Source organism: Nomascus leucogenys, chromosome 14 (genome assembly GCF_006542625.1).
Source record: "Nomascus leucogenys isolate Asia chromosome 14, Asia_NLE_v1, whole genome shotgun sequence".
Classification (NCBI taxonomy): domain Eukaryota; kingdom Metazoa; phylum Chordata; class Mammalia; order Primates; family Hylobatidae; genus Nomascus; species Nomascus leucogenys.
This window is the reverse complement of record NC_044394.1, coordinates 10,669,052-10,957,409: the sequence shown is the minus strand read 5'-3', so window position 1 is coordinate 10,957,409 and position 288,358 is coordinate 10,669,052. Positions and strand designations below refer to the sequence as shown.

General features: G+C 37.8%; 3 protein-coding genes across 5 annotated transcripts in view; all 3 read left to right on the top strand.

Annotated features, from left to right (window-relative positions):
• Window positions 1-30,488, top strand: part of MED13 (mediator complex subunit 13) — a 125,660-nt gene extending 95,172 nt beyond the window's left edge. The window contains exons 17-30 of the mRNA XM_003278495.4: window positions 2,081-2,242; window positions 6,765-6,988; window positions 8,368-8,557; window positions 9,560-10,022; window positions 12,040-12,259; window positions 13,230-13,421; window positions 13,909-14,132; window positions 18,558-18,700; window positions 19,196-19,354; window positions 19,467-19,652; window positions 22,218-22,366; window positions 24,352-24,525; window positions 28,082-28,182; window positions 28,502-30,488. Coding sequence (XP_003278543.3) covers window positions 2,081-2,242; window positions 6,765-6,988; window positions 8,368-8,557; window positions 9,560-10,022; window positions 12,040-12,259; window positions 13,230-13,421; window positions 13,909-14,132; window positions 18,558-18,700; window positions 19,196-19,354; window positions 19,467-19,652; window positions 22,218-22,366; window positions 24,352-24,525; window positions 28,082-28,182; window positions 28,502-28,634 — 2,720 coding nt within the window. The 3' untranslated portion in view covers window positions 28,635-30,488. The remainder of the gene's footprint in view (window positions 1-2,080; window positions 2,243-6,764; window positions 6,989-8,367; window positions 8,558-9,559; window positions 10,023-12,039; window positions 12,260-13,229; window positions 13,422-13,908; window positions 14,133-18,557; window positions 18,701-19,195; window positions 19,355-19,466; window positions 19,653-22,217; window positions 22,367-24,351; window positions 24,526-28,081; window positions 28,183-28,501) is intronic.
• Window positions 30,489-47,050: 16,562 nt separating this feature from the next.
• Window positions 47,051-110,826, top strand: INTS2 (integrator complex subunit 2). Of its 3 annotated transcripts, none has more exons than XM_030827733.1 (25): window positions 47,051-47,111; window positions 48,385-48,695; window positions 49,944-50,082; window positions 53,842-53,944; window positions 56,296-56,409; window positions 64,049-64,179; window positions 64,426-64,599; window positions 68,449-68,675; window positions 71,516-71,641; window positions 78,310-78,381; window positions 78,466-78,580; window positions 80,676-80,744; window positions 82,164-82,298; window positions 84,387-84,563; window positions 85,815-85,923; window positions 90,586-90,690; window positions 94,711-94,875; window positions 97,833-98,034; window positions 100,871-100,996; window positions 103,438-103,633; window positions 105,898-106,149; window positions 106,506-106,613; window positions 106,747-106,852; window positions 108,183-108,359; window positions 108,466-110,826. In XM_030827733.1, the coding sequence occupies exons 2-25, from the start codon at window positions 48,403-48,405 to the stop codon at window positions 108,633-108,635; spliced, it is 3,591 nt and encodes a 1,196-aa protein (XP_030683593.1). In that variant the 5' UTR covers window positions 47,051-47,111; window positions 48,385-48,402; the 3' UTR covers window positions 108,636-110,826. The 3 variants fall into 3 exon arrangements, with proteins under 3 accessions (XP_030683593.1, XP_030683594.1, XP_030683595.1); XM_030827734.1 differs by having other exon boundaries at window positions 47,075-47,111; window positions 48,214-48,695; XM_030827735.1 differs by having other exon boundaries at window positions 47,077-47,098; window positions 48,214-48,695.
• Window positions 110,827-113,440: 2,614 nt separating this feature from the next.
• On the top strand, window positions 113,441-288,140 carry BRIP1 (BRCA1 interacting protein C-terminal helicase 1). The gene is made up of 20 exons (XM_003278472.4): window positions 113,441-113,687; window positions 115,395-115,517; window positions 117,351-117,462; window positions 120,066-120,239; window positions 128,107-128,234; window positions 130,149-130,268; window positions 169,458-169,748; window positions 176,727-176,948; window positions 178,908-179,107; window positions 184,109-184,241; window positions 193,131-193,285; window positions 196,377-196,542; window positions 196,973-197,113; window positions 200,824-200,985; window positions 235,237-235,396; window positions 236,817-236,938; window positions 266,855-266,967; window positions 273,667-273,749; window positions 281,068-281,397; window positions 283,114-288,140. The coding sequence occupies exons 2-20, from the start codon at window positions 115,425-115,427 to the stop codon at window positions 283,956-283,958; spliced, it is 3,750 nt and encodes a 1,249-aa protein (XP_003278520.3). The 5' UTR covers window positions 113,441-113,687; window positions 115,395-115,424; the 3' UTR covers window positions 283,959-288,140.
• Window positions 288,141-288,358: the final 218 nt, after the last annotated feature.

Here is a 288,358-nt window from a genome sequence, read left to right as displayed (position 1 = left end):
TTTTACTTTCTTGATGGCATTCTTTGAAGCACAAACATTTTTAATTTTGATGAAGTCCAATTTATTTTTTCTCTTGTTGCTTGTGCTTTTGGTGTCTAGGTCAGGACCTAACCCAAGGTCTTGAAAATTTATTCCTATTACTTTTTTGAAATAACTTTTTAGTTTTAGCTCTTATATTTAGATCTCTGATCCATTCTGAATTTTTTGTATATAGTATATGAAAGGGTTCTGACTTCATTCTTTTGCATGTGGATATCTAGTTGTCCCACAATCATCTATGGAAAAATGTTATCTTTAAGTTGTCTTGGTACCTTTGTCGAAAATCAATTTATCATAAGCATGAGGTTTGATTTCTGGATTTTCAGTTTATTTCTATTGATTGATTATCCTCCATGATCACTCCTTTTTTTTTAACTTTTAGGTTCATGGGTATATGTGCCAGGTTTGTTATATAAGTAAAAGGTAAACTGTGTGCCCTGGGGGTCAGCATGCAGATTATTTTGTCATGCAGGTAATAAGCATAGTACTTGATAGGTATTTTTTTCTGATCATATTTATTTATTTATTTATTATTTGAGAAAGGGTCTTGCTCTGTTGTCCAGGCTGAAGTGCAGTGTTATGCTATCGTGGCTCACTGTAACCTTGACCTCATGGGTTCAAGTGATCCTCCCACTTCAGTCTCCTGAGTAGCTGGAACCACAGGCATGTGGTACCATACCCAGCTAACTTTTTGTAGAGACAGGGTTTTGCTATGTTGCGCAGGCTGCCTGTGAACTCCTAAGCTCAAGCAGTCTGACTGCCTCAGTCTCCCAAAGTGCTGGAATTACAGGCATGAGCCACCACCCAAGCCCGGCCTGTTAGCATTTTCATCTACTAAATAGTATTCTATGTATACAAAAGTTTATTTAAGCATATTACATATTAAGTGTTGTATTTGGAACTTAGTTTTATCTAGTTCCATACACTTTTGTTTTTGTTTTTGAGACAGGCTCTCACTTTGTCACCCAAGCTGGAGTGCAATGCCATGATCTCAGCTCACTGCAACCCCTGCCTCCTGGGTTCAAGCGATTCTCCTGCCTTGGCCTCCCGAGTAGCTGGGATTACAGGCATGTGCCACCATGCCTGGCTAAGTTTTATATTTTTTGGTAGAGACAGGGTTTCACTGTGTTGGCCAGGCTGGTCTCAAACTCCTGACCTCAAACAGTCCACCCGCCTTGGTCTCCCAAAGTGCTGGAATTACAGGTGTGAGCCACTGGGCCCAGCCACTACGCTTTTTAGGTATAGGAAATTGGGGCCAATAACTATAAATTAGGCAAAGGTAATAAAGAATTAAAATTGAATGATTTAATATAACTGTGCTCAAACAGGTTTAGTGGTACAACTGGACCATTCTGGGGGCCACATTTATTATATCAATATCATTTAGTGATTTTTTCCTTGAGTCATTTGACATTTATGAGGAGCACCTTTCATACCCATTCTGATAGTTGGTCAGAAATGCAGGTCATAATTTGATAATCTATAAATATTTAAGATGTATAAGGTTATAAAATATTTATGAATAATATACTTTTTAGCAGTGTGAGCAAGTTACTGTATAATTTCTGTATTTTAGAATTGTTAAAGTCTACTGTTTTTTTTTCAAATTAAACTTTAATAATTATAACCAGTCTTTATTCACTTTACCATAGTAGTGCTAATTATGGGATATAATTTCAGTGTGAGGCAGACTTCTTTCTGGTAAAATACCTACAGCACCAAAACAGCCAACATAAATGCAAAAAGAAAGAAATTTATTTGATGAATTTATAAATTGATTAATCAGCTAAAGAATGACTTTTTATGGAAATAAGTTACAGTAACTTTTTATTGTGTGTCTTCTTGGTTGTAAGTATCTAGAAGAACCATTTCTACAGATCATCTTATAGAACTTAATGCAATTCTCTGCACAAGTAAGGGTTTAATCTTCTTGATGATGAAGACCTGAACTTCCCTATATGTGTTTTGTATTATCTTAAAATTTTATTTGTGTTGGCAATAGCAATTCTTAATTGCTTGTTTTTTTTTAAAATGCTTGTAGATGTGAGTATGCAGTGCTCACAGGATATACTTCGAATGCTCCTCTCTCTTCAGCCAGTTCTTCAGGATGCCATTCAGAAAAAAAGAACAGTAAGACCTTGGGGTGTTCAGGGTCCTCTCACTTGGCAACAATTTCATAAAATGGCTGGCCGAGGCTCTTATGGTAAGTAATTTATAGTGATATATAATGACTGATTTTATATCAGTCCTCAGATTTCTGTGCCCAACTAGAATAAGCGCATTAGTTTTCTTTAAATATATTTGTGGTATATTCTTAAGGCCACTGTGGTCCAATCCTAGCTTTTTTTTCCCACCATTTCCAACATTCAGCTTACTCAACTCTCCAACTCCACTTCAAAAGGAGTGGCTTCTCTTAGGACTGTTCTTACACATAAGGGGCTTTCCCTCAAGATTTTACATGAAGAAAGGGACATACTGCTAAGATTTTTTTTTTAAAGGCAAAAAAATACTTTTGTTATAAATTATTTTACAAAATTAAATGAAAAAGGGAGGTGGAGTGGGGAATGAGGGTTATACTAGTGATAAAAGGCCCTAAGGTCTTCATTTAAAAAGAATTACAACAAAGAAGAAATTTGCTGGTTGTGACCAGAGTAGCAAATGAATTCTCATAATAGGTATGTGGATTTATTGTCAGCTGTGATGAAAATACCATTCCAAATATTTGAACTATTTATTGAAGATTATCTCTGAAAGGTGGGCTGTAATTGGAGTTTTTCAAATATATTTGGAATAATACTTCTTGAAATCTTTGACTTTTGTGTATGGATTTGGAATGTATTACATATGAAAGTAGTAGACTTGCCTATGTTTTCGTTTTTTCCCCTCTTTTAATGGCTAAATAATTTAAATCTCATTACAAAACTAATATTCTGTGAAAAATGCAGGTCAATGAAAATATATTTTATTTGTTTTTTTTTTTGGAGACAGAGTCTCGCTTTGTCGCCCATGCTGGAGTGCACTGGCGCCATCTTGGCTCACCGTAACCTCTGCCTCCTGGGTTCACGCAATTCTCCTGGCTTAGCCTCCCGAATAGCTTGGAGTATGGGTGCACGCCACCACGCCTGGCTAACTTTTTGTATTTTTAGTAGAGACAGGGTTTCATCACATTGGCCGGGCTGGTCTCGAACTCCTGGCCTCAAGTGATCTGCCTGCCTCAGCCTCCCTAAGTGCTGGGATTACAGGCATGAACCACCGCACCCAGCCAGAAAATATATTTTAGTATAAACTTTTACATTATTTTAAAAACTAAGATAGTAGCCGGGTGCGGTGGCTCACGCCTGTAATCTTAGCACTTTTGAAGGCCAAGGCAGGTGCGTCACCTGAGGTCGGGAGTTCTTTGAGACCAGCCTGACCAACATGGAGAAACCCCGTCTCTACTAAAAATACAAAATAAGCCAGGCGTGGTGGTGCATGTCTGTAATCCCAGCTACTTGAGAGGCCGTGGCAGGAGAAGAAGAATCACTTGAACCCGGGAGGCGCAGGTTGCGGCCAGCCGAGGTTGCCATGAGCCGAGATCGCGCCATTGCACTCCAGCCTAGGCAACAAAAGCGAAACTCCATCCCCAAAAAAAAAAAAAAGTAGATATTTATTTATTTATTTAGTTAGTTAGTTATTTCTGTACCTTAACTGATTTTTGGAGATCATTTCTATCTGCACATACAGAGATTATCTTTTTTTATGGCTATATGTATTCCATTGTTCTTTACATATGGTAATATATTTTACCAGTGCAGTGTTTATGAACATACAGATTGTTTCCACCATTATCATTACAGCTACTTTTCAGTAATGCACAGATCCCTGGCTTTAAAGCATGGGTGTATTTTTATTTTATTTATTATTATTATTTTTGAGATATGTTCTGTCACCCTGGCTGGAGTACAGTGGCACAATCATGGCTCACTGCAGCCATAACCTCCTGGGCCCAAGTGATCCTCTCACCTCAGCCTCCCAAGTAGCTGGTACTACAGGTGCACACCACCACACCCAGCTAATTTTTGTATATTTTGTAGAGATGAGGTTTTGCCATGTTGCCCAGGCTGGTCTCCAGCTCCCGGGCCCTAGTGATCTGCCCACCTCAGCCTCCCAAAGGGCTAGGATTATAAGCACCCAGACGTGTATTTCAAGAAAAAAAAAACAAAAAAACAAACAAAACCTAAATAACTCTCTGTAATTCTGTAATGCCTTTTTTTTTTTTTTTTTTTTTTTTTTTTTTTTTTTGAGACAGTCTCACTCTCTTGCCCAGACTGGAGTGCAGTGGCATGATCTCAGCTCACTGCACCCTCCGCCTCCCAGGTTCAAGCAGTTCTCATGCATCAGCCTCGAGTAGCTGGGATTACAGGCATGCATTAACCACACTTGACTAATTTTTATATTTTTAGTAGAGATGGGATTTTGCCATGTTGCCCAGTCTGTTCTTGAACTCTTTGCCTCAAGTGATCCACCTTCCTAGGCCTCCCAAAGTGCTGAGATTACAGGCGTGAGCCACCATGCCCAGCCCCTGTAATGTCCATTTGAATTCCCACCAGTTAAAGTGCCTGTTTTCCCAAAGCCTTGCCTAGTAGGATGCTGATTGAGTGGGTGAAAAATGGTTATTTCCCATTATAGTTTGAGAGATTAAATAGTACAGACTGTGGGGATAGATTTCTTGGGTTTAAATTCCTACTCTGCTACTTCTTGTGAAATACTAGAGAAATTGTTTAACTTCCTCATTTCTGTTTTCTCATCTCTAAAATGAAGTCAATAATAGTTTCTGCCTTATGTTTTTTGTGAGGATTAAATGAGTCAGTACATGCAGAGAGCTTTGAACAGCACCTAGCACATAGAATTATCATTGTTTGCTATTACTAATTTTAAATTGCTTTTTTAATGAGAAAGAGCATCTTTTTATGTGTTAGAGATAGTTTTATTTTGTGATCTCCGTGTTCTTAACCCATTTTTCTATTAGGTTGTTGGTCATTTTCTTTTAAAATTTTTTGTATTATGATAAGAACACTCACCAGGCATGGTGACTCATGCCTGTAATCCCAGCACTTTGGGAGGCTGAGGTGGGCGGATCACTTGAAGTCAGGAGTTTGAGACCGGCCTGGCCAACATAGTGAAACTCCATCTCTACCAAAAATTCAAAAATTATCCAGGTATGGTGATGTGTGCCTATAATCCCAGCTACTCGGGAGGCTGAGGTGAGATAATTGCTTGGACCCAAGAGGTGGAGGTTGGAGTGAGTGGAGATTGCACCACTGCACTGCAGCCTAGGCAACAGAGCAAGACTCCATCTCAAAAACAAAAACAAAAACAACAACGAAAAAACCTAAAAAAAAAAACACTTAACGTGAGATCTGCACTCTTAGTAAGGTTTTTACTTTTTTCTATTTTTAAAATTGTATTATTTTTAAATGTATAAATAGGGATGGTGTCTCACTATGTTGCGTAGGCCTCAAACTCCTGGGCTCAAGTAATCCTCCCACCTCAGTCTCCCAAGGTGCTGAGATTACAGGCATGAGCCACAACACATGGCCTACAGTGTATTTTTATGCCAATTTTTTTTTTTTTTTGAGGTGGAGTTTTGCTCTTGTTGCCCAGGCTGGAGTGCACTGGCGCAATCTCGGCTCACTGCAACCTCCACCTCCTGGGTTCAAGCAATTCTCCTGCCTCAGCCTCCCGAGTAGCTGGGATTACAGGCATGCACCACCATGCCTGGCTAATTTTGTATTTTTAGTAGAGACAGGGTTTCTCCCTGTTGGTCAGGCTGGTCTTAAACTCCCAACCTCAAGTGATCTGCCCACCTCGGCCTCCCAAAGTGCTGGAATTACAGGTGTGAGCCACTGCACCCAGCCCCATGCCAAAAATTTAAATGCAGACCAGACATGGTGGCTCCCACACGTAATCCCAGCACTTTGGGAGGCTGAGGAAGGAGGATCACTTGAGCTCAGGAGTTTGAGTCCAACCTGGGCAACACAGCAAGATCCCATCTCTACAAAAACTTTAAAAATTAGCCAAGCATAGTGGCGCACACCTGTAGTCCCAGCTATTTGGGAAGCTGAAGCCAGAGGATTGCTTGAGCCCAGTGGGTTAATGCTGCAGTAAGGTGTGATTGTTCCACTGCAATCTAACTTGAGCAACAGAGCAAGACCCTGTCTCAAGAAAATAAGTAAATAAAAAGACTTCTTTAGGAAATTCCTTAACGTTGAAAAGTCTTGACCACTGGCATTAAGTATTTTTGTCTCTAATAAAATATTTTCACTAATAATGACTTCATTAACTTTTGACATTTAAATAAAAAGGAGGCCGGGCACGGTGGCTCACGCCTGTAATCCCAGCACTTTGGGAGGCCGAGGTGGGCGGATCACAAGGTCAGGAGCTCGAGACCATCCTGGCTAACACGGTGAAACCCCGTCTCCACTAAAAAATACAAAAAATTAGCTGGGCGTGGTGGCGGGCGCCTGCAGTCCCAGCTACTCAGGAGGCTGAGGCAGGAGAATGGCATGAACCCAGGAGGCGGAGCTTGCAGTGAGCCGAGATGGCGCCACTGCACTCCAGCCTGGGTGACAGAGCGAGACTCCGTCTCAAAAAATAATAATAATAATAAAATAACATAAAAAAAAATAAAAAGGAGACATGTCTTGTTTTTAAGTGTTTTCTTAAAATACATCTTTCTTATTTAGGAACTGATGAATCCCCAGAACCACTGCCAATCCCCACATTTTTGTTGGGTTATGATTATGATTATCTGGTGCTTTCTCCATTTGCTCTTCCTTATTGGGAGAGACTTATGCTGGAACCCTATGGATCTCAAAGAGATATAGCCTATGTTGTACTGTGTCCAGAAAATGAAGCCTTGTTAAATGGAGCCAAAAGCTTTTTTAGAGATCTTACTGCAATATATGAGGTAGGTGTTTAAAAAGAGATGACATTTTAAAACTACCTTACGATTTGTATTGTTGTATATACAGCATACTGGGCAGTTCAGTTGATTGGGACACAGTGATGATGTCAGATTAGATGTTTATTTCTCATACTAGCCAGTTACATTCTTTGCTGAGTTTGACCCAGTCTGTTAGATATATATGCCATGGGTCAGAGTGGCTATCCCCCTATTGGAGGAAGAAACATTGAGGGCATATAGATATATATCCCTTTTAATGTGGCCTTTTCTAAAACAAGGGGTAACAATGTTAAATAGCCAGGAAAAAAATTACATTTACAAAAATTCTAGTCTTTATTCTCTAGGATTTCAGTTAGTGACACTAGGCCTCACTTTCCTCATATGTAAAATAAATCTGTGCTAGATATCGCTAAGGTCCATTGCAGGTCTGAAATTCTTGCCTCTTCTTTTAAGTTATAATTCTCACGTGTCCATCACCAGGCGCAATAATTGTAAATTATAAGTGTTATGGGACATAAAGTCTTACTTTATTACTCCCTCCTTTTTCTACAACGGCTTGGAAATTTAGTCTTTAAATTTTGATTCCCCTATACAATCTGAATGTTAGTGTATGTTAGTTTAGCTTCCTTATAAAATTTTCCACATAATTACAAGGTATTTGCAGTGTGTTTTTAATAAATAAACATTTCCCAAAGGGTGTTATTTGGAACATTAGTCTGGTAAAATCCTCTCAGAGAAAAAGTTCCATAGTTAAATAGGCTTGGGGAAACATTGTATATTATATTACCTTTTAGAGATTCACAATTCATATTAGGTTTTTAAAGGCTTTGAAATTCTTACAGTAAAGAATACTTCTAAGTTTGCTTAATCCAATGTTTTAAATTTACTTGACATTGGGCTTCTTATAACAAAAATCAGTGACTCACAGAACTAGAGGGAGAGGGTGTATAAATATATTTGTGTACCAATTTTTATTTTGCTTTGATTTAGGGATATGTGTATTCATAATTCATGAATTGGTGTTAATGTATACCTAAAATGACTGCATTTTTATGCTCACTTATTTCTGCATTCTGCAAGCTTTCATTCAAACCAAATGGTTCTAGTGCTATTGTTATCTAGGTGTTTTTTCATTAGAGATATTTTAATTTTGAAAAAAATTTGATGAATTTCTAATGTAAAAATGAAAAAGACCTATGGCACCATTTCACCCTTGATATGTTTATTTTTTTGACCTACTTCTAAAAACACCCTTTATATTTTTATCATAACTGTTAATTGCAAATGGTTAAGCTTAAGTAGCTTTCATGCTTGGTTTTATAATCTGTATCTAAATACAATAATAAATTTACTAATTCTGCTTTCTGTATGTATATTTGTAGTCCTGTCGATTAGGTCAACATAGACCTATTTCCCGACTGTTAACAGATGGGATCATGAGAGTTGGATCTACTGCATCAAAGAAACTATCAGAAAAGTTGGTAGCAGAATGGTTTTCTCATGCAGCTGATGGTAACAATGAAGCATTTTCTAAACTCAAGCTTTATGCACAAGTCTGCAGATATGACCTAGGTATTGAATTTGTATTTATTGTATAAGGCTGGTGTTGGCAAAATGTGGCCTGCTCCACCAGCTGTTTTTGTAGATAAAATTTTATTGGAACACAGCCATCCTCATTTATTTATGTATTTTCTCTGGCTGCTTTTGTGCTACAACATTGGAGCTGAGTAGTTTTGATAGAGACCGTATGGCTGCAAAGACAAAAATATTTATTATCTGACCCTTTACAGAACAAGTTTGCTGATCCCTAATGAGGGATCCCATCAGGTAGGAAGAAATTATGGGTTATAAATAAATTTTCTGTTGCCTCTGTAGGGTCTGATGTTTTAATAACATGAAGATTCTTCATTTGTTACAGTTTAGAGATAAAATAATTTATAGTTAATCTCTACCAAACCAAGAAATAGTTCTTTGTTGTAGCTAAGAAAATGACAGCTCTTTAAGACTTGCTTGTTACATACTTTTTTTCTTTCATTCTACCCGTGCCCAACTGTATTGCTTATAAATACTCTTGAAAATAAATATCAGTGGACTTCCTTTAGACTTAATCTAAAGAGATGCAGAACCAAAATATTGAATCTCATCAGACATTCCTATAATTTGAACCCCATGATAACATTATGCCATTTTATGTTTTAATTAGCTGCCAGTGTAGTCAATATTTATTTGATTTGTGATTTAGAAACCCTTTGAATAGTTTGATGAATATTGCTAGATACCTTTTTTTTACATTTAATTATAGTTAGAAAATAGAATTTTGTTACACTTTCATAGTAATCATTTCTTTAATTTTGAGTGAAAATTCTGGCTTTTTCAATTCCATTTTAAATATGTTTCTTCAGTGTCTAGGGGAAAATAGAAAGCAAGTGTAGGTCACACCATTAGCAAGCAATTTAGGGGCTATAATTACCAAGAAAACATCAACTGGATTATGATTCTATTTACACAGTAGAATAAAAAAAAAACAGTCGGTGAAATAAAGAATTAAATTTCCTACCTGTTTTTATTCTTTAGGTCCTTATCTTGCTTCCCTGCCATTGGACAGCTCTCTACTTTCCCAGCCAAATTTAGTTGCCCCTACAAGTCAGTCTTTGATTACTCCACCTCAGATGACAAATACTGGAAATGCTAATACTCCATCTGCCACCTTAGCATCTGCAGCAAGCAGCACTATGACAATGACTTCAGGTGTTGCCATATCTACTTCAGTTGCCACAGCTAATTCAACTTTGACCACAGCTTCAACTTCATCTTCATCATCTTCCAACTTGAATAGTGGAGTATCATCAAATAAACTACCTTCATTTCCACCCTTTGGCAGTATGAACAGTAATGCTGCAGGATCCATGTCTACACAAGCAAATACAGTTCAGAGTGGTCAGCTAGGAGGGCAACAGACATCAGCTCTACAAACAGCTGGGATTTCTGGAGAATCATCTTCACTTCCCACTCAGCCGCATCCTGATGTGTCTGAAAGGTACCTTTAAAAATACTGATTTTTGCAGAAATATAAAAACTATGATGCATCTTCTTTCTTTTTTTTCTTGAGAGACAGTCTCATTCTTTTGCCCAGGCTGTACTGCAGTGGCGGGATCTCCACTCACTGCAACCTCTGCCTCCCGGGTTCAAGTGATTCTGCTCCCTTAGCCTCCCCAGGAGCTGGAATTACAGGCATGTGCCACCACGCCTGGCTAATTTTTGTATTTTTAGTAGAGGCGGGGTTTTGCCATGTTGACCAGGCTGGTCTCAAACTTCTGACCTCTGGTGATCCGCCCACCTTGGCTTCCCAAAGTGCTGGGATTACAGACATGAGCCACCACACCCAGCCATGCTGCTTTTTTTCTAAATAAGACATTTTGAATGAACATAAAGTGCTTTTTTATCTTATTCTTGAAATTTTAGTTTGTATCTTTTTTTAAGACAAGGTCTCACTCTGTCACCCAGGCTGGAGTATAGTGGCATGATCGCGGCTTACCGCAGCCTTGACCTCCTGGGCTCAGGTGATCCTCCCACCTCAGCCTCCTGAGTAGCTGGGACTTACATGCCCAGCTACTTTTTTGTAGAGACAGGGTTTCGCCATGTTGCCCTGGCTGGTCTGGAACTCTTGGACTCAACGATCTGCCTGCCTCAGCCTCCCAAAGTGCTGGGATTACAGGCATGAGCTATTGCACCCGGCCTAATGTTGAATATTTTATGTATAAAATTATAATGACTTTACTTCAAAAAGTCTTTATCATAGAATTCTAGAATCTGAGGGTGGGAATTAAGAGCTTGAAAACCATATAGTCCAGATACCCATATGACATTTGAGTCTTCTGTGGCATAATTGTCAAGTAGATTTGCCTGTGCAAATCACTCTGGTGATTGAGAAGTCACTATTGACCCAGTCAATTCAGAGGCTTTAGAGTCGCACTAAAGTTTGAATCTCAGCTCTGCCATTTACCTGCTTTGTGACTTTGGGGAAGCTCTTAACTTTCTGAGCATGTTTTCTTATCTGTAAGATGAGAGTAATATGATGTAATATACATTAAGTGCTTTACACAGTGATTCCAAGTTATTTATGGTGACAAGAATGATTATGACTGCTCTCATTCCTTTTTTGATGAAGGTTTTGATCTTCCCTTTTGATTTATAGGCTAGGTTGGCCAGAGCTTAATTATATCTGTCAGCTACCCAGGATGCAGTTGTGCCCAAAATTACACTCATATGTGGGTAAAAACAAACCATTACCGAGATTGATCCACTCATCTTGAATATATGAATAGATTTGAAGTGTAAAAAAATCAAATAACCCATTAAAGAATGAAACTTGTACACCATTGAAGCTGTAAAGTATGAAATAAATGTATATAGTCTAAAAATGGGACCAGGTGAGGTGGCTCATGCCTGTAATCCTAGCACTTTGAGAGGCTAAGGCAGGAGGATTGCTTGAGACCAAGAGTTCAAGACCAACCTGGTCAACATAGTGAGACCCCCATCTCAAAAAAAAGATATCTATATCTGTGTATATATAGATATATATATAGTCTAAAAATGTACTAGAACATTGAATAAGTCTGGAAACGTAGTTTCTTTCTGGCCTAGCTCTACCTGTAGCCAGCTTGATAAATTTGGGAAGCTATTTGAGATAGCCTCAGACAAAGAGACCTATCTTTGTCTCAGTTTTATCCCTTGAACTCTAAGCCATCTTTTGTATCTAATACCCTATGGTTTTAGGAATTCTTTTTTCTTTTTTTCTTTCTTTCTTTCTTTCTTTTTTTTTTGGTAAATTTAAGGCAAGACCTCTTAAGGCAAGTGTCTTTATATACTGTGAAATTGTATGTACAATGTTAATGGTTCACTTTGGCGAGAAAGAAATGTCCTTCATTTTCAAAGAGGCTTTCTGACAGCTTTCACCAAAAAAGAGGGAGGAGGGGGATATTAAGAACCTGTTTAGATGCTACCCCAAGCATATACAGTACAACTTTTTGTCTCATTTCTACCTTAAATTTTAGCACAATGGATCGGGATAAAGTGGGAATCCCCACAGATGGTGATTCACATGCAATCACGTATCCACCTGCAATTGTTGTTTATATAATTGATCCTTTTACATACGAAAATACAGACGAGAGTACTAACTCTTCTAGTGTGTGGACATTGGGGCTACTTCGATGCTTTCTAGAAATGGTCCAGACTCTTCCTCCTCATATCAAGAGTACTGTTTCTGTACAGGTAAGAGTGATAGGTGTTGTGAGTTAAAATTATGTAAAACAGCTTGATGTTACCAGAAGTTTCAGATACTACTTTTCTGTATTCAAATTGATTATCTAAAAGCCAAGTTTTATTATATTGATTTTACTTTAATATCATAATATAAATCTTAGAGAATTTATAAAAGATAAACTTTATAGTCATATGACAGTAATAATACAGAATAAAAAAACTCCATTAAGTACATTAAATGTTTCTGCTGTGTTACTTTTATAAGCCAATTTTTAAATTCATGAGCCTAAATAGAAAAATGTAGCATGTACCTAATAAACAAGACAGGTTGCAAGAAAAGGAGAAAGCAATTAACCGTATTAAGTTGTTAGAAGAAATTTTGAATTTATTTTATAGACTTCAACAGGACTAGTCAATGGCATTAATATAATTATTATATAGAAAATTTTACAGTTTTTTTGTTGTTTTATTTTTTGAGACGGAGTCTCGCTCTCTTGCCAGACTGGAGTGCAGTGGCGTGATTTCGGCTCACTGCAACCTCCACCTCCCAGGTTCAAGCGATTCTCCTGCCTCAGCCTCCTGAGTAGCTGGGGCTACAGGTGCCTGCCACCACACCTGGCTCGTGTTTGTATTTTTAGTAGAGACAGGGTTTCACCATGTTGGCCAGGATGGTCTCTATCTCTTGACCTCGTGATCTGCCCACCTCGGCCTCCCAAAGTGCTGGGATTACAGGTGTGAGCCACCACACGTGGCCAGAAAGTTTTATAGGTTTTAAATAGTCCTTTAGTTCAGAACCCATTGGTAAAATTGGCTACTTATTAAAAGCCTACATAATAGATAAGAAAACAATCCTTAAATTTTCATTTAAATTAGGTTTTGTTTAAATTTTCTAGTAAAAAGTTTTTAGAGTTTTAGACCCACAATTCCTGTTATTCTCTTTGGAAGTTTAACATTTGTAATATTTGCCTATACTTCTTAGATTATTCCTTGTCAGTACCTGTTGCAACCTGTGAAGCATGAAGATAGAGAAATCTATCCCCAGCATTTAAAATCCCTGGCTTTTTCGGCCTTTACCCAGTGTCGGAGGCCACTTCCAACATCAACCAATGTGAAAACATTGACTGGCTTTGGTCCAGGTTTAGCCATGGAAACTGCCCTTAGAAGTCCTGATGTAAGTATGTTTTTCATGACCAGAGTTCAATGACTGTACATCATACTTTTTTTTTTGAGATGGAACCTTGCTTTGTCACCCAGGCTGGAGTGCAGTGGGGCAATCTCAGCTCACCACAACCTCTGCCTCCTGGGTTCAGGCAATTCTCCTGCCTCAGCCTCCTGCGTAGCTGGGATTACAGGCATGCGCCACCTTGCCCAGCTATTTTTGTGTGTGGAGGGGGTTTCACCATGTTGGCCAGGCTGGTCTTGAACTCCTGACCTCAGGTGATCACCCACCTGTGCTTCCCAAAGTGCTGGGATTACAGGCACAAGCCACCCTGCCCTGCCAACATTTTTTTATAATACTATGCAAAACTAAGTGCAATTTTTGGCTTAGCTCTCCTTTTCCCATTCTCTTATAATTGGGTAGATAATAATTACATTTTAAATGCAATATTTCTCTAAGATTGTATAGTATGATAATACCTTAATTTTTTATTTTATAGAGACCAGAGTGTATTCGACTTTATGCACCTCCTTTTATTCTGGCTCCAGTGAAGGACAAACAGACAGAGCTAGGAGAAACATTTGGAGAAGCTGGACAGAAATATAATGTTCTTTTTGTGGGATACTGTTTATCACATGATCAAAGGTGGATTCTTGCATCTTGCACAGATCTATATGGAGAACTTTTAGAAACTTGTATCATTAACATCGATGTTCCAAATAGGTATTTGTATTTCCCTAAATATATCATATCATTCCATTTGTAACATTTTGTTTCATTTTTAATGAATAGAAAACCAGTTTGAAGGTTTTATATATATTAAAATATTAAGATGTGGGGTTGTGGGTGCTTTTTACTTTTTTCTGTAGTGAATGTTTATATTGTATACCTAAGATAATTAAAAATAATTATGATTAATCTATTATATGAACAAAAAAGATTAAGGTTACTAACTTCTGTGTCATAAAGCTTGAGCAATTATTTTAGCTGAACATTTTTGAAAGATGTAAAAAAAAGGTCCAGTAAAGTATCTATAGAACATTTAAAATTCTCTCATGTACCATCTAAGATATAGCCCGTAATAAACTGAGTAAGTTAACTTCATTTACTAAAATTGGCGATTTAAAATTTTATCATTTAAATGTTAGGATGTAGCCAGGTGTGGTGGTGGCTGCCTATAATCCCAGCTACTCAGGAGGCTGAGGCAGGAAAATCACTTGAATCTCTGGGAGGCGGAGGTTGCAGTGAGCTGAGATCATGCCATTGCATTCCAGCCTGGGTGACAAGAATGAGACTCTGTCTCAAAAAAAAAAAAAAAACAGTTTGGATGTCTTCAGAATATGATGGCCATTTTAGAATTCTTGGCAGTAAATATCACGTCCAGTTATTTACAAAGGATATAACTAGTAGGTCCCAACAGGTGAGCCTCATTTTGAGTTATCATTTAATAAACATTTCAAGCCTTTAGTAGAGCCTTGAAACATGTTTTCATGGCTAGTGAACGCTGTACAGGAGAACCTGAAAAGCAAATTCGTGAAATGATTTTTAGTTTTAAGATTTGGGTTCTGTGCAGGCATGGTGGCTCATGCTCGTAATCCCAGCACTTTGTGAGGCTGAGACAGGGCGGATCACTTGAGTCCAGGAGTTCGAGACCATCCTGGTCAACATGGCGAAACCTCGTCTCTACAAAAATACAAATATTAGCTGGGCATAGTGGCACACCTGTAGTCACAGCTACTCGGGAGACTGAGGCAGAAGGATCACTTGAGCCCAGGAAGTCAATGCTGCAGTGAGCTGAGATTGCGCCACTGCACTTCAATGTGGGCGACAGAGTAAGACCCTGTCTCAAAAAAAAAAAAAAAGATTTGGGTTCTATCGTTTATTTTCTTCCTTATTATATAAAAGCCTGTTCTTTTTTAGGTGAGAAGTTAAATATATGCAGAAATATCTAATGATTATTAGGTCTTAATGGTGCTGGGGAAGCAGAAGATAGAAACATTAATTTTACATTATTAGTTATAAACATTAACAAGTCTGTTAAGCTTTATATTATAAACCATAGAACAGTGCTTCATGTCTTATTTCCTTGATACAATTTTGATTTTTTTAATTGGATATTTATACTGATAAAGTGAGCTTGGGAAAGAATATGCTAATCTGTGAGGTATGAGAAAGTAGAGAAAAAAAATACTACCCTTTTCATTATCAAAATAGTATTACCATTTTACTACCTTGATAAAGTAGAAGTGAGATAATGGTTAAGAGGGGCAATGATGGGGCTGGGCACGGTGACTCATACGTGTAATCTCAGCACTTTGGAGGCCAAGGCAGGTGGATCACCTGAGGTCAGGAGTTCGAGACCAGCCTGACTGACATGGTGAAACCCTGACTCTACTAAAAATACAAAAAAATTAGCCAGGCATGGTGGCACATGCCTTTAATCCCAGCTACTTGGGAGGCTGAGGCAGGAGAATCACTTGAACCCAGGAGGTGGAGGTTGCAGTGAGCTGAGATTGCACTATTGTACTCTAGCCTGGGCATCAAGAGTGAAAATCTGTCTCTAAAAAAAAAAAAAAAAAACAAAAAACAAAAAACAGGGGCAGTGATGGAGTCAGAGAGACCTGGACTCAAATCCCAAACCTGCCACTACTGACCTTGGAAAAACTACCCTTATGCAGCTGAGTTATAGCTTACTTATCTGTAAAGTCTAGAGGATAATTTTATTTGTCTCATAGAGTTGTTAGGATGAAATGAGGTATTACATGTAAATTGATTGGGCACAATGGATGGTACATAATAAGTGCTCAGTAAGTCATAGCCACTGTTGGCCAGGCACGGTTGCTTACGCCTGTAATCCCAACACTTTGGGAGGGCAAGGTGGGCGGATCACCTGAGGTCAGGAGTTCAAGACCAGCCTGGCCAACATAGTGAAACCCCATCTATACTAAAAATACAAAAATTAGGCCTCGCGTGGTGGCTCACGCCTGTAATCCCAGCACTTTGGGAGGCCAAGGTGGGCAGATCACGAGGTCAAGAGATCAAGACCATCCTGGCCAACATGCTGAAACCCCGTCTCTACGAAAAATACAAAAATTAGCTGGGTGTGGTGGCACACGCCTGTAGTCCCAGCTACTTGGGAGGCTGAGGCAGGAGAATCGCTTGAACCCGGGAAGCGAAGGTTGCAGTGAGCCGAGATCACACCACTGCACTGGCAACAGAGCGAGACTCTGTCTCAAAAATAACCAAAAAACCAAAAAACAAAAATTAGCCGGGTGTGGTGGCACACACCTGTAGTCCCAGCTACTCAGGAGGCTGAGGCGGGAGAATCGCTTGAACCCAGGAGGTGGAAATTGCCATGAGCCAAGGCCACGCCATTGCACGTTAGCCTGGGTGACAGAGTTAGACTCCGTCTCAAAAAAATAATAATAATAAGTAATAGCCAGCTGGGCGCAGTGGCTCACGCCTGTAATCCCAGCACTTTGGAGGCCAAGGCGGGCGGATCACGAGGTAAGGAGATCGAGACCTCCTGGCTAACACTGTGAAACCCCATCTCTACTAAAAATACAAAAAATTAGCTGGGCACGGTGGCGGGCGCCTGTAGTCCCAGCTACTCGGGAGGCTGAGGCAGGAGAATGGTGTGAACTCAGGAGGCGGAACTTGCACTGAGCCGAGATTGCGCCACTGCACTCCAGCCTGGGCGACAGAGCAAGACTCCATCTCAAAAAAAAAAAAAAAAAAAAAAAAAAAAAAAAAAGAGTAATAGCCACTGTTGCTCAGCCAAAGAGTGTTTATGTTGCATATTTGGCTAGTGAAGGACATGTATGCAGAAAACATGTAACAATGTTGTTTGGACTGAGAAGTGTGGTGTTTTGGTCAGTCTTCAACTTATAGTATAGAACAGGGATTGCTTACTACAGCCCATGGACCAAATCTGGCTATTTCCATTTGAAGTATTGGCTCTTTAAGAAAAGTTTGCTGGGTCAAGCGGGGTGGCTCATGCCTGTAATCCTAGCACTTTGGGAGGCCAAGGCGGGTGGATCACGAGGTCAGGAGTTCTAGATCAGCCTGGCCAAGATGGTGAAACTCCATCTCTACTAAAAATACAAAAATTAGTCGGTTGTGGTGGCAGGCGCCCGTAATCTCAGCTACTCGGGAAGCTGAGGCAGGAGAATCACTTGAACCCAGAAGGCGGAGGTTGCAGTGAGCAGAGATCACGCCACTGCACTCTAGCCTAGGCGACAGAGCAAGACTCCGTCTCAAAAAAAAAAGTTTACTGGGCCAGGTGCAGTGGCTCATGCCTGGAATCTCAACACTTTGGGATGCTGAGACAGGATCACCTGAGGTCAGGAGTTGAGACCAGCCTGGCCAACATGGTGAAACCCCCTCTCTGCTAAAAATACAAAAATTAGCTGGACGTGATGGTGTGTGCCTGTTACCCAGCTGCTGGGAAGGCTGAGGCAGGAGAATCACTTAAGCCCGGGAGGCAGAGGTTGCAGTGAGCCGAGATTGTGCCACTGCATTCCGGCCTGGGCAACAGAGTGAGACTCCATCTAAAAAAAATAAAAAAAATTAAAAAAAAATCCCTGGTGTAGAGCAGTATTGCTGATGAATTGAGGTGTTTTATAGACAAATTTTTAAAAAAATTTATATATTATAATGTGAAATAGAAAAACAAACTCACATGCCAAACCTATGATTTTATGAATATTCTCGCTTAGTACTTATGTAAAGGTGTGAAGCACTAAAATTAAGGGGATCTATTTTTCACAAATTTGAGCTCTCTTAAAATGTCGGGATGGCGCAGTGGCTCACACCTGTAATCCAGCACTTTGCGGGGACGAGGCAGGCAGATCACGAGGTCAGGAGATCGAGACCATCCTGGCTAACACGGTGAAACCCCGTCTCTATTAAAAATACAAAAAATTAGCTGGGTGTGGTGGCACGCACCTGTAGTTGTAGCTATTCATGAGGCTGAGGCAGGAGAATCGCTTAAACCTGCGAAGGTAGAGGTTGCAGTGAGCCGAGATCGCACCACTGCACTCCATCCAACCTGGGCGACAGAGTGAGACTCCATCTCAAAAAAACAACAACAGCAAAATCATATAAATTTTAGAAATATTTATGACACTCTCTTTATTCATACAATAGGGCTCGTCGGAAAAAAAGTTCTGCTAGAAAATTTGGTCTACAGAAACTTTGGGAGTGGTGCTTGGGACTTGTACAAATGAGTTCATTGCCATGGAGAGTTGTAATTGGTCGTCTAGGAAGGATTGGTCATGGAGAATTGAAAGGTAAAATTGTGCTTTTATTAGTATTTATATTTCCGTTTTATGTAAATTCACGCACTGTTCTGACCACATCAAGATATATATGTTGAATAAAATGCAAAGGTTATCAAATAAGGAACCACATATGTCTAGGCCACAAATGGTTTAATTCAAATTTTAAAAGGACATTTTACTCTTATTTTAACTTTAATATCAGTCTTATTACTACTGTTCTTACTTGTTTTCTGTTTTTTCCACTTTCTGATTGTTACTTAACTCATCCTCTGTTGAGCAGATACCAATTGAATTTGGTGTATCCTAATGTTAGGGTGATAAAGGATGTTGAGTAGCGTCAGCAGTAAGAATTTTGGCTTGATGATGACTCCTGTTGAGGAATACACTAATTTAAAAGCCATTAACTATTTTTATGTTTCAACTTTAACTTGGTTCTACAGGATATTAATAATGCTGTTACTTTGATTTTTTTTTTTTTTTTTTTTTTACTGTTGATACCCACAGATTGGAGCTGTTTGCTGAGTCGCCGAAACTTGCAGTCTCTAAGTAAAAGGCTCAAAGACATGTGTAGAATGTGTGGTATATCTGCTGCAGACTCCCCTAGCATTCTCAGTGCTTGCTTGGTGGCAATGGAGCCGCAAGGCTCTTTTGTTATTATGCCAGGTTAGCTATCTTTAGTTTGTATCAGATTTAATTCTTTATGCAGTTAAGTTTTTAAGTATTACATAAAATTTATTCTTCATTTATTAAAAGAAAAAATGTCTTTCATTTTCAGACTCTGTGTCAACTGGTTCTGTATTTGGAAGAAGCACGACTCTAAACATGCAGACATCTCAGCTAAATACCCCACAGGATACATCATGTACTCATATACTTGTGTTTCCTACTTCTGCTTCTGTGCAAGTAGCTTCAGCTACTTATACCACTGAAAATTTGGATTTAGCTTTCAATCCCAACAATGGTAGGTAATTTGTTCCATTTTGGTAGTCTGACAAATACCCCCCAAAATAAATTCATGTCCAATACCTGAAACTTGTGAATGTTACCTTATTTTACCAAAAAATGATTTTGCAGATGTGATAAGTTAAGGATCTTGAGATGGAGAGATTATCCTCAATTATGCAGGTGGGCCCTTAATGCGATAACATGTATTCTTATAAGAAGGAGGCAGAAGGAGGTTTGACTACATAGAAGAGAAGAAAGCCATGTGGTAGAAACAGCGGGAGGCAAAGTCAAAGGGAGAAGATGCTATGTTGCTGACTTTGAAGATGGTGAAAGAGCCCATGAGCCAAAGAATATAGTTCTAGACTCTGAAAAAGACAAGGAAACAGATTATCCGCCTCAGCCTTGCCAACATCCTGATTGCAGTCCAATGAAACTGATTTCAGACTTCTGGCCTCCAGAACTGTAAGAAAATAAATGTGTGTTGTTTGTAAGCCAACAGTTTGTGGTAACTTGTTAAAGTGGCAACAGGAAACTAATACAATCATTCTTTTACCTTCTTGATATCAGAACTGGTGCTGTGAATTATCCCATAAATCTTTACTTTTTAAGAATTTTTTTTTTTTTTTTTTTTGAGACGGAGTCTCGCTCTGTCGCCCAGGCTGGAGTGCAGTGGCGCAGTCTCAGCTCACTGCACGCTCCGCCTCCCGGGTTCACACCATTCTCCTGCCTCAGCCTCTCTGAGTAGCTGGGACTACAGGCGCCTGCCACCACGCCCGGCTAATTTTTTGTATTTTTTTAGTAGAGACGGGGTTTCACCGTGGTCTCGATCTCCTGACCTCGTGATCTGCCCGCCTCGGCCTCCCAAAGTGCTGGGATTACAAGCGTGAACCACCACGCCCCGCCCTACTTTTTAAGAATTTTTTGAGACAGAGTCTCACTCACTCTGTCTCCTAGGCTGGAGTGCAGTGGTATGATCTCAGCCTACTGCAGCCTTCACCTCCTGGGTTCAAGCGATGCTCGTGCCTCAGCCTCTCGAGTAGCTGGGATTACAGGTGCATGCCACCATGCCTGGCTAATTTTTGTATTTTTGGTAGAGATGGGGTTTCACCATGTTGGCCAGGCTGGTCTCAAACTCCTGACCTCAAATGATCCACCCACCTTGGCCTCCCAAAGTGCGGGGATTACAAGCGTGAGCCACCATGCCCAGCCATCTTTGCTTATTTTAAAAGGCAGTAGTTGGTCACAAAATATTCGTATAGGTTTACCCTTGTGCTTTTGAGGTACTTGTACATGAACTCATTTTATATATATCTTATGTTGATTTGCCAAAATAATATAATTTATATAAACTGCCAAAGTAGGGACGTAGCTTTTCCAGGTGAATTTATAGATTGTATTTTAGTAGAAGGGAAAATAAATAAGATTTTATTGTTATTCTGAGCTACCTTAAAAACTCTCACATCTCTAAAGTCACAAGTATGGTTATTATGCTCTCTTGTTTTAGTGTGTTATATAATAACTTGAATATTTTACTTAATAAAGAACATGATATTATTTGTAAATACAGTAATCCTCCTTTGGTTTTGCTTTACATGATTTCAGTTACCCATGGGTACAGTACAATAAGATACTTTGAAAGAGAGAGAGACCACATTCACATACCTTTTATTATAGTACCTTGCTATAATTGTTCTAATATTCTCGTTGTTAATCTCTTACTGCACCTAGTTTATAACTGAAATTCCATCGTAGGTGTGTACGTAAAGGAAAAACCAGTATATAGGATTTGGTACTATCCTTGGTTTCAGGAATCTATGTGGGTATGGGGGTGGGTCTTGGGACATATCCCCCATGGATAAGGGGGAATACTGTAGTACCACTTTAAACACATTTTCATTTCGTTTGTACTGTTTGCTTTGTATTAGTTTCCTATTGCTGCTCTAACAAAGTACTACACATTTAGTGGCTTAAAACAACACGCATTTATTTTATCTTACAATTCTGGAAGTCGGAAGTCCAAAATCAGTCTCACTGGGCCAAAGTCAAAATATCAGCAGGATTGATTACTTTCTGGAGGTCCTAAGGGAAAATGTTTCCTTGCCTTTGTCAGTTTCTACAGGCTACCTGCATTCCTTGGCTTATGGTCCCTTCCTCTATCCTGGATGCCAGCAGTATAGTGTCATCACATCTCCTTCACTGACTCTAACCCTACTGCCTCCCTCTCATTAGGACCCCTGTGATTACATTGGACCCACCTGGATAATCCAGAATCCTCTCCCCATCTCAAGATCCTTATAGCTTGATCACATCTGCAAAGTCTTTTATGGTAACATATTCTTAGATTCCTGGGATTAGGATGTGGACATCTTTGGGGGGCCATTATTCAGACTACCACATGCTTGTTTATGCATAATTATTTGTACGGCTTTTAGCACAATACTTGGCACATGGTAGACACTCCGTAAATGTTGGTTAAATTAACCCATTTTGGTTAAAATTTCATTTATTTTGACCCTTTCCTGTGAATGACCATAGGATATGGAAAATGGAGTTTTAAATTTCTTTTCTTTCTCCTGTTTAGATGGAGCAGATGGAATGGGTATCTTTGATTTGTTAGACACAGGAGATGATCTTGACCCTGATATCATTAATATCCTTCCTGCTTCTCCAACTGGTTCTCCTGTACATTCTCCAGGATCTCATTACCCCCATGGAGGTGATGCGGGCAAGGTAACTGTGTTATAAGTTTTAGTTTTTCTGGGCCGGGTGCAGTGGCTTACGCCTGAAATCCCAGCACTTTGGGGGCGGCGAAGCGGGTGGATCATGAGGTCAAGAGTTTGAGACCAGCCTGGCCAATATGGTGAAACCCCATCTCTACTAAAAATGTAAAAAATAGCCAGGTAAGGTGGCATGCACCTGTAGTCCCAGCTACTCGGGAGGATGAGGCAAGAGAATCACTTGAACCTGGGAGGCGGAGGTGGTAGTGAGCTGAGATTATCTAATTGCCATTCCTTAGCTTAGTAATAGATTAATGTATGAAATGCAATACTATTTTCCCTTGGAAATTAGCAAGAGTTGAGATTAATTAACAGTACATTCATGCATTGCTACATCATAGACATCAGTACTTTGAATTGCACATTTTTAAGAGAATCTCTAAGGCTCTACTTGCCCTGAATCCGTATTTTCTAGACCATTTGGCCTTAGTCATTTTTTTGTAGTTTTTGTGGCAGTTCACCATAGCTTTTTACTCAGATATAGGATCGCAGTATCTTTCAGAATCACTATATATAACTCTAAGAGCAGCCATTCATATCAGGGCTGTGACAAGGATTATAATAAAAATATTAATTTTTCTCATAAGACCAGATAAAACACTGACCATCTACCCCCCCTTTTTATCTTTAGCAGTTATGGAAGCAGGCTATCTTGTCCTTATATTTGAAGTAAAAACTAACTGGGCTTCAGTTAATAACACCTCTCTATTTGAAATTATGTATACTGGGCTGGGCGCGGTGGCTCACGTCTGTAATCCCAGCACTTTGGGAGGCTGAGGCAGGCGGATCACGAGGTCAGGAGATTGAGACCATCCTGGCTAACACAGTGAAACCCTGTCTCCACTAAAAATACAAAAATTAGCCAGGTGTGGCGGGTGCCTGTAGTCCCAGCTACTCAGGAGGCTGAGGCAGGAGAATGGTGTGAATCCAGGAGGTGGAGCTTGCAGTGGGCCGAGATCGCACCACTGCGTTCCAGCCTAAGTGACAGAGCGAGACTCCATCTCAAAAAAAAAAAAAAAAAAAGAGAAAAAAAGAAATTATATATACTGATGATTTGACTATTGTAGTATGCATAGGTATAAATTTTACCCTTTTAAAGTAGGGAAGGATCTTTCCAGTCTTACTTTGCATACCTTCCTCCTTTTTGTAACAGCAAAGAAATTAGATAGGAAATATGTATAACAAAAAGCACCAGTAATCCCACCACCTTAATAAAACCATTTTTACTTTTAAGCAAATTATCTTCCTTCCACATATGTTTATATTGCAATTTTCAATAAGTATAATCAGCTTTTTAATATTGCATTTTTGTTATACCATAATTTATGTCCTTCCCAAAATATTGGACATGTAAGGTTTTTTTTGTTATAGATAATGATGTAATGAACGTTTTCATGCATATTATTTTTATCTATTTCCTTAAATACCAAGAAATACATTAACTAATCCAAAAGATATGCATGTGACTTGGTAGTTGTCCCTTCATGTTGCAATAATAATTTTCACAACACTATTAACTGCATTTTGTAGATAGTGCTAGATTAACAAAGCTAAATTGAATCCACCTTTTGATTGGGGTGTGGTTTTCAGGACTTAAAGGAATATTAGCAAATAAGTTAAAGATGTCATTGAAAATTTTGTATTTTTTACTCATCTGTGAAGTTTTACACACTTTCCCGTGAGCTTGGCATAATAATACAGACTTGTTAAACAGTTGGCATATTCATTTAATGCAATCCTTAAAATATATTCTATTAATGCTTTTACTTATAATACACCTAAGTACATAGAAACTGGTTTTTTTTCAATATCCTTCAGTATTTTGTTAAATCAATGTCATAAGATAATGAGACTGATTGCTATGAGCCATTCTGTGTTTATATCTGGTACTTAGTTATACTGAGTGAACTAATATACTTTTAATTTTGTCTTCTTAAGGGTCAGAGTACTGATCGGCTACTATCAACAGAACCTCATGAGGAAGTACCTAATATTCTTCAGCAACCATTGGCCCTTGGTTACTTTGTATCAACTGCCAAAGCAGGTCCATTACCTGACTGGTTCTGGTCAGCATGTCCTCAAGCACAATATCAGTGTCCCCTTTTTCTTAAGGTATTGCCATTTCTGTCCCAGTTCCTCAATAATTCTGATTGACAGCCTAGGTCCTGAGAAATACAGAAGTGACTTTTTTAAGTCTTATAGCTTGTCTAAGTTCTTAAATGCATTGCCATATGTGACTCTTTAAACAAGATCACGAAGGCACGGTGGCTCACACCTGTAATGCCAGCACTTTGAGAGGCCGAGGCAGGCAGATTACATGAGGTCAGGAGTTTGAGACCAGCCTGGCCAACATGGCGAAACCTTGTCTCTACTAAAAATACAAGAATTAGCCAGGTGTGGTGGCGGGCGCTTGTAGTCCCAGCTACTCGGGAGGCTAAGGCAGGAGAATCACTTGAACCTGGGAGGCAGAGGTTGCAGTGAGCTGAGATCGTGCCACTTCACTCCAGCCTGGGCGACAATGTCTGAGACTCTGTCTCAAAAAAAAAAAAAAAAAAAACTAGTTTTTAAATTTATATTTTTAGAACTTTATTCCTAAGTCAAACTCCTAGGACCCTTGTTGTTAGTGTAGATTGAGTATCCGTTATTGGAAATGCTTGGGACCAGAAGTGTTTCCACTTTGGGATTTTTTCAAAATGGGGATGCTCAGTCTGTTTCGACTGTACATATGGAAACTTAGAGCTGAGAGAAACTTTGTATTACCTCTGTCTAACCTTCTCATTTTCTAGGTGAGCATATTTAAGTTCAGAAAAACTCACCTGTTTAAAGTCATAAATTGGTAATAGACTCAAGACTGAAACCTGGGTCTTTAAATGATTATTATGTTATTCTTTGAATTACATCATACTGCACTGCTGTTATGCTGCATTATTTTGGGGAATAAAAGATTTATAATCTTGAGCTGGGCGCAATGGCTCATGCCTGTAATCCCAGCACTTTGGGAAGCTGAGGCAGGTGGATCACGAAGTCAGCAGTTCGAGACCAGCCTGGCCAACATGGTGAGACCCCATTTCTACTAAAACTACAAAAAATTAGGCAGGCGTGGTGGCACGTGCCTGTAGTCCCAGCTACTTGGGAGAGTAAGACGGAAGAATCACTTGAACCTGGGAGGCAGAGGTTGCAGTGAGCCGAGATCGTGCCACTGCACTCCAGCCTGGGTGACAGAGCAAGATTCCATCTCAAAAAAAAAAAAAAAAAAAAAAAAAGATTTATAATCTTTGTGATACTTGATTTTTAGTTTCATTTACTACTTAAAAAAGTTTTTATAGCTGTGTGTAGATTGCTGTGTTAAAAAAATTGAGTGGTTTTTAAATACAGTAATGAGACTCTCAGATTCATAATGATTTATTACAACAAACTCAGGCTGGGCACAGTGATTCACCCCTATAATCCCAGCACTTTGGGTGGTCGAGGCAGGAGGATCAGTTGAGGCCAGGAGTTCGTGATCAGCCTGGACAACATAGTGAAACTTTGTATCTCTAAAAAATTTTTAGTATTAGGCATGGTGGCATGTGCCTATAGGCCTAGTAACATGAGAAGCTGAGGCAGGAGGGAGGATCACATGAGCACAGGAGGTTGAGGCTGCAGTGAGCCATGATCATGCCACTGCACTCCAGCTAGGTGACAGGAGACCCTCTCTCAAAAAAACAAAACCGAATTTTTTTAGTAAGCAATGTAACATGAAGTGGAGATAAGTCACAAAATGAGATATAAAAGCCCTATACAGAATTTATTACTGCTGCTAATATTGTTCCAGAATAACAAATTTAGATGTGACTCACTTATTCTTGTGTAAACCCACCAGAAGTTGACTGTTTTTAATCCACAAATCATGCTAATTTAAATACTTGCTGCCGGGTGTAGTGGCTCACACCTGTAAACTCAGCACTTTGGGAGGCTGAGGCAGGCAGATCACCTGAGGTCAGGGATTTTCTATATACTAGCAGTCTTTGGTGTCTCCACAAAACAAAGGATTCTTTGGTCCTTCGGGAGGGTGCTACACACGCTGTCTGTCCTCTTTCCTAGTCATAATACATGCATGCACACTAAAGTCTCTGAAAAACAGAGGTAAATAAGGTAAATAAGATAAATAAGGTAAATAAGGTAAAAACAGAGGTAAATAAGATAGTTTACCTAGCATTTCCCAAACTTATTAATACACAAGGAAAGGATTATTTAACACCTGTTAATAGTTTATTACCTTAGTGTTTCAGGGGATGTGTTCAGGAAACACAACTTTACAAAAAGTCCAAGGGACTATCTAGAGCTTTTCCTACTCAGTATTTATTTGCAGAAAGGATAGTATAAAGCGGGCAGTTACCCTTAGATACATTGTAACAAGATTAGGACTTCTGGTTATGAACTACCACCTAAGACACAATTTGCCATAATTTTTGTTCACTTTTTTTTTTCATATATCTCATTTTAGTTTTATACTGTAGGCAGTAAAGCCAACTGGTTTGTTTCTCTTTGCTTGGAAATATAGCGGGTTGTTAGCTAGATTCCTTTTTATCATAGGAATAGAGCACTGGAACTAATTTCGTTTTAAAAATTTGTAGTGATTTGCAGTGTGAGACTTGCTTATAACTCCATAAATCAAGAGTTTGTAGACAGTTCAAACATAGCTATTTTTGGTTATATTCCTAAATATACTACAGGAGTTTCTACATGTATTGTAGTTGCAGAGGAGAGAGCACCTAAATATAGAATAGTACCTTATACAGTGTACAGAATGAGATCTACCAAGAGTTACTGCAGTGAACATCACCATTGTTTTGTCATAGCTTTTTAATACTATATTGACTTATAAACAAAATGACTCATTTAATTGGAATGTGGAGTAGTTCATTCGTTTCTCCCACTATTCATTGCCATATCTAAATGAGTGTGCCAGTTTTTACCTACCCTCTATTATGAAATTGAGTGGGCAAAGCAGGCATCTGTGCACTGTATTACTTATAGAGTGTTCTCAGTTCAACCGAAGATAGCTTTGTTTAAGGTTTATTGTGCTGTAACCAAACTATTTGCTTATGCTCATTCCTGTTACTTTTTTCAGTGCTGGACTTAGGTATGTCTGCGTAGTCATAAAGGGTGTCATATGCCTTAAGGACAGACTACTCAGGTTTAACTACTCAATTTAGTGCCTCCTTAAACATTTACTTTGCACATCTGGGCAAATTAGACTTAGCAGATAATTAGAAATTCTTTTTCTAAGGATTATTGTATGGTCTCAAAAACAATAAAGCTAAAGAAAAAGAAATAGAAAGATTCAAAATAAGTTTTGCACTTAAAAATCACTTCTGGCTAAGCGCAGTGGCTCATGCGTGTAATCCCAGCACTTTGGGAGGCCAAGGCAGGAGGATTGTTTGAGGCCAGGAGTTCAAGACCAGCCTGGTCAACAGAACAAGAACCTGCCCCTACTTAAAAAAGAAAAAAAATCATTTCTATAATGAATTAGTTAAAGAGAACAAGCATTTTTATAGTGGCTTTCATTCATAACATAGGACTAAAATGTATTTCATCATTTTATAAGATATATTGGGAGAATAAGGTAAAACTAAATAGCAGATTATTTTCTGTTTGGCTGATTGATTACCTGTTACCTTCTTAGGCCTCTTTGCACCTCCACGTGCCTTCAGTGCAATCTGACGAGCTGCTTCACAGTAAACACTCCCACCCACTTGACTCAAATCAGACTTCAGATGTCCTCAGGTACAACTCTTTTACCATTAACAGTTTGTCACTGCAACTTTAAAAGAATATAATGTTGATTCTTATATATTTTTCTCATTTTTGGCAAGAATTTACAGTTGTGTACCACTGGATCTCTAGATAAGCACTGCTATTTTAACTTGAGTAATCTACTTTTGAGAATAATTTTTATGGAAATTGCTTCTTCCCCCACAAGGACTCTCCGTTACACTCTTTTTTAAGGTGACTTTGAGTCTTAAATGCCATAATCGAAAACTGCTTCCAAAATCTAGGTTGGAAATAAATACATGACTTATGCAGCAGTTTATTTACTTTTCAGGTTTGTTTTGGAACAGTACAATGCACTCTCCTGGCTAACCTGTGACCCTGCAATCCAGGACAGACGCTCATGTCTCCCAATTCATTTTGTGGTGCTGAATCAGTTATATAACTTTATTATGAATATGCTGTGATCTTCATTTGATGGAACTGTGCAAGAAAAGAACAAGGAAAAATGGATATTTCGCTGCAGGATTAAGTTACAATTATCTTCTCAGTGAAAGTCATTTGTGATGGGGTCTAATTCTTATTACTTCAACAAATATTGTTTTGACTTGGGGGGAGGGGCTATAACCCTGCTATTTTTCATTGACTCTTGAACTCTTTAGGATGATGACTGATCATACAAAACATATTATAACATTTTTGTAGCAAAATTAACCTTTTTTTTTTCAGTCACAGTATTTGTGAAAAGTAATGAGCCATAGTACCCAGTCATGTTAAATGAATATTAAAAGCATGGAGAGGAAACATGAGGAACAATGAATTTCAACATATGGCTTCAGAACATGAAGATGTTCTTGTATTGGATTATAGTATCTAGTATTCAAAAATGCCTGCATCTCTTCTCTTATTTATTGTAAGTTTTTAAATGTATAAATTGTCTTATATTTCTTAACCTCTTTTATAAAAATTTTCCTAGAAGGTTTATACTGCCTTCTTGCTTTAAAGCAATTGGTCTAAAATATATGTAATCGTCTTAATTAAAAAGTTGCAGTAGGGTTGCTTTTAGAGTATTATTTTTTTGTAAGGGGGTGGGTGGGACAGTAAATTTGTATTGTCTCGATGTACAGTTTAACGGGGATAGAGGGGGAATAATGTCCATACCATTGTGTGTGGAGGATTTACAGCTAAGCTGTAGTTGCAGAGTACATGTACAGTAATGAAGTTCACTGTGTTTATAAATTGAAAAGGTACCAGGTCTTACAGCATTTTATATATCACATCTTTACAGAATAACATGATGGCAATATACAAGTGGTATTGTTAGGTGGTTTACTTAGAATAAAATGAGAATTCTTCAGTTATATTTTGTACTATGGTTTAGGGCTATGACTAATATTTCAGGCCATTTCCGGTGAAAGAAACTTAGTTTTACAAGAAAAACCATTTGCTACTGAATGCTTAAACTAATCTTGGTGTTTAATGTTACATGCTTAAATTCTTTTCAGTTTTAACAGTGGCACATTTAGGCATGGGAATATTATTATGAAATTTATTTTCAGGATCTGCTATAAGGTTGAAATTTAGCCCAGCTCTAGGCATTTTACAAATTATTTTTCAAGCAGTCATTCTTGATTGTTTGACTTTTTTTTTAAATTAAAGATTGGGAATGTATGTGAGAGTATGCATATGTATGGGTGTGTGTGTGTGCGCGCAATCAAACTGTGGTGTAAATAGATTCTCAGTGAATTCTGGTATTCAGACTGTATTCCACTAGTGAAAGAACCATTTTCTAAACTTCCCTTGCCTTTTTTATTTATTTAATTTTCTTGGTTTGGAGATGTCAGTCCCAAACACCAGAGTCTGTACTTTTCTATAACACAGCTCAGATTAAGGTAGGGCATATGCCAAGGAGGTTCTCACCTCCCTAAAGAAGGGACTTGAATTTTAGGGACTTTAATTCACCCCTCCTTCAATACAACTTTCCCCCTTCTTGTTTGCACATGCCAAGATAACTGCTTTTATGCAGGCTGTACCCCCTTGAAAAATCCTTTCTACAGTGCTGCTCACAAAAGAGCCCAAGTTCGCCTCCTACCTGCATTGCTGACTTGAATTCACAGTCGCCCAGTCTACCTAGCTTTCTTGGAAGCAGTCTAGCAAAATTTCTATTTGTACCTTCACCAATTATCTACAAGGACAAAATCAGTTGTATTTACAAAACTCTACTTCAGTTTTTTTTGTTTGTTTTAGTTTTTTTTTTTACTGAAACTTCTTTCGTGAATACTCTATGCTTAGAATTAAATATCACTTTCTTATGAACAACATAACTTCTTCAGATTGTGTATATGAAAACATTAGCAAGTCTTGTTTTTTCTGTGAAGCAAACACAATTGGTGACAAAGGTTTTCAATCATTTCTTCAAAATTATGCAGTTCTAATGGTCAGCATATTTTGATATTAAATTTAAAGATCACCTCTCTGCATTTGTTTTTAAATTATGCTAACACACCACACATTATATTGGTATGTTTTGTTCTGTACTTTCTTTAAAAAAAAAAAAAAAAACTTGTCTGAGATATGAAGGAAAATATGCTTATTTGGAATTCCCATAAAAAGAGTATCCCTTTTATACACTTAATAGTGACTTTACAAAATAAAAGTTATATTCTCAGTTGTTTAAAATCACTAACCTATGGTAACCACACCTCAGTTTGAAAGTAGATTTAAAATTATTCCCTGACAGGTTATTTAATATGGAGCCGTAAGGAGGGAACCCAGTATACAATTATTTTTTATTTGGGAATCCGGGAATAGTTCCCAAATATACAGGATTTATTGATAAGATTTTTTTTCTTCCCTTCATATATCCATTCACACTCAATAGAAAGTTATTAAATAACCATTAGAAAAGCTCAGTAGACTTATTTGAGAAATTAAGCCTTGTGCAGGATGATGGATTTGACTTACTAATGTACTGTCACAGACAAGTATGGATAGTTTTGTTTACATAGGTAAGCAAAATATTATACTTTATAGCAGTGGATTACCAACACCTTGACTTCTTTGTTACAGTGCTAACATCTTTTTTTGTGCAGTTATCCATGATTATTAAGCAGGGTGGAAGTTCAGTATTTTGTCATTTAAAAAGATTAGTTATATAATGTCTGCTTCCAGCCAGTGAGAAACATCTAGCCATACCTTTCTTATGCAAGCCATTGAGTTATCAGGACTGTGAATTAACACTGTATGAATAAATTTCTGTACACCTTATTGTTTGGCCAGAAGGCCACCAAGTGTACTTATATGTAATCCTTAAATTTTAAAGTAGCTGTAATTTTTAAATATTTCTAAACTTTTCTTAAACCACTAAAATTAAGCTCTTACTACTTAGTCAACTATCCTCAGCTGTATTCGTACTCAATTGTCAGTATGGCACAGATTACTGTATTAAAATATTCTCCTTTCGTCTTCATATTTACCTTCTGAGGTAATTTTTTAACTTAATGTGTTACTACAAAGATTTGCAGATCTTTAATCAAGCACTATGTTAATACTGTAATATCAGAATACTATGTTGCATTATTTAAAATGTTCAAATTGAATAGATTAAAACGTTTTTAAATGCTATTGCATCATATAATTTGCTATTCATCCACTATGGCATTGCATATCAATCAGTTAATACACTTAATGTTGCATGAGTGATATTTTGGTCTGGGTTTCCTCTTAAGATTTTAGTTTGTCTGAATTAAGGAAAAGTGTTTTTAATATACATTCTTATTTTGTCCCACCCCTCCAAAAATGAGCTGGAAATCTTAACTTTTTGGGGGGGGGGGGTTTTGGTGTTTTAGTGGGCCCAGAACTGTGGTTTAAATTTTTATGTATGTATTTTCTTTTTTGTGGAGTATAAATTTAAAAACTGGATTTGGGACCTAAAATACTCCTCAGGTTGATGTATTCATGAAGTTTTAAAACAGCTTTAGTTTTCAAAGTAAACTGGATATGTGGACCTTAAGGTTATTGAGTTTAAGCTACAAATTGTAACGTCATTACTGGACATGTCAGCATCAACCCTCTCAAAATAGCTTGGTCACTTTATGAAGGGGCGTTTTAAAGTTGTTCTTTAGCAGTGACATTTAACATGGTCCAATTGCTTTTCTTTTTAACGTGACAAAAAGAGAATAAGGAACAAACACTATTGCTGCCGAATGCCATAACACTGAGTTGTACAAATTGTGATTGAGGAAATGAAAAGGTTTATACTTTTTAAAAAAAAAACAAAAACAAAAAACAAAACTTCAAATGGAATAAATTATTCATGAAGCCTTCATTGTTGTGTCTTATTCTGTTGAAAATATTTCCATGTTAAATTTGTGCAAAATTAGTAGCAATATTTTTGTGTCATTATAAATGGAAAGGGGCAGCCTAGAAACTGATTAATGGTCTTTTAATTTCTCTGAAGTATTTTATTTTAAAAAGGATTTTAATCACATACAAATGTACAGTATGTAGAATAATTGTATATTTACATACCTACCAATTCCTTGTAGGCTGGCCAGTTAGGTATTGTCTAGTCCAAACAAGCTACCTTCAAATATTTAAAGCTTAGCTGTATCCTATTTTTATTTGATCATAAGAATAATGTTCAGAAGTGAGTAATCCATCAAAAATAGCTCTGCCCATGTTCTGTAAGCACACATTTAAATATTTTTGTCCAGACTTAAGCCAAGTAAGGACATACCTCAAAATTATTGTGATCATTTTGAAATAGTTTTTGCTGCAAAAATTTTTTTAATTACCCTTTAAAAGGAGTTGTATGTTGTTTGAACTGCCTATCCTTGGTTATTTTCTGTCTGACAGATCTTTAATCAAGTACTATTATATTACCTCTGGTTTGTTTCTTTTTTTTTTTTTTTTTACTATAGTCTTATGTATAGCGAAAAGCTGCAAATCAAGCTTTTTTTTTTAAAGAGGGTATTCACTTGTAAAACTACACACATGGATATTTTTATTTTAAACTTCAAAATATATGAAAGTTTAGGAAACGGGAAAAAAATCACATAATTCAGCTACAGCCACAATGGAGCACCAATATGTATTAGTACATTGATAATTTTGATACATTTGAAAATTTGGAATACCAAACAATCATAGCTCACTGCAGCCTTGAACTCCTGGGCTCAAGCAGTCCTCCTTGCCTCAGCCTCCTGAGTAGCTGGGACTTCAGGTGCATGCCAACACGCCTGGCTAGTTTTATTTTTTGTAGAGATGGGATCTCGCTATGTTGCCCGAGTCTCAAACTCCTGGCCTCAAGCCATCCTCTCACTTCAGCCTCCCAAAGCATTGAGATTACAGTCATGAGTTCCTGCCATACCTGGCTAAATATAACCATCTCGAGTGTATTCCTGAGGTGTCTATTCTGTTATTCTGCTTTTGCCAATATCTTCCTGTCTACTGTAGGGGAGTTATCAATCCTGGACTGAAGATTAAGAACCTCTACCCTTAGTGTACTATAGCTATAACCAGAAATTCTGCTTGAGATTAATAGAAATTGATACTGTTAGAGCTGGGTTTTGTTTTGTCTTTTCTTTCTAGAGCAACCCAACAGAACTGTCAAGAATGACCTTCTGTAAAGGTTAAAGGCTAGGCTGGGCATGGTGGTTCACGCCTGTAATCCCAGCACTTTGGGAGGCTGAGGTGGGCGGATCACCTGAGGTTGGGAGTTGGAGACCATCCTGACCAATGGTGAAACCCATCTACTAAAAATACAAAAATTAGCCAGGCTGTGTTGGCATGTACCTGTAATCTCAGCTACTCGGGAGGCTGAGGCGGGAGAATCGCTTGAACCCAGGAGGCGAGGTTGCAGTGAGCCGTGATCACGCCACTGCACTCCAGCCTTGGTGAGAGAGTGAGAAGATACTGTCTCAAAAAAAAAAAAAAAAAAAAAAAAAAAAAAAAAAAAAAAAAAAAGTTTAAAGGCTGATGCTTTAAAGACTTCCTTATTTTGCTCCTACCTACTATAGAGAAAAAAAATCAAAGTGATAAATTTAAATCATGCCACGTATCCAAGCCATATAATGTCTTACAGACTTGCATTCAGAATGTGTGAGTTTAAGTCTTGGTTTTGTCATTTTCTTTTTGTTTGGAGCATATCTTACCAGTAAAACCAACAATTATCTTCTACAAAAGCTACTTGGTCCCTAGAGAACAACCACTTGTCCCTTGTCACTGTGTATGACACTACCATCTATCCTGTTGTGCAAACCATAAACTCTTCCTTGTAACCATTCATCAAAAACTGTCAGTCTTGTGTACTATCAAATATGTTCATTTCTATTTCTGCTGTCCTGATCTTAGTCTCAATTAGCATTATCCATTGCTATATAACATTAGATAAAACTACCTTATCTGAGTGGACCATTGCAATAGACAGGTACTCCTATCTGATCTCTACACTTACTGTGGTCCTTGGTAGCTGAAAACCTTTAGTAGCTGCTTCTTGCTCTAAAGATGAATACAGTCTCAAAATTGGCCTCTCTGTTTTCCTCCTTGCTTTTTAGTCATTTGAGTTCCTTGAAAGCCCCATGGGTATTTTTTGCCTTAAACCTCCATCTGATTTCCACATACACCCTTGCTTCAGATCAGGCTCCCTTGTTACACACTCTTATTGTAATACTCTAGATGGAGCCTTTGTAGTGTTTTTTTTTTTTTTTCTTTTTGAGACAGTCTCACTCTGTTGCCCAGGCTGGAGTGCAGTGGCGCGATCTCTGCTCACTGCAACCTCCGCCTCCCAGGTTCAAGCAATTATCCTGCTTCAGCCTCCCTAGTAGCTGGGACTAGGCACACGGTGCCACACCCAGCTAACTTTTTGTATTTTAGTAGAGATGGGGTTTGGCCATGTTGGCCAGGCTGGTCTTGAACTCCTGCCCTCAGGTGATCTGCCCGCCTCAGCCTAAGTGCTGGGATTACAGGCGTGAGCCACCTGCGCCTGGCCTGTAGTGTTTTTCATAGTTTACAATTGTATGATTTTTATTTTATTTATTTTTGAGACAATTTCACTCGTCGCCCAGGCTGGAGTGCAATGGCACGATCTTGGCTCACTGCAACCTCCACCTCCCGAGTTCAAGCAATTCTCCTGGCTCAGCCTCCCTGAGTAGCTGTGATTACAGGCGCCTGTCACCACTCCCTGCTAATTTTTTTGTATTTTTAGTAGAGACGGGGTTTCACCATGTTGGCCAGACTGGTCCCAAACTTCTGATCTCAGATGATCCACCTGCCTCAGCCTCCCAAAGTGCTGGGATTACAGGCGTGAGCCACCACACTCAGCCAATTGTATGATTATTTATCTTCACTAGACAACTCTATGAGGGCAGAAATTAGATCTATTTTGCTCATCATTGTATCTCCAGAGTCCAACACAATGCCCAGCATTGGAGTAAGGTATTTAAATATTTAAAAAAAAAATTTTTGAGAGACAGGGTCTCCCTCTGTCACCCAGGCTGGGGTGCAGTGGCACCCTCATGGTTCACTCTAACCTCAGCCTCCTGGGCTCAAGCAGTTAGAACTACAGGTATGTGTGGTAGCAGGAGATGGAGGTCTTGCCATGTTGCCCAGGCTGGTCTTGGACTCCTGGCCTCAAGCAGTCCTCCCATCTTGGCCTCCCAAGGTGCTGGGATTACAGGTGTGAGCCACTGTGCCTGGCCAACTTGAATATTTTTGAATTGAGTTTTTGTGATAAAACACTTCAAACTACAGAACTTTGCTGAAGTGTGTTTTGCAAATACTTCTAATGAAGTTACAAAATTCTAACTACTTTGGACTCGTTTTAACATTAGAAGTAGTTTAGGATCGGGCCAGGCGCGGTGGCTCACGCTTGTAATCCCAGCACTTTGGGAGGCCGAGGCGGGCGGATCACGAGGTCAGGAGATCGAGACCACAGTGAAACCCCGTCTCTACTAAAAATACAAAAAATTAGCCGGGCGTGGTGGCGGGCGCCTGTAGTCCCAGCTACTCGGAGAGGCTGAGGCAGGAGAATGGCGTGAACCCAGGAGGCGGAGCTTGCAGTGAGCCGAGATTGCGCCACTGCACTCGAGCCTGGGCGACAGAGCGAGACTCCGTCTCAAAAAAAAAAGTAGTAGTTTAGGATCATTGGATTAGGATTCCTCAGTTCTTAGGTTTGCCACATTTGTGAACTTGGGCAAAACACTTAACCTCTTGAAGTCACAAGTTGTTCATTTGTAAATGAACATGATAACTATATCTTTCTAATCAGCTTTGTGAACCTCAAAGGAAATTGCAAAAATTTTGAAAATTATGAAATACTAGCTGAGTGTGGTGGTGCACACCTGTAGCCCCAGTTACTCGGGGAGGCTGAGGTGGGAGCATCACTCGAGCCTAGAAAGTCGAGGGTGTACTGAGCCATGATCGTGCAACTGCACTCCAGCCTGGGCAATGGAGTGAGACCCTGTCTCAAAAAAAATTTATAAAAGTGTGAGAGATGATTGTTTAATACTTATGCTCTCTAGAAGAGCCAAATTCAGAATAAGGTTTACAAGAGAATGTCTACTTGGAAATATGTGAACATAATAGGTGGATAATTAAATGTAACAAAAAGGACTTTTAAATATATTCCAGTAAGAGTAAGAATGGGTAAGATACAAAAAGTATTTAGACTTGACTGGACTCAGTGGCTCATGCCTGTAATCCCAGCACTTTGGGAGGCCAAGGTGGGAGGATCACTTGAGGTCAGGAGTTCAAGACCAGCCTGGCCGACACGGTGAAACCCCGACTCTACTAAAAATACAAAAACATTTAGCCGGGCATGGTGGCAGGCACCTGTAGTCCCAGCTATTCTGGAAGCTATGACAAGGGAATCGCTTGTACCCAGGAGCTGGAGGTTGCAGTGAGCCAAGATTGAGCCACTGCACTCCAGCCTGGGCGACAGACCGAGACTCAAAAAAAAAAATTATTTAGATCTATTCAGATTTACCTCCTTTCTGCCGGGCACGGTGGCTCACACTTGTAATCCCAGCACTTTGGGAGGCCGAGACGCACGGATCACGAGGTCAGGAGATCGAGACCACGGTGAAACCCGTCTCTACTAAAAATACAAAAAGTTAGCCGGGGCGTGGTGGCGGGCGCCTGTAGTCCCAGCTACTCGGAGAGGCTGAGGCAGGAGAATGGCGTGAACCCGGGAGGCGGAGCTTGCAGTGAGCCGAGATTGCACCACTGCACTCCAGCCTGGGCGACAGAGCGAGACTCCGTCTCAAAAAAAAAAAAAAAAAAAAAAAAAAAGATTTACCTCCTTTCTGTCCCTAGCCCCACCCCTCCACCCCCAGCTCAGCTTGGGTCGTCAAGCTCTAAATAACATGCTTATGATAGAATTCAAACCAAAGATAGTTAACAGATTTCAAGGAGCCAGTTAGTTGCTCAGGTCTCTGGATCCACAAGAATTACATCTTGGGTGCTGAAGAAACTTGCAGATATGATTTCAGAAATGGTGTGGGAAATGGAAAGGTCCTGCCAAAGTGAAAATGAGCAACTTTCTCAGTTTTAGTTTTTTTAATGTAGGTCCCAGAAATTCATTTTTTTTTTTCTTTGAGATGGAGTCTCACTCTGTTGCCCAGGCTGGAGTGCGGTGGTGCAACCTCAGCTCGCTTGCAACCTCCACCTCCCGGGTTCAAGAGATTCTCCTGCCTCAGCCTCTTGAGTAGCTGGGATTATAGGCGCCTGCCCCCATGCCCTGCTAATTTTTTTGTATTTTTAGTAGAGCCGGGGTTTCACCATGTTTGCCAGTCTGGTTTTGAACTCCTGACCTCACGTGATCTGCCCGCCTCAGCCTCCCAAAGTGCTAGGATTACAGACGTGAGCCACCGCGCCCAGCCAGTTTCCAGAAATTCTAACAAATTTACCTAACTTTACCAACAAGTTAATTAGAAACTGGCATAGCTTCACTAAAACACTGTTTGTTTGTACAATAAAATAATCTACTATACACTAGTTATGAGATACAAATCTTGAGCCAGGCGTGGTGGCTCATGCCTGTTATCCCAGCATTTTGGGAGGCTGAGGCAGGTGGATCACTTGAGGTCAGGGGATCGAGACCAGCCTGGGAAAATGACGACACCCCCTCTCTACTAAAATTACAAAAAAAATTAGCCAGGTGTGGTGACGTGTGCCTGTAATCCCAGCTTCTCAGAAGGCTGAGGCAGGAGAATCACTTGAACCCAGGGGGCAGAGGCTACTGTGAACCGAGATCATGTCACTGCATTCCAGCCTGGGTGACAGAGTGAGACCCCGTCTCAAAAAAAAAAAAAAGAAAAGAAAAGAGATACAAACCTCTGACCTTAAGCCTTCAGTATATTTGGAAACACACGTATGAACATAATTAGTTCCATAAGTCCTCTAAAGTGCTATGAATAACAATGCAGTACATACCTAAAAGAGAGTAACTGGAATCAATCTCATCTTTTATTTTATTTTACTTATTTATTATCATTATTATTATTACTTTCTAGAGACGGAGTCTCGCTCTGTCGCCCAGGCTGGAGTGAGTGGCGCAATCTCGGCTCACTGCAAGCTCCGCCTCCCGGGTTCACACCATTCTGCCTCAGCCTCTTGAGTAGCTGGGACTACAGGCGCCCGCCACCACGCCTGGCTAATTTTTTTGTATTTTTAGTAGAGACGGAGTTTCACTGGGTTAGCCAGGTTGGTCTCGATCTCCTGACCTCGTGATTGGCCCGCCTCAGCCTCCCAAAGTGCTGGGATTACAGGTGTGAGCCACCATGCCTGGCCCTCATCTTTTATTTTGACAGTATTGATAAACTAATTATGAGATTGAACATTCAGCAGGTTATTTAGTAAAATTCCATGGTATCTTTTTTTTTTAACTTTTAGGTTTAGAGGTACATGTGAAGGTTTGTTATATAAGTAAACTTGTGTCATGGAGGTTTGTTGTACAGATTATTTCATCACCCAGGTATTAAACCTAGTTTCCAATAGTTACTTTTTCTTCTCCTTACCCTCCTTCCACCCCCACCCTCCACCCTCAAGTAGACCCTATTGTCTGTTGTTCCCTTCTTTGTGTCCATGAGCTGTCATCATTCAGCTACCACTTTTAAGTGAAAACACGTGGTATTTGGTGTTCTGTTCCTGCATTAGCTTACTAAGGATAACAGCCTCCAGCTCCATCCACGTTCCTGCAGAAGACATGATCTCATTCTTTTTTATGGCTGCACAGTATTCCATGGTATATATGTACACATTTTCTTTATCCAGTCTGTCATTGGTGGGCATTTAGATTAATTCTATGTCTTTGCTACTGTGAATTGTGCTGCAATGAACATTCACGTGCGTGTGTCTTTATGGTAGAATGGTTTATATTCCTCTGGATATATAACCAGTAATGGCATTGATGGGTCAAATGGTTTTTCGAGCTCTTTGAGGAATTGCCACACTACTTTTCACATTGTTGAACTAATTTATACTTCTACCAACAGTGTGTGTTGCCTTTTCTCTGCAACCTTGCCAGCATCTGTTCTTCTTTGGCATTAAAAAAAAAAAATTGCAACCGGGCACGGTGGCTCATGCCTCTAATCCCAGCACTTTGGGAAGCCAAGGCGGGTGGGTCACTGGGAGTTCGAGACCAGCCTGGCCAACATGGTGAAACCCTGTCTTTACTAAAAATACAAAAAAAATTGGCCGGGCATGGTAGCGAGCGCCTGTAATCCCAGCTACTCAGGAGGCTGAGGCAGAAGAATTGCTTGAACCTGGGAGGTGGAGGTTGCAGCGAGCTGAGATTGCGCCACTGCACTCCAGCCTGGGCGACAGAGCGAGACTCCATCTCAAAAAAAAGAAAAAAAAAAAAAAAAAAGGCTGGGCGCGGTGGCTCACGCCTGGACTCCCAGCACTTTGGGAGGCCGAGGCGGGCGGATCACGAGGTCAGAAGATCGAGACCATCTTGGCCAACATGGTGAAACCCCGTCTCTACTAAAAATACAAAAAATTAGCCTGGCGTGGTGCAGGCGCCTGTAGTCCCAGCTACTCGGTAGGCTGAGGCAGGAGAATGGCGTGAACGCGGGAGGTGTAGCTTGCAGTGAGTCGAGATCGTGCCACTGCACTCCAGCCTGGGCGACAGAGCGAGACTCCGTCTCAAAAAAAACAATTTGATAATCTTCTTTGTATGGTTCTAATTGTAGTATACGTGCTGCCAAAGCGAGCACTATTTTTTTGACTTTTTAAAAGTACTCATTCTGACTGGTGTGAGATATCTCACTGTGGTTTTGATTTGCATTTCTCTAATGCTCAGAGATATTTACCTGTTTTTCATATGCTTGTTGGCCGCCTGTATGTCTTCTTTCGAAAAGCGGCTGTTTATGTTCTTTGCCCACTTTTTTTTTTGAGACGGAGTCTCGCTCTGTCACCCAGGGTGGAGTGCAGTGGCGTGATCTTGGCTCACTGCAACCTCCACCTCCCGGGTTCAAGCAATTTTCCTGCCTCAACCTCCTGAGTAGCTGGGATTACAGGCGCTCGCCACCATGCTATTTTTTTTTTTTTTTTTGTATTTTTAGTAGAGATGGGGTTTCACCATGGTGGCCAGGCTTGTGTCAAACTGCTGACCTTGTGATCCGCCTGCCTTGACCTCCCAAAGTGCTGGGGTTACAGGTGTGAGCCACAGTGCCCGGCCTCTTTGCCCACTTTTTAATGGGGCTGTCTTTTTCTTTGGTGGAGTTTCGCTCTTGTTGCCCAGGCTGGAGTGCAATGGCACAATCTTGGCTCACCACAACCTCTCCCTCCCGGGTTCAAGCGATTTTCCTGCCTCAGTCTCCTGAGTAGCTGGAATTACAGGCATGCGCCACTATACCCAGCTAATTTTGTATTTTTAGTAGAGACAGGATTTCTCCATGTTGGTCAGGCTGGTCTTGAACTCTAGACCTCAGGTGATCCGCCCGCCTCGGCCTCCCAAAGTGCTGGGATTACAGCCATGAGCCACCGTGCCTGGCCGGGGCTGTCTTTCTCTTCTACATTTTTTTTAAGTTTCTTATAGATGCTGGATGTTACACATTTGTCAGAAGTCACAGAAGACACAAATGGAAAAACATCCCATGCTGATGGATAGGAAGAATCAATATCATTAAAATAGCCATACTTTCCAAAGCAATTTACAGATTCAGTGCTATTCCTATCAAACTACCAATGACATTCTTCACAGAACTAGAAAAAGCTATTGTAAAATTTGTATAGAACCAAAAAAGCACCTGAATAGCTGAGGTAATCCTAAGCAAAAAGAACAAAGCTGGAGGCATCATGTTACCCGACTTCAAACTATGCTACGGGGCTACAGTAACCAAAATAGCATGGTACTGGTACAAAGACAGCCATATAGACCAATGGAACAGAATAGAGAGCCCAGAAAAAAGGGCACACATCTACAACCATCTGATCTTTAACAAAGCTGACAAAAATAAGCAATGGGGAAAAGACTCCCTATTCAATAAATGGTGCTGGGATAATTGGCTAGTCCTATGTAGAAGATTGAAGCTGGACCCATTCCTTACACCATATAAAAAATCAGCTCAAGGTGGATTAAAGACTTAAATGTAAACCCCCAAATTGTAAAAATCCTGGAACACAACCTAGGCAATACCATTCTGGATGTAGGAACAGGAAAAGATTTTATAACAAAGACACCGAAACCAATTGTAACAAAAGCAAACATTGACAAATGGGATCTAATTAAACTTAAGAGCTTCTGCACAGCAAAAGAAACTATCAACAGAGTAAACAGGCAACCTGCAGAATGGGAGAATATTTGCAAACTATGCATTATGGTATCTTTATGCATATGAATCATTAATTCAACAAAACATTGTTAAATGTCGTACTGTGCCTTTGGCAAGGAACTAAAATATGGTCCCTGCTCTCAAAATACTTTCTTTTTTTTTTTTTCTTTTGAGACGGAGTCTGGCTCTGTCCCCCAGGCTGGAGTGCAGTGGCGCGATCTCAGCTCACTGCAAGCTCCACCTCCCAGGTTCATGCCATTCTCCTGCCTCAGCCTCCTGAGTAGCTGGGACTACAGGCGCCTGCCACCTCGCCCAGCTAATTTTTTGTATTTTTAGTAGAGACGGGGTTTCACTGTGTTAGCCAGGATGGTCTTGATCTCCTGACCTTGTTATCCACCCATCTGGGCCTCCCAAAGTGCTAGGATTACAGGTGTGAACCACCGCGCCCGGCCCTCTCAAAATACTTTCTAGTGGGAAAGACAGAGAAGTTCTAACAATTACAATATAATGTGTTAAATAGTATAGCTGAAAGAAGCAAAAGGTGCCTTGAGAGCGTAGAATAGGGATACCTGATTAGTGAAAGGGTAGATGGTTTGTCAGGGAAAGGTCTCTTAGCAAGGGAACACTGGAGGTGAGACTTAAAGGACACTTAGGAGTTTGCATTAAGAAAGAGAATGAAAAGCGTTCTAGACAGGAGGAACTGTGATGAGAAGGTCCAAGAATATTCAGAAAGATTTGAGACATAAACAGTTCAAACTGACTAAAATGACACCATGGTGGGATATGGCAGGAGTCCAAGCTAGAGTTTTTAAGTCAGACCATAAAAATCTGTTTTTGGGTCAGGCGCAGTGGCTCACGCCTGTAATCTCAGCACTTTGGGAGGCTAAGGTGGGCAAATCACCTGAGGTCAAGAGTTCGAGACCAGCCTGGCCAACATGGTGAAACCCCATCTCTACTGAAAATACCCAAAAAAATTTAGCCAGGCGTGGTGGTGGGTGCCTGTTATCCCAGCTACGCAGGAGGCTGAGGCAGGAGAATCGCTTGAACCCAAGAGGCAGAGGTTGCAGTGAGCTGAGATTATGCCACTGCACTCAAGCCTGGGTGACAGAGTGAGACTCCATCTCAAAAAAAAAAAAAAAAATCTGTCTTAGGGCTTGGCACAGTGGCTCACACCTGTAATCTCAGCACTTTGGGAGGCCAAGCCGTGCAGATCACTTGAGGTCAGGAGACTGAGACCAGCCCAGCCAACATGGTGAAACCCCGTTTCTACTAAAAATACAAAAAAATTTAGCTGGGCATGGTGGCGGGCGCCTGTAATCCCAGCTACTCGGGAGGTTGAGGCAGGAGAATTGCTTGAACCCGGGAGGTGGAGGTTGCAGTGAGCCAAGATTGAGCCACTGCACTCCATCCTGGGTGACAGAGCGAGACTCTGTCTCAAAAAAATATAATCAATCGATCTGTCTTTTTAGTTCCATCCTAAGGAAATTGAACTTTATCCCAAAGCAGAGTAGTGTTTTAGTAGTTGGGCTGATTTATAAAACAGTCTCATACTTGAGCCTTGATTGGTGGAGCTATGTCAACCTGGAGGGATGTCTCTAATGCTGAACTAGAAGTCTTGGCTGGACCCAATTCTATTCAACGTTTTATTCGTAATATTAATGAAGATATGATCTGCTAAGCTAAAACAGATAGCCAGTGTAAAAGAGTCAAAGATCTTGACAGGCTGGAACATGAAAGAATATATATATTTTTTGAGATGGAGTCTCACTCTGTTGCCCAGGCTATAGTGCAGTGGCACAATCTCAGCTCAATGCAACCTCCGCCTCCCGGGTTCAAGTGATTCTCCTGCCTCAGCCTCCCAAGCAGCTGGGACTACAGGTGCACACCACCACACCCAACTAATTTTTGTATTTTTAGTAGAGACAGGGTTTCATCATATTGGCCAGGCTGGTCTAGAACTCCTGACCTCGTGATCCACCTGCCTCGGCCTCCCAAAGTGCTAGGATTACAGGCATGAGCCATCATGCCCTCCTGAAAGACATCTTACAAGATAAAATAGTCACACTATAAAGAGCATCATGTTGAGCAAAATGGAGCTAGATGTCTTCTGAGATCCTTGTGCTGCTGGAATTCTATGACTTTCTAAAGGACATTGGTCCTCACCTTTGTATAGCTAGGTCTTCTAACTGCTGGAAGCTCAATTACTCTGCAACCTACATTAAGCAACTAGTATACATGAAACATAATAGATATTCTAATGTGTTTTTCTGTTTTTCTCTTTTTTTCATTACTCTGTTTCTCTCTTCCTCCAGTCTGATTGAAAAATAAAGTAGAAGAATAAAAGTAAGCTGGTCAAGTCAGGTGCAGTGGCTTGCACCTGTAATCCTAGCACTTTGGTGGACTGAGGGGGGACGGATGGCTTGAGTCCAGGAGTTCAAGACCAGACTGGTCACATAATGAAACCCTGTCTCTACAAAAAAATAGAAAAATTAGCCAGCTGCGGTGATGCATGACCATAGTCTCAGTTACTTGGGAGGCTGAAGTGGGAGGATCACCTGAGCCCAGGAGGTTGAGGCTGTAGTAAGCCAAGATCGCGCAACTGCACTGCCGCTCTTTTCTTGAGAACTTGTTTCGAAAAGAAAAAAAAAGAGAGGCTGGGTTTGGGGACTCATGCCTGAAATCCCAGCACTTTGGGAGGCCAAGGTGGGTGGATCAGCTGAGGTCAGGAGTTCAAGACCAGCCTGGCCAACATGGTGAAATCCTGTCTCTACTAAAAATACAAAAAATTAGCCAGGCATTGTGGCAGGCGCCTGTAATCCCAGCTACTCAGCAGGCTGAGGCAGGAGAATTGCTTGACCTTGGGAGGCGGAGGTTGCAGTGAGCCAAGATCACACCACTGCACTCCAGCCTGGGTGACACAGTGAGACTCTGTCTCAAAAAAAAAAAAATTAGCCAAGTTTAGTGGTGCACACCTATTGTCCTAGCTACTCAGGAGGCTGAGGTGGGAGGATGGCTTCAGCTTGGGAGGCAGAGGTTGCAGTGAGCCGAGATCGTGCCACTGCACTCCAGCTTGGGCAACAGAACAAGACTCTGTCTCAAAAAAAAAAAAGTTTTATTGGCAAACATTACAACGTTTCAATGATTATAAAGATTTTTGCTAAATTAATACAAAGGGGAGAGACTAGAGTCTAGGATGACTTTTAGGTTTCCGGCTTGAGCAACTCAAGGTCAAGTTGGTGAACTGGAAGAGAAGGAGGGGGGCCTTGGAGGAAGTGTCAGCACTCATTATGTGACACTGCAGCCACCTCATTCAGTAATTTTCTGCTTCTCCATAGATCAAGATGGAGATACTGAATCTGCTTGTTGTTTCTCCATTAGTGAACAGAGGATCATAATTAGAGTTGGAAAGGATCTTTAAAATCACTTAGTTCATACCCACATCTTCCTCTTATTCATCCCTCAAACCAATGTTTGCATTGCCTTCACGCTTTTCCTGTGAAATGATCATCCATGGAGATGAAATTGCTTACCCTCTCTCAATTTCCACAATTGCAAAAGGCGAATAATATTACCTACCTCACAAGATTGAATCAGATAATATATATAAAGCATTTATTACAGTGCCTAGTAAGTGTTCAATAAATAAATCCCAAATATTAGCTTAAAAATGCCAGGATAGTACAGTGTGCAGCCCATTAATAGAGTGTGAAATCAGTTTTACTGTGCAGTGTGACCAGCAGTTTTTTAAAGAGAAGTAGAAACATGTAGTCTGTGTGTTATTATACGAAATATTTGTTTCCATGTAAATGTGGGTTTATATGTTATATATTTATATGTTTATATAGCATATAAATTTATACACTTACACTTATTTTTGTATGTGGACATATACATATGTTTGTTCTGGGTCACAATGTGAAATGTATTACTGTGGGTCAGGTGGAAAAATTTTGAGAAGCACTGCAACACACAATTCTTTTCTCCCTTTGCTGATCTATGTTGAAAGTCATATATATATATATTTGAGATGGAGTCTGGCTCTGCGCCCAGGCTGGAGTGCAGTGGCACGATCTCTGCTCACTGAAACATCTGCTTTCCAGGTTCAAGTGATTTTCCTGTCTCAGCCTCCCAAGTAGCTGGGACTACAGGTGCCCATCACCACGCTGGGGTAATTTTTATATTTTTTGTAGAGTTGGGGTTTAGTCATGTTGGTCAGGCTAGTCTCGAACTCCTGACCTCGGAGTTCCGCCGAGGTGATCCGCCCGCCTCGGCTTCCCAAAGCGCTGGGATTACAGGCGTGAGCCACCATGCCTGGCTCTGACTTTATTTTTAAAGAGGCTATAAAGTACTATATCTTTGTAAAATATTTATATTTCCAGCTCCTAGCACAATATCTGCTAAATAGAAGATGCCAAATAAACGTTGATCGAACTAGGAACAAGAAATAGTATGAAGACACATAGACTAACGGTTCTTCATATATAGACTAGTGGTTCTTTTCTGAGTGATCAGATTTCCTTTGATAAGTTGTTGAAAGTTTTGGACCCTCTTCCCAGAAGAAGTGCCGAGCACTCAGTTCTGAATGGATTCCAGAGAATTCCTGAATCCCCGTGCATTGCCTCTCTAAGGTTCTATGGGTCCCCCAAGTTAAGAACCTGAAAGGAAGGTGTTTAACTTCTGACAGCGGACGTGTGAGGTCAAGAGCGGAAGAAAGTTTGGGGTTAGATCACTTTTAAAATTCTCCTACAAATCCTGGGATTCTAGAATTTTGGTTCTGGGAAGGCACAGGCAGAGATTTAAAGAGTACAGTTTGGTACCACTAATGTCAAAGAATAGTGGGAACAATTTTAACATACGTTATGCCATTTGAATGCCATGGCAATCCTGTGATGATGAAATTTAAGTTCTGAGGGGCTCAGTGGCTTGTCTAAAAGGAAGGAGCTGGTAAGCTCTGGAAAACAGAGCCTACCAGAATCACATTTCTAAATTTTTGGCGAGGAAGTAGGGGCGCGCAAATAGAGTGGAGAAAGGGGCGGGGCCGCGCACGCGCACAGTTGCATTGGCGCCGACGTCTCTGCCTTTCCTCTCGCAGCCACTCTTCTCTCAGACCAGTACGGTGGCCGACGGGAGTCAGACGCTGGGGATGAATGAAGGTGCTGGGTGCAGGTTGAAAAAGTCTCCCGCTTTTCCGTTCCTACAGTCCCGGTTCTGCCTTTGTGTGGTGCCCCCATCCTCCCCACTTTGTATCGACAACCCGGTTGGTCCCGGCGTCTGAGTTCTTGGTGCCCGAGTCGACTCGAGGCACAACTAGGGTTTGGGGTTCCGGATTATCGCCTAGGCCCAACTTCGGACCGCGCTCTCGATTTCTGCCGCGTCCCGCCTCTAGGACGCGGAGTCCGTGTGGGGTTCCGTGAGGCTGGAGGGTAGATCTTAAGGTATGAAGCGTCCGCTTCTCTGGCCTCAGCGCGTTCCTAGGTCCGTGTCGGAGCCTGGCCAGACTTTGCTCAGCCTGAGGGACTTGTTGGTTCTAGTTGCGCCCGGGGCGAGACGGAGGAGCACACAGGTCTTGGCTCCTCTGCTCCAGTCAGCCCGCCCCTCTGTTAAAAGAGCAGCCCCTCCCTGAAAGCAAAGCAGTTTTTACCCACGACTTTTACCCACGCTGCTGCTAGTCGCTCGGCCTTGAGAGGGGACCGCTTTGGCTGCCTGCTCACTGCCTTTTTGTTTCTTTACTTTTTGTGCCTTGGATGATTCCTGGAGACAGAAAAGTGCGTTAATGAGACGCGTCTTTCTCTCTCACATAGCACCCATACATCTGCTTTTTACCCGGTAACACAGGAGACATGGGATAGTGTTGTGGCCTCCGGAGCCTTGAATCTGGCATTGCTTCTGCCCAGTGATTTGCTAGTTTTTCCACCGACTCATGGAGGGTGAGAAAGAGAAGCCCAATAGTTCTTGATGTATATCGGGGTAGGCATGTGAAACTATCGGGGTATGAAAGAAAGCACTTACCTATGACTGTTCACTTACTTTTGTTCACATTTTGTGGAGCTCGTATGACTGATAACAGTGGAGAAAGTCTTGGACTGGGATTTTAGCAGATGAGGATTCAGCCTTGGATTGTGCCTCTAACGAGTAATACTGCTTTGGGCGTGTTACTTCATCTCTCTGGGCTTCATATTCCTTCTTTGTAAAATATGAGTATTAGAGCAGAAGATTCCTGAGGCTGGAAGAGACATTAATATACCCTGTTTTCTTTCCCATTTTCCAGGTGACAGTATAAACCTAGGGAGACAGAGAAGCCTCGTCTTGATTGTGCCAGGAACATTGCCAACATAGGCACCTATTAAAGATACACCACATTTTTCAGGGTTTTTAGAAAGTTGGGTGTTCATACATGTGGAAATTAAACTCCTACTTTCATTTGTATTTTTACCATTAGGATCAACAAACAGTAATAATGACTGAATGTACAAGTCTTCAGTTTGTCAGCCCTTTTGCCTTTGAGGCAATGCAGAAGGTGGATGTTGTTCGCCTGGCATCTTTAAGTGATCCAGAATTAAGACTTCTCCTGCCCTGCTTGGTACGGATGGCACTTTGTGCACCTGCTGACCAGAGCCAAAGCTGGGCTCAGGATAAGAAACTCATCCTTCGCCTTCTTTCTGGAGTGGAAGCTGTCAACTCCATTGTTGCATTGTTGTCCGTGGACTTTCATGCTTTAGAACAAGATGCCAGCAAAGAACAGCAGCTTAGGTAATGTTATGTTATATTACATGTGGATTTGGATTTGACAAAGAATAGGGAATCAGATATTTTTCAGAGCTCTCCAGAAAAGAGAGAATGAGAATCTAAATTCTGGAGAGCATTTTACTTAGGTCTTTTCTATTTATAGTTATAATTCCAGAATCTTTTGACTTCCATGTTATAAAATGTTATCTAGAGAAATTTGGCAATGTGCTGTTGTATGTGGGCTAAACTCATTAGTCCAATTACTTTCAGTGGGAAGTAGGTAGGGTAACTTCCCCTAAATTAGAGGGATTTATTGGAATCACTTGGGAGGCCTTTTTTTTTTTTCTTTTTTGAGACAGAGTTTCGCTCTTGTTGCCCAGGCTGGAGTGCAATGGCGTGATCTTGGCTCACTGCAACCTCAGCCTCCCGGGTTCAAGCGATCCTCCTGCCTCAGCCTCCCGAGTAGCTGGGATTACAGGCACCTGCCACCATGCCCGGCTAATTTTTTGTATTTTTAGTAGAAACGGGGTTTCATCATGTTGGCCAGTCTGGTCTCGAACTCCTGACCTCAGGTGATCCACCTGCCTTGGCCTCCCAAAGTGCTGGGATTACAAGTGTGAGCCACTGGGCCCAGCCTCTTGGGAGGCTTTTAAAGCTTAGATATTCCCAAAGATTCTGGGCAGATCTATGTCCTTCCCTGCCCATTGTGAATCTAGTAGCAAGCCACCATTAGTGGAAGTGAGTGTTGTCAGTTGTGGTAGAGTATTTATTTATTTATTTATTTTTATTTTTTTTAGACCAAGTCTCACCCTGTTGCCCAGGCTGGAGTGCGGTGGTGTGATCTCAGCTCACTGCAACCTCCACCTCCTGGGTTCAAGTGATTTTTCTGTCTCAGTCTCCCGAGTAGCTGGGACTACAGGCACGCGCCACCATGCCTGGCTTTTTTGTATTATTAGTGGAGACAAGGTTTCACCATATTGGCCAGGCTGGTCTCGAACTCCCAACCTTGTGATCCTCCCGGCTCGGCCTCCCAAAGTACTGGGATTACCAGCGTGAGCCACCATGCCCGGCCTATGTGGTGGAGTATTTATTATATGTAGGATGTGAATCCCTGAAATACATAGGCAAACTAAGTAGCATTTCAGAAGTAACAGAACATTTTAGAACACTTTATACATCCTTTTGTAGCTTATTTCAATAAAAGATAATTTTTATGCAATTATTTCCATATCAGTGTTCTCATAATTGTGTTACGTGTTTGTACTTCATTAGGCATAAACTTGGAGGAGGCAGTGGAGAGAGCATCCTGGTATCACAGCTTCAGCATGGACTGACGTTAGAGTTTGAACACAGTGATTCACCTCGTCGATTGCGTCTTGTGCTTAGTGAACTGTTGGCAATTATGAACAAGGTGCATTTCTTTTAACCACAGCTCAAAGTGTGCATGATTTGATGTCTATGTATAGGGAGGTAGACAGAAAAAGAGACAAGAAGTCAGGCAGGTTGAATTCTCTACTCTTATTTTGTTCTTTTTTTTTGGAGACGAAGTTTCACTCTTATTGCCCAGGCTGGAATGTAGTGGCGTGATCTCGGCTCACTGTAATCTCTGCCTCCCAGATTCAAGCGGTTCTCCTGCCTCACCTTCCTGAGTAGCTGGGATTACAGGTGCCTGCCACCACGCCCGGCTAATTTTTTGTATTTTTAGTAGAGATGGGGTTTCACCATGTTGACCAGGCCGGCCAGGCTGGTCTCGAACTCCTGAACTCAGGTGATCCACCAGCCTCAGCCTCCCAAAATGTTGGGATTACAGGCATGGGTCACCGTGCCCGGCCTTCTCTACTCTTTTTTTTTTTTGAGAGTCTCGCTCTTTCACCCAGGCTGGAGTGCAGTGGTGCTATCTTGGCTCACTGCAAGCTCCGCCTCCCGGGTTCACGCCATTCTCCTGCCTCAGCCTTCCGAGTAGCTGGGACTACAGGCGCCTGCAACCACGCCCGGCTAATTTTTTTGTATTTTTAGTAGAGACGGGGTTTCACCATGTTAGCCAGGATGGTCTCGATCTCCTGACCTCGTGATCCGCCTGCCTCGGCCTCCCAAAGTGCTGGGATTACAGGTGTGAGCCACCGCACCCAGCCCTCTACTTTTATTTCTATATATTTGTTTTCCTTTCAAAGCCTGAAAGGATATTATAAGTCTGCCTTAAAGGCCTTCTCTAATTATCATTTTCTCTCATTTGTTCTGCATTTTCTATCAGAGGGATTTTTTTCCTTATGGAATCCATACACAGTGGCTTCTTGACATTTAGAAAGGGATTTATCTCAAGGCTTGTACAGATTATCAAATTTATTAGCAGATAATACCTTTATGGGATAAAATTTCTCCCATAAAGTGTAATGAAGTAACATTTTCAATAACTGAATGTGAATAACTGAAAAATGTATGTGATTCATTTAGACACTGGATAAGCAGTAACAGCCTCATATATGACAGTAGAGGGGAGTATCAGTGCTGAATTGAACGTAGGATGATTGGCTAGTCTCAATCACTAAATGACCAAAGTGCTTCTTTACACTAATGAAAGCTATTCAAGTTATCTTCTTTGCAAAATTATAGATTACTTAGGTCATAGACCTTTGGGTAATTATGGTTAATTGAAACTCTGAATTTAAAATTTTTGAATGTCATAGGTCTATCATATAAATAACTAAATTAGCTGGGCGTGGTGGCGCACGCCTGTAATCCCAGCACTTTGGGAGGCCGAGGTGGGCGGATCACCTGAGGTCGGTAGTTCAAGACCAGCCTGACTAACATGGAGAAACCCCGTTTCTACTAAAAAATACAAAACTAGCCAGGAGTGGTGGCGCATGCCTGTAAAAGAACTGCTTGAACCTGGGAGGCGGAGGTTGTGGTGAGCTGAGATCATGCCATTGCACTCCAGCCTAGGCAATGAGAGTAAAACTGCCTCAAAAACAACAACAACAACAACCACAAAAATCTACTAAATTAGATCTTTATGTTTATTTACTGTTATAATTTTGAGGAGTCAGTTAATTTATAGTAAATAAAGTTTAGTTTTATAAATTGTGGACAAAAAGGACTAAATTCTGTTTCCATAGAAAATACTGGTAGAGAGGATTGTAGTGAGTTTTAGATAGTTTTTTTTGTTTGTTTTTTTTTTTTTTTTTTGAGACGAAGTCTCACTCTGTCGCCCAGGCTGGAGTGCAGTGGCACAGTCTCGGCTCACTGCAAGCTCCGCCTCCTGGGTTCACACCATTCTCCTGTCTCAGCCTCCCAAGTAGCTGGGACTACAGGCGCCCACCACGACGCCTGGCTAATATTTTGTATGTTTAGTAGAGATGGGGTTTCACCGTGTTAGCCAGGATGGTCTCGATCTCCTGATCTCGTGATCCACCTGCCGTGGCCTCCCAAAGTGCTGGGATCACAGGCGTGAGCCACTGTGCCCGGCCGAGTTTTAGATAGTTTTTAAGGTATGTTAAAAATTTTTCTAAAATTTCCATCACCAATTATAATTTCCTTCTCTTTTTTACTATTTTGATACTTTTATTTATTTTTGTTTGTTTGTTTTTTTGAGACAGAGTTTTGCTCTTGTTGCCCAGGTTGGAGTGCAATGGCGTGATCTCACTCACTGCAACCTTTGCCTCCTGGGTTAAAGCGATTCTCCTGCCTCAGCCTCCTCAGTAGTTAGAATTACAGGCACCTGCCACCATGCCTGCTAATTTTTGTATTTTTAGTAGAGACGGGGTTTCACCATGTTGGCCAGGCTGGTCTCGAACTCCTGACCTCAGGTGATCCTCCCACCTCGGCCTCCCAAAGTTGCTGAGATTACAGGCATGAGCCACCATGCCCAGCCTATTTTGATACTTTTAAATTTCAGCCAAGAGTTTTCCTTCATCTATTCCTTAATACCTCACTTGGTGGCTCTAATAAATAAATGACCTTTCTCCTCTGGGAGATTTCCAGTTTTTTAGTTTGGCACTCTTCATTATATGGGAAATATGGTTATGAAACTATTGTGGGGAATTTTCAAAAAACTTAGTAGATTTTGTTGTCTAAACTTTAATTCTTTGTTTTTCCAACAGTTTATTCAGAATTGAACATGAATTTATTACATATATGTATTTGTATATATATTTGTTTGTTTTCTTTTTTCTTTTTCTTTTTTTTTTTTTTTTTTTTTTTTTTTTGAGATGTAGTCTCATTCTGTCTGCCAGTCTGGAGTGCAGTGGTGCTGTCTCGGCTCACTGCAGCCTCCACCTCCCGGGTTCAAGCGATTCTTCTGCCTCAGCCTCCTGAGTAGCTAAGATTACAGATGGCCACGATGCTCGGCTAATTTTTGTATTTCTAGTAGAGACAGGGTTTCACCATGTTGGCCAGGCTGGTCTCGAACTCCTGACCTCAGTTGATCCACCCACCTTGGCCTCCCAGAGTGCTGGGATTACAGGTGTGAGCCACTGCACCGGGCCATGAATTTATATTTGTTAAACTGACTGTTCTTGGCTTTTTTAAAGCAGTTTATGTAGGCTGCATTTGTAGTTCATTTCTTTGGCTTGCCTTATCCTTTAATTCCAGTTGTCTTCAAATATTTAGATAGAAATCAGTTCTTGAAGCCGGGCGCGGTGACTCAAGCCTGTAATCCCAGCACTTTGGGAGGCTGAGGCGGGCGGATCACGAGGTCAGGAGATTGAGACCATCCTGGCTAACACGGTGAAACCCCGTCTCTACTAAAAACACAAAAAATTAGCCGGGCGTGTTGGCGGGCGCCTGTATTCCCAGCTACTCGGGAGGCTGAGGCAGGAGAATGGCGTGAACCCAGGAGGTGGAGGTTGCGGTGAGCCGAGATCGCGCCACTGCACTCCAGCCTGGGGGACAGAGAGAGACTCCGTCTCAAAAAAAAAAAAAAAAAAAAAAAAAAAAAAAAAAAAAAAAAAGAAATCAGTTCTTGAGATTGACACTGCTATATCTGAATAATAATTAACATGACTGCTGTGTGTGGTTAAATTGGTTGAAATTGATCAAATACTGCATATTCTGCTGTGGTATATTAGTGATACATTAAGATACATAATCTGTGAGCTCAAGAAATAATTATAAAAATAGGGATTTAATTATCTGAAATTAATAGAGTTTATATCTTTTTTTTTTCTTTTTTAAGGTATCTGAGTCCACTGGAGAATTTTTTTTCAAGTCTTCTGAACTTTTTGAGAGTCCAGTATATTTGGAGGAAGCTGCAGATGTACTTTGTATTTTACAAGCAGGTACTGTACTGAGTGCTAAGATGGATTTCATATATAGTTTCTTGTTAAATGATACTGTGTAACTTCTTAGCCTGGTATGCAGTGTTATTTTAGGGATCATATAACAAACATGTTATGTGAGTTTAAGTCAAAAGTGACTAATAGTTGGACAATGATTAAGTAAATTATATTATTTTCATAGTGTGACATATTATGCAGACATTAACATGGTATCTTTGATTTAATGACTTTAATGCTTGTTAATGATTTTGGAAAATGTTTACAATATGTTAAGTGAAAAAAGCGAAGGGCAAAGTGTTAAGTAGAATATATCCCAGTTTTGTTAAAAGTTAAAGCAAGAACAATACCCTTGGTGAATTAAAATAAAATACTTATTTTTTTTTAGAGACAGAGTCTTGCTCTGTTGCTCAGGCTGGAGTACAGTGGCAGGATCGTAGCCCACTGCAGGCTTGAATTCCTGGACTCAAGGGATCCTCCCACTTCAGCCTTCTGAGTAGCTGGGACTACAGGCCTGTGAAAACATTTTCACCTAATGCTAAATGATGAGTTAATGGGTGCAGCAAAACAACATGGCACATGGATACATATGTAACAAACCTGCACATTGTGCACATGTACCCTAAAACCTAAAGTAGAATTAAAAAAAAAAAAAAGAAATCATTTTATATTAACTTTGAATGATGGGATTAGGGCAGATTTTAATTTTCTTCTTTGTACCTTTTTGTATTTTCCAGATTGTATATAATAGGTGTGAACCATAGAAATAAAAGAGGACAGAAAAATGTAAAGAAGGCTGTCGCTCATGCCTGTAATCCCAGCACTTTGGGAGGCCGAGGCAGGAGGATCATTTGAGCTCAAGAGTTCAAGACCAGCCTGGGCAACATAGTGAGACTTTGTCTCTACTAAAATGAAAAAAATTAGCCTGGTGTGGTGGTGTATACCTGTAGTACCAGCTGCATGGGAAGCTGAGGCAGGAGGATGGCTTGAGCCTGGGAGATTGAGGCTGTAGTGAGCCGATTGTGCCATTGCACTCTGTCCAGAGTGAGACCTTGTCTTTTTTTTTTTTTTTTTTGAGATGGAGTCTCACTCTGTCACCCAGGCTGGAGTGCAGTGGCGTGATCTCGGCTCACTGCAACCTCCACCTCTGGGGTTCAAGCGATTCTCCTGCCTTAGCCTCCCGAGTAGCTGGGATTACAGGCATGCGCCACCATGCCCAGCTAATTTTGTATTTTTAGTAGCGATGAGGTTTCACCATGTTGGCCAGGCTGGTCTCAAATTCTTAACCTTGTGATCCGCCTGCCTCAGCTTCCTAAAGTGCTGGGATTATAGGCATAAACCACTGCACCTGGCTGAGACCTTTTCTTTAAAAAAAAAAAAAAGTATAGGCCAGGCGCGGTGGCTCACGCCTGTAATCCCAGCACTTTGGGAGGCCGAGGTGGGTGGATCACCTGAGGTCAGGAGTTTGAGACCAGCCTGGTCAACATGGTGAAACCCTGTCTCTACTAAAAATACAAAAATTAGCCTGGTGCGGTGGCAGGCATCTATAATCCCAGGTACTCGGGCGGCTGAGGCAGGAGAAACGCTTGAACTCCGGAGGCGGAGGTTGCAGTGAGCCGAGATTGCGCCATTGCACTCCAGCCTGGGGGACAAGAGCGAGACTTCGTCGCAAAAAAAAAAAAAAGCAAATAAGATTTTTGTAAAAATAACTCTTTAAACCAGTTCTATAAAATAAAGTTTCCTGTACTGTTGTATGCTGTGCTGTCCAGTGTTCTTTGTGGCTATGGATTACTTGAAATGTGGCTAGTGTGATTGAGGAACTGAACTGTTTTTAAGTATCCTTATGTTGCTAGTGGGTATCCTACTGGACAGCTTAGTTCTAGACTATGAAAAGAAAGTACTTTATTTTAGATGACATTTGTGAAATGTCAAAAGATATTTAATAATACAATGAAATGTCACTTTTGGCTGGGCATGGTGGCTCACGCCTGTAATTCTAGAAGTTAAGGAGGCTGAGGCAGGGGGATTGCTTGAGCCCAGGAGGTTGAGGCTGCAGTGAGCTATAATCACACCACTGCACTCTAGCCTGGGTAACAGAGCAAGACCCTGTCTCAGAGAAAAAAAAAAAAAAAAAAGAAATATCACTCTTTAACACTGGGGCCAGGCATGGTGGCTTATGCTTGTAATCTTAGCACTTTGGGAGGCTGAGGCTGGAGGATCGCTTGAGGCCAAAGTTTGAGACCTACCTGGGCAACACAGTGAGATTCAGTCTCCACAAAATATAAAAAAAATTAGCTGGGTGTGGTGGAGTGCACCTGTTAATAAAGACTAACACTGACTTTGTTTTCTTGTAGAGCTCCCTTCCTTGCTCCCTATAGTTGATGTAGCTGAAGCTTTGCTACATGTTAGAAATGGTGCCTGGTTCTTGTGTCTCTTGGTGGCCAATGTTCCTGATAGTTTTAATGAAGGTAAATATGATTCTAATATGGGATATTGAAAAGATTTGCTTGGACATGTACAGGGCCTATTTTTTTGACCTAAGAAGAAACATTAATGGGATTTCGAGATTTTATCTTTTGAAAGTTTGTTAGTATGTGTTAAGAAATATTGAGTTCACAAATTGTATTGAGTTTAAAGATCAGGCTGGGCGCAGTGGCTCACACCTGTAATCCCAGCACTTTGGGAGGCCGAGGCAGGCAGATCACAAGGTCAGAAGTTTGAGACCAGCCTGGCCAATATGGTGAAACCCCATCTCTACTAAAAATACAAAAATTAGCTGGATGTGGTGGTGGGCGCCTGTAGTCCCAGCTACTGGGGAGGCTGAGGCAGAAGAATCGCTTGAACCTGGGAGGTGGAGGTTGCACTGAGCCAAGATCACGCCACTGCACTCCGACCTGGGTGACAGTGCGAGACTCCGTCTCAAAAAAAAAAAAAAAAAAACCCAAAAAACACCCCCAAGGAACTAGAAGATATAATATCTATAATCAGGGATCGAAGAAGATACATGTATCTGTGAAATATCAAGAGAGCAATATGGGATATGTATAATGAGAAATGCTAGGAATCAGACCTTTGTTTTTTATTTTTTAGCCCTACTGCTGTCAGTTTACAGAGAAGTATAAAGTAGAAATTGAGAAAAATCGACTGCATTTTTTTACCTCTATTTAAAACTTACAGTGATTGAAGGTTGTTGTTGGGGTATGAGTGATATAAAAATAAAAACATTTTGTTGAGCAAGGTAGTTTGTGAATTAGGAGCCTGGGAGGAAAAAGCACTGCAGTTATAATTCCTGATTTTGTCACTCACTTATTGTGTGAGCTCTATCAAAATACTTCTCATCTGGCTGGGCACGGTGGCTCGTGCCTGTAATCCCAGCACTTGGGGAGGCCGAGATGGGTGCATCATTTCAGGCCAGGAGTTCGAGACCAGCCTGGCCAACATAGTGAAACCCCGTCTCTACTAAAAATACAAAAATTAGCTGGGCGTGGTGGTGGATGCCTGTAATCTCAGCTACTCAGGAGGCTGAGACAGGAGAATTGCTTCAATCTGTGAGGTGGAAGTTGCAGCGAGCCGATATGTGCCACTGCACTCCAGCCTGGGCAACAGAGTGAGACTGTGTCTTAAACAAACAAACAAACAAACCAAAATACTTCTCATCTGTAAAATGGAGATATTGATAGTGTAATAGTTCCCTGACTTTTTTAAGAGATTTATTGAATACCAAATGACATGTAAAAGCTCTTTGTAAACTGTGTCATTGCCGATTTTTTGTCAACTTGTTCTATCAATTACTGAGAGAGGAGTTTTGATGTCTCCAGACGTAATTGTGGATTTGCCTGTTTCTTCTTTTTGTTCTGTCAGTTTTTCCTTCATGTATTTCAAAGCTCTTTTGTTGGGTTTATATGCATTTAGGATGATTATATCTTTATGATGAATTGAGCCTTTTTTCATTATAAAATATACTTTTTTCCCCAAGTCAAATTTGATTTCTTTATTCTTAGTTTTCACATTTATAGTTATATCCCCCTTTCTAAACATTATTTACATATTATTCAATTTGTCGTCACCTTTGTTTTAATTTTTCTTTTTAAAAAAATTCCAAGTTTTATTTTAGATTCAGGGGGCTACATGTGCAGGTTTGTTACATGGGTATATTGTATGACACTGAGGTTTGGAGTTTGAATGATCCCGTCACCTAGGTTATGAGCATAGTACCCAATAGGTAGTTTCTCAGCTCTTGTCCCCTTTCTTCCTCCCCACTGGTAGTCCCAGTGTCCATTGTTCCCACCTTTATGTCCATGTGTACCCAGTGTTTAGCTCCCACTTATAGTGAGAACATGTGGTATTTGGTTTTCTGTTTCTGTGTTAATTTGCCTAGGATGGGATGACTTCCATCTTCATCCTTGTTGCAGCAAAGGACATGATTTCATTCTTTTTAATGGCTGCATAGTATTTCATGGTATATATGTACATTTTATTTAATCCACTGTTGATGGGCACCTGGGTTGATTCCATGTCTTTGCTATTGTGAATAGTATTGGGATGAACATACAAGCGCATGTGTCTTTGGTAGAACAATTTGTTGTCCTTTGAGTATATATCCAGCAGTGAGATTGCTGGGTCGAATGGTAGTTCTGTTTTAAGTTCTTCGAGAAATCTCCAAACTGCTTTCCACAGTGGCTGAACTAATTTACATTCCCACCAGCAATGTGTAAGTGTTCTCTTTTCTCCACAGCCTCGCTAGCACCTATTATTTTTTGACTTTTTTATAGCCGTTGTCACTGGTGTGAGATGGCATTTCATGATTGTTCTGATTTGTGTTTCTCTGATGATTAGTGATATGGAGCATTTTTTTCATGTTTTTTGGTTGCTTGTATGTCTTCTTTTGAGAAGTATCTGTTCGTGTTCTTTCCTCACTTTTAATGGGGTGGTTTTTTGCTTGTTGAATTGTTTATGTCCTTATAGATTCTGTATATTAGGCCTTTGTCAGATGCATTTTTGTCAATGTTTTCTTCCATTCTGTAGATTGTTTGCTCTGTTGATAGTTTCTTTTCCGTGCAGAATATCTTTAATTTAAATAGGTCACACTTGTCAATTTTTGTTTTCATTGCAATTGCTTTTGAGGACTTGGTTATAAATTCTTTGCCAAGGCCAGTGTCCAGAATGGTATTTCCTAGTGTTTCTTCTAGGATTTTTATAGTTTGAGGTTTTACATCTAAATCTTTAATTCAACTTGAGTTAATTTTTGTATATGATAAAAGATAGGGTCTGGTTTCATTCTTCTGCATATGGCTAGCGAGCTATCCCAACACCATTTGTTAAATAGGGAGTCCTTTCCCTGTCATTTATTTTTGTCAGCTTTGTTGAAGATCAGATGATTGTAGGTGTGTGGCTTTATTTCTGGGTTTTTTATTCTGTTGCATTGGTCTATGTGTCTGTTTATTTTTATTATTATTTTTATTTATTTATTTTTTGAGACAGAGTCTCACTCTGTTACTCAGACTGGAGTGCAGGGGCGCGATCTTGGCTCACTGCAGCTCGGCCTGCCGGGTTCACGCCATTCTTCTGCCTCAGCCTCCTGAGTAGCTGGGACTACAGGCACCCGCCACCACGCCTGGCTAATTTTTTGTATTTTTAGTAGAGATGGGGTTTCACTGTGTTAGCCAGGATGGTCTCGATCTCCTGACCTCGTGATCTGCCCGCCTCAGCCTACCAAAGTGCTGGGATTACAGGCATGAGCCACCGTGCCCGGCCTGTGTGTCTGTTTTTATACCAGTGCCATGTTGTTTTGGTTACTGTAGCCCTGTAGTATAGTTTGAAGTTAGATAATGTGATGCTTCTGGCTTTGTTCTTTTTGTTAGGATTGCTTTGGCTATTCAGGCTCTTTTTCGCTGTGTGAACTTTAGTATCCTAAAGTTTCTAATTTTGTGGAAAATCATGTTGGTAGTTTGATATGAAGAGTGTTGAATCTGTAAATTGCTTTGGGCAATATGGCCATTTTAAAGATAATGATTCTTCCAATCCATGAGCCTGGAATGTTTTTCCATTCGTTTGTGTCTTATATGATTTCTTTCTTTTTTTTGAGATGGAGTCTTGCTCTGTTGCCCAGGCTGGAGTGCAGTGACGCAATCTTGGCTTACCGCAAGCTCTGCCTCCTGGGTTCAGCCATTCTCTTGCCTCAGCCTCCCGAGTAGCTGGGACTACAGGTGCCCTCCACCATGCCCAGCTAATTTTTTGTATATACATATATATTTTAATAGAGACGGGGTTTCACTGTGTTAGCCAGGATGGTCTTGATCTCCTGACCTCATGATCCACCTGTCTCGGCCTCCCAAAGTTCTGGGATTGCAGGCGTGAGCCACTGTGCCCAGCCTTTTTTTTTTTTTTTTGAGATTGAGTTTTACTCTGTTTCCCAGGCTGGAGTGCAGTGGTGCAATCTCAGCTCACTGCAGCCTCTGCCTCCTGGATTTAAGCGATTCTCCTACATCAGCCTCCCAAGTACATGGGATTACAGGCATGGGCCACCACGCCCAGCTTATTTATTTATTTATTTTTTTGAGACGGAGTCTCACTCTGTCACCCAGGCTGGAGTGCAGTGGAGTGATCTCGGCTCACTGCAACGTCTGCCTCCCGGATTCAAGCAATTCTCCTGCCTCAGCCTCCCAAGTAGCTGGGACTACAGGTGCCCGCTACCACACCTGGCTAATTTTTTGTGTTTTTAGTAGAGACGGGGTTTCACTGTGTTAGCAAGAATGGTCTTGATCTCCTGACCTTGTGAACCGCCTGCCTTGGCCTCCCAAAGTGCTGGGATTATAGGCGTGAGCCACCGTGCCCGGCTAAATTTTGTATTTTTAGTAGAGACGGAGTTTCACCATGTTGGCCAGGCTGGTCTTGAACTCCTGACCTCAAGTGATCTGTCCGCCTTGGCCTTCCAAGTGCTGGGATTACAGGCATGAGCCACTGTGCTTGGCCTCTTTGTAGAGATTTTTAACCTCCAAAATACGCTTTTTTTTTTTTTTTTTGAGATAGTGTCTCGCTCTGTCACGCAGGCTGGAGTGCAGTGGTGTGGTCATGATTCACTGCAGCATTGATCTCCCCAGACTCAAGTGATCCTTCTGCCTCAGCCTCTTGAGTGGGTGAGGCTACTAGCACGTACCACTGGGCCCAGCTAATTTTTTTTTTTTTTTTTTTTGAGACGGAGTCTCGCTCTGTCGCCCAGGTTGGAATGCAGTGGCACAATCTCGGCTCACTGCAAGCTCCGCCTCCTGGGTTCATGGCATTCTCCCGCTTCAGCCTCCCGAGTAGCTGGGACTACAGGCGCCTGCCACCACGCCTGGCTAATTTTTTTGTATTTTTAGTAGAGACGGGGTTTTACCGTGTTAGCCAGGATGGTCTGGATCTCCTGACCTCGTGATGCACCCTCCTCGGCCTCCCAAAGTGCTGGGATTACAGGTGTGAGCTACTGCACCTGGCGCGCCTAGCTAATTTTTTGTATTTTTGTGGATATGGGGTTTCACCGTGTTACCCATGCTGGTCTCAGACTCCTGGGCTAAAGTGGTCCGCCTGCCTCAACCTCCCAAAGTGCTGGGATTACAGGCGTGACAAAATAGACTTCTTTATTGCTGATAATATTCCTTCTTTTCAAGTCTACTTTGTCTGAATAATACAGCCATGTCATCTTTGTTATAATTAGTTTTTCCATGGTGTATGTATTTCTTCATCTCTTTAATCTGTCCATATCTTAAGGTCGATTTCTTGTGGACAGGTATAATTCGGGCTTGATTTTTTTAATCTAGTGGCAGTCTCTGTCTTTTAATTGGAGTGTTTAGACTGTATACATAGACCATTTAAATGTGATTATTATAGTGGTTAGGTTTAAATCCTCTTGTTATTTGTTTTCTATTTATTTTCTTTTTCCTCTTGTACTTTGTGCCATTGTTGTCACTTTACTTTTACATGAATTATAAACCTTAGAGCAAATTGTTATTACTTTTGTTTTAAACAGTTAATTATATTTTAAAGACTAAAAATATAGAGGAAAATACTATTTATCCACATATTTACCATTTTTGGTGCTCTTAATTCCTTTCTGTAGTTCCATATTTCCATCTGGTATAATTTCCCCTTAACTTGAAGAATTTCCCTTATTTTTTGTAGGGTGGGTTTGTTGGCAACAAATTTTACCAGCTTTTTTGGTCTGGAAAAATATATTTTCAAAGGGTATAAAATTTTAGGTTGACATAATCTTTTAGCTATTTAAAGATGTCATTCTGGCTGGGTGTGTGGCTCACACCTATAATCCCAGCACTTTGGGAGGCCAAAACAGGAGGATTGTTTGAAGCCAGGAGTTTGAGACTAGTTTGGTGGCAAAGCAAAAAAGCAAAATCCCATCTCTAGGAAAAAAGAAAACAAAAAACAAAGATGTCATTCTCTTTTCTGCAGTAAATTTTATCTTTGTTCTTCTGTAAAGTTTCTTTTTCCCTCTAGCTACTTTTTTTTTTCTTTAATTTTTTTTTTTTTTTTTTTTTTTTTTTTTTTAGACGGAGTCTCGCTCTGTCGCCCAGGCTGGAGTGCAGTGGCGCAATCTCGGCTCACTGCAAGCTCCGCCTCCTGGGTTCACGCCATTCTCCTGCCTCAGCCTCTCCAAGTAGCTGGGACTACAGGCGCCCACCACCACGCCCGGCTAATTTTTTGTATTTTTAGTAGAGACGGGGTTTCACCGTGGTCTCAATCTCCTGACCTCGTGATCCGCCCGCCTCGGCCTCCCAAAGTGCTGGGATTACAAGCGTGAGCCACCGCGCCCGGCCTTTTCTTTAATTTCTTCTGGCTCCTCTTTTTTTTTTTTTTTTTTTGGGAGACGGAGTCTTGCTCTGTCGCCCAGGCTGGAGTGCAGTGGCATGAGCTTGGCTCACTGCAACCTCCACCTCCCCTGGGGTTAAAGCAATTCTCCTGCCTCAGCCTTCTGGGTAGCTGGGACTATAGGCATGTGCCCCCATGCCTGGCTAATTTTTGTATTTTTAATAGAGATGGGGTTTCACTATGTTGGCTAGGCTGATCTTGAACTCCTGACCACAGGTGATGCGCCCATCCTCTGCTCTAGTTACTTTTTCTCTTTTTTGGAGATAGAGTCTTGCTCTGTCACCCAGGCTGAAGTGCAGTGGTGTGATCTTGGCTCACCGCAACTTCCACCTCCCGGGTTCAAGCGATTCTCCTGCCTCAGCCTCCTGAGCAGCTGGGACTATAGGTGCGCATTACCACGCCCAGCTAATTTTTATATTTTTAGTAGAGACAGGGTTTCACCATATTGGCCAGCCTGGTCTCCAGCCCTTGACCTCGTGATCCACCCACCTTAGCCTCCCAAAGTGCTGGGATTACAGGCGTGAGCCACTGCGCCCGGCCCTGGTTACTTTTAAGATTTTCTTTTTATTACTGGTTTCAGAAAGTTGATGTATGATGTTTCTTGGTATGACTTTCTTTGCATTTGTCCCACTTAGGGCTCATTGAACTGGGTTAGAGTTTTCATTTAACTTGGGAAAACTTCTTCAAATTAATTAATTTATTTATTTATTGGAGACGGAGTTTCGCTCTTGTCACCCCAGGCTGGAGTGTAATGATGCGATCTCGGCTCACTGCAACCTCCACCTCCTGGTTCAAGCGATTCTCCTGCCTCAGCCTTCTGAGTAGCTCGGATTACAGGTGCCCGCCACCGTGCCCAGCTAATTTTTATATTTTTAGTAGAGATGGGGTTTCACCGTATTGGCCAGCCTAGTCTCGAACTCCTGACTTCAGGCGACCCACCCCCCACCCCCCACCTTGGCCTCTCAGAGTTCTGGGATTACGGGTGTGAGCCACTGCCCTTGGCCCTCAAATGTATTTTTGTCGTGTACTTTCTTTGTTTCTCTGGGACCGTAATTGCAAGTGTGTTTGAATGTGTAATATTGTCCCAGAGTTTACTATTCTTTTTTAAGTCTCTTTTCATTTTTTGCTTCATTTTGGCCAATTTCTGTTGTTGTGCTTTCAAATACCCTGATCCTTTTCTTCTGTCGTGTCAAATCTTCATAAACAATTAATTCTGAAGGCTGAAGAAGATGGTTTCTATCATGTTAGTTTGTAGGGGCCTGATAAAAAATGGAGAACGACAAGATGAAGAAAGTCTTGGAGGAAGGCGCAGGACAGATGCCTTACGCTTCTTGTGTAAAATGAATCCTTCTCAGGCCCTTAAGGTCCGAGGCATGGTGGTAAGTGATCCTGTGTTTTATTAGACAAAGGCCTCTATATTAGGTCCAAGAACTCTTCTCAAGATGGTTTTAGAGTCCTGTAGAGGTTGGGAATTTTATTTATATACCGAATATGTTACCTTCCTCTCTGGGTTTTGATGTTTTGTAGGATTTCTTCCTCTAAACTTTAGATACTTTAGATTTGGAAGCATCCTTGCCCTTTTTGCTTATGATACTGAATTCAGTTTGTTTTCTTTTCTGTGCTAGGTGGAAGAATGTCACTTGCCAGGCCTTGGTGTGGCTTTGACATTGGATCATACTAAAAATGAAGCTTGTGAGGATGGAGTGAGTGACTTGGTTTGTTTTGTAAGTGGTTTGCTTCTTGGAACAAATGCGAAAGTCCGGACTTGGTTTGGAACTTTTATCCGAAATGGACAGCAGGTGAGGGTTAAATATCTGTATAGGCTAAGGATCAGAATACTTTAGCAGCTGCTAAAAGAGAAGGAAACATTTTTTGAATGATGTCATTAGACAAGTGGTTCTCATACTTTCTAGTTTCAGGGACCTCCTTATATTTTAAAAAATCACTAAGGATACCAAAGAGCTTTTGTTTATGTGACTTTTTTCTGTTGATACTTACCATATTAGAAATTAACACTTAAATATTTGAAATATTTATTTAGTTCTTTTAAAAATAGGAACAGCTGGTGTGTTGGCATGTGCCTATAGTCCCAGCTACTTAGGAGGCTGAAGCAGGAAGATTGCTTGAGCCAGGGGGTTCTAGGGTATAGTGTGTGATAATTGTGCCTGTGAATAGCGACCGTATTTTAGCCTGGGCAACATAGCGAGACCTCATCTCTAAAAAAACCCAAAACCAAACAACAATAACCCTATTAAATGTGAACATAACATATTTTAAATGAAAGCTAACTGTGTTTTCCCAAACAAAATTTAATGAGAAGAATGATAGTTTTATTTTATTATGTTTTTTTCAAATATCTTCAATGTCTGGCTTGATAGAAGCCTTTGGAAACTGCACTGTACCCTTGTGAGTGAATGAGAAAGAAAAAGACAGATAATGTCTTGAGTATTATTAACACCTTTCCGGACCCCCTGAAAGAATATATCTCCAGGGTTCTGGGCCAGACTCATGAGAACTGGTGCATTAGGTCACTGAAATAAGTTATTATATTTTTAAATTTTAATACATATGTGTATATATGTTTTTATTATGGTAAAATATATGTAAAATTTTGCCGTTTAATCATTTTTAAGTATATAATTCAGTGGCATTAAGTATATTTACAGTGTGCAACCATTATCACTCTTCGTTTCTTTTTTTTTTTTTTTTTTGAGACGGAGTCTCACTCTGTCGCCCAGGCTGGAGTGCAATGGCGCAATCTTGGCTCACTGCAAGCTCTACCTCCTGGGTTCGAGGATTCTCCTGAGTAGTTGGGATTACAGGCGCCCACCACCATGCTTGGCTGCTTTTATTTTGAGTAGAGACTGGGTTTCACCATGTTGGTCAGGCTGGTCTAGAACTCCTGACCTCAGGTGATCCACCCACCTGGGCCTCCCAAAGTACTGGGATTACAAGCATGAGCCACCACCGGGCCTGGCCCATTTCCAGAACTTTTTCATCACCCCAAACAGAAACTCTATACCCATTAAATAACTCCCCATTCCCCCTATCATCCCATCCTCTGGTAACCTCTACTCAACTTTCTGTCTCTATGAATTTACCCTTTCTGGCTACCTCAAGTAAATGGAATTACATAGTATTTCTCCTTTTGTATCTTGCTTATTTCACTTAGCATAATGTTTTCAATGTTCATCTATGTTGTAACATGTGTCAGGATTTCCTTTTTAAAGGCTGAATAATATTCCATTGTGAACTTAGAGTAGAACTACAATTCCGTCCAGCAATCCTACTGCTGGGTAGAGAAATCATTATATAAAAAATGTACCTACACTTGTATGTTTATTGCAGCACTATTCACAGTGGCAATGTTATGGAATCAACCTAAGCGTCTGTCAACGGATGGTTGCTTAAAGAAAATGTGATATATATATATATATATATATATATATATATATATATATATACCCCCACACACACACACGTATATATGTATACACACACACACACACACACACACACACACCATGGAATACAACTCAACCATAAAAAAGAATAAAATAATGTCTGACAGTAACATGGATGGAACTGGAGGCCATTATCTTAAGTGAAATAACAGAGAAACAAAGTCAAATATTGCATATTCTCACTTATGAGTGGGTGTTAATCATGTGTACGCATGGCCATAAGCGAGTGGGATAATACACATCATAGACTCCAAATGATGGGAGGGTGGGAAGGGGGTGAGGGTTGAGAAGTTACCTATATTGGGTACAGGGTATACTATCAGGGTGATGGCTACACCAACAGCCTAGATTTCTATGCAATAGATTCGTGTAACAAAACTGCACTTGTACCCCCTAAATCTATAAAAATAAAAAGTAAGGGCTGGGTGTGGTGGCTTACGCCTGTAATCCCAGCACTTTGGGAGGCTGAGGCGGGTGGATCACAAGGTCAAGAGAGCGAGACCATCCTTACCAACATGGTGAAACCCTGTCTCTACTAAAAATACAGAAATTAGCTGGGCATGATGTGCGTGCCTGTAGTCCCAGCTACTCTGGAGGCTGAGGCAGGAGAATCGCTTGAACGTGGGAGGCAGAGGTTGCAGTGAGCCGAGATCACGCCACTGCACTCCAGCCTGGTGACAGAGCCCGACTCGGTCTCAAAAAAAAGAAAAACAATATTCCATTGTATGTACATACCACATTTTATTTTATACATTCACCTGCTTATGCATATGTATTTTGCAGCAGTTATTAACTTGCAAAATATTTTAATTTTTCAAAAACTAATTTATATTAACTATGTGAATAGAGTTCCTATGAAGGAGTTAATGCAGATTGCGATTTAACTTGTTGAGGTCACTTAGCTAGACAACATGTATACTGCTTAGATCCTGTAGTCTATTTTTTAAGCTACTGAATCACAGTTTTTTAAAATATTCAAGTTCTACTTTATAGCCCGTTTGAAAACTGATTTTAAGCTCTGCTTTTTAAAACAAAGTTAACATTTATTTATTGGATGCTTCATATATGTCAGGTACTGCATTAAGCACTTGGCATGCTCATCTTGTTTGTAGTTGTCCTTTGTATGCAATAAACCTTTATTCTTTGAACTTACTGTTATTATTAAAGCAGGTCTATCTTATTTTACTTAGAGACACTCAAAAGATAATAATTAACATTTGCCTAGCCCTGTATAGTTTAGAACTGCTTTCATACGTGTATTATCTTTGTTCATTCGTCTACTTAACAGACTTTGAGTGCTTGCTGTATGTTAGGCACAATGTTAGACTGTGCAGAGCGAGAGATGACTAAGACGTTGTCCCTGCCTGAAGAACTGTAGAGGTTATAGAATTGTAAACTCTTTTGTTTTTTTTGAGACACTCTGTTGCCCAGGCTGGAGTGCAGTGGTGTGATCTTGACTCATTGTAACCTCCGCCTCCTGGGTTCAAGCAATTCTTGTGCTTCAGCCTCCCAAGTAGCTGGGATTACAGGCATGCGCCACCACACCCAGCTAATTTTTATATTTTTAGTAGAGATGGGGTTTCACCATGTTGGCCAGGCTGGTCTGGAACTCCTGACCTCAAGTGATCTGCCCGCCTTGGCCTCCCAAAGTGCTGGGACTACAGGCATGAACCACTGCATCAGGCCAAGAATTGTAAACTCTTAATTATAGGAGTTCTATAAGGTAAATATTGTTGATAAAATATTTCCTTGTCATTAAGGAAATTGGGGTTCAGAGAGGCTAACCAATGTACCTAAAGGTATATAATCGTCTAATAGTAGAGCTGGCATTTAAACCCCAAGAACTTGGGTCTTCAAAATCTGAGCATTTTCTCCTATACCACGTATCACTTTGTTAGTCCTTATGTATTTGAAAGTACTATTTAAATAATATTCCACAATTCAAATTGTCACTGATTTAGTTTTTCCTCTGCAACCAATCCAGATTATGGTGAATATTCATTCTTCAGACAAACTAGTGGATTTTGAGTTTGCTTGATTGGTTAAAATGAGATTCTGTAGTCACGACAATCTCTTCAAATAGGCCAAGTTGAAAGTGTTTAAGTGGGGAGCTGTGTTTTAGCTCACTTTTAGCTTAGTAAATGCTTCATGCTTTCTTCCTTTTGTGATCCATATTTCTTTCAGAGAAAAAGAGAGACCAGCAGTTCTGTCCTTTGGCAGATGAGAAGGCAGCTTCTTCTGGAGTTGATGGGTATTCTTCCCACAGTAAGAAGCACCCGAATTGTGGAAGAAGCTGATGTGGACATGGAGCCCAATGTGTCTGTGTATTCAGGGCTGAAAGAAGAGCATGTTGTGAAAGCCAGTGCACTCTTACGTCTGTACTGTGCTTTGATGGGGATCGCTGGACTCAAGTATTCAATATTTTGATATTTTACCTTTTTGTCATTTTACCTTCTTCTTTCTATTCTCAAGAAAGTGAGCCAAAGGCCTTTTATTCAGAGGATTAAAGTTTTCTGTTGGACTCAGGTAGTGGGCTGGCCTGTAAGAAGAATGAAATCCTGAGGCCAAGAATTCCTAGCAGAGATGTATTCATCTATTTTATTCTGATTGTAAACAGAACTATATAAATATGGGAGGAGCCAGAGCAGTTTATCAATTTCCAATCACAGTTTAAAGAAACCTGTGATTTCAACACAGCTTGACAAAACTATAGTGAATGATCTGTGAGTGATCTTTTACCATTGACTAGTTGAAGTAAATCTCTCCTTTGTTTCCTTTTACAGCTGATATCATAAATAATTGTTTAAAATTAATATGATGTGATTAATAAGTACAGTGTTTTCTTTTTTTTTTTTTTTTTTTTTGAGATGGAATCTCCATCTGTCGCCCAGGCTGGAGTGCAGTGGCGTGATCTCGGCTCACTGTAACCTCTGCCTCCCGGATTCAAGCGATTCTCCTGCCTCACCACACCCAGCTAATTTTTTTTTTTTTTTTTTTGTATTTTTTTAGTAGAGACGGGGTTTCACCATGTTGGCCAGGCTTGTCTCGAACTCCTTACCTCAGGTGTTCCGCCTGCCTCAGCCTCCCAAAGTGCTGGGATTACAGGCATGAGCCACTGTGCCTGGCCAGTACAATGTTTCTTGGTCACCATACAAAATCCTTTTGAATAATGTTCTTAATAATTGTACATACAGTCCTCATTTGCATGTCTCCAATATGCATGAGTTTCAGTTACACCAGTTTATTTAAATAATGCTGGTCTCTCAACACAGTTGACATTTCAGTTGCCATGATACATTAACCAAATAATTGTATAGAGTTTGTGAGCTCCTCAGGCCGCGTATCACTAAGTAAATAACAGATGTACATCATGATTAGTGACCAACGGCCTCACTTCTTTCAAAGTCTGTCGGTGGCTGCTTACTGCACACCTGTTATTTAATTCATGTACATATAGCAGAGGAGGTAGTTGTAAAAGTTGAATATCTCTTATCTGAAATGCTTGAGACCAGAAGTGTTTGGGATTTTAGAACTTTTCAGATTTTGGAATGTTTATATTATATTTACCGATTTAGCATCCCTAATTCAGAAATTCAAAATCCTTAATGCTCCAGTGAGCATTTCCTTTGAGCTCATTATCTCATATTGGCACTCAGAATGTTTTGGAGTTTGGGGGCATTTCAGATTTTAGATTTTTTGGATTGGGGTTACTAAACCTGTATTGCTTCCTTTCTCTCCCTAATAAACTCATGTTCCAAAACATGGAAACAGTTTTTGGAACATTATATTCCAAAAACAGATAATTGGAAGAGGCAGTTGGCCAATAAAGATGAAAGCATAGTCCAGGCGCGGTGGCTCACGCCTGTAATCCCAGCACTTTGGGGGGCCAAGGCGGACTGATCACCTGAGGTTGGGAGTTTGAGACCAGCCTGACCAACATGGAGAAACCCTGTCTCTACTAAAAATACGAAATTAGCTGGCTGTGGTGGCACATGCCTGTAATCCCAGCTACTTGGGAGGCTGAGGCAGGAGAATCACTTGAACCCAGGAGGTGGAGGTTGTAGTGAGCTGAGATTGTACCATTGCAGTCCGGCCTGGGCAATAAGAGTGAAACTCCATCTCTACAAAAACAAAAAACATAAAAAAAAGAAGGAGGCAAAGGCTGTTTAAACTACTCTTGATAAAGTCTTTACGAAGAAATAAACTTTAAGGCCGGGCATGGTGGCTCACACCTGTAATCCAAGCACTCTGGGAGGCCGAGGCTTGCGGATCAGTGAGGTCAGGAGTTCGAGGCCAACCTGTTCAAGATGGTGAAACCCTCTCTCTACTAAAAATACAAAAATTAGCTGGGAATGGTGGCGTGTGCCTGTAGTCCCAGCTACTCAGGAGTTTGAGGCAGGAGAATTGCTGGAACTCAGGAGGTAGAGGTTGCAGTGAGCTGAGATTATGCCACTGCATTCCAGTGTGGGCGACAGGGCAAGACTCTGTCTGAAAAAAAGGAAAGAAAACAGTTTAATTCCCAGTGTTTCTAATATTTTCAATTAGAGTACTGTAAAAATATTAGTTTTACCATTTAAAAAAAAATTCCTGGCTGGGTACAGTGACTCACACCTGTAATCCCAGCGTTTTAGGAGACCAAGGGAGGTGGATTTTTTGAGCCCAGGAGTCTGAGACCAGCCTGAGGAACATGGCAAAACCCTGTCTCTACTAAAAAAAATAAGCTGGGCACGGTGGCGCACACCTGTGGTCCTAGCTACATGAGGACTGAGGTAGGAGGATTACCTGAGCCTGGAAGGTCAAAGCTGAAGTGAGCTCTGATCCCGCCACTATACTGCAGCCTGGGCAACGGAGCAAGACCTTGTCTCAAAAAAAAAAAAAAAAAAAAATTCCTTGTGCATTATAATCAACAGAGTTTTTAATGTTTTGACAAAAATTTTAAAGGCTACAGTACAACCATACTTTTCACCATTGATTATTAAGATCGTGTTGCATGATTTCAGCTTGCATGGTCATTTTTATGGTCTCACACTACAGGGCAAAGGGAGGACCTGCCTGTATTTGTGTCCACAGTAAAACACTATAGTTGTAATTTCTCAACAGTTTTGCATTTGACAACTTGAGATGTTAAAGATTTTATAAATAGCAAGGTATCATTATAAAGTTTAAAATTTGTAACTAAAAGGTTAAAAATTCACTTTTTCTTCTTCTTTCCAACTAAAAATGTAAAGCCTAATGATGTATTCCTTTTTAGACCAACTGAAGAAGAAGCTGAGCAATTATTGCAGTTGATGACGAGCCGTCCGCCTGCTACGCCAGCTGGGGTTCGCTTTGTTTCGCTTTCCTTTTGTATGCTACTGGCCTTTTCTACACTTGTCAGGTACCTAACTATATAAGTTGCTCCATTTTCTCAAGGTTTACTTTTATTTACTCAATAAAATTGTATAGCATTAGATCAGAGCTTTCCACAAAAGCTGGTCTATGTATGGACAGTTGTAGTTTTTTTTTTTTTTTTTTTTTAAATTTTTAAGAGAAGGGGTCTAGCTTTGTTGCCCAGGCTGGAGTACAGTGGCTGTTCATGGGTATGATCATAGCATAGTGCAGCCTTGAACTCCTGGCCTCAAGTAATCCTCCTGACTCAGCCTCCCAAGTAGCCGGGACTACAGGTGTATGCCACTGGCCCAGCTTATTTGTATTTTTTTAAAATAGGGGTATCAGTAGCATCTGATTCATTTTATTTATCTTATATATGTACATTGTTTAAAGAAGTCAAAATAGTTCTTCAGGATTTGTTAAGGCAAATAGCAGTCCTTCCTTGCTTCTGTCCTTCCTATTTCACCTTTCTTAGAGGCAATGTCTTTCAATTCTTTTAGCTGTTTATTTTGTGTTTTACTGCTACATCTGTAATAATATGTTTGTTATTTTTTTTTTATTCTTGCTTTTAGGTATTTTTTATTGAGTTCCCAGTATGAAAGATGAGAAATTAGTTCTCTGTCTTTTTTCTCCCTGTCCTAAACACATCCATACATGTCCTTCCTATCCTCTCATTCTCCTAGTATGGTTATAATTTAGATTAGATCAATATATAGTTGTTATGATTATGTAAGCACTACTGAGAACTCAACCATGCAGTATATAATTATTTTTTACTTCCTTGTAAAACTTGGTTTCTTTTGGATTAATATTTATCCTGTGTTTTTGTTTTTTGCTTTTAACTTTCTTGGTGTTGTGTGTACCATTCATGTAACCTCAAACTCTCTGCCAGCCTAAATCTTCCCTCCAGATGTTTTGACTCATTAGACAGTCTGTGAGTTTCATCTTCTTGAGATTTCTTCAGGAGCATTTTGGTCTGGAATGGTTACCAGCTATACCTGGTAGTACAAAGCTCTCATCCTGGGATTGACCTTCACCATCATTTTGGAGACTTGCTTCATCTCTCCTTTGTTGGATCTCCTGTTTTGTATATCTCATATCATCATCTTAGCCAGGCGTGGTGGCTCACACCTGTAGTCCCAGCTACTCGGGAGGTTGAGGCGGGAGGATTGCTTGAGGCGATGAGTTCGAGGCCAGCCAGGGCAACATAGTGCGACTCCTGTCTTTGTTTAAAAAAAAAAATTAAAAAGAAAACCTATCCTTTCTTTTTTTTTTTTTTCTTTTTGAGACGGAGTCTGGCTCTGTTGCCCAGGCTGGAGCTCAGTGGTGCGATATCTTGGCTCACTGCAAGCTCCGCCTCCCAGGTTCACACCGTTCTTCTGCGTCAGCCTCTCGAGTAGCTGGGACTACAGGCGCCCACCACCATGCCTGGCTAATTTTTGTATTTTTAGTAGAGACGGGGTTTCGCCGTGTTAGCCACGATGGTCTCGATCTCCTGACCTCGTGATCCACCTGCCTCGGCCTCCCAAAGTGCTGGGATTACAGGCGTGAGCCACCGTGCCCAGCCTCTGTTTTTTTTTTTTTTTTTTTTAAGCTCTTTCACCCAGGCTTTAGTGCTATGGCACAATCATAGCTCACCGTAACCTTGAACTCTTGGGTTCAAGTGATCCTTCTGCTTGAACCTCCCAAATAGCTGGGACTAAGGCACGTTCCACTACCCCTGGAGAATTTTTTTTTTTTAAGAGACAGTGTCTCGCTGTGTTGCCCAGGCTAGTCTGAAACTCATGGCCAGAAACAGTCCTCCCACCTCAGCCTCTCAAACCACTGGGTTTACAGGTGTGAGCCACTGCACCTGGTCTTAGAATGAGCAAGTTATTTTTAGATTGCTGAACAGGTTCTAAAATTCTGTTGTGTTGGTGGTTGCATAACTCTGTATATACACTAAAAACCACTCAATTGTACACTTTGGGTAAATCTTATGGTATGTGTATTACATCTCAATAAAGCTGTTTTCTAAAAAGTAGAACAAGATGAGGGGAAGGAAAAGAGGAAAGGATAAGAAAATACGACAATCATTTCAAAATTCCAATTCCAAATAAAAAGAGGTTTTAGACAGAGAACACCCAAGAAGAAAACATTACCAACAAATTAATTCAGGAAAATTTCCTAGAACTCAGGGACATGGGTTTCCAGGTTCAAAGGGCTTACTGAATGCCTAGGACAATAGTCAAAAAGAGACTGAGACTAAGGCATATCATCCAGAAATTTCAAAACCCTAGGGATAAAAAACTAATCCTACAAGTTTCCATATTAAAAACAAATAGGCCACACAAAGAACCAGGAATCAGAATGTCAGACTTCCTAACAACACTGGAAGTTAGAAGACAATGAAGCAACACCTTCAAAGTCCTGAAAGGAAGTTTTTTCCAACTTAAAATTCCATACCCCATCAAACTATCAATCAGATGTCAAAGTAGGACAAAGATATTTTCAGAAATACCCAGTCTCAAAAAGAATTTACTTCACACATACCCCATTCTGAAGAAGCAAAATGGCCAGGCACACTGGCTCATGCCTGTAATCCCAGCACTTTGGGAGGCTGAGGCAGGCAGATCACCTGAGGTCAGGAAATGGAGACCATCCTGGCTAACACGATGAAACCCCGTCTATACTAAAAAAAAAGTAGCCGGGCATGGTGGCGGGTGCCTGTAGTCCTGTAGGCTGAGGCAGGAGAATGGTGTGAACCTGGGAGGCAAAGCTTGCAGTGAGCCGATATTGCGCCACTGCACTCCAGCCTGGGCTACAGAGCGAGACTGCATCTCAAAAAAAAAAAAAGCATTCTGCCTTTTAGGATTTGTCCTTAACTTTATCTTCAATTCCTGTTCAGTCTTTAATTTCTAAGAGCGCTTTTTTGGCTCTCTGAATGTTTCTTCTTTATAGTGTTTATTGGTTCATTATAGCATAATTTCTTTGATATTAGTCATACTGATTTTGAAGAGATTTTATTATTTGTATTGCTTCTTTCCTCTAAGTTGCTTTTTTTCCCCTTTTTTTGGTCTCTGTTTTTAAAGTTAGAAGCTTTTCTAGATACTTAATGTTTATTATTATTTTTAAATTTCTATTTATTTATTTAGAGATGGCTCTGTTGCTCAGGGCAAACGCAGTGGTACAGTCATAACTCATTGCAGCTTTGAACTTCTGGGGTCAACAGATCCTCCCACCTCAGCCTCCCAAGTGGCCAGTGTGGGCCACCACACCTGGCTTATTTTTAAAAGTTTTTTGTAGGGATGGGGTCTCACTTTTGTTACCCAGGCTGATTTTGAACTCCTGGCCTAAGGTGACCCTCCTGCCTTTGCCTCCCAGAGTGCTGTAACTACAGGTGTGAGCCACCATACCCAGCCAATATTTATTGTTCATATATATATATAATTTTTGAGACGGAGTTTCGCTCTTGTTGCCCATAGTGCAATGGTGTGATCTCGGCTCTCTCTCAATGGTGTGATCTCTCAACCTCTGCCTCCTGGGTCAAGTGATTCTCCTGTGTCAGCCTCCCGAGTAGCTGGGATTATAGGCATGCGCCACCACCCCCAGCTAAGTTTTGTATTTTTAGTGGAGATGGGGTTTCTCCATGTTGGTCAGGCTGGTCTTGAACTCCTGACCTCAGGTGATCTGCCTGCCTTGGCCTCCCAAAGTGCTGGGATTACAGGTGTGAGCCACCACACCTGGCCGATTGTTCATATTTAAGACTAGGAAATGAAAAAGCATATTAGAACCTCTAATGCATAAGTAGGTCTTTGGGAAACTCTTGGGCTGATCAGAGTTCTAAAGATTATTGTCTGGCCTGGAGAGGGAAGGCCTATACAGAAACCCATAAACAAAGTTAAAGAGTGAGGGTTAAGGGCTGGTAGATATCAGCTTGCAGTATAATCATTTACTTAATTCTCCTACTTTCAGAATGGTGCTCCAGATATACCTGGTTGTCCCTTAATTCAGACGCATGATTTCACCACCTCCAGACAATAAATCTCCAGTCTTCTGTCTGCTGAGGGAAAGGTATTCTTCTAGTTGTGCAGAATTCAGGAGGTGATTTGGAGGTCTACTACTTACATAGAATGTCAACGTCCTAATTTTAGTCTGTCTTCACTCTTAGTCCTGGAACTGCCTGGAGTAGCCTGAGCCCTTTGGGAATTCCATGGTATAAAATGGATGGGTTTTCTCTTCTACCAGTTTAGCATTTTGCTTCCTCAGGTCTGCTAAGTCCATTTCCACTTATCTATATGTTCTCTAGCTTCCAGTATTTTGTGGTGTTATCCCTCCTCAATATCTTATGCGTTTATGCCTTTTAAGAAAATCCCTTTAATGTAGCTTTAATGGAGTTTCAGGATGGTGTAAAATTAGGTACATGAATTCTTTCTTTTTACTTGAAGTACTTTCTAAACATTATCTCAAATCCTCATTACTCTTATAGGGTTATTTTTTTTTTTTTTTTTTTTTTTTTTAGATAGGATCTTGCTTTGTTTTGCAGGCTGGAGTCCAGTGGCACGATCAGGGTTTGCCGCAGCCTTGGCCTCTTGGGCTCAAGAGATCCTCCCATCTCAGCCTCCCGTGTAGCTGGGACTACAAACATGCGCCACCATGCCTGTCTAATTTTTAAATTTTTCTGTAGAGATGGGATCTCACTTTGTTGCTCAGGCTGGTCTTGAACTGCTGGGCTCAAGCTATCCTCCTGTCTTGTCCTCCCAAATTGCTGGGATTGCAGGCAAGAGCCACTGTGCCCAGCCTTATAAGGTATTTTTGTCCATATCTTATAGATAGAAGAACTAATGTTTAGAAAGATACTTAAAAGTCCTTAAGATAGGCCAGGCACAGTGGCTCATGCCTGTAGTTCCAGCACTTTGGGAGGCCAAGGTGGGTGGATCACCTAAAGGTCATGAGTTTGAGACAGCCTGGCCAACATGGTGAAACCCCGTCTCTACTAAAAATATAAAAAATTAGCCGGGTGTGGTGGTGGGCACCTGTAATCCCAGCTGCTCGGGAGGCTGAGGCAGGAGAATCTCTTGAATCGGGGAGGCGGAGGTTGCAGTGAGCCAAGATTGTGTCATTGCACTCCAGCCTGGGCAACAAGAGCAAAACTTCTTCTCAAAAACAAAAAAAAAGTTCTTAACATTTGAGAGCTACAGTGAAAAAGAAAAAGAAGGATTATTTGTATTTCTTCTTCAAGATCACACTACCAGTAATTAGCAGAGATGGGATTCTCACTCAGATGTGGTGGGCTGTAAAGGCTGTAATCTTTCTACTACATAACACTTTATTATTTGTTATATGGTTTAGGTATAGTTGAGAATGACCTTTTTTATTTTCTTAGCTTTTGGTAATAGAAGAAGCATTCTTTAAATTTGCTTTTTGTTGCATCTGTTTTTACTGCACTGAAGTGGAAAGAGATTGGTGAAAACATTTTCACAAGTCAATGTCAGCTTGTACTTTTCAATTAAAATTTAGACCGGGTGTGGTGGCTCAGGCCTGTATTCCCAGCACTTTGGGAGGCCAAGACAGATCGATCACCTGAAATCAGGAGTTCGAGACCAACCTGGCCAAGAGGGTGAAACCCCATCTGTAGTAAAAGTAGAAAAATTAGCCAGGTGTGGTGGCAGACGCCTGTAATCCCAGCTATTCGGGAGGCTGAGGCAGGAGAATCACTTGAACTCGGGAGGCGGAGGTTGCAGTGAGCTGAGATTGTGCTGCTGCACTCCAGCCTGAGCAACAAGAGTGAAACTCCATCTCAGAATTTAGGAATTCCCTTTAAAAAGTCATTGTTAGGCTAGGCATGGTGGCTCACCTCTGTAATTCCAGCACTTTGGGAGGCTTAGGCAGGAGTATCACTTGAGCTCAAGAGTTCAAGACCAGACAGGGCAACATAGTGAGACCTCCCCTCTACTAAAAATAAAAAATATTAGCTGGATGCAGTGGCGCATGTCTGTAGTCCCAGCTACTTGGGAGGCCGAGGTGGGAGGATCACTTGAGCTTGGGTGGTTGAGGCTATAGTGAGCTATGATTGCTCCACTGCACTCCAGCCTGGGTGACAGAGCAAGACATTGTCTCAAAGAAAAGTCATTATATTTTTATAGCCATTTTTCATATCTGGTAAGCCTGTGACTGCCTTTTTTTCCATGATTGGTGATCATTTGTTTCTCTGTAGCTTTGAGATCTACTCATAAGGTTTCTATAAATTAAATTTCATTTTTCCAGAAGATGGACTGCTCATTACTGTTTGGCACTCAGTTTGTGATATTTTGATGCTTCAGTGTTAACACTAGATTTTTTTCTATATGAAATAAGTATCAGCTGTTGTGTAGTTGTTTTAACAGGTTAATCCCAAGGGGCCTTTGTTTTCTGAGGAATGTGAGGAAGCTTACTCTTTCCAACCTGTGAAGGCAGTAACTAAGACTTTGAGAGGGGATCCATGAAAAAAAGCAAAGGTCCTCATTCTTGAGCTCTAGAATTACTTCATACCTCAATGACAGTTAATGGCCCAATTCGGCAAGCCTTTAATTTGACTTGATACTTGAAAATAGGGCAGGAAAAATAATTTCTACCAAAAATAACTTCAGAATGCTTTTTATTCATATACTAGTATATCTAATTTAAACCAGTGACATTCTGGTATATTTTATATAGTACACCTGAACAGGAGCAGCTGATGGTGGTGTGGCTAAGTTGGATGATAAAAGAAGAAGCGTATTTTGAGAGGTAAGATAATTTGATTTAGTTAGTTGAGAAAGCTTTTCTTCTTCTGTCTTTGGAAAATTCATATTTCCTATTTTGTTTTGACAGTACTTCAGGCGTCTCTGCTTCTTTTGGGGAGATGTTATTATTGGTGGCTATGTACTTTCACAGCAACCAGCTTAGTGCTATCATTGACTTGGTCTGTTCCACTTTGGGGATGAAGGTAATTTTCTTTTAACTTCTTTCTAAAAAAAAAAAAAAAAAAGGTGTTTCTAAGCTGGACATTTTGTTGTAGTGTAAATAGATTGTTTTCTATTTACACTACAATTACAAGTAATTTTAATTGTTTAATAGAAGTTTTATCAAGAGCACTTAGAAAAAAATGCATTTTGAAACCTTTACTAAAATAATAGATACTCATGTAAAAACCTTGGAAAGCACAGAAAAGGGAAAGATATCTTATAATTCCATGATTCAGAGATACCTAGTATACTACTATTAATATTCTGATGTCTGTTCTTTCTTTAAAGTGACATACATATTTGGTGATTTAAAAAAATAATATATGATGAGCATTTACTCATATCAATAAATATTATACAGTATAATTTTTAATGACTGCATTGTCTTATAGTCCATTGTTTGATCTTCTTAATAGGTCCCTTATTATTTCCCATGTAGATTTTCTAGTTTCTGTATAATGCTTAGAGGAATATCCTTGTTTATGTAAATACACACATAGGCACCCACATGTATCTCTTCATACACCTGTTGGATCATTTTCTTAGGATAAATTTCTAGAACGTAATTGCTAAGGAAAAGGGTATGACTGTGTTAAGGTGTTCCATGAGTTCTGTCATATTATCTTTTAGAAAGATTGTATCAGTTTAACTGTTACCATTAGTGAGTAAGAACTCCTATATTCCTAAACTTTGAACATGACTGAGCATTACTATTTTTTTTTAATCTTTGCAAATTTGATTGATGAACAGTGGTATCACTTAGTTTGAATTTCTTTGATTACTAGTGAAACTTTAGTATTTAAAATCTATGTGTTTTGGCTTGTTTATTTCTTTTGCGAAAAGCTTATCAGTATCCTAATTTTCCTGTAGGGACTTTGATTTATTTTTTTCTTTCACTGATTCAAAAGGAAAGATATGTCATTATGCCTTATACATCTTACTTCATATATTTCAAGAAATATATTTTACCCAATATTGAAATTGGGATTCATTTTACAGTTGACATGTAATATGAAAGTGGTAGTGTTCCAACTCCTACTTTTTTCTTGAAAAGCTACTGTAATATTAAATCAGTGACGTATCTTACAGTATCTTTAAAAGTGGAGAGTTCAGTATGTTATAATTGACTTTTTCCAGTCTTTTTTGCCATTTAACTTTGCCATGTGGAAATTATTATCATTATTATGTTTATGTAGTATATTAAATTTTTTTTTTTTTTTTTGAGACGGACTCTCGCTCTGTCGCCCAGGCTGGAGTGCAGTGGCGCGATCTCGGCTCACTGCAAGCTCCGTCTCCCGGGTTCACGCCATTCTCCTGCCTCAGCCTCCCCAGCAGCTGGAACTACAGGTGCATGCCGCCACGCCCAGCTAATTTTTGTATTTTTAGTAGAGATGAGGTTTCACTGTGTTAGCCAGGATGGTCTCGATCTCCTGACCTTGTGATCTGCCCGCCTCGGCCTCCCAAAGTGCTGGGATTACAGGCGTGAACCACTGCACCCGGCTGTAAATGTTCTTTTTGTGTTTTCTATTTGGCTCTTATGCTTAGAAATGTTTTCCTTTCTTGGGTTTATATAAGTGGTCACTTATATTTTCTTCTAGTTTTTTTGGTGGTTTCATGTTTTACATTTGAACATTTTAATCTACTTGGAGTTTCTTTTGGTGTATGGTGTGATATGTGCAAAAAGTGTGTATCTATATATATACATATATACATATATTTATGTGTGTATATATGTGTATATACAGACACAGATGCACACATACACACACACACACACACACATATTTCTCTTGGCCTCACAGAGGGGCAGCTATCCCAGCTCCATGTAGTAAATAATCTGTTTCCCCCAACCGACTGAAAATGGCAATAATAGTATTTATTAAATGCTTTTTATATTGGTTCTGTTTCTGAGTATTAACACTTTAATGTTGGGTTTGGGAAAGCACTTCTAAAACAGAGTAGAGTACTTGAACATTTGAACATTTATGTGTATCACAGCCATTTTAGATAGGTTCCCTAGAATAAATTGTGTTTCATACATTTTACATGCTGTTGGAATTCTTTTGGTAATTTTAGATTGTAATTAAGCCAAGCTCCTTGAGCAGGATGAAGACGATCTTCACACAGGAAATTTTTACTGAGCAGGTATTTCTTTTTATTCTTAGGTACTTATTTGACTTTCTTTTACAATATTCTTTGGGAGAAAACTTGTGTTTCTTACCTTAAGAAAATAATATGGTCTTTATTCTTTTTAAACTCATGATGATTTATTTCATCTTTGAAACTTTCTTAAAGAATAATCCATTTAAAATACACTTTTAAAACTAGTCATAACATACCAAAGCATCTTTTGAATTTATATATTTTTGGAGACTTTGAGTAGACACTTAGGAGAATACTCTTAGATGTTGCTGGTAGGGCATCCCAAGGGGCAATTGTTTTAATGTGTCTGGAGAAAGATAAAATGAAGTCCTATTTAAACCTTTAGGCTGTAAAATTCATTTCTAACTAGATTACAGGCTAGAGTCTAAATTTCTTATACTTAACATGCTCTTCTTTAGCCTTAGCACTTTTGTCCATGGATAAGCCTAAGGATTTTTTTCATTTCTTTTTTTTTTTTTATCTCACTCTTGTCACCCAGGCTAGTATACAGTGGTATGATCATAGTTTACTGCAACCTCTGCCTCCTGGGTTGGAGCAATTCTCCTGCCTCAGCCTCCCAAGTAGCTAGGATTAGAGGTGCCCACCACCATGCCTGGCTAATTTTTGTATTTTTAGTAGAGATGGGGTTTTACCATGTTGACTAGGCTGGTCTTGAACTCCTGACTTCAGGTGATCCACTCACCTCAGCCACCCAGAGTGCTGGGGTTACAGGCGTGAGCCACTGCACCCGGCCAGTTGTTGCTTTTTTATGGCTATTAATATCTTTATTTTTATATTTTACTATCCCTCCCACCCTCAACAGGCAAATGCACATATACTCCTGAATTACAAATAGTCATACAGCATGTGGGAGAATCATAAGTTATTTTTTGTCTTTAAATTTGAACCAATTGGAAGACAACTTTGAAGAGGGTCTTTAAAAGACAATTAGAGCCTATGCATGACATACTGAGAATAAATATTTCTGTTTATATTTATGTGGTGCTTTATAGTTCATATGATGGTTTTCCAAAAAGAATATTTTCCCCCCATAACAATGCTTTGAGGCAGGTATGGCAGTGTCCTGTTTTGTAGATGTGAAAAAGATTCAGAAGATAAATGACTTCTTCAAAGTCATCGAGCCCAGATTGTATGCTTCAAAATTTTATTTTATTTTTTTACTTTATCACAGCACTGTGTATGTATCTATGTTTATAAACAAAAGTTAGGGAATTATATAAATCCCTAAAGGTACAATTCCTCAGCATTCAAAGATAATTAAAACATGTAATAATTTATTTTCATCATTCATTTCTAGGGACCACACTTGTATTAGGTGTTGACAGTCTACTTACTAATCTCTCTTTCAAAGTATTATATATTTAGTTCTATTATATTACTAATACTATTTTTCCCTTTTAGGTTGTCACAGCTCATGCAGTTCGGGTCCCTGTCACCAGCAACCTGAGTGCCAACATTACTGGATTTTTGCCTATTCATTGTATTTATCAGCTTCTCAGGAGCCGTTCCTTTACCAAGCACAAAGTGTCAATAAAAGTATGCCCCTACAAATAAAACAAATAAAATAAAAGCATGCCCCTATATTTTTATATATATATATTTTTTCTTTTGAGATGGAGTCTTGCTCAGTCACCCAGGCTGGAGTGCAGTGGTGCAGTCTTGGCTCACTGTAACCTCTGCCTCCTGGGTTAAAGTGATTCTCCTGCCTCAGCCTCCCAGGTAGCTGGGACTACAGGTGTGTGCCACCATGCCTGGCTAATTTTTGTGTTTTTAGTAGAGACAGGGTTTCACCGTGTTGGCTGGCTGGTGTCGAACTCCTGACCTCAAGTGATATGCCTGTCTCAACCTCCCAAAGTGCTGGGATTACAGGCGTGAGCCACCGTGCCTGGCCTACATTTATATTTCAAAGAACAACCTAAATTAATGCTTTCTCCCCAGTTGTATTTCAGTTTGTAGGCCTTTATTGTGGGTTTTATGTAGGAAATGTGTGGTATTAAGCTAAGTTACTAGTCATTTATGTAAGTATAGTAATTAGGGATAGTAATTATAATTATATAATTATAATACAGTAATTTCAGATTTTTAAAACAATGTAAGATTTTCGAAATGCATAATACTCCATTTAAATTCTCAATAGTGGCACATGGCTATTTCATTAAAACTTAGAAACTGCCATTTTCTAATTTTTTTTTATTTTAAAGACAGGGTCTCACTCTGTCGCCCAGGCTGCCATAGCTCACTGTAACCTCAAACTCCTGGGCTCAAGCAGTCCTCCTGCCACAGCCTCCTAAGTAGTTGGGACTACAGGTGCGAGCCACCACTCCTGGCTTTTTTTTTTTTTTTTTTTTTTTTGAGACGGAGTCTTACTCTGTTGCCCAAGCTGGAGTGCAGTGGTGCTATCTCGGCTCACTGCAGCCTCTGCCTCCCAGGTTCAAGTGATTCCCCTGCTTCCACCTCCTGAGTAGCTGGTATTACAAGCTCCTGCCACCACGCCTGGCTAATTTTTTTTTTTTTTTTTTTTTTTTTTTTTTAATTTTTAGTAGAGACAGGGTTTCACCATGTTGGCCAGGCTGGTCTCAAACTCCTGACCTCACGTGATCCACCCGCCTTGGCCTCCCAAAATGCTGGGTTTACAGGCATGAGCCACCGTGCCTGGCCTCACACCCAGCTTTAAAAAGTGTTTTTTTGTAGAGACAGGGTCTCGCTATGTTGCCCAGGCTGGTCTGGTCTTGAACTCCTGGTCTCAAGCAATTCTCCTACTTCGGCGTCCCAAAGTGTTGGGATTACAGGTGTGAGCCACTGCAGTGGGCCTGGTTTTGTTTAACAAATTGGAGAAGTTGCCATGACTAGTATTTGTTGATTTGTCACAAGGACACCTCACACCTAACTTAGAATTTTGACATGTTTTGATTTGTCTTAGTTGGCTATGTCTAACAGTTAAAAGGCCCTCTAAAGAGAAGGTCTTGAGACCCAGGAGGTAAAGTAGTCTGAAACTTTTTCAGATATTTACAAAGAACAGTGAATAATATGTGCATGATATATCACTTTTAATTGTCCCTTGTTTTTTGTGATTTAGTGAGATTGTTTTCCAGCCAGATTGCATCTTCTGCTTTATATTTTTAGCAAGTAAAATAGCTAAGAATTAAGAGTTCAAATGCACACCCAACATTTTACATGTCCTCTATCCAACGATAGTTAAGTGATAGTCTCCTGTAAGTGCTTGTCAGAGACACTTTCTTAGTCTATCTGAGGGTTTGCTGTGAAGGACCTGTCTCTCTCCAAATTCCTATCTAATGTGAGCTCTCCCATGATGACACACATGGTGCTCTAAATACAGATATGGTAGGGACTTAAAATGTTTTTCCCACTACTTAAAAACGAATAGATTAAACCAAAAGGCAAGCTTCTAGTGGAAGGTGCACCTAAGATGATACAGATATAAAGGTAGTTCATACTTTAAAATCAAAGGCAGTTATGATACTAGATAATATATTTGGAACTGCCAAAAGTTAATAGTGAGTTTTACCGATTCATAATTCATGTAAAACTGTATGTACTTTTATAATTTTGCTTGGTTTTTCTTTTTGCCACAATTAATTCAGTGTCTATAACATTCTTTCTTAGGATTGGATTTATAGACAGCTGTGTGAAACCTCTACTCCACTTCATCCTCAATTACTTCCTTTGATTGATGTGTACATAAATTCTATACTTACTCCTGCGTCGAAATCTAATCCAGAAGCCACAAATCAGCCAGTCACGGAACAGGAGATACTCAATATTTTCCAAGGAGTCATTGGGGTAAAATAGTGGTTCTTTTATATCTATTAACTTATTTTTCTTTTAGTTCTTCTTATCCCATATTTTTATTTTCCTATCAGAGGACTTCTAGGTAGTTCTGAATTTAAAATTAGATTAAATTTCCTTGGATCACCTGTAAAAATTAAAAGAATGGTATTAGTTCCAAGTAGTTTGCTAAACAGACACTTGTGTAAGATTTTTTTTTTTTTTTTTGAGATGGAGTTTCACTCTTGTTGCCCAGGCTAGAGTGCAGTGGCGCCATCTCGGCTCACTGCAACCTCCTCTTCCCTGCAACCTCTGCCTCCCGGGTTCAAGTGATTCTCTTGCTTCAGCCTCTCGAGTAGCTGGGATTACAGGCGCCTGCCACAACGCCTGGCTAATGTTTTGTATTTTTGGTAGAGACAGGGTTTCACCATGTTGGCCAGGCTGATCTTGAACTCCTGACCTCAGGTGATCTACCTGCCTCAGCCTCCCAAAGTGCTGGGATTACAGGTGTGAGCCACTGTGCCTGGCCTTTTTTTTTTTTTTTTTTTTTTGAGACGAGTCTCGCTGTGACACCCAGGCTGGAGTGCAATGGGCAATCTCGGCTCACTACAACCTCCGCTTCCTGGGTTCAAGCGGTTCTCCTGCTTCAACCTCCTGAGTAGCTGGGACTACAGGCACATGCCACCACAAATGGCTAATTTTTGTATTTTTAGTAAAGATGGGATTTCATCATATTGTCCAGGCTGGTCTCCAACCCTGACCTCAAGTGATCCTCCTGCCTTGGCCTCCCAAAGTGCTGGGATTATAGGTATGAGCCACCGCTCCTGGCTCATTTAGGGAAAATTTGATGAAAGTATTTTTTCCCTAGTTTGTTAGAAGGGAAAAACAGTTGCATTTTTCACAAATATATTTAAGTATACAATGTCTTATTTAGGAGTTGCTTTCTTCATGGTAATTTCATGTAATACTTGGGACTCCTGTCTTTCAGAAGCAGCCTGATGGGTTTGCTATTAAGTAGTAGCTGAAGTCTTTTCTTTGTCTTGTCTTAAAGGCCACTTAAGCATGTTGCCATTCATCTCTCATGCCATCTCAGATTTCATGTTGTTTTTTTGAGTTTAATACGCACACAGCAACATTTCTCCTGTTTTACCTGAGTTAGGAGCAGCAATGCTGAATAGTCTATTTTGATTCTTTTACTATCAAGAAAAAAAAAAAAGCACTCATGAAATTCAAAGTATTTCAGAGTATTTGTAATATTACCTCCAGGGTGACAACATCCGCCTTAATCAGCGTTTCAGTATCACAGCACAGCTTTTGGTGCTCTACTATATACTGTCTTATGAGGAGGCTCTTCTAGCAAACACAAAGACTTTAGGTAAGTTGTACGTAGAGGAGTGGTTCTAGTGGTAGTTTATTTTATTAGCTTGTATTTTGTTACTTTCCAAACTGTTTTTTGATGAAAGAAGGGCAATATTCTAACAAACTCTAGTATCGTTTTATAATCTTTGCAATATGGGCATTGTATACTTGATACATAAATCATGCATGTTGGGGTATGTTACCACGATTTATGGCCCTGTCCTCCTTATCGGAGGCTAAATTAATAGATAACAGAATTGCCTGTATTTTAACAATTGTATAGGTCTTGTTCACTAAATATAAATTTAACACCTGATGGGGCTGTAACTGAATTTTTTTCTCTTGATTTGAGTCTTTGCCTGGTCTTCCTTCCATTAGTGTGAAGAGTAACAACCTAATCAAAAACAATAGAAAAGGCCAGATGAGGTGGCTTATGCCTGTAATCCTAGCACTTTGGGAGGCCGAGGTGGGCGGATCACCTGAGATCAGGAGTTCGAAACCAGCCTGGTCAACATGGCGAAACCCCATCTTTACTAAAAATACAAAAATTAGCCAGGCGTGGTGGCTCATGCCGGTAATCCCAGCTACTCAGGAGGTTGAGGCAGGAGAATCCCTTGAACCCAGAGGTGGAAGTTGCAGCGAGCTGAGATTGTGTCACTGCACTCCAGCCTGGTGGACAGAGTGAGACTGTGTCTCAAAAAAAAAAAAAAAGTAGAAGAGTTTCGTTTTTTTGTTTTGTTTTGTTTTTGTTTTATTTATTTATTTATCTTTTTTTATGGAGTCTTGCTCTGTTGCCCAGCCTGGAGTGCAGTGGCGTGATTTGGCTCAGTGCAAGCTCCACCTCCTGAGTTCACGCCATTCTCCTGCCTCAGCCTCCCACATAGCTGGGACTACAGGCGCCCGCCACGACGCCCGGCTAATTTTTTTGTATTTTTAGTCGAGATGGGGTTTCACCCCGTTAGCCAGGATGGTCTCAATCTCCTGAGCTCATGATCTGCCCGCCTCGGCCTCCCAAAGTGCTGGGATTACAGGCATGAGCCACCACGCCCGGCCGAAGAGTTTCGTTTTGCCATTAACATTGGGCTGGGTATGGTAGCTCATTCCCTGTAATCTCAGTACTTTGGTACTTTGGGAGGCTGAGATGGGATGGTCACTTGGGCTCAGAGTTTGACACCAGCCTGGAAAACAGCAAGATGCCCATCTCCACACACACACCACACACACACACCACACACACACACACACACACGCATGCACACGCACACAGAGAATGTCACTGAAATGGGCTTCGAAACTTAGTTACTTCACATAATATCAGAAGGTCAGATTTAGAATGCATGATATCATTATAAAATGGTATCTTTTCCTGTATTTGAAAAAAAAGGTTTACCTGTGTTTATACTTCCTACATGTGTATAGTTCATTTCATCTATTTATTTTCTGAGACAGGGTCTCACTGTGTCACCCAGGCTGGAGTACAGTGGCATGAACATGGCTCAGTGTAGCCTTGATTTCTTGGGCTCAAGGGATCCCTGCCTCAGCCTCCCATGTAGCTGGGACCACAGGTGGACGCCACCATGCCTGGCTGATTTTTTTTATTTTTTGTAGAGATGGGATTTGCCATGTTGCCAGGCTGATCTCAAACTCCTGGGCTCAAGCAGTCCTCCTGGCTTGGCCTCCCAAAGTGCTGGGTTGACAGGTGTGAGTGGTCCTCCTGATCTTTGTGTGTAGTTTTGAATTTGTTTTCCTTTTTTTTGAGACAAAATCTCACTCTGTCACCCAGGCTGGAATGCAGTGGTGTGATCTTGGCTCACTGCAACCTCCGCCTCTCGGGTTCAAACGATTCTTCTGCTTCAGCCTCCTGAATAGCTGGGATTACAGGTGCGTACCACATTCCTGGCTAATTTTTGTATTTGTAGTAGAGATGGAGTTTCATCGTGCTGGCCAGGCTGGTCTCGAACTCCTGACCTCAAGTGATCCACACACCTCAGCCTCTCAAAGTGCTGGGATTACAGGTGTGAGCCATCACACCTGGCCTGGATTTTCTTTTTTATGTTTTGACATTTTCTGTGTCTTTGATACAGTTCTTGTTTGGAATTTCTGTATATTCTCATATATTTAATCTTTTCCGTGAACTTTATAATAATTTTGTTAAATTTCACAAAGGAAAATTATATTGGGATTTTGATAAGAATTATGTTAAACGTAGATTAATTTGGAGAGAATTTACATCTTTGCAGTATTAAGTCTTCCTATCAAGGAACCTGAAATAATTTTTTGCTTTTTAATCCTACACATATAGTTTAGTTTTTTTTTTTTTTTTTTTTTTTTTGAGACAGAGTCTTGTTGTGTTGCCCAGGCTAGAGTGCAGTGGTGCGATCTCAGCTCACTGCAACCTCCGCCTCCCGGGTTCCAGTGATTCTCCTGCCTCGGACTCCCAAGTAGCTGTGATTACAGGTGCCCACTAACACACCCCGCTGAATTTTGTATTTTTAGTAGAGAATGGGTTTTACCGTGTTGGTGAGGCTGATCTCGACCTCCTGACCTCAAGTCATCCACCCACCTCAGCCTCCCAAAGTGCTGGGATTACAGGTGTGAGCCACTTTGCCTGGCCTTAGTTTAGTCTTATAGTTAGCTCATGTAAACCCTTATAACAATTCTATGAGATAGGTGGTGGTTACGTTTATTTTACAGGGGAGAACACTGAGGCACAAGGAAGTTAAGTAACTTCCCTAAGTTAGTATTAAGTATGGTAATAAGTATTGGAACCAGGATTTGTCTATTTCTGGAACCTATAACTATTGTTTTAACTGCCTTCTGATTTTTTCTTAATTCATAAAAGATTGGTATGGAAAGCTATGCTAATTTATTAACTTAAAAGGGAGATTATATCTAAATAAGAGTATATGATATATACGTAGTCTAGACAGTGATTCTCAACCTTTATTCTAACACTTGCACTTACATACTTCTTGTCCTTAATAAAAGAAAAATGGTTGAGCTTTACTGTTTGTAGTTTGTAAGAGAATAAACATATTGTATATCCTTTGTCAAACTACAAACACCCTGATCGAGATTCTCATATATTACTGTGGTGTAAAGGAAAGTACTTTGGAATGAGCTTTGGGTGCCAGGCATATAGAATACGGTAGAGATGAGACAGAGAAAGATAGTATTGACTGGCAAGGACCTTTACTCTGTGTGATCTGAGGATTCACTGAAGGTGGCCAAATCTGTATTTAAATAAGAGGACTATGGCCGCAGGTTGAAGGATGGATTAAATTGGAGGCAGGGAAAGTGGTCCTCAAATTCATATTACCTAACTTAATTTAAAAAGAGGCCAGGTATGATGGCTCATGCCTGTAATCCCAGTACTTTGGGATGCCGGGGCTGGTGGATCACCTGAGGTCAGGAGTTTGAGACCAGCCTCCAACATGGCGAAACCCCGTCTCTACTAAAAATACAAACATTAGCTAGGCGTGGTGGGCACCTGTAGTCTCAGCTACTTGGGAGGCTGAGGCACAAGAATTGTTTGCACCCAGGAGGCAGAGGTTGCAGTGAGCCAAGATTGAACCACTGCATACCAGCCTGGGTGACAGAGTGACTCATCTCAGGGAAAAAAAAAAGATTCAGTCATCACTATTGTATATAATATGATAAAATTCACTGTGGCTCACGCCTGTAATCCCAGCAGTTTGGGAGGCCAAGGCGGGTGGATCATGAGGTCAGGAGATGGAGACCATCCTGGCTAACACAGTGAAACCCCATCTCTACTAATAATACAAAAAATTAGCCGGGCATGGTGGTGCATACCTGTAATCCCAGCTACTCGGGAGGCTGAGGCAGGAGAATCACTTGAACCTGGGAGGCGGAGGTTGCAGTGAGCCAAGATCGCACCACTGCACTCCAGCCTGGTGACAGAGCGAGACTCTGTCTCAAAAAAAAAAAAAAAAAAAAAAATTGGCTGGGCCCAGTGGCTCATGCCTATAATCCCAGCACTTTGGGAGGCCGAGGCAGGCTAGATCCCCTGAGGTCAGGAGTTCGAGACCAGCCTGGCCAACATTGTGAAATGCCGTCTCTACTAAAAATACAAAAATTAACCAGGCACGGTGGTGGATGCCTGTTATCTCAGCCAGTCTGCCTGAGAGGCTGAGGCGGGAGAATCGCTTGAACCCAGGAGGCGGAGGTTGCAGTGAGCTGAGATCGTGCCACTGCACTCTAGCCTGGGCAAAAAGAGTGAGACTCCGTCTCAAAAAAAAAAAAAAAAAAGATAAAATTACAGTTTCTTTTTATAAGATACATTGGAATCATGAAGCTCTAGGCCGTATGTTCATGATCACATTTGATCTTCTCAATTAGGTTTGGGAAAATCTTGACTCACTTGTTGGTTCTCTTAGTGTAGGGCACTTTTGCACATGGCTTCTCTCATCTGTTATGAATTTTCTTCTGTCTAGTTTTAAATTTCAGGACATTTTCCAGATCTTGCTCCAGGTATGTTCTTGTTCTTCCTGTGTTGCCACGTGTTTTCGTAATGATTCTTCATCTTTTATATGCTATATTCACAGGTTAATTGCATTAAAAGTAATTTGACTTTGTTTTTGTTTCCATTTGGGTTAAAGGTTAAGATTTCTGTTGTTTCTGGACATTTTATTTATTTTACACTTTTTATCTTTGATAGCTGCCATGCAAAGAAAGCCCAAATCATATTCTTCTTCTTTAATGGATCAGATTCCTATCAAATTCCTTATTCGACAGGCTCAAGGGCTGCAGCAGGAGTTGGGAGGTATGTTTTATTTTGCTCTTTACTGCTAAAGTTTATTGTTAAAAAAATCTTTCTGTTTATAATGTTATGAAGTGTAATAGGTGCTTAATGTTAAAAATTCAAACAGTTCAAGAGTGAAATTCCTCTTTGCCTCCCTCACTAAATCTATTATTTCAGTTATTGCAAACCACCCCACCTCCTAAAACACAACCCTAGCTATTTTCAGTTGGCATATATTTTCAGGCTTTTTTCTCCTGTAGGTTGAACTGTATGAAATTGCAGATATTCAGCTAATTTAGAGCTACAGAAACAGCAGGTTCTTGTGGTTGAACCTAACAGACACTTAACAGAAGTAAAAAAAAAAAAAATTTTTTTAAACTCTGAATAGTATTGTACACTACCTCTTTTGTTTGTTTGTTTTTGTTTTTGAGACAGTGGCTCGCTCTGTCATCCAGGCTGGAATGCAGTGGCATGATCTTGGCTCACTGTAACCTCCACCTCCTGGGTTCAAGTGATTCTGATGCCTCAGCCACTCAAATAGCTGGGATTACAGGCATGCGTGCCACCACGCCTGTCTAATTTATGTATTTTTAGTAGAGACAGGGTTTCACTATGTTGCCTGGGCTGGTCTTGAACTCCTGGTCTCAAGTGATCTGCCCACCTTGGCCTCCCAAAGTGCTGGAATTACAGGAGTGAGCCACCATGCCTGGCCTCCCCTACCTCTTCTAAGGGTTGTTTTTTTTCTTGGAGTCTTGAACATCTTTACATATTGGTACAGGTAGATCTGCCTTACTGTTTCTGATTGTTTTATGATCCATAGTACGGATATATTATAATATTTTTACTATAAATCCTGTTAAGTAGAAATATTGTAGTGTTTTTTGACATTAGATATTTTTCTTTTTTTTTCTTTAGGGAAAGGGTCTCACTACGTTACCCAAGCTGGAGTGCAGTGGGTAACTGCAGCCTCAAACCCCTGGGCTCAAACATCCTCCTATCTCAGCCTGTCTAGTAGCAGGGACTACAGGCCTATGCCACCATGCCCAGCTAATTTTCTAGAGATTTTTCTTAATTAAATACCTCTTTAATGTTTGAGTGTGGGTGTTTTTCTTTCTGTTAAGTTGGAATTTTCTTTTTCTCTTGTTTTTTTTTTTTCTTGAGACAGAGTCTCGCTCTGTCGCCCAGGCTGGAGTGCAGTGGCGCAATCTCGGCTCACTGCAAGCTCTGCCTCCCGGGTTCACGCCATTCTCCTGCCTCAGCCTCTCCAAGTAGCTGGGACTACAGGTGCCCGCCACCACGCCCGGCTAATTTTTTTGAATTTTTTAGTAGAGACGAGGTTTCACCGTGGTCTCGATCTCCTGACCTCGTGATCCGCCTGCCTCGGCCTCCCAAAGTGCTGGGATTACAAGTGTGAGCCACCGCGCCCGGCCTTCTCTTTTTTTTTTTTTGAGATGGAGTTTCGCTCTTGTCTCACAGGCTGGAGTGCAATGGTGTGATCTTGGCTCACTTCAACTTTCGTCTCCCAGATTCAAGTGATTCTCCTGCCTCAGCCTCCCGAGTAGCTGGGACAACAGGCTCCTGCTACCACGCCCAGCTAATTTTTGTATTTTTAGTGGAGACCTCATTTCGCCATGTTGGCCAGGCTGGTCTCGAACTGACCTCAGGTGATCCACCCATGTCAGCCTCCCAAAGTGCTAGGATTACAGGTGTGAGCCACTGTGCCTGGCTGGAATTTTGTTTTTTTTTCTTTATTATGGTTGGTTTCAAGGAGAAACATGAGCCTTCATTGGTCATCGTTAACCAGATGTCTGCAGCATTTATTTACTTATATCTTTGTATAATCTTTTTTTTTTTTTTAAGTAGAGATGCGGTTTCATCATGTTGGTTAGGCTAGTCTCGAACTCCTGACCTCAAGTGAAGAGCCCTACTCACCCTCCCAAAATGTTAGTATTACAGGCGTGAGCCACCGTGCCTGGCTTCTTTGTATAATCTGTTTCCAGAAAATAATGTTATTTTTAACAGCATTTGGCAATTGATATACTTTATTGAAAAGAGTATGAAATGTTGATTAGTTTACACTTTTGTAAGCAGTCTTTTTTGTGATGGTTGGGTATAGTTTTAACTGTATATATACTCCTGTATGCATTTAGAAATTTAAATGTTAAAGTAATGCCATTTTGGATTGTTACAATGTCTTTTGAAACACAGAAATGTCAGTTTTAAGCTGTTTCTATGAGAAAGGAATTGGGTATTGTTTCTACTGGGATTAAGCAGTGGTATCATTTGATTTGCATAATAGGATAATTAGATCTAAAGTACTTTGGTTCCTACTACTACTGCATAGTCTTACTGTTCTGATGATGATAATAGTGTGGTAGCAACAATATTTATTAGGTACTTACGTGTGAAGCACTTAGCATAGTAGTACTTCGTTAATTCATTAACTAATTAGGCATTTTTATGGTGTCATAATTTTTTTTTGAGATAGCATCTTGCTCTGTCACCCAGGCTGGAGTGTAATGGCACGATCTTGGCTCACTGCAACCTCCACGTCCCAGGTTCAAGCAATTCTTGTGCCTCAGCCTCCCAAGTAGCCAGGATTACAGGCGTGTGCCACCACGCCTGGCTAATTTTTGTATTTTTAGTAGAGACAGGGTTTCCCCATGTTGGCCAGGCTGGTCTCCAACTCCTGGCCTCAAGTGATCCATCCCCCTCAGTCTCCCAAAGTGCTAGGATTACAGGCATGAGCCACTGCACGTGGCCTCTCATTATTAACATTATACATAATAGTCATGAATAGTCAAACTGTGGTATAGGTAAAATGTTATAAATAAGGCTTTGATTTGGTAACAAGTTTTCCCATTTCTTTTGGTTTTCTTTAATACTTCTTGAATCAAGAAAAAATGCCCCCCATTGTGGGTATCATCAGTACTGCTTCTCTTGGCTGACATACGTAGCTGTGTGACTTTAGGGTTGTTAATATTAATAAATGTCTTTCAGCATTGTTTGTTCCTTACAGTAGAATGGAGGCATTGCTTACTTTGTATGAATGTTAGGGAGAGATGAGAAAACGTACATAAAGTACCTGAGACCTTTCAGGTATTCAAAGTGGGCAACTTTAATTTTACCACATCTATAGCGATGATTCTCAACAGGGTTGGAGGAAAGGGCGTGTTCTCTACAGAAGCCTATCAGTATTTCTGAATAGGACCTTTTCCAAACCATATATGATAGTCCCCAAATGGACATTCTTTTCTCCTCCTTTTCTTTCCTCTACCCTGAACTCTTGAACAATTGCTATGTGAAACAACTTTAGGAGACTGTTACTTTGGGTGGGGTGGAAGAAAGTTGAAAGCTTTCTTTATAAGTAGTAGTTTGCAGCTCACTGTTTATCACAGTACTTCGGGATCTTCATTTAAGCAGTTTCCCTTGATCAAATGACTATTGAGAAGTTCTTAAACTGTAGTTTGCATTCACAAGAAGTGCACATTCTTAGGCCTCCATTCTAGAGCTTCTGATCTAGTCACCTGGGATGGTATTCATTATTCTGCACATGAAACAAGCTTCCCAAGCTTATGATGCTGGTGGTGCTCTAATCATTCTTTTTTTATTTTTGAGATGGAGTTTTGCTCTTGTTGCCTAGGCTGGAGTGCAATGTTGCGATCTTGGCTCACTGCAACTTCTACCTCCCAGGTTCAAGCGATTCTCCTGCCTTAGCCTCCTGAGTAGCTGGGATTACAGGCACCCAACACCACGCCTGGCTAATATTTGTATTTTTAGTAGATACGGGGTTTCGCCACGTTGGCCAGGCTGGTCTTGAACTCCTGACCTCGGGTGATCCACCCGCCTTGGCTTCCCAAATTGCTGGGATTACAGGCGTGAGCCACTGCACCTGGCCATCTAATCATTCTTTGAGAAACACTGACTTAGAGCATAACCCTCTTTCCTTGTGGGCTGATGGCTTGATAAAAATGAGAGGGGTGGGGAAGCTGCTGGTGTTTGAGCATGAAGAATCCAATTGATTTTCTGTAAATTTTCAAGGGTTGCATTCAGCTTTACTACGTCTCCTTGCTACTAACTACCCACATTTATGTATTGTGGATGACTGGATTTGTGAAGAAGAAATCACAGGGACTGATGCCCTGCTACGGCGAATGCTCCTGACTAATAATGCTAAAAATCATTCCCCCAAACAACTCCAAGAAGGTATAGTAAATTATTGATACTCCTTTAACCCCTTTTGTAGTACAAGGAGATGCTAGGCTAATTGAAATCTTATAATCATACAGAATTTTTCCGTGGATATAACAATGTTTTGGTGAATGTATTTTAAGTATATAAAATACTCTTTGCGTTTAAGGAATTTTATGCTCCCTTCCCCTCCCCCCTTTCCTCCTTTCCCCTTTCCTCCTTTCCCCTTTTCCCCTTTTACTCCTTTCCTCCTTTCCCCCTTTTCCCTTTCCCCTTTCCTCCTTCCCTTTCCTTTCCTTTTCTTTTGTGTTTGTGTGTGTCTTTCTCTCTGTCACCCAGGCTGGAATGCAGTGGTGTGATCTCAGCTCACTGCAGCCTCCACCTGCTGGGCTTAAGCAGTCCTCCTACCTGAGTCCCACAAGTAGCTGGGACTACAGGTGTGAGCCACCAGGCCTGGCTGATTTTTTTAGTTTTTGTAGAGATGGGGTTTCACCATGTTGCCCAGGCTGGTCTCGAACTTGTAAGTTTGAGTGATCCTTCTGCCTCAGCCTCCCAGAGTGCTAGGATTAAGGCGTGAGCCACTGTGCCTGGCCAGGAATTTTTACCATTTCTTTCTGATGTGCCTGTATCTTTTCTCTCATAGGTCCTATATTACATCACTAAAAAGGTGGTGTGGTTTTAGAAAGGTTCTAAACTGGTTAGAAATAAGTGCAGTGTAGGCCGGGCATGGTGGCTCACACCTATAATCCCAGCACTTGGAAGGCCGAGGCGGGCGGATCATGAGGTCAGGAGATCGAGACCATCCTGCCTAACACGGTGAAACCCTGTCTCTACTAAAAATACAAAAAAAATTTAGCTGGGCCTGGTCGAGGGTGCCTGTTGTCCCAGCTGCTCGGGAGTCTGAGGCAGGACAATGGTGTGAACCCGGGAGGTGGAGGTTGCAGTGAGCCGAGGTCGCGCCACTGCACTCCAGCCTGGGCGACAGAGCGAGACTCCATCTCAAAAAAAGAAATATGTGCAGTGGAATAGGACTGTATAATGGAGAATGTTCTTCTAGATCAGCACTGTTAAATAGAAATATAATGTGAGCTATAACACCTATATATAGTGTAAGCTATAACACCTATAAACTTTCCAGTAAAAAGAAACAGGCAACACTAATTTAAATCACTTTATTTGACCAAATATGGCCAATATTTTTTCTTTTATTTTATTTATTTATTTATTTTTGAGACAGAGCCTTGTCCTGTTGCCCACTCTGGACTGCAGTGGTGCAATCTTGGCTCATTGCCTCTCAGGCTCTAGCAATCCTCCTGCCTCAGCTTCCCCAGTACCTGAGACTACAGGTACATGCCACTACACCCAGCTACTTTTTGTATTTTTTGTAGAGAAGGGGTTGCCATGTTGCCCAGGCTGGTCTCAAACTGGGCTCAAGCAGTCTGCCTGCCTTGACCTCCCAAAGTGCTGGAATTACAAGCATGAACCACCGTGCCTGGCCTGCCAATATTATTTCACCATGTAATCAATATTAAAATTTTAATGAGATATTTTACCCCCACCTAAGGCTCCTGCACTTAGTCTTTGCAGTCTGTTGTGTATTTTACACTTATAACGCACCTCAATTTGGACTAGTTATTTCAGATGCTCAATAGCCAGATGTGGTTAGTGATTATTGGAGAGCATAGTTCTAGATATTTTTTAGTAACAGCAATCTTCTGGGTGCTTACATCCTATAAGGGGACCACCTGGAGGAAAGTTTCAAGAAGTTTGAGCTTTTCAAATGAATGTTAGCTATCAAAAGCAATACTTCAGCATATTTTCCTCGTTCAGTCCTGTTTTTAAAATCAGTCTGGGCTGGACACAGTGACTCACACCTGTTATCTCAGCACCTTGGAAGGCCAAAGCAGGAGGATCACTTGAGGCTGGGAATTCAAAACCATCCTGGGCTCTTGATTGGTAAAGGCAAGAGGGAAAAAAAAAAAAAAAAAAAAGACCAGCCTGGGCAACATAGCAAGACTCCCATCTCTAAAATTTAAAAATAAATTAAAAAATAAGATCAATCTGAATCACCAAGAAAATAAGATTAGTCTTTGGGTCAGTAAAGTGAGTTTTTTTTGGAGACAGGGTCTGTTGCCCAGGCTCAAGGTTGGAGTGCAGTGCCAGGAACACAGCTCACTGCAAACTCTGTCTCCTGGGCATAAGGGATCTTCCTGTATCAGCCTCTCGAGTACCTGGTATTACAGGTACACCACCACATCCAGCTAATTATTTTACTTTTTGTAGAGATGTAGTCTCGCCATGTTGCCCAGACTGGTCTTGAACCTCTGGACTCAAGCAATCCTCCTGCCTCAGCCTCCCAAAGTGCTGAGATTACAGGTGTGAGCCACCATGCCTATCCCATTAATGTGATTTTTAAAAAAAGATATTTTTGTTCTTTATGAAAGAATAACTACACTTGCATGAATTTTTCTTAGGGCCCTTATTTTTTTATTTTTTTGAGATGGAGTCTTGCTCTGTCACCCAGGCTGGAGTGCGCTGGTGCAATCTCAGCTCTCTGCAACCTCCACCTCCTGGGTTCAAGTGATTCTCCTGTCTCAGTCTCCTAAGTAGCTGGGATTACAGGTGCCTGCCACCACGCCTGGCTCATTTTTGTATTTTTAGTGGAGAGGGGGTTTCACCATGTTGGCCAGGCTGATCTGGAACTCCTGACCTCAAGTGATCCACCCACCTTGGCCTCCCAAAGTGCTGGGATTACGGGTGTGAGTCACCGCATCCAGCTGGCCCTTATTTTAATAAGTTTAGTTGAAATTGTACCTAGGTTTACTGTAGGAAACAATAGCAAGTAACTATAGTTACTTTTTAGCCACATTGTTTTCTTGATTTGTTTGGTCTATAGGCTGAGAGAACAATACTACTTCCTGCTTAATAAACTGTACAGAATTTAGGTTATGATTGCTAAATTTTCTTTTTAGCATTTTCAGCTGTCCCAGTAAATCACACACAAGTGATGCAGATTATAGAACACTTGACTTTACTCTCTGCCAGTGAACTTATACCATATGCAGAAGTGTTAACATCCAATATGAGTCAGCTGTTGAATTCAGGGGTTCCACGGAGAATTCTGCAAACAGTCAATAAACTATGGATGGTTCTTAATACTGTGATGCCTAGAAGGTAAATTCAGTGTATTGTTACATGTAATAGATAATTATATAGCAGTGATAATATACAATAACCTAAATTTAATTGTTTAAAAAATTTTTCACAAAGACCACTCATAGCAGTATTTCTTGACTATATGACAATATATCTCCTTTCTTTACTAAATAGTTGTTATAACTTTAAGTAAAGCAAACTTTATTGAAATAGAAACCTTACAGTATTTCTAACTTTAGGAAGTTCTTGAAAATTGGGTTATCATGTATAGTTATTTGTGGCTAATTATGATTTAGATCACTGTTATATCTTGGATCTTTGCAGTTGTTTCAAGTTTTGCTGCACATTAAAATCACCTGGAGAGTTTTTACCACTCCTGATCCCCAGGTTGGAACCCATGCCAATTAAATCAGACTGTTTGTGGATGGGAGTCAGGCATCAGTACTTTTTAAGATTCCCCAGGTGATTTCAGTGTGCAGCAAAGTTTGTCTTTAGTCATTGGGTCTCTGCTGGTTCATAGATTGGATCCTTAACACCTGGACAGGTCTAGAAAACAGAATACTGGGCTATAAATAGTATACAAGTTAAGTAGTATATAAGGTATGCCTCACACCTTTGTATCTTAGACTTTAGGTCCCCAGAGACAACTATTTTCATCTCTTTTATCTTTTTATTCTCGTATTTATGTCCTCCCCATATATCTCTTATAATGACTGTAATTTCCTGATTTTCCAATTTAGAAATTATCTGTTGATTTTCTACTCTACAAGGTGAAGGTTAGCTCTCTTACTTGCTTCCCCTCCTGTGAGTCCCACTTCTTCTAATACACATTGCCCCTTTTCCTGTTTCTCACAACACAGGTATATTAAAATTTTTGTTAAAGCACTATTTCAAATGCATATTATTATGACTACAGAAGTGATTTCATAATTGAGCTATGTGATAATCCTTTAATTACAATTTCATTCTTTTGCAAGTGCCCTCCCCCTTACTCAACATATACGTTGGGTTAGTTAATACCTTTTTTCCATTTGCTCAGTTTTTTAAATTGGTATCAATAACTGATAACTAATTCATCCCCAAGCTTCATTATTGGGGGGAAATTTACTTCACACTTAATCATAACACATCAGATAATGTATCATTAACATTTTTTTGGCTAGGTGCTGTAATTGGCCCACACCTGTAATCTTAGCACTTTGGGAGGCTGAGGTGGACGGATCACTTGAGCTCAGGAGTTCAAGACCAGCCTGGGCAACATGGTGAAACCCCGTCTCTACAAAAAATACAAAAATTAGCAGGGCATGGTGGTGCATGCCTGTATTCCCAGCTACTTGGTGAGCTGAGGCAGGACGATCGCTTGAGCCCAGGAGATCGAGGCTTCAGTGAGGTGAGATCGTGCCACTGAGACCCTGTCTCAAAAAAAAAAACGAAAGACTATTTTTTTTTCTTGGAGACATTCCTTTCAGAGCTTTCCGTCTTCATGTTCCCATCTGGGACAAATTGCTATTGTCACTTTTCTTTGTTGAATTCCATATTTTTCTTTTTCTTGGTTTATATCCTCGTTTTAGTGAATGGAACACACACTCATCTTGCTTCCTGAGAAAGAGAGTGTGGTAAACTTAACTTTTTTGAGATGCTGAATTATTCTCATATGTGACTGATATTTAGCCTAAGTGTAGAATTCTAGTTCATTTTTTAAAAAATTATTTTTTATTTTTACTTTTTAGAGACAGGGTCTTGCTTTGTCACCCAGGCTGGACTGCAGTGGCACAATCATAGTTCACTGTAACCTCAAACTCATGGGCTCAAACGATCCTTCTGCCTCAGCCTCTCAAATAGCTGGACTACAGGTGCACACCCCCGTGCCTGCCTAATTTTTTTAGTTTTTGTAGAGATGGTGTCTCACTATGCTGCCCAGGCTAGTCTTGAACTCCTGGGCTCAAGCGATCCTTCTGCCTCAGCCTCCCAAAGTGCTGGGATTTCACAGGTGTGAGCCACTGTGTCAGGCCCTGTTCTTAATTCTAAGAGCTGTTTGTTATCTGAATATTCTTAAATGCCTCTTGTTCTTGTTTCATGTATAAAATACTTTATTCTTTTAGGATATTAATAGTTCGAAATTTTTTTTTCTCCTTATCCCTACATTTTCTGTTTGGAGTTCCTTTTTTTCTGTTTGCATATTTTAATCTTTTTCAAAGTAAAAGCTTTCTTTAAGTGTCTGATGATCCTTGTTTATACAGTCATATTTAAGAGGGAGAAGTTCTCTGGTGGATTCCTGGGCTTCACTATAAGATCAAGTACCTTCTGTATTTGCATAACCCTTAGTAATTATGATGTGCAGTCATTTTAGTAACCACTTATAATCTATTAATGTCTAATCTCAAAGTGGCATCTCACTTGGAGACTTTATGATGATAAATCCAGAATAGTGACTTGTATTTATGGAACTAGATACAGAATGTTTTAGCAAGTCTTATTTCATTTATGGGTATTATGTCATTTCTATTTTACAGATGAGGAAACAGTTTAGAGAGCCTCAGTGACTTACACAGAGTCATATAGCAAGTATGGTATAACTAAGGTTTTAACTCAGGTTTTAATTTTATATGCCATGATTATTCCATTACTACTGTGAACGTTTCTGAAACTTTGTGTTTACTGTTTTATCTCTGTTTTTTTTTAAAGAGATTTTATAATAGGTTAGATGTCTGTAGCTTAAATTTTTTCAAAGTTCATTCATACGTATTTTCTAATTATTTACTGAATATAACTTTCTAAGATAGAAAGGACTGGATGGCTACAGATTTTAATTACATAAAAAACTGTTTTAAACATGTGATTATTTTCTCATCAGGCTATGGGTAATGACGGTTAATGCACTTCAGCCTTCAATAAAGTTTGTACGACAACAGAAGTATACTCAGAATGACCTGATGATAGATCCTCTCATTGTCCTAAGGTGTGATCAGAGGGTTCACAGGTACATGTCATTTGAGTTTCATTTTTATTATAGAGCTGTACTTTGGAGAGTCAAAAGAAATTGACGAAATTCAGTTTAAACTTATATTTTAATTTTTCTTGCAGATAAGTAGGCAGTGTGACTTGTGCAGTTTTTTTGTCTTTTTTTTTTAGTCGTGTTTATTAATGAAATGTATATTCATTTTAATATTTAGTATGTGATTAATAAAACCTAGCTTTAGAGAAATGCCATTCTTGGTTTTGGTGCCACCAATAGTGGTTTTTCTCTCTCACAATTTAGACCAGTAAAGAATAACTATTTCTATTCTCACGTTAAAAAGGTTTTTAAAAAACTAGTTTCTTGTGAACCATTACCTGCATTAAAACTGTGACCTTTTTGGCATGCACAATAGTGATGTTAGCTTCATTGATTCCACATTTGGCTCTAAATCCTTACCAATTGCTAAACTTAAGCATTGCTTTCAAGTGGCTTCATCTCAAAAGTTAGAATTTAGTTAATTCCAACATTAATCTTTGAGTCACAGTTGTTATGATAAGTACTATCAAAAGTATATAAGTTGAGGGGCTTTAAAGTGATTATCATCTGCATGGGACATAAGATAGATACATGATAAGTTACATAATATGGTCATGTGGATGAATGGTGTGGTAAATGAATGTTCTTAAAAGTTCAGGAAAGAGGCAGAGGAGATGGGATATGGGTAATGTTTTAAAGAGTGGAGTTAGGGCTGGTTCGAGTGCAGTGGTGTTTACAACTGATTGATCATAATCAGGTACGGATTTCTTTGTTCCCTCTTCACTCCCACTGCTTTATTTAAACTTAAAAAAAGAAGAGTGGACATAGGGTTTAGGTGAATATTTGTTCATCTAATGGTATAAAGATGGGGGTCAGGGAGTCAAGGAAGGTACTTTGAGAAAATGAATAATATGAGCAGAAGTTTAGAAGCAAGAATGAGAAAGGCGTGAAGAGGGTTATTTTTGAAAAGAACATTTTACAGTTGGAAAGTTAAGTTGGGGTCAGGCTATCGAGGGCCTTGAATATTAGGCTAATGTAGTTTGGGTTATAACTTAGGAAAAGATGCTTTGTGCTAGATGGATTAGAGGAGAGAGAAACTAGTAAGGAAGACTAAATAGGATGCACTTGATATTTAAATTTGTCTGTCATCAACCAAGGGATGACATTCTCGAAGTGACAAAATCTGCAAAATTAGCTAAATATGGTTTGGTAAGATTAAGTTCTCATAGGAAATAGGAATCAGAAGAACAAACTATATGTAAATGATGTTAAGTATCTAATAAAAGGAAAACCACAATAAATAACACTTCTAGAAAAGAGCTGTTTCTCAAAAAAATGATTTATCATTGTTAAAAATCCACTGAAATAGGTGAGCTTACACCTCAATCACCTCAGGTGATTCAGTTTTTAAGGAAGTTGTTAAATTCTGCAATCAAATTGTATCTAATGTTTTTGTAGCTTGGATTTTTCACTTAACAACTTGTGAACCTTTTTTCATGTTAATATTCTTATTTCAAATTTTTTTTATTTTTTGAGTTGGGGGTCTTGCTATGTCGTCCAGGCTGGTCTTGAACTCCTGGGCTTAAGCAATCCTCTTGCCTCAGCCTCCTGAGTAGCTGGGATTATAGTTGTGTGCCACTGTGCCTAGTTTATATTCTTATCTTAATTGGCTACATGGTATTCCATTTTATAGAGCTATGCTTAACCCAATCCCCTAGGATATTTTATTTCTACTTTTTGCTATTATCAATAGTGCTTTGGTGATTATGTGCATTTCTCCATGCTGAGTATTTCATTAGAACATGGAAAAATGGAATTATTGGGGCAAAAGTGTTGTGCTCATTTTCAAGACTTTTAATTCATATTTTCATTCTACTATGTAGAAAGGCTGAACTGGTTTACATTCCATAGCAGTGTTTGATATTATATACTTTCCTGCACTATCTTATATAATGTTTTCCAATTTGATAGGTGAAAATAGATTCCCATTTTAATTTATATTCTTGTTAGATTGGACATTTAACAGTATTTACTGGCCATTTTATTCCTTCTTTATATTTTAGCCTATATTTTTTATTGAACTTAAAGAGCTCTTTATCTATAAAGGATATTAGCTTTTTGTACGTATATTACAGTTTTTTTAATGCATTATTGTTTTGCCTGCACCCAGTCATCTTTTCTTTAGAATTTACATTATACATATTTGACTTTAGCTGATAAGATGAAACAAGTAATACTATTTATATAATCTTGAAATACAGAGAATAAGAAACATATATTAAACTTTTGTAAATAGTTTAGTGGGAAAAGTTACTATGTACTACTCAGGTTTTTCTCAGCATTTAAACTAAATTGATCATGTTCTGGCTAATTTATAAATTTATATTCTTTCTGATATATTTTTCTTCTCTGCTTTCCTTGTTTAGATGCCCCCCACTGATGGATATTACCCTACACATGTTGAGTGGGTATCTTCTTGCATCTAAAGCCTACCTTAGTGCTCATCTGAAGGAAACAGAGCAAGATAGGCCTTCCCAGAATAATACAATCGGTTTAGTTGGACAAACTGATGCTCCGGAAGTTACCAGAGAAGAATTGAAAAATGCATTACTGGCCGCTCAGGTAAATTTTGCTAAAGTAAAATTTAGTCAAAAAGAGCAAGGGCTTCTCTACTAGTGTAATCAGTTGAATAGATGGCACATTGTGCCCTCCATGTACATTGGTGACATATTGTGCATTTCTTTTATTATAGAACCTATTACAATGATGTTACCTTTGCTTCTGAATATCAGATATGTTGTATTTCTGAAATCAGGAATAATCTTCATGATATGAATGAAATAATCATTTAAATAAGATTCATATTTTAATAAAATTTAAGTGTTTACCTATTCTGAGTTTAGAGTTATATGTTTATTCATTCAGCACATTTTTTTTGTTTTTTTGTTTTTTGAGACAGAGTTTTGCCCTGTCACCCAGGTTGGAGTGCAGAGGTGTGATCTTGGCTCACGGCAACATCCGCCTCCCGGGTTCAAGCAGTTCTCCTGCCTCAGCCTCCTGAGTAGTTGGGACTACAGGCACACGCCACCACACCTGGCTAATTTTTATATTTTTAGTAGAGACAGGGTTTTGCTGTGTTTGCCAGGCTGGTCTCGAACTCCTGACTTGAGGTGATCCACCCGCCTCAGCTTCCCAAAGTGCTGGGATTACAGGCATGAGCCACGGCACCCGGCCTCATTCAACAAATATTTATTGGGACACCTACTGTGTGCCAAGTATTGTTCCAGGAACTGGGAATATAGTGGTGAAGAAGACAAAATCCTTGGTTATTTATTTCTTAAGATCAAATGTCAAATTATGGAGACAGACAACAGAAAAACAAGTGCACGTATAATAAAATGTCAGGCAGTGATAAACACCATGACAATATAAGCAGTTCAACTGTATATTTAGAAAAGTTTTTTGGCCGGGCATGGTTGCTCATGCCTATAATCCCAGCACTTTGGGTGGCTGAGGTGGGTGGATCACCTGAGGTCAGGAGTTTGAGACCAGCCTGGCCAACATGGTGAAACCCCATCTCTACTAAAAATACAAAAAGTAGCTGGGTGTGATGGCCCACACCTATAGTCCCAGCTACTTGGGAGACTGAGGCAGGAGAATGGCTTGAACCCGGGAGGCGGAGGTTGCAGTGAGCTGAGATCGTGCCTCTGCACTCCAGCCTGGGCGAGAGAGCGAGACTCCATCTCAACAACAACAACAAAAATAAATAAAATAAATCAATAAAATAAATCTGTTCCTAGGAGTTTCAGATAAGGGACTGAAGATCGTAAAAGCTAACATCTGTGTAATGCTTACCATATGGTAGGTGCTAGCCTAAGTTCTTTAAATATATTAGCTCATTTAATTTTTATAACCTACCTATGAGGTATAGAGTATTATCTCCATTTTTACAGAGTAGGAAAATGTGACCCAGAGAAGTTAAGTGACTTGCCCATGGTTACACATTTAATAAATGTCAGAACCAGGATTCACTCCTAGGCACTCTGGCTCCTGAGTCAACAACAACAAAACAAAACAATAACAATAACCAAAAACTCCTTTCCCCAAGCACCATGATTATAAAGTAGTCTAACCTCACTTTATAATAAGTTCTTAATCACTTAGCTCAAGTAATTGTTTTCTCTACCTTAGGCAGTAGCTGTCTATCAGAGGTGGATGTCATGTGTTCATTTTTATTTTTCACTTCTTTCTGCTAGATGAGAGTGATTTTAGCTCTCCTTTATATATAGGGGCCTCAAGTATATTGCTATTACCCCTCAAGCTACTGCTCTATGCAATGATGCTCAAGCCTGTAGACTGAGCAATGAGTTGTGCAAGTGGAATGGATGGTAAGGTAGACTCTTTCCTTGTGAAACCAGAGCCTTAAACAGGTTGAAAAAAAGGGAAATGAGGATAGCATCCTGGGAAAAGTGGGAGATTAAGAGGAAGGAAAGGACATTCTGGTAGAAGTCATTTTTGCCTGGGGCCTGTTTTGGATGTAACTGAATTCATAATACTCTTCTAGTAGATATTCTTAAACTGGAGTCCATGGATCTGTTTTAGAGATATGTGATATCATTTTGTAATGATGTTTGTTTATGTACGTTAATTTTTATGGGGAGAGGGTACATTGTTTTCTTTAGATTCCTAAGGCGTTCATAATCCTAAAAAGGTGAGAACCACTGTTCTACAGATTGCTCACTTCTGCTCTTAGAAGTACCTCTTTGTGTATGTGTGTTTAAGAAATTAGTTATTTTATCATATCTGTTCATGTGAAAATAAAATCTGATTTGTTTTTGTAACTTCTTAGAAACTTCTTACTTTTACTATGTTTTGTTTGCTTATAGGATAGTGCAGCTGTCCAGATTCTCTTAGAGATTTGCCAACCTACTGAAGAGGAAAAAGCAAATGGTGTCAATCCAGATAGCTTGTTAAGAAATGTTCAAAGTGTTATTACCACCAGCGCTCCAAATAAGGGAATGGAGGAAAGGGAAGACAATTTGCTCTGTAACCTTCGAGAAGTTCAGTGCCTTATCTGTTGTCTCTTGCACCAAATGTACATTGCAGATCCCAACATTGCTAAGCTTGTTCACTTTCAGGTCGGTTTCCAAAGAATGATGCTTTGTGTTTGAACTTTATTTTTCTTGGGAGCTTTGAATACTATATTAACAGGGATCATTTAGAAACCAGAGAAAACACAAATGATCCATGGGCCTTTGCGATATGGAGAAAAATCCAGATTTTTAGTTGTTTTTTTTTTTAACCTAATGAAATGTTCGATAGTTTAATCTCTATTCTAGTGCATCAGAAAAGTGAAATGCCAGGTTACATATAGGGCACTATAGCCTTCTGAGCAACTTTTACAGAAAGGAAATGAAATCTTTCATTTGTATTTTTATCTGTACTTTTATAGTTATTTTATTTCTGACTTTTTTCCCGTTTCTTGTTGAGATAGGGTTATCCATGTGAACTTTTGCCTCTGACGGTCGCAGGTATTCCATCTATGCACATCTGTCTAGATTTCATACCTGAGCTTATTGCACAGCCAGAACTTGAAAAACAGGTAATGAGCATTTTGGAGCTTTAGGACAATTGATCTCTCTCTCCAGTCTTACTAGTTACACAAAACATTTTATAATTTTTAATACCTAAAGATGTTCTTGAGAAACATGTAATAACTGGATTTTGTATTGCAGATATTTGCTATCCAGTTGCTTTCTCACTTGTGTATCCAATATGCATTACCAAAGTCACTTAGTGTGGCTCGTTTAGCTGTCAATGTCATGGGAACTTTGTTAACAGGTATGTAGGCAATCAACATCAACAAACATCTGACATAAATTATTATAGTTCCTATATTTTCTGCATTAGTGATGCAATATGTTTTTTCTGTCACTCTGAGACAGTATGATACAATATGTGTTCAATACTAGTTTAACTTATGCCATCTTTTGAATTCTTCTTTTGAAAACTTCTGTTTACAAATGTGATTTATAGTGTAGTGGGAATGAATAGGTAGGCAAATTGTATTTTTCATTTTGTGAATGAGTATATCTAGATTTGTAAATATAAGCTTTCTGAATTTTATAAATGGAAAACAAATACACTTTCAGAATGTAATTGTATCAGTAGATAACAAATGTTCATTTATTACAAATGCTCAGAGTTCCAGAAAAATATCATCATATGTATAAATGAAAGATAAATGTATTTGTATTAGATGTCTTCATAAGTTCTAAAACATATTCTGGTATTTTAACCACCTTCTGGTTTGTAGAATAAAATGGTCTGCAAATAAACTACTTTAAAATATATGAACTATAATTCAACCCTTTTTTTTTTTTTAAGAAGGAGTCTTGCTCTTTCGCCTGGGCTGGAGTGCAGTGGCGCAATCTCGGCTCACTGCAGGCTCCGCCGCCTGGGGTTCACGCCATTCTCCTGCCTCAGCCTCCGCATAGCTGGGACTACAGGTGCCCACCACCTCGCCTGGATAATTTTTTGTATTTTTAGTAGAGACGGGGTTTCACCGTGTTAGCCAGGATGGTCTCGATCTCCTGACCTCGTGATCCGCCCGCCTCCGCCGCCCAAAGTGCTGAGATTACAGGCGTGAGCCACCGCGCCCAGCCTAATTCAACCTTTAATGTTATGGCATAGTTAACTTAGTATTCTTTCTCATTATAATATTTCCATAATACCCTATTGTTTTTCTTTTCATTGTATTTACGTCCTGTTATAATTATTTGTAGTGATTAAGAGTTTACACTGCCTGAATTCAATCTCAGCCCCACCACTAACTGGCTTGTGATCTTTAACAAGTTTCTTAACCTCTCTAACTCTTTTTTAAGAGTTTTCTCATATATAAAATGAGTCATAATAGTACGTTGGTCATTCATAAGATTGTAGGAATTCAATGAAATAACATGTAATGTACTTATCGCAAAACTTGTGCATAATAATTTGTATCTTGGATAAAGACTGAGACTACTGGATTGTGAGCTTTCTGAAGACGGGTTGGCTGTGTTTAGAGAACTTCATATCTCCAGCACAAAGCATAGTTCCCCTTAGTATGTTGTATAAGCTGTGTTGAATTTATATTTGTAAACTAAAACATTGTTTCATTTCTTTCCAACAGTTTTAACACAGGCTAAGCGGTATGCTTTTTTTATGCCAACTCTGCCAAGTTTGGTCTCTTTTTGTCGAGCATTTCCTCCATTGTATGAGGATATTATGTCTTTGCTGATCCAAATAGGGCAAGTTTGTGCCTCTGATGTTGCCACTCAGACAAGAGACATTGATCCAATTATTACACGTAAGTGGTAACTTATTTTCAAGGGTTATCTTAATATCTCAAACAAAAAGGCCAAATTCCTTTCCAAATTTCTTGGCCTTAATGTTTTTTTTCCCTTATGTTGTAGGTCTTCAACAAATAAAGGAGAAACCAAGTGGATGGTCTCAAATCTGTAAAGATTCATCTTATAAAAATGGATCCAGGGACACTGGAAGCATGGATCCTGATGTACAGCTCTGTCACTGTATTGAAAGAACAGTAATTGAAATAATAAATATGAGTGTTAGTGGAATTTAAAACAACAACAAAAAAGAAGCTGTTTGCTGCATATACCCAATATGAATCTGCATATTAGTAACAACTCTAAACTGAATGGGAACAGTAAAGTATTATCTTGGAATCACTAAAACAATTCAACTCAACACGAGTATAGTTTAGAACTTTATGACAATTATACTTGCTTGTTTCTGATTGGCACGTCTTTGGATCTACTTTGCTGGTATGTTTCTATTGTAGCAGCTGAGCTTTTTTTTTTTTCCACTGGGAACACATGTAAGAAACTCATTATTGGAAAGGGAATTTGGCCTTGTATTTAGCTTTTGAAGTGAAGACTGCCATGCCTTTAATTTCTTATAAAAATGAGTCTGTGGGTAGCCCTAGTGTTTATTTTAACTGTGAGCTTGTAACAGAATGTGACAAAGATGCAAAGATGGGAGAGGAAAAAAGGGTAAAGGGAAAGGAGGATTAAGGAAATATTAGGAGTTAAAAACCCAAGTAGAAATCTCAAAGATTTGCAATGCAAGTAATAGTAAGGCAAGTTGGAATTCTAGTTCTCAAGGAAGAGTATTGAGAAGACTTTTAATAAGGCAAGTAGCTTTTGTAAATGATTTCTGTGGAATTACAGATGAGGATTTAAATATTTCACATATTTGCTTCAATTTTTATTAATATATGAAGCCATATGTTTAAAGAGATACTTGAATAATTTGGAATTTTAGGATACTGGTGTAAAAGTGTTTACAGAAACATCTTTGTTCAAAGAAGAACCTGAGAGGAGATCTCATTTAGTTTTATGTTTTAAATTTATTTTTATAATACTTTATTAACTTACCTAATGCTCAGATGGGGGGAAATATGTATCAAATTAAATGAAGGTAGAGCAATAAAACCCACTGGATTAAAGAGCTCTTGGTTTGTCATCAGGATTATAATTCATATCTTACTTTGAGAAGATCTTTGAGTAAGAAAATGCAGTGTTTGAACTTGAGGAAAAGTTAAAATGTAGAAAATACTGTCTTGCTGAAGGATTTTGCAGTCCTCTGTCAGTAACTTCCATTGATTAGGCAGACACATTCAGGTAAACCCTAATCATTTAAAAAAAAAAATTATCAATGTAGAAAGTAATTCCCTTTTCTCTCTCTGAGATATACCTCAATCACACACTTCCCCATCCCCACTTGAAACAGACCTCTTCACTTATGTTTTTTTTTTTTTTTTCTGAGGTGGAGTCTCGCCCTGTTGCCCAGGCTGGAGTGCAGTGGGATGATCTTGGCTCACTGCAACCTCTGCCACCTGGGTTCAAGGGATTCTCGTGCCTCAACCTCCTGAGTAGCTGGGACTGCAGGCACGCGCCATCTGTATTTTTGTATTTTTAGTAGAGACGGGGGTTTGCCATGTTGCCCAGGCTGGTCTTGAACTCCTGGCCTCAGGTGATCTGCCCACCTTGGCCTCCCAAAGTGCTGGGATTACAGGTGTGAGCCACCGCACCCAGCCAGACCGCTTCACTTGTAAAAGAAATTAGGCTAATAAGAAGGTGTAGTTTTTGAGAAATGAAATTTAACTTTAGCCTTTTCACTAGTAAATAGTCACATCTCATTTTCTTTCTTTGTAAAATGGGGTTACTACTGGCCCTACCTCATATTCTATGAGAACGAGTTTGTAGCTGTTTCAAATCATGAATTGCATAGTATCACATGTGATAGAATATTTATAACTTTTTATTAGATGCTTAATGTTCAATTAAGTAATTTTGATGTGAAAAATAAAAGTATATGCTTAAAAATAGCATAAGAATTTTCATATTTTTAAACAAGGCAGTTTTGTAGTCCCTTAAGATTAAATACAACTGCTCCTTTTTTTTTTTTTTTTAAACTGAGGCCTTGCGATATTTTGTGTGAATAGATATGCCCTAGGAGTTCAGAAAAAGTTAAAGTATGTTTTCTAACTAAATGCAGTGCACATTCCTGGATCAATATTCAAAGACTGGTCATAACCTGCTGTGTTAAAATAATCACGTATACTCTTTTTCATCAGATTTGTTGATGATGTAAATAAAATGTGTAAATATATTAGTAAATGTTAATATTCATGTATTTTAAGTTAAGGTTATAAAATTTGTCACAATGTGTTTTTTTATTCAAGTGAAAACAGATGTGTGCAGCTATTTTGAATATTGGTTTATAAACATTCATATTCTTTATCATACGAACCTGTAGTTTTTGTGTTTCATTCCACTAGAGTTAACCTGAAGGGAACAGTTCAAGGGACTGTATTCGAGGTATTTATGGCTCCAGGGCCTACGTGTATCCCTTTCTGTTATGCCACATACATTAAATGGCAATGCAAGGTGAGAGCCAGTAGAAACCCTTAGTAATTTAGGAGAGGAAAATGAGAGTAGTTATCCTAGAGCAGTTACTCAAAAGAGTTGATTTTTTTTTTTTTTTTTTTTTTTTGAGATGGAGTCTCGCTCTGTCTCCCAGGCTGGAGTGCAGTGGCGCCATCTCCGCTCACTGCAAGCTCCGCCTCCCGGGTTCACGCGATCCTCCTGCCTCAGCCTCCCGAGTAGCTGGGACTACAGGCGCCCGCCAACACGCCCGGCTAATTTTTTTTATTTTTATTTTTTATTTTTTTTTATTTTTTATTTTTATTATACTTTAGGGTTTTAGGGTACATGTGCACAATGTGCAGGTTTGTTACATATGTATCCATGTGCCATGTTGATTTCCTGCACCCATTAACTCGTTATTTAGCATTAGGTGTATCTCCTAATGCTGTCCCTCCCCCCTCCCCCCACCCCACAACAGTCCCCGGAGTGTGATGTTCCCCTTCCTGTGTCCATGAGTTCTCATTGTTCAATTCCCACCTATGAGAGAGAACATGCGGTGTTTGGTTTTTTGTCCTTGCGATAGTTTACTGAGAATGATGTTTTCCAGTTTCATCCATGTCCCTACAAAGGACACGAACTCATCATTTTTTATGGCTGCATAGTATTCCATGGTGTATATGTGCCACATTTTCTTAATCCAGTCTATCGTTGTTGGACATTTGGGTTGGTTCCAACTCTTTGCTATTGTGAATAGTGCCGCAATAAACATACGTGTGCATGTGTCTTTATAGCAGCATGATTTATTGTCCTTTGGGTATATACCCAGTAATGGGATGGCTGGGTCAAATGGTATTTCTAGTTCTAGATCCCTGAGGAATCGCCACACTGACTTCCACAATGGTTGAACTAGTTTACAGTCCCACCAACAGTGTAAAAGTGTTCCTATTTCTCCACATCCTCTCCAGCACCTGTTGTTTCCTGATTTTTTAATGATGGCCATTCTAACTGGTGTGAGATGGTATCTCACTGTGGTTTTGATTTGCATTTCTCTGATGGCCAGTGATGATGAGCAATTTTTTGTATTTTTAGTAGAGACGGGGTTTCACCGTGGTCTCGATCTCCCGACCTCGTGATCCGCCCGCCTCGGCCTCCCAAAGTGCTGGGATTACAGGCGTGAGCCACTGCGCCCGGCCAAGAGTTGATGTTTTAAAAATTATAAAAGAGAAATAACAATTTGAAGGTATTTTTAAGGATTTAAAACATTATCCTTCCTTTCATTGTCTTAACAGTAAATTACTCCATATATTTTCACATTACTGAATCCTTAACACCCAGTTTGGGGTTTGCTTTGCCTTTTTTCACTTAACCTTATATGGGATTTTTTCTCGCAAGTTTAATTTTTATAATTTTATTGGCTTCATAATGTATTGAATTCATCTATCATAACTACCTCCATATTACTAGACTGGGAAGTTCATAATTTTTTTCAGTATTACCAATAGGTATTATTGTCAATTGCGGTATCACATTTTCTTTCGTTTAGATTACGTTTTTAGGATAAATATCTGGAGCTCAGATTACTAGGTCAAAGGGTAGAGTTTATTTTTATGACTACAAGTTTTGTCATTTTTGGTAAGATATATCACAATTGACAATGAGGCAAACAAATCACCTAGCCCCTCCTGCTCTTTCTTCCCAGCAAACTCCTTCCCCAAACTAGTTACTTGAATTTGAGAAACAATATCAGGTTCTGCCTTTTGGGGACATTATTATTTGAGCCAAGTTTAGGTTATACAGATTTTTTTTAAAAAAACATGATTTGGCAAGATCATGATGAACCTCCTTTTCTTTGAGTAAAAGTACTATTGGCAAATAATAAACTGGTCTTAGGAGGGATGGAAGGCGGATAAGCCTTAATGGAAGTAGAAGTGATCTGATACTGGAAACCCTGAGAGCTTGTCTCTGTCTTATTTTAGTATCTGGGAAAGCCTTGAATATATGAAAGATAGATTGTACCCCGATGTCACAGAGCCTTCTTACTTAAGTTTGGCTCAGCAGCCTGGCAATTCCCGCCTCAGTCTTCGCTATCCTGGCTACTGCAAAGCTGGGTAATTTAAACTGAGTGGCACTGATAAATGCTCAAAGAACTTGGCAAAGCTTAAAGATATTTCCTTTCCGCTGGTCTACGGACGTGAAGAATGAGACTTCCAGTTTCCAAGGAATTTGCTGCATAGACTCTCGCTGGTTTCAAAAGTCAAACCGAGACGACTTTCTACTTTAAACAAACACTAGGCATTTGCTGGAGTGGCAACAGCCTTCCGGTGCCGTCGCGTACCTTGAGCCTGTGTGTTTTTTTTTTTTTTTTTTTCCGGAGACTTCCATTGGATGCCGAAGTCCTCGCCCCCTCACCTCGCGCCGAGATTGGTTGATTCCTGGCCTTGGCGGGTGATTGGTCGAGCTCGCTGGGCTATTGGGCGCTAGGAGTCGAGGGGGCGGGAGGCGGGAATTCGTCTCGGGCTGTGTGGTTGAAGGGTCTGGTGAGTGCTGGAGTCGAGGAAAGATACGGCGGCCTCAAGCCTGCACACCAGGCCGGGGAAGTAGCAGCCCCGCCAGGAAGAGGGAGGAGGAAGGGCTCGTGCCCTTTCTTCTCTTCCAGGGCTCCGCTTTATTTGCTCTCAGAAGTCGGTTTCCTTTTCTTCAGTGAATCGGAGCTCAGAGCGTTGCTTCGGTTTCCCTCCAGACAGGCAAGTCGGAGGGAAGTCAACGGAAAGGGCTTGATTCCTTCTGCACCGCCTGCAGGCCCATCGGTGGTGACTGGATCACCAGGGCCTCGGGGATCTCAACTGGCTCGGGGAGGAGGGAGATACGGGGCAGAAAACCTGAGGAGGGAGCCTATCCTTACCTCCTTTGAACGCAGGCCTGTTCTTAGCCCGGGCGCTGCGTTAATTCTTGGCGGGAGGCAGAGGGGTGTGTTTATCCTTTATGCAATGTTTGGGGGAAGCTACCCCATTTTGACACTATTGTTGCCACAGCCGGGGTACAGGACGGGCTAATTTCTAGATTATATCTGAGTAACTAGGCCAGCGTTGAGTTGCTGATTCATATTAAAAGGTTAGATTCCACCATACCTCATTCTCAGAGCTTTACAGATAGAATCGCAAAATGTTAAGAGCTGGAAAATACCCTAGAATAATGGTTCTTCTTTTGGAACACACAAGCAGTGGTGAATGTTATTATTGGCTTCATAATCTACTGAATTGCTATTTTAACCATCTCTTCGTCCCCAGATTGAATTTACAATTTTTTCCCACGACCGCAAATAATTCCGTATTTAATAACAATGCATGTAATTTCCCCCGCTATTTTGATTTCCTTGAGATATATTTACGGGAAGAGAAATCTATGGACGTTTTCTTCAGAAAAATGCAACCATGTACAGAAACTTATGCTTGCAATTTCAAGAGGTCATTGTCTCTGAATTACATCCGTGGATCCTAGGTTAAGAAAAGTGGTTTAGAAGAGGTGAGGATTAAAGTGATCCTCATCTGTGTCAGATCCTGGGTTAGGTACATTCTGCCCTGGCTAATTTTCATAAAAACCCTGTCAGGTAAGTAGTATTTCAATTCCATATGTGGAGAAACAAGCTCTGAGAAGTTAAGTGATTCACACAGTGGAATTCAAACTTAGGATTGCCTTACTCCAAAGCCCATCCTGTTTCTGTAATACTCTACTGACCTTCAAATAACATTTTTGAGTGCCTACTATGTGCCAAGGCATTCTCTTTCTTACAACAGCCTTTAAATTAAATTAGGGGTTATCACAGGTAAGGATCTTAGACTAGAGAAGTAAAAAGATATGTCAAAGATAACATATCTGAGTCAAAGATAACATACCAGGCACTGTACCAAAACCTGGTATAGAACCTGTGCTTCCTGACTTCTGGTCCACAGCTTTTTTCTTCTAACTGGAGGACTGCAGAAAGGGGTAACACAAAGGGGAAGAACGGGAGAAAGAGTGGTGCTACGGAGTTGTACAGAGGGAGTCCTCAGGAACTTACTTGTTTCTGTAGGTTGATTACATCTGATCTAACTGTTACAAGATCTCATGTTTAATCTGGTATGTACTTTATCATATTTGCACATTATTTCACTTAATCATTACCACAATCCTATGGGGTACATGCAGTCACTGTGGCTTAGAGAAGGTAACTAACTTTACCAAAGTCACACAACTAATACCTGGCAGAGTGAAGGATACAAATCTAGATTTGTTAGACTCTAAGACATGCTCTTGACCACTGTGATTTATGAGACTAGGACATTATTTTGTTTCCATTTGTTTTGTTTATACTTTTATTAATTCCAGTTTTTATTTCCAGATTTCTTAGTTTTGTTCCCTGCTTTTCTTTGAAAGGCGTGTCTCAATATTTGCCATTTTCATTTCTGTTGTAGTTAGGAATCTGAAATAAGCAGGAAAGCACTATGTCTTCAGTGTGGTCTGAATATACAATTGGTGGGGTGAAGATTTACTTTCCTTATAAAGCTTACCCGTCACAGCTTGCTATGATGAATTCTGTAAGTATTTTTATTAAGCTATAGATACTTATGACCCATAAAGTACATTGAGTATGTGACTGCATTCATATTCTCAGTAAATGGAGAATCTTTTCTGGGTTCACTTGGAAGAACATCTAACCTCTGGGAAACTACTGATTGCAGCTAAACTGTATATATCTGTGGTTAAGGCAAAGAAGAACATTCTGAAAAATGTTCTCAGCTCATTTGGAATTTCTGTACTTTTAATGAAAAACTGCTTTCTATAGAGTATTTACTATCTTTTACACAGAATACTCACCATTGTTTTGTTTGGATCATGTAGAAAATTAATATACAAATTTGAGTAAACCAGCTTTCCAGTTTTGTTAAATCTATTTTGCCATATGTACTTCATATCTTACTTACTGGTAACAAGATTATTAGTATCCTGAATTTGTTCTTTTCCTTTCCTAGCCATGTTTTTATACTTTTATTATATATCTATGTCTCCATAAACAATATAGAATATTATTTTACATATTTTAAACTGTGCATTGATGTGATACTGTACCTTGTCTTTCATGCAGAACTTGAGTTTTTTAACTTAGCATTATTTTTAATGTATAGTCCTGTTGATTCTTTTTTTTTTTTTTTTTTTTTTGAGACAGAGTCTCGCTCTGTCACCCAGGCTGGAGTGCAGTGGCACGATCTTGGCTCACTGCAATCTCCGCCTCCCGGGTTCACGCCGTTCTCCTGCCTCAGCCTCCCGAGTAGCTGGGACTACAGGCGCCGGCCACCATGGCCAGCAAATTTTTTTGTATTTTTAGTAGAGACGGAGTTTCACCGTGTTAGCCAGGATGGTCTCGATCTCCTGACCTCGTGATCTGCCTGCCTCAGCCTCCCAAAGTGCTGGGATTACAGGCGTGAGCCACCGCCCCCAGCCAGCCCTGTTGATTCTTAATCCATTTTAATTGTTGTATAAATTCCATTGGATGAATATACCAGAATTTATCTGTCCATTTTCTTATTGGTGGACATTTAGGTTGTTTACATTCTTTTGCAATTACAAACAATGCTGCTGTGAACTTTCTTTTTTCTTCTTTTTTTGAGACAGCGTCTCACTCTGTCGCCCAGATTGGAGTGCAGCGGCGTGATCTTGGCTCACTGCAACCCCTGCCTCCCAGGCTGAAGCTATTCTCCTGCCTCAGCCTCCCCAGTAGCTGGGATTACAGGGATGCGCCACTACGCCCAGCTAATTTTTGTATTTTTAGTAGAGATGGGTTTTCACCGTGTTGGCCAGGCTGGTCTCGAACTCCTGACCTCAAATGATCCACCTGCCTTGACCTCCCAAAGTGCTGGGATTACAAGTGTGAGCCACTGCGCCTGGCTGCTGCTGTGAACTTTCTTATGCATGTTTCCTTGTGTTCATGTGGGAAAGGTTTTGGGTGTACAGATAGAACTGGACTTGCTGGACCTGGGCATCTTCACTTTATAAGAAATTGTTTATTTCTCTACCAAGTAATTGTAACAATTTGTACTCTCACTAGCAGTATCCTTCATTAAGTTTTCATCAAAGATATTGATAGGTAGTAATGTATTCTGGTTTTACAGAAATCATTGATTCTTGCACGATTCTGGCACAGATTGCTCTTTTCTTCTCTTGTGCTTGATATTTTGTTAAGATAATCTTAGGGAGAGGTGTAAAGGGATACAGTTTGGATTTAACTAAATACGTGTTCCTTCTGCTATTGTTGTGTTCCCTGGAGTGCAATCTCACTTCTCCTTGCTGTTCTATTTATACTTCAGATGGAGAGAGACCTTTATAAAGTTAATATGTTTATTAATCTTTTTCATTGGTTTCTGTGTTCATAGATTCTCAGAGGATTAAATAGTAAGCAACATTGTTTGTTGGAGAGTCCCACAGGAAGTGGAAAAAGCTTAGCCTTACTTTGTTCTGCTTTAGCATGGCAACAATCTCTTAGTGGTAAGTAGTTGCTTGATATCTTCAGGTTGCTTACTGGGATCTGAAAAAATACAATACAGTATTCTTTATCCAGACTGGTTCAGCCATGCTGTCACTAACTTAAATATTCGTTTAAAGATGTTTCTTTAAAATAAGTTATACATCTTCCAAAAGAGTTTCAATATAGCAAAACGTGTTTAAGTAATGCTAAAATAGTATTGAACATAATTTAGTCTTTTGATGAGTCGGAAAGTACATAAAGACTTGGCAGCCTGGGCAACATAGTGATGCCCCATCTCTACAAAAATTGACAATCAATTAGCCAGGCATGGTGATGTACACTTGTAGTCCCAGCTACTTGGGAGACTGAGGTGGTAGGATCGCTTGAGCCCAGGAGGTCGAGGTTGCAGAGAGCTGTGATTGTGCACTCCAGCCTGGGTGACAGAAAACAAACAAACAAAGTTTTGGATGCTTAGAGTTATCATTATGAAAATAATTAGATGATAATTTGTATGTAAAAGATGCAAGAGATGGGCTGTCATGATGCTATAACACATACTAATTGCTTTTTTGGGGGGGGGAATTCTTTAATATATTTGCTTACCTGTTCCTTTCTCATAACATTAGCACATGGAATATATAAAAAAGAATACATTCTAGTTGATCTTTCTACTTGTTTAAATGCCAGATAAACACAAATTTAGTATAATATTGTTTGTATGAATTTATATTACTTCCCACTACTTTTCCTTTTTTTTTTTTTTTTTTTTGAGTGGAGTCACCCAGGATGGAGCATAGTGATGTGATCATAGCTCACTGTAACCTCAAACTCCCGGGCTCAAGTGATTCTCCTGCTTCAGCCTCTTAAGTAGTTGGGATTACAGGCATGAGCCACCAGGCCAAGCTATTTTTACTTTGTTTGCTAACAAATGCCTATTAATATTTACTTTCATGAAAGACTATATAAACTACATAATGAATCAGAAATATAATATTGGATACATTTTAGTTACATTAGATGGCTTTAACCTAAAGGTATTAGGAGAATTTGAGGTTAAACATGGTATGTGTATGTATGTATGTATGTATGTGTATATAGGTGTATATATATATATAATATACATTTTTAAAATGAAATGTTTGTTACTAATAAGAGTATATTAAGGCTGGGCACAGTGGCTCACGCCTGTAATCCCAGCACTTTGGGAGGCCAAGGCAGGTGGATCACTTGAGGTTGGAAGTTTGAGACCAGCCGGACCAACGTGGAGAAACTCCATCTCTACTAAAAATACAAAATTAGCCAGGCGAGGTAGCCTGTGCCTGTAATCCCAGCTACTCGAGAGGCTGAGGCAGGAGAATCACTTGAACCTGGGAGGTGGATGTTGCAGTGAGCCGAGATTGCGCCACTGCACTTCAGCCTGGGCAACAGGAGCGAAACTCTGTCTCAAAAAAAAAAAAAAAAGAAAAGTAAATATTTCATAAGCTTTTGGTTCATTTTGATTCTCACTGATGTTAATTTTGGGAAAAATGAGTTTATCGGTACTAACTTCAGGTCTTAATGGCAGATGTCTGGAAAACAGAATTAGGAATATTTATATGGTACAAATGGGAAAACAATGTCAATACTGATTATTTTTAAAAATAAATTATTTAACTTTTTTGGGGGTATATGAATTGTACATTTGTATACAATGTAGGCACACAATGTAAACTTATTACAATTTGGTATTATATTTAGGCACTAAAATTACCTATTTTGTTGATTTGAATATTGACCTTAAAATGTATTTTGATGCAAGTATCAGAATTAATACATCAAAAAACATGTTTCTATTTGAAATATAAGTATAATGTGGGGAATGATTTAACCCTTATGTGTTAGATTATTATTTAATATACTGAACTTTCAAATTCTTCATTTAGGGAAAGAGTAGTAATTAAGAATATACTTTAGGTCCTTGTTTCAATCCGTTCTTGAATTTTAGATAAATCTTAATATAAATGAATACTTGAGTAGTTGTACTTTTATTACATTATTAATCTTAGATTATTAGATTTTTACAGATTACATAAATGGGTGATAATTTCCCTATAAATGTTTTTGTTTTTGTTTTTGAAACAGAGTCTTGCTTTGTTGCCTAGGCTGGAGTGCAGTGGCACGATCTCGGCTCATTGCTACCTCTGCCTCCCAGGTTCATGCGATTCTTCTGCCTCAGCCTCCTGAGTAGCTGGTATTACAGGCGTGCACCACCACGCCTGGCTAATTTTTGTGTTTTTAGTAGAGACAGGGTTTTACCATACTGGCCAGGCTGGTCTCGAACTCCTGACTTCAACTGATGTGCCCGCCTTGGCCTCCCAAAGTGCTAGGATAACAGGCGTGAGCCACTGTGTCTGACAAAACATTTTTGGCTTATTTCTCTCCTGTCCTAATTTGATGCTGCAGATAAAGTGACCAGCTTGTCCAGGTTTTCCAGGTACCTTCCTGGTGTTAGCCCTAAAAATCTTGTATCTTAGGAAACCTCCCAATCCTGGGTGAACAGGGCTGGTTACTTACCCTAGCTGCAGAGAATGATTAATATTTATTTAATTAGATATATTATAAATAGAGGTTCTTTCATTTTTAGGGAAGGTGGCAGATGAGGGCGTAAGTGAAAAAGCTGAAGTACCATTGTCATGTTGTTGTACATGCCATTCAAAGGATTTTACAAACAATGACATGAACCAAGGAACTTCACGTCATTTCAACTATCCAAGCACACCACCTTCTGAAAGAAATGGCACTTCATCAGCTTGTCAAGGTAATTTATATTTTGCCTGGGTCAGTTGATATCTGTAATAAGAGTCTTAATTATCACTGTTGTAAGCCCTAATTTATATAAGTTTGGTTAGCATAACTGAGTATATATCTCTATCTAGTTTCTATGGAATTATTTTAAAATAACACAGAGTGGTCAAAAATCCTTAGACGTTTTTAAATTCTTGGTTTGACTTTTAATTTATTGAGACATTTTGTTGGCCTAAATAATTTTTTAACGAAGGCAAGGCATAATAAATGATTTTCCAAAATTGATGTTATTTGTAGCCAGTATTGTTAACTGTATGTTAGAATTCTATAAAACAATGTTTGTATCCTGAGATAAAATCTAATTAGCCTCATTGATTCATTCTTGATAAGTTTGCCTGGCCTTCTGAGGCCAGTATCCTACATGAGAATCAGGTATGTTTATGTGCGATCTTTAAATAATTTTTACTAATTTTAGATAAATATATTAAGAGTAATGTAAGATTATTAATAATATATTTAAAAAATATTTCTCCTGCTTTTGGCTGTATAGAAAGGATAGACTATTATTTACCTAAGAAACCTAGAGAACATCCTGGACACTTTGCTCTTTCTTATTTCTTGATGTACATCTCCATATCCATTGGTACCTCCATAGTCCAAACTACCATTTCTTGTTTAGAGCATCCATTAACCCTTTCTTCTGCTTTTACTCATTTTATTCCTTTACCAGTCACCAGCAGGGAGACAGAGGTTGCCATGTTTGACTTAAGTCAAAACAAACAGTATCCATTTCCTAAAATCAAGGATGGAGTCAGCTTCCTCTGAAGCACATAACTATACAGAGGAGGGTAGATGATTGAACTTCTGGTAGAAATGAGGAAAGAGAAGTGGAATAGTTGTTAAATAGGTGACCAATAGTGTTGTCTACATTGTTTCGATTTTGGTCTTTTGGATTTCTTTCCTTTCCTTCAATTATTTATGCTTTCTCCTTCCTCAGAGCCTTTGCTTCTATTAGTGTCTCTTCTGAGCAAAGTTCCATCTTCAACTTATTATCCTTTTCTTCCTCAGTTTACATGTGACTTCCTTGGGGTATCCATCACTGATTTTTCTGTCAGAGTAGATTTGATTTCCCTATTATAGTCTGTCTTCTCATTGTGTACCTTTCCTTTATAGCACTTTTACATTTTGTATTACATGTGTCTGTCTAAATCTTTTATTAATCTCTGCTTCCTTGGCAGACTATACTTCGTGAGGTTAGGAATGTTGTCAATTTGCTTACCATTGTATCCCTAGAACTCTAGCAGGGTGCCTGGCATATGGTAGACGCTAGATAAATATTTGTTGTTAGGAATGAATGGGATTAATTTTCAGCTAATTATAGGAATTCTGGTATATAATATTTATATACAACCTTTTAAAAACAGCTTTATTGAGGTTTACTTGACATAACAAATTGCATATATTTAAATGTTACACTTTTTTTTTTTTTTTTGAGACAGAATCTCGCTCTGTTGCCCAGGCTGGAGTGCAGTGGTATGATCTCGGCTCACTGCAACCTTCACCTCCTGGTTTCGAGCAATTCCTCTGCCTCGGCCTCCCAAGTAATTGGGATTACAGGCGCCTGTCACCACGCCCAGCTAATTTTTTGTATTTTTAGTAGGGACAGGGTTTTACCATGTTGGCCAGGCTGGTCTTGACCTCCTGACCTCAAGTGACCCACCCGCCTCGGCCTCCCAGAGTGCTGGGATTATAGGCGTGAGCCACCGCGCCCATCCTAAATGGTACACTTTGATACATTTTGACATATGTACCTCCATGAAACTTTCACCAGGATCAAGATAGTGAACATACACACCAAACCCATATTCACTTTCTCCAAAGGTTTTTAAACATGCTCACTTTCCCCAAAAGTTTTCTTATGGACCTTTGTTATCCCTCCTTCCCACCCCTCCATAACTCACCTCCCCAACCAACCACCTATCTGCTTTTTGTTACTATAGATTAGTTTGCGTTTTCTGTAGTTTATATAAATGGATTCATACAGGATGTGTACTTATTTTGTCTGGCTTCTTTCACTTACGACAATTATTTTGAGATTCCTCTATGTTGTTGCATATATTAATAGTTTGTTTCTTTATATTTCTGAGTAATAGTGCATGGATATACTACAAATTGGTTATCTAATTAGCTGTTTATGTATATTTGGGTTATTGCTAGTTCTGGGCTATTACAAAGACAGATACTAGGAACATTTGCGTCTACACCTTTGTATGGATGTATGTTTTCATTTCTCTTGGGTGAATACTAGGAGCAGAATGACCAGATTGCTTTGTAGGTGTGTATGTTTTAACTTTTTTTTTTGAGACAGAGTCATTCTTGCCCAGGCTGGAGTTCAGTGGTGTGATCTCGGCTCACTGCAAACTCTGCCTCTTGGGTTCAAGCGATTCTCCTGCCTCAGCCTCCCAAGTAGCTGAGATTACAGGAATGTGCCACCACACCTGGCTAATTTTTGTATTTTTAGTAGAGATGGGGTTTCACCACGTTGGTCAGGCTGGTCCCGAACTCCTGACCTCAAGTAATCTGCCCATCTGGGCCTCACAAGGTGTTGGGATTACAGGCGTGAGCCACCGTGCCCGGACACCTTTTTAAGAAATTTCCTAACTGTTTCATGAAGTGGTCATACCATTTTACATTCCCATCAGCAGTTATGAGAGTTCCAGTTTCTTCACTTCCTTGTGAACACTTAGTATTGTCAGTCCTTTTAATTTTAGCCATTCTTTTTTTTTTTTTTTTTTTTTGGAGATAGGGTTTCATTCTGTTGCCCAGACTGGGTGCAGTACTATGATCTTGGCTCACTTGGCTCATTGCAACCCCTGCCTCCCAGGGTCCAGTGATCCTCACACTTCAGACTCCTGAGTAGCTGGGACTACAGGCATGCACTGCCACACCTGGCTAATTTTTGTAGTTTTTGTTGGTTTTACCATGTCCCCCAGGCTTGTCTTGAAGTCCTGGGCTCAAGTTATCTGCCTTCTTTGGCCTCCCAAAGCACTGGGATTATAGGCATGAGCCACCATACCTGGCCTTAATTTTAGCTACTCTAATAGGCATGTGGCGGTATCTCATTGTGGTTTTAATTTCATTTCCCATATTTTCATGTTCTTATTAGCTATCCATGTATCTTGTTTGATGATATGTCTGTTCAAATAATTGCCTATTTTTTATTAGTTTGTTTTCTTATTGTTAAATTTTGAGACTTCTTTAAACATTTTTAATACAAGTCTTTGATCAGATAGAATTTTAGGTTTACATTTAGGTCTAAGATCCGTTTTGAGTTAATGTGTGTATATGGTGCAAGGTATGGATTCAAGTTCATTTTTTTGCATGTGGATATCCAGTTGTTCAGCACCATATATGAAAAATGATTATCCATATGTACACAACTTGATTTTGACATTACTGTGAGTCAGTGTTATTTAGAATAGTCTAAATGGGAAAAATCAAGGTTGTATTCTGCTACCCTCTTTATATTTGTAAGTAAATCCTTTAATCTGTAACCTAAATATAGAAAAATGCAAATCCTGATGAGTTTTGCCTTTTTATAGAAATAGAGTGAAACTCTGTCTCAAAAAAAAAAAAGAAATGGAATTATATATGTAATCTTGTATCTGTCTTTTGCTTAATATTGTATTTGTGAGATTCATTCATGCTGATGCATATAGTAGTACTTCTTGTTTCTGTGTATTATTTCCTTGTATGAATATACCACAGTTTATTAATCTGTTCTACAGTTGTTAGGCATTGGGTTGTTTTCAGTATTGTTTAATAGTGCTGTTATGAACATTCTTGTTCAAAGGCTGCAAATAGGTAAGTATTGTCTATAGACACATACCTGGTCATAGTATATACGTATGTTCAGCTACAGTAGATACTGACAACATTTTCTAAAGTGGTTGAATCAATTTATGCATCCCCGGTCAGATCCCTCCAACCCCTGCAGCAGTATATGAAAGTTGTTCACCATTTTTGTTAATACTTGATATTTATAGTTTAAAAAAAATGTTAGTCATTCTTGTGTACGTGTGGTATTCTCATTGGGTTTTAGTTAGTATTTCTCTGGTGACTTCATCTGTTTATTGGTCATTTGGATACCCTCTTTAGTGAATTGCCTAATCAAGTTGTTTGCCATTTTTCTTTTGTTTTTTATTTGAGGTGGGGTCTCACTCTGTCGCTCAGGCTGGAGTGCAGTGGTGCGATCTCAACTCACTGCACCTGCCACCTCCCAGGCTCAAGCAATTCTCCTGCCTCAACCTCCTGAGTAGCTGGGATTACAGGCACCTGCCGCCACGCCCGGCTGATCTTTGTATTTTTAGTAGAAATGAGGTTTCACCATGTTGGCCAGGCTGATCTCGAACTCCTGGCCTCAAATGATCACTCACCTCAGCCTCCCAAAGTGCTTGGATTACAGGTGTGAGCCACCGTGCCCAGCCTCCATTTTTCTATTGGGTATTTTTTAGGTTTCTTGAAGATTTTAAAAAACATAATCAGGAGATATCTTCTTTCTTTTTAACTTTGTGTCTTAAAGATTTTACCCCTTTGATGAACTGCCTTCAAACTCCATTGCTATCAAGACCAGGAAGATAAGCCTTTTTGTATGTGATGATAATATGATTTTTATTTTTATGAATTGGGGTTACCCTTATTTGGCACATGGCAGTTCAGTTTTCTAAAACTAAATGATCATTTTGGGTGGACATTCCCTACCCTCTTAATAGGCCCATGTCAGTTTGCCCCTTATTTATTTGGGACAGAGTTTCTCCACAGTGGCACTATTAACATTTGTTGTAGGAGCTCTCCCTTGTGAGATTTAGCAATACCCCTGGCCTTTATGCACTGGATGCTAGTAGTATTTCCACCTCTGCTCTTTTTGTGACAACCAAAAATGTCTCCAGACATTGCCCAGTATGCCTGGGATGAGAAGTGGTGGTGTTAAAATTGGCCCGGTTGAGAATCACTGATCTAGGTTTATTTTGTGGCTATTTTACTGTTTGCATGGACATGCAGAGCTCAAAATTAACTGTCTTATCTAAAATATATTTGGAAATGCAAAGGACTAAGGATAGCCAGGATGCTTTTGAAGAAGCAGGTCAAGGTGAGAGATTTGATCCACCAAATATACTGATTTATTGTATGAAAATATAGAGTAATTAAGACAGACTGAGGTTAGCACAGTGATAGACCCATATGAAAGTATAGAGAACCCTAATTCGGTCCCACATGTATCCAGAAACTTGATATTTTTATAGAAGTGCCCCTACAGCTTGTAGGGGAAAGGAAGAACTTGAGTGGTGCTGGGCCTATTAGATGTCTATATGGAAAAAATTGAAATTGGAGCCCTACTTTATACCATATACAAAAACCCATTCAAGGTAGATTAAAGACCTACTTCTGAAAGGCAAAACTGTTAGGATTTTTAGAGTATAGTGGTTTTCAAACTGTGTTTCTAAGAACCTTATAAAGAAAACATGACTCATAAGGGAAGGGGGAAAGTGGCTCAGGGAAGTTCTGGGTCTTTCATCCCTATTTTGGAAATTTTAAGCAACATTTCTTTTTTTTTTTTCTTTTTTTGAGGTGGAGTCTCGTTCTGTCACCTAGGCTGGAGTGCAGTGGCGCGATCTTGGCTCACTGCAACCTCTGCCTCCCGGGTTCAAGTGATCTCCTGCCTCAGCCTCCCAAGTAGCTGGGATTACAGGCATGCACCACCATGCTAGCTAATTTTTGTATTTTTAGTAGAGATGGGCTTTCGTCACGTTGGCCAGGCTGGTCTCAAACTCCTGGCCTCAGGTGATCCACCTGCCTCGGCCTCCCAAAGTGCTGGAATTACAGGTGTGAGCCACCATGCCCAGCTGCAACATTTCTTTAAAAAGAAAATAGTCCTACACTTTAGAAAAAACTTGAAAATCAGTGCTATGTGGCATAGGTTCATTTCTGAGTTTATGTAATCTCAAGCTTTCTTTTTTTTTTTTGGAGACAGAGTCTTGTTCTGTTGCCTGGGCTGGAGTGCATGGCACGATCTCAGCTCACTGCAACCTCTGCCTCCCAGGTTCAAGAGATTCTCATGCCTCAACCTCCCGAGTAGCTGGGATTATAGGCCTGCACTACCATGCACAGCTAATTTTCGTATTTTTAATAGAGATGGGATTTTGCCATGTTGCCCAGGCAGGTCTTGAACTCCTAGGCTCCTCAGCCTTCCAAAGTGCTGGGATTAAAGACGTGAGCCACTGGGGCCGGCCTCAAATTTGTGTTTTGAAAACAGTATTGGACCTGCTCATGTAGGTCTTTCTCTGCTGTAAATCCTTTAGGGCCAAGGGTTCTCTTTTTCACTGTTTTTCCATGGTCTCTGGCCGTGGGATAGACTCAATGTAATAAATGATTGTTGGCTGGGTGTGGTGGCTCATGCCTGTAATCCCAGCACTTTGGTAGGCTAGGCGGGTGGATCACCTGAGGTCAGGAGTTCGAGACCAGCCTGAGCAACATGGAGAAACCCGGTCTCTACTAAAAATACAAAATTAGCCAGGCGTGGTGGCGCATGCCTGTAATCCCAGCTACTCAAGTGGCTGAGGCAGGAGAATCGCTTGAACCCAGGAGGTGGAGGTTGTGGTGAGCTGAGATCACACCATTGCACTTCAGCCCCGGCAACAAGAGGAAAACTCCATCTCAAAAAAAAAAAAAAGATTTTTTTTTTTTTTTTTTCCTTGAGACGGAGTCTCGCTCTGTCGCCCAGGCTGGAGCGCAGTGGCGCGATCTCGGCTCACTGCAAGCTCTGCCTCCCGGGTTCACGCCATTCTCCTGCCTCAGCCTCTCCGAGTAGCTGGGACTACAGGCGCCCGCCACCACGCCCAGCTAACTTTTTGTATTTTTAGTAGAGACGGGGTTTCACCGTGGTCTCGATCTCCTGACCTCGTGATCCGCCCGCCTCGGCCTCCCAAAGTGCTGGGATTACAAGCGTGAGCCACCGCGCCCGGCCTAAAAAGATTGTTAAAAAAGATTGTTAAATTAATTCAAGCCATGGAAGTGGAGAGAATGCTTAGAGAGAAGCAAAGAGGAAGGAGGGTACCTTTAAGAATATTTATATTTAGGAAAAGGGAGAAATCAATGTATGAGAATAGTTAAGAGCAGTGTTACAGACATTAAGGAAGAAACAAATGTGTTTGCTGTGTTCCAAGAAGACAGTGTTGGCTGTATGCCTAAGAGGTTACATGTATGGACGTTGGAGTCACACAGCAGGATTCAGTCACATCCAAGCTCTAGCATTTAATAACTATATGATACTAGGCAAGCTACCGGACTTTTAAAAACCTAGTGTTCACATTTGTAAGATTGGGATAATTAATGTTATTTGGTGATTAAGAGGTCCTTGATGACCTTGAGAAGGAGCTTTCAGGATTATGGGATTAAAAGACAGACTATATGAGCTTGATTCTGTAATCAATGGTTTTGCTCTAAAGAACGTGGAGAAACAGTAGGAAAGTTTCTCTTTAAAGAAACTGTAAAGAAAGATTTTTACAGACATGAAATATATTTTCTTCAGAGATCCTTGCAGTTATACATTTTAAATCATGTTATTGGGAGTAGTCTACAAGTACATAAAGTGATTTAAAAAATCAAATTGGACTCTTCCTGTTGAAAGCATATTTCTCAAAATCTTTGGTAAAGTAAACTGGATGGTAGAGAAGTGCTTTTTAAACATGTTTAAGTTTCATGTTTTAGATTATGGTATGAAATTTCTAGAAATAAACCTTACATCCTGGTTCCAGTTTTCTTCTAGAAAAATTGCCTACATGTAAGTTATTTATGCTATTTTTTTTTATTACTTATATAAGAGTCCCCTGAAAAAACCACTCTGGCTGCAAAGTTATCTGCTAAGAAACAGGCATCCATATACAGAGATGAAAATGATGATTTTCAAGTAGAGAAGAAAAGAATTCGACCCTTAGAAACTACACAGCAGGTAAACAGAGTTTATTGGCAGTAAATAACCCAGTTAGTTACAGCTGAACATGGTAGTCAAGTATCAAGTTTTTAATGCACTCGTGGAGATTAGTTGGGTCATGTGACAGCCATAAATTAAATGGTAATTTGTTGTAATTTCATTTTGCAGAGTTACTTGTTACAAAGGAGTTTGTTATTATAGCAGATTATTCACAGTAACATGTTGTTCAAGTGAAACTGCATGGTGTTTCTTATATACGAGGAATTTGATAGTAAAATATTTACTTAAGGCATATCTTAGTGATATACTACTTTGTACTTTTTAACTCCTCCATTGTTTTTATCTTAAAATAGCATTTTCTTTTGGCTAAAATACCTTTGATATGATTATTCATGTTATGGATATCTTGGAATTGATAGTTTTAATGTAATGACAAGATGTATTCTTACTGAGTTTTTAAGATTGATACATGATAAAATATGTATATTTATTTCTAAAAATTACTAAAAGGCTTGAATTACCAGATATTTTAAATGAAATTTGGATGCAGATGAACACAATATTTTCTCAGAATTCATGGCAGTGAGATAGGAAGGCTGGGATTTTAATAGATTTAGTTACAAATAAAAAAGATAATTACTAGGCTGAATACAGTGGCTCACGACTGTAATCCTAGCACTCTGGGAGGCTGAGGTGGGAGGATCTCTTGAGTCCAGCAGTTTGAGACCAGCCTGGGTGACATAGCAAGGCTCCTGTCTCCACAAAAAAAGTAAAAAAAAAGAGCAGGATGTGGTGGCATGAGCCCTACAGGCTCATCAGACACGTAGCCCTACAGACTACTTTCCAGCTACTTGGGAGGCTGAGGTAGGAGGATTGCTCAAGCCTAGGAGTTCAAGGCTGTGGTGAGCTAAGATCATGCAATTATGCTTCAACCTTGGTGACAGAGCAAGACCCTGTCTCTTAAAAATAAATAAATAAAAATATAAAATAAAAAAATTATTAATTAGGATGTTATTTGTAGGTAAGTAACTGGTACTTTTAACTGAGTATACTCAAGGTTCTTGCATTCTTATGTAGTTTAACTGTTCCACTCACAATCTTTATAAATTTCTATAATTCAGCCTTGTTTTTAGAAATAGAATGAACTAGTTTATTTTTATCAAAGTACCAATGACAAATGAAGTGTGAACCTATAGAGATTTCCCCCTGACAAAATGTGTATGTAGAGTTGCATGTCATCAGGTAGGGCTCAACATAAAACATTTATTCCCTCACTTCACTGGTTCTCATTTCATTTTTGGCGGGAATGAGATTATCAATAGAAATGCTTTTCTCCCCAATTATGTAGTGAATAGATCTTTCACAAGTAGGAAAAGCATGGATACAGTTTGGAAAGAAAACTTAGTGGTATTTGTAAAAGAAATTTCATCAAAGAACTTGGTTTATCAAATATCTAGTAAGTAACAGTGATAATAGTAATCGAGTAATTTATTCCATCTTGTAGGAAATCATGACTGTTTACATTAAAAGTTTTATTCTGAGTTCTTTTCAATGTAGAATTATGCTTAAATTTTGATTTACTTTTATTTTCCAATTAGATATATGATTGGACTTTCCAATATTACTATATTTGATGTCCATATGATGGGACTATTTTATGAGAAGTTCATTTTACAGTACTCTAATTTTGGTACATTGCTAATTAAAGATAGTTTGGCTAAGATTCATGAGTCATTACTATGTTCTATTTCCTTTAAGTGTTGTGATGAGGTGCTTATTTGCGTTTTTAAAATTTGTTTTATTATTGCCTGTTAGAAATAGTCTTTTTTTGGATGCAGAAAAAAATACATAGAGCTGTTTTGGCCTTTGAGAACAACTAGCCAGTTAAACTTCTAGTTCACCTTAAACTTCATTTTGGTTCTGTGTTTACAGATTAGAAAACGTCATTGCTTTGGAACAGAAGTACACAATTTGGATGCAAAAGTTGATTCAGGAAATACTGTAAAACTCAACTCTCCACTGGGAAAGATAAACTCCTTTTCGCCACAGAAAGTATGTATTAGTGCCATTGTTCAGTTTTAAAGAAGGAAAATATGGAATTTTCTAAACCAATTTTGACAAAAGAGGAAGAATAGTATAATACAAAGGACAGTAGAAACCAACTCAGAAGTCCTCAATGCTGTCACATCTCTGTTACTAATGTGTGAGATGGCAAAGCCTATTCTCTCTATGCCTCGTTTCCTTATTTATAAAATAAGAGAATTGAACAAGAGAGAGATCTGAAAGTCATTTTTTCTGTTCTGTATTTTAATGTTTGTAAATTCTCCAACTCCTTAAAGTTCTTTCAGGATTCTTAGGGCAACAGTTCTCAAGGAGTAGTCCAAGGAGTTCTACATATTGAGATTTTTTGGGGGGGTGGTCTGTGAGGTGAAAATTATTTTTGTAATAATATTAAGATGTTGTAGGCTAGGCGTGGTGGCTCACGCCTGTAATCCCAGCACTTTGGGAGGCCAAGGCGGGTGGATCACTTGAGTTCACGAGTTTGAGACCAGCCTGGGCAACATGGCGAAACCCTGATTCTACAAAAAATACAAAAATTAGCTGGGTGTTGTGGTGCACACTTGTAGTCCCAGCTACTCGGGAGGCTGAGGTGGGAGGATGGCTTGAGCCCAGGAGGCAAAGGTTGCACTGAGCCAAGATTGCACCACTGCACTCCAGCCTGGATGGATGACAGAGTGAGACCCCGTCTCAAAAAAAAAAAAAAAAAAAGGAAAAAATATGTTATTGCCTTTTGGATTGTCTTGACATTTGTACTGGTGGTGCAAAAGCAAGAATGGGTAAAACTGTTGGTACCTTAGCAGAAATCAAGGTATTGGCTCCAATCTCTCTCTCTCTCTCTCTCTCTCTCTCTCTCTCTCTATATATATATATATATATATGTAAAATTTTTATTTATTTATTTATTTATTTATTTATTTTTATTTTTATTTTTTTGAGACAGAGTATCGCTCTGTTGCCGAGGCTGGAAGTGTGGTGGCGTGATCTCCGCCCACTGCAAGCTCCGCCTCCCGGGTTCATGCCATTCTCCTGCTTCAACCTCCCGAGTAGTTGGGACTACAGGCACCTGCCACCGCGCCTGGCTAATTTTTTGTATTTTTAGTAGAGACAGGGTTTCACCATGTTAGCCAGGATGGTCTCGATCTTCTGACCTCGTGATCCGCCCACCTTGGCCTCAACCCAACCTATATTAATAATAGTTTTCTTCAGCATCATTAGATCACAGTTTTGAAAAAAACCAGTTTCATTTAAGAATGTCTTTGATGAAGCAGTAAAAATTACTAATTTTATTTAATCTCAGCTCTTTAGGTTTTTAACATTCTGTGTGAAGAAATGAATAGAACTCATAAAACACTTTTGCATACAGAAGCAGGATGGATGTCCTGGGGAGAAGCACCTGTAGGATAGTTTGGATTGTGAGCTGACTAGCCACTTTTTGTCATGGAACATCATTTTTGCTTGAAAAAGAGTGAATGATATACTAACCATGGTAATTCTTTATGATAAAATGAGCCAGATAAAATTTGAGCTTTCAAGTGAAAATCAGAATTTTAAAAAATTTGTATATACTCTGAGCTTGGCAGCTTTGTGATAGCTAGAGACTTTTCTGATGAAATTGGTGATATTATAGAATATGACTTTTTATATTTATATAATGAAATGTGTCAACATTTGTAAGATCTGTGAAACTCAGTGAACTTAAACTCAGCGAACTAAATATTATTTAAATGACCAGTGCATGATATTGCAAAATGATGCCTAGAAAAGGTCCATCCTAAGTGCAAGATAGACTGATGGACCTTTTTTCTGCCCTGTCCCCCCATTCCCAGGCAACCACAGATTTGTTTTCAGTTACTGTACATTTAATTTGCGTTTTTTTGGTGATCTTCACTGAAGCTTTATATTAATAGTTGGAGAAATTATCTAGAAGCTTCTTCTGTTAAATTGCAATAATCATTAACATCATTATAATGTAAGCTATATGTTGGGCTCTGCCACAATGTTTTCTCATTCATTTTCTTTCCTTTCCTTCATGGGCTTACTATTATCTGAAATTACTTGATTACTTGTTTATTATTTGTCTCTCCTATTATGATGTAATGTCAGTCTTTTTCATGTGTGTCCCTCATGCCTAGAACAGCATATGGTGCATATTAGTTGTCTAATAAATATTTATTTGTCGAATGTTACTGAGTTCTTACAATGATTATGAAGCAGGTATATTGGTATTCCCATTGTACAGATGAGGAAACTCTGAGAAGGAAGAAACTGGCCTAAGATCACAAAGCTAGTAAATAGTAGAGCTAAATCCTGCCTAGGCATTCTCATGTTCTGGCAAATGCCCTAATCACTTTATTTTATGTTCTCTCTAAAATGCCTCTCTGCAGTCCTGGAGCCACCTAAATAGGGTTCTAACACCAAGATAAGGAAAGAAATATGTAGAAGTTCACGGATAAACAAATCAAGTATAGAGTTAGCCATGATTACGATGTTTTTTTTCTTGGGAATTGTTTTTGTTTGCTTTATTTGTAGACACAGGGTCTCAATGTGTTGCCCATGTTGTAATGCAGTGGTGTGATCATAGCTCACTGTAACCTCAAAATCCCAGGCTCAAGTGATCCTCCAACCCCAGCCTCCTGAGTAGCAAGGACTACAGATGTGCAACACCATGCCCAGCTAAATTTTTATTTTTATTTTTTGTAGAGATGAGGTCTCACTGTGTTGCCCACGTTGGTCTCAAACTCATGGCCTCCAGTGATCCTCTTGCCTAGGCCTCCCAGAGTTTTGGGATTATAGGCATGAATCACTACACCTGGCTTGTTTTGTTTTTATTGGTTAAGAGAATGGACTTTGGACACATACTGCCTGAGTTTAATTTTTAAATAAAGATTGGGCCAGGCATCATGGCTCATGCCTATAATCTCAGCACTTTGGGAGGCCAAGGTGAGAGGATTGCTTGAGGTCAGGAGTTCAAGACCAACCTGGGCAGCATAACGAGACCCTGTCTCTACAAAGAATAGAAAAAAAAAATAGCTGTGTGTGGTGGTGTGTACTTGTAGTCCTAGCTACTCAGGAGGCTGAGGCAGGGGGATCCCTTGAGCCAGAAGATTGAGGCTGTATTGAACTATGATTGAACCACTGTACTCCAGTCTGTGTGACAGAGAGACCCTGTCTCTAAAAAAAAATTAAAAATAAATACATAAAATAAAAATTGTATATATTTGAGGTGTACAACATGATGTTTTAATATATATATACATAGTGAAATTATTACTACAGCCAAGCTGTGATAGTCTGTTTGAATTGCTGTAAAGGAATACCAGAGGCTGGGCAATTTATAAAGAAAAGAGGTTTATTTTCACTCACAGTTCTGTAGGCTGTGCAGGAAGCATGGTGTCAGCATCTGCTTCTGGTGAAGGCCTCAAGAAGCTTACAAGCATGCCAGAAGACAAAGAGAGAGCAAACTTGTCACATGGAAAGAGAGGACGGAAGAGAGAGCAGAGGAGGTTCCACACTCTTTTAAATAACCAGATCTCGTGTGACCTCAGAGCAAGAACTCAACTCATTACTGTGAGGGTAGGGCACCAGCCATTGATGACCCAAGCACTTTACACTACGCCCCACCTCCAACTTCGGGGATCACATTTCAACATGAGATTTGGAGGGGACACACTTCCAAATCATATCACAAGCTAATTAACATTCATCTCCTTACATAGTTACCTTTTGTGTGTGTGTGTGTGTGTGTGTGTGTGTTGAGAACATCTGAAATTTTTAAAGCCAATATCAAAATATCCAGCCTAGAATATAGTATTATTAACTGTTGTCATGATGCTGTTCATTAGATCTCTAGACTTGATTCATCCTATGTAAATTCAACTTTTTACTCTTTGATCAACATCTCCTCAAATCCCCCACCTCCCTGCCCTGGTAACCATTGTTCTGATTTCTGTTTCTATGTATTTGACTTTTTTAGATTCCACGTATAAGTGAGGTCATGTAGTATTTTTCCTTCTACATCTGGCATATTTCACTTTGCATAATGTCCTCCTTCTAGGTTCATCCATGTTGTCACAAATAGCAGGATCTTTTTTAGGGTTAATATTCCATTGACATACACATACACACCACAATTTCTTTATTCATCCATTGACAGACACTTAGGTTATTTTCATATCTTGAGACTGCTTGGATTTTAATCATAGCTCTACTCTTTATTAACTGTATAACCTTGATTTTTTAAACCCTTGGTATTATGTTTAGCTATTTGTTAAATGGGGTTAGTAATAGTACCTATCTCACGGGGCCATTAGGAGGATCAAACAAGTTAATACCTATACAGTGCTGACAGTATCTGGCATACCTTAGAGTTTAAGTGTCAAGTGGTAGTAGAAGTAGCAGCAGTAGTAGTAATAGTAACAGCAGCAAATGGATAAATATTTGTAGTTCTTACCTTTAGCTGCTGCTGATAAAAGATTCTATATAATACTGACTAATAATATTACATATTTGTAGTTCTTATCTTTATTTTGTGTTTATTTTTATTGACACATAATAATTATACATACTTATGGGATTCAGTGTGATAATTTTCATACATGTATGTGATGTGTAATGATCAAATCAGTAATTAGCATATCCATCGCCTCAAACATTTGTCATTTCTTTGTGTTGCGAATATTCAGAATTCTCTCTTACAGCTTTTTGAAAATATGTAAGAAATTATTGTTAACCGTATTTACCCTAGAGTGCTATAGAATACCAGAACTTATTCCTTCTGTTTCTCCAATCTAGCTGTAGTTATGAATTTGTAAACCTACCTCTCCTTATCCTCCCCTCCCCTCACCCCTTCCTAACCTCTGATAACCACAATTTACTCTACTTCTATGAGCTCATTTTTTTTAGCTCCTACATATGAGTAAGAACATACAGTACTTACCTGCCTATGCCTGACTTATTTCACTTAATATCTTCCAGGCTTACCCATGTTGCTACAAATAACAAGGTTGCAATCTTTTTTTATGGCTGAATAATATTCCATTGTGTATATGTGTCACATTTTCTTTATCCATTCATCTGTTGATGGACATTTAGGTTGATGCCAACTCCTTATCTTGTCTATTATGAATAGTGCTGCAATAAACATGGTGTTGGCTGGGTGTGGTGGCTCACACCTGTAATCCCAACACTTTGGAAGGCTCAGGTAGGAGAATCACTCAGGCCAGGAGTTTGAGACCAGCCCCGGCAACATAGCGAGAACCCCATCTGTACAAAAGTTTTAAAAAAATTAGCCAGGCATGGTGGTACGTGCCTGCAGTCCTAGCTACTTGGGAGGCTGAGGCATGGGGGAATCACTTGACTCTAGGAGTTTTAGACTGTGGTGAGATATGATCGTGCCACTGTCCTCTAGATTTTCTTGCCTTTGGATAAATAGTAGTAGGATTGCTGGATTATTTGATTATATGGTAGTAATATTTTTAGGTTTTTGAGAAGCCTCCATTACTGCTTTCCATAATGTCTGTACTAATTTACATTTCCACTAACAGTGTATGAGTTTCTTTTTCTCCACATCGTCACTAACATTTGTTATTTTTTTGTCTTTTCGATAGTAAGCCATTCTAACTGGGTGAGATGATATCTTATTGTGCTTTTGATTTATATTTCTCTGATGATTATTGATGTTCAGCATTTTTTCATGTTCTTGTAGGCTTTATGTATCTTTTGAGAAATGTTTATTCACACCCTTTGCCTATTTTAATATCAGATTATTTGTTTTTTTGCTGTTGAGTTCCTTGTATATTCTGGATAGTAGTAGTCCCTTCTCAGATGAATAGTTTGGAAAAATTTTCTCCCATTCTACAGGTTGTCTCTATACTCTGTTGTTTCCTTTGCTGTGCAGAAGCTTTTTAGTTTGATACAGTCCTATTTGTCTATTTTTATTTTTGTTGCCTGTACTTTTGAATTCTTTTTTTTTTTTTTTTTTTTGAGACGGAGTCTCTCTTTGTCCCCCAGGCTGGAGTGCAGTGGTGCGATCTCGGCTCACTTGCAAGTTCCGCCTCCCAGGTTCACGCTATTCTCCTGCCTCAGCCTCCCGAGTAGCTGGGACTACAGGTGCCCGCCAACACGCCCAGCTAATTTTTTGTATTTTTAGTAAAGACGGGGTTTCACCATGTTAGCCAGGATGGTCTCGATCTCCTGACCTCGTGATCCGCCCGCCTTGGCCTCCCAAAGTGCTAGAATTACAGGCTTGAGCCACCGCGCCTGGCACTTTTGAATTCTTACCCGTAAAATCTGCCTAGATGAGTGTCCTGAAGCTTTTCCCCTATGTTTTCTTCTAGTAGTTTTATAGTTTTGGATCTTATGTTTAAGTCTTTAATCTATTTTCAGTTGGTTTTTGTGGATGGTGAGAGGGATCTAGTTTTTTCCTTTTGCATATGGACATCCAGTGTTCTCAGCACCATTTATTGAAGAGGGGGTCCTTTCACCGATATGTGTTCTTGGCATCTTTGTTGAGAATCAGTCAACCATAAATACCTGGATTTACTTCTCGGTTCTCTATTCTGTTCCATTGGTCTATGTGTCTATTTTTATACTAATACCATTCTGTTTTGGTTACTATAGCTTTGTGTAGTACATAGTGTGGTGCCTACAGTTTTCTTTTTGCATACTATTACTTTGGCTATTCAGGCTCTTTGTGGTTCCATATGAATCTTAGGATTGTTCTTTCTATTCCTGTAAAGAATGTTATTGGTATTTTGATAGGGATTACATTGAATCTGTAGGTTGCTTGGAGTAATATGTAGTTCTTGTTTTTATTTTATTTATTTAGTTAACTTTTTTAGAGACAAGGTTTCACTATGTTGCCTAAGCTGCTCTCAAACTCCTGGGCTTAAGTGATCCACCTGCCATGGCCTCCCAAAGTGCTAGGATTATAGGTGTGAGCTACTGCACCTGGCCTTGTAGTTCTTATTTTTAAATGCTGCTAAAAGGTATTATTAATGTATTATTAATGTTATTGTTGATAATAAATTTTGAGGAGTTAGGTTTAGAGTTTAGTAGAAAATTCCTTTTTTTTTTTTTTTTTTTGAGACGGAGTCTTCCCCTGTCACCCAGGATGGAGTGCAGTGGGGCAATCTCGGCTCACTGCGACTTCTGCCTCCTGGGTTCAAGCGATTCTCCTGTATCAGCCTCCCGAGTAGCTGTGATTACAGGCACCCGACACCATGCCCAGCGCATTTTTGTATTTTTAGTAAAGATGAGACTTCGCCATGTTGGCCAGGTTGGCCTCGAACTCCTGACCTCAGGTGATCTGTTTGCCTTGGCCTCCCAAAGTGCTGGGATTACAGGCGGGAGCCATGGAACCTGGCCAGAAATTCTTTTGATATCTGTTGAAGATGTTTACGGCTGAAACCTGTTGAGTCTAAACCACTTGACCATATAAGCACAGCTACTGTGCCCTTGGTTGAGTACCTTAATTTTAAGCCTAATGCTTTGATTGATTTCTCCTTTTGGTTATGTAGTATGCTGATATTTGTTGATCATTGATTATGGTCTTCTCGTTGGTAAAATATAGCTGTATTGATAATTGTATATCTGTATCTTTATATCTATTTTATTTTTAAACCAGAAATTGCACATTTTCTTCCTTGGCTTTAGGTGGTATAACTACACATCTCTAGAAATGGAATAATTTTTCATAAGTGGGTGATTTATTACTCATAACATTAAGATATAGGCCTCTGATAATTTCTCATAAGTCTGAAAATTTCATGAACAAATTAAATCTCTCAATTAAATCTAGTCCCTCAAATGATAACATTTCACTAGTGTGACACTGAATTTTTGTTTGCAAGAAGATGTAAGAGAGATATGCCATACTAATTAAACATTCACAAAGTAAATTTAACAGACATCAAAGCACTTTTGCAGTGCAAGGAACATATGATTGAGCTCTAATATTAGTTTCTTTTCTTGGTAGTCTATGATGAAAAACATGACTGTATAAAGTAATTTTATGTGCTTTCTGAAAGGTTATGGGAAAAAAAAAACCAAAAATACATAGGTAAAATGAATTGTATTTTCAATTTTATTTTTTTCTTCCTAACATAAAAATAGAATAAGTAGTTATAATAGAAATATAATCATAACAAAATGTATAGTTTTAGTGAGTATGAATGTTTCTCCTTTTTGTATGTTAAGTAAATTTTTAGTAAATTTCTCATGGATTTCTAGCATTAAATAATACATCTAGGTTTTCAGAGAACAAGGACTAATTATTTCCGTGAACGTACTATAAGAAAAAATAATGGGGATATGAGTAGAGGTAATTTATTTAAAAAATGGGATTTTTGGGTGTCATAGGGGAGTAAATATTTTTCCTTGTAGGAACTTACTTTGATTTCTGCTGTAACATTTCTTAGTCTTTGCAAAGTGACTTATTATAAATCATAAAAGTATTTTCTGTAGATTTTGGGATAGGTGGTTTCATAAAAAGTAGAAGAAAAATAGTTTCATGTGTGTTAATGTCATAAGTTTTAATATTTATTACACAGCAGCTTTTGAAATGAGTTTATTGCCAAAACTTTTAGATAAAGTAATTGGAAAAAAAAGTAGTCCATATATTAGAACTTTTCTTATGCTGACAGATCATATGCCTCACTTTTTTTTATACTTTATTTTTATTTTTGCTTTTTTCTTCAGACCAAAATGCCTCACATTTTATCTGTTGTATTTTAATCTAGACCTTGTAATAATCTTGAATAAGGTAAATTGAGAGACCTGGGTAAGTAACTTTTTTGTCAAAACCAGTTCCTTCATATGGAAGGAAAAAGAATGTGGGACTAGATTTAATGATACTTTATTTATTTATTTATTTATTTATTTATTTATTTATTTATTTGAGACGGAGTCTCGCTCTGTCGCCCAGGCTGGAGTGCAGTGGCGCGATCTTGGCTCACCGCAAGCTCTACCTCCCGGGTTCACATCATTCTCCTGCCTCAGCCTCCCAAGTAGCTGGGATTACAGGCACCCGCCACCACGCCCGGCTAATTTTTTATATTTTTAGTAGAGACAGGGTTTCACCGTGTTAGCCAGGACGGTGGCTCACTCCTGTAAACCCAGCACTTTGGGAGGCTGAGGCGGGCGGATCACGAGGTCAGGAGATACGTTATATCTAATTGAATTCTAACACCTTTAAATTCTAAGGACGCTTTTCCTGTCTTGCTTTTTATTATATGATACTAGGGAGTACAGTATTTTTGTAAATAGAAATATTTATTTGGATTCATAAATTAATGGTTTAGTTCTCTTATCCCTGCAAAGGTGTAAGTCTTAGAGTCTTCACGTTTTTCAAATCTGCAGTTGCATTACTTTTGACAAACCTTCTTCCATAAATTAAATGATAAATTAGTTTGACGATTTCTGTTTTCCCCTGAATTTGACATCAAACTTTTTAGGTTCTTCAAATTTCCTTAGTTTTTATGAAAATAATTTGGTTTCCACCCAGTGGATTGGAGAATTAGATTGTTGTCTCTTTATTTTTCTATCATTTCTAGGCTCCTAACTCTCTTTTCAAGTCGGAAAATAGTGTCAGTACCTTTTCTTTCTTTCTTTTTTTTTTTTTTTTTTTTAAAGGTTTTGTACTTTCTTTTAATGCAATTCTTTGAGACACAATCAGCTGTCTTCCTCTCAGAGGAGGAAATTAAGTGTAATACCCCTAAGTCTCTCCAGTACCTTTTCTTATATAATTAACTTTCTGGTGTCCACTGCTTGATCCCTTTCCTTACAGTTTAGATTTATTTTCTTAATCTGACAATTCATATGTCAAAGATCTAGTGAGGCATCTGTCTCCAAATGGTCAAAATATAGTTAAGAAAAACATCGTTTTTTAGAATAGTATGTTAACGTTTTGATATTACTTTGTTCTATCATTCGTAATCATTTTCTCTAGATTTATTTATATTCTGTTCATTTTTTTAGTAAATACTCACAATAGCCAGGGTTGTCTTCAGATACATTCTTATGCTTATACCTGCTTTTTATTTATGCATTAAATAAATGCTAACATTCGTTATATACTTTAATTAAAGTAATTATATTTGATTTAATGCAGCAGTAGCATATTATTTTAATTCATAACTTGCGCCTGGTGTGTGGAAGACACTTGGGTCCAGCAGAGTGCGCTGTTGACCTTCTTACAAAGTGTTAACACTGGGGCGATCATCAGGCTATTGTTTTTTCCTTTTTCTTCCTCCCATACCCCATTTTTATTTCCTTCCTTCCTACCCTTCTTTCTTTTACTTTATACTTTTAATTTTCTTTTATTTTAAATAGCTATTTAACATAACCGCATATATATGGTGATACTGGTGCTTACTGTGTTATGTGCCAGACACTCTTCTAAGCAATTTAGAAATATTAATTCACCTGGCAAATACAGGTTCATGTGAGTTGATGCTTATTGTCATGTTCTTTTAACTTCTCTTGGGGTTTGACAGTTTTCAAAATAAAAGAATTTTACTCAATATTTATAACAACCCTATCAGGAAGATATTAATATTTTCCCCAATTATATCTGAGGAAACTGAGGCACAGAGTATTTGAATAACTTGTTCATGTCACAAACCTGGTGAGTAGAAGCTGGATTAAAACCCAGGCAGTCTGACTCTGGAGTTGATCCTCTAAACCACCTCACTATTCTGTCTCTGAATAAACTCTTCCAGATGACTTTTTGATGACAGTTCATTTTTATACTATTACAGGTCATATTATATGCATTACCGTGCAGGTAATTTTTTCAAGATTCGTCCCTCTTTTAGTGTCTCAACACCAAATGTAAGCATTTACAATGCTTACCCAAATTTATAATTATTTATTTATTTGTAGGTTTAACTGTTTTGTTTTGTTTGCCTCATTACCAGACTGACCATAAGGACAAGTGTAATGTCTCTTTTTCTCAGTTTTTTATAACCAGCCTCTGGCACAGAGCCTGCACCTAGTAGCTACTCGTATTATTTGTTGAATAAATGAATGAAAAAAATGGCCATAGTTAAGTAGATGCATGATTCACCACTGTTTCTTGTAGCTTACAATTTTTACTCAGATCCTTATACTTAAGAGGGTATGACAGTATTGTTAAATATAGGTGACTTAATGCAGATTTAAAAATTGCTTTTGGCCAAGCATGGTGGCTTATGCCTGTAATCCCAGCACTTGAGGAGGCTGAGGTAGGTGGTTCACTTGAGCCCAGGAGTTTGAGATCAGCCTGGGCAAAATAGCGAGACCCTGTCTCTACAAAAAACACACAAACAAAATTAGCTTGGTGTGGTGGCTCATGCCTATGGTCCCAGCTACTCAGGAGGCTGAGGCAGGAGGATTGCTTGAGCCCGGGAGGTGGAGATTGCAGTGAGCTGTGATCATGCCACTGCATCCCAGCTTGGGTGACAGAGCAAAACCCTGTCTCAAAAAAAAAAAAAAAAAAAAAGTAATAACATTTTTTGAAAAACCTTTAACATTATAAAAACCAATACAGAATAAAAATTAAAATGTTCTCCCTTATATTAATCCCATCCCCCTCTCTGCTTCCCAGAAGCAAGCACCATGAACACTTTCATGAGGATCTTTCTAAATCCTTTTCTATAAATTTATAGGGATATTTTTAATAGTTCTTTTATAGTTTTGTTTGTGCATTTAACTCTCTTGTTTATGGGATTTATTTTCATGCATGTATGAGGTCAGGCTCTAATTGCATATTTTCCCAAATAGTTGATCAGTTGTCCCAGTGTCACTTAATAATTTTTCCTGTTTTGAAGTTTTGCTGTTATCATGTACTAAATTGTTATATGTACTTGGATTGGTTCCTGGACTTTTTTTTCCTCTTTAAATTTTATTTTTTTTTTAACAGTATGTGTGAAAAAATATGTCAAAGAATTCCACTTGGCTTCAAACAGAAAAGCAGTAGACCCCTGCCCTAATTCTATTATTCACCAATTCCCACTATCTGAAGTAAATAATTTTCAATTATTTTTCTTTTTTATTCTGATAGTTTTTGAAGTAGCATGCATATTTTGCTTTTCTCTCTAGTTTTCGGTTTTAGATACTTTCTGTTGTCTTTCTCCTATCCTTTTCTCCTTTCTCATTACTTCTCCCCTTTAGCCTGCCAGCATTTGGTATTTGTATTATTATAATTCTGTAAATATTTAAACTGATTACAGTTCTTTCCCCAAACCAGTATTTTTTTTTTTTTTTTGGTGCTAGTAGTTGTCTTGTCCTTTGCTTGGTTTTCTATGTACCTGTAACTATTTATCTCCAAACTCTCTGTTAGAACGTAAAATCTATCAATTCATTTAAATACATCAGGTCAAGATGTCCGTATTTTTAGACTCTCAATATTTAGTGGAAATAATGAAAAATACTCTTTTATATTGAACTAAATTTTATATTTCTAAATAACTTTTTTCTGAATATAAAAGCATCATCTAAGAGAAAATCTGGGAACCACCAAAATGTGTACTTAAATTATTAACATTAATCCTTAAACTGTCTCCTCAGTATCAACCCCTGATATTCTGCCTGCTGTCTATTCTTAAGTGTGCACATGTGCGTGCACACACACATGCAATGTTATCTGTTGCTGTAACAAACCAACCATTTATTTAGCATACTGTTGTGGGGGTCAGCAATTTAGGCTGGGCTCAGCTGGGCATTTCTTCTACTGATCTCAGGTGGCCTACTCATGTGTCTGTGGTCAACTGCAGGTCAGCTGTAAGTCAGCAAGGCAGCCCTGCTTCAGGGAGTTGATTGGTAGTCAGCTGGGACCATGAGGTGGGTCTCTCTCATCATCTAGCAGGCTAATTCTGGTTTATGTATATGGTGGCCTCAGGGTTCCAAGAGCAGCAAGAGAAAAAGCCCCAGTGTGCAAATGCCTTTTGAGTCTGTGTTTGTGTCAGATTTGCTGATGTTCCAGTCACCAAAAGCAAATCACATGACCAAATCCAGACTCAAGGGGTAAAGCTCACATCTTGATGGGAAGAGCTGCAAAGTAACCTTGAAAGGTGGCTTATACACAAAGATAAGTAGAATTTGTTGCCATTTTTGTTATGTAGTGTATATTACATATATACTCAGTATCAACTGGATATATATGTAAACATTTCCACCATCGAGAACACTAGTATGTTTTCTCCAAGCTCTCAAAAAAATCGTAATTATTGGGCTGAGCGTGGTGGCTCACTCCTGCAATCAGGTGTTGTAAAGGGGTTGATACTGTAGTATATATTACATATATTTGTTATGTAGTATATATGACATATATCACACATATGTTACATATATACTCCCTCCCCACACACAAAATTAGGATTATAGTATATAGCTTTTATTTTTCACCTAATATATCACAGTCATAGTAAAATTTAGCAGGTCTATTTTGATGTATACTTTTTTGTCGTAATCTTTTTTCCTATGCCAGTGGTTGGCAAACTATGACCCATGGGCAGAATACAGCCTGCTGCCTGTTTTTATAAATAAAGTTTTTATGAACGCATTTTACATTTGTTTATACATATTGTCTGTGGAACTTCTGCATTGTAACAGTAAAGTTGAGTAGTTGTGACAGAGACCATATGGCTCACAAAACCTAAAATATTTACTCTCTGTCTATTTATTTATTTTTCTTTTCTTTCTTTTCATGTTCAGCCAGCAGGAAAATCTCTGGCCTTTTAGAGAAAAAGTTTGCCAACCCCTGTTCAATACTATTTTAATCTTGGTTAAGTTAGGCCAGAGGTTAGTGGAGTTAGTGTGAATCTCCTGCCTTGTCTGCAAATTTGCCTAGGGGTAGGATGATAGAATGGATGACTAATTGCTTGAGTGTTTCCTTCAGCTCCAATAATTATGGCTTTTTTTTTTTTTTTTGAGGTGGAGTCTTGCTCCATCACCCAGGCTGGAGTGCAGTGGTGCAGTCTTGGCTCACTGCAACCTCCACCTCCTGGGTTCAAGCAATTCTCCTGCCTCAGCCTCTCGAGTAGCTGGGATTACAGGTGCCTGCCACCATGCCTGGCTAATTTCTTTTTATTGTTAGTAGAGACAGGGTTTCGCCTTGTTGGCCAGGCATGTTTCAAACTCCCAACCTCGAATGATCCGCCCGCCTCGGCCTCCCAAAGTGCTGGGATTACAGGAGTGAGCCACTGCGCCCGTCCCAATAATTACAATTTTTTGAGAGCTTGGAGAAAACGTAGTATGCTTTATGGTGGAAATGTTTAATTCTCAAAAATTTCAAATCTTCTTTATCATATTGAGTGAACTTGGTGAATATTTCAGAGAAAGTTGACAAAATTCAGCCATTCTTCCAAGTTTTCTTGATGTGTAGATACATTAATGAAATAAATATGTATAGCAACCCAGCCAACATGAGTGTAGCTATTCAGTGGTAATAATATCTACAATTGTCATGTAGAACGTTTTCATTCATGGATACTGGGTGTGGAAAGATAACTTTACCTTTGAAAACTACTTTGGTGATTGACCAACTATCTGCCCAGTAAATTTATCTTTTGGTTATTTTAGCTTTTTAAAAGTTTGGCTGTCGCAAAATTATAGAGAAATTGGAAGTACAATACAAATATTTTTTTTTATTGAGCCATTTAAGAGTATGTTGTTGCCCTGATGTTCCCTCACCCTGAAATACTTTAGTGTCTATGTCTTATAAGCAAAGACATTCTTATACATAATCACAATATAACCATAAGAATCAGGAAGTTAAAATTGATTCATTGTTGCCATGTAATACTCAGAACCGGTTTAAATTTTAGCAATTGTCTTAATAACGCTTTTATAAAAGCAAAAGAATCCAGTCAGAACCATGCATTGCATTTAGTTGTCACTTTAGTAACTTCTTCAGTCTGGAACACTTCTTCAGTCTTTCCTTGACTGTCGTGATTTTGACACTTCAGAATATTACAGCTTATCTAGAATGTCTCTTAATTTGGGTTTTCTCCTCATTAGACTGAGGTTATTTATCTTTGGCAGGAATGTCACAGAAGTGATGCCTTCTGCTCATTGCATCTTATGAGGTGGCACACAGTTTCATTTTCTCTCATTATTAATGATTGATAAGTTGATTAATATGATATCTGCTAGGTAAAAAATATAACTTTACAGTTATCTTTTTGCCTTTATAAAAGAGGACTTTATGGGGGAAGAACTCTGAAATTATATAAATAACAGGTCCTTATAAAAAATTCAGTTTACTCATTTTATTTATATCTTTATGGACTTGTGATTTTCCATTTTATTCAGTGAGTTATAATTATTGTATGATTTGTTTTGGTACTCAAGTGGGAAACCAGTTAAGTTGCTTGTGTCTTTCTGACATATACCAATCATTCTTGGAACACTTCGTATTTTTTGGCACAAGATAGTGTTCCAGGCTTACCTTATATTTTCCCTGCCCTAGTCTTGGATTCAGCCATTTCTCCAAGGAACCCTGGTTCCATTTAGTGAAAAATAACATTTGAACGCTGTGTTCTGGGAATTAGCTTTGCTCATTGCTGTTGGAGTTGCTGCTCCAGGCCCTTTCAGCAGACAGCTAGAGAATATACACAATGTATTGTATACACAAACCCAGACTCATAGACGTATACATTTATATCTATATTTTTTCTGTTTCTGTCTGTCTGTACACTGAAAATTATGAGTGTTTATACCAATACATCCAGTTCCATTCCAGTACCAGAGGGCCCATTCTAATTTTCTTCCTTTCTGTATGTTTAACTGAAAAACCTTGTTCCTGATTCCTCTGAAAGTTAAAAACACAATTACCATATGGTCCAGAAATAACATATCTAGGCAAATATCCAAAATAATTGAAAGCAAGTACTCAGATACTTGTACACCAATGTTCATAGGAGTGTTATTCACAATAGCCAAAAAGTGGAAACAACCAAAATGTCCATTGATAAATAAACGGATAAACAAAATGTGGTATATACATACAATGGAATATTATTGAGCCTTAAAAAGGAAGGAAATTCTGACATATACTACAGCATAGATGAAACTTGAAGACATTATGTGAAGTAAAATAAGCCAGTCATAAAAGGACAGATATTGTATGATTCCACTTATAATTTCCTTCCAGTTATTCATTACTATTATAGAATTCATTTTTGTATATTTACCCTGTAACCTGCAACTTGTTAAATCTCTTATTGGTTCTACTTGATATTTTTGGAGTTTCTTCAGGACTTTCTAAGTACACAAAGTTGCATGTTTCATTCTCTAGTAAATACTGTTTTACTTCTTCCTTTACAGTGTTTACCTTTTATGCAGTACAAGGCTGAATTAGAGTGATGAGAGTGGATACCCTTGCCTTGTTCACAACCTTGTGGTGGAAAACATTCTGGTGCCTCACTGTTCCATATGACATTTGTGCTAGGTGTTCTGTCTATGCCCTTTGTCAGGCTAAATAAGTTTCCTTCTATCGCTAGTTGGCTGAACATTTTTATAATGAGCGGATGTTGGATTTTACATTTAAAATTTTACCGCATTCCTTGGTAGGATTATATGTTTTTTCTCCTATATTCTGTTGATGTGGTAAATTACACTGATTAGTTTTTGAATGTTGGCCTGACTGTAAATTAGTGGAATAAAACCCACTTGATCATGGTGCAGGACCCATTTTATACAATTGTTAGATTTGATTTGCTAAATTTTGTTAAGGATTCTTTGCATCTATGTTCATAAGAATATTGGTCTATAGTTTTCTGTCATGTCTTTATCTGGCTTTTATATCAAGGTAATGTTGGCTTTATAAAAAGAGTTGGGAAGTATTGGTATTACTTCTTCCTTAAATTTTTGATAGAATTCACCAGGGAAGCCATCTTGCCCTTATATGTTATTTTTGGGAAGATTTTTACTTTTAAATTTAATTTTTAAAATGAATATAGGACTATTCACATTTTCTGTTTCTGAGTCAGTTTTAGTAATTAGTATCTTTCAATAAATTTGTCCATTCAAGTTTTTGAATTTATTGGCATAATTTTCAAAATATTCTCTTATTTCTTTAAATGTCTAGGATTTGTAGTGATATGGCCTCTTTCATTTCTGATATTCATAATTTGTGTCTATCTCTTTTTTTTTTGCTCAATCTAGAATTCATTTTGCTCAATCTATAATAGGTAGTAGAGATTTATCCATTTTATTGATCTTTTAAAAAGTTTTTGTTGACTTTCTGTTTTTCCATTTTCTATTTTATTGGTTTCTGCTTTTTTTGTTTTTTAATTACCATTGTTTTACTTTCTTTGGATGTAATTTGCTCTTCTGCTAGCTTCATAAGATTGAAACTTGGCCAGGCATGGTGGCTTACCCCTGTAATCCCAGCACTTTGGGAGGCTGAGGCGGGCATATCACCTGAGGCCAGGAGTTCGAGACCAGGCTGGCCAACATGGCAAAACCCTGTCTCTATTGAAAATACAAACAATTAGCCAGGCGTGGTGGCGGGCGCCTGTAATCCCAGCTACTCAGGAGGCTGAGGCAGGAGAATTGCTTGAAGCCGGGAGGCGGAGCCTGCAGTGAGCCGAGATCGTGCCATTGCACTCCAGCCTGGGCAACAAGAGCGAAACTGCGTCTCAAAAAAAAAAGAAAAAATAAAAAAGATTGAAACTTAAATAGTTGATAACTGATTTTGGACCTTTTCTTTTTTTTCCTAAATAAAACACCAATGAAAGCTATACATTTCCCTCTAAGCACTTCTTTATCTGCATCCCACAAATTGTGATGTTGTTACATTTTTTTCTGATTTCCCTTGTGATTTCTTCTCTGACCCAAGATTTATTTATAAGTCTAAATAAACACTAACTAGGTGTTTTTTCCTGGCTATTTTTCTCTTATTGAGTTCTAATTTATTTTTGTGTGGTTAGAGAATAGATTCTATATGATTTCAGTTCTTTTAAATTTGATGATCTGTCTTGGCGAATGCTCTATGAGTTTTTGGAAAGTATGGGTATTCATTTATAAAAATCAGTTAGGTCAAGTTTGTTGATTTTCTTGCTAAGATCTTCTGTATCCTTGCTGATTTTTTTTTTTGGTCTACTTATAAATTAATTAGAGAATACTATAAGGGTCCTATAATTGTGGATTTGCCTTTTCTTTCAGTTCTACCAGTTTTTGCTTCATGGGTTTTTATGCTCTGTTATTAGCTGTATACACATTTAAGATTATTATGTCTTCTTGATGTATTAACCCATCTGTCATTATGAAATGTCTTTGTTCTGAGATCCATTTTGGCTAACATTGATATAGCCACTACAGCTTTCTTAGGATTAATGTTTCCATAGTATATATTTTTCATCCTTTTATTTTTAACCTATTTGTGTCTTTAGATTTAAGATAGGTTTCTTATAAATAATTGTCTTCTTTATTTATCCAATCTGACAACCTCTTCTTTTTAATTGGAAGACTTAACACTATTTACATTCAGTGTAATTATCACTGTGGTTACTATTTGTTCTGTTTGTTCCAACTTTTTTTTATTCCCCTTTTCTGTCTTCTTTGAATTAATTAAACATGTTTTAGGATTCTATTTTACCTTCACCATTGTCTTAAGTATACCTCTTAGTTTTATTTTTGGGAGTTGCTTCATACTTTGCATCGTTAACTTATCACAGTGTACCTTCAAATAATATTTCAACTCACAAATAATGTGTAAGAACCTTCTGCCAATATACTTCCATGTCCGCTCTCCCATGTTTTGTGCCATTTTTGTCAAATATTTTACTTCTACATTTATCAAAGCCCTCACAGTGTTTTGTTATTTTTGCTTTAAATCATCAGCTATGTACAAATTTACAAATGAGGAAAATTATTTCTTTCTTAACCCTCCAGTTTTTCACTTCTGGTGCCCTTCATTGTGTAGATCCAAGTTTCTGTATTGTGTAACTTTTCTATTAGCTTGAAGAGCTTTATTTAACATTTGCACTGCAAAGATTTTTTCAGCTTTTTTCTTACCTTCATGTTTTTAATGGTAAAATATATATAACATAAAAGTTACCATTTAGCTGTTTTTAAGTGTAAATTCAGTGGTATTATGCATATTCATATACTATTATCCAGTGCCAAAACCTTTTCATCTTTCCAAACTGAAACACCATACCCATGAAACAATATCTCTGTATTTCCCTATTGTCCAGCCCCTGGAAAAATGCCATTCTCCTTTCTGTCTCTATGAATTTGACTACTGTAGGTACCTCATGTAAGTGGAATCATACAATATTTGTCCTTTTGTGTCTGGCTTATTTTACTTAGCATAATGTTTTCAAAGTTCATCCACCATGTCGTATGTGTCAGAATTTTATTTCTTTTTATGGCTGAATAATATTCCATTTGTATGGATATACCACAGTTTGTCCATTCATCTGCCAGTGGACATCTGGGTTGTTTCCATCTTTTTGCTATTTTGAATAATGCTGCTGTGAACATTGGTGTACACATCTGTTTGAGTCCCTGTCTTCAATTCCTTTGGGTATACACGTAAGAGTGGAATTTCTGGACCATATGGTAATTCTATATTCAATTTTTTGAGGAACTGCCAAACTGTTTTTCACAGTGGCTGTACCATTTTACAGTTCCATCAACAATGCACAAGGGTTCCAATTTCTCCACATCTTTGCCAACCTCATTATCTGTTTTGTTGTACTTTTTAAAGAATAGCCATTTTTATGGGTGTGAAATGGTATCTTGTGTTTTTGGTTTGCATTTCCCTAATGATTAGTGATGTTGAGCATCTTTTTTTCTGCTTATTGGCCATTTGTCTATTTTCTTTGGAGAAATGTGTATTCAAGTCCTTTGCCCTTTTTTGAGACAGGGCTTCACTCTGTCGCCCAGACTGGAGTGCAGTGGCACTATCTCAGCTCACTGCAACCTCCACCTCCTAGGATCAAGCAGTCTTCCCACCTCAGCCTCCCGAATAGCTGGGATTACAGGTGTGTGCCAACACGCCTGGCTAATTTTTTGTATTTTTTAGTAGAGACGGGGTTTCACCATGTTGGCCAGGCTAGCCTTGAACTTCTGGTCTCAAGTGATCCTCCTGCCTCGCCTCTCAAAGTGCTGAGATTACAGGTGTGAGCCACCACATTTTTTTTAAATTTAGTTTTTATTTTAAGTTCAGGGGTACATGTGCAGGTTTGTTATATAGGTAAACTTGTGTGGTAGGGGTTTGTTGTACAGATTATTTTGTCACCCAGGTATTAAGCCTAGTACCCATTAGTTATTTTTCTGATCCTCTCCCTCCTCCCACCCTCTACCCTCTGATAGGCCCCACTGTGTGTTGTTCCCCTCTATGTGTCCATGTGATCTCATGATTTAGCTCCTACTTATAAGTGAGAACCTGCAGTATTTGGTTTTCTGTTCCTGCATTAGTTTGCTAAGGATAATGGTCTCCAGTTCCATCTAAGTTTCTGCAAAGGACACAATCTCATTTTTTAATGGCTACATAGTATTCCACAGTGTATATGTACTATATTTTTTAAATCTAGTGTACCATTGATTGGCATTTAGGTTGATTCCATGTCTTTGCTATTATGAATAGTGCTTCAATGAACATACGTGTGCATGTGTCTTTATAACAGAACAATTTATATTTGTTTTGGTATATACCCAGTAATGGGATTGCTGGGTCAAATGGTGTTTCTGTTTTTAGGTATTTGAGGAATTGCCACACTGTCTTCCACAATGGTTGAACTAATTTACATTCTTACCAATAGTGTGCAAATGTTCCTTTTTCTCCGCAACCTCACCAGCATCTGTTTTTTTTTTTTTTTTTTGACTTTTTAATAATAGCCATTCTGACTGGTGTGAGATGGTATCTCATTGTGGTGGTTTTGATTTGCATTTCTCTAATGATCAGTAATGTTAGCTTTTTTCCATAGAATGGTTGGCTGCATATATATCTTCTTTTGAAAAGTGTCCATTTATGTCCTTTGCCCACTTTTTAATGAGGTTATTTGTTTTTCTTTTGTAAATTTAAGTTCCTTATAGAGCTGGATATTAGATCTTTGTCAGATGCATAGTTTGCAAAAAATTTTCTCCCATTCTGTAGGTTGTCTGTTTACTCTGTTGATAGTTTCCTTTGCTGTGCATTAACTCTTTAGTTTTATTAGGTATCATTTGTCAGTTTTTGCTTTTGTTGCAATTGCTTTTGATGTCTTCATCATGAAATCTTTGCCTGTTCCTATGTCCGGAATGGTATTTCCTAGGTTGTCTTCCAGGGTTTTTATAGTTTTTGTTTTACATTTAAATCTTTATCTAAGTTAATTTTTGAATATGGTGTAAGGAAGGGGTCCAGTTTCAATCTTCTACATATGCCTAGCGAGTTATCCCAGCACCATTTACTGAATAGGGAATCCTTTCCCCATTGCTTGTGTTTGGTAGGTTTGTTCAAGATCAGATAGTTGTAGGTGTGACCTTATTTCTGGGCTCTCTATTCTGTTTCATTGGTCTATGTGTCTGTTTTTGTACCAGTACTATGATGTTTTGATTATTGTAGCCATGTAGTATAGTTTGAAGTTCGGTAGTGTGATGCCTCCAGCTTTGTTCTTTTTGCTTAGGGTTGCCTTGGCTTTTTGGGCTCTTTTTTGGTTCCATATGAGTTTTAAAATAGTTTTTCCTAGTTCTCTGAAGAATGTCAGTGGTAGTTTAATAGGAATAGCATTGAATCTGTAAATTGCTTTGGGCAGTATGACCTTTTTAATGATATTGATTATTCCTATCCATGAGCATGGAATGTTTTTTCATTTGTTTGTAAAAAATCTGATTTCTTTAAGCAGTGCTTTGTAGTTTCCTCTGTAGAGATCTTTCACCTGCCTGGTTAGTTGTATTCCTAGTTATTTTACTTATTTATTTATTTATTTATTTATTTTATTTTATTTTTTGTGGCAATTGTGAATGGGACTGCATTCCTGGTTTGGCTCTTGGCTTGACTGTTGATGGTGAATTGGAATGCTAGTAATTTTTGCACATTGATTTAGTATCCTGACAAGTTGTTTATCAGCTTAAGGAGCTTTTGGGCTGAGACTGTGGGGTTTTCTAGATATAGGATCATGTTGTCTGCAAACAGGGATAGTTTGACTTCCTCTCTTCCTATTTGGATGCCTTTGTTTCTTTCTCTTGTCAGATTGCCCTGGCCAGGACTTCCAATACCACGTTTAATAGGAGTGGTGAGACAGGGCTTTCTTTTCTTTTCTTTTCTTTTTTTTTTTTGTATTTTTAGTAGAGACGGGGTTTCACCGTGTTAGCCAGGATGGTCTCGATCTCCTGACCTCGTGATCCGCCCGCCTCGGCCTCCCAAAGTGCTGGGATTACAGGCTTGAGCCACCGCGCCCGGCCCTTTTTTTTTTTTTTTTTTTTTTGAGACAGAGTCTTGCTCTGTCGCCCAGGCTGGAGTGCAGTGGCACAATCTCGGCTCACTGCAAGCCCCGCCTCCCGGGTTCACGCCATTCTCCTGCCTCATCCTCCCAAGTAGCTGGTACTACAGGTGCCCGCCATCTCACCTGGCTAATTTTTTGTATTTTTAGTAGAGACGGGGTTTCACCATGTTAGCCAGGATGGTCTATATCTCCTGACCTCGTGATCCGCCCGCTTTGGCCTCCCAAAGTTCTGGGATTACAGGCGTGAGCCACTGCACCCGGCCAGGCTTCCTTTTCTTGTGCTGGTTTTCAGGGGAGATGCTTCTAGCTTTTGCCCATTCGGTATGATGTTGCCTTTGTCTGTTTTGGAATTGGATTGCTTTTGTTGTTGTTGAGTTGTGGAATTTCTTTATGTATTCCAGATATTAACACGTTATCAGATACATGATTTGTAAATATTTTCTCCCATTTGGTGTGTTGCCTTTTTACTCTGTTGATGGTGGTCTATGTTTGTTTTTAATTTTCATGAGTCCAGTTTATCTCATGAAGTCCATTTTTATCGCCAGTGCTTTTGGAAAAGTTTTATGGTTTTAGCTTTTATATTTAAGGTTTTGATCCATTTAGAGTTAATTTTTGCATATGTTATAACAGTGCAACTTCATTGTTTGTGTGTAGATATCCAGGTTTCCCTGCACCATTTGTTGAAAAAACTGTTCTTTTCCCATTGAATGGTCTTGATAGGCTGGCTGAAAATTATTTGACCATATATGTGGGGGTTTGCTTCTGGAATTTCTATTCCATTCCATTGGTCTATATTTCTGTTTTTATGCCAGTACCATGCTGTTTTGCTTACTGTAGCTTTGTTGTAAGGTTAGAAATCAGGAAATGTGAGACCTCCAGTTTTGTTCTTTTTCAAGATTATTGTGGTTATTCGGGGTTCCTTGAGAATCCATATGAATTTTAGGATGGATTTTTCTATTTCTGCAAGAAACTTCATTGGGTTATTGATAGGAACTGTCGCTTTGTTTTGAAACACATTTTCACTGGGTATTGAAGTTTAGGTTCACATTTTCTTTCTTTCAGCACTTAAAAGATATTTTGCCCTTGGCTTGTCTTACATAGTTTCTATAGAGTAATCTGTGGCTGCTTTAAAAACTCTATCTTAGGCTGGGCGCAGTGGCTCATGCCTGTAATCGCAGCACTTTGGGAGGCTGAGGCGGGTGGATCACCTGAGGTCAGGAGTTTGAGACCAGCCTGGCCAACATGGTGAAACCCTGTGTCTACTAAAAATGCAAAAAATTAGGCAGGTGCAGTGGCACATGCCTGTAATCTCAGCTACTCAGGAGGCTGAGGCAGGAGAATCACTTGAACCCAGGAGGCAGAGGTTGCAGTGAGCTGAGATCACTCTGGGTAACAACAGCGAAACTCCATCTCAAAAAAAAAAAAAATTCTATCTTTATCTCTGCTTTCAGCAATTCAACTAAGGGGTGTGTGTGTGTGTCTGTGTGTGTCTGTGTGTGTGTGTGTGTGTGTGTGTGTGTGTGTTGTGTGCTTGGGGCTCATTGAGCTTTTTGGATCTATGGTTTTATAGTTTTCATCAAATTATGAACAATTTGAGCCATTTAAAAATGTTTTCTTAAGTACTCATTTTTTCCCTTTCAGACTTCAATTATGTGTATATTAGACAGCTTGATATTATACATCACTGACTATATGTTCATTTTTTAAGCTATTTTTTCTTCTTTGTGCTTCATTTTGTCTGTCTTCTATTGCTGATTTGTCAAGCTCTTTGATCTCTTCTTCTGCTATTTCTAATTTGGTGTTAATCTTACTAGTGGATTTTTCTTTTCAGTTACTGTGTTTTCATCTGTAAAAGTAAAGTAATGTAGTTATCACCTCTTTGTTTCCTTCTCTCTGAGATCACAATTCAGTGTCTGAAAACTATTGTTTCATATATCTTGTCCAAATTGTTAGTAGTTTATGGTGCAAGGATAAGATTTCTGTTTTTTCTTACAGCTAAAAGCAGAAGTCCATACATTCATATTTTTAAGGACATTTATTGTTTCTTTAAATGTTGGCCTTTTGGAAAACTTAAACAAATATATGCATTGTTCTAAGTGAAAACTACTATAAGCCAGATGTTGCATTACTTGTGCAAGGTTACCGTTTCATTCAGAAGATAATTGATATTGACAACAGCATTGGAAACGTGTATGCATCTTTTAAAGATAGATGCTTTTGAGGTTTAGTGAAGTAGGCACACATGAGGGCAGTAAAAATGTCAGATTCCCCTTGTTACTCAGTGAATCTGGAGTAGGAGAAGCAGTCACCATCCTGGGGTACTTCATGATCTGTGTTGATGATCTCCTATTTTGACCATAGTTCCTCAACCTTCTTGAAACTTACGACCTAATTTAGCCATTAATTCAACAGCACCACTACACGTGGGACTTCGTTGTCATTTGGAACCGTCCCACCTTTAAACTGAAAACTTGTTGGTCCCCACATTAGTCGTACAGTGCCTTTTTTTTTAAACACATACTTTTCCCCATTCACATCCCACTGCACATTTACACGTCACTGGATGTTTGTCAATTATTTTTCCTCCTTTCTGTTGATTCTTTTCCTTAGCTATAACCATGTTATGTTTTCTGCTGTCCTTCCACAAGGAAACCTTGTCTCAGCTCTTTCCTTAATCTAATATTCTGAACGATAGTAGATGTGAGAGCAGTCTGTTTTTCTATTCAGTCATCTCATTAACCTGTATGATTGATTTGACTGGCCTTACTGGATAGTCCATCCAGTTCCCTTTCTTCCTTGGTGCTTTTTGGTGCATTTTTCCCAGAGGGCACATACTGGATCTATTAGTAAGATGAAAATCTTATCAAATTGAGTAAAATGATTCTGCAAGCCCTGAAAAACTAGTTACTTCTCCTTTTGGTAATATCTCTACCCTGTATATTGTTTTCTTTTCCGTGTATGTTTTTAAAAAATGTAATTGGTTTTATAAAAGTGATATTTGCTTATAAAAATTCTAGTGACATAAAAGATTTTACAGAAAAAAATTTGAGAATCCCATTATCAGTCTATTTGTCAAATAGCTTTTCTTCTTTTATTGTCTTTTTTATCATTTACTAATTTTATGTAACATTTATAGGGAAGACATTTCATTCATTAATTTATATTTTTCACATCAAAAACCAGTCACACCAGGTTTTTATTGATTATGTCTTCTGTCATTTAGTTCTTTTACTGGTGGCTATTATTGATTCTTCTGATAATTTTTAGTCAATAACAAATGTTTTCATGTGCAGTTTTAGTTAATGTGAGATTTATTTATTTTAATGCTTATTTCTACCGGTAATGTTCATTGAGCCTTCAATATCTGCTGAGAATGAAATGGTGGCCGGATGTGGTGATATGCACCTGTAGCCCCAGCTACTTGGGAGGCTGAGACGGAAGGGTCACTTGAGCCAGGGAGGTTGAGGGTTGAGGATGAAGTGAGTCATAATTGTGCCATTAAACTCCAGCATGGGCAAGAGAGAGAGACCCTGTATCTTAAGAAAAATTTTTAAAAGACAAAAAACGCAAAAAGTAGCCAGGCGTGGTAGCATGTGCCTATAGTCCCAGCTACTCGGGAAGCTGAGGCAGGAGGATTGCTTAAACCTGGGAGTTCAACGTTGCAGTGAACTATGATTACATCACTGTACTCCAGCCTGGGCAACAGAATGAGACCCTGTCTGTAAAAAAAAAAAAAAAAAAAATTAAAAATAAAAAGGTAAAAAATACAAGAAAAAAAAGAGAATGAAACTGAGGCAGGAGAATAGGGTCTGGAGGCAGGGAACCTAAGGCCGATTCACACTGACTTCCTAAAACTGAATCAAAAAGAAAAACTCACCTCTGCACGCCCAAGTAATAAAAGGATCAGAGGCTACTCTGTTTGCAACACGCCGCCTTTCTACTGAATGGCAGATGAAAGAATGGCAAGTACCTCTCCTTCCCACAACCGGTCTTCATGTGCATAGGGTGTAACTTTGTAACTTCACTTCAGCCTCTGATTGGTCCCCTCTCACAACCAATCAGACTGGTCATGGGCCATGTCTTCATTTGCATAGGATGTAACTGTAGCTTCCCTTCAGCTTCTGATTGGTCACCTCCCACAACCAATCAGACTGGTCACAGGCCACATGTTCATTTACATAGTGTGCAACAAAATAACCAATGGGAAACCTCTAGAGAGTATTTAAACTCCAGAAAATTTTGTAACCAGTGCTCTTGAACCTCTTGCTCAAGCCCCCTTCCACTCTGTGGAGTGTACTTTCTTTTTTAAGACAGAGTCTCGCTTCGTTGCCCAGGCTGGAGTGCAATGGTGGGATCTCATCTCATTGCATCCTTGGCTTCCCCGGCTCAAGCAATTCCCCTGCCCCAGCCTCTCAAGTAGTTGGGATTACAGGTGCATGCCACCATGGCTGGCTAATTTTTGTATTTTTGGTAGGGACAGGGTTTCACCATGTTGGCTAGGCTGATTTTGAACTCCTGACCTCAGGTGATCCACTCCCATCAGCCTCCCAAAGTGCTGGGATTACAGGTGTGAGCCACTGTGCCCAGCCCTTTTTACACTTCTGTAACCAGGGTTCGCAACTTAAATGAGTACCAGATGGGTAGCATGAATGAAAGAAGGGGTCTAAGTATTAAAGTGCATGCGATTATATTCTTTAAGTGGCAGGGACTGTGATACCTTGAGAGTATATGTCTCATCCAAATGTGGCAATCTAGTCAATGTTAGTGGATTGCTGTCCTCTAAGAATACAGGCCTAATGTGGCCAGTCAACCAGTTTTTCTAGAAGAAACCAACACTATGGATTTTCATCTCATAATTTTTAAGTGGTTCAAATTTATAAAACTGTGTAGCCATTCAAAACATGATTGTGAACCAGGTATGATTTGTGGACCTCCAGTTTGCAACTTCAGCTACTAAGTAAGTTTATTTTAGTGGTGTTTTAGGTGGGAAGGAGGGCAAATGTGTGTACCTAATCTGCCATATTAGACTGGAAGTCTCATGGTTTCAGTTCTTACATACTGATCTTTAATTCAACTGTAAATTATTTTGATGTAAGGTGAGAGATAGGATCTAATTTTTTCCCCCAAATAGTCATTCATCTAAATATTAGTTGAATAATTTCCTCCACAGATTTGAAATGCCACCTGATTTAAACAGGGTGGTTAGCTTTTTTTTTTTTAATTTTGGTGGGTACATAGTAGGTGTATATATTTATGAAGTATATGAGACCTTTTGATACAGGCATGCAATGTATAATAATCATATTAGGGTAAATGAGGTATCCATCACCTCAAGCATTTATCCTTTGTGTTACAAATAGTCCAATTATACTCTTAGTTATTTTGAAATGTACAATTACATTACTTTTTACTATATTCCCCCTTTTGTGCTAGCAAATATTAGGTCTTATTTATTCTAACTACTTTTTTGTTCCCATTAGCAACTCTACTCTCTCCCCTCCCTAGACTACCTTGCTCAGCCTCTGATAACCACCCTTTTACTCTGTCTCCCATGAGTTCACCTGTTTTAATTTTTAGCTCTCACAAATGAGTGAGAGCTAAAAGTTTGTCTTTCTGTACCTGGCTTATTTTACTTAACATAATGACCTCCAGTTCCATTTATGTTGTTGAAAATGACAGGATCTCATTCTTTTTATGGCTAAATAGTACTTCATTGTGTATGTGCCACATTTTCTTTATTCATTCATCTGTTGATGGACACTTAGGTTGCTTCCAAATCTTGGCTATTGTGAATAATGCTGCAATAAACATGAGAGTGCAGATATCTCCTCGATATACTGATTTTCTTTCTTTTGGAAATATACCTAGCAGTGGGATTGTTGGATCATATGGTAATTCGATTTTTAGTTTTTTGAGGAATTTCCAAATTGTTCTCGATAGTGGTTTTACTAATCTACATTCTCACCAACGGTGTACTAGAGTTCCCTTTTCTCCACATCCTCGCCAGCATTTGTTATTGCTTGTGTTTTGGATAAAAGCCTTTTTTTTTTTTTTTTTTTTTGAGACAGAGTCTCACTCTGTTGCCCAGGCTGGAGTGCAGTGGCATGATCTTGGCTTGCTGCAACCTCCACCTCCTGGGTTCAGGCGATTCTCCTGCCTCAGCCTCCTGAGTAGCTGGGATTACAGGCATGCGCCACCATGCCGGGCTGATTTTTGTATTTTTGGTAGAGATGGGGTTTCACCAAGTTGGCCAGGCTGGTCTCGAACTACTGACCTCAGGTGATCCACTCACCTCGGCCTCCCAAAGTGCTGGGATTACAGGTGTGAGCCACTGCGCCCAGCCAATAAAAGCCATTTTATATGGGATGAAATTATATCTCATTGTAGTTTGGATTTGCATTTCTCTGATGATCAGTGATGTTGAGCACCTTTTCATATGTCTGTTTGCCATTTGTATATCTTTTGAGAAATGCCTCTTTAAATTTTTGGCCCATTTTTAAATTGGATTTTTAAGGGAGTGATCTGCTTTTTAAGAAATAGAAACCCACTAAAAGAAAGATCATGCAGGAGATATAATTCCCCTCATTGGAACTGAAAAGTTTTTAGGCAGCTTCTCTGTTCTCTTTGGGGCCTCTAGTATGACATCTGCATTTCTCAGCAAAGTTTTCTCATTATTTTTTGTAGATTGGTTTTTCTGGATACTACACTCTTTCATATGACCTTACCATGGCATCTCAAAGTGGAAGCCTAAAATCTACCAAATGATGTGGCATATTCTCTGTAATTAATCAACTCATTCTAAATGCCCCAAATACAAGTTCTTGGGAAAGTGAAACTAATTGATCTTGCTATGCCTGAGAGTGTCTTTGGACATGTGTTATTAATGTGGATATTAGGTTCAGCCTTTCAGCAGGGGATATAGATGATTTCAGAGTAAACAGGTGAACACATGTCGATAGAGGTGCCTAATACAGCATCTTTATCATATATTTGAAATTCTTACATCTGTAGAAATATATACCATACTTGCCCATCTTTTTTTTTTTTTTTTTTTTAGAGATGAGTTCTTGTCATGTTGCCCAGGCTGGTCTCGAACTCCCGAGCACAAGTGATATGCCTGCCTTGGCCTCCCAAAGTGCTGGGATTACAGGTGTGAGCCATCATGCCTGGCCCCATCTTATTTTTCCAAAAAGTTTTGGTTATCCTCATTTATTTTCAGATTAAATTTAGAGACATATTTTAAATTACCAAAAAAAAAAATCTTGCTAGGATTTTGATTGGAATTCAGACAAAGATTAGAACAAAAAAGATTAAGAAAAGTAGTTTACTAACCTACAAAAATTGTGGGCCCAGTTTTCATGAGCTGCAGCCTGCAGAACCCATTTTTACCTATGAGCACACAATTTTTACAGTGTACTTTTACTTTTTCCTTTCTAACTTGAATTTACGAAGAGAATTTCTCACACATACATGCACCTGCAATAACCATTGGTTTTCTAGAATCTCTGATAATACTTTAAATGTATTCCATCCACTAGCCACATGTATTTATGTTTTTTGATTAATTAAAATTAAAATTCAGTTAGTTGTACTAATTACATTTCAAGTGCCCATGCGGCTAATGCCAAATATATTGAATAGTGCAGATATCAAATACGCTGTCATCACAGAAAATCCTATTGGGTAGTGCTGCTTTAGAGACTTGTATGTTAATAATAACGAGTTTAGGCCGGGCGCGGTGGCTCAGGCCTGTAATCCCAGCACTTTGGGAGGCTGAGGCGGGTGGATCACGAGGTCATGAAATCGAGACCATCCTGGCTAACATGGTGAAACCCCGTCTCTACTAACAATACAAAAAATTAGCTGAGCGTGGTGACGGGCGCCTGTGGTCCCAGCTACTCGGGAGGCTGAGGCAGGAGAATGGCGTGAACCCGGGAGGCGGAGCTTGCAATGAGCCGAGATCGCGCCACTGCACTCCAGCCTGGGAGGCAGACAGAGGGAGACTCCGTCTCAAAAAAAAAAAAAAATAATAATAATAATACCGAATTTAATTTTTAAAGCCCATAGAAGCAAAAATCTCTATTTCATATGTTTTGTTTATAGCATTTTGGTTAACATGTGGAAAATGACATGATAGGATGGCATTGTTTTCTCATTTTAAAAGGTTCATTGAAGAAAGTTTGAAAAATACCATAAAGGAGAAGGCAAAAATTACCTGCAATCCCAAGGGATAGGATTTTTTAAAAGCCTTTTTGAAATACAATCTACAAGTGTACATATCATAAATTACAATTGGATTTTCACCAACTAAATAATACATATATGTCTTTTTACCAATTTCTCTATTCCCAAGTTCTTTTTGATTCATGTCTTGATTGTTTGGATTTAATAATCATGTAGTTTTATTGAAGATGGGCACTTGAATATGTTTCTTATATCAGGAGGCATATGAAGCCAGTTAGTCTCAATACCAGTGATGCTGAATTTCACCACTTAGTTAGAGTGTCACCGTCAGGTCTCTTCATTGTAAAGGTACATTTTCCTTTTGTAATTAATAAATAATCTGTGGGGTGATATTTTGAGACTTTGTCAATATTCTGTTCCCTAATAACTTCACTGAAAGATTTCAGCATCCATTTATGTAACTTGCCTGAATCAGTTAGTACATGAAAATGGTGATTTTTAAAATTCTATCATTTTATTTACAATTCTTAGCTGGCATTCTTATTTAAAGAAGAGATTTTCCCCCTACCCGCCCACTTCCCCATTTTTCTCGTTTGAGTCTTCTTTTCCCCTTTTTATTTTTTATAAACACCTGGGTTTTTCTCATGAAGTTGATCAGTGTGACTCATCACTGCTTTGAGACTCATTGCTATAATCACATCTATGTAAAGTTCTATTATACCAGGATAATTTTTGCTTTATAGCAGGTCAGTCATCTTTATGATATGCTTGTTCTTAAACTGAAAATTCTTATTGATTTACTCTATTGAAACACAGACTTTTCAGAAACTGGAGCAACTGTGTTAAGGAATTCCCATTTACACTAGGCAAGAAAGTAAACAGTAAGTGGAGAGTAGGGTAACAAACACTTACGGTATCAAAAAACAACTGTGAAAAGGATCTGTCTTAATGTGCTAGCCCATTGCAGTTTAACATATTGCTTACAACCTTCACAATAGAATTTGAGTGACTTCAGTTACACATTCCAGGAGACTGGCAGTCTGTTACAATCAGAGTCTGAACTTTAGAGCAGGCTAATTTACAGCGATGGGATGAAGAAAGTTGTGGATTTGTATTACACACTCTCACCTGACACTGTATCTGATCCCTTACCTGCTGATTGACATCTTGAATGAGCTCTTTGAAGCAAGTTCCAACTTAATTAAAACGTTTGCTTGGTTAGCAGTGATCTGTGAAAGCCTGTGATAAATATTGAATCAGGTTCACCTGCTGGTTGCTGTGAGTGGATAAACAGCTGCTTTGTGCGGTATAATCATGAAACGGTGGCAGTAGGGTACTACTACTGTTTGAATTTTTTAAAAAAGAATAGTTGAAAAGGTATAGTTATGTTACTTTTGCTATCTTACTAGAGTATGTGCTAATGTGAGATTTTGCACAATGGGCATCCAGTACCTGTTTAGATGGCTTGGACAACAGCAAATGGTTGATAAAAGATTAACAAACCCTTTTTTATGTCTCAAAGATTGTAGTATAATTCTATGTTCATAGGCCTTTTACCACTAGCTCTTCATGTGCATGACTTTTTGAAATAAAGGGCAGTGTTTTGCTTTTTTGCTTAAGTGGTAGATGAAAACAATCCTGTTAAAGCTTCACTTTAAGATTTAAGATTATGAATTTCAATTTCTCCACAAATTTATTGTGTATTTTGTGGGAATTTGAATTCTTCTGAATTTCCTTTTTTATCTGTAAAATGAAGTTAGAAATATACATTAGTGAACTAAGTATTTTAGCCTTATGTTAATATTAGGTAATTAACAAACATTAAAATAGAAATGAGTTCAGAAGCAGTGGAGGAACCTTTATGAAGTTCTCTTGACTGTTGTTTATTCCTTTACAGAATAACTATGTCTGGCTAATTTGGTTGTAAAGAAAATGTTTCCATTTGATTTTCATTAAAAAACCAGATATAAATTCTGGAATAAAGCCCTCACCCAAATCAGTCACAATCTCCTTTGAGCACTTGATTAAAGTTATGGGTTCACTTTCTAAAAATGCGCACAAAATTGTGCCTGTAGTTTCTGGGTGATCTGTAATAGCCGATGGACCCTAACTTGAGAACCCATTTCCTAATAAATTAGGTTGAAAACTTTTGGGGAGGAGGTGTTAAGATGAAAGCTATTCTGCCGGGTATGAAACAACTGAGGAGAAACCAGAACAGAATATATTTACTGTGTTTTTTGTTTTTTTTTTTCCAGCACTTCTAGCATTTTTCAGGTATGTTTTTCACGACAATTGTTAGCTTTAAAGATTATCTTCCATAGTCGTGATTCCTCACTCTCTACCTGAAGTTTTATATTTTTATTTCTATCATCAACTTATTTAGAATTTTATGGGGAAAATACAATTTTGTTTAAGCCAAACTCAGCCTGTTTCAACTGCTTGTTCATGTTTATCGATGTCGATGCATACAACTGTCATTCATATTTTTTCATTATATTATTCCATTGATTGGAAAAAGCCCCACAATTTACTTATCCATTCCTTCTGTTGATACATATAGCTTGTTTTTCTCACTATTAAAACAATGCTGCAATTAATATTCCTCTTGTATCTGTGTTAATGTGCAAGAGTTTTTCTAGCATGTATACCTAACGGTGTCATGCTGGGTCAAAGGGTATATGTATCTTTGATTTCACTAGATCACCAATTTGCTCTCAAGTAGTTGTGCCAATTTATACTTAGATCAGCAGTGAATAAGAGTTTCTTCATATCCTCTCCAATACCCAATCTGGTGGATAGGAAATGGAATCTAATTATGGTTTTAATTTGCATTTTCCTAATTACTAGTGAAGTTGTACATTAGATGGCACATCTTTTCAGATATTTATTAGCCTTTCAGCTTTTCTCTTCTGTGATTTGCCTGTTTTTGGTTTTCTGTAGGGTTTGTCTTTTAAAAATAGATTTATTGGAATTGTTTATATGTTATAGATGCTGATCCTCACTTGATTGTATGCATTGCAAATATCTTCTGTCAGCCTGTGCCCCCTTTTTACCTATTTTTCTTTCCTTCTTTAAGGAATATGTATTTTTAAATAGAAGTTTAACATGTTAATGAAGCTGTGTTTTCAGTCATTTGTGCTTTTGGTTTATTGTTTTAGGAAATCCTTCTCTACATTTGGATCATAAAAGATATCTTCCTGTGGAAGAAGAGACCATGTAGCCTTTGAAGCTTAAAACGTTTACTCTCTGGCTCTTTTGCTGACTCTTGCTCTAAAGAGTCTATTAATTGAAAGTTTTTGTTTTTTATTTTTCCATTGGGGGACATAACATGGATCTTGTTACAACATATTTGATTTAAATGTCAACTAATAAGTTAAAACAATTTTTATGAAGATTGTACTTAGGAATATTTTGTAATTGCATTCATAAAATAATAGAACTAACTTTAAACAATTCCTTAGTTTATGAGTGAAAATGGTTTGATAAACTCCAAGAACTACACTTTGTAGAACAATTTAAGAATGAAGCTCTCTTTGTCAGTAAGATGAGGTGATCCTTGTCATTGTCTTCTCCGTGGCTTGATATATAGGGATTCTAATGTCTCTTGAGTCAATGAATGAATGAAATGGGATATTAGATGAAAAATGTTTAGCACAAGGACAGCCTTAAAAATGGCAGTATTATTACTAATGAAAATATTGGGATATATGTTTGTCACGACTAAAATACTAGCGTAACATGATTTTTCTTTTTGTCCTTGAAAAATAGTAATTGTCCTGTACTTTTTCCTTTAAAAGCTAATCTGGATTTTGAAGTATCTTTTTGATATGTGCAGCACTTCAGATCAGGACATCATTTAAGCATCTGTCAGATTTAATTGTAATGCATGGGTACAGTATTTGGTTCAGGGACATTTAGTCATAATTCATCAGTTTAAAAAAAGCTAAGTTACACTTATGTGCAAAATACCACTCTCAATGAATGAGCTATATAAACAAATGTAAGACATAGTTTCTGTCTTCAAGGAATTTGCAGTATGGTTAGAAAGACAATACATGCAGATATGGAAAGTTATGGAAGAATACAAGTTTTTGTATTTTTTTTTTACTGTTTCATTGACCTAGTTTTCCTTTTATTTCATTCAAACAGGTTTCTCTTCAGTCTCTTTTTCTCTCTACTTCTTTATATACTTAGTTTTCGTACTCCTGCCTGCTTTTGGAATTCAATTTGTAGTCTCCTTTGAGAATCTCTCCTGATTTACAGTTAGCAAAGTAACTTCTTCTTTGGCAATGAAATTGGTTCCTATTTCTTTATCATTTTCCATTTCTAAAAATATTTAATCACTGTACTCATTTTTCAGGTATTTAGGCATAATATTTTTTTGTGTGAGTGGTAGGGAAAGTTTGGAGAAAGTTATAAAACTTTAGAAGTTGACATTGTGGTATGTTACCATTTGAACTTATAATTATAGCTTGTGAAAGGAATAGTGGCAAGGACTCAGCAATTCACCTTTCTTTCAAGATCAAATCTTCGAATCCTTCATCTTTGAAAGAATTTAGACATGTCTATATAATACAACAAGAGAGGGAATGTAATTTATTAAACACAAGAAAAATTTTCTGAAAATCCTTGGTTGCTGATGTTCTAAGAACAGTTTTGGTAATTGTAGATTTGAAATGTATTTTTAAACAATTGGCTACTGCACATGGAAATATTATAGCTGTCACATCCACATGTATCTCTTGTGTTTTTTTTTTTAATGATAGTATATTTTTGCAGTTACTTGGGTTGGGTTTTCTTGCCTTTTCTTGAAGTAAAAGGACTCTGAACAGTTTCTAGCTTGGAGAAGAAGCCATTTCTTAAAGAGTTTGGTTCTGGCACTGTGTAGCCACTTACAGGTCTTAGAGGTTACAGATTTTGGGAAGCCCATGTCTTATGTATTGATTTTCAGATATATTGGATGAGAGTGAATATTATAAAATTTATTCTCTAGTTTCCTGGAGAGAAGGAAATCGCTGTCAATTTAAACAGCAAAGGGAAAATAAAAAAGTCTTTGTGAAAGATAAACATGATCATTTGTTAGCAGGAAAAATACTCAATAAGAGATACAAAATTATTTAATTTTATTCATCTAATTATTTTAAGACCCCTGGGTCAAAGGGTTTCAGAGAGAGGCCATAAAGTATTAGTCTGGTAATTTGACTGGGGGGTATTCTGACCTCCTGACACTGCTGGCATCAGGATCCTTCCTCTGGTTTTCTTAGAGCATCGAAAGTTGCTGATTTTGGTACAGGTAATTATCTTTTATTATAAAATAAGTGACTTTTTGAAGCCTTTGTTATATTACTACAATCAGTTTTTCTGTCTTCAAATATGATTGTACCAAATCTTTTATTATTTATTTATTTTTTGAGATGGAATCTTGCTCTGTCGCCCAGGCTGGAGTGCAGTGGCGTGGTCTTGGCTCACTGTAACCTCTGTCTCCCTGGCCTCCTGAGTATCTGGGACTAGAGGCACATGCCACCATGCCTGGCTAATTTTTGTTTTTTCAGTAGAGACAGGGTTTCACCACGTTGGCCAGGCTAGTCTTGAACTCCTGACCCCAAGCAATCCACCTGCCTTGGCCTCCCAGAGTGCTGGGATTACAGACGTCAGCCACTGTGCCCGGCCTGTACCAAATCTTTTAAATGGAAACTTTAATAGAAGATCGCTTCTGAAGAAATAATTCCTGTTTAATAATGCAAAGGAAAAAGAATTAACTTTTAATTTCCACCTTATACCTACCTTACTTGCCTAAGTACCTATTGAAAACCATCTTCTTGGCCGGGCGTGGTGGCTTACACCTGTAATCCCAGCACTTCGGGAGGCCAACACAGGCAGATCACCTGATATCGGTAGCTCGAGACCAGTTTGACCAACGTGGAGAAACCCTGTCTCTAATAAAAACACAAAATTAGCCAGGCGTGGTGGTGGACGCCTGTAATCCCAGCTACTTAGGAGGCTGAGGCAGGAGACTCACTGGAACCTGGGAGACGGAGGTTGTGGTAAACCAAGATCATGCCATTGCACTCCAGCCTGGGCAAAAAGAGTGAAAGTCTGTCTCAAAAAAAAAAAAAAAAAAAAAAAGAAAACCATCTTCTTGAGGAGTCTACTCAAGTTCATAGATGTTATAATTCATTCATATTACTTTACAATTTAAAAAAAACAAACAACGTTTAATATAAAGTTAGCTGTGGTTTATAATATTCTGAATTATGGAGTGAAAAAACAGATTTAAAGTCCTAACTAAAGTCACTCTAGTGAGAAAAGTTTTCTGATACTAGTTCTTGATCTTTTGCTTTTGTTAGTACCACTACTAGTGTAACATTTAAAGATAAGTAGAACATTAAATTATTCGTGCCAAATTCACCCCTTTTAAAAATTAAAAACTTTGAAAACAAAGTATCTAGTTGTAAAACTGTATAATAGCATCCCTTTCTATTTGAAAAAAAGATATGAAAGATATGTATATATGAAGGTCAGTAAGTTATACACTAAATTATTCGTGATAGGATAGTTGATTTTTAAAAAATATTTCTGTATTGTTTGAATTTTTTTGACCAAGAGAAAAGGTGAAATTAAAGGGAGTAGATGGTAAAGCTTTAAGTGGAATTGATGTTGAAAAGTGTAACATCAAAAAGTAAGTTTTCCCAGCCTTGAGAAAAAGCAACTTTATTGGATTACTTTTATGCTTAGATATAATGTATCTATATAGTACATAACAATGCATTGGGCCATAGCATTCTAGTATTCACATGAATTTAACTGTATCATAAGGAAGAGAAATAGTATAATTGAGCAAAAAGATTGATGGTATGAAAAAATAAATTAATTCTAATTGAGTTACCTTAATTCTTTTTGTATGTTAATTGATTAATGTGATCATTGCAAAAGCTAAAAAAGAGTTCAGTCAGAAATATCATGATATAATTTGCATTCCATTTTCTCTGTGACCATAAATTGTTGGATATTGCAACATATGTAACATAAACCACATGTCAGCTGTTTCCTGCCTCACTGTTGACAAGAGCCCCATTCATAACTCTTCTTTTTATCCTTTTAGTGAATAAGTAATTATTCAATATAGAAGGCAGGATATTTGGAACTGGCTATTTAATGTGGCAGCACTCTGTAATGAAATCTGCTGTTACTGGCAACCTGAGAGGAGAATGTAACAATTCCAGCATGGCTGTAACTTTATCTGCTTTGACTGACTGTTTATTTGGCACATCAGTGAACCTTTTATCCCAGTGAGTGACAGCTCCAGAAGGGTCACATTTACATCCATTCTATCATGTATTGTAATATTTAATGGCGGACAAGGTTGAGTGAGACTGGGAGTAATTTGAACTTGCTTTTCCACTGAGTTGAGGCTAAAAGACAGCTTGATCCCCAGTATTGTGGTGTAACATGCTATGACTTAGCATTTGTTTATGAAGGCTAATCTTACTGATTATAATAATAAAAAAAACAGTCAAGTAGAGTGTTTGTTCTGCTATATTAAAACTCTTTAGCACACAGTCTTTTAAGTTACAATGCTATTTATCTTTTTTCCCTCCCCATCAATGACCACTTCTATAAATTAACCATTTTACACTATTTCTCTAAAATGAGACTTTGTTCTGTGTCATTTGGTGTAATAATTGATACTTAGAAGGAAGTAGTTATTAAGAACCTGTGAGTTCTAATATATAGCATTAAACTTCTTTTTTTTTTAGTATTTGAGAATTTGGAAACAGAAGAGAAAAATCAGGTAAATTAAGTAGACTATATTCCTGATGTTCCATACGGTTTGTTTAAAGAGACATTTATATAACTATTTCAGTTATGAAGCTGAGTTACAAGTGAAATTGTCCAGGAAAAACTATCCTGGATGATAATTTTACTGATGGGTTTACACTCCATGACAGGTAATTGAATTTCAGATATACTTGTTCCACACAAGCAACCTGCTTTCATTATTAAATATTAATATTTTGCATTTATTTTTGTACCTTTGCTAAAGAAGAATTTTCTCTTCTTGAAGTTGTTAAGTGATCCTTTAGATTCAACTTAATAATTCGATTCTTTTGTAAACTATATTTAAAAGTGCTTCAAAAGCATTGGTGTATTAAGGAATTTTTGAATGAACTGTGCTGTGAACAAAAGTATTAACTCTAAACTATAATATCACAAGTTCATATGAAACCTAAGAAAAAATTAAAATTGTTCCTACTTTGTTTTATCATTTTTATAATTTATGAAAGAGGAGAGTTAAAATGTACTCAAAACATTTGGAATTAGAGAGTTAGAGTGGTATGTTAGAAAGAATGCGAATGTGGAAATATCATTCATAACTTTTAAAAGAAATAATGAGGACCAATTTTAAATTGTATTTGTAGTTTTTTCTTTAATGGCAAGTTTTAGATACTATAATTTCTTGTAATTTCTCTTTATTTGACCATTGTGATTCATTACTTACAGGTTCTGATTCCATGTGAAGTTTGATAACATTTTTTATGGTAGTTTAGATATTAGTTATCGTTTCTTTCCTTTCTTACAGCCCCCTGGCCACTGTTCTAGGTGCTGTTGTTCTACTAAGCAAGGAAACAGTCAAGAGTCATTGAATACCATTAAGAAGGATCATACGGGGAAATCCAAGATACCCAAAATATATTTTGGGACACGCACACACAAGCAGATTGCTCAGATTACTAGAGAGCTCCGGAGGACGGCATATTCAGGGGTCCCAATGACTATTCTTTCCAGCAGGGATCATACTTGTGTCCATCCTGAGGTAGTCGGTAACTTCAACAGAAATGAGAAGTGCATGGAATTGCGAGATGGGAAAAACGTGAGTAAAGTTATTTTGTGTTCGAGAAAAAATAAGGCTGAAAATATTTAAATTACTCAGTATGTGTTTTATATGTATGTTTTAGTGATAATCAACTTCGGAAAATCAAATTAACTGCTAGTATTGATATCTTGTAAAAAATAATTTTCCCATAACAAAATCTTTAGTCAAGTTTTAAAGTATGGGATTTGGTCTTAAAGCTTGGGGATATTTAATTCCTTGAAATTAATTTCTGTTGTAGTCAGATATCTTAGTTTCTTCTTTTAAATCCTGCTACCAAAAATAGTCAAACTTGGATGATGTCATATGAGGAGATGGAAGTGTTTAAATGATTTAGTCTAATTAGATCTAAATAATATACTTTACATACTTAAAAACTTCAAAAGCAGATAGTTTATTTAGGCTCTCTGAGCAAAGTTTGAATTTTTTTAATTGAATGAGAAATATAATGATTATCCCACCTCATAATTCTAATAAATACAAACCCCTCTTTTAAAAGTTATACTAAATTATTAACTTTCAAAAGATGTCACTGGTGGTTTTGAAATTTTCCAAGGAAATTAGAATAATATGAATTTGGGCTTGGTGGAAATAGAGGTCTTTCTTACTAAAGACATATGACTTTCAAATAATTTTTTTTTTGGCAGTATTAGTTTGGGCGCCTATGTTCTGGTGTGATAATTAGTTTACTCTAAAATTGAAGTTGCAAGTATGAAATTATACCCCAAAATCAGTGAACCATAAATTGATAACTATGAAGTAACCAATGATATTTTAATATATTTTTAGAGTTGTTTTGTTTTTCACTAATATCTTATTAGAGTTGGTTCTACACAAAAAACTGTGAGCTATAGCCCCCAGAGTTTCATTTCATTGATATATCACCCCTTACCATATAATGTGAATTAGTTATTTTGTTTTATGCTTTTCTTCCTTCTCTCTTTTATTAGATGAAAATTTATTTAAGCTTCATTTAGGGATAGTCAAAAGATACTTTAACAGATATTCAAACGAGATTATAAAGTATAAGTAGTAAGGTGTTCCAATGGCAAAACTTGAGTGACTTGTTCAGAGCCAGGAGAGAATACAGAATTACTGAATCAAAGCCATTGTTGAAATTCTACACTCATATTTATTTCCAAAGAGTTATTTCTGACTAACTTAGGAATTGTGAAACCCTTTACTTTGTATATTAAAAAACTTCTCTTCAAGGAGAGATGAAAGTATTAAGTGTCAAGTGTTGAAAAATAATAAAATAAAGCTCTTTATGGTAAAACTCCATGAATTTCATGCATAAGTAGACTGCTTTTCATAGTGACTAAGTGATCTGCTGAATTCCTCAAATGCTTGAAATTTATTTTTTGGCTGTATAGCCTATGCAAGAAGACTTGCTGGCATTGTCACCATATTTTTATCTTTTTTTGTTTTACTTGTTATTGGGGAAATTATTATGTATTTGTAAAAAATATATTGGCTGGGCCTGATGGCTCATGCCTGTAATCCCAGCACTTTGGGAGGCCGAGGCGGGCACTTGAGGTCAGGAGTTCGAGACTGGCCTGGCGAACATGGCAAAACCTGTCGCTACTAAAAATACCAAAAATTAGCTGGGCGTGGTGGTGCATGCTTGTAATCCCAGCTACTTGGGAGGCTGAGGCATGAGAATCGCTTGAATCCAGGAGGCAGAGGTTGCAGTGAGCCAAGATCGTGCCACTGCACTGCAGCCTGGGCAACAGAGGAAGACTCTTCTCTCAAAAACAACCAACCAAAAACATACATTGGTAAAATACATTGGTAAAAGCAATGATAAAGTCTAAGATTGTGTATTGAAGGCAGACAGTTTCATTTTGTGTAACCCAGAATCCTACAGTGCTGGTTACGTTTTTATTGATCTTTACTCAAAAGTTTGAATCATGTAAAAATAAAAAGTAATTCAGTCGACTTCAATGTTCCAAATTTTTCATTGGCTTTTAGTTTGTCTTAAAGTGAACAGGTATTTTATTTTTTAATATTAGTAATATGAATAATTGAAGATATCTGCTTGTGGTTTGCCTTGACCTAATTCTGCCTCAGAATGCTTACCTCACGGGCATACATGAACATCCTCTTTCTTATTCTCAAGCCCTCTTAGTAATTTGGTATTGTAATGAGGGGCAATTACAAAGTCACCATAGGTGTCTGTGTTTACTATGACTGAATTACCAAAGCGAAATGATAAATAGATAACTGACAATTTGAATGGAAGTGTTTATAGTGTGATAACACTTCAATTGACAGACTTCCTCAGGGTTGTGTTACACCGCTAAAATGGATGAGCTTTTCTGGTTTTGCTATCAGCCTGCAGAGGGGTGTCATTCTAACTGCCCTTAAAGTGTAAACCTTCTGATTTTTTGGCTTGATCCAAGGCACATGTGTTTTTGTTCATTGTTTCTTTTACGTAAAGTGCCCTTATACTGGAAAAGTATGCACTTATCTGTTAAAAGTTCATTTTTGTTTCAGTTAAGAAAAAATAATTTTAACTAGAGTCAGGAATGACAATTCTGAAATATTACTTTAGATACATATCTTTTTTTTGTTAAAATGAGACTTAATAGCTCATAGTCATAGATTCTAAAGGCACTTTAGTGATCATTTTGTATAAAGATAAGCTTTCAGAATTGTATGGAAGAAGCTTGGAATGAAGAAATGGTGAATGTCCTATTATTAAACTCAGTCTGTATCAAACTGAGTATGAAAGATGATTGACACATTTTTACCTGAATCACAGAATTTTAGAGCTGGAAGGAATTTTAGAGATGATATAGTCAGTGAGTCAGAAGGGATCTTACAAGCTTTCTGGTTCCAATATTCTTTTGATGCTTAGTCACATGAGAAAAATGGGCCCTGGAGTTTGCTCAGTCAGACAAGTAATTAGCAAGGAGGGACCAGAACCCAAATTTTCTGATTCCTCATCCATTGCTATTTTGATTACACTAGAAACAAAATCCAAAGATGGCATTGAGGTAGGGAGAAGTTGACACAGTATGAAGAATAAGAACAGTAGAGGTTAGAGAAAGTGAGTGAAAATAATGTAGAAAATGGCCTAAATAAATATAGTTAGATGAGTCCTTTCCTCCTAATTTTTATTTTTAATACTTTGGAGGACTAACAGGTATCATCCTTTAACGTGGCTGAATACAAAGCTTTAGGAGAACTGGTCCTCGGCTATTCATGTCTTGTCCTTTGATTTGCTGACATTCTTTTACAGGTTATGAATCTCTTATGGTTTACTTTGTTTCTAGCAATATCTAGATACATTTGTGTATGTACTGATGTATGTATGTTTTGAAAACATGGATTCTCCTTTTGGATAATTCATAGATAAAAATACATATAATATAAAGATTATATATGTGTGTGTGTATGTATACAATTTAATTTATTATACAGACTTATAGAAATAAAATTTAATTTTATACACACACACACACACACACACACACACACACACACACACACACAGAGAGAGAGAGAAAGCGAGAGACATTTCATCCCGCCTTGGCTTCTCAAAGTGTTAGGATTATAAGCATGAGCCAGTGTGCTCAGCCTGTAATGAAATCTTTTATTTCCAGTAATACAATGGCAAAAGACATTAGTAGATAACCTAAAAGAAAAAATTCAAATTATTGCTGAACCTTGTTAGACTAATTATTTTTATATTTTATAATTTTAATAATAATTACTAGACAAAAATATTTTGAATATATATATGGGGAAAGTATTATGTATTTGTAAAAAATATATTGGCCGGGCATGATGGCTCATGCCTGTAATCCCAGCAGTTTGGGAGGCTGAGGTGGGCACTTGAGGTCAGGAGTTCGAGACTGGCCTGTTCAACATGGCAAAACCTGTCTCTACTAAAAATACAAAAAATTAGCCGGGCGTGGTGACACATGCTTGTAATCCCAGCTACTTGGGAGGCTAAGGCATGAGAATTGCTTGAACCCATATGTATATATGTGTGTGTATATACACACACATATACACACACACACACACACATATGTATATGGCTACCTCAAAGTCTTTTATCCCTAATATAATTTATATATTTTATATATGGTTGTTTTTTGTTAAGGATAGCAAACTAGGAAAAATAAATATTTTTATTTCAAAATCATTTTAAAATAAATAGTAGAATTAATTAAAATAAAAGTGGCCCATTATTCTACCACTTAGTTCCAATGACAATTGAAAAAGAAAAGTAGTACATGTATGTGGTTAGAAAATGAAAAGAGAGGCTTTTTCTAGATCCTCCATCTCCTTAACCCTTTAAGGTAACTACTATAAAATTTTCTATATCTATTCTACCAGAATGTTTAAAAAATGTATTTGCTATAATGTATGTGTATATATTTTTTAAAAAAGCAATTTACATGAATTTAATCATTCTATACACATTATTCAACATGTTTTTCTCACTTAACACAGAGAGCCTAATCAACACATAGACAAATCTAAATCATTTTTAAGGGCTAAAATTTTTGTATTAATTTATCATAATGTATTTAACATGTCCCTTATGGGTAGACATTTGGTTTATTTTCAATTTTTTGGCTATTTAACAGTACAGGGTACATCTATTCACATTAATGGTAAAATTTTAAATTTTGGTAGTTTTTTGACAAATTGCCTATGTAATTCTACTACTAGAATTTTATACTTCTACTAAAAATATGTATACTTTTCTAATTTTATACATTTTTAATAGTATATGAGACACTCTTGTTAGGGCTGGGTTTTATCAAACATTTTATTTTTTTATTAATGCATGTAATGAGTATTTTTTTTTTGAGACAGGATCTCACTCTGTTGCCCAGGCTGGAGTGCAGTGGTGTGGTCACTGCTCACTGCAGTTTAATTTTTTTTGTTGTTTTTTTGTAGAGATTGAGTCTCCCTATGCTGCCCAGCTGGTCTTGAACTCCTGGGCTCATGCAGTCCTCCGGCCTTGGCCTCTCAAAATGTTGGGATTATAGGCATGAGCCACTGTGCCCAGCCTGTGATGAAATTTTTTTATTTCCAGTGATAGAATGGGGTGGAGTGCAGTGGCTCATGCCTGTAATCCCAGCACTTTGGGAGGCCGAGGCGGGCGGATCGCTTGAGCTCAGGAGTTCAAGATCAGCCTGAGCAACATGACGAAACCCTGTCTCTACAAAAAAGGAGTCATATGTGGTGATGCACTTGTGGTTCCAGCTACTTGGTGGCTGAGGCACAAGAATCGCTTGAACCTGGGAGGTGGAGGTTGCAGTGAACCCAGATTGGATGGCGCCACTGCACTCCAGCCTGAGTGACAGCGTAAGACTCCCATCTCTGGAAAAAAAAAAAAAGATAATAGAATGGCAAAGGGCATTAGTAGATAACATAAAAGAAGAAACGCAAACTACTGTTGAACCTTGTTAGACTATTCATACAACACTATGTTAAACTTTGCTAGAAACTATAAAAAATACAAATCAAAACAAGATTCTATTTTTTACTTTTAAGATAGAGATAACAAAAGATAGCATCAGTGTTGATAACGATGTGGGAAAAGGGTAAAGCAAAACAATATATACTTTCTGGAGGATAATTTCACTATATGTTTTCAAGAAACTTAAAAATACTTTGTAGCGTCTGATCCCATAATGCCATTTCTAAAAATATAGACTAAGAAAATATTTAGAAACCAGCATAAGAATGCTCACTGCAGCCTTATGTATAAAGCAGAAATTGGTAACAGTCTATAAGCCCAGTAATAAGAAAACTGGTTCATCAGCTATGGCACATTAATTCAATGTACATATATGAGCAGCAATGAAAAGATGCTTAGTGATGTCAGAAGATTTTCCTGGTATGATTTTTAACACGCTAGACAGAAGAAAACAAAGGGAATACAGTTTTACAAAAATTTTTATTTATTGTGGCTGAATTGTTAATAATCCTGAATTCCTGGGGAACATTTGCTTTGTTCTTGTTTTTATTACTATTTAGAGACAGGGCTTTGTTTTGTCACCCAGGCCGGAGTGCAGTGGCTTGATCATAGCTCACTGCATCCTCGAACTCCTGGGCTGAAGTGATCCTCCTGCCTCAGCCTCCTGAGTAGCTAGGACCATTGATGTACACCACCAATCCTGGCAAATTTTTTATTTTTTGTAGAGACAGGGTTTTGCTACATTGCCTAGGCTAGTATCAAACTCCTCACCTAAAGCAATCCTTTTGCATAAGCCTCCCAAAGTGCTCACACCTGTCATCGTGCCTTGCTTGTTCTTGTTATTTTAATATTGGGTCACATTGTAGAGATATCCTTATATGCACATGTATAGAAGAAATATGAAATGAAATACACCAAAATGTTTCTAGTGCATACTTTGTGTAATAGAATTATGGATAATTTAGGCTTTTTTTGGTACTCCTGAATTTTTTGTAGTGAATAGTCTTACTTTCTTTTTTTCCCCTTAGGACATTCCAACCTACCTACTTACCGTCCTTCCTTCTTATTTATATTTGAATAAGAAATACTATCACATGGCTCAAAGTTGAAAAGGTACAAAAGGGTCTACAGAGAAAAATCTCTCACTCCTGTGCCCAGTCACTTAATTCTCATCCTTGGAAGCAACCAGTGATACCATTGTTTTGTGAATCCTTTCAGAAATATTTCATGCCTAGCATCAGTTTAATCAGAAAAAAAAGGCGTAACAAACATATTTAAAATAAATTTTTTTTCAAGTTAATTTAGGGTATTTGGAGCTCTTCTGATTCTAAGTCTGAGTCAACCAGACGTCGTTGTGATTGTAGCTATGGTATTGTCTCAAAAAAGACAAAAAATTAGCCGGTGTGGTGGCGTAGCTAGTAAAATCTTAGCCTTGTGGCTTTAATGATGTTCCTCAAATTCTGAGATAAGCTTATTTTATTCCTTCTATTCTAATATTGGTTCACATTTCAGTTATGCATATTTGTTTCTAGGGAAAATCCTGCTATTTTTATCATGGAGTTCATAAAATTAGTGATCAGCACACATTACAGACTTTCCAAGGGATGTGCAAAGCCTGGGATATAGAAGAACTTGTCAGCCTGGGGAAGAAACTAAAGGCCTGTCCATATTACACAGCCCGAGAACTAATACAAGATGCTGACATCATATTTTGTCCCTACAACTATCTTCTAGATGCACAAATAAGGGAAAGTGTGAGTATATGTGTAAAAATGAGAACCTTCTTCCTACTCATGGGGATATAAATGTTGAATGTAAAAGCTTTTAGATGTTTTAATGTGGTTTTTTTTGCTTTAATTTATGTAAACAAATTTGTGTAAACATATTAGAGTACTGAAAACATATCCTAACGTGTGTTAAAATCAACCCACTCATTTTAATTTCCAAAATAACAAGCAGTTTTAACGAACATAGTGACTGAGGTAGGATTACAGCAGGATTTCTCTTTGCATTTAGGAATATTCAAAAATAATTATTTAAAAACATTTCTCTGAAAAAACTATGTTTTGAAGAACTTATGTTGGGGGAATAAAATTATGCCTTGTGAGCTTTGAGAAGTGAACTTCAAATAATGGCATTTGTGTTTATTTGCCTGGTTCTTTTTAGAGACATGCAATTGTTAACAGCATAAGACAAAAAGTGAATAACTTGGCATAGTCAATTGTTATTCCTGTCTTCAGGTCTGACTGCACAATTCATCTCAGCTTTCTATTTCTTTAAGATCCAAATTCACAGGCATTATGTTTACTACCCCTTCTATCCTACCTCTTATTTGGTTATCTCTTAACTAGATCTCTTCCTTTTGAGACACTGTGCATATCAATGCCAGGTCCGTTTTCCAAATATTGCTTTTATTACATCCTTTTATCTGCTTAAAAATCTATTGCTTCCTTTGCTCATGAGATAAAGTTCATCTTTCTTAAGCTTACACTCAAGATGCTCAATAATCTGACCTGGATCTGCCCAATTTGAATCCTTCAAAAATTACCTCATACTCCCTTGAGGATACCTTGTTCTTTACTCTATCTTTGCTTTTGATGACACCACTTTGGAATGCCCTGCCCACTCTTTGTCTGTCCAAATCCAAATCCTACTTATCTTTTAAACCCCAATATATTTCCTACTCTTCCATGGTTTTTTCTCAACTTTTCAGCCATCTGTGTATTCTTACTTCCTCAAAATAACTCATTGACAATTGCTTTGTGACAGTTCCTTGTATTAGTCAGTACTCTTTCTATTGCAAGTGACACAAACCTACCCTAAAAAAAGCTTAAGAAAAAATACTTGATTCTCTTTATTGTGATGGCTTTATTCTCAGGCAAGTTCTCACTCTTGCTTATGGAATAAAGATAACCATAAGCAGCTAGCTCACCTGGAGAAAAGAGCATGGCCACATATTAGTCTCTCCAAATTACTCTGGTTGGCCTACTGTGGATCACATGTCTATTCCTGAACCTGAACCAGTCACTGTGACCATAGAAGGATGGAATACTCTATTTAACTGACAATCCTGGGCCTTACCCACGTTGTGAAAGTGGTGATGTCCTTTGATTCACAGGTTAATAGTCCTGCCAGCATCACATGGGAGTTGGAGAAGAACAATTCTCCAACTCCCATGTTGGAGAAGGATTGCAGGACAGATTAAAACAAAACATGTATGTTATATTATGTTAGTATTTTAAGAGTCATTTTAATCTTGTATTGTTATTTTACTTTTAAAGGTTTCATGCTTTTAATCTTGTATTGTTATTTTACTTTTAAAGGTCTTATGCTATTAATCTTGTATTATTTTACTTTTAAAGGTCTTATAATTAGTTTGTAAAATTATGTTGGAAACATTTTCATAGTGGGATTTTATACCCTTCTGTGTAGCCTGTGGTACCTTGATCCAGACTCACTGACATATTTTTGTTGCTGTCAATAGGTTTGCAAAGTATTTTAAGAGTAAAAAGATGGCAAACACAGTAATGTAGAGCTGATACTTGGTTGGCCATAGTGCTTCATAAGTTTTATTTAAGACCTAGAATCTGTTGCTTATGTAATTGCATTTGCAATATTCACCTATAGTGTGAATTTTAAAATGAAATATCTTGCCTGCTGTTGTTAAATCTATTTTGCCAAATGTTTTACAAGAAAATTCTTTTATCTTATAGATGGATTTAAATTTGAAAGAACAGGTTGTCATTTTAGATGAAGCTCATAACATCGAGGACTGTGCTCGGGAATCAGCAAGTTACAGTGTAACAGAAGTTCAGCTTCGGTTTGCTCGGGATGAACTAGATAGTATGGTCAACAATAATATAAGGAAGAAAGATCATGAACCCCTACGGGCTGTGTGCTATAGCCTCATTAAGTAAGAAGATTTGTCTATTAGTGTATTTGTGCTGCCTTTATATGAAAAATATGTTTGATTATGCCAGAGTATTTTAAAGTTAGTAAACTTTGGTTAACTAGGCTTCTTGGGAAATGAATTGCTCCTTGCCAATTAAGCTTTAAAAACAAGGCTAGTCCAACCTTTTGTCTTGCTCACAAGAATATAATGAACATAAGTGATTTTTAAAAATGAATAATTGTGAATCTTATTCCTAATTTGGCAGGATAATGTAATAGCCTGAAGGATGTGTCTAGGATATTGAACCAGAAACTAAACATGCTTTTAATTAATATATTTTAAAATTCTGGATCATGGCTTTAATTTATTGCTTTATTCTCCAATTTAAATAGGATTCTAGTTTCATGGGTTTTAATTAATCAAGATTTCAATACTCTAAAATAATATATTTAGTACTAGCTTTATGATAATTTACACTAGATAATTTTTCTTTTATTAGACATTAAGTTGTTGATCTAGAATCTTGTTACCATAGGAAAAAACTTCCCAACTCTGAATCCCATTTCATTTATTGTAGCATTTTTCTGTTTCCTTCACATTATACTTTACAAAAATTTGAATGTTATACAGTCACATGGTTTGAAGATAAAATATATACAAATTTGTATAGTAAAAACCTCCTTCCAGTTCTATCCCTGATCTGTTTAATGTCTGTGTTCTCCTAAACAAGTTTATCATTCAATGCATATTACTCATTTATGAACCAATATTAGATATATTTTCTTGTCCCTCATTTTTGTCCAAATGATGGCATAATATACATACATTTTTCTGCAACTTGCTTTTTTCAGTTCACAGTGTATTTTGGAGATGTTTCCATGTTAAAACCTAGAAAGCTTTCTCAGTTTAAAAAAAAAATAGATATCTAGAATTCCACTAGATAGATATGCAATAGTTTATTTAACCAGCCTCTGATTAATAGAAGAGGTTGTTCCTAGTCTTTTGTTCTTAAACTGCTGTAATGAATAACTTTGAACATACATAATTTCATTTGTATGCAAATATATCTATAGGAAACTTTTTAGAAGTGGAATTGTTGGGTGAAAGCATAGACATTTGTAATTTCAATTGATATTGCTAACATTTACACAATAGGTGGATGACAGGGGGGCTAATGTATGCTTCCACCAGCAATGTATAAGAGTATGGAAATTGTTTTTTTCTAGCCTGCTAGGTGAAAAGTGGTATCCCAATGTAGTTTTAATATTCATTTTCCTTAATATGTGTGAAATTAAGCATCTTTAAAGGCCATTTATATTTCCTTTTGTGTCAACTGCCTGTTGACATCTCTGTCCTCTTTTTGTTTTTATTGTGGTTCTTTTTCTTAATGATTTATAGAACCCCATTCGTATATTAGGGAATTAAAATCTTTGCCTGCAATAAGAGTTGTAAATACTTTACACCCCATTCTGCCATTTGTGTCTTTTCTGGTGGTGTTTTGCCCTGCAGATTTTTGTGGTTTTTATTTTACAGCATAGTTTGTTGAAAGAGTTGTCTATAGTTGCTAATTCTATTTTCTCACTTGACATTCTTCCCTCATCGATCCTAGCAGTGTTTCTCTCTGGACAATTCTACACAAATTATTTTTATCAAGATCACTAGTGATCTCTGTATAGCTCTTTTTGGATATCAAATAGACATTTCAACTTTACATCTAAAACAGAATTCCTTCCCTTCCCCTGTGTTCTGTTTTCTCCCCAGTCTTCCTCATCTAAGCAAACAGTATGTACCAGTTCCTCAAATAAAAAAGTTAAATACTATCCTTGATAATATCCTTACTGCCTCACCTCATCCAATTAATGAGTAAGTCTTATAGATGCCACCTGCACAGTATATCCCCAATTCCTCAATGTCATTGATTGTTCATATCTATCATCCTACAATCTTCTCTCAACAAGGATATTATAACAACCTCCTAACAGGTCTCTACTTTCACTCCTCTTTCTCCAGTAATCAATTCTAGCTTGGTAGCTAGAATCATTTTTAAACATGTAAAATAGATAGACTCTCTTTTATTTAAAACCCTGTATTTAAAACCTTCCCACCAAAACAGCACGGTACTGGCATAAAAACAGACACACAGATCAATGGAACAGAATAGAGAACTCAGAAACAAATCCACACACCTACAGTGAACTCAATTTTGACATAGGTGCCACAGACATACACTGAGGGAAAGACAGTCTCTTCAATAAATGGTGCCAGGAAAACTGGATATCCATATGTAGGAGAATAAAACAAGACCCCTATCTTTCACCATTAAGAAAAATCAAATCAAAATAGATTAAAGACTTAAATCTACAACCTCAAACTATGCAACTACTACCAGAAAACACTGGAAAAACTCTCCAGGACATCGGTCTGGGGAACAACTTCTTGAGCAATACCCCACAAGCACAGGTAACCAAAGCAAAAATGGACAGATGAGATCACAAGTTAAAAAGCTGCTGCACAGCAAAGGAAACAATCAACAAAGTGAAGAGGCAACCCACAGAATGGGAGAAAATATTTGCAAACTACCCACCTGACAAGGGATTTATAACCAGAATATATAAGGAGCTCAAACAACTCTGTAGGAAAAAATCTAATAATCTAATTAAAAATGGACAAAAGATTTGAATAGACATTTCTCTAAAGAAGACATACAAATGGCAATCAGACATATGAAAAGGTGCTCAACATCATTGATCAGCATTTCTCTGCTGATCAAAACTACAATGAGATATCACCTCACCCCAGTTAAAATGACTTTTATGCAAAAGACAGGCAATAACAAATGCTGGCGAGGATGTGGAGAAAAGACAACTTTTGTATACTGTTGGTGGGAATGTAAATTAGGACAACCACTATGAAGAACAATTTAGAAGTTCCTCAAAAAACTAAAAATAGAGCTACCAAACGATCCAGCAATCCCACTGCTAGATATATACCCAAAATAAAGGAAATCAGTATATCAAAGGTATATCTGGACTCCCATGTTTGCTGCAGCACTATTCACAATAGTCAAGATTTGAAAGCAGCCTAAATGTCCATCAACAGATGAATGGATAAAGAAAATGTGGTACATATACACAATGGAGTACCATTCAGCCATAACACAGAAGGAGATCCTGTCATTTGCAACAACATGGATAAAATTGGAAGTCACTATGTTAAGTGAAATAAGCCAGGCACAGAAAGACAAAAATCACATATTGTCACTTATTTGTGGGATCTAAAAATGAAAACAATTTAATCCATTGAGATAGAGAGTAGAAGGATGGTTTACCAGAGGCTGGCAAGGGCAGTAGGTGGGGATCACAGGGGAGGAGGGGTTGGTTAATGAGTACAAAAAAAAAGAAAAATAGAATGAATGAATAAAGCCTAGTATTTGATAGCACAACAGTGTGACTATAGTCAATAATGATTTAACTGTACATTTAAAAATAACTAAAAGAATATCATTGGATTATTTGTAACACAAAAGATTAATACTTGAGAGGATGGATACCCCATCTTCCATGATGTGATTATTACATATTGCATGCCTGTATCAAAACATGTACCCCATAAATATATGCACTTACTATGTACCCATGAAAATTAAAAATTAAAACCCAAGCCTTCCCATTGCACTTTGAATAAATTCAGATTTCTTATCGTGACTCAAGATGACTTGATTTCTGCTTCTCACTCTGACACTGTTCATACCATTATTCATTTTTGCCCATTGTGCTGCAAATCATATTGGCTTTCTTTCAGATCCTCAAACAAGCAAAATTTGCTAACCACCTCAGGACCTTTGTCCTAGCTATTCCTTCTGCTTGGATATTTCTTTCTTTCTGATTCTCCCATGACTGGATACTTTTTGCATTCAGTTGTTAGAATAAATGTCACCTCAGGGAGAGCATTCTTGACATTGAAATTAAAGAAGCAACTAGGTGATATTAAACTATTTTCATAATTTATTTGTATATCATTACCTGATTTTTTTTTTCATTTTATTAGAACTTTTTTTTTAACTTTTAAGTTCAGGGGTACATGTGCAGGTTTGTTATATGGGTAAACATGTTATGGGGGTTTGTTGTACATATTATTTCATCACCCAGGTATTAAGCCTTATAACTCATTAGTTATTTTTCCTGATCTTCTCCCTTCTCCAACCCTACACCATCTGATAGGCCCCAGTATGTGCTGTTCCCCTCTTGTCCATGTGGTCTCATCATTTAGCTCTCACTTATAACTGAGAACATGCAGTATTTTATTTTCTGTTCCTGTGTTAGTTTGCTAAGGATAATGATCTCCAGCTCCATCCATGTTCCCGTAAAGGACATGTTCTCGTTCTTTTTTATGGCTGTATAGTATCCCATGACTACCTGATAATTTCTTGTTTATGTATTTGTTTTTATGTTTATTCCTGTCTCCCTTTAGTAGAATGTAATTTCCATGAGAGTAAGGACCTTGCATATTTTATTTAACTGCTGTTATTTTCACTACCCAGAACAATGTCTGGAATAAAATAGGCATTCAAACACTTAATGTATGAATGTGTATATATATCAGTGAATGTATTTGTTTATTTTCTAGTAATTCTCTTTTTGTGTTAATATGTAACACTTTAATTTCTTTATTAGGTTGTTTTGCATTTCCTTTTATATATATTTGGGATAAGTACCTAAGACCTGGCTCTCAGTTGAAGAGACGTTAGCTAAGTAAAGCAATGTGAATCCACAAAAGAAGTGGGAAATCATATGCATGTTTGTTTCTTCTGAATAAAAGCTTTCTTTTTAGTTATATAAGGTTTATTTTGCAATATGAGACATGAATGCTTTTTAAAAGGTGTCTTAATTAATCCACATTCGTGTCCTAAGAATGTCAAGATATACAGATCAACGCATGAAAATAATGATGATTCTCTTGTTCTGTTGTAATAGTGGATATAAAGATGATACTAGTTGACACAATTGTTTTATTTTATTTCAGTTGGTTAGAAGCAAACTCTGAATATCTTGTAGAAAGAGATTATGAATCAGCTTGCAAAATATGGAGTGGAAATGAAATGCTCTTAAACTTACACAAAATGGGCATCACCACTGCTACTTTTCCCATTTTGCAGGTAAGATTTTTTTTCTACCTGTGAAATGTATTTAGTGAATTAGAAGTGATTTAGTCGTGACTAAATCCAGATTAAATCTAGTGAGTAACCCAGAATTTTTAAATATAGCAATTTAATTTTTAAAAAATTTTATTATCTAAATTTGATTATCTTTAAGTGATGGTAAATTGTGGGTGAAAATATAGCATTATTTAGTTTGAAGGAAATTAGTGTTTAAAGGGATTAATTGCTTTGTTTAAAGCTAAAAGGAGTCAATATTTTTAGGTTGTAGATTTACTTAGTCAATTGTAAAAGTTAAAATTTTAGAAAATAAAAAGAGAAATTACTATTTTGTTCATCTTAATTTAGAAATTATAAACATGATATTCATGGAGAGATCATGAGTAGCCTTGGAAGACTATGAAACTTATGAAGCTATATGCAAATTTTTATGAGTATATACTTTTGTACATTTTTCTAAATAGAGGCTGCATAAATTTCATTATATTTTCTAATGTTTTTTGCCAATAAGAATATATTTTCTTTTTTTGTTGCTATTTACTTATTTAAATTAGTAGATTATGTATTTTAGAATGGTTGTTTTAGGTTTAGAGAAAAATTACACAGAAGGTCCAGAATTCTCATATATTCCCACTCCCAGCTACACACCTATACACATACACAATACACACCAACTCCATAGTTTCCCCATTATTGATCTCTTACAATGGTGTAGTATATTTGTTATAATTGATGAACCATTATTGCTACATTATTGTTCATTGAAGTCCATAGTTTACCTTAAGGTTTACCCCTTGTGTTGTAGAGTTCAATTAGGTTTTGCCTAGGAATCCATCACTACAGTATCATACAGAGTGTGTTCACTGTCCTAAAAATCTTCTGTGTTACACCTATTCATCCCTCCACCACACCACGCCCACACCCACCAAACCCTTGGCAACCACAGATTTTTTTTTTACTAACTCCATTGTTTTGCCTTTTCTGGAATGCCATATAGTTGAAATTGTGCAGTATGTAATCTTTTCAGACTGGCTTCTTTCTTAGCAATATGCATTTAAGATTTCTCCATGTATTTTTTTTGCCTTGATAGCTCATTTCTTCTTATACCTGAATAATATTTCATTATTTGGATGTACCACAGTTTATCCATTCACCTACTGAAAGAAACATTGATGGTTTCCAGTTTTTGGCAATTGTGAATAAAGCTATTATAAACATTTCTATTAGTGACAAGCTTTCTACTCATTTGGATAAATACTTAGGAACACAGTTGTTGTATTATATGGTAAGACTGTGTTTAGCTTTGCAAGAAACTGCTAACCAGTCTTCAAAAGTGGCTGTAACTGCCGGGTATGGTGGTATGCGCCTGTAGTCTCAGCTACTTGGGAGGCTGAGGCAGGAAGATTGCTTGAACCCAGGAATTTGAGGCTGCAGTGCACTATAATTGCGTGCTTGTGAATAGCCACTGCTCTCCAGCCTGAGCAACATAGCAAGACTTTGTCTCTTGACAAAAAGTGGCTGTACCATTTTGCATTCCCACCAGCAATGAACAAAAGTTCCTGTTGTTCTACATCTTCGCCAGTGAACTTTGGGGCTGAGGACTCTGCTTCTACGAGTACAACTTTTTTAGATTACACATATGAGTGATAGCATTCAGTATTTGTCTTTCTATCAGGCTTATTTGAGATAGCATAATACTTCGTTTTATCCATGTTGTGGCAAATGGCAAAATTTTCTTCTTTTTTAAGACTGAATAGTATTTCATTTTATATATATATGTGCCACATTTTCTTTATTTCATTAATCACTCACTATATTCTCACTTTTCCCCATGGGAAGAATTGTGGGCTAATGGAGGCTCTCTTGGCACTGAGCTGTACTTCCGTGGGGCAGGGGTGATGTAGGTAATATGAAACTATACTTTTTGCCCTCTTCAATGCATCTGTTCTTGGGTTTTTTGCTCCAATGGGGTCCTGGAACTTCTCTGCTACACTCTTAGACTCTCAACAAAGGTACTCTCATATGTGAGTGGTTGTCAGAATTGGTTCATTGTTGGGAGATGACAATGGAAAACTCAAATTCTTTTTCTTTTTTTTTTTTTTGAGAAGAAATCTCACTCTGTTGCCCAGGCTGGAGGGCAGTGGCGTGATCTCGGCTCACTGCAACCTCTGCCTCTCGTGTTCAAGCGATCCTCATGCCTAAGCCTCCCGAGTTGCTGGGACTACAGGCATGCCCCACCATGCCTGGCTAATATTTGTATTTTTGGTAGAGACGGGGTTTCACCATGTTGGCCAGGCTGGTGTCAAACTCCTGACCTCAAGTGATCCGCCTGCCTTGGCCTCCCAAAGTGCTGGGCTTACTGGCGTGAGCCACTGTGCCTGGCTAGAAAACTCAAATTCTTCCATCTTGCTGATGTTATTTCTCAAAGAGGTTTTTGAACAAAAAAATGATGAAAATAATTGCCAACATGATCACAATAGCATTCTGGGCGTGTGACTATTAAAACATATATTTTAATCAGGATATACTTAAATTTTTGCCCTGCATTTATAAAATGCAACGTGGTATCTATTATAAGATTTTTTCCATATTGTGACACCTTTCATAATATTTTTTGCATAAATTGTTTGCATTTTGAAAGCTACTTATGTAACAATAAAATGGGGCTGAGGGTGGTGGCGCATGCCAGTAATCCTACACTTTGACAGGCTGAGGCTGGCGGATTGCTTCAGCCCAGGAGTTCAAGACCAGCCTGGGCAACACAGTGAGACCCTGTGTCTACAAAAAAATACAAAAAATTAGCCAGTGTGGTGGCATGTGCTGTAGTCCCAGCTACTTGGGAGGCTGAGGCAGGAGGATCACCTGAACCTAGGACGTCGAGGCTACAGTGAACCATGATTGTACCACTACACTCCAGCCTGGGGCACAGAGCAAGACCCTGTTTAAAAAAAAAAGGATAAATTGTAGCATATTCGTATAGTGGAATACTACATAGCAATAAAAATTGAACTACTTCCAACACAACCATATAGATATATATATATATTTTTTTGAGATGGAGTTTCGCCCTTGTTGCCCAGTCTGGAGTGCAATGGTGTGATCTCAGCTCACCGCAACCTCCGTCTCCCGGGTTCAAGTGATTCTCCTGCCTCAGACTCCCAAGTAGCTGGGATTACAGGCATGCGCCACCACGCCTGGCTAATTTTTTGTATTTTTAGTAGAGATGGAGTTTCTCCATGCTGGTCAGGCTGGCCTCAAACTCCTGACCTCAGGTGATCTGCCCACCATGGCCTCCCAAAGTGCTAGGATTACAGGTGTGAGCCACCGTGCCTGGCCCTAGATGAATCTTAAATATTATGTTAGGTGAAGGAAACCAGATTCAAAAGGGTATAAACTGTATAAATCTATTTTTATGAAGTTGAAGCACAGACAAACCTGATTATGGTGACAGAAGTTGAAGTACTGGTTACAACTATGTGGGTGTTTGAAGCAGTTTGGGCTGAGAAGGGGCACAAAGGAACATCTGGGATTCTAGGAATGTTTTATATCCTGGTCGGGTGTTAGCTACATGGGGAGGTGTATGTATTTGGTGAGGTGTAGATGTAAGATTAGTTCATTCTACTGTATATGTTACATGTCAGTTATAAAATGTACAAATAAAGTGTATGTCAAAGGAAAAAAACTGGAAAATACAGAATGGCACAAAGAAAAATGACTCATAAACTCGAAGATGAACATTATGATCATTGGGATTTATGTCTACTTATGCCTTCTATGCCCATATTTGCTTATTATAAATATATTTCTGATGACACATTTGTTTTAGCCTCTTTAACAATATATTATGTATACTTTCCTATTTAAGTAAAGATTCCTTCACATAATTTTTAATTGCAGTGTAGCATTTTTATGAGTGTACTTATTCTAAATTGATTAATCTGATAAGTTGAAATATAGGTTATTTCCAGTTTCCCAGTATAATAAACAGTTCTGATATGAGCATCCCTTATGAATTGTGGTCTTTGAATTTACTTTAAGCAGTCTTTTCTTATCCTATGTTATATTTCTCCTAAAAATTTTAAGGTATTTATTGTTTATAAAGGATGGGATTTATAAATACTTTTACAAAGCCTTGGATTCATTTTGTTTATGTTGTGAATTTATGAATCAATTTTTTTCCTGTATAGATAGAGAATTGTCCTAGCACTGTTTCCTAAATAGTGTATATTAATTTCCCTCTAATTTGTAATGCTACCTCTGCTATTTAATTTTCTTTTTTTAATTAAAATTTTTTTAACTTTTTTTTGTTTTTAAGAGACAGGGTCTTGCTGTGTTGCCCAGAATGAAGTGCAATGGTGCATTCATAGCTCACTGTAACCTTGGATTTCTGGTCTTAAGGGATCCTCCTGCCACAGCCTCCTCAGTAGCTGGGACTACAGGCATGCATCATCACACCTGGCTAATTACTTATTTTTTTATTTGTTTTGAGACAGCATCTCACTCTGTTACCCAGGCTGGAGTGCAGTGGTGTGATCTCAGCTCACTGCAACCTCCACCTCCCAGGTTCAGGCAATTCTTGTGCCTCAGCCCCCCCAAGTACCTGGGACCACAAGCGTGCCACCACACCTGGCTCATTTTTTGTATTTTTTTGTAGAGACAGGCTTTTGTCATGTTGCCCAGGCTGGTCTCCAGCTCCTGAGCTCAAGTGATCCACTCGCCTCCGTCTTTCAAAGTGCTAGGATTACAAACATGAGCCACCTGTGCCTGGCCTAATTTTTTTTATGTTTTGTAGAGACAGGGTCTCACTATGTTGCCTAGGCTGGTCTTGAACTCCTGGCCTCAGGCGATCCTCCCACCTCGGCCTCCTGAAGCACTGGATTACAAGAGTGAACCACTACACCCAGCCCCTCTAATTTTCATATATGTGTGAATTTATATCTGGACTTGTGTTCCACCATTCTGTTTCTCTAATTTGTCACATTTGTTAATTAATGATTTAAGAAAAGTGCTTATATATAGTAGGGCATATCCCTCAATTTATTATTTTCCTTTGGAATTGTATCAGCTGTCCTTTGTTTTATTCTGCCATTTGAATTTTATAATTAGCTTATAATCACTAGGAAAAGTTCTGTTAGAATTTTTATTGTAATTGCACTGTATAGATTGCTTTGGAAAGCATTCATGTATTTACATTATGAAGTTTTCCCATTCATGATAAGATATAGTTCTTCATTTATTATTTTTTTCTATCTTTCAATAAAATTTTATAATTTTATTTTTAAAAGATTAGATGCTTTTGGTTAGATTTATTCATGGGTAGCTTCAAGTTTCTGTTTCCATTACAAATGATATATTTTTTAAATTACATTTTTAATTGTTATTGCTATATAAAACTGGTGCTTGATTTTTATTTATCTTATAATTGTCTTATTAACCACCTTGTTGATTTATTTTACAGGTTTGCCCACAGATTATCTTAAATTTTCCATGTAGATAACCATATTGTCTGAATAATGACCGGTTTTTTTCTTTCTCATTTCTTTCTATTTCTTCATGTTTTTATTTCTTACTATGCTGGCTCAGACTTCCAGTGCGTTGTTTATCACGGGCAATGAAAAAGACATCCTGGGCCAGGCGCAGTGGCTCACGCCTGTAATCCCAGCACTTTGGGAGGCCGAGGCGGGCGGATCACGTAGTCAGGAGATCGAGACCATCCTGGCTAACATGGTGAAACCCCGTCTCTACTAAAAATACAAAAAAATTAGCCGGGCATGGTGGCGGGCGCCTGTGGTCCCAGCTACTCGGGAGGCTGGGGCAGGAGAATGGCGTGAACCTGGGAGGTGGAGCTTGCAGTGAGCCGAGATCGTGCCACTGCACTCTAGCCTGGGTGACAGAGCTAGACTCCATCTCAAAAAAAAAAAAGAATAAAAAAAAGAAAAATACATCTTGGTTTTGTTGCTTAAAGGAGCAATTACTAGTATTGCACCCTTTATTGAGACATTTGCTGTGATTAAAAATTCTTTTTTAATTAACAGCTCTATTGAGCTATAATTCACATGCTTAAAATTTACCTTTTTAAAGTGAGTTCTGTGGGTTATTTTTATATTATATATTTTATATATTATATGTTTTTATATAATATAGTATACATTATATGTTTTTATATAATATAGTATACATTATGTTTTTATATAATATAGTATACATTATATGTTTTTATATAATATAGTATATGTTATGTTTTTATATAATATAGTATATGTTATGTTTTTATATAATATAGTATATGTTATATTTTTTATATAAATATTTTATATAAATATATATAAAATATATAGTATATATATTTTATATTAATATATTTTACATATTATATATATTTTATATTTTATATATTATATGATATATTTTATATATTATATATTTTATATATTATATAATATATTTTATATTTTATATATTATATATTTATATAAATATGTATATAAAATATAAAATATATACTATATGATATATAAACATATCATATACAAAATATGTAATATAAAAATAACCCATAGAACTCACTTTAAAAAGGTAAACTTTAAGCATGTGAATTATAGCTCAATAAAGCTGTTAATTAAATTTAAATTAATTAAATTAAATTAATTAAATTAATTAAATTAAAATGAATCAATTAAATTTAAAAAATAAATTTAATTAGAGCTGTTAAATAAAATAATATATAATATGTTATATATTTTTATTATATATTTGTATAGTTATTTTTATTGGATTAAGGAAATTTGCCCTAATTCTAGTTGGCTAAGAAATTCATCATTATGATTATCAACATTTTTAGGAATTTTTACCAAAGTAGTATACCTATAGAATTTAAAGAGTCAATTAGTTCTGTTGAGAAAAGCATTCCTCTGATCCACTCCTCAATCCCAATTCTCACTTTGGAGTGCACTTTTATCTCTTGTAGTGGTTTCTTCTGATATTTAACCACATTTAAAAAAATAACGTGGGTTCTACTTCTTTTGAGTTTTCAATTTTAGATGTTCTCTGTTGACTTTCTGTTAAGTATAATGATGATTTAGCTCCTTTAGACGTGCAGACACACACACTCCTCTCTCACACACACACACACACGCTCACTCATGCGCTCTCTCTTCCTCCTTTACTTCCTGCTTTTCTGCCCTTCTTTCTTCTCTCTCTTCACTCTCTATTCTGCCAGTATAGTTATATTGATATTCAGCGTGGATATCATCACGTGTGTGTATTATTATAGCCCATGATAGTAATGTCATGTAGCTTACTTGATTATATTTTTGTACAGCTTTATGTATGTTTCCTAAGGAACCATAATTAACTTTTTATTTATTTTTCCATTGCTTAGGTTTCTATTTTTCTACCCCCCCAACCCAGCTGCCAATGTGTAGGTAACCTAACTGGAATTGAGCTCGGAGTACTCTAATGATTGAATGTGTAGGATTTCATTTAGCCCTTCTGTTTTTAGTACAGCACCTCACCTTTAGTAGTTTATATTTTCTATATTTTATCAGAGTAAATTGCCAGTGTTGGAGAAGTATATTAAGCATTGATGTAAGGTGTTGCTGAGGGGACTTCATTTTTCAAAAAGAATAATTTGATATTTGTATTTCATTGCAGGGCTGAATATTTTTCCAAGTTCATGTTGTCTTTCTTGTTTGTTCTTTGTTGGTTTTTTTTTTAAGTCTTTAGTATTCTTTAATGTTTTGTTCAGTGAAGGCTGATTTTTACTCTTACAGATTTGTGTTGTTTCATGATATATCGGAATATTAAAATGTATCTTTCTTATTTATCCTATTTCCCCATTTTATTTTCATTGAACACATTTTATTGTCAGACATCAGAGTTGTCACCAATATCTTTTATTGCTTCAGTATTCAAAATTTTCTCTTTTACAATGTGGGGAACATACTCTTCTGTTTTCTTATAATTTTGTTTTAACGTCCACACTTTCGTCCATATTAAAACTTACGAGCCATGTAAAGACCAAAGAGCCAGTTAACATACATTTTGTTATTTAGCATGTATTGTTTCCTTAAGTCATTTAGTTTTGCTTGTGATGTAGTCATATTATTCTCAGCATCAGAATTACTTTCTGGAAATAATTCATGGATTTAAGGCAACATATCAACTCTTTAAAGCCTTTTGGAGAAGCCATTTGCTACATTTGTATTTAATTCCTTACATCTGAAAGGCACCAAATAATACCCTGATTGAATCTTCTAAATACCTAACTTATTATTAAAGAGTCTTTGACTCCGAGGAGAATTTTGCTAATATGGCAATCTAAAATATATTGTTAGCATTGTGCTGTTAATAATTGTCTTTGTTTGTGTCGCTATAAATACCTGAGGCTGGGTAACTTATAAAGAAAGGAGGTTTATTTGGTTCGCAGTTCTGCAGCTTGTACAAGAAGCATGGTACCAGCATCTGCTTTTGAGGACCTTAGCCTGCTTCCATTCATGGCAAAAGGTGAAGGGGAGCTGGTTTGTACAGATCATATGGCAAGAGAAGAAGCGAGAGAGAGAAGGGAGGGAGGTGTCAGGCTCTTTTTAACAACCAGCTCTCATGGGAACTAACAGAGCACTAACTCACCTCCTCTCTACTTAGGGAGGGTGTTAATCTATTCATGAGGTATCTACCCCCATGATCCCAAACCTCCTGATATGCCTCACTTCCATTACTGGGGATGAAATTTCAATATGAGATTTGGAGAAGTCAGACTATCAAACTATAGCAGTTCTGTTCACCTAAAATTTCAATGCTTGTTTTGTTGGGTTTCATTATATTTTTGAGAAGTTTCTTTTTCCAATTCCCTCCCAACCCCTCTATACTTAATATGGTAATTTCTTATAGGGACATTTTTCTGCTGTTCTTCAAAAAGAGGAAAAAATCTCACCAATTTATGGTAAAGAGGAGGCAAGAGAAGTACCTATTATTAGTGCATCAACTCAAATAATGCTTAAAGGACTTTTTATGGTACTTGACTATCTTTTTAGGCAAAATAACAGGTAAGTGAAGATAACTAGTATGTATTTTCCTTTTAAAAATAGCCTAATTTGGATGCTAGCATGTGTTTAATACATACCAACTTTGGATGAGTAAATAGGAGAATTGAAAACAAGTGTTACAGATATTATTATATATTTGCTCTTATTGACACAGACTTAGAGGAATTGAAATTAGTCTGATGCTTTTTTGAGACAGGGACTTGCTCTGTCACCCAGACTGAAGTGCAGTTGCATGATCACAGCTCACTGCAGCCTTGACCTCCTGGGCTTAAGCAATCCTCCCACCTGTTTCCTGAGTAGCTGGGATTACAGGTGTGCACCACCCACACCCAGCTAATTTTTTAATTTTTATTTTTTTTGTAGGGATGAGATCTCACTATGTTGACCAGGATGGTCTTGAACTCCTGGCCTCAAGTGATCCTCCCACCTCAGCCTCCCAAAGTGCTAGGATTGTAAGTGTGAGCCCACGCCTGGCCAAAATTAGTCTTTTATATTAATGAATATTGAAATCATTAAATAAATATATTTAATTAATTCATATTAAATTGTTATCTTCTATTGCTAAAGTTTTGTTATGTTCCTACAGTGTCAGTCCCTTTTTTATTGTACAAACTGTGGAAAATGAAAAACAAGCAACTCCTCTCATCCTGTAACTTAAGTTATAGTAGTACCTGGTTCTGGTATTTTTTTTTATTATGGTAAAATATACATAAAATACACCATTTTAACCATTTTACGTATACAACTCAGTGCCATTAAGTACAGTATATTTGCAAAGTACATTGTACTCATTTCCAGAGATCTCCAGAAATTTTTTATCATTCCAAATAGGAATTCTGTACCCATGAAATAATAACCCCTAGAGTCTTTCCCTTCATCACCTGCTAACCTGTATTCTATTTTTCTTATGAAGTCCTTTCTAGGTATTTCACATAAGAGCAATCATACAATGTTTGTCTTTTTGTGTCTGGCTTATTTCAATTCACCTGGCACAGTGTTTTCAGAGTTCATTTATGTAGTAGCATATATCAGAATTTCATTCCTTTCTATGGCTGAATAATACTCCATTGTATGTATACACCACAATTTGTTAATTTATTCTTATGTTAACGGACATTTGGGTTGTTTTCATCTTTTGCCTATTGTAAACAATGCTACTATGAACGTTGGTGTACAAATATCTGAGTTCTCCTTTCAGTTCTTCTGGGTGTATATAAGTACCTAGCAGTGGAATTGCAGAATCATATGGTAATGCTGCATTTAACTTTTTGAGGACTCACCATACTGTTTCTCACAGCAACTGCATTATTTTCCATTCCCATTATCAGTGCACAAGGGTTCCAATTTCTACACATCCTTGCCAAAAGTTTATGTAGCAGCATATATCAGAATTGTTTTTGCTGACACTCGTTATTTTATTTTTTGTATAATAGCCATCCTAATAGGTATCAAGTGATATCAGCTGGTTTTTATTTGTATTTCCTAATGACTAGAGATGTTGAGAATCTTTTCATGTGCTTATTGGCCAATTGTCTGTCTTTTTTGGAGAAATATCTGTTGAAGTCTTTTGCCCACTTTTGAATTATTGGTTTTGTTGTTGTTGTTGTTGAGTTGTAGTTATTTAGATATTCTGGATGTCAGTCCTGTAAGAGATATATACTTTACAAATATTTTCTCCCATTCTGTGGGTTGTTTTTTTTTTTTTTTTTTTTTTTTTTTGAGACAGGAATCTCGCTCTGTTGCTCAGGTTGGAGTGCAGTGGCGCGATCTCGGCTCACTGCAAGCTCAGCCTCCCGGGTTCACGCCATTCTCCTGCCTCAGCCTCCCGAGTAGCTGGGACTACAGGCGCCCGCCACCACGCCCGGCTAATTTTTTGTGTTTTTTAGTAGAGATGGGGTTTCACCGTGTTAGCCAGAATGGTATCGATCTCCTGACCTCCTGATCTGCCCGCCTCAGCCTCCCAAAGTGCTGGGATTACAGGCGTGAGCCATCGCGCCTGGTCTCCCCTTTGTTTTAAGAGTTTTACAGTTTTTGGCTCCCAGTATTTTTATAAGATTCTCTCCACAGTTGTTAAGTTCCCAACTTTAATTTTGAGATCTAATCTCTCTAGGAGTGAAATGAATAATGAAATACTATAGTGAAGACATGGTAGAGAATACCACATTTTACTCCCTTTTTTTTTTTTTTTTGAGAGCTCTGTTGCCCAGGCTAGAGTGCAGTGGCGCTATCTCAGCTCACTGCAACCTCCACCTCCCGGGTTCAAGTGATTCTCCTGCCTCAGCCTCCTGAGTAGCTGGGGTTACAGGCGACTGCCACCACACCTGGCTAATTTTTGTATTTTTAGTAGAGACAGGGTTTCACCATGTTGGCCAGGCTGGTCTCGAACTCCTGACTTCGTGATCCACCCACCTCAGCCTCCCAAAGTGCTGGGATTACAGGTGTGAACTGCTGCACCTGGCCACATTTTATTATTTTTAAGCTTAACCATTTTCTAGATTCTTATTGAAAGTAGTTATAAACTGGATGGGATCACAGATATCATCTGGTTCAGCACCTTCATTAAAAGTAGATGAAGGCTGAGACTCAGGTTTCAAAGGAATGTAAGAATTTTGTAACTTGTTGCTAATAGTTTAAAAACTTTCAGTAAAAATTATCTTTCTATTTTCTCATTTAATAAAAAAGTATAACCCAACCTTTTAGTCTCTTTAACCATAATACTGTTTTCTGTTTTGTAACTCATCATGGAGTAGAGCATGCAGAGAGCTCTGGACTGGGAGTTAGGAGGCCTGGATTTTAATTCTGCTTCTGCCATGACATATGTAATGTTTGAAAATGAGGTTAGGAAGTAACTGATAAAAGATAGATGGTTAGATGATTTCTAATATTCCCTCTGAGAATCAGTTGATTCTATGATTAATGGCTTTATTAATATCAGAATTACTGAATTTAATTAATGGTAAGGAGAATGTTATTTTTGAATGGGAAGGTACCAGCTCTTTCAAATGAGTTTTAATCAGTTTTTATATTGTATGTAGCTGGGTCATAGGTTTTAACGGTTTTGCCACTTAATTAGCATTTTCTTTGCATCTAGATTTGCAGATGATTATAAAATTGCGATTCAACAGACTTACTCCTGGACAAATCAGATTGATATTTCAGACAAAAATGGGTTGTTGGTTCTACCAAAAAATAAGAAACGTTCACGACAGAAAACTGCAGTTCATGTGCTAAACTTTTGGTGCTTAAATCCAGCTGTGGTAAGCTCATCATGTAAATGGAAATTTTGTCTTCTTGCTCAGTACCAGCATTTTAATAAATGTAGTTGACTCTTAAAGATAGTTGTTTGTTGTTGTTGTTGTTTTGAGGCAGGGTCTTGGTCTTCACCCAGGCTGGAGTGCAGTGGTGCAATCTCAGCTCACTGTAGCCTTGACCTTCCGGGCTCAAGCAATCCTCCCACCTTAGCTTCCCGAGTAGCTGGGAGTATAGGCATGCGTCACCATGCCCGGCTAATTTTTGTATTTTTTGTAGAGACGGGGTTTCACCATATTGCCCAGGCTGGTCTCAGACTCCTAGACTCAAGCCATCTTCCTGCTTTAGCTTCCCAAAGTGCTGGGATTACAGGTGTGAGCCACTTTGCCCAGCCTCTTTTAAAGATAATTTTATTTATCTAATGTTGTTTTCTTTTAGGCCTTTTCAGATATTAATGGCAAAGTTCAGACAATTGTTTTGACATCTGGTACATTATCACCAATGAAATCCTTTTCATCAGAACTTGGTGTTACATTTACTATCCAGCTGGAGGCTAATCATGTCATTAAAGATTCACAGGTTAGTTGTTTTTTTTTTTTTTTTCGGAAGGCCTTCAGTGTTTCTACTTCAATATAACTCTATATAAACAAGTTAGAAGATACCTGAAGTGCCAGCAAGTAAATCGTGGTAGGAAATTCAACATTCCAGTTTTACAATAAAAGAAAATCTGTCAGCTACTTAATGGTGTGTCAACAGAAGGAAATAATCCAGTCACTTGGGATGCAAAAGGCTGTATTTCAGCTTCTTCTTTTAAGTAAGTTTTAGTTTTGTAATGAAAACAAAATTTGATTTCTTTAATTCTCATTGTATAATTATTTGTGTTTTATTTATTTATTTATTTATTTATTTATTTATTTATTTATTTTTGAGATGGAGTCTCGCTCTGTTGCCTAGGCTGGAGTGCAGTGGTGTGATCTTGGCTCACTCGGGTTTAAGCAATTCTCCTGCGTCAGCCTCTCAAGTTGCTGAGATTACAGGTGTGCGCCGCACGCCTGGCTAATTTTTTATTTTTAGTAGAGATGGGGTTTCAGCATGTTGTCCAGGCTGGTCTTGAACTCCTGCCCTCAAATGATGCACCTGCCTCAGCCTCCCAAAGTGCTGGGATTACAGACGTGAGCCACTGTGCCCAGCCTATTTATATTTTATTTATCTCTGTATTTTTATTTTTACTTTTATTTTTTGAGACAAGGTTTTGCTCTGTCACCCAGACTGGAGTGCAGTGGTGCGATCTTGGCTCCCTGCAGCCTTCGCCTCCTGGGTTCCAGCGATTCTCCTGCCTCAACCTTCTGAGTAGCTGGGATTATGGGTGTATGCCACCATGCCCGGCACATTTTTGTATTTTTAGTAGAGATGGGGTTTTGCCATGTTGGCCAGACTTTATCTTTTTAGAGACAAGGTCGCTCGCTATGTTGCCCAGGCGGCTTCAAACTCCCAGGCTCAGGCAGTCCACCTGCCTCAGCCTCCTGAGTAGCTGGGACTACAGGCATGTACTACCATGCCCAGCTTGTATAATTATTTATGCTTCTCTTTTCCATTAGACTATAGTGTATCCTGATTCTTCCCTTTACATCCACGTTCTTCCTCTGTGCCTAGATTAATAGCTGGTATTTAGCAAGTGTTCAGCGCGTTTGAATATCTGAAATGAATTAAAAGTACTCTTATGAGTCCTATGATTTAAGATTTTAATGTTTTATAACGATGCCTACTAAATGTTATTTTAATTTTTGTAGAAATGTATAGATTGTCATTTTTCATTATGCCTTCTGGTTTCTTTTTATGAAGTATTTTAAAGCGGTTAGGCACACAGGTGATATTAAGCTGTGGTTAATGCTAAAGTGGTTAAGTTAACATCACCTGTGTGCCTAACACAATGCTAGTTCTTTATTAAGCTATATACACAGGTTTACAGGTGGGAACATTTTTGGTCCTCACAATTACTTGGGAGCAACTACGGCATTTGGTAGTTGGGAACCTAGAATGCTAAACTCCTATGTAACTAAGAATTGTGCTTTCCAAATGCCAGAGTGTTCCTGTTGAGAAATGTGACTATGAACAGCAGTGAAGGAAGAATACATGTTCCACATTTTCAAGTTGCTTTCTTTAGAGACACAGATAAATATGGGAAGTTGGTAAATTCAGCATACGTTTTCTCATAAGAATGTTATTACAGGCTCTGTTCTCAGCCTACTGCACAAAAGTCCATTTAACCTATAATGCCGCTGAATTATAATAATGTAGTTGTGCAGCTGGATTCTGTTATACTGTAATATTTTCCTTCAACTTAAAATTTTAAAAAATTTTAATTGTGGTAGAATATACATAAAATTTACCATCTTAACCATTTTTGAGTATACAGCTCAGTCTTATTAAGTATGTATATATTGTTGTGCAACCAATCTCAAGACTTTCTCCTCTTGAAAAACTGAAACTCTGTTCCCATTAAACAACAGCTCTCTATTCTCCCCCTCTCCCCAGCTCCTGGTAACTACCATTCTGCTTTCCGTTTCTATGAATCTGATTACTATAAATACTTCATATAAGTGGAATCATAAAGTATTTGTCGTTTTTGTGACTGGCTTATTTTACTTAGTATAATGTCCTCAAGGTTTGTCCATGTTGCAGATAATGTCTTCAAAGTTCATCTATGTTGTAGCATGTGCCACAGTTTCCTCTTTAAAGGTGAATAATGTTTCGTGTGTGTATATGCCTGTGATTTATAATATATATATTTGGTCTTCCACTCCATTTCCTGGCATACAACTCCTAAAATCCTTAGAATCCCCAAGTGACATTTTGTATGCTAATGAGATGACTAATGGTAGGGGGCTCCTAGTAGCATCGGGATCAGGGCTGGCCTCTGGGAAGACCAAGACATGATAGGAGAGTTGGGATTTTCACCCCCATTCCTCAACCTCTGGGGAGGGCTTGGGGGAGATGATGCTAAAGGTTAAGTTTATCTTAACGGCCAGTGGTTTAATCAATAAGGCCTACATAATGAAGCCTCCATAAAAACCTAGAAGGACAGGGTTCAGAGAGCTTCCAGATAGCTGAACACTTGGAGGTTCCTGGAGGGTGATGTGCCTGGGAATTGAAGCTCTGAGCCCCTTCCCACATACATCTCTTTATCTGTATCCTTTGTAATATCTTTTCTAATAAATCAGTAAGTGTAGGTAAAGGTGTCCCTGGGTTCTGTGAGCAGCTCTACCAAATTAATTGAACCCAAGCAGAGGGTTGTGGGATGCCCGATTTCTAGCTGATCAGTCAGAAGCACAAGTAAAAACAACTGTGACTGGCAACAGAAATCGGGGCAGTCTTGGGGACTGAGCCCTCAACCTCTGGGATCTGAAGTTATCTCCCAGTAGATAGTATCAGAATTGAATTGAATTAGAGGACACCCAGTTGATGTCTGTTGCAGAGCTGATTGCTTGGTATGTGGAAAAAACCTCCCACATATTTGGTCACAGAAGTTTTCTGTGTTGATTGCTGTGATGTGAGAGCAAAGGAAAAAGTTTGTTTTTTTCTACTCAATGCTACATTTTGATAATTCATTCATCCATTGATTCTTTCAACTGTATTTCAAAAAATTAGAAATTTCAGAAAAGTTGGAAAGATAATATTAATATTGTGAATATCTTTATATCCTTCACCTAGATTCATCACTTGTTAACATTTTGCAAAATTTCTTCTCTCTCCCCCTCTCGCTACATATAAGGGAGATAGAATTTCAAATAACTGTAAAATGTGGTGGGTGTGATTTTTTTCTATGACTAAGGATCTTTGAGCACCAATGAATTTTTGAAAGAGTAGTTCCTGTCATTTTTGATACTTGCCTATGGCAAATTATACTGGCCTTCATCCCCAGTATTTTGGAATTATCTGATTCTGCTATCGGTATATATTCATCATTTCACTTGTTCATTTATTCACCTAACAAAAATTTGTTACATGCTTAAATTTTGCAAAGCTATTAAGTAAACAGAGACAGGTACAATCTGTTTCGCTTTCAAAGAATTTTCACTCCAAGAGAATTTAGTGATCTGCCTAAAGCAAAACATTTATAAATTAAATCTGTATACAATTAATTAAAGGTAATAGAAAACCCCTGACAATTTAAAAATAAATTTTTGTTAAACTTGTTGCTTGATCTTTTATGTAAATACTTCCAAGTAAATACTAATTTCCATGCCTTTTTCAGGCGTAACTCTAATAATGACATATTCATATTCTAGGTTTGGGTTGGTACCATTGGGTCAGGCCCCAAGGGTCGGAATCTCTGTGCTACCTTCCAGAATACTGAAACATTTGAGTTCCAAGATGAAGTAGGAGCACTTTTGTTATCTGTGTGCCAGACTGTGAGCCAAGGAATTTTGTGTTTCTTGCCATCTTACAAGGTAAGGGAATATTTATTGTTTCTTTTGCCTTTAAATAATCATTTACATTTTAAACATTGTCATGCTAATTTTAAAATTACCACAGTAAGCTTCCTAGGGTAGAGGCAACAAGGTAATAACTGTAGTTTTCTAAACATCACATATTATTTTACTTATTTTTTGATTAAGATACTGCCTGATTGTCCTACCTCTGTTTTACTTAAAAGTCTGAAAGAACAAGGCTGGACGTGGTGGCTCATGCTTGTAATCCCAGCAGTTTGGGAGGCTGAGCTGGGAGGATCACTTGAGCCCAGGAGTTCGAGACCAGCCTGGAGAACATGGTGAAACTCTGCCTCTACAAAATACAAAAATTAGGTGGGCGTGGTGGCACACACTGATAGTCCCAGCTACTTGCGAGGCTGGGGTGGGAGGATTGCTTGAGCCCAGGAGGTTGAGGTTACAGTGAGCTATGATTGCACCCCTGCACTCCAGTGTGGGCAACACAATAAGACTCTCTCTAAAATAAAATAAAATAATCTGAAAGAATAAAAGTCTTCAAGCAATGTTAATTATATAGGAGAAGTGTTTATGTGTACATTATTTTTATCCTTAGGGACAAGTTGATATTTTCAGAGTAGAAAGAAAGGGAGCATTCTTTTTTATTTTCATAAATTACATTTCTGAATGTTTCGTTAAAGTTAATCTAAGCCAGACTTTCTTTGTTGCCCTCATTTTACTTCATGTATCTGGCCAGAAGAATTTTGTTGTTGTTTTTAGAGTCGCTGATTTTTAATAATTTTTTTTTAGTTAATTTGAGATTATTTAGTATGTTTTGGTCCTCCTAATATTCAGAGCATTGAAACCACATATAATTCCTGAAAGTAACACCACATTGTATCAAAATCTAACCTAAATCCAATGTAGAGAAGTGGCATTCCCTTCTCTTTTTTCCACAGGAAGTTATACCTCTGAGGACAGAAGCATTTGGAAGTAATATATTTGAATGACAATATTGATACTTTTGACTCTTCTACTGTCTTTTTATATATATGTACTTTGATAGCTAGGGATACACTAAAGCAATTAGTCTCTTGCAGATAAATTAAAGAATTTGTTTTCATATGTAACAAACCTGCACATTGTGCACATGTACCCTAAAACCTAAAGTATAATAATAATAAAAAAGAATTTGTTTTCAAAAAAATATTTAATTAGATAATTTTTTACAAGAATATCTAAAAATAAAATGGACTTAAACATTTTTTAAAATTCTTAATGGAAAACAAGATTTATTCCAGTGTGAACATCTACACCACACAGTTATATTTAGAAAAACTAGTAATTAAGCTTGATACTAAGTCATACAATAAAACGTGTAGGGAGTTGGTCTTACCTAATAAAATTTGTAGAACTTTTAATTCTTAAATATGGAGACAAATATCTTCTGGGAAATTAGAAGAAAAGTTATTTATGGGATTATGGAAACTGTACTCACTCCACAGTTATGTAAGAGATAAAAGCAAAATCTTATTTCATTGCTAAAACCTTTTTATATTTTCCAGTCATAGTCACAAAAAGGGAGATAGGAGATGTCTGGGTGACATTTTTCTGCTAGGCTTGGAATACATATAGCAGACAGTATGAATTTTAGTTACAGACATTTATAATTGGGTGACTAGAGACTATAACACTGAAATAACTTTTTAGTGACTGTATATATATTAGCAAAATAAATAGATTATTTTTCTGCTTCTACCTTTTCAATTAAAAATAAAGACACAGGAAATCCTTTGAATATACTTTGTTCCAATTGAGTTTATTTCTTTGATTGCAAAATTAATTGTTCTGCAGGTTTTTGTTTAATTTTTTTGTGGCTTAACACAGTAAACATTTATTATCTCATAGTTTCTTTTTTTATTATTATACTTTAAGTTTTAGGGTACATGTGCACAACGTACAGGTTTGTTACATACGTATACATGTGCCATGTTGGTTTGCTGCACCCATCAACTCGTCATTTACATTAGGTATTTCTCCTAATGCTATCCCTCCCCCAGGCCCCCACCCCAGAACAGGCCCCGATGTGTGATGTTCCCCACCCTGCGTCCAAGTGTTCTCATTGTTCAATTCCCACCTATGAGTAAGAACATGTGGTGTTTGGTTTTCTGTCCTTGTGATAGTTTGCTGAGAATGATGGTTTCCAGCTTCATCCATGTCCCTGCAAAGGACATGAACTCATCCTTTTTTATGGCTGCATAGTATTCTATGGTGTATATGTGCCACATTTTCTTAATCCAGTCTATCATTGATGGACATTTGGGTTGGTTCCAAGTCTTTGCTATTGTGAATAGTGCTGCAATAAATATACATATGCATGTGTCTTTATAGTAGCATGATTTATAATCCTTTGGGTATATACCCAGTAATGGGATGGCTGGGTCAAATGGTATTTCTAGTTCTAGATCCTTGAGGAATCGCCACACTGTCTTCCACAATGGTTAAACTAATTTATACTCCCACTAACAGTGTAAAAGCATTCCTGTTTCTCCACATCCTCTCCAGCATCTGTTGTTTCCTGACTTTTTAATGATCACCATTCTAACTGGCGTGAAATGGTATCTCATTGTGGTTTTGATTTGCATTTGTCTGATGACCAGTGATGATGAGCATTTTTTCATGTGTCTGTTGGCTGCATAAATGTCTTCTTTTGAGAAGTGTCTGTTCATATCCTTTGCCCACTTTTTGATGGGGTTGTTTTTTTTCTTGTAAATTTGTTTAAGTTCTTTGTAGATTCTAGATATTAGCCCTTTGTCAGATGGGTAGATCACAAAAATTTTCTCCCATTCTGTAGGGATGGGAGCCTACAGAATGTTCTGTAGGCTGTTCACTATGATGGTAGTTTCTTTTGCCGTACCGAAGCTCTTTAATTAGATACCGTTTGTCAATTTTGGCTTTTGTTGCCATTGATTTTGGGGTTTTAGTCATGAAGTCCTTGCCCATGCCTATGTCCTGAATGGTATTGCCTAGGTTTTCTTCTAGGTTTTTTAAGGTTTTAGGTCTAAGATTTAAGTCTTTAATCCATCTTGAATTAATTTTTATATAAGGTGTAAGGAAGGGATCCAGTTTCAGCTTTCTACATATGGCTAGCCAGTTTTCCAAGCACCACTTATTAAATAGGGAATTCTTTCCCCATTGCTTGTTTTTATCAAGTTTGTCAGGTTTTGTCAGGCTTTGTTTTTGTCAGGTTTGTCAATTAGTTGTTCTGCAGGTTTTTGTTTAATTCTTTTAAAATTTTTGTTTATTGTCTGCTTGTGTTGGTTGTATTTGTCTTTTTAATTGATTTGTATGGGCTTTTAAATATATAGTATGCATAGTAATCCTTTATAATACATATCATTAAAACTTTGTTGTTTGTCATTAAATTCTTTTTTTTTTTTCTTATTTTTTTTTTATTATTATACTTTAGGTTTTAGGGTACATGTGCACAATGTGCAGGTTTGTTACATATGTATCCATGTGCCATGTTGTTTTGCTGCACCCATTAACTCATCATTTAGCATTAGGTATATCTCCTAATGCTGTCCCTCCCCCCTCCCCCCAACCCACAACAGTCCCCGGAGGTGTGATGTTCCCCTTCCTGTGTCCATGAGTTCTCATTGTTCAATTCCCACCTATGAGTGAGAACATGCGGTGTTTGGTTTTTTGTCCTTGCGATAGTTTCCTGAGAATGATGTTTTCCAGTTTCATCCATGTCCCTACAAAGGACATGAACTCATCATTTTTTATGGCTGCATAGTATTCCATGATGTATATGTGCCACATTTTCTTAATCCAGTCTATCGTTGTTGGACATTTGGGTTGGTTCCAACTCTTTGCTATTGTGAATAGTGCTGCAATAAACATACGTGTGCATATGTCTTTATAGCAGCATGATTTATAGTCCTTTGGGTATATACCCAGTAATGGGATGGCTGGGTCAAATGGTATTTCTAGTTCTAGATCCCTGAGGAATCGCCACACTGACTTCCACAATGGTTGAACTAGTTTACAGTCCCACCAACAGTGTAAAAGTGTTCCTATTTCTCCACATCCTCTCCAGCACCTGTTGTTTCCTGACTTTTTAAATTCTTTATTTTAATTTCTTTTTTAGCTTTAAATATCTTAATTTATCAAAATAATTCTTATGCATAATTAAATAATGTTAGAATGGTTATAATGAAAAAACAACAGCTCCGTTCACTATACTATTCTTCCTTTCTTCCCAGTCCCACATCCCCAGAGGTTTCACAGGTCTTTGATTTATTTTTCTGATATTTATTGTCATTTCTAATTGTGGTGAAATATGCATAACAAAATTTAGTTTTTTTTTGTTTTTTTTGTTTTGTTTTTTGAGATGGAGTTTTGCCCTTGTTGCCCAGTCTGGAGTGCAATGGCGTGATCTCGGCTCACTGCAACCTCTGCCTCCCGGGTTCAAGTGATTCTCCTGCCTCAGCCTCCTGAGTAGCTGGGATTGCAGACATGTGCCACCACACCCGGCTAATTTTGTATTTTTAGTAGAGATGGGGTTTCTCCAGGTTGGTCAGGCTGGTCTTGAACTCCTGACCTCAGATGATCTACCCACCTCGGCCTCTCAAAGTGTTGGGATTACAGGCGTGAGCCACTGTGTTTGGCCTTAGCATTTTTTGTGTGTGTACAATTAAGTACATTCACAATGTTAGACAACCATGACCACTATCTATTTCCAGAACCTTTCATCATACCAAATAAGAACTCTGTTCCCACAAAATAACTCCTCAGATTCCTTTTCCCCATTTCCTGTTACCCTCTAGTATTCTTTCTGTCTCCATGAATTTGGCTATTGTAGCTACTTCATATAAGTGGAATCATACGGTATTTGTCCTTTGTTTCTGATTTATTTCATTAACCATAATGTTTTCAGGGTTCGTCCATCTTGTAGCATACATCAGAATCCTTTTTATGGCAGAATAATATTTCATTATATATATATATCTATATCTATATATATATCTCACATTTGCTTATCCATTCATCTGTCGATGGGTATTTGGATTGTTTCTACCTTTTGCCTGTTGTGAATAATGCTGCTATGAACACTGGTGTACAAATATCTATTTGTGACCTTGCTTTCAATTCATTTGGATATATACCTAGAAATGATAATTCGAAATGTAACTTCTTTTTTTGAGATGGAGTCTCACTCTGTCACCCAGGCTGGAGTGCAGTGGCACCATCTCGGCTCATTGCAACCTCCGCCTTCCAGGTTCCAGTGATTCTCCTGCCTCAGCCTCCCGAGTAGCTGGGATTACAGGTGTGTGCCAACATGTCTGGCTAACTTTTGTGTATTTTTAGTAGAGACAGGGTTTCACCATGTTGGCCAGGCTGGTCTTGAACTCCTGACCTCAGGTGATTTGCCCGCCTCGGCTTCCCAAGGTGCTGGGATCACAGGCGTGAACCACCATGCCCAGCCTAAATTTAACTTTTTGAAGAACCACCAAACTCTTTTTTTTTTTTTATAGTCAATGCATAATTTAGATTCCCATCAGCAGTGCACAAGGTTTCCAATTTTTCCACATTTTTGCCAATACTTGTTATTTTATGTTTTTTTGATAATAGCCTTTCGAATGGGTATAAAGTGTAGTAGCTCCTTGTGGTTTTGATTTGCATTTCCCTGATGACTAGTGATGTTAAGTATATTTTCATGTGCTTATTAGTAATTCAGACATCTTCTTTAGAGAAATGCCTATTCAAATTCTTTGCCCATTTTTGCATTGAGTCATTTTTAGTATATTCACAAAGTTGTGTAATCATCACCACTGTCTAATTCCAGAAGATTTTTCTGACCCCAAAAAGAAACTCCTTACTCATTAACAGTCACTGCCTACTCTTACCTGCTATTCCCTGTATCCACTAATCTGCTATTTCTATAGATTTGCCTTTTCTGAACATTTCATCTAAATTGAATCATACAATATGTGACTTTTTGTGTCTGGATTTTTCACATAGTGTAATGTTTCCATGTTCAGCATTATAGGATGAATTAATACTTTATTCCTTTTTATGGCTGAATAACATTCCTTTTACTTTCAACCTATTTGTGTCTAAATTTAAAGTGTGTCTCTTATAGACAGCATATAGTTGGGAGCATTTAAAAAATTCATTCTGCTTATCTCTGCCTTTTAACTTAAGTGTTTACTCCATTTATGTTTAATGTAATTAGTGATAAGGTAGAGTTTACGAATGCCACTTTGCTGTTTGTTTTCTGTATATCTGGTGCCTTTTCCCCCTCTATTTCTCTATCATTGCCTTTTGAATCTAACAGATAGATATTTTCTAGTGTGTCATTTAAATTTTTCTAATGTGTCACTTTAATTCCCTTGGCTTTTCTTTTACTGTATATTTTTTAGTTATTTTCTTAGTGGTTGTCCTGGGAATTATATTTAACATCTTATGCAGTTTGGATTAATACTAATTTAATTTTCAATAGAATGCAGAAGCTTTAATCCTATGTAGCTGTTTTTTTTATCCTACCTTCTTTGTGTCATTATTATAAAAATTACATCTTTACACATTGTATGTCTTTCAACACAGATTTACAATTATTACCTTTTGCAACTGACTTTCAAATCAGATAGAAAAAAATTAAAAACAAAGAATACATTTTATATTGTCTTTTATATCTATGTTAAGACACATTTTATACTGTCTTTTATAACTACCTTGTAGTTATCTTGACCAGTGCTTTAATTAATTCTTAATGTGGACTTGAGTTACTCTCCAATGTCCCTAAAAACTTATTCTTAAATAGAATCTGAGCCTTGCAGCTGTCTCTCTCTGTTGTAATCCTCTGCTGTTATTCTGGAGCCCTGTTGATGTGGTGGTAAGGTATGGGGAACGAGAAGCATCTTCTAATCCTACGATTATGTCTCAGTCTTTTAGCATGACTGTGTCCCTTGCCTGTGACCTTCACAAGTGTTTCTGAGCTCTTCATTCATATAAGATTAGATGGCAAGGAGCTGCAGTTTAGGAAATGATCCCTTCCCTCATGTTGGATAAGGATCTGGTAAAATCTTCCTTACTGGCAGACTGGCCTTTGTCTTAGAGAATGCGTTGAACATATTTCAAAATGCTTGTTTTTTTCCTCCTTCTGCCTGAAACAGTAGGGTTTTTCTTGGCTCTTTACTGTGGGAACCTGGTGGGATTTTTAGAGGTAATGTCTTAAAAATTGTGGGCCCCCTGGCAAGACTGCAGCCCCTAGGAGTTTCTCACTTATAAACTAGTTCACATTTTATCTCCAGCAATTCATCAATATTATCTTTTAACTATTTCTGTCAACTTATGTTTTAGTGGCCACTGTCCCAGTAAGCATATCTTGATTCTCTGTATTTACCTGTCTCTCCAGATTTCAGGGTGGCAGTTTGCCTTGTGACCTCAGTTCTCAGACGGATCCCAGAAAAGTAATTGACTTTTAGTTTGTTTAACTTTTTTCTGTTGTAAAACAGGTGTGAAGACTTCCAGTTCTTTACATATTTTAGCTGAAATCAGAAGTCCAATAATATTGGCAAAAATAAATTTGCTACTGAGTTTCAGAATCTAGATATAACAGCAAACTAGCACATTATTATAATCTTTTGTCAGTACCGTTGTCAATTCTCACATAGTACAGTGACTGCAGTTATTAAATGTATTAATATTATGCCATCTAGTTTTCATTTCAGAGGGGTTTGACATTGACCATGCAGAAGACAGAAAGCCTACATTAGAATTTATTTCAGGGGGACATTAGGAACCAGGATTGAAATATAATTAGATGGGTTGTATTAGTTCTATGTTGTTGCATAACAAATTACCACAAAATTAGCACCATAAAACAATACACATTTATCATCTTACTCTTTCTGTGGGTCAGGAGTCTGGGCATGGCTTAGCTGGGTTTTTCTTCTTAGTGTATTACAAGGCTCCCAGCAGAGTCAACTGGGGTTGTGGTCTCACTAAAGGCTTGACTGGGGAAAGATTAGCTTCCAGGGTCCCTCAGTTTGTTTGCAGGATTTATCCCTTGTAGTCGCAGGACTGAGTGAGATACCCAGTCTTTTGCGGGCTGTTGGCTAAGGATGACTCTTAGGTCTTAAAGGTTGCATTCAGGTCCTAGTCATATTGCCCTCTCAACAACATGGCAGCTTATTACTACTACTACTTTTTTTTTTCTTCTTTAAAGCCAACAAAGGTGTCTCTTCTGTAGGGGGGTATTGTATCTTTTAAGGACTTTTACCTGATTAAGTCAGGCCCACCCAAGATAATCTCCCTTTTGATTAACTCAGAATCAATTGAGGTAGACCTAAATTACATTCATAAAATCCCTTCATCATTACTACATAATATAATCTAATCATGGAAGTAAAGTCTTATTTTTATCTCACAACGGGAAGAAGTTTATGCAGGTTGTATATAGGGATTAGGAATCTTAGGGGCTATCATAAACTTTTTATCACAAGGGTTAATTTATCAGGGTAAAAAAAAGGTTAGGAAGAACCATTAGAATAAAGATTTGTGACTATGGCATATGAAAATATTAATAAAAGTGAAATGATATTTATGAAATTTAGGTAGCAAAGTCATCATAACTGCACATAATAAGCTTTCCATAAATGCTTGATGAATAAACACACAAATAGATGGAGACTAACTCTTATTGTTCCAGGTCTTTCTTACTGCCTTTGAAGTTAGAGGTATTTTAGAACTACAAACTAAAATTCGTGTGATTTGCCTGTAGAGCAATACAGCCTAATTCCACATACTAATACTTATTTTGTATTGAGAAAGAATTTTAAATATCTTTAGTTGAATTTCTTTAAAATATCAAAATATTTATATTGAGAGCCTTGCTTATATTATATTTAAGATCTTCCTGAGAGATCTCATAACTTTACTTCACATTTATTTTTATTTACTTAATCCATTGAAGAAATCATTATTGAGTGCATACATACTTTGTGCAGAGGGCTGCACTAAGTCCTGTTAAAGATTCAAAAATGAACAAGTTACTGTCTCTTCAAGAAGATTTCAGTTTGGGTGGTGGTATAAAATAAGTGTACACATCCTTGCATTATTTGACAAAATTTATAATCATTAGAGAGATTAAGAAGAATGATAATGGAATTAGGAGTAGGAAGAGATCACATGTGATTGAATGAAGCAGAGGAGCTTCCTAGAGGAGGTGGTTGATATTTCAGTGGATATTAAAGAAAGGTGGGTAGATTTCTACTGGTAGATGTGGGAGTGAGGAATATAATATTCTGGATCAAGGAGACATGTATTAGCAAAGGCACAGAAAATATTTTCATAATCACAGAGTTTAGCTTCGCTTGTGTGAAAATGTAATGTAAAGACTGGTTGCAGTTTCATAAAAGAAACATAGGATAAGGGCCAGGTGTGGTGACTCACACCTGTAATCCCAGCACTTTGGGAGGCCACGGTGGGTGGATTGCCTGAGCTCAGGAGTTTGACACCGGGTTGGGCAACATGGTGAAACCCCGTCTCTACTAAAAATCAAAAAGAAACAAAGAAAGAAACATACAATAGAAGTCTAGGCCCAGTGCAGAAGCCTATAATCCCAGCACTTTGGGAGGCTGAGGTAGGAGGATCACTTGAGGCCAGATGTTCAAGACCAGCCTGGGTAACATAGACCCAGTGTTTAAAAAAACAAAACCAAAAATATCAGCCAGGTGTGGTGTTGTGAGTCCCAGCTACTTAGGAGGCTGAGATGGGAGGATCACGTGAGCCCAGAAGTTTGAGGCTGCAGTGAGCTGTGATCACACCACTGCACTCCAGCTTGGCCAATAGCAAGACCCTATCTCTAAAAAAGAAAAATATATGTCTAAAGCTTTTCAAACCATACATTTTAGTGGTCATTTTTTCCCCCTTATATTTAATGGCCAGTTTTTCTTCCTGTACTAGATAATTGGAATGGGTGATTTACTCAAAACTTTACTCTTTCACTGAGTGAAAACTAATATTCTTTCGATGTAAACTGCAGCATTTGTTTAAGGGTAAGAGTGAGAATGTTGTTCATCTAGTTTTTTTCCCCACATTCTTTCAGGCCAATAGTTTATGGTAACTAGGAGGAATGCCATTCTTCCACTAAGATAAATTTGCTTTTGACTCTGTTGTTATTTAAGTAGTAGCAGCATTGCTTTAGAACTCTCTGAAAGTTCATTTTTATGGGTAGAAGAGTTTCTAAACTCTTTATATGGACAGAGAAGTTTCTGTCCATATAAAGAGAATAGAAACTTTTCTATTAAATCATTTTGAAAAGAGACTCTCCGGTGCCAAAGTAACAAGTTGGATCTTTTTATTCATACAATACAGACTTCGACTTAAAAAAAATACATCTTTATGAGTAATATGTATAAACCATTTTCCCTGAGGGAGTATTTTACATTCATCACTGAATGTCAGATGAGGAATAAAATGCAAACATTCCTGTTCACTCTCTAGCTGTAGTTTTTTAAAGTATTGTTCAGCATTAAATTTGTATGTTAAGAAATTTGCAGTGCTACTAGTTTGTTATGGTTCTCATTTTTAAAGCTATACCGCACTTAATCTAAAGGAGAAACTAAATTGCTACATTAAAAAGTGTTTTTTTTTCCCCTCGTGTAGAAGGCTGAAATTTCTATAGATATAAATTTGCTTTAAGTGATCAACTGAGCCTTTTCAAGAAATATTTTTTTCTACAGTGTTAAATAGAAAGAATCATTATGCCATTGAGGCTTTGGGGATGTGGTAGAGAGGTTGTATATCTCTCAGGTTAGATGTAGTTCTTGAGAACTTCTGCTCTTGGTTATTAAACAATAAGTATTCATTTGTTTGTTCCTTTGTTTATTCATTTGACAAACATTTACTGGGCACATACTATATTCTGAGTAGACAATTCATATGGCTAAGTCATACATTTAATTAGTGAAAGCATTTGCCTTAGAACTCCTGATTTTCTAGTTCAATGCTATCCTCGTAATAGTATTCTAGTGTTTGAAATATAGTTGACCTGATAAATATTAATTTCACCTATTGTTTTTATTTAGAACAATATGCATTTATATAAAAATACCTACATATTGGTATACCTGTATTTATGTTTGCTTTTCACATTCGTTTTTGCTTATGAGCTAAACTGTTAGGAAGATAGATGTAAGAGCTACTCTGAAAGAGGATGTTAAAAAGCTGCTTTAACAATTGAATGAAAATAGTAGGGCAGTTGGAAAGTAACAATTTAATAACCAAGTTGTTTTTTGCTGTGTGTGTGTGTGTGTGCATATATATAGTCATTTATGTACTATCTATAAATAACATGAATATATTTGTACCACATCTGGTTTCAAAAAAGCTTTATAAAAATATATTGACTAGTCTGGGCATGCTGGCTCACGCCTGTAATCCCAGCACTTTGGGAGGCCAAGGAGGGTGGATCACCTGAGGTCAGGAGTTCAAGACCAGCCTGGCCAACATGGTGAAACTCCATCTCTACTAAAAATTCAAAATTAACCGGACATGGTAGCACATGCCTGTAATCCCTGCAAACTGGGAGGCTAAGGCAGGAGAATTGCTTGAATCCAGGAGGTGGAGGTTGCAGTGAGCCAAGATCACGCCATGCACTCCAGCCTGGGCAATAAGAGTGAAACTCCATCTCAAAAAAAAAAAAAAAAAAAAAAAGTATATATATATATATATATATGTGTGTGTGTGTGTGTGTGTGTGTGTGTGTATGTGTGTGTTTATGTATGTATATGTATTATAATTTTTAAGTGAAAAATCTAGGGAGAATAAAGGCAGAGAAGTTAAGATTAAACTAGAGTCAAGGATGTCCAGGTAACTTAGTTTGAGAAGGCAGTGTCTTGGTCAATTTTTTGATGCTGTAACAGAATACCACAGACTGGATAGAAAGAAAATAAATTTATTTCTCACAATTCTGGAGACTAAGAAGTCCAAGTATCAAGGTGCCAGCATCTAGTAAGGGCCTTCTTGCTGCATCATCTGGAGGTGAAAGGTGAAAGGGCAAGTTGACACAGAAAGAAAAAGCTCCCTTATTTTTTAAAGGCATTAAACCCATCCATGAGGACAGAACCTTTCTGGCCTAATGGTCTCTTAAATGCTGCACCTGTTAATACTGTTACAATGACAATTACATTTTAACATAACTTTGGGAGGGGACATTCAAACCATAGCAGGCAGGGATCAAGTAGCAAATTTAGAAGCTAAATTCATCCTAACTCCCTGTGCTCCCCCCACCCCCTTAGTTCTAAACTATTTTTCATGGATATAAGGATAAATATAGAAAGCACTTTAGGGAAATGACAGACAAATTAGTTAAATATAACTTATGATTAATTTACTGTACATTTTACATATTAAAGCAATTTTTGAGCTTGATATGGACTAGAAAAACTTGGAGGTTCTAGTTGTTTCATCTTGGTTACAATCTTTAATATCTACCCAGTTGATCTTCATAATAGCAACCAATTGATTTTCCTTTTTGGCTGACAATTTCATATTGGCACCTTCTGAATTTAAATGATTTGGGTGGTGTCAGGAGGGACGTTAACTTGATGCAGTGGTAGTCTCCAAATATACTTATCCCAGAGGTCATGGGACAAAAAAGTGACACCACATTAGGATGCTTGAATCATATAGTTTAGTAAAGACATTTAAAACACACAGTGGGAGGCAAGGGGAAAGAGTTGAGGGTAGGTTAACATGTGAATACAATGTAAGTGGGTGGAAGGACCACACTGCCTAAATCCTGGGCTGTGCAATGTTTATGTCTTGTCTTTCTCTTTTCCACATCAGCTCTCCTTTGCTGATGGTGTGCTTACAGAGACTAGAAATGAGGTTTACGCAAGGGGACCCAACAGATGCACAATTGACACACTTTATTAGAGTAAGGCCAGAGCAAATGCACTTGGTCACAGCTGTAGTCCATCAGTTTGCCTGCTGAGCTACAATGTATTTTATTTGCCTTTCTTGGGCAGAGGATACATGGAGCCAGAATGGGTGTCACCAATGGGTGGCTGAATAAGATTTTATGGATATTGGGTAGTATTTTATATGCCTCAGATATATTTAATGTATCTTGGATATTTGACACCTCATGTATATATAGTGTATCTTGAATATCTAGTGTCTTTCCATCCCTTTTCATCTATATTCATAGAGAAATGCTGTACTTACTTTATCTCTTTAATATGGCTTACACAGGTTTCTAACTTCTAGCTATGATTTTAACATTTTAAGAGTTTTACCCATCTATTTGGGTTCTTGTATTTTATATATTCTCAAATATACAGCAGATGCAAATTATAAAAGCAAACTCTCCCAATCTCTAGCCTTCGATTTTAAGATATCAAGTTAACTCCAGGGTTATCGCATTTTTGGAATAAAGATACATCAGTCTCTACAGGACATAGTGAATGAATGTTTAGAGCTCATACCAGTGCATTGGTTGTTTGCCTTTGTACAAAGTACTATTTCTGAGGAGTTTTTAGAAATAAGATTCACCTTGCTTGCCTAGTGTAGATAATGTTAGCTTGAAGTCATGCTAACATGAGAGATCATAAAGGAAAAAAGTCATCAAGGAAAAGATTCTACAGATAGCAGCTCAACGTAGAGAAGACCGTAGGTCACATGGTATTTTTAAAAAATAGATCGTATTTTTTACACCAGTTTTAGGTTCACAGCAAAATTGAGTGGACAGTATAGACAGCTCTCATATACCCCTTTCCCTGACACATGCACAACCTTCCCCACATTCCCATACCAGCTGCCCTGTGTCTGGACTTCTGACCTACAGAGACTGTGAGATAATAAATGGGTATTTTTTTTCATGCTACAACATGGATGAACCTGGAGGACATTAGACTAAGTGAAATAAGCCAGTCATAAAAACGGCAAATACACTATTACACTTATATGAAGTACTTAGTCAAATTCAGAGACAGAAAGTAGAAGGGTGGTTGCCCCAGACTCTGGTAACTACCATTTTACTGTCACTTCTATGAGTTCAGTTGTTTTATTTTTTTTTATTTTTTTATTTTTTTTTTGAGACGGAGTCTCGCTCTGTCTCCCAGGCTGGAGTGCAGTGGCGCGATCCCGGCTCACTGCAAGCTCCGCCTCCCGGGTTCGCGCCATTCTCTTGCCTCAGCCTCTCCGAGTAGCTGGGACTACAGGCGCCCGCCACCACGCCCGGCTAGTTTTTTGTATTGTTAGTAGAGACGGGGTTTCACCGTGGTCTCGATCTCCTGACCTCGTGATCCGCCCGCCTCGGCCTCCCAAAGTGCTGGGATTACAAGCGTGAGCCACCACGCCCGGCCGTGAGTTCAGTTGTTTTAGATGCCACGTAAAATAAGGGCATGAGACATTTATCTTTCTCTGCCTGGCTTATTTCACTTAGCATAATGTTCTCCAATTCCAGCCAAATGAATAACGCTACAGTGAACGAGGGCGTGTAGATATTTCTTCTGCAAATTGACTTCAAATTTTAGGGGTAAATACTCAGAAGTGAGATTGCTAGATCATAAGGTAATTCTGTTTTGAGTGTTTTGAGTAACGTCCGTTCAGTTTTTTATAATGGCTGTACTAATTTACATTCTTACCAACAGTGTGCAAGGCTTCCCTTTTCTCCACATCCTCGCCAACACTTTGTTATCTTTCATTTTTTTGACAGTAGCCATTGTTACAGGCGTAAGGTAATGTTTCATCCTGGTTTTAATTTGCATTTCCCTAATGATTAGTGATTTTGAGCATTTTTTCATGTATCTGTTGGTCATTTGTATGTCTTCTTTTAGAAATGTCTATTCAAGTCCCTTGCCGATTTTTAAATTGATTTATTTGTGTTCTTGCTAATGAGTTGTTTGAGTTTCTTATATATTTTGGATATTAACTCCTTATTGGATATATAGCTTGTAAATATTTTCTCCCAATCTGTAGGTTGCCACTTTGTTCATTGTTTTCTGTTTGTTGTAATTCCATTGGCCTATTTTTGCTTTTGTTGCCTGTGCTTTTGGGATCAAATCCAAAAAATCATTGCCTAGACCAATGTTACGTAGTTTTCCCCCTCTGTTTTCTTCTAGTAGTTTTACAGTTTCAGGTCTTGGGTTTAAATCTTTAATTCATTTTGAGTTGATTTTTTTATATATTGTGAGATAAGGGTCCATTTTCATTCTTCTGCATGTGGATGTCTAATTTTCTTAGCACCATTTTTAGAGAGTCTTTTTTTCCCATTGTGTATACTTGGCACCTTTGTTGACAATCAGTTGAGCACATACATGGGTTTCTTTTTGTGCTCTTTGTTTCACTGGTCACTGTGGCTGTTTTTTATGCCAATACCATGCTGTTTTAATTACTATAGCTTTGCAGTGTGGTTTGGAATCAGGTCGTGTGATGCTTCCATCTTTGTTCTTTTTACTCATGACTGCCATGGCTATTCAGAGCTTCTTGTGGCTCTATATGAATTTTAGGATTCTTTTTTCTATTTCTATGAAAAATGACATTGGAATTTTGATAGAGATTACATTGAATCAGTATGTCACTTTGGGTATTATGAACATTTTAACAATATTCTTCCAGTCTATAAGCACAAAATATCATGCTATTTACTTGTATCTTCTACAATTTCTCTGATCAACATTTTATAGATTTCAGTGTACAAGCCTTTCTTCACCTCAGTTAAATTTCTTTCTTTCTCTCTTTTTTTGGTAGCTATTGTAAAAGGAGTTCTCGGCTGGGTGCGGTGGCTCACGCCTGTAATCCCAGCACTTTGGGAGGCCAAGGCGGGTGGATCACGAGGTCAGGAGATCGAGACGACGGTGAAAACCCGTCTCTACTAAAAATACAAAAAATTAGCTGGGTGCGGTGGCGGGCGCCTGTAGTCCCAGCTACTCGGGAGGCTGAGGCAGGAGAATGGCGTGAACCCGGTAGGCGGAGCTTGCAGTGAGCCAGAGCTTGCAGTGAGCCGAGATCATGCCACTGCACTCCAGCCAGGGCAACAGCAAGACTCCGTCTCAAAAAAAAAAAAAAAAAAAGGAGTTCTCTTAATTTCTTTTGTGGATAGTCTGTTATTAGTATATAGAAGTGCTACTGATTTTTTGTGTGTTGATTTTGTATCCTGCAAGTTTACTGTATTTATTCATTTATTAGTTCTAACAGTTTTTTGGTGTAGTCTTTAGGGGTTTCTATATATAAGATTATCTCTTCAGCAAACAGGGGCAGTTTCACTTTTTTCTTTTCTATTTGGATGCTTTTTATTTCTTTCTCTTTCTAAATTTTTCTGGCAAGGACTTCAGTACTATGTTAAATGGACATAGTGAAAGTGGGCATCCTTGTCTTATTCCAGATCTTAGAGGTAAGGCTTTCAATTTTTCACCATTGAATATAACGTTAAGTGTGGGCTTATCATATTTGGCCTTTATTGGCCAAATATGCAGTACATTTCTTCTATACCTAATTTAGTAGAAGTTTTTCTCAGGAAAGGATGTTGAATTTTGTCAAATGATTTTTCTACATCTAATGAGATGATCATATGGTTTTTGTCCTTCATTCTATTAATGTGCTGTATACAATTATTTATTTACATATGTTGAACCATCTTTCCATCCAGTGATAAATCCCATTTGATCATGTTGAATTGTTCTTTTAATATGTTGTTGAATCTGGTTTGCTAGTATTTTATGGAGGATTTTTGCTTTTCTATTTATCAAGGATACTGGCCTATAGTTTTCTTTTCTTGTATTGTCCTTATCTGGCTTTGGTATCAGGGTAATAATGCTGGTCATGTAAAAAGAATTTAGAAGTATATCCTCCTTTTCAGCTTCTTTGAAAGCATTTGAGAAACATTGGTATTAGTTCTTTAACTGTTAGGTGGAGTTCAGCAGTGAGCCAACGGGTCTTGGGCTTTTCTTTGATTGCAAAGAACTCATTATTGGTCTGTTTAAATTTTCTATTTCTTTATGATTCAGTCTTGGTAGGTTGTATGTGTCTAGGAATTTATCCATTTCTTCCACGTATCCAGTTTGTTTTGTTGGCATATAATTGTAATAGTCACTTTGATCCTTTGTATTTCTGTGGTATCAGTTGTAATATCTCCTCATTTGTTTCTCATTTATTTGAATATTCTTTTTTCTTGTTAATCTAGCTGAAGGTTTGTTGATTTCATTTATCTTTTCAAAAACCAATTCATAGTTTTGTTGATCTTTGTGTTGCTTTCCTAGTCTCTACTTTATTTATTTATTCTCTGATCTTTATTATTTCTTTCCTTCTGTTAATTTTGGGCTTAGTTCTTCTTTTTCTAGATCCTTGAGGAGTAATGTTATTTATTTGGGATCTTCTTTTTTGATGTAGGTATTTTTTACTGTAAACTTTCCTCTTACGACTGCTTTTGCTGCGTCCCTTAAGTTTTGGTATGTTGTGTTTCCATTTTTGTTTGTCTCAATATATTTTTTTAAATTTCCCTTTTAATTTCTTCATTGCCCCCTTGGTTGTTCGGTTGTTCAGGAACATGTCGTTTAATTTCCATATATTTGTGAATTTTCCCAAATTTTCCTGTTACTCATTTCTAGTTTTATACCATTGTGGCCAGCAAAGATACTTGATACGATAACAAACTTAAATTTGTTAAAACTTGTTTTGTGGCCTAATATATAATCTATCCTGGAGACTATTTTATGGTATTTGAGAAGAATGTGTATTCTGTTGCTCTTGAATGGGATATTCTGTACAGGAATACCTTATTTTATGGTGCTTTGCTTTATTGCACTTTGCAAATATTCTGGTTTTGTTTTTTTTTTCCTAAATTAAAGGTTTGTGGCAACCCTGTGTCAAGCAAGTCTGTTGTCACCATTTTTCCAATACTATGTACTCACTTCATGTCTCTGTGTCAGCATTTTTTAGCAATAAAGTATTTTAAAATTAAGGTATGTATATTTTTAGACATAATGCCACTTGTACACATAATAGATTGTAGTATAGTATAAACATAACTGTTTATATATGCTGGGTAACAAAAATGTATGACTCACTTTATTGTGATATTTGCTTTATTGTGGTGGTCTGAAACTGAACCTACAATATCTCCAAGGTATGCCTGTAAATGCCTGTTAGGTCCATTTGGTCTAAATTTATTCAAGTCCAGTGTTTTTAAATATATTTTCTGTCTGGATGATTCGTTCATTGTTGAAAGTGGGGTATTGATGTCTCCTACTATTATTGTATTAGAATCTATCTCTCTTTTCAGATCCTTTAATACTTGCTTTATATATTTAGGTAATTTGATGTTAGGTGCATATGTATTTACAATTGTTATATCCTCTTGATGAATTGACCTTTTTTTGTTAAATAATGTTCTTCTTTGTTTCTTTTTACAGTATTTGACTTAGTCTATTTTGTCTTATGTAAGTATAGATAACCCTGCTCTCTTTTGGTTTCCATTTTGTTGAATAGCTTTTTTCAGCTGCTTACTTTCAGCCTGTGTGCATCCTTAAAAGCAAATCTCTTCCAGGTAGCATATAGTTGGATCTTCCTTTCTTACTCTTTCAAAATTGCTCTGGCAATTAAGACTCTATGTCTTTTTCCTAGAGTGTAATTCATTTACATTCAAGGTAGGTATTGAAAGGTAAAGAGTTATTACTGCTATTTATTTATTTATTTATTTATTTATTTATTTATTTATGACAGGGTCTTGCTCTGTCACCCAGGTCAGAGTGCAGGGGTGTGATCATAGGTCACTATAACCTTGAACTCCTGGGTTGAAGGGATCAACCTCAGCCTCCTGAGTAGCTGGTACTACAGGCATGTGCCACCACACCCAGATACATTTTTAAAAAACTTTTTTTTTTTTAGAGACAGGGTCTTGTGTTTTGCCCACACTGGTCTCAAACTCCTGGCTTCAAGCAATCCTTTGGCCTCAAGCAATCCTTCTGCCTCAGCCTCCCAAAGTGCTGGAATTACAGGCATGAGTGATCACGCCCACCCAGCTTCGTCAATTATTTTCTAGTTGTTGTGTAGGTACTTTATTTCTTTATTTCTCTTGCTGTCTTCCTTTGTGATTTGATGGTTTCCTGTAGTGGTATGCCTTGAGGACTTTCTATGTTTGTTATGCACTGCACTGTAATTTAAATATTTTTCTTTTGCATCTTATTCACTAGATTGTGAAGCGATGCTTTCTCCAAAACATTTCTTTTCAAGTTTTAGAGCAACAAATTTACAGCAGATTCAGATGGCAATACTTGAAAGTAGTAGCTTTTAGGTAACATTATAGTGGTTGCTTCTTACTCATCTGCTTCCCTCAGCCTGGATTCTAATAGTGCAAGAGCACTGACCTCATTATAGTTTAATTATTAGCCCATTTACAGAAGTATAGAAAACGAGTTGCCTTTTTCCGCCTACAGTTAATCTATTCAGGAAAAGAATGAAACATATAGTTGAATTTGTGTGAATAAGTTTATACATTCAGATTTTAGCCAACATTATTAACTCAGTCAACAGTTCTTCATTCTAAAAAAGCAAAACAAGTCAGATTATATACATTTTAACTAAATGGTTACTTTAGACATTGATGAATTAACTGTTGATAAAACAACAGTAATTCAGAATTTATGTTTCAAAGAGTTAAGAATTTGTTCCATACATAACATAGTATTGAGTTCTTATTGTTTTCTTTTTTCTCTTTTTTTTTTTTTTTTTTTTTAAAGACAGTGTCTCATTCTGTCGCCCAGGCTAGAATGTAGTGGTACAATCACTGGCTCACTGTAGTCTTTAGCTCCCTGGCTCAGGTGATCCTCCCACTTCAGCCTCCTGGGTAACTGGGACTACAGGAACATACCACCATGCCCAGTTAATTTTTTTGTAGAGATGGGGTTTAGCCATGTTGCCCCAGGCTGGTCTCAAAATCCTGAGTTCAAGTGATCTGTCTGCATTGGCCTCCCAAAGTGCTGGGATTACAGGTGTGAGCCACTGCGTCTGGCTTTTATTGTTTTCTTTCCACATGATTTCAGGAAAGTAGATTTTCATGTGTAAATATATTAGTTGTTTTACAAATGTCATTTTCTGAAGTTTTTTGCACTGTATATTTTTATCAGAATGTATCAAGAAGTAACTGTAAATCAAGGTGTCATTAGTGCAGTAATGCACTAGTAGTGCAGCTCTGACATTTTCAGAGTCCTCAATATTTTAACTAATTTATGAGAGGGAGTGTTCCTTTTCAGAGAGGGCTGTAGGATCTTTATTTCCAGTTAGATTGCTAACAGAGGTCTTACTTTCACTTTAGGGCAGTATTTGTCTATATTATTCCTCCAAGTGCACCTCTGACTGCACCTGTGTTCATTGAAAGTTTGATTCTGAAATATAACCCAGCCTCTTGAGGTGAAGGTGCTCAGTAAAATATCACCAAACAGGAAGTTGTTTCAACAGAAATTCATATTCTTGGTTTTCTTATATTTTCAGTTTGTATTTAGCAAAAATTAAGGACATTGATTTTTACTGTAACTAAAAAAGTTATTTAAAAAACACTACTACTTTTTAATTTTTATTAGTATTTAAAAGGAACTCTTTTTTATTTCTAACATATGCCACTTATGGGTACATATCAACGAATAAAAGAAAGTAAACATTTAAAACATATGAGTACCTCCTGAAATGAATAATGAAGAATCATCTTTAGATGGAAAAATATACCAGGTTCTACTTATGAAATAAATTATGTGAGTAAGATTACAAAAGATGGTAGTCTGTTTAGGCAGGCCTATTAAAAGCATTAAGACTTGAGTACTGGCTATTAAAGTGAGTAAATGGCAATATTATAAAGTTAAACACATGCCAAAAAACATTTTCCAGAGGACTGGGATTGTAACAATACCATTAATGAGGGCAAAGAGGTCTTAATGCAATTTGCACTTTCTAAAGTTTCAAAAAGAGGCTTTGAGTTAGTGTATTATTAATGTACTGAGCATCTGGAACTGTGTAAAAGCTATGGACATTGAGCAAATGCAGGATTTCCCCACTAGGTTGCATTCTAACTTATTGCCTCCCTAGTGAAATACTAGTTTTAAAGAAGTTTGACAAAGTAAAATGACAATATCCAGATAAGACATGGACATTCCAAAGTGTCTTTTAGTTTGTGAGATCTGACTTTTAAAAAAATTGCCTCTGAGGTTAACAAATTGAAGTGATGTGAACACCAATTAGTAAATTAAATCATCTCTATCACTATATGTTGGCTGGTCTCCCTATATGAATAGTATTTACCCTTTATGAGCTATTAAGTAAGATATTTTCAACAAAGATACCTCACATTTTTCATATATGTAAGCCATAAGACCTGAGAGACAGCTCTGTGTCACTGTACTTTCCTTTAAGTTATTTTTTAGGTGCCTAGTTAGGATACCTAAGAGAATTTAACAGTTGAGTTATTTTTGTGTTTATTTATGAGATTTATCTGGCAAGACGGAAATAGTTAAACTGTCTAAATGTGTAATTCAGGTGTCACCTGCAATGAGAATACAAAAGCTGTAGACCTAAATATTTTGTTATCTGAAACTGAAAATTTGCTGTAGGCCATTTTCACTAAAATAACCAGTATGTTTTTGCCATAGAATTGTACTCCAAATTTGCATGTAGCCCCTGTGTAATTTCACAAAAGGTTTTAAGGTACTTTAAAAAAAAACTCCGCTGAAGAAATTAAAATAAACACACTGTGTTCTGTGGAAATGTGTCATAGTCACCAAATTCTCCCTTTTATGAAGCGTTCCTCATAGCTCTTTGCCCGAACTAAAATCCGGATAGTCCCAGAGAACATACCACTTCGTCAGACCTTCCAAATTATGACCATCCTTTCCTCTCCTAACTTGTAGTATCTCAGACTCAGTATCCTATTTACTCTCCATTGTTCTTTCTAAATCTTTACCTGTCTGTTTTCTTCCAGAAGGGAGGGGAGAAGAAAGGAAGGGAGGAAGGAATGAATGAACAAACTCTCACCAACAAAAAACTAGTCTAGTCTAGCTAGTCTCTTTGCTCATGTCTTTTAGTCATGCCCCCTTTCCCCTTCACCTTTGTCATCTTACAAAGCATCTGGATACTCTTATTTTTAATATTTTATTTTTATTTGTTTTTTCAGATAGGGTGTCACTCTATTGCCCAGGCTGGAGTACGGTGGCATGATCACAGCTCAGTGCAGCCTTAACCTCCAGGGCTCACGCAGTCCTCCCACCTCAGCCTCCTGAGTAACTGGGATCACAGGCACACACCACCACACCCAGCTAATTTTTGTACTTTTTGTAGATACAGGGGATTTTTGCCAAGTTGCCCAGGCTGGTCTCGAACTCCTGGGCTCAAGTGATCCTCCAGCCTCAGCCTCTCAAAGTGCTGGGATTACAGGTGTGAGCCACTGCACACAGCCAACTCTTCTTTTATTAAGGACTTTGGCACCTGGTTTTACAGTTATGTTTTACCCCTCCCTACTCTCCTCCCTGACCTTCCATTGTTTTGGACCTTCATTTTTCATTCATTTATAAAATTCATTCAACAAGTATTTACTGACCACTTTCTATATGTAAGGTACTGTTCTATGCACTGGGCAATCAGCAGTAAGTAAAACAGACAAAAATCATTGTCCTTTTGTATTCCAGGGTGAGAGACAGAAAATAAATGAGAGACACAGAAAGCTACTAATATGTTAGATGATATTATGGACTGAATGTTTGTATCCCACCAAATTTTTTATGTTGAAGCCCTAACCCCCAGTGTGGTTATATTTGGAGATGGGGCCTCTAAGGAAGTAATTGAGGTTAAATGAGGTTGTAAGGATGGGGGCCTTATCTGATAGGATTAGTGTTCTTATAAGAAGAGACACCAGAAAACTCCGTTGCTCTCTCTCCCTGTCCCTCTCTGAATAGAGAGGAAAGGCCATGTGAGGACACAGAGGGAAGGTGGCTGTCTGCAAGCCAAGAAGAGAGCCCTCACCAGAAATCAAGTTAACAGGCACCTTGATCTTGGACTTCATAGCCAAGAAGTAAATAAATTTCTCTTGTTTAAGCCACTCAGTCTGTGGCTTAAACTAATAACTGTAAGAAATAAATTTCTTTTGTTTAAGCCATTCAGTCTGATATTTTTGTGTGGTAGCCTGAGGGGACTAATATAGATGGTGATAAGTGCAATGTAGAAAGCTAAAGCAAGGAAAGGGGAAAAAGAGGATCTTGGGGTTGGAATTTTGGTGGGGGGGTGCTGGAGGGTTGTCATTTATAATTTAATTGGATGGTTTGGGAAGGCCTATCTGAGAAGGTGACAGTGAGTGAAAGTGTAAAGGAAGACAGGAAGCAAACCATTCTGATTTGGGGGGAAGAATGTTCAGATAGTGGGAATCTTGAGATAGGAGAGTACCTAGTTTGAGCAAAAGGAAGCCAGTGTAGCAGAGTAGGACTGAAGTATGGGGAACTGAAGGAGATAAGGTCAAAGAAATAGCTGGGTAAAATCACACCACAGTAAGAATTTAGATTTTGTTCTAAATGCAATAGGAAGCCATTGGAGGGTTTAAACTTAGTTTTAAAAGGATTATGTTGGCTGCTGTATGGAAAATGGACTGTAGAGAGCATAGGCTGAAGCAAGGTGACTGTTAAGGAGTCTGCTATAATCTAGATGATAGATGGTGGTGTCTTGGACCGCTGTGGTAGCAGTAAAGATAGTGAGAAATGTTTAGAGTCTAGATAAATTTAAAAGTAGTGCTGGCAGGGCCGGGCGCGGTGGCTCACGCTTGTAATCCCAGCACTTTGGGAGGCCAAGGCGGGCGGATCACGAGGTCAGGAGATCGAGACCATGGTGAAACCCCGTCTCCACTAAAAATACAAAAAATTAGCCAGGAGTGGTGGTGGGCGCCTGTAGTCCCAGCTACTCGGAGAGGCTGAGGCAGGAGAATGGCGTGAACCCGGGAGGCGGAGAGCTTGCAGTGAGCCGAGATCGCGCCACTGCACTCCAGCCTGGGTGAGAGAGCGAGACTCCGTCTCAAAAAAAAAAAAAAAAAAAAAAAAAAAGTAGTGCTGGCAGGATTTGCTGATGAATTGGATGAGCAGTAATAGAGATGAGGGGCTGGGTGTGGTGGCTCATGCATATAATCCCTTTGGGAAGCCAAGGTGGAGGATTGCTTGAGTCCAGGAGTTCGAGACCAGCCTTGGCAACACAGCAAGACCCTGTCTGGTTTTTTTTTGTTTTTTTTTTTTGTCGTTGTTGTTGTTTTCAAGCCAGACATGGCAGTGCATACCTGTAGTTCCAGCTACTTGAGAGGTTGAGGTGGGAGGATCGCTTGAGCCCAGGAATGTGAGGCTACAGTGAGCTATGATCACACCATTGCACTTCAGACTGAGCAACAGAGTGAGACCCCATCTCTAAAAAAAAAAAAAAGAGAGGAAATAAGGTTTTCTTGCTGGTCCCCCCTTTTAAATCTGTACTGTCCCGCTAGGCAATGTCATCTCTATGCATTCTTTTTTAGTTTTATCTTTTTTTCATGCTTTCCTAATATATAATTAAATTCTGACTTCTACCTTAAGTACAATGCCCATATATCCAACTGCCATATCAACATTTCCATTTGGATATCTTAAAGGCAACAAACTTTTATTCTTCCTTCCAGTCTTGGTCCTTTGCCAGTGTTGCCTGTGTGAATGAATGGTACTGTCTTAGTTCATTTTCTGTTGCTTGTAACAGACTACCTGAAACTGGGTGATTTATTTTTTAAAAGGAATTTATTTCTTGCAGTTACAGAGGCTGAGAAGTTCAAGACTGAGAGGCTGCATCTGGTGTGGGGCCTTCTTGCTGGTGGGAACTCTCTGCTGAGTCCCAGGGTGGCTCAGAGTATCACAGGGCAAGGAGGCTGAGTATACAAGCTCGAGTCTCTACTCCTTTTTGTATAAAGCCACTAGTCCCACTCCCATGATAAACCATTAATACATGACTGGACAAATCCATTCATGAGGGCGGCACTCTTGTTACCCTGTCACCTCTTAAAGTCCCCCACCTCTCAATGCTGCCACGTTAGAGATTAAATTTCAACATTTTGGAGAGGACAAATGTTCAAAACATAGCAGGTACTGTAATCATATTTGGGCTAATCATATACCTACAGAGCACCTGTGAACCTTTTTCTCCCTTCCCTGTCATGTCCCATCCAACCCCATACCTTATTCATTTTAACTTTAAGTATTTTTATAATCTGTTCACTTTTCTTTCTCTACAGTTAATTTTCAAAAAGGTAAAGTCATAGCTCACATATAAAGTTAGCACCTATCACAGATTTTATTAAATTCACTGATTAATGAAGAAAAAGTATGATGTTTGGCCTATTCAGAGAGCATTTAAGGATTTATGTACTTGTAGGCAATTTAATAAGGAATAGACTATAAGAAAACTGGTTGATGTACTACAGGGCAATAAATAGTAACCTTTAGGGTTATCTTTTCTCCTGGACAGAAATGATTTGTATTTGTATTAGACAAAAATCTCTAAGTTGAAATATAATTTGCTAAGTCTGGAACCTTAATTAATAGTGAACAGTGAGTTCAACAAAGTGTATCTCCCTAGATAATCTTCTAGTGGGCCTTTGCCTCCATTTGAAATGGAAAGTTTGTACTGTTTCTTTTTTATCTTATTTTCAAGGTTTGCATATTTTTTCTTAACTCATTCTAATTCAAGCCACTGCCATCTCTGGATTACTATATTAGTAGCCTAAATGTACCTGTTATAACTCCTCCTCTAACTCATCATATTAGTAATCAGACTAATGTTTTTATATTTTATATTTGTGAAATATGTGTGTATATAAGTCTACAAAGCTAATATGTACATTTTAAATAATAATAAAATAGAGATCTGAGTATCCATCACCCAGCTTAAGAAATAGAACATTATTTCTACATTAGAAGCTTCCATCTGGCCAGGTGCAGTGGGTCATGCCTGTGATCCTAGCACTTTGGGAGGCTGAGGGGTGGATCACCTGAGGTCAGGAGTTCAAGACCAGCCTGACCAATATGGTGAAACCCCGTCTCTACTAAAAATACAAAAATAAGCCAGGTGTGGTGGTGTTCACCTGTAGTCCCAGCTACTCAGGAGGCTGGGACAGGAGAATTGCTTGAACTCAGGAGGCGGAGATTTCAGTGAGCCGAGATCACGCCACTGCACTCTAGCCTGGGTGACAGAGCGAGATTCCGTCTCAAAAAAAAAATCCTCCATTTGTTCCTTCCCAATTGTATCCCCCTAAAGCTAAAGGTATTAGTTTCGTGAGTTTTTTAAAGTTATATATATTTTTCTCAAAGAACATATTGTTTTTGAACTTCATATAAATGCAATCATATTTGTTATCTACCTGTATTTGCATTTTTTACTCAACATCTAAAAGTTTGTGATTCATCCTTGTTAATATGTGAGAAACTAGTTCATTTATTTATGTTACTACATAGTATTCATTTGTGTGTTCTTTTCAATTTTTAAAATTGTGGTAAAATACACATAACATAAAATTTACCTTTTAAGCATTTTTAAGTGTACAATTTAGTGCCATCGAGTACATTCATGATGTTGTACAACCATCACCAGTATCCCTTTCCAAAACTTTTCAATCATCCCAGTCAGAAACTGTACTGATGGAACAATGACTCTTGTTTAGCCCCTTCCCTCAGGCCCTGGTAACCTCTCTTCTACTTCGCATCTCTAAGAATTTGTCTATTCTAGGTACCTCATATAAGTGGAATCATATAATATTTGTACTTTGTGTACAAAAATACAGTGGCTTTTTTCACTTACTACAACATTTTCAAGGTTTATCCATATTCAAGCATTTGTCAGAATTTCATTCCTTTTATAGTTGAATAATTTTCCATTGCATGTAGGTCATACATTTTGTTTATTCATCTGTTGATCAACACTTGAGTTGTTTCCACTATTTGGTTATTGGGAATAATGCTTCTATAAACATCAGCATACAGCTGTTTGTTTGGATCCTAGTACTTTCAGATATTTGGGGTTATATACTTAGGAGTGGAATTGCTGGATCATATGGTAATTCTATGCTTATGAACTTTTGAGGAACTGCCAGACTGTTTTCCACAGCAATTGTACCATTTTACATTGCCACCAGCAATGTGTGACAGTTACAGTTTCTGCATGTCCTTGCAACACTTACTTATTTGGACAGTAGTTATCCTAATGGGTGTGAAGTGGGACTTCATTGTGGTTTTGACTTGCAGTTTCCTAATGACTAAGGATGTTGAGCATCTTTTCATGTCCTTTGGGCCTTTTTTTTTTTTAATCTTTCAAGAAATGTCTATTAAAGTCCTTTGCCTATATTTGAATCTGTTTGGTTTTTTTGTTGTTGAGTTGTAGGAGTTCTTTATATCTTCTGGATATTAATCTTTTATCAGCCATATGCTTTGCATTCTGTGTACTATCATTTTAACTTTCTTGACAGTATCCAAAAAAGTTTTATAATTTTTTATGAAATCTGAGTTTATCTATATTTTTCATTTGTTACTTATGCTTTTGATGTCATAGCCAACAAATCATTGCCAAATCCAAGGTCATAAAGCCTTCTATTTTTTTTCTTTTAGAGTTTTATATTTTTTAGCTCTTACAGTAATGTCTTTGACCAATGTTGAGTTAATTTTTGTTTATTATGTAGGCAAGGTGTTACTTCATTCTTTTTACATGTGGTGATCCAGTTTTCTCAACACCATCTGCTGAAAAGAATCTTCATGCATTGTTTCAATAATGCAATTTGACAAAATGCAACACACTTTCATGATACAAATTCTCAACAAGGTAGGAATAGAAGGGAATTTAATATAATAAAGGTCATATGTAAGAAGCTCATAGCATACTCAGTGGTGCAAACTGAAAGGTTTTCCTCTAAGATCAGAAACAGGGCAAGGATGCCCACTCTTGCCACTTCTGTATAACATAGTACTAGAATTCCTAGCCAGAGCAATTAGGCAAGAAAAAGGAATAAAAGTCTTCCAAATGGGAAAGGAAAAAGTAAAATTGTCCTTGTTTACAGACATGATCTTTCCTGAAGATCTTATTTTTAAAAAAACTGTTAGGACTAATAAATTGAGTAAAGTTGCAATATGCAAAATTAACATACAAAAATGAGTTGTATTTCTATACACTGACAACAAACTGTCTGAAAAGGAAATTAGGAAAACATTTCCATTTGTAGTAGTACCGAAACAAATAGAATACTTAGGAATAAACTTAAGGAGGTAAAAGACTTGTATATTGAAACCCATAAAACATTTCTGTATATACCGTTTTATTTTGATTCTTATTTCCTTTTCTGTTTTCCACAGCGGCTACACTGTTTTATATTCCCACCAGCAATACACAAGGATTCTAATATCACAACATCTTCACTAATAGTTGTTATTTTATTTATTTATTTTTTTAAATAATGGCCTTCCTAACAGCTGTGAACTAATATCTCATCGTGGTTTTGATTTGCATTTCCCTGATAATTACTGATGTTGAGCATCTTTCCATATACCTGTTAACCATTTGTATATCTTCTTTGGAGAACTGTCTATTCATGTCCTTTGCCTGTTTTTCAATTTTTTTTAATATTGAGTTTCTTAATATATTTTGGATATTAACCCCTTATCAGATATATGGTTTGCAGATATTTTTTCTCATGCTTTAGATTGCCTTTCCACTCTTTTTTTTCCCTTTACTGTGCAGAAACCTTTTAGTTTGTTGTGGTCCCAATCGTATGTTTTACTTTTGTTGCCTGTACTTTTATGTCATATGCATAAAATCATTGTTAAATCTAATGTTACAAAAATTTTCTCCTGTGTTTTTTTCTAAGAGTTTTGCAGTTTCAAGTCTTTTTTTTTTTTTTTAGACTGAGTCTCACTCTGTTGCCAGGCTGGAGTGCAGTGGCGTGATCTTGGCTCACTGCAACCTCCACCTCCCAGGTTCAAGCGATTCTCTTGCCTCAGCCTCCTGAGTAGCTGGGACTACAGGCGCGTGCCACTCTGCCCGGCTAATTTTTTGTATTTTTAGTAGAGATGGGGTTTCACCGTGTTAGCCAGGATGGTCTCAATCTCCTGACCTCGTGATCTGCCTGCCTTGGCCTCCCAAAGTGCTGAGATTACAGGCATGAGCCACTGCGCCTAGCCAACAGTTTGAAATCTTACATTTAAGTCTTTAATCCATTTTGAGTGAACTTTTGTGTATTGTGTAAGATAAAGGTCCAGTTTTATTCTTTTGCATGTGGATATTGTTTGCCCTGAATTATTTGTTGAAGAGACTGTCTTTTCCCCATTATGTATTTTTGGCACCCTTGTTGAAGATCAGTTGATCATACCTGTGTGGATTTATTTCCAGGCTCTCTGTTCTCTTCCAATGGTCTATATGTCTGTCTTTATGGCAATGCAATTACTATTTTGATTATGGTGGGTTTGTAAGATGTAAATGTCATGAAGCACGATGCCTCTAGCTTTGTTGTTCTTTCTCAAGATTGTTTTGATTATCCCAAGTCCTTTGTGGTTGCATATTAATTTTTGTATTTTTTTCTGTTTCTGTAAAAAATGTCATTGGGATTTTGATAGGAATTACATTGAATCTACATTTATATTAGTCTTTAAAATCAATGTTCCCCAACCTTCTTAGCACCAGGGACTGGTTTTGTGGAAGACAGCTTTTCCACAGACCTGGGTTGGGGGTGGGGGTGATGGTTTCGGGATGAAACTGTTCCACCTCAGATCATCAGGCATTAGATTCTCATAAGGAGTATATAACCTAGATCCCTTGCAAGCACAGTTCACAGTAGGATTTGCACCCCTATGAGAATATAATGCTGCTGCTGATCTGACAGGAGAGGGAGCTCAGGCAGTAATGCTCACTCACCTGCCACTCACCTCCTGCTGTGCAGCCTGGATTCTACCAGTACTGGTCTGTGGCCTGGGGGTTGGGGACCCCTGTTTTAAATGTTTCATAGAGGACTGTGCATAGTGGCTCACACATGTAATCCCAGCACTTTGGGAGGCCAAGGCAGGAGGAGCACTTGAGGCCAGGAGTTCAAGACCAACCTGGGCAATATAGTAAGACTCCATACCTACGAAAAAAAAAATTACCAGGGCATGGTGGCTCATGCCTGTAGTCCTAGCTACTTGGGAGGCTGAAGTAGGAAGATTGCTTGAGCCCAGGAGTTTGAGGTTACAGTGAACTATGATCACACTACTACACTCCAGCCTGGGTGACAGAGCAAGACTGTATCTCAAAAATAATAAATTAATTAGCAAAGAAATGAAAATAAAAAATTAATAAAATTAAATAAATAAAAATGTTTTGTAGAATTGGTATTGAGGCCATTTAGGTCCTTAGCTTTTCTTTGATGGGAGACTTTTTGTTACTGATTCAGTCTCCTTACTAGTCTGTTCAGATTTTCTCTTTCTTCATTATTCAGTCTTGGTAGGTTGTATATTACTAGGAATTTGTCCATTTCATCTAGTTTATCCAATTTATTGGCATATAATTTTTCAGAGTAGTCTTTTATTATATCAGTGGCATCAGTGTCTCTTCTTTCATTTCTGATTTCATTTCTCTTTTTTTCTTAACCAATTTAGGTAAAGACTTGTCAATTCTGTTGATGTTTTCAAAAACCAACTGTTTTTTTAATTGTTTTTCTGTTCCCTATTTTATTTCTGCTCTAATCTTAATATTTCTTTCCTTCTGCAAACTTTGAGTTTACTTTGTTCTTTTTCTAGTTCCCTGAAGTGTAGAATTGGGTTACTTGAGATCTTTCTTTTTTAATGTTGGCATTACCGCTATAAACTTTCCTCTTTAGTACTGCTTTTGGTGTATCTCTTACTTTTAGTATGTTGTGTTTTTTTTTTCCATTGGTCTCAAGATAATTTCATAACTTTCCTTTTGATTTCTTTTTTGACCCATTCATTGGTTGTTCAAAAGTGTGTTAATTTTCATATTTTTGTAAATTTGCTGGTTTTCTTTCTGATGCTGAATTTTAGTTTGATTCTGTTGTGGTTGCAAAAGATACCTGGTATTAATTTTTATCTTACATTTGTTAAGACTTGCTTTGTTACCTAACACGTGATCTGTCCTAGAGAATGTTCCATGTACAGTTGTGAAGAATATGTATTTCGCTGCTGTTGGGTAAAGTGTTCTATATATGTCTGTTAGGTCCATCTGGTCTCTAATATTGTTCAAGTTCTGTTTCCTTATTGATCTTCTGTTTGGATGTTTTATTCATTACTGAAGGTGAGATATTCGACTTTCCTACTCTTCTTATGTTGCTGTTTATTTCTCTCTTCAGTACAATCACTATTTGCTTGCTATATTTGGGTGCTCTGATGTTGGTTGTGTATATATTTATAGTTGTTAAATATTCCCAGTGAATTGACCCATTTATCATTATATAATGTCCTTTTTTTTGTCTCGTGACAATTTTTGACTTAGAATCTGTTTAGTATCCTAGAATTGCCACCTATGCTGTCTTTAGTTGCCATTTATAAGTAATATCTTTTTCTATCCCTTCACTTTCAGCCTATGGGTATCCTTAAATTTAAAGTGAGTCACTTGCAGGCAGTGTTTTTATCTATCCAGCTACATTATATCTTTTGATTAGAAAATTTAATCCATTTACATTTAAAGTAATGACTGATAGGGAAAGACTTACTATTGTCATTTCAATAATTGTTTTCTGTCTAACTATAGCTTTTTTGTTCCTCTTTTCCTCCCTTGATGTCTTTTTCTGGAGAATAAAAAGTAATATAATAACTTCTTAGCTGTGTTTATAGAATTAAAGTAGTTCTTCCTATTTAATTAAAGCATATTGTACAGCAGTTAACTATTTTACTAATGTTTTGTTTTATAGTCTTATTAAGAAGTTTATTTCTGGCCGGGCACGGTGGCTCACGCCTGTAATCCCAGCACTTTGGGAGTCCGAGGCAGGCGGATCACTAGGTCAGGAGATCGAGACCATCCTGGCTATCACAGTGAAACCCCATCTCTACTAAAAATACAAAAAACTAGCCGGGCGAGGTGGCGGGCGCCTGTAGTCCCAGCTACTCAGGAGGCTGAGGCAGGAGAATGGCGTGAACCCCGGGGGGCAGAGCCTGCAGTGAGCCGAGATCGTGCCACTGCACTCCAGCCTGGGCGACAGCAAGACTCTGTCTCAAAAAAAAAGAAGTTTATTTCTAAAAATAGTTAAAGGTAAAATTGAGGAAATAAACTATCTTATAAAAATTGATCAGTTGCTGTTTTCCAGAGAATTTGGGGTGGTTTCTTGTAATAACTTGTCCAAATTGTGTAGAACTCATAGTATATAACAAGTGGATAAAACAGTTCAATTTAAATAATAATCTCTAATATTAGCTTTTGTCTTTTTCATTTATTCAGCTTTATTATTAACTTCTTTCTTTGCATTTGCTATATTTCATTTTCTAGCTTCTTGGAAAGAATGCTTGATTCTTTTATTTTAACATTTTAAAAATAAATATATTTCAAGCTATAAATGTATTTCCAAGTATTGCCATTGCTGTATGCCACATGTTTCGAATTGTGAGTGCTTTTCTTATTCATAACTAAATATTTCATGAATTCTACTGTGTTTTTCTATTTAATTCATATGGTTTTTAAGAATATGAGTTTTACAGCCACGTGTGTTGGTCCACACCTGTAATTTCAGCACTTTAGAAGGCTGAGTCTGGAGGATCCCTTGAGACCAGAAGTTTGAGACTAGCCTGGGCAACAAAGCAGGATCTCATCTCTACAAAAAATATAAAAATTAGCTGGGTGTAGTGGCATGCACCTGTAGTCCCAGCTACTCAGGAGGCTAAGGTGGAAGGATTGCCTGAGCCTAGTAGTTCGAGGCTGCACTGAGCTATGATCTCACCACTGCACTCCAGCCTGGGTGACAGAGACCCTGTCTCTGAAATCAATCAGTCAATCAAGATGAGTTTTTGTTTTGGGCTTGACTTTTAATCTACCATGACTTTATATTATCGACTTTTAATCTACCATGGCATAATTGTTGAAATATGTGATCAATATGATAAGGATTGCTTAAAATTTGTTGAACGTCCTTTTGTAATCTAGCCCATGGCTGTAAATGTTCCATTTGTGCCCATATATTTTCTACTTCTTGGCTGAGTCTTTATTTATATCTTTTTTCAATGCAGGTTATTAATGATGATCAAATATTCAAATAATGAGTTTATCTGCCTATACACTTAGTAAAATGATCTTAAATCATCTTCATTTGAAGACTATTTAAGAATATTAAGAAACTTCACCTTAAGTTTAAAGAGAGAACTTAAAGTTTGTTAACTTTGACAGAGGTTTTTTGATTTTTGCTTTTGCTTTTGAAATTGCCAAGATAGTAGTAGTAATAGTAGTGGTGGTGGTGGTGGTGGTGGTGGTGGTGGTAGAAATTGCCAAGATAATAGTAGAAGTAGAAGCAGTAGTAGTAGTAGTAGCAGTAGCAGTAGCAGTAGTAGTGGTAGAAATTGCCAAGATAGTAGTAGTAATAGTGGTGGTGGTGGTGGTGGTGGTGGTGGTGGTGGTGGTGGTGGTGGTAGAAATTGCCAAGATAATAGTAGTAGTAGTAGCAGTAGTAGTAGTAGTAGCAGTAGCAGTAGTAGTGGTAGAAATTGCCAAGATAGTAGTAGTAATAGTAGTGGTGGTGGTGGTGGTGGTGGTGGTGGTGGTAGAAATTGCCAAGATAATAGTAGAAGTAGAAGCAGTAGTAGTAGTAGTAGCAGTAGCAGTAGTAGTGGTAGAAATTGCCAAGATAGTAGTAGTAATAGTAGTGGTGGTGGTGGTGGTGGTGGTGGTGGTGGTGGTGGTGGTAGAAATTGCCAAGATAATAGTAGAAGTAGAAGCAGTAGTAGTAGCAGTAGCAGTAGTAGTGGTAGAAATTGCCAAGATAGTAGCAGCAGCAGCAGCAGCAGCAGCAATGTTGGTGGTAATTGTAACAGCAACAGTAGCAGCAGCAGCTAACTGTGCTAGCACCATTCAGATCTCTCTAAATCTGTTAATAAATTTAACCCCATAACAGCTCTATGAGATAATATTGTTTTCCTCATTTTATAGATGAGAAAAGACACAGAGAGATTAATATACTTGCGGTAGTCACATTGTAGTCACATTGGCTTAAACAAATGAGGTTAAGTTTGTTTAGCTAGACACACACAAAATAATTTTTTTCTCTCCTCTCTTTAGTTATTAGAAAAATTAAAAGAACGTTGGTTCTCTACTGGTTTATGGCATAATCTGGAGTTGGTGAAGACAGTCATTGTAGAACCACAGGGAGGAGAAAAAACGAATTTTGATGAATTACTGCAGGTGTACTATGACGCAATCAAATACAAAGGAGAGAAAGGTAACTGGAAATTATTTCATGGTCGGTGAAAAAATATTTTTTATTACAAAGTAAGAAGATACAATTATAATTTTATATTTTTAAATGAATTACACTTAAGAGAAAAATTATAATCCTGAGTGAAAAAAAAATAAATTGGGTATTTAATTGTACTTGTTCTCCTATGAATATTTTCACTTGGGTATGCTGATTCAACTTTAAGAAAAACGATGCCATCATCTCACAGTCTTCAGTGCACTACCTGAAATAGTTTGTGCAAAAAGGCAGTTAGGATATATATAAATATATTCCTTATAGCCAAATGAGACCTATATTTTGATGCATTTAGTACACTTGGTGCTTATATTCTTTTTTTTTTTGAGACGGAGTCTCGCTCTGTCACCCAGGCTGGAGTGCAGTGGCACAATCTCGGCTCACTGCAAGCTCCGCCTCCCGGGTTCACACCATTCTCCTGCCTCAGCCTCTCCAAGTAGCTGGGACTACATTCTATTACATAAGGTAAACTTGAATTTTCAAAACATAACTGAAAACTCAATTCCAAGTTAGAGCATATCCATGAAAAGTTTGATGTGAGGCCGGGCGTGGTGGCTCTTGCCTGTAATCCTAGCACTTTGGGAGGCTGAGGCGGGTGGATCACTTGAGCCCAGGAGTTCGAGACCAACCTGCGCAACATGGTGAAATCCTGTCTCTACAAAAAATACAAACGTTAGCAGGGTGTGGTGCGTGTGCCTATAGTTCCAACTACTTGGGAGGCCGAGGTGGGAGGATCACCTGAGCCCAGGAGGTCAAGGCTGCAGTGAGCTGTGATTGTGCCACTGCACTCCAGCCTGGCTGACAGAGTGAGACCCTGTCTCACACACACAAAATAATAAAATAAAAAAGTTTGAAGTGAAGGGATAGTAATAGTTTATGAACAATGCAAGAAAGAGGTAATATAACACGTCAGTATCTTTTTAGGGTGTATATATTATGGTGTTCTCTGTGTCTGTTTTAAATACTTTTAAATATATTGATTCCATATGCTATGTATTATCAATTAAAATTATTTCAATTATTCTGAGAATTTTACTTTCAGGTGGTAAAGGTAATAATGCAACTTCAATTTTTATTAAATAAACCTGTTTATAATCGCACAGTTCATATGCAAGTTGCTATTCTGACATGTTTTTACTGTATAAGTTATCTGGAAGATGCACAGTTTGTAAATTGGTTTGCTACCCTTTTGCATATAAATGTAATTTTGTTCCCCTTATTTACTTAAAGACATTGAACTTTTAAAACTTTATCTCATAATAGTGTTTTATTTTGATTATTTTAAATTTGCTACTATAATTACTATAATTATAAATCAGGTATTTTCAAAATGACAAGAATAAGCAATTTCTGAGAATTTTGGATATGCTTTTTTCTGTTGTCTAAGATGGAGCTCTCCTGGTAGCAGTTTGTCGTGGTAAAGTGAGTGAGGGTCTGGATTTCTCAGATGACAATGCCCGTGCTGTCATAACAATAGGAATTCCTTTTCCAAATGTGAAAGATCTACAGGTAGGCCATCAAAACCTTAAGTTTTATTATTACAGGAGTCATTGGTTTTGTATAAAGTTAATTGCAGGGATCCCTCATTTTATTGTGCTTTGCTTTACAGTGCTTTTTTACAAATTGAAGGTTTGTGGTAACCCTGCATTGTGCAAGTCTTTCGGCACCATTTTTCCAACAGCATGTGGTCACTTGTTTCTGTGTCACATTTTGGTTAATTCTCACAATATTTCAAACCTTTTCATTATTATTATATCTGTTAGGGTGATCTGTGATAAGTGATCTTTGATGTTACTATTGTAATTGTTTTGGGGGACCTCATACTGTACCCACATAAGAGAGCAAACGTAATTGATAAGTGATGTATGTATTCTAACCGCTCCACTGACCACCCTTCCCCCATTTCTCTCTCCTTGGGACTCTCCATTCCCTGAGACACAACAATACTGAAATTGGGCCAGTTAATAACAATGGCCCCTAAGTGTTCAAGTGAAAGGAAGTGTTGCATGCTTCCTACTTTAAATCAAAGGCGAGACATGATTAAGCTTAGTGAGCAAGGCATATTGAAAGCCGAGACAAGACAAAAGCTAGGCCTCTAGCACCAACCAATTAGCCATATTGTGAATGCAAAGGAAAAGTCCTTCAAGGGAATTAGAAGTGTTACTCCAGTGAATGTACAAATAATAAGCAAACAGCCTTATTACTGATATAGTGAAAGGTTTAGTGTCTGGAAAGAAGATCAAACTGTCCATAACATTCTCTTAAGCCAAAACTTAATTCAGAGCAAGGCCCTAACTCTTTTCAATTCTGTGAAAGCTGAGAGAGATGAGGAGGCTGCAGAAGAAAAGTCTGAACCTAGCAGAGGTTGTTTCATGAGGTTTAAGGAAACAGCCATCTCCATAACTTAAAAGTGCAAGGTAATGCAGCAGGTGCTGATGGAGAAGCTACAGCAAGTTATCCAGAAGATCTGGCCAAGATAATTGATGAAGGTGGCTATGCAAAACAACAGATTTTCAGTGTAGAAGAATCAGCCTTCTATTGAAAGAAGATGCCACCTAGGACATTCATAGCTAGAGAGGAGAAGTCAATGCCTGACCTCAAAGCTTCAGAGAATAGGCTGACTCTCTTGTGATGGGCTAATGCAGCTGGTGACTGTAAGTTGAAGCCAATGCTCATTTAACATTTTAAAAATCCTAGAGCCTTTAAGAATTATACTAAATCTACTCTGCCTGTACTCTATAGGTGGAACAACAAAGCCTGCATGACAGCACATCTGTTTACAGCATGGTTTACTGAATATTTTAAGTCCATTATTGAGATCTACTCCTCAGAAAAATCAGTTCCTTTCAAAATATTACTGCTCATTAACCACACACGTGGTCACTCAAGAACTCTATGGAGATGTACAAGGAGATTAATGTTGTTTTCATGCTTGCTAACAAAACATCCATTCTGCAGCCAATGAATAAAGGAGTAATTTCTACTTCCAAGTCTCATTACTTAAGAAGTACATTTCACAAGGCTATAACTGCTGTAGATAGCGAGTCCTCTGATGCATCTGGACAAAGTTGATTAAAAACCTTCTGGAAAGGATTCACCGTTCTAGATGCCATTAAGAACATTCATGATTCATGGGAGGAGGTCATAATATCAACACTAACAGGAGTTTGGAAATCATTGATTCCATCCCTCATTGGATGACTCTGAGGGAGTTAAGAGTTCAGTGGAGGAAGTAACTATAGCTGTGGTGGAAATAATAAGAGAACTAAATTAGAAGTGGAGCCTAAGACGTGACTAAATTGCTGCAATCTCATGAGGAAACTTGAACGGATGAGGAGTTGCATTTTATGGATGAGCAAAGAAAGTGGTTTCTTGAGATAGGAACTATTCTTAGTAAAGATGCTGTGAACATTGTTGAAATGACAACAAAGGAGTTAGAATATTAAATAAACTTAGTGCATGAAGCAGCGGCAGAGTTTGAAAGGCTTGACCCCAATTTTGAAAGAAGTTTTATGTTGGGTAAAATGCTATCAAAGAGCATCTTATGCTACAGAGAAATCTGTTGTGAAAGGAAGAGTCACGTGATAGAGCAAACTTCATGGTCGTCTTATTTTAAAAAATTGCCACAGCCACTCCAACCTTAGCAACCACCACCCTGATCAGTCAGCAGCCATCATTGAGGCAAGACCCTCTACCAGCAAAGAGAGTGACTCACTGAAGGCTCAGATGATCATTCGCCTTTTTTAGCAATAAAATATTTTCAAGTTAAGGTATATACATTGGCTTTTGAGACATAATGCTGTTGCCCACTCGATAGACTGCAGTATAGTGTAAACGTAGCTTTTATATGTGTTGGGAAACCAAAAAATTCATGTGACTGACTTTGTTATGATATTCTCCTTATTGGGGTGGGCTGGAACCAAACTTGCAATGTCTCTCAGGGATGCCTGTATATATTTTCCTGTATCCTTAGACATTTTTAAATCTTTGGTGAATCTGAATGAGTGAGAAAAATTTAGTAGATATAGATTTTATTTTATTCTCAACTTATACTGTCTTTGGTCAACAAGAGTTATTTTCAAAGTCTGGTCCTGGGCCAGGTGCATTGGTATCACCGGGGAACTTAATAGAAATAAAGACTTTCAGCCTCATCCAGATCTGCCGAATCAGAAACTGTGGAAGTGAAGCCCAGCAATTTGTGTTTTATCAGTCTTTTAACCACAGACTCATGGGTTCCTCCGGGGAATCCTGGGGTCTTTTGTCCATCTGGCTCCCTTCTCTCCAGTGTCCTGCCTTGCAGATTTTGTGATTTAGTCACTCCATATTCTGATCTCTTCCACCTCAGCTCAACAGGACCACTGCGCTCTGCTTGTACTTTAATGCTCTGTGCTGTGGTCAGGAAATTATACTCAAGCAGAGAACTGGGATAATGGAGTTCACCTAATGAATTCCACTTAGCTCCAGAATTACTGTCTTGTGCTGTTTGGTGTCTACTACCTGAAAACAATTGCTCCATTTTGCCTGGTTATGCGATTACTTACAATGGAAGAAATATTCTTAAACCAGTTACTCAATCTTGGCCAGAAACAGTTGTATCTCATTATCACTGACTGTTTCCTAAACAATATATTTGAAAAACTATAGTAATAATTTGAGCCTAAGTTGAACTTACTGTTCCTCAAGGAGGATTTTCTTTTACTTCCTACAGGCATTTGAAAGTGCTGGCAATCTGAGAAAACTTGAGATTTTCTGACCACTGAGCTGACTTATTGATTATTTCCTATATCCCTCCTCCTAGGATACAATCAGTTAGGGTCTCATACCAAAGCAGGAGTTCTTTCATTAGAATAGTTATCTTTTTAATTGTTAATACTTTACTAGGTACTGTGAATTAGATAATTTTACTTTTATTTTTCTAGTCCATAGCAGTCTTTAGGTAACATTAACAGTAATAAGCAGTATTTCTTTTGGTAGCCCTTACTCTTCCGTAACCTCTAGACCTCTTCAAAATTTCTGAAAGTCCTCAGCGGGTATCTCACTTGATGATTCAGAATCTAATACTTTTTCAGCCTCCAGTAACTTTGGTGGTTTCCACTACCTTTCTTCAGTTAACCAGTGCTACTGCTGAGGGCACTAATGGCTATGCCCAAGGCTGGGTCTCCTATTCTAAAACGGCTGATGCTGCCTTGACTACAGCTACTGATGAAACAGTTGACATCTACCCAAGAAAACTACTGTCACCATCAACAGCATTAATGCTGTATTCCACTGAAGCAGAGTGCTATTGATGGCACTGCTATTGACACTGGTATTGTCTCCTTTTAATGTCTTATCATTTTACTCTAGCTCTACATTATTGCACTAAGGCTGCTTTGTTAAAGTGGAAAGAATCCTTTTCCCTTCTTTAGACCACATCTTCTTCCAATATCTTAATAAAATACAGTTTTTTCCCCTAAAAGTAATTATTTCCATTTTTGCCTATGTCCTCTCTCTTCCTTGGACCCTACATATGAGTTCTTGAGAGCTGGAAAAGAAGAAAAACTTTATGGCTAATACTAGGTTGTACTAAATATTATATGTACAAAGTAACAAGGCCTAAAAGGATCATCAAGATTATAATTCTGATTACATATGAGGAGAAGAGAAGGGAATGATATTCAGAGTAGTTATCAAAAGAATTTTAACTTTTTCCATAATTTTTAGTAAAAGAAAATAAGCTGCAAGAAAATATGATGAGAATACAGGTATTTATTATGTTATTCTTCACTGTTTTCCAAAAATTCTTAAAATAAAAAATATACATTTGTGAGGAAAGGAAATTCCATTTCTCTTTTCTCCACCTTTGCCTCAACAGCTATGATTTTGAACATTGTTATTATACCAATCTGGGGTTCTTAATGCTTTTTTCCTCAGGATAAATTCTTCCTAGACAATATCTCAGTCTGTCCTGCAAAAAAGACACCTGATGGCCTACTCTGACATTCCTCAGTCATGATCCTATTTGTCATAGTTCTGCTTATGTGCATAAAACAGCAAAATAACAGAAGCATCAATGGGTTCTAGGTACAGGGGAGGAAGGTGGTTCTAAAGGGTTATCCCTAGTGGTTCCCAAAAGGTACAAGTAGAGTGGACACAAGAATAGTTCAAGCTGCAGGGACAAGGGATAGAAAAAGTGAAATTATTTACCAGCACTACTAGATGTACTGGGAAGTGTATTTCTTATTGCCATATGTCTGGATCAGTTCTTCTTCTGTAACAACTCCAAAACTTAGTGACTTAAAACAGCAATCATTTACTACAGGTCATACATCTATGGAGTGATTAGGTGGCAGATGATCTAGGCTTGGGCTTGGTTGGTTGTCTCTTTCGATTTTAGCTGGGCTCAGCTACTCTGCCCTAGTTGGCTGATCTGTGTTGAAGTCAACTGAGTCGGCTCTGTTCCACCTGTATTTCATTCTTTGTGGACCAACAGACTAGCCAAGGCATGTTATCATTGCAATGGCAGTAGTACAAGAGGGCAGGCTTAACTGTGTAAGCAGTTAAGTCAAATACCTGTTTACATCACGTCTGCTAACCTCCTCTTGCCCAAAACATGTCCATGCACAATCTCAGAGTCAAGGAAGGGGAGAAAAGGGATAATTTCTACCACACATGGCAAAGGACTTAGAATCATGACTTCAAAAAGGAGTCCTCAACTATCGCATTTTTTCATAACTAAAAGGTATTTGTTAGTTATCCATTTATAAGACTGGTGTGTTATAAGCTTTAAGAGTATAAGCATGCAGTTTTTATAATGATTAAGAAGGCTTTTGATTATTTGGAAATGCCCAGAATATAGCAGTCAATTCCTAAAATACTTGAAATATGTCAGAGCATCATTATGGGTGATTTCTTAAAATTTTTATAAATGGTTAAACAAGTATTTGAAAATATTTATATGCCTCTACGGAATATAAAAGTTAAGTTTAAAATTCTAATGCAGTCCAGTTTATCTGTTTTTTTGTTTGTTTGTTTGTTGCCTGTGCTTTGGTGTCATATTTAGGAAAATATTGGCAAATCCAACATCATGCATATTTGCCCGTAATGTTTTCCTTGAAAAGTTTTATAGTTGTAACTCTTTAATTTAGATATTTGATTTCTCTTGAGTGAATTTTTCTATGTGACATATGGTGAGGTCCAACTTCCTTATATCTAAAGTGAATCTTTTATTGACAGTGTATAGTTGGATCAGGTTTTTAAAAATCCATTTGACCAATCTCTGCCTTTCAATTGGAGAGTTTAAACCATTTACATTTAAAGTAATTCCTTATTTAGTGTTTATAAAGATGTTTTATAATCTGTTACATGGTGTACCTTGAGGATAGGGATAATTTCTTAAGCATCTTTGTGTCTCTACAACTAAGATATTACCTAAAAACATAGTGTTGAATAAATGTTTTAGTTAATGATTGAATAGGGTTTTAATAGAAGTTATTAAAATTGTATTTGAATTTGTTATTTGTTTTTAAAAACAACAGCAACCACCCTCCATTCCTGGAGACTTTAAGGATGGAAATGATAGTAATCATTTGATGATAATGAACAGGATGGTAGTAAACAGTGATATGACTCATAAGGAGGCAATACAGGGTAGTTATAGTAGTAAATCATTAGAGGATATGTATGTAGAAGGGAGTGCTCAATCCTCAACAGCATTTTACACTTTATCTAATACATAGTAGAACATAATAAGTGGAGGGAGTATCTTATATTGACTATATTGGCTATCCCTCTTTTATTATTTATTTATTTATTTAAATATTTTTATTTTATTTTATAGACAAGGTCTTGTTCTGTCGCCCATGTTGGAGTGCAGTGGCACAATCATAGCTCACTGCAGCCTTGAGCTCATGGGCTCAATTGATCCTCCCGCCTCGGTCTCCTGGGTAGCTAGGACTGTAGGCATGTGCCACCACACCTGGCTAAATTTTTTTTTTTTGGAGAGGTGAGGTCTTGCTATGTTGTACAAGCTGGCCTTGAACTCCTGGCCTTAAGGGATGCTCACACCTCAGCCTCCCAAAGTTCTCAGATTATAGGTGTGAGCCATCATGCCCAGCCTGTATTAGTTGTTTATTGCTGTGTAACAAATTATCACATAGTGGCTTAACACACATTTATTATCTCAGTTTCCATTGGTCACAAGTGTGGACATGGCTTAGCTGGGTCAGGGTTCCACAAAACTGCTGCAATCAGAATGTTGGCCAGGTTGTGTTGTCATCTGGCACTTGGGGTCCTTTTGTGGTTGTAGGACTGAGGTTCTTCCTAATCCATCCAAGAAGCAGTATTTTTTTAATTTTTTTGAAAACAGGGTCTCACTCCATTGCCCAGGCTGGAGTGCAGTGGTGCAATCATGGCTCACTGCAGCCTTGGCCTCTTGGGCTCAGGTGATCCTCCCACCTCAGCCTCCTGGGTAGCTGGCATTACAGGCACATGCCACCACGCCCAGCTAATTTTTAAACGTGTTTTTTTTTGTAGAGGCAGGATCTTGCCATGTTGCCCAGGCTGGTCTCGAACTCCTGAGCTCAAGTAATCCACCTGCCTCAGCCTCCCAAAGTGCTGGGATTACAAGTGCGAGCCACCGTGCCTAGCCCTAAGGGGTACTCTTGGCTTCAAGAAGCTATTCACAGTTTCTTGCCATGTGGCCTTTTCACAAGTCCCCTCGTATCATGACAGTTTACTTCCAGAGGCCAATAGGAAGCTCTCTAGCCAATACAGAGTCTTACACAACTTAATAAAATTGTGAGGAAAAAAATAAAATTAAAAAATCATGGGAATAACTTCCCATCATTTTTGCTACATAATATAACCTAATTAAGAGTGACTATCGCAGAACCCTTTCCATATTCTGTTGGCTAGAAGCAAATCACTGGTTCTGCCCTCACTTAATGGGAGGGCATTACAAAGTTGTGACTCTCTGTATATCACCTTAGGGTGTGTCTGCCATACTCCTATTCCCTATGAAAAGAGATGATGATCTAAATGACCTCCATAGATGGCTCTTCCAAAACTAAAACTATGCTTCAAATTATAGGACCTTAAATTAGAACTTTATAGTTTTGTTTTACATTAATAGTCTAATAAGTAGAAGTTATTTATTAAATAAAAATTTAAATATTCTACCTTATAGAAATGAAACAACCTATTTCTGCATTATTTTGTCTATTTCATTTGAATTCATATTTAAAAAGGTTAAGATCATTGAGTCAGAAAAGTGATTTGAGTGGGAAAAAGAAGGCAGTGACATTAATTTTATGATACTAAAATTTTTTCTTAAATTTGAGTAAGATTATGGAAGTAAAAGTTAAAATACAGTTTAAAATACTAATATAAGACTTTGCAGTCTCAATAGCAGGGTTTAGGTTTTTGAGAAGAAGGAAAATGTATGTTAGAGCCAAAAATATGACTCTTTTGGCTGTGACCAGGATTTCCTCTTCCCACCTTGGGGACTAGAAAGTAGAGGTAGGAAAATTTCATTTTGGAGCCAAGTGTGACTTGTTTAGTTCAAGTCATAATTTATTGCACATACTTGAGGGACCTGAAAATAAAGAAACCCACTATGAAATGTTGATAATGGGCTACTCTGAAGGTAAGCATTAAGCTAACTTTCCCAGTGAGGATTTTTCTTCACTTCCACCTTTCCCAGATGCTTCTGATCATTCATAAGGATATACTTAATCGTATAATAGTTAAAAAGAAAACTTTCTGTGCACTAAACCAAAGCATTTGAGGGGCATGAGAATGAACCAAGGCTTTTATATGACTAGATGTCGATGGAAAAGTATAACTAAAATAAAAGTTGTTTCTTTTTCATGTAATTAAATCACAGTATAACAAGGCTGCCTTTTTAATGGATATCTAAAGCAAATCCTCTGGCCAATTACTATGATCTAACAACCACAGGAGTATTCAACTTTATAATTGAGGCATCCACCTCTCCAGTTGGTGACATGGACATAGTTTGTGAGACATGATAAGGTACAAATATATTTAGGTTTTAAAATTGCATTTTATTTGTATTGCCTAGCATAGTATAGTATAACAGTATATAGAAAAGTTCTCCTTCGTAGGTATTGTTCCTTTACTTCTCTGAAGAAAAATTTATAAAACCATGGCATATGGCTAAAAATGTTTATATTTTTTAAATGTTGAAGTAGTGTGTTAGATTTTTATAATTGGTTTAATAAAATTTGATGGTACTTTTCGTTGTCAGAAGTGCCCTTACAATGATTAAAATAATTTATCATGCTAATAAGTTTTATATTTGTGGGTTTTTTTGGTAATATAGTATGTTGAGTTACCAAACTAGATTTTATTTGGAAACTATTTAAAATTCACATAGTGATCTGAATGTCTATCTTACTATTAGCATACAATAACCATTATGAGTTCCTTTTTTTGTTTAGGAAACTTAGCTTTGAATGTACCAAACTATTTGGGTATATATTATTTTAATCAATTTTTAAAAATTACATTTATGATTGAAAAATTCAGATATCTATTTTAGTTATATTAGTTATTGACTTTATAACAAGCACACACAAAAAAATTGATAGGCTTCCATGCATTGTTGGCATTTTATAAACCACAGAAAAAGGGTGCTTTCCCTAAAGGATAACAGCATTAATAGAGTAATAAAGCACATTAAACCATGTTAAACCAGTGCTTTCAACTGTCACAATATTATCAGATGATGGTAGTATTGGAATTAAGAAAAATTTTTTTTTGAGACAGAGTCTCACTGTATTGCCCAGGCTGGTCCTGGGCTCAAGTCATCCTCCTGCCTCAGCTGCCGAGCAGCTGGGATTACAGACTCGTGCCAATTGCACCTGGCTGTATTAGAATTCTTAAATCTAACAGATTTCTTTTTAAGGAGAATGATATTGTTCCATTGTTATTCCTTTTGCTTTGACAGCAATATGAATATTCACGAGAAAATGAATGAGGGCAGGAATGCAAAGGACTGTAGTATATCAAGAGGAACTGGATTTCAGAAACCCTTTAGGTAGATGCATCTGTTCCTTTTGAATAGATTTATAAATCCCTTTTGAATTACTCTTCTATCAAAATTATGTTAATGACGGCCGTGTGCAGTGGCTCATGCCTGTTATCCCAGCACTTTGGGAGCCCAAGGTGGGCAGATCATTTGAGGTCAGGAGTTCAGCACCAGCCTGGCCAACATGGTGAAACCCAGTCTCTACTAAAAACACAAAAAATTAGCCCCGGTGTGGTGGCACGCGTCTGTAATCCCAGCTACTTGGGAGTCTGAGGCAGGAGAATCACTTGTACCTAAGGGGCGAAGGTTGCAGTGAGCTGAAATTGCACCACTGCACTCCAGTCTGGGTGACAGAGCAAGGCACTGTCTCAAAAAAAAAAAAATTATGTTAATGATATTGAATGTTTTGTCATGCTCTTATTCATTTAACAAACTTTTTTTAAGAGCTTAATTTGTACAAAATGTAGTAGGTGTAAAAATGAACAAGATGCTGTCTCTACACTAGTAATGTCAATAATTTAAGGAAGAACAGGAACATATAACAAGATGCTTTGGTGGAATAGAAACCAGGTGCTCAGATGCTTAGGAAGGCTGAAGTTGACCAACACCTTTCACCTCCCTTGCACATACCAATTTACTTTAACTTGCCTAAAAGGGATGGAGGAGCCAGAGAGATGAGATTTGAATCTTCTCTACAGTGCGATTCAAATATACAGACATTTGATAAAGTGGAATGGCCTCATCAGAGGTTAGATTACAACAAAACTATTCAGATTATAAAACTATTCAGAATAGGCTGGGTGCAGTGGCTCACACCTATAATCCCATCACTGGGAGGCCGAGGTAGGCAGATCACTTGAGGTCAGGAGTTGGAGAACAACCTGGCCAACATGATGAAACTCTCTCTACTAAAAATACACAAATTAGCTGGGTGTGATGGCACAATCCCAGCTATTTGGGAGGCTGAGACACTAGACACTAGAGTTGCTTGAACTTGGGAGGCGGAGCTTGCAGTGAGCCAAGATTGCTCCACTGCACTCCAGCCTGGGTGACAGAGAGAGACTCTGTCTCAAAAAAAAAAAAAAAAAAAAAGAAAGAAAGAAAAGAAAAAAAGCAACTATTCAGAATAATAAAGCAACCTTTTTTTTAATATATGGCTACAGCACCAAGTATTATAGTAGACTCAGGGGACACAGTGATACACAACACAGTTTTTAGCCCCCCGTCTCATGTTGCTTATAGTCTAGCAAGGAGTATTGACATTAACGTAATGAAGAAACAATCACAGTTGTGATGAAGGCTATAAGAAAAACTCACAGGAACCCTGAGAACGTTATAGCAGGTCTTTGGGGATCAAGAAAGGCTTCCTGAGGAAGTGATATTTAATCTGACACTGGAAAGAAAACTAGGAGTTATGAATGTGTACAGAATGGATAAGAGTATTCTCAACAGAGAGAGCAGCATGTGCTAAGGTTCTAAGGTGGAAAGAGGATAGCAGTTTCCAAGAACTGAAAGAAGCTGAAGTTGTGAGTCTGAGAGAATGGCATGTGAATAGAGCCTGGGAGAGGTATTTAGGAGCCAAATCACTTAGGACTCTGTATGCCATTTTCAGGATTTGGGACATTCTAAGTTGTGGGAAACCAGATCCAGGAACACAGCCTGAGGTCAGAGTGGAGTGGAGTTCTGGTTATAGTGTTGCATCTGATACAGAGACCCACCTGGATATAGCTCCGATAATAATACATGGTTACCCAGGGGAAATGGATGTGAATATAAACTTAAAGTGCTGTAATACCTAACTCTTTAACATTTAGGAGTTCAGCAACTTGCTCTTGGAATTTTTGGAAATACTTAGGTTCCATCACAGATATAGAAGAAAAAACCTTGTCACTGCTAAAAGTCTAGAGTGAGTATATTCTCAATTACTTAAACCTTTTTTTCCTCCTCAGAGTACATTTTTTCCCCCAGCTTTTTTTTTTTTTTTTTAAAGATAGTTTGGCCAAAAGTATTTTAAAAGCAGTTTCTAAGTATACCTTGAAATTCCAAAATTAAAACCTAGTTTAAATCTAAGTAAGCTGTCTAGGTTAATAAATTGTATATTTACCTTGGCCAGTAAAAAATGAGTTAATGAAACCCCTCTGTTTCCATCCCTTCTGAAAAACAAATGAACAAACAAAAAAACACAAAACAAATGGATGAATTGCTGAGGTTAATTTTTTAAATTCTCCATATTTTTAAAAGATATTTTGGGATCAAGGATGGAAATATTTAAAATCCCAAAATTTTAAGCAAGTTTGGTTGATAACCTTTTTCTCCTAATACTCATGTCGTTGTATTTCCTTAGCAAAAAATAAATAAATAAATAAAGCCATGCCTGAAAACATTGCTGGAAATTTCTCTGGGTAATTAATAAACAAAAACTTTTGGTTTTGATTTTTGAACAATTCTGAAGTTATTTTCTTGTGTTCATCTTATTTTTGGTGAGAAAAGGAACTTTGACCTTTATATATTAATTTTGCTCTCAAACTAGGTTGGAGGATTTAAAAGTGAAATTATCACCCTGAGGACTTGTAAGGTTGATTGACACTTACCTACTTACGTTGGCACGGAGCATAATCAGCAGCTCTACCTTAAGGGCAGTGGTGGGATTGTTTTTTAGCTTCTCTGAAAATAACTGATTCTTTTCTTTAGAGGAGAATTTTAGTTGTGAATTTTAATCAGTTTATTCAGTCAAATTCTCTCAATGCCTACAGATTGTAGACATGTAGAGGGGCTTCAGGTGACTATGTCACTTTTTTTCTAACTGTAAAGCTTTAAGGTCTCAAATAACATAAGCTGTAGTAGATATTGCTGTTCCATGTTTACAACATCACTCTTTCCTGTTTTTCCCTAGGATTAAAGGCTTGAAAGCCTGGGAATGAGTTCAGTTTATACTTTCTAACTGTAGGACACATCACCCCAGTGCATCAGTGACTATAGTAAGCTATACAAATAACTCAGTGTATTTTCCTACTGCATCAAGTATACCAGATTTGTGGCTTGAAATTACTTTCAAGCTGTGTTTCTCAAACTTGGCACTATTGACATTTTGGACTGGGTAATTCTTTGTTCTGAGGAGTGTCCTGTGCATTCCAGGATGTTTAACAGCATCTCAAGCATTTACCCACTACATACCAGTAGTGGGATCTAGACACCCCCCACGGTCACCCTGCCACCAGTTGTGACAACCCAAAATATCTCTAGACATTGCCATTATCTTCTGGTAGGCAAAATTGCTCTCGGTTGAGCACCACTGTTTTACATAGTGAGGCATACAAATGTATACAATAAATTAAAATTAATAATCTGCATTTGTTTTTAAATTATGATTTATCAAGTTGAAAAACGTCCAATAAAGCACTTACCAAGAGTCCAATATACACTAAATACAGTAGATAGCTTTTTCTTGTAACAGTCTTTTGGCCTCCACCCCACTCCTAGCCCCTGCTTCTGACAGGCAGTGACTTTCACTTCTTTAGCTATTTTATCTGGTATTTACCTCCATATTTTATCTTTACGTAATCAGTTTTAGACATGAACTATTAAATTCCTATTTGAGACAGGATTTTACGTCACTTACTCTGCTTTTTCCTTCTTATAGCCTCCCAATATAGTTATATTACAATTTTTAATTAAATCTATAGTTATCATGTACATTATCATGACTATGAAAATACTGTTCACTGTAATCAAATGATTTCCTTTGTTTGTTTGTTTGTTTGTTTGTTTTGTTTTGTTTTTGAGATGGAGTTTGCTCTTGTTTCCCAGGCTGGAGTGCAATGGCGCGATCTTGGCTCACCACAACCTCCACCTCCTGGGTTCAAGTGATTCTCCTGCCTCAGCCTCCCAAGTAGCTGGGATTACAGGCATGCGCCACCACGCCCAGCTAATTTGTATTTTTAGTAGAGATGGGGTGTCTCCATGTTGGTCAGGCTGGTCTCGAACTCCCGACCTCAGATGATCCACCCGCCTTGGCCTCCCAAAGTGCTGGGATTACAGCCACCCGTCCTTCCTGTTTTGAACTTTAGGGTTGATAGAATCCTCCTCTCTTCCACTTCCTTTTTCTCTTTTTAAAAGATCTTTATCTAAATAAATTTGTCACCTTCCAATAGTTGTATGCCATGCCTCTCAATACAGTTTTTCTATCAGACCTGTCAGATGACAGGCCAGTTCCTTTTTTCTCCTGGAGACATCATTTCTGGAGCCTCCTGATCTTCTACTTCGGTCAGGGCTAAGTTGCTCATCAAGCCCAGATAACTGCCAATATCCTGCTATCATCCGATAACTGCTATCATCCTAGAAATTTGATTTGTCTGTCTTCTGTGATGGATTGCCAGTTTCCTGGGTCTCAGATCTTCCTCTTGTTTCTTGCTTACTGTTTCATCTTTGTGGTACACATCCTCCCTACAGTTTCCTTATACCTCCATTTCCTGAGACTTTCTGAACTCCTGCAGGTCAAACTGGCTTATGTCCCAGCAGTAGCTCTGTGGATACGTTGGTTTGAACTTTCTCTTTTCTGCTTAGTCATTTAACATTTGTCCATCTACCTTTTATGTTCATATATTGGGGCTTGGAATCAGATGTCTCTTAGCTTTATTGAAGTTGGAGACTGTGTTTCTCTTTCCTATTTGTCTTTTAATTTGAAGGCAGTTTCTCTGACAGGCAAGGGAAAAAGAAATGTCTGAGGTTTTTTTTTTTTTTTTGACTTATTGAAATCAGAAGTCTGCATTACTTTCTAAGATAAAGCATGGGTTATCAAAGTGCTATGATTCCATATGTCTTACTCCAAAACTCACATTCACATTTGAAAAGCTCTGAATCAAATATTCTTGGCAATAATATTTCAAAGGTAGAAAGTGATCATATATTTTAAAAATCAAACCTTTGTGGCCAGGCGCAGTGGCTCACGCCTGTAATCCCAGCACTTTCAGAGGCTGAGGCGGGTGGATCACTTGAGGTCAGGAGCTCGAGACCAGCCTGACCAACATGGCAAAACCCCGTGTCTACTAAAAATACAAAATTTAGCCGGGCGTCATAGCACACACCTGTAATCCCAGCTACTAGAGAGGCTGAGGCACAAGAATTGCTTGAACTGAGGGGGCAGAGGTTGCAGTGGCCAAGATCGCGCTACTGTACTCCAGCCTGGGCAACACAGCAAGACTGTCTCAGAAAAAATAATCAAACCTTTGCTCATGTTTGAAAGATTTTATATATATATATATATATATATATATATATATATATATATACACACACATATATATACATATATATATATATATATATATAGAGAGAGAGAGAGAGAGAGAGGGAGAGAGGGAGAGAAAGAGAGACAGAGTCTCTGTTGCCCACGATGAAATGCAGTGGTGTGATCGTGGCTAACTGCAGCCTCAAACTCCTGGGCTCAAATGATCCTCCTGCCTTAGCCTCCTAAGTAGCTGGGACTACAGACTCCTACCACTATGCCCAGCTAATTTTTATTTCGTAGAGACAGGGTCTTGCTATGTTGCCCTGGCTGGTCCTGAACTCCTGGCCTCAAGTGATCCTCCTGCCACATCCTCCCAAAGTGCTGGGATTATAAACGTGAGCCACCACACCTGGCCCTGAAATATAATTTGAATGTAATAATAAAAATCTAGATAGCAAAAGTGTTATACTTCATCTTTTGGACTGTGGCGGTAATAAAGTTTTAAGGTTTTAAGTATATTTTCAGTATTTTCCAGTACTCATTTAATCTTTTTTCTTATGTACATGCTTGCTGTTGCTTAGGTTTGTTTTTAGATGTTAGGGTTTAATCATATGAAAGCTGAGTCTGAGCCTCCTCTCACTGGGATTAACTTTTACTTTTTATGCTACCATTGCCAGGAACCTTTATATAATTCCGTGAGTGCCATTATGCATCATATTACATCTTCTGGCATCCAAAAGCCTCTTCCATGAGCAATCTTGCCTTTTTCCAGTGTTATATAAGGTAGACGTAGGTCTCTGTCACCTGCTGAATGCACCACTACTCAGCCCCCTTATTAAATCCTCTTAATATTGGCTCATTCCTTTAAGAACCTCTATTTACTGCTTTCTTACATAAGATAATATTTTATTTTGTTAGTTGTTATTGCTAGCAAAAGTTTATTCAGTTATTGGGCTCTCATATGTGACTTTAACAAGAAAAACTCTAGATTGTAAGATATTTGAATAAAATAATATTTAGACTAATATGGTACCAATCATGCACTCATTCTCATAGATTATACCACTAGCATATTTTATATAGTTATGCTTTCAAAAACACCTCATAGGTTGAAAAGTGACCAAAAAGTATTATGGAGGATATTAAAGAGTGCTAATGTTAGCTAAAATTTCTTAGAAAATTTAAGATCAATTGTAGAAGTTATTTTTTAAAAGATTTGTTTCAAAACTGTTTGAACACTGTTCTGTATGTATTCTGCCAATGTATATATTTTCATTGACACTTGATGAAAAAGTAGCCACTCCAAGAACCCAAGAAACTTACTTTTTAAGTCACCTAAAGTTATGTGCCAAACATTGAATAATGTAGTCAGAGCTCTTTCAGAAGGAATTGGTCCAGGTGGTAAAATGATTTGGGGTGAACTGACTAAGGTAATGACTATATGACCTCCACAGCCTTATGGCTTATTTCACATACCATGCAGCAATATATTACGACAGCATTTAAAGTCCACCGAAACCTACACTGAGTTTCAGAAATATGGGGTAAGTAATGACTTTCCTGTCCACTTACCTCTAATATCTGATGCTTTACTGTTTCATGCATATTGTCATTTATTTCTTCAACCAGTTCTATAAGGTAAGGTTGGCACACAGTCTCCAACTTCAATAAAGCTAATGGACTTCTAATTCTAAGCCCCTTCTTACAGAAGAAGAAATTGAGAAAGGAAATTATAAAGGGGTACTGTGACTTGCCCAAGGTCAAACAACCTAAGTGTCAAAGGCTTGATTCCAAGCCGTGTGCTTCTTCTTTTTTTCCATTATACCTTCTTCCTCAAAATAAACTATAACATGAATGGTGGCATGTTCTAGAGATGATAATTTAAACATTTGCAGGTTTGTTTGAGTAATATTTTAACACAGATAACCTAACTAAATTGACACAAAGGTCATTACTCTTAAAAGTAATTTTTTAGGCCAGGCATGGTGGATAACACCTTAATCCCAGAGCTTTGGGAGGCCAAGACAGGAGGATTGCTTGAGGCCAGGAGTTCAAGACCAGCCTGGGCAATGTAGTGAGACTGCATCTCTAAAATAATTTTTTTTTTTTAATTAGCCAGGTGTGGTGGCACGTGTCTGTAAGTCCTAGCTACTGAGGAGGCTGAAGCAGAATGATTGCTTGAACCCAGGAATTGGAAGTTGCAGTGACCTATGACCATGCCACTGCACTCCATTCTGGGTGACAGAGCAAGACCTTATTTCTAAAAAATAAAAATAAAAACTTTAACTTAGCTTTTACTGAATAAGCATGCTAAGATTTCTTGCATGTCTTAGAGTATTAACTTTCTAATAGGAAAAACTGGTTATATTTTTATAACCAGTTGAGGCTGAATATGTTGAGAAGAGGAGATACCTGATTTCAGAGGGATATATTTTGTTCTATTTCTTAAATTTGAAATATCCAGGTTATTTTAGTCAACACTGACAATTGGTGATACTAAGTTTAATATAGATTTCTCTACCAAAGAAAGCACCTTATCCAAAACAGTCTTAAAGCATATATGAAATATATTGCTGTTACTATGTCTTGATAGATTACTGTGGTCAAGTTGTAACGTAACAGGGAAAGTAAGTAACAACTAAAAACCATTTCTAATGTGCTTTTATCATTATTATTCTTATTTAAAAGGGAGCCTGGTTTCTTAACTCTTGGCAGAAACTAACTCATTTTCCCCATTTAAAAAAAGTGTATACACACACACACACACACACACACACACACACACTATTTGGTTAACTGTGTCAGAAATCTTGAAAATATGCCAGATGAAATAAAACCAGCTATATTCTTTTTAATCTAGCTAAATTATATCACATACAAGATCTTATGCTGAGTTTATAATTCTAACCATTGGAATTTATATTGTGATACCCTGATAGGAGTGTTTACACTATGATGATACAGAGCAGCAAATGTCTCTAATGCACAGTCTCTGTCTTCCAGATTTGGTTTGCTGTAAATGTTTAGGCTTTAGGCCCTGCACCTTGGCTAAAGATAAAACTGTTCTACTCGAGTGTTTGCTAGACAAATGTGTTTATTTTTCTGAAGCAAAGTTTTCTTAATATTTTTAATTATGTAGTTTAGCTGATTATTTGTCCTTAGTCTCATTTGGAGGCTTGAACTTTTGTCTTCAAGCTTACATACAAGAAAAAAATTACATTCTTCTATTGATTGCTTTCAGGAAGGCATTTATTACTGAAATCATAATATGTATTGGTATGAGTTGGGATAAAATCCACCATCTTTCATGTGAAGCAGCAGTAAAATGAAGAGATGCATTTATAGTTCCAGCTCATATTTATCACACCATTTATTTTTTCAGAAGCTACTGATTTTTTCAGAAGCTACTGATAAACTTTAAAAAGGCTACTTTTGTACAAAGCTATTTAAGACCAACATTGTTGAGTTTGACTGAAAGTTGAAAAAGTCTCATGTTAATAATTGTGACCTTAATTTCTTGTTGACATATGCAGTATAATCCTTTTGATTATTTCATATTGTCTATTGCTGCTATAAGTGCTCTGCTACTTATACTGTTTCCAATAAAACCAAGGCATGAAGAACTTAAGAAACTTTCTGTTCGATCTCAAGTACATTATGATATAATGGTAAAAATCAGAATCCAAAATCATATAACTTCTGCTTGAATGCCATCTGTCTATTGGGTATTTTTACCCAATTCTAAACCGCCTCATTCTTAATTATCAATGCCTTTGCTATTGAGGATCTTATTTCTACTTATGTCAGTTAGGTTAGATTTTGATGCAGATATATATTTATTTGTCTAAAAACTGTCATAGTAAGGGTGCTTTACATTTGGTACAAACTTGACCTTCAGTTATGAAATGATAAATTTTTGTGAATCTATGCAGCATCTGAACCAATGGGTTGCAAACTCAAGCAGCTACATGAATTAAACAGGTTATTTAAATGAGTGGGTTAGTTGAGGACAGTGGTGAGACAGCCAAAGTTTTAGATGGTAGCAAATACATTTTAATTATTTTAAGCCACAGTAAGGGCCACACAAAACACAACTATGGGCCTTCAGTTTGCAACCGTTAATAAAATAGTTTGTCTTTTTCCTGCTCTTCACGCCCCTCCAAAATTACACATACACTAATTTATTGGGGATGGGGAGCAAGTGGTTTAAACTGTTTCGAGAAAGTACAATTAAGTATAGCTTTCTATTTTGGGAAAGGCTTGTAAAATGTATTTGAAAAGTAATGTTAACTGATCTAAGAGATCATCTTCCCAAACCACACTTCAGCTCGGTTTATGGTGTTTACTTTCTGTCAAAACTTAGAAAAAACATTCACAGTTAACTTCCATAATGTAAAATGTCTGTCTCATTAGGCATTAAGGAAGCATTGGTCAACAGGTAAAATGTTAGATTATAAGGTAATGTGAATGTGGGCATGACCTCCCAAATAGATCAAAGACTAATCTCTTTGACAGTTACAAGATGGCAGAGCTTGCCTTGGGCCTTTTGCTGGTGCACATTGAAACTATTGTTTGGAAAGCAAGCCTGAGAGATAAGAATGTGTTTATAAGGATGAGCAGGTAAAAGTAAAAGGTTGTCTTTTGACATTTCAACTAATCCCTTCCAGCCTTTGGTTTACTTAACATTTAGGCTATTTGCTGGCAGGAGAAACTGGCTTTTTCACATATGCTGTATGTCATTTTAAATTGGGCATTGATTTTCATGCTTGATAATCCCTAAGTGTACAATGAAATAGATTCTGATGTCATTAAAATGAGGTGTACTCACTTTCTACCTTTTCTTAACCCTTAGTTTTGCTTTTTCCAATTAACTGTGATCTCACAAAGTAATTTTTACTATTGATTAATTTTAAAAATCTGTTTATGTAATAAGAACTATTTCAAAGTTAACCTTTATACACAGTTCATTTCAGGTTTTGTTTTTTGTTTGGGAGTTTTTTGTTTTTTCGTAGCATATCTGTCATCTCAAACATTTATCATTTCTTTGTGTAGGGAACATGTAATCTCCTCCTTCTAGTTATTTGAAACAATGTAATATTGTTAACTATAGTCATCCTACTGTGGTATAAAAGATTAGAACTTATTCCTTCTATCTAGCTGTAACTTTATATCCTTTAACAAATCTCGGCCAGGCGCAGTGGCTCATGCCTGTATTCCTAGCACTTTGGGAGGCCAAGGTGGGAGGTTTTCTTGAGCTTATGAGTTGGAGACCATCATAGGCAACATAGCAAGAACCCATCTCTATAAAAATTAAAAAAGAAAAAAATTGGCCAGGCATGGCAGCACACACCTGTAGTCCAACCTACTTGGGAGGCTGAGGTGGGAGAATCACTTGAGCCCAGGAGGTCAGGCTGAAGTAAGCCATGATCGCACCACTGCCGTCCAGTCTGGGTGACAGACTGAGGCCCTGTCTCTCAAAAAAACAAGACAAAAAACAAATATCTCCCCATCCCTCTCTTCCTTCTCCCCTTCCCATCTGCTAGTATCCTCTGTTCTACTTTTTATTTTTATGAGATTAACCTTTTTTTTTTTTTTGAGACAGAGTCTCGCTCTCTCGCCCAGACTGGAGTGCAGTGGTGCGATCTCGGCTCACTGCAACTTCTGCCTCCCGGGTTCATGCCATTCTTCTGCCTCAGCCTCCTGAGTAGCTGGGACTACAGGCTCCCACCACCACGCCCAGCTAATTTTTTGTATTTTTTTTCTTTTTGGTCCCTGTACGTTTATTGTCTTTTTTTTTTTTTTATATACTTTAGGTTTTAGGGTACATGTGCACAATGTGCAGGTTTGTTACATATGTATCCATGTGCCATGTTGTTTTGCTGCACCCATTAACTCATCATTTAGCATTAGGTATATCTCCTAATGCTGTCCCTCCCCCATCCCCCCACCCCACAACAGTCCCCGGAGTGTGATGTTCCCCTTCCTGTGTCCATGAGTTCTCATTGTTCAATTCCCACCTATGAGTGAGAACATGCAGTGTTTGGTTTTTGGCCTTGCGATAGTTTACTGAGAATGATGTTTTCCAGTTTCATCCATGTCCCTACAAAGGACATGAACTCATCATTTTTTATGGCTGCATAGTATTCCATGGTGTATATGTGCCACATTTTCTTAATCCAGTCTATCGTTGTAGGACATTTGGGTTGGTTCCAACTCTTTGCTATTGTGAATAGTGCCGCAATAAACATACGTATGCATGTGTCTTTATAGCAGCATGATTTATAGTCCTTTGGGTATATACCAGTAATGGGATGGCTGGGTCAATTTCTAGTTCTAGATCCCTGAGGAATCGCCACACTGACTTCCACAATGGTTGAACTAGTTTACAGTCCCACCAACAGTGTAAAAGTGTTCCTATTTCTCCACATCCACTCCAGTGCCTGTTGTTTCCTGACTTTTTAATGATGGCCATTCTAACTGGCGTGAGATGGTATCTCACTGTGGTTTTGATTTGCATTTCTCTGATGGTCAGTGATGATGAGCATTTTTTCATGTGTTTTTTGGCTGTATAAATGTCTTCTTTTGAGAAGTGTCTGTTCATGTCCTTAGCCCACTTTTTGATAGGGTTGTTTGTTTTTTTCTTGTAAATTTGTTTGAGTTCATTGTAGATTCTGGATATTAGCCCTTTGTCAGATGAGTAGGTTGCAAACATTTTCTCCCATTCTGTAGGTTGCCTGTTCACTCTGATGGTAGTTTCTTTTGCTGTGCAGAAGCTCGTTAGTTTAATTAGATCCCATTTGCCAATTTTGGCTTTTGTTGCCATTGCTTTTGGTGTTTTAGACATGAAGTCCTTGCCCATGCCTATGTCCTGAATGGTATTGCCTAGGTTTTCTTGTAGGATTTTAATGGTTTTAGGTCTAACATTTAAGTCTTTAATCCATCTTGAATTAATTTTTGTATAAGGTGTAAGGAAGGGATCCAGTTTCAGCTTTCTACATATGGCTAGCCAGTTTTCCCAGCACCATTTATTAAATAGGGAATCCTTTCCCCATTTCTTGTTTTTGTCAGGTTTGTCAAAGATCAGATAGTTGTAGATATGCGGCATCATTTCTGAGGGCTCTGTTCTGTTCCATTGATCTATGTCTCTGTTGTGGTACCAGTACCATGCTGTTTTGGTTACTGTAGCCTTGTAGTATAGTTTGAAGTCAGGTAGCGTGATGCCTCCAGCTTTGTTCTTTTGGCTTAGGATTGACTTGGCAATGCGGGCCCTTTTTTGGTTCCATATGAACTTTAAAGTAGTTTTTTCCAATTCTGTGAAGAAAGTCATTGGTAGCTTGATGGGGATGGCATTGAATCTATAAATTACCTTGGGCAGTATGGCCATTTTCATGATATTGATTCTTCCAACCCATGAGCATGGAATGTTCTTCCATTTGTTTGTATCCTCTTTTATTTCATTGAGCAGTGGTTTGTGTTCTCCTTGAAGAGGTCCTTCACATCCCTTGTAAGTTGGATTCCCAGGTATTTTATTCTCTTTGAAGCAATTGTGAATGGGAGTTCACTCATGATTTGGCTCTCTGTTTGTCTGTGATTGGTGTACAAGAATGCTTGTGATTTTTGTACATTGATTTTGTATCCTGAGACTTTGCTGAAGTTGCTAATCAGCTTAAGGAGATTTTGGGCTGAGACAATGGGGTTTTCTAGATATACAATCATGTCATCTGCAAACAGGGACAATTTGACTTCCTCTTTTCCTAATTGAATACCCTTTATTTCCTTCTCCTGCCTGATTGCTCTGGCCAGAACTTCCAGCACTATGTTGAATAGGAGTGGTGAGAGAGGGCATCCCTGTCTTGTGCCAGTTTTCAAAGGGAATGCTTCCAGTTTTTGCCCATTCAGTATGATATTGGCTGTGGGTTTGTCATAGATAGCTCTTATTATTTTGAGATACGTCCCATCAATACCTAATTTATTGAGAGTTTTTAGCATGAAGGGTTGTTGAATTTTGTCAAAGGCCTTTTCTGCATCTATTGAGATAATCATGTGGTTTTTGTCTTTGGTTCTGTTTATATGCTGGATTACATTTATTGATTTGTGTATGTTAAACCAGCCTTGCATCCCAGGGATGAAGCCCACTTGATCATGGTGGATAAGCTTTTTGATGTGCTGCTGGATTCGGTTTGCCAGTATTTTATTGAGGATTTTTGCATCAATGTTCATCAAGGATATTGGTCTGAAATTCTCTTTTTTGGTTATGTCTCTGCCAGGCTTTGGTATCAGGACGATGCTGGCTTCGTAAAATGTGTTAGGGAGGATTCCCTCTTTTTCTATCGATTGGAATAGTTTCAGAAGGAATGGTACCAGTTCCTCCTTGTACCTCTGGTAGAATTCGGCTGTGAATCCATCAGGTCCTGGACTCTTTTTGGTTGGTAAGCTATTGATTATTGCCACAATTTCAGAACCTGTTATTGGTCTATTCAGAGATTCAACTTCTTCCTGGTTTAGTCTTGGGAGGGTGTATTTGTCAAGGAATTTATCCATTTCTTCTAGATTTTCTAGTTTATTTGCACAGAGGTGTTTGTAGTATTCTCTGATGGTAGATTGTATTTCTGTGGGATCGGTGGTGATATCCCCTTTTTCATTTTTTATTGCATCTATTTGATTCTTCTCTCTTTTCTTCCTTATTAGTCTTGCTAGCGGTCTATCACTTTTGTTGGTCTTTTCAAAAAACCAGCTCCTGGATTCATTAATTTTTTGAAGGGTTTTTTGTGTCTCTATTTCCTTCAGTTCTGCTCTGATTTTAGTTATTTCTAGCCTTCTGCTAGCTTTTGAATGTGTTTGCTCTTGCTTTTCTAGTTCTTTTAATTGTGATGTTAGGGTGTCAATTTTGGATCTTTCCTGCTTTCTCTTGTGGGCATTTAGTGCTATAAATTTCCCTCTACACACTGCTTTGAATGTGTCCCAGAGATTCTGGTTATGTTGTGTCTTTGTTCTCGCTGGTTTCAAAGAACATCTTTATTTCTGCCTTCATTTCATTATGTACCTAATAGTCATTCAGGAGCAGGTTGTTCAGTTTCCATGTAGTTGAGCGGTTTTGAGTGAGTTTCTTAATCCTGAGTTCTAGTTTGATTGCACTGTGGTCTGAGAGACAGTTTGTTATAATTTCTGTTATTTTACATTTGCTGAGGAGAGCTTTACTTCCAACTATGTAGTCAATTTTGGAATAGGTGTGGTGTGGTGCTGAAAAAAATGTATATTCTGTTGATTTGGGGTGGAGAGTTCTGTAGATGTCTATTAGCTCCACTTTGTGCAGAGCTGAGTTCAATTCCTGGATATCCTTGTTAACTTTCTGTCTCGTTGATGTGTCTAATGTTGACAGTGGGGTGTTAAAATCTCCCATTATTATTGTGTGGGACTTTAAATCCCTTTGTAGGTCACTCAGGACCTGCTTTATGAATCTGGGTGCTCCTGTGTTGGGTGCATATATATTTAGGATAGTTAGCTCTTCTTGTTGAATTGATCCCTTTACCATTATGTAATGGCCTTCTTTGTCTCTTTTGATCTTTGTTGGTTTAAAGTCTATTTTATCAGAGACTAGGATTGCAACCCCTGCCTTTTTTGTTTTCCATTTGCTTGATAGATCTTCCTCCATCTCTTTATTTTGAGTCTATGTGTGTCTCTGCACGTGAGATGGGTTTCCTGAATACAGCACACTGATGGGTCCTGACTCCTTATCCAGTTTGCCAGTCTGTGTCTTTTAATTGGAGCATTTAGCCCATTTACATTTAAAGTTAATATTTTTATGTGTGAATCTGATCCTGTCATTATGATGTTAGTTGGTTATTTTGCCCATTAGTTGATGCAGTTTCTTCCTAGCCTCGATGGTCTTTACAATTTGGCATGTTTTTGCAGGGGCTGGTACTGATTGTTCCTTTCCATGTTTAGTGCTTCCTTCAGGAGCTCTTTTAGGGCAGGCCTGGTGGTGACAAAATCACTCAGCGTTTGCTTGTCTGTAAAGTATTTTATTTCTCCTTCACTTATGAAGCTTAGTTTGGCTGGATATGAAATTCTGGGTTGAAAATTCTTTTCTTTAAAAATGTTGAATATCGGCCCCCACTCTCTTCTGGCTTGTAGAGTTTCTGCCAAGAGATCAGCTGTTAGTCTGATGGGCTTCCCTTTGTGGGTAACCCGACCTTTCTCTCTGGCCACCCTTAACATTTTTTCCTTCATTTCAACTTTGGTGAATCTGACAATTATGTGTCTTGGAGTTGCTCTTCTCGAGGAGTATCTTTGTGGCATTCTCTGTATTTCCTGAATCTGAATGTTGGCCTGCCTTGCTAGATTGGGGAAGTTCTCCTGGATAATATCTTGCAGAGTGTTTTCCAACTTGGTTCCATTCTCCCCGTCATTTTCAGGTACACCAATCAGACGTAGGTTTGGTCTTTTCACATAGTCCCAAATTTCTTGGAGGCTTTGTTCATTTCTTTTTATTCTTTTTTCTCTAAACTTCCCTTCTCGCTTCATTTCATTCATTTCATCTTCCATCACTGATACCCTTTCTTCCAGTTGATCGCATCTGCTACCGAGGCTTCTGCAATCTTCGCGTAGTTCTCGATACTTGGCTTTCAGCTCCATTAGCTCCTTTAAGCCCTTCTCTCCATTGGTTATTCTAGTTATCCATTCGTCTAATTTTTTTTCAAAGTTTTTAACTTCTTTGCTATTGTTTTGAATTTCCTCCCGTAGCTCAGACTAGTTTGATCGTCTGAAGCCTTCTTCTCTCAACTCATCAAAGTCATCCTCCGTCCAGCTTTGTTCCGTTGCTGGTGAGGAACTGCGTTCCTTTGGAGGAGGAGAGGTGCTCTGCTTTTTAGAGTTTCCAGTTTTTCTGCTCTGTTTTTTCCCCATCTTTGTGGTTTTATCTACTTTTGGTCTTTGATGATGGTGATGTACAGATGGGTTTTTGGTGTGGATGTCCTTTCTGTTTGTTAGTTTTCTTTCTACCAGACAGGACCCTCAGCTGCAGGTCTGTTGGAGTTTACTAGAGGTCCACTCCAGACCCTGTTTGGCTGGGTGTCAGCAGCGGTGGCTGCAGAACAGCGGATTTTCGTGAGACCACAAATTCAGCTGTCTGATAGTTCCTCTGGAAGTTTTGTCTCAGAGGAGTACCCGGCCAAGTGAGGTGTCAGTCTGTCCCTACTGGGGGGTCTCTCCCAGTTAGGCTGCTCGGGGGTGAGGGACCCACTTTAGGAGGCAGTCTGTCCGTTCTCAGATCTCCAGCTGCGTGCTGGGAGAACCACTACTCTCTTCAAAGCTCAAACAGAAATGCAGAAATCACCCATCTTCTGTGTCGCTCAGGCTGGGAGCTGTAGACCGGAGCTGTTCCTATTCGGCCATCTTGGCTCCACCCTCCTAATTTTTTGTATTTTTAGTAGAGATGGGATTTCACCGTGTTAGCCAGGATGGTCTCAATCTCCTGACCTCATGATCCGCCCGCCTTGGCCTCCCAAAGTGCTGGGATTACAGGCGTGAGCCACCGCGCCTGGCCGAGATTAACTATTTTTTTTTTTTTTTTGAGACAGAGTCTTGCTCTGTCGCCCAGGCTGGAGTGCAGTGGCGCAATCTCGGCTCACTGCAAGCTCCGCCTCTCGGGTTCACGCCATTCTCCTGCCTCAGCCTCTCTGAGTAGCTGGGACTACAGGCCCCCGCCACCACGCCCAGCTAATTTTTTGTAATTTTAGTAGAGACGGGGTTTCACCGTGGTCTCGATCTCCTGACCTTGTGATCCACCTGCCTCGGCCTCCCAAAGTGCTGGGATTACAAGTGTGAGCCACTGCGCCCGGCCTGAGATTAACATTTTTAAGCTTCCACATATGATCAAGAACATGTGGTGTTTAACTTAATGTTTTTTATTTATTTCACTTAAGGTAGTGTCCTCAGTTCCATCCATGTTGCCGTGAATAATAGGATTTCATTCTTTTTTATGACTGTTGAGTATTCTATTATGTATATATACCACATTTTCTTTACCCAGTTATCTGTTGTTGGATACCTAGGTTGATTCCATATCTTGGTTATTGATAAACATAGGGGGGCCAATGTCTCTTCAATATAATGATTTCCTTCAAGAAAGTAACTCCACATATCTTTATTTAGGCTTCTACTGCAAAAATACACAATTGGCCCTCTGTATTTATGGGTTCTGCATCTGTGGATTCACCTAAGTGTGAATCAAAACTATTTGAAAACAATTGCTTCTGTACTGAACATGTACGGATTTTTTTCCTGTCATGATTCCCTAACCACTACAATGTAACAACTGTTTGCATAGCTTTACATCATATTAGCTATTAAAGTGATCCAGAGATTATTTAAAGTATAAAGGAGGATATGCATAGGTTATGCAAATACTAAGTCATTTTATATCAAGGACTTGAGCATCCATGGATTTTGGTATCTGAGGGAAGTTCTGAAACCAATCACCCATGGATACCAAGGGACAACTGTACCATTTGATATACTTGTCCTGGAATACTACAGTTGCACCAGATTATTACCTGGAGACAATTACTAGGCCACAGTGCAGGGAGAATAAACTCAAACAGAGCTCAGTGGTCACACTGAGTTAAAGAGATAAAGTTTAGGGAAAGTCTGTGGCAGCTAGAATTTGCAAGGCAGAGTACTAGAGAGGATGGAGCTACATAGAGAGAAAGCTCCAGGTATCTGCATAGGCATCCCCTTGAGTTTTTGGTCGAGTACTGATTGGCATATACATGAGAGGAAGCTATGTGAGGCCAGGGGAATAAGTAGGCAGAAAAATTCCTAGAGCTCACAAAGTCTGGGAATAGTTTGAGTTCCCAGCAGCCAGAAGAGAAAAACTTCATAACACATGGGGTACTTGATACAATCATCAGTAGAGTTTCACCTTTCTATGGGGGATAAATTAGCCCTAGACTAAAGGCTGCTCTTGACTTTCCCTAACAAAGCCGCCAAAGAATGAACTGGTTCCAAGTACCCTAACTGCATTCACAACAAAATCCATTAACCACTGACTTAATGCCCACAATGTCTAGTATCCAATCAAAAATTAGCAGGCATGCAAAGAAGAGAATTTAACCCGTAACACAGAGGAAAATCAATCAATAGAAACAAAACCAGAAATGACAGAGATGTTAGAACTGGCTAGCAGACAAGGATTTTTTAAATATCTTAGGTTTTATGCTCTGTAAGTTCAAAGAAGATAGAAGAAAACATGAGCATACTGAAAAGAGAAACAGAAGCTATTTTTAAAATACCTATGTGAAATCTCTCGATATGAAACAAAAAATACTCTGGATGGATTAGACACTGCAGAAGGAAAATTTGGTGAACTTGAAATCTTATAAATAAAAATTATCCAGAATGAACTGTAGGCCAGTGACATGTGGAGTAATATAGTCTAATATAGTTGTAATTGGAGTCTAAGAAGAAGAAGAAAGTGTTTCGAGGCAGAAGAATATATATATTTAGAGAAATAATGGCTGAAAAATTTTCAAGTTTGATAGAAACTATAAGCCCACAGGTCCAAGAAGCTTAATAAAACTTAAGCAAAATACACACAACAGCACATTGTAATCCAATCCAAAGTTGCTAAAAGAAAGGGGAACATTACAGAGATAGGACAATAGCATATTTTTTCTTCAGAACTATGCAAATCAGAAAATAATGAAAAGACGTCTTTAACAAAGAAAAAACCTGTCAATTTAGAATTCTTGATCAAGTGGGACAATCTCTTAAAAATGAAGATAGTGAAGGCTTTTCAGAAAAAAAAACAAAAGCTGAAAGAACTCATTGCTAGCAAACCTGCACTACTAATATTAAAGAAAGTTCTTCAGGTAGAAGGAAAATGATACCAGATGGAAATTTAAATCTATGTAAGAAAATAAAGAGTGCCAGAAATGGTAAATCTGTGGGTAAATACAGTATCTTTTAAAAGATAATCTTTTGGGACAAAACAGAAATCTGAATAAAATACATAGATTATTTAATACTAATGTACTAATGTTAATTTCTTAATTTGACATGAGCTATAGTAATACAAGATGTTAACATTAGGGGAAATTGGGTAAAGGGTATAAGGAATCTCTGTAATATCTTTGGAACTTTTCTGTAAATCTAAACTTATTTCAAAATTATAAACTTATTTAAAATTAAAAGATAATGTACTGTTTAAAGCATAATCAAAATGTTTTATGGGTTTATAGCATGTATAAAACTAAAATGTATGGCAGCAATAGCATAAAGGACAACAAAAGGAAATGGAAGTATATTGTGGTACTGTTTTTACATCATACGTGAAGTGGTAAAATAATATTTTAAGGTAGACTAATAAGGATGTATATCATAAACCCTAGAGGAATCACACACACACAAAGACATAGCTAATAATCCAGTAGTGGAAATAATATGGAAGCATTAGTGGGGGGAGGGGGGAAACTTGATTGATCCAAAAGATAAAAACAAAATGGTACAGATTGGGGGGTGGGGGGGGGAAGCAAGGTAGTAGTCTTAAACCCAATCATAACAATAACTGCATTAAATGTAAATGGTCTAAACATTGCAATTAAAAAGCAGAGATTACCAGACTGGATAAATGTAAAAGAATGAACTACTCATAAACCTTTCAACATGAATGAATTCTAAAAGTATATTAAATGAAAAAAGTCACAAGTCATTACATAGTATATGATAATATTTATATGAAATTCTATAAAGGGCAAAACAGAAAGCAGATCAGTGGTTGCCAGAGCCAGCAGTGGAAGAAAGAAACTTACTATAAAGGGATAAGAGGGAACTTTTAGGGGTGATGAAAATGTTCTATATTATGATGGTGGTTACATTACTATATATATCAAAACTAATCTACTTGTGTACTGAAAATTGTGTGGATTTAATGAATGTAAGTTCAATAAAACTGCTTGAGATCACAGCTGATTAGTTATATGCATTAGGTAATTTAAGGAATGTGAAGCTAAATAAAACTATTTCATATGAAATGAAAAAAATCAGTACTGAAAAACAAAATCTCTACCCCAAAAATATGTATATTCAAACTGTTAGAAGTTAATATGATGTTTAAAATGAGCTTTAATTATCTACTAATTTTTTAAATATATTTTAAAATTATTAGGTTGAACTAAAACGACAATACAATGACCACCATTCAAAATTGAGAGGTCTTCTACCTGGCCGTCAGTGGTATGAAATTCAAGCATACAGGGCCTTAAACCAGGCCCTTGGTAGGTAAGTGGAGTGAAATTTAATATAATATTATCTGTGACAGGGCTATATATATAAAGCTAGTCTTGCTACTTTACTCTTTATAATAAACTTGGTAAAATTTTATTTAACTGGAACCGTAGGAACTGGTATGTATTCAATGATAGCTGTCACAAGTAGAATTTGAAAAGAGTAAATAAGAATAAGTTATTCCCAAAACAAAACTCACAATTTGCTAAAGTTTAAAGAAATTTTGTGATTGGTGTAACAATGAATAGCACACAAAGATAATCAGTAAATATTTATTAAAGAAAGCTTATTAAATCAAAAATTTTGTCTTGTGAACATCAAAGCTCAGATAACAATTTTATAGCTAAACAGACCTCTCTTCTCATCTCCCCCAAAATGTCAGGGATGAAAATTGATATACCAGCCAATGTGAGGAGATATTATATTTGAAAGTGTACTTTCAGTATGGAATCTGTGTATCTGTTAAAATATCATCAATAGAAACAAAATCTATTTTACTGCCCAGTGAGCTTTTTGTAGTTGCACAATTTTTCATTCTGCTTCTATGTAAAGAAGACATCTGACAGAAAAAAAAAATCATTTTCATTTTAATGTTATTTGTAAGGTTTAGATAACAATGTGATTACAATCTATACTTTCTTGTGTCTTTTATGTATGGTGATAATGTTGAAGGATAACATTGAAACTGAAGGATATTTAATAATTAAAGAAAAAATAAAATAATTACTTTTTATTATTATTATTATTGTTTTAGACAGTCTCACTCTGTCACCCAGGCTGGAGTGCAGTGGCGTGATCTCGGCTCTCTGCATCCTCCACCGCCCGGGTTCAAGCAATTCTCCTGCCTCAGCCTCCTGAGTAGCTGGGATTACAGGCGTGCACCAACATGCCCAGCTAGTTTTTGTATTTTTAGTAGAGATGGGGTTTCACTATGTTGGCCAGGCTGGTCTGGAACTCCTGGCTTCAAGTGATCCACCCACCTCAGCCTCCCAAAGTGCTGGGATTACAGATGTGAGCTACTCGGGAGGCTGAGGTAGGAGGATCACTTGAGCCTGGGAGGTGAGCGTTTCAGTGAGCTGAAATCATGCCACTGCATTCCAGCCTGGGCAACAGAGCCAGACCCTGTCTCAAAAAAAAAAAAAAAATTAGCAAATCATTGAAGAAGGGTTAAAACAAGCTATAGTCGTGATCCTAAAGAATTAACACCAACTAAACATTTAATCATGATACTCCTACTTCTAAAGATTCTTGCCCATTAAGATTTGTGCTTTGTGAAACTCATTTTTAAATCATCATTTTATACAGTCATGCATCACTTAATGACAGGGATATATTCTGAGAAGTGAGTTGTTAGGCAATTGTATTGTTGTGGGAACATTATAAAATGTACTTACACAAATCTAGACAGTATAGTCTACTACACATATAGGCTATATGGTATAGCCTATTGTTCCTAGATCACAAACCTATACAGCATGTTACTGTACTGTAGACAATTGTAACACAAGGATAAGTAATTGAATGTATAAATGTAGAAAAGGTACAGTAAAGATATGGTATAGAAATACAGTATATTAAAAATAGTACAAATGTATATGGCACTTACCACGAATAGAGCTTACAGGACTATAAGTTGCTCTGAGTGAGTTGACCGAGTAGTGACATTACTGTACACTAACTGTAGGCTTTATAAACACTGTACACTTAGGCTATACTAAATTTATTTATTTTTATTTTTTCCATAATAAATTACCCTGAGCTTATTCTGACTTTTTCTTTTTGAGAGATGGGGTATCACTATGTTGCCCAGGCTGGTCTCGAACACCTGGGTTCAAGCAGTCCTCTCACCTTAGCCTCCCAAGTAGCTGGAACTCCAGGCACACGCCACTGTGCCCAGCTTACTGTAACTTTTTTACTTTATAAACTTTTCATCTTTTTATCTTTTTTTTTACCTTTTTGACTCTTTTACAACACTTAGCTTAAAACACAAATTATACAGCTGTACAAAAATAATTTTTATATCCTTATTCTATAAGCTTTTTCTATTTTTGAAATTTTTATTTTTTATTTTTTTACTATTTAAACTTTTCTGTTAAAAATGAAGACATGGGGAGCGCAATGGCTGAAGCCTGTAATCCCAGCACTTTGGGAGGCCAAGGTGGGCAGATCACTTAAGGTCAGGAGTTCGATACCAGCCTGGCCAACGTAGTGAAACCCCATCTCTACTAAAAATACAAAAATTAGTTGGATGTGGTGGCAGGTGCCTATAATCCCAGCTACTTGGGAGGCTGAGGCAGGAGAATGGCGTGAACCCAGGAGGCGGAGCTTGCAGTGAGCCAAGATCATGCCACTGCACTCCAGCTTGGCTGACAGAGCGAGACTCTGTCTAAAAAAAAAAATGCTGTAAACATCTGTATTTTAAAAGAACAAACATCTGGAATCAATAATCTAACCTTCCTCCTTAAGGAATTAGGAAAAAAAGAGCAAACTAAACCCAAAGCAAGGCAATTAAAGGAAATACTAGAGATTAAAAAGGAAATAAATGAAATAGAGAATTCAAAGAACAGTAGAGAATAACCAAGGTAACAAAAGTTGATTTGTTGAAAAGATCAACAAAATTGACAGACCTGTACCAAGACTAACCAAAGAAAATACACAGAACTTCTAATTTACTAAAATTAGAAATGAAAGAGGGGATGTTACTACCTTACAGAAATATAAAGGATTATAAGAGAATACCTTCAAAAATTGTGTGATGACAAATAACTTAGACTAAATGGACAAATTCATAGATAGACACAAAATACTGAGAATATAACAAGAAGAAATAGAATATCTTTTTTTTTTTTTTTGAGACAGAGTCTCACACTGGGTTGGAGTGCAATGGCATGATCTCGGCTCACTGCAACCTCCGCCACCCAGGTTCAAGCAATTCTCCTACCTCAGCCTCCTGAGTAGCTAGGATTACAGGTGCCTGCCACCATGCCTGGCTGTATTTTTAGTAGAGAGGGGGTTTCACTGTGTTGGCCAGGCTGATCTTGAACTCCTGACCTCGTGATCCACCTCCCAAACTGCTGGGATTACAGGCGTGAGCCACCGCAACTAGCTGAAATAGAATATCTGAATAGATGTATAATAAGTAAAGATAGAATTTGTCATCAAAACACTTCCCCTTTTTTTTTTTTTTTTTTTTGAGACAGAGTCTCTATCTGTTGCCCAGGCTGGAGTGCAGTGGTGCAATCTTGGCTTACTGCAAGCTCCGCCTCCTGGGTTCACGCCATTCTCCTGCCTCAGCCTCCCAAGTAGCTGGGACTACAGGTACCCGCCACCACACCTGGCTAATTTTTTGTATATTTAGTAGAGATAGGGTTTCACCGTGTTAGCCAGGATGGTTTCGATCTCCTGATCTCGTGATCCACCCGCCTTGGCCTCCCAAAGTGCTGGGATTACAGGCATGAGCCACTGTGCCCAGCCTTTTTTTTTGTTTTTTTTTTTTTTTGTGTGTGTGTGTGAGACAAAGTCTCACTCTGTCACTCAGGCTGGAATGCAGTGGCGTGATCTCAGCTCACTGCAACCTCTACCTCCCAGGTTCAAGTGATTCTTCTGCCTCAGCCTCATGATCAAATGGCTTCACTGGTGAATTCTACCAAAAATTTACAGAAGAATTAGCATTAATCTTTCATTAACTCTAGCAAAAAATAGAAGAGAAATATTTACCAACTCATTCTATGTGGCCAGTATTACCTGATACTAAAACAAGTAAAATACATTACAAGAAAAGAAGATTGTACAGCAATATTTCATATGACTATAGAAATAAAAGCCATTGACAGAACCAGCAACATACGAAAAGGATTGTACATCATGACCAAGTAAGATTTATCCCAGCAATCCAACATTGGTTCAACATGCTTTATAAAATCAATTAATGTAATACACCATATTAAAAGAAGACCAAAACCACACGATCTTCTCAAGATACAAAAAAGAAAAAAAAGCATAAAACAGTATTCAACACATTTTCATGATGAAAATACTCAACGAAGTGGGAATATAAGGTTACTTACTTAGCTTTAATGAGGTCATCTATTAAAAGCTCACAGCTAACATCACACTTAATCTTAAAAGACTGAAATGTTTTTCCTAAGTTCAAGATCATGACAGTGATTTTCACTCTTACCACTTCTATTCAATATTGTATTGGAGGTTCTAACCAGGGCAGTGAGACAAGAAGAAGAAAGAAAGGTATACAGATTGGAAAGGAAGAAGCAGAACTATTTTTATTTGCAAATGATATATTACATTCTAAGAAAATTCTAAGAAATCCATTTTTAAAATAACAGAACTGATAGGTTCAGCAAGGTTTCAGGTTACAAGACCAATATTAAAAAATCAATATATTTTTATTCATTAGCAGCCAAAAATCTAAAAATGAACTTTAAAAATTCCATTTAAAATAACATCAGAAAGAAGAAAATACTTAGAAATATACTTAACTAAGGAGATGAAAGATCTGTATACTGAAAACTGCAAACATTATTGAAAGAAAATTCTAAATAAATGGAAAGAATCCCATGTTCATGGATTAGAAGACTTATTGTTAGGATATCAACACTCCCCTATATTGATATAGAGGTTAAATACAATACTAATCAAAATCCCAGCTGACTTTCTGGCAGGAATTGAGAAGCTGATTCTAAAATTATTATGGAAAAGCGAGGAACCCAGAATAGTCAAAACAGTCTTGAAAAAGAAGAACATACTAGGATAACAAACAGTTTTCTATTTCAAACTTACTAAAAAGCTACAATAATCAAGACTATATTGTATTGGCATAAAGACAGAGGTATAGATCAATGGGTAGAATTGAGGGTCCATAAACAAATTCATACATCTACAGTGAACTGGTTTTTGACAAGAGTGCCAAGACAACTCAAAGAAAGAATAGTCTTTTCAACAGATGGTGTTGGGACAACTGGATATCTATGTGCAAATAATGAAATTAGAGTCCTACCTCACACCATATACAAAAGTTAACTCAAAGTGGATCAAAGACAGAAAAAGGCAAAAACAGAGGTATAAATTTTCTTGACCTTGTATTAGGCAATAGTTTCTTAGATCTGCTGTCAGAAACACAAGCAACCAAAGAAAAAGTAGGTAAATTGGACTTTGTTATAGTTCAAATTTTTATTCTTCAAAGGACAGTATCAATAAATGGAAAAGACAACTCACATATGGAGAAAATATTTGTAAATCATGTGTAGCAGGATCTAGTATCCAGAATATACAAAGAACTCTTACAACTTAATAATAAAAAGGCAAAATGGGCCATTAAAAATGGACCAATAATTTGAACAGACTTCTCCAAAAAAGGATACACAAATGGCCAGTAAGCACATAAAAAATGATGTTTAACGTCATTGGTTGTTAGGCAAATGCAAATCAACGCCATAATGAAATATCATTTCACACTTCCTAGGGTAGATATATTTTTAGAAGGGTATACAATAACAAATGATGGTGAGGATGTGGAGATTTTGGAACCCTTGTACGTATGTGGTGGGAATGTAAAATGTGCAGCTGCTTTGGAAAACAGTATGGCAGTGTTTGAAAAAGTTAAACATAGAATTACCATATGACTCACCAATTCCACTTCTAGGTGTATGCCCAAGAGAATAAAAAACATGTATTCATATAAAAACTTGTACCCCAATGTTTATAGCAGCATTATTCATAGTAGCCAAAAAGTGGAAACATTAACTTATAAATGAAGTACTGAGAAATGATACAATATGAGTGAATCTTGAAAACATCATGTTCAGTGAAATATGCCAGATACAAAATGCTACATATTGTCTGATTCCAGTTAAATGAAATGTCCAGAACTGGCAACTCTCTAAGGACAGAAAGATTAGTGGTTGCCAGAGGTAATGGGGAATAATTGGGATAATTTGGAATAACAGCTAGTGGGCACAGGGTTTCTTTTTGGGGTGGTGAAAATGTTCTGGGATAGATAAGTGGTATAGGTTATACAGCCTTGTAAATATACCAAAAACCATTGCATTGTACACTTTAAAATTGTTTAATCATTATTAAAAAGTATGTTTTTATTTTTAATGTATTTTTTTAAACTAGCAAATTGAATCCAACAATCTATAAAAGGAATAATACACCATGACTAGGAATGCAAGGATGATTCAGTGTTTGAAAATGAACCAGTGTAATCTCCCATATTAACAGTCAAAAGAAGAAAAACTACATGTTACGTCAATTGAATTTTAGAATATTTTTGACAAAATTAAATGTTTATTCATGATTAAAAACTCTCATCAAACTAGTAAAAAGGACCTTTACATAAAACCTACAATTATTTATAATACTTAAGGTAAAAAAAAAAAAAAGGGTCTGTGTAGCTAAGAAAGATCTTGGAAAATATTTTCTATAATTTTCTTGAGTGCCAAATAAAATACAACATCTTGGATGCAAGTTATCCGTATTTGGAAAAAGTAGGGTATTTTTAATACATCTACTTTGTTACATTGTATTGGATAGCTTCTATAACTTTTCTGATAATAACAAATTGCTTAAAGGAATCTATAAAATTGATTTTTTCCAATTTTCTGTCTGTCCCACTGGAAAACTGGATTTATTTCCAATGTTATAATTATTTGATTTTTTCCCTATTTTTTCTAGATGTATTCGACACAGAAATGATTGGGGAGCTCTTATTCTAGTGGATGATCGCTTTAGGAATAACCCAAGTCGCTATATATCTGGTAAGATCTCAGCTGGGCTTAGAGTAAAAACTAGTAACAATCTTCATATTTTTATTGTGGTGAAAAACACATAACATGAGCTCTACCATCTTATTAAGTGCACAGTACAATATTGTTAACTATAAGCACAGTATTTCACAGCAGATATCTAGAACTTTTAAATCTTACATAACTGAAACTTAACACCAGCTGAACAGCAATGCCCCATTTCCCTCTCCCCCACATCCACTGACAACCACAGCTATACTTTCTGCTTCTATTAGTTTGACTGTTTTAGATACCTCATATAAATTGAATTATGCAGTATTTGTCCTTCTGTAACTGGCTCATTCAGTTAGCATAATGTCCTCAAGGTTCATTTATGTTGCAGGATTTCCTTTTTTTCAATGACTGCTTAATATTTTATTTTATGTATACATTATACCGTATTTTCTTTATCCATTCATCTGTCAGTAGACATTTAGGTTGTTTCCCCCTCATGGATATTGGGAACAATGCTGCAATGGACATGGGAACGCAGATATCTATTCAAGATAATGATTTCAATTTTTTTGAATAAATACCAAGTGTAGGATTGGCGAATCATCATAGTTCTAAGTTTAATTTTTTGATTTGATACTGTTCTTCATAGCAACTGCACCATTTAACATTCCCACCAATAGCACACAAGTGTTCCAGTTTCTCCATATCCTCCCTAATGCTTATTTCCTTTTTTCTTCATTCTCTTTTTTAAATTTCATAATGGCTCTCCTACCAGGTATAATGTGATAGCACATTGTGGATTTGATTTGCATTTCTCTGATGAATAGAGATGTTAAGCATCTTTTCTGTAACTGTTGGCCGAATCATATGTCTTCTTTGGAGAAACATCTTTTCATTTGCTCATTTTTTAATTGGGTTATTTGGATTTCTTTGCGTATCTGTTTTTTTGGTTTGGTTTTTGGTGTGTTTTTTTGTTTGTTTTTTGCTATTGAGATATAGGAGTTTCTTATATATTTTGGGGATTAACTCTTTATCAGATATATGCGTTGCAAATATTTTCTCCCATTCTGTAGGCTGCCTTTTGACTCTGCTGATTATTTACTTTGCTGCGCAGAAGTATTTTAGTTTAACATGGTCCTCCTTGTCTAATTTTGCTTTTATTGCCTGTGTTTTTGGTGTCATATCCCAACAATCATTGCCAACACCAAGACTGGATAATTTATAAAGATAAGAGATTTATTTGGCTTATGGTTCTGCAGGCTGCACAAGAATCATGGCACCAGCATCTGCTTCTAATGGGGGCCTCAGAAAGTCTACAATGATAGCACCAAGCCTTTCATGAGGGTTCTGTCCCCATGACCCACACACCTCCCACTAGGCTCCACCTATGACATTGGGGAACACATTTCAACATGAGCTTTGGAGGAAACAAATAACCAAAGCATATCAATCCCCAATGACACCCTGTTGAAGATCCGCTGACCATGTATGTGTGGATCTGCTTCTGAGCTCTCTATTATGTTCCATTGGCTTATATGGTTTTCTTTATGCCAGTACCATACTTTTTTGACTACTACAGCTGTGTGATGTATTTTAGAATCAGGAGGTATGATGCCTGCAGCTTTTATCTTTTTTCTCAAGATTCTTTTGCCTATTTGTGGTCCTTTGTGGTTCCATATGAATTTAGATTGCAGCCGGGCATGGTGGCTCACGCCTGTAATCCCAGCATTTTGGGAGGCCAAGGCAGGTGGATCACGAGGTCAGGAGTTCGAGACCAGCCTGGCCAACATGTTGAAACCCCATCTCTATTAAAAATACAAAAATTAGCCGGGTGCGGTGGCGGGTGCCTGTAATCCCAACTATTCAGGAGGCTGAGGCAGGAGAATGGCTTGAACCTGGAAGGTGGAGGTTACAAGTGAGCCTAGACCGCGCCACTGCACTCTAGCCTGGGTGACAGAGCAAGATTCTGTCTCAAAAAAAAAGATTGCTTTCAGTAGTATGGACATTCTGACAATATTAGGTGTTCCAATCTGTGAACATGGGATATCTTTCCATTTATTTGTGTTGTCTTTACTATTTTTCAGCAATGTTTTATAATTTTCAGTGTACAGGTTTTTTTTGCCTCCTTAGTTGTTTATTCCTAGGTATTTTATTATTTTTGATGCTTTTTTTTTTTCCCCTGGTTTGAGATTTTTTTTAATTTTTATTTGTTTTTATTATTATACTTTAAGTTCTAGGGTACATGTGCACAACGTGCAGGTTTGTTACATATGTATACATGTGCCATGTTGGTGTGCTGCACCCATTAACTCGTCATTTACATTAGGTATATCTCCTAATGCTATCCCTCCCCCATTCCCCCTCCCCCCATCCCACAACAGGACCCGGTGTGTGTGATGTCCCCCTTCCTGTGTCCAAGTGTTCTCATTGTTCAGTTCCCACCTATGAGTGAGAACATGCGATGTTTGGTTTTCTGTCCTTGCAATAGTTTGCTGAGAATGACCGTTTCCAGCTTCATTCATACTATTATAAATGGGATTGTTTTCTTAAATTCCTCTTTTGGTTGTTTTTAGTGTATAGAATTGCAAGTGATTATTGTACATTGATTTTTGTATTCTGCAACTTTACTGGATTTGTTCATTAGTCCTAACAGGTTTTTTTCAATCTTTAGGGTTTTCCACATAAAAGATCATGTCATCTGCAAAGAGAGATCGTTTTACTTTATTCTTTTTCAATTTGGATTCCTTTTATTTCATTTTCTTGCCTAATAGTCTGGCTAGGACTCTTAGTACTAAGCTAAATAGAAGTAATGAGAATGAACATCCTTGCTTTGTTGCTGGTCTTAAAAGCTTTTCATTTTTTAATTTTTTGAAGAAAAATGCTTTGATTCCTTTCTCATTTTTCTTTTGTATACCTTCTATAGATATTTCCTTTGTGGTTACATGGGTCTTACATAAAACATAGTTATAACAATATTTTCAGCTAACAAATTAATTTCAGTTGTATAAACTCTACACTTTTACTTTTCCCCATCACATTTTATTATTAAAGTCACAAATTATACCCTTTTATATAGTGTATCCACTAACATACTATTTTAGTTATTTTCATACTTTGTCTTTTAACTTCTGTATAGAATTAAACATTATTTATGTATCACTGTTATATTGAAGTATTCTGTATTTGTGTACACTGTTAACTTCACGAGCAAACTTTATGCTTTTGTGTTGCTGTTTAGCAGGCTTTCTTTAGCATATCTTGTAAGGCACGTTTAGTGGTGAAGTCCCTCAGCTTTTGCTTATCTGGAAAAGTTTTTACTTTTTATTTATTTTGATAGATGGCTTTACCAGATATAATATCCTTCACTGGCAGGTTTTTTTCTTTCAGCACTTCAAACATGTCATCCCACTTCCTTAACGGCATGCAAGGTGTCGCCTGAGAAGTCTTTCTCTTTTTTTGGAGACAGGGTGTTACTCTGCCACCCAGGCAGGAGTGCAGTGGCGTGATCATGACTCACTGCAGCCTCAGCCTCCCAGGCTCAAGTGATCCTCCCACCTCAGCCTCAGCTGGGACTACAGGCATGCACCACCAGACCTGGCTAATTTTTAATTTTTTTTTGTAGAGATGGGGTCTCACTATGTTGCCCAGGCTAATCTCAAACTCCTTGGCTTAAGCAATTCTCCTACCTCTGCTCCCAAAGTGTTGGGATTACAGGCACGAGCCTTCATGCCCGACCTCGTGACTGTCTTATGGGACTTCATTTGTATATGACAAGTTGCTTTTCTCTTGCTGTTTTCAAATTTCTATTTTTTTCTTTGACTTTTGACACTTTGATTATAAAGTGTCTTGGTACAGACTTTTGGGTTCATCCTGTTCAGGTTCGCTGGGCGTCGTGTATTTGGATGTCATTTTCCTCCCCCCAGGTTTATTAAGTTTTCGGTCATTATTTCTATAAATAAGCTTTCTGCTCCTTTCTGTCTTTCTCTTTCTAGGACTCCCTGAATGTGTATATTGGTCAGCTTGACGGTGCCCCATAAGTCAAGTCATAAGTGAAGTCATAAGCCTTCACTTTTTTTTTTCCATTTTGTTTTTTCCTTTTTGCTTCCCTGACTGGATGATTTCAAATGACTTGCCTTCAAATTTCCTGATTCTGAGCACTTTGGGAGGCTGAAGCCGGTGGATCACTTGAGGTCAGGAGTTCGAGACCAGCCTGGCCAACATGGTGAAACCCCACCTCTACTAAAAATATGAAAATTAGCTGGGTGTGGTGGTACCTGCCTGTAGTCCCAGCTACTCAAGAGGCTGAGGCAGGAGAATCGCTTGAATCCGGGAGGCAGAGGTTTCAGTGAGCCGAGATGGCGCCATTGCACTCCAGCCTGGGCGACAGAGCGAGACTGTCTCAAAAAAATAAAATAAATAAAATAAAATAAAATAAAATAAAAATTAAAAAAATATTTAAAAATACAAATTTCCTGATTCTTCCTTCTGCTTGATCAAGTCTGCTGATGAACCCCTGTAGTGAATTTTTCAGTCCAGTTATTGCATTTTTTAGCTCCAAAATCTGTTTAGTTCTTTTTTGTATTCTTTATCTTTGTTGAAATTCTCCTTTTTTTCTATATTATTTTCTTGAACTTGTGAGCATCATGTTGACAGTTATTTTAAATTCCTTGCCAGGTAATTCATATAGCTCTTTTTTTTTAGGGTTGGTTTCTGGAGACTTATTTTGTTCCTTTGACAGGGTTATTTTTTCCTGTTTCTTTATGTTTCTTGTAACCTTGTATGGTATCCACACATTTGAAAAAACAGCCACCTCTCACAGTGTTTACTGACTGGTTTTGTACAGGGAAAGACCTTCACTCATCAGCCCACGTAGGCATTCTGGGAGCCTCTCAAACCTTTTCCATGGATCTGGCTTCTTTGGACTTGTCTGTAAATTCCTTATTAGAAATATTTGCTGGGTTTTTTGTTTGTTTGTTTTTGTTTGTTTGTTTGTTTTGGTCAGGGTCTCCACTCTGTCGCCCATGTTGGAATGCAGTGGTACAATCTCAGCTCACTGCAGCCTCGGCCTCCTGGGTTCAAGGGATCCTCCCACCTCAGTCTCCCAAGTAACTGGGACCACAGGTGTACACCACTATACCCAGCTAATTCTTGTATTTTTTGTAGAGACAGGGTTTCACCATGTTGTCCACGCTGGTCTCAAACTCCTGGGCTCAAGTCATCTGCCTGCCTCGGCCTCCCAAAGTGCTGGGATTACAGGCATGAGCCATCACGCCTGACTCTCTTTTGTTCCTAGTAGATTCCAGGCATATAGAGTATGCTAGGTCCAGTCAGTACTCTATGACAAGCAAGACAGAAACTAGTCCCTAGACAGCTCCTTGAAAAGCCAAGATGTTGGATGCACACTCCAGGCTTTTCTGTCCCCCTGAGGGAGTGGCCATCAAACTGTATAGGCCTCTGTTGCACTGTGGTTCCTGTGGAGCAGAAACTTGCTGCACAGCGCTTTTGTTCTTAGTGGCCCCTGGGCATGTAGGGCATGCCAGCTCATGTCAGCTCTTCAGTACAGGTAAGATAGAAGCCAGTCCCTGGGGCAGCCTCCCAGAAAAAGACATAAGGTCCAGTTTTCTCTTTTCTCCCCAGGAAGAAGCAGCTAGGTACTATTCTGAAGTGGGGATCATGACAAGAGGGTGCCACAAATTTTCCTACCGCTTTGATGCAGCCAGTAGTATCATTTTTTTCTCACTCGATGGTTTCATCCAACAGTAAACAGTTTTCAGAGTCAATACCAGGAGTTATTATTAAAGAGCCATGGGATACATGCGTATCTTTATTGTTACCTTTTAGCTAAAAAAAATACATTTTATTATAATAAAGAGATGTTAAGTTTTGTTTTAGATTAGCCTTGTGTGGGTGTAGACTCTACCTTTTCAATTTCAGAGCTTAATTACTGTATTTGGTTTGATATTAAAACATAGAGCAGAAAATATTGCTTTATTTGTTTCATCTTCTCTTTCCACGTAAAGTGTGCAGTAGCCTAGGTCAAACAATAACTAAAGGCAAAAATGCTAAGTGCTGGTGTCTAGTCAGCACGTAGAGCTCAGATTCTTTCAAGTTTTCAAAAGCAGACAATGATATTTTACATTGAAAAGGCTTTCTTTGATTATAAAAAGGTTGAAATGAAGAGGTAAATGTAGTACTAAAATTCTTATTTTTATTTACTTATTTCTTTTTTAGAGACAGGTCTTACGCTGTTGCCCAGGCTGGAGTGCAGTGACGTAATCATAGTTCACTGCAAACTTGAACTCCTGGCCTCAAGCAATCATCCCACCTCAGCCTCCCAAAATGCTGGGATTATACATGTGAGCCACCATACTCAGCCTAAAAATTTTCAATTTTAGAGAATTTCACATATTTTTATGGTCTAATCATATTCCCCAAATGAACAAAATGAAAGACTTCAAGGGAAATGGCTTATTTAAAGTTTTTTTAGTTTTAAAATCTAGAACTTAAATTTTTACCCTATAGTGACTTTTAAAACTTATTCCTCCAAAAGATGATGCTAGTTTTAGTAGTATTAGCAGGGAATATTTATTTTGTAAAAGTTCAAATATCAGATTTTGCATTTCATTTGGAAGTACACCATACTAGAAAGCACCTTAAACTCTTAGGTTTCGTTTTTATGCAGTTTTTATATGTCACAGGTCAAATCATATCCTTTATAACTTGATTATACATTAAAAATAATTATATCATAAAAATTCAGAATGGATGTGGTTTGCCCATAAGACAGTGTTATTTATTTCACCTCCAGAATAATTTTAATTTAAGATGTATTTGGAATTGGTGGAGGAAGGGAACAAAAAAACTTGAGACTAGAATCTTGAAATTATTTTTGCAAATGGAGTAAAATTTAGAATATTAGAATGGAAAGTTACATTGTTTACAACTTCTAGTTTCCCTACCAAAAAAAATAGGCAATTTTTCTGGGGAATTATGATGAAATTAAATTTGCCATATTCACCAGTTATTCTTAACCAGAGAATATGTTTTCCCATCTCTGCCCTACTTCCACTGCCTCTTTTCTCTCTCCATTTGACAATTACTGTATATAAAGAGAATGTTACTCATATGTTACTGATATATGAATGTTACTTCATATGTTACTGATACATATGTAGTAAAATTGCTGAATTGCAGAAAAAACATATGGAGAACCATTCTGTATATTCAAAATACAAATTAGATTACTTCACCAGAAAAAGCAAGTGTATTACCTTAGCATGTAATATTTTAATAACTAAGTAACCAAATTTTCCCCTGGGTTTACCTTTTTCTTTAGGACTTTCTAAATGGGTACGGCAGCAGATTCAGCACCATTCAACCTTTGAAAGTGCACTGGAGTCCTTAGCTGAATTTTCCAAAAAGCATCAAAAAGTTCTTAATGTATCCTTAAAGGACAGAACCAATATGCAGGACAATGAGTCTACACTTGAAGTGACCTCTTTAAAGTACAGTACCCCACCTTATTTACTGGAAGCAGCAAGTCATCTATCACCAGAAAATTTTGTGGAAGATGAAGCAAAGATGTGTGTCCAGGAACTACAGTGTCCTAAAATTATTACCAAAAATTCACCTCTACCAAGTGGCATTATCTCCAGAAAGGAGAAAAGTATGAAAAGTTCTTCCCATTTACCTTTGATAGAGAAGTCTTTCATTATATTTAGTGAAATGATATTTATTTGGGTATAGATTAATTTCCTTAAATATGGTGGTTTGTAATATAAGGTGTTATCATAAAGTAGTGAAACAGTATGGTGTATTGTAATGGGAACAAACTTTTGTCAGGAGACCAGAGCATATTTTCTGGTTTTCCACTAACTGGCTTTGCCACTTACTAGCTTTGTGATCATGAGCAAGTCATTTGACCTTTTTGAGTCATAATAGGAAAAAAAAAAAAATGCCTGCCTAGCTATCCCTTCAGATTGGGTTGTAAAGGTCAAAATTATAAATATCACAGCATTGTAAAGTACCATATAAGTGGTAGATGTTATTCTAAGGGCTATATAAAAATTTGGCCTAATTTTTTATGTAGATACTTCTATATGAACTTCTTTTCCTATATAGACAGTTCTCGTGAACTTATTTATTTGTAGGAGGTGAGAGATATTTATTTTAAGTGATGAAAAATAATATTTTAAAATATTTTGAAATAACCATCTGTATCAGATTGGCAAACTGTGGCCCATGGGCCAAATTTGGCCTGCTGCCTGTTTTTGTAAATAAAGTTTAATGAAATGTAGTCACACCCATTTATTTACATATTACAAACAACAGCAGAGTTGAGTATTTGTGTGTATAGCATAACTGAGTAGTCACAACAGATACATTATGCCCCACAAAGCCTAAATATTTCCTATCTGGCCTATAATAGAAAAGGTTTGCCAAACTCTGCTCTATACCATTGGATATAATTTCAGTTGTTTTAATTCATATATCCAAGGCAGGTGGATCATCTGAGGTCAGGAGTCCGAGACCAGCCTGACCCGTGTAGTGAAACACCGTCTCTACTAAACAAATACAAAAATCAGCTGGGTGTGGAGGCAGCTGCCTGTAATCACAGCTACTCAGGAGGCTGAGGCAGGAGAATCGCTTGAACCGGGAGGTGGCGGTTGCAGTGAGCCGGGATTGCACCATTGCACTCCAGCCTGGGCAATAAAAGCAAGACTCGGTCTCAAAAAAAAGAAAAAAATCAATTTTTAAACATTTATTTTGTAGTATATAAATACTACAAAGTAGTAATACAATTTTGTATATAAATACTACAATTTTGTATATAAATACTACAAAATAGTAATACAAAATTCACTATAAATAGTGAATTCAAGCCGATTAACTTGGTAATCAGGAAACCTAGGTTCTAGTCTTGGTCTTCTTACTAACCAGTTTTATAACTTTGAGCAAATAACTTAGCCTTCTGTCACTTTCCTTATTTATTAAATAAAATAATTAGTCTAGGTAAGTTTTTCTCAGTCACTGGTTAGTGGATTTTTAAGGCAAATGTTTACAGCCTGTTCCCTCCTTTACTCAGCTCCCTTCCTCTTCCCTTTTACCCCTTCTTTCCTCATTCATTCTTGAGCTCCCTGCTGTGGAATTTGATCGTTTACCAGACAGCATTATAACTTGGGCTAGGAAACACTAGAGACCTAAGATTTCTTTCAGAGTTAATATTCTGTTCCAAGATGAAAATCCACTAGTATTCGTTGGGGGCTCTAAGTTATGTATCCTATACAGTTATTTAGGTATTTCTAATAAATAATTATTTTAACCTAACAATTATGTTAGCTAGGAGCAGAAAGTTAAATCTCTTAAATTCTTGTATTCTTAGATGATCCAGTATTCCTGGAAGAAGCAGGGAAAGCAGAAAAAATTGTGATTTCCAGATCCACAAGCCCAACTTTCAACAAACAAACAAAGAGAGTTAGCTGGTCAAGCTTTAATTCTTTGGGACAGTATTTTACTGGTAAAATACCGAAGGCAACACCTGAGCTCGGGTCATCAGAGAATAGTGCCTCTAGTCCTCCCTGTTTCGAAACAGAAAAGATGGAAAGTAAAACTGTTTTGCCCTTCACTGATAAATGTGAATCCTCAAATCTGACAGTAAACACATCGTTTGGATCATGTCCTCAATCAGAAACCATTATTTCATCATTAAAGATTGATGCCACCCTTACTAGAAAAAATCATTCTGAACATCCGCTCTGTTCTGAAGAAGCCCTGGATCCAGACATTGAATTGTCTCTAGTAAGTGAAGAAGATAAACAGTCCACTTCAAATAGAGATTTTGAAACAGAAGCAGAAGATGAATCTATCTATTTTACACCTGAACTTTATGATCCTGAAGATACAGATGAAGAAAAAAATGACCTAGCCGAAACTGATAGAGGAAATAGATTGGCTAACAATTCAGACTGCATTTTAGCTAAAGACCTTTTTGAAATTAGAACTATAAAAGAAGTAGATTCAGCCAGAGAAGTGAAAGCTGAGGATTGCACAGATACAAAGTTGAATGGAATTCTGCATACCGAAGAAAGTAAAATTGATGACATGGATGGTAATATAAAAACAACTTGGATAAATGAACTGGAACTGGGAAAAACTCATGAAATAGAAATAAAGAGCTTTAAACCATCTCCTTCCAAAAATAAAGGCGTGTTTCCTGGTTTTAAGTAATGATACTTAACTCTCAAGCTAAGTAAAAATATGTCATCATGCTTATGTTAAACTCTATTTTAAGTCATAATTTGTACATTGAATAAGTGGCATACTTTTTAAAAAACTATTTTACGTTCAGAAATGTAAATGTTATTATTCTTGAGTTTTTGGGTTTTTTTTTTTTTGAGACAGAGTCTTGGTCTGTTGCCCAGGCTGGAATGCAGTGGTGTGCTCTTGGCTCACTGCAACCTTCACCTCCAGGTCCAAGCGATTCTCCTGCCTCAGCCTTCTGAGTAGCTGGGACTACAGGTGTGCACCACCATGCCCAGCTACTTTTTGTATTTTTAGGAGAGATGGGGTTTCACCATGTTGGCCAGGCTGGTCTCGAACTCCTGGCCTTGTGATCTGCCCTTCTCTGCCTCCCTAAGTTGCTGGGATTACAGGTGTGAGCCACTGTGCCTGGCCTATTCTTGAGTTTTGATAAAGTAATTCATACAAAATATTGTCCTCAAATAAGTCTTCCTTAGCTAAATGCAATTTAAAATTATTCAAAGATCCTAGGGCACTTCTAGTTTCACGTAAATATTCATATTAGGTGTTTCTCTTCATCCATTTGTTTTCATACTGATACATAAAAATTAATAGCAGTCTAATCTAGTCACACCTCAGTCATATTTCACTATAGATTTTACCACAAATCAGTCCGAGACTTTTTTAGAGATCACCATTTGTCTTGAAAGGTTTATTTCGTTATTAAACTGCCTACTTATAAGTAATTAAGAGAAATTAAGAAAGTAGTATGCGTTTTTAATTGAAATTGTTTTACATTCTTTGTATAATAAACCTAAAATCAAACATGTCATAAACAAATTGATGTAAAGATATAAAATGCCAAATGAAGTATTCTAAATTTTCTATTCTAATTATTTATCTTCACCATCATTGTGGAAAAAAATACTAGATCCTGCTTGGTGTTATATATTTTTCCTAGTGGATCAGTGAGTAATAAGTACCAAACACTAGACTAGAAGGTAATTTCTACATTGTTTAGAAAGGGTGAAACAATTTATCCCCTCTGGTATTGGTCTAGTATAAGCTTTAGTTATACAATGATTAAGATAGAAAACTTCATATATAAATTTGATAAGCAAACCCACACTTATAGCTGCAGCTCAAATATGTTTCCTTAGAGTACAGTAATCCTTTCTGTGAATTTTGACCTTGTTTGTGTTTTTATGAATGAAGCTATATGTCTAATCAAAAATGATTATAAAAGATGCTCATCTCTGACATCATTCCAAAAATACATTCATTGATTTTTTTTAAAAAACATCTGTTATTCACTGGGCATTGGGACTTTTTGTGAGTAATTTGAATTGAAATTTTATGAGCTATCCAAGAATTCTGTATGGTCTATTATTTTCAAGTCAAAATTTCCAGTAAGGATTTATTTTACATTTCATTTGGATAAATGAATTATTATATAGGTATGTCTTTGCTTCCATTTTGAGACATTTAGATTTTTACAGCTTGTTTCTATAGCATTTGATGTTACAACTCTAAGCGTAGTTCAAAGACAGTTAAATTGACAATTTACCAGTTAAAGAATTTAGAATATATTAGATCCCATCTAGTATTATATATTTTTTCTAGTTGATCAGTAAGTACCAAATACTAGATTAGAAGGTAATTTTTACGTTGTTTTGAAAGGGCGAAACAATTTATCTCCTCTGGTATTATTCTTAAACCACAGATAGGGATAGTAGGGTAGTGAAACGAATAAATACCTGGTAAAAGACAAGAGACTTGGGCTCTACACCTGGCTCTGCCACTAATTTGCTAAGTCATATTGGCAATCACCACACCCTTCGGGGAATTAGTTTCATCTGTAAAATGCAGCGGTTAGTACTATAAAATCATACAAATTTCTTTGTGCTTTAAGAATCTATAAAGGAATGTCTGTTGATATTCTGAGTCGATTTTCATTTGCTTTTGTTCCAGAACGGTTAAAATAAAGCATGTTATTTCATTAAAAAAGTAAAGCGGCTCTTACTCATTTTACATTTAGGGAACGATGGTGATGTGGTTTGGCTATGTCCCCACCCAGATCTCATCTTGAATTGTAGTTCCCGTAATCCCGCCGTGTTGTGGGAAGGACCCAGTGGGAGGTAATTGAATCGGTGGGCGGGGTGGGGGGCGGTTACCCTCATGCCGTTCTCGTGATACTGAGTTCTTATGAGACCTGCTGATTTTATAAGGAGCTTTTCCCAGCTTCACTCTCATTCTCTCCTGCTGCCTTGTGAAAAGGTGCCTTCCACCATGATTTTAAGTTTCTTGAGGGCTCCCCAGTCATGCAGAACGGTAAGTCAATTAAACCTCTTTCCTTTATAAATTACCCAGTCTTGGGTATGACTTTATTAGCAGCATGAGAACAGACTGACACAGATGGTATGAATATGTGCATAGTAACTTGGAAAGCTAGATATTTATTTTCACAATGCTACAATTAAAACACATTTTGAGGACTTTTGAAATTACCTTTAGGGCCGGGCGCAGTGGCTCACGCCTGTAATCCCAGCACTTTGGGAGGCCAAGGCGGGTGGATCACGAGGTCAGGAGATCCAGACCATCCTGGCTAACATGGTGAAACCCCGTCTCTACTAAAAATACAAAAAATTAGCCAGGCGTGGTGGCGGGCACCTGTAGTCCCAGCTACTCGGGAGACTGAGGCAAGAGAATGGCGTGAACCCGGGAGGCGGAGCTTGCAGTGAGCCGAGATTGCACCACTGCACTCCAGCCTGGGCGACAGAGCGGGACTCCGTCTCAAAAAAAAAAAAAAAAAAAAAGGAAATTACCTTTAGAATTGGTAAACTACATGAGAAAATTAAGCATATTATTCATATCTTAGTGTTATTACCCAACTTCATCTCAAATACTTTCCCCTTTCCCTAGCTAGATATGTTTTTGTTTGTTTTAGGCAGTCTTGCTCTGTCGCTCAGGCTGGAGTGCAAAGGCACGATCTTGGCTCACTGCAACCTCTGCCTCACAGGTTAAAGCAATTCTCGTGTCTCAGCCTCCTCAGTAGCTGGGATTACAGGTGTACACCACTGCACTCGGCTAATTTTTTTCTTTTTTCTTTTTTTTTTTTTTTAAGTATAGACAGGGTTTCACCATGTTGGCCAGGCTTGTCTCAAACTCCTGACCTCAAGTGATCTGCCCACCTCGGCCTCCCAAAGTGTTGGGATTACAGGCGTGAGCCACCATGCCTGGCCTAGATATTTTTTATTCTTTCCAAAATTTAATTCTCCCTGAAGCTAAAAATTTTCATTACTGAGAATGTACATAGAGATGTGTCACAACCCTTTAGTAATTCCAAAAGGTGTTTCAAAAATTTTATACAATGATAATCACTGTTGAAACAGGTGTATATTCTCCTCAGATCATGACTTTGACCAAGATGATATTCCAAGAAGTAAACTACTGGCCTTTACAGAGTAGGATGTAGGCCATTTTCATTACTGATAACACACTTTTAAAAGAAATGTTTAGAGTTAAATAAGTTAAAACATCTAAATGCTTTTAAAAGAGCACCTGGCACATTGCAAGTTATTCATTATTAATTAGTAGATGAATCATATATCTGGAGTGCACCCTTGTTCTATATGAAGCCTTCCCTAACTATAGATATATAGGCGATAGACTGACAATAAAGATTTGAGGAAAGAAAAATTATTTGGCTGGCTTATTTTTTAAGCTTTTGAGATGTATAAGGTAGAGATTCTTTATCAAATAATTTATGTGACACATTCAATGCATATGAAATAAGTATCTAATACTGAATTTATTCAAGGACTGAAAGTATATAGAGCACACAGGCTGCAAACCAGGAAAACTACCAGTTAGAGAAAGGGCTTTATTCATGGAAGAAAGGTACAATGTAAAGAATAGATGTTTCATCACTTGATTAAATTATTTAAAACTGTCTAGAATTGTGTTATAAAACTATTACTATGTTTCTATGCACTTAGTTATTACATGGTTTTAAATTTGGCACTGTTTCTAAGTTTCTGTAAGGCTTTGTTGTTATTCTTAAGATCTTTCTATTCAAAACATTAATTTTAACAAAAAGCTTTTCCCCGTTATTTTTCTGCAACTGGACTTTTTTGTATTACTTTCCTATATTAAAACATATTTAAAATATTTAATTCTTTAGGGCTGCTTGTAAAATTTCATGAAATCAAAGCACCTGTTGTAAAATCACTTGAAAGACTGGTTATCATGGTCGTCTCTAAGTGATGGCATTCTTTTTGTATTTGATTACCACACAATTATTCTTGCATATGCTCTTTTAAACTCAGATTTCTCAATGAGTTACACAAGAATTTAACCTTTATGAATTCTTGGTGGTTTATTATCTA

What these genes read in the sequence shown, in the direction of transcription:
- BRIP1 (XM_003278472.4), top strand. Translation starts at nt 115,425, where the DNA reads ATGTCTTCAGTGTGGTCTGAATATACAATTGGTGGGGTGAAGATTTAC. An exon ending in ATGTCATTAAAGATTCACAG is followed by an intron (nt 197,114 to 200,823) that starts GTTAGTTGTTTT and finishes TTCATATTCTAG; the next exon opens with GTTTGGGTTGGTACCATTGG. An exon ending in CAAATACAAAGGAGAGAAAG is followed by an intron (nt 235,397 to 236,816) that starts GTAACTGGAAAT and finishes CTGTTGTCTAAG; the next exon opens with ATGGAGCTCTCCTGGTAGCA.
- INTS2 (XM_030827733.1), top strand. Translation starts at nt 48,403, where the DNA reads ATGACTGAATGTACAAGTCTTCAGTTTGTCAGCCCTTTTGCCTTTGAG. An exon ending in AATACTGTGATGCCTAGAAG is followed by an intron (nt 98,035 to 100,870) that starts GTAAATTCAGTG and finishes TTTTCTCATCAG; the next exon opens with GCTATGGGTAATGACGGTTA. An exon ending in CTAAGCTTGTTCACTTTCAG is followed by an intron (nt 106,150 to 106,505) that starts GTCGGTTTCCAA and finishes TTGTTGAGATAG; the next exon opens with GGTTATCCATGTGAACTTTT.